The sequence below is a fragment of the Aythya ferina genome, assembly GCF_964211825.1.
Source record: "Aythya ferina genome assembly, chromosome: 5".
Classification (NCBI taxonomy): domain Eukaryota; kingdom Metazoa; phylum Chordata; class Aves; order Anseriformes; family Anatidae; genus Aythya; species Aythya ferina.
The window spans coordinates 8,776,619-9,047,413 of NC_140301.1; the positions used below are offsets into that span (position 1 = coordinate 8,776,619).

Genomic DNA, 270,795 nt, shown 5'->3' on the forward strand with positions numbered 1-270,795 from the left:
AGATTATGATAAAAAACAGCCCCATGCACCCTTCATTTTTTAGTAGTCTAATATCAGATAAAGGGACCAACCTTGGATGTACAATAACCATTGAAATACATTGGAATATTCCTGGGCTGCAAGAGCTCTGAGCATGAATAGTCTCAGAATAACAGTGGCTAAGAACTCAGGTCTCCTCCTGAATGAGTATAATGATGACAAAAACATAACCACTTTCTTAACTGCACACCTGCCTTCAGAAGCAGGCATTCACTACAGGTCCCTAATGGCTGGAACTGGCTAGCACACAGCTCTGATTTAAGCATCTATATAGTCTAGAGCATCAGATATTCAGAACACTCCCTATCCATCACACACAGACCCTTATTCAGTAATGAAATAACAACAAACTGCTTTTTCTTCAGCGAATCTGTAAAGATCCTAAGTTGTTAGCTGGGAAACCTGGCACTCACATAATCAATCTGTTAACAGGAGAGGCAGGGTTGGAAAAAACAGGAAGACTGGCATGCCTCAGGATGCCCTGTGACAAGAACAGGCACCATGTACTTGCATATCAGTAACACTACTTTGTTTCTCCATCATGGCTCCGCAAGGAATACACATAGCCTGGAAACAAAGACAAATGTCAAGAGCTAATTACCATCCCAGTAAATGGATGCCTCAAAAATTCCCATCCCATGCCTCCTCCAGCTCATGCTAGACTTTTAATGTATCCCAGCACTCACAGAATATGTTGAACATGGTGGACTGAATCTATTTTGAAATTTCATTCACATGATCTTTCTATTATCCAGTGGGAGCTTTTTAATGGAAATTAATTTATTGAAGTAAGACAAACAATTTCTGGTGTGGCTAGGTCTACACTGCAAGAGCTAGGAGCACTTCCCAGACCAATGTTAACTCCATGTCAGAACAGGGCAGGAGCTCTGAGCACCCCTGTGTTCTTCATATAGCCACACTGACTCTACTATCTCTGAAAGTAATAAACCATCTCTGCCAAACAGTCTAAACCACACAGAGATGTTACAGCATTTATGACTAAAATCAAACTCATTTACACCTGGATTTTGTTAAAGCCCCTAATACTGTGGCCTTACTGTGTAACAGTAAGGACAGTAAGAAAATGTTGCTATCTGCCACAGAACAAAAGTCTCCTGTGGATCGTTTTGTCACCTTGCACGTTCTTTTGATACAATCTAGACTTTCACAGTGAAACACATGAATATAACATTCATTCTTTTTCATTATATTATTTATTATAATATTATTCATTAAGCCGAACAAATTTTGTGTATGGGATTTTTTAGACCCTCTAAAGTGTTAAGGCGTTAGCTAACAGTAACTTAAAAGAAATACAGTAAGTCAAACAAAACAGGGAAGTCTACAGCACCTGAGGACATGACAAAAATAATGTAAGGAAATTGTGGTTTTGAACCAAAGACCCTTTAGTAGTAAGCTGAAATCCTATTTTACAGGTGTAACTTTCAGTAGGGGTCAGGAAAATTCATTCATTAGAATTACGGGAGGTAAGAGTTTCTTATAAATATTACAGGGCCATTACAAATTGTCATCAGTTTAAAATGGGCTTAAATCATATTCATTAATTATTAAGCCTTACTTTGGCTTACTGATGTTTTTAATGGAATGAAGTTTCCTCAACTGCAGTAACGTCACTGCTCTCTATTGACAGCTCATCTTTAGGTATAGAAGTGCCTTTTCATGGTGGTATCAAAGCTGGTTTTCCCTCTGCAGCAAGACTTCTAATCTTAAATGAAAGTAATTCATTACTTGGTGAATGAAAGAGACAGAACTGAGTATACCTGTGAATTTAATAGCATCCCAGGTGCTCATTCACAATACTATTGATAAAACAAATTCAGGTTTATATTTTTTTTTAATCTGCTAAAGAGAGAATACATTCTCTTTGTTTAAATTTGATAAGGCCTAAGAGATCTGAACAAATGATGTCCAGAAAAATAACCTGTTGCTCGCTGCCAATCTTTCCTCTCAATTCCTCTAGGCTATTGACTTTAAGCATTTGCAAGCGTCAAGTCCAGCTTCATGAATTTGTTCATTTTATTTTTCCTTCTCCTTTACCTTAAAAGAATGGTGCTTCCTGCTTATCTTATTCTTTCTAGTTGTTGGCTGTTTGTACCTTTACCAAGAACATTCCATCATATTCCTGAATTTCCCACTTGCCGAAATGGAAAGACCGATAATTTCCCCCCTCCTCTGCCCCCCAAAAGAGATTTCCTCTCTGAAATAACCTCAAAAACAGCCCAATAAAATGGCTACTAGACAACCTGCAGATAGTTTATATGATCACTATGAAACACTAAATAGAAGTGCTATCTTTCTGAGCAAATTATGATTTCTGTATCTCACTATTCCTACGTGTACAGAAGCAAGAACTGCAGCCTTATCAACTCCACCACTATCTATTCACAGCAGTCCAAACCATAGCCTAAAAATGTTACTTTCTAAGGATAGAAAGTCTTCCAAAGAAAATTCTCATTTCAGCACTGCAGTTAACATAGGGTTTGTTTAAAAGGATCTCAAAGTCACTGTATCATATTGCCCCAAGTTCTCCTCATCACCTGAAATGCTACTGCTTTCCAGAAACATCTACTATTAAGAAAGTTACCATGATGAAAAGAGGTAAAATTTAGAACTCACTCTCCAAGACAATGCATTTATCTAAAAAATCCAAGCAAAATGTATCTGTGGTCTTAGACCGAACAGTTCATTCTTTGGGGAGACTAAATACAGAGCTGTTATGTAAGAAAGTACATCAGAACAATTCTTCTGGATTACATGCACATCTAGAGGCTGAACTCTTTTTTCCATAGAACACCACAAACAGCAACCTGAAAATGAAAAAATAACAGCTACAGCAACATAAGGCAGCAACCACAGCTTCAAAAAAACTGCCGGAGGTAAAGTCTCAGTTCCTTCAGCTTTATGCCATCTTCAGATAAAACAGCTTTCATTCTGACCTCAGCATTTGTGTGCGTCAGCTCTTCCAGTCCTATTTTTGGTTCACTCATCTAACAATATCAGTGTCCTAGAGAGTTCTGCCTGTTAAATCTAAGTGTACTCTCCTCGGTGTTTTAGCTTTTTGTAGTAAAGAATCCTCTTCATCATATACAGATCTAGGGTGTAACCGTGGGTGTTGAATTGCACTAGGACAAGTTTTCAGTTAAATGTCTAGCTTTAATATTGTTATTCGCACCAATTCAGAATTAAATTGCCATTTAACATCATAGGACAAAAGATTTATTGTTTTCTGGTAGAACAAACTGCCTGGAAAGCCCAACTTAATATTACGTGCTTTCATGAGCCTCAACCAGCTTGATTTAGGTTTTTCAATGGAAGAGACATTTGAATTTGTAAACCAATGTAGGACAATAGCAAAAGAGATAGCAAGTGTTTAATTCAGTTAAAGTAAAATACTAGTGGAAACTCATGCCCAGACTTGCAGTTATTTATTTCCCAAACCTAAATATTACCACACAACAGAAAGGTCAATGATTATCCAAAATAAGAAATAGAACTAGGCCGCCCTCTGTCAAGCAGTAAAATCTTCAAAAATCTTAAAATTACTACAGAAATCTTATTAGCCACCAGAAATAGATGGGACAGGAGGTCTTGTAATTGTTATGTGAAGCCTCCTACCTCCTTAGATCAGCAGTTACACCAAGCAACAGAGCATCCCAAAGGTCCCTTTCACAGCTACACTCCGTTGGTAAGTGGAAACCGCAATTCTTCCACTGCCAAATACACATGTGCACTCCCTTCGTGAGTCTTCCATTGCCAGAAAGTACTGCTGATAGTCAGATAGAAATTTCTGTGGACAGCTGTGTATTTTCAATTTCCTATTAGCCACTATGTTCTTTATGTAGACCATTCCTACCCACCAGGCTAGATGCCAATCTGCAGATTATAAATGCCTTAAAACATCTTCCAACTGCTTGTGAAATGCTATGGATCTCTAAAGACAAGAGATTGATCTGTTTCTTCTTTCAAATGAGGGAATGGTGTCTATGAGGCTTTGCATAAACTCCAAATGGCTCCTTATCATACAGCTCCTGTATGATGGTACTCAAACTCCTGCAGATGGTACTCAGACTGAAGTTCTGCCCCACAGACTCTGAGGAAGTGCCTTCAGGTCTGTTACCAGGCTGATGCAAAGGGATGAGGCGACAGCCTGGAAACATTCTCCCACCAGACATACAGGAAGAGCTCTTTTCAAGGCCAGGAAGGGACATCTCCTGCCCCAGAGTGAACAATCTGATGCCGCAAAAACTAGCCCTTTAAAGCTAAGCATTTCTCACTTTTCCTTTTAATTCAGATTCACTTTGGAAATAAATACTTTGCACATTTTCTTTTAAACCATTGGAAATATAGGAGACTTAATTGGTCCTTTTAGTCTTGCAGTGCAAGCTGTGCTGCTCAATATAAGAATACACATGAACAAAGCAGTGTGGTTTTAAGTTTTCACAGAATCACAGAATTTCTATGTTGGAAGAGACCTCAAGATCATCGAGTCCAACCTCTGACCTAACGCTAACAGTCCCCACTAAACCATATCCCTAAGCTCTGCATCTAAACGTCTTTTAAAGACCTCCAGGGATGGTGACTCCACCACTTCCCTGGGCAGCCTGTTCCAATGCCTCACAACCCTCTCAGTAAAGAAGTTCTTCCTAAAATCCAACCTAAAACCCCCTGGTGCAACTTTAGCCCATTCTCCCTCGTCCTGTCACTAGGCACGTGGGAGAACAGACCAACCCCCACCTCGCTACAGCCTCCTTTAAGGTACCTGTAGAGAGCGATAAGGTCGCCCCTGAGCCTCCTCTTCTCCAGGCTGAACAAGCCCAGCTCCCTCAGCCGCTCCTCGTAGGACTTGTTCTCCAGGCCCCTCACCAGCTTCGTCGCCCTTCTCTGCACCCGCTCAAGCACCTCCATGTCCTTCTTGTAGCGAGGGGCCCAAAACTGAACACAGTACTCGAGGTGCGGCCTCACCAGAGCTGAGTACAGGGGGACGATCACCTTCCTAGCCCTGCTGGTCACACTGTTTCTGATACAAGCCAGGATGCCGTTGGCCTTCTTGGCCACCTGAGCACACTGCTGGCTCATATTCAGCCGACTATCCACCATCACTCCCAGGTCCTTCTCTGCCTGGCAGCTCTCCAACCACTCATCTCCCAGCCTGTAGCTCTGCTTGGGGTTACTGCACCCCAGGTGGAGGACCCGGCACTTGGCCTTGTTGAACTTCATGCAGTTGACCTCAGCCCATCGGTGCAGCCTATCCAGATCCTCCTGCAGAGCCTTCCTACCCTCGATTTTGGTACAATATTGTTAAACTCCTATAATTGCTAGTATTTCATGACATCAACTACCAATAGACTGCACTGACATAAAGTGAACTTCTCTAAGACCATGGGTATTGCAATCGTTACACTATCTCCAATATATACAGAAGACAGAACTGATATACACAAGCAAACAAAACTTGTCTCCCAATATCTCACTTGACTGAAGTAACTCAAAGATTTGTAATTGTTCAACCCACCAGTTATTATGAATTCCTGTCATACAAAATCCACTGCAGAATGGTCTGTGAAACCTGAAGGAAGCGAACCTTTTCACATTAGTAGGATCATGAACAAGCGGCACATACTGGACCTTGAAGTAACCAGCCTTACCTGAACAGTGTGAATATAGCAGAACTGTGGATGGGCCCCAAATGGCCTAATATCAAATGCACATTTCTGAAGCTATCATATAAAGCAGAAATCAACTCTGCAACATAACTGGTCACACTCTGCCACAGTACTGTACTTTTTCTAAGATAATTCTATTCCTATATCACCAGAAGCTGATTTTATTCTTAGCAAACTTTTCTATAGAAAGGTAAACCAGGCCACTTTCCACACATCAGTGTGGAATTTCACCTGAATGGCAACAGCACATATAAATAAGAGTGCAAAACGTTATGTAGGAATCTATGACTAAATGAGTCAAGTTCTCCTTTCCAACTGGAATATACTCAGGTCAGAAAATATTTTAAGCTCTTGCTATATAACATTTGATAGTTATATCAAATCAGTTTCAAGTAAACTGTCTGTAGCCAGACGCAAGGTCTCCAGAAACTCTCAACTTTTTAAGTTGGTAACTTTTGAAACCTGAAGCTTAAAATCCCACTGAACTTCAATATGAAGCCCTAAAATTGAAAATTATCAAAAATTCCTAAATTCAGGAAGTTCTTTGGGAAGAATACTGTGGTTATCACATATCTTGTGATAACATCCTGAATGATTATTCATGGTGCCACCCATCCATGAATCTCATCATTAACATATGTAACACAAGATGGAAGAAATTCCTTAATGCTACACCAATTGCCCACGTAGCAAGATACCGATGACAGAATCATTACAACCACTTCAGCAATTTCTGAGCTAACACTGATGACCCAAAGCAACAACGTTGTTTAAATACAATTACACTCAGAGCTACCAAGTTAATGCAACAAATGAAATAGAACATTGGTAATGGAGGAGAAATAGCAAATTAAACTGCAGCTCGATGAAGTGAAACTTCCAGTTTCAAACCACAGATGTTTCCACTTGTAATTAGGACATATGTTTATATGACCTGTCCCACATAAACACAACTGGGAAGGCTCCCAGAGGCTCCATGGTAGTTTAGTCTTAGCAAAGTAGAATATCACTGTATGACTTGAAAAGCAGAATTAAATGTGTTTATTGAGCTGAAGACATAGTAATCTCCTCCAACAAGAACACAAACTGCAATTTATCCCCAGGCCTCTTTTAGGAAACATGCACATTGGTAGAATTAGGCCTTACCATGTATATTCCATTTGGATATTTACACAGCAGAAAATGCACAATGCCGTTTTGACACCCATGCGATTGTCATAACCAATAAGGCACAGATTTCATTCAATAATATTTCAGAACTTCCAGCTTAACACTCATCTGCAATTATTCCATACTTGCAATATACTGAAACATCACTTTTCATTGTAAAATGAAACAAGTATTTTCAACAGCTTCTAGCGACATGTAAGTAGCTTATGTACTTACATTTTTTCTTTTGTCTTCTATCCCCATAGCCACCAGTTTATTTCAATTAATTTATTTCCTTTCTAAAGGCATATATGAAAAATTCTTCTAAAACACTTGGATAGTTGTGTGCCTAAAACAACGAAGCCTTGAAGGTTTGATCCACTTTCAGAATTTTCTCACACTGTCTAGCAAGGTAGAAACTACAAACATGCTAGCACTATTAGAAATATGCATGAAGCAGATAGGAAAGTTGAATTTGACAGCACACATTTATGAATCTCCAGGGGTGAACATCATTTCATCCACCTATTTTGTCTATTTTGTCTATATTTGTTTATTTTGAAACAAGCAAGGCTATCTTAGGATGACATCAATTTGCTAACGCCAACAGTATCTCAGACTTAGCTCTTAAGAGGACACCTGGAAAAACTAAGGAGCTTATGCCTTTCCTAAGGCCGCAAATATGCTACTGTGCTGGATCCATCTCTTAATCCCTTTTTTAGTTTAGACAGATCACAAACACCATGCCACATGTGTTGTAGTGCTTGCTTCTCTGATTGATGGCATCTATTAAGGAAATTCCTCTATTGCCTCTCTATGCTTATCCAATTGTTTCTGTTCAGTCAGATTGCATATTTAGTTCTTTCACAACATTGACTATTTTGTTTTTAAATACATCTTTTGGCAGACTACAGCGAATGGACCTCTCATTAAATTCATCATTAAAACTATCATGCAAATCTTATCAGAGAAGGAAACACTTAAAACAATGCAAGCTTCCAGTGACTAGGACAGTTAAATTTCCTGCTTTCATGCAGCATTCTGCCTTTAGAAAAATATTCTAAGAACACAGACTCTCAACTTACAGATATTACTACATAAATTTAATGAAGGACACCACAAGAAGCTAAACTTCAAAGAAAAGCAGTGACTTAAATGATTTACAGAAGATAAACAAAAGAAAACACTCCCTAGACTTAGTTCTTTAACTGCAGGCTTGCTGCTTACTCATTGCTAACAGGCTAGGAGTTCTTAGCTCTGTTCCTTTATAAATTAAATGCTTTAGCCACTTGCTTGTATTTTTTTCCAGGAACTCTACTCAACATTACAGTTTGCATCTCCATTTGTTATGCTGACCAACCATAAGAATTGTATGAACTGCTATGAAAATGTGACAAGAACTGTTCAATTGCTAAGGTTTGGGACATGGAAGAGCACTCCACTATGATAAAATAGAGTGAGCGAGCAAGAAAAGTCATTGCAAAAGGTTTTCCATACTCAGATAGAGTTGATATTATAAGACGCAGAACTTTCTGAAACAGATTTAAAATAGCAAACCTTAAATTGTGAATTAAAATTAGCAATTTTTGAGAAATTACTGCCAAGTAATTATCTCTTTAAAAAAGGAAAAGAAATTCCAACAGCGACTTGTCCTTGCAACTGTGTTGTAGTTGTATACTTGTATTCATATGTTTTATACCTAACAAAATTTAAGGCTTCACATACATTTACCTTACAGTGGTTTTCATTATTTAAGAGCTACTAGAATGAAGATACCTAGTCTTTCATTGCATGTGGAAAATATGGAAGATCATTTATCTTATTTCATCCAAACTAATATACATTGAAGAAGGCTTTATATACATCAAAGTATAGGGGGGGAAAAAAAAAAAAAATAAAAAAAATACATACTTTTTTAAAGCTTTACTGATTTACCAGGAGTTTATAAAGGAGCAATGATTCCAGATCATATCCATCTAGTTGACCCTTGCTCTGTTATATGAATAGTTCCAAGTGCTAGAGGAAGATGAGAACCCTGTGCATGGTCTGTATGAAATCCCTTTCTCCATTAGCTGCTAAATTTTTGTCGCTGCCATAATTCACGCTTTTCTCAAGAGCTCATCAATACCCAATCCCATTTCAAAGGTTGATTAATACTGGAATCTAGCACCTACCTATTGGTTAGGTGCCACTTGTGGCGAAAGGACACAAATCCAGTACATTTCACATGTACAAATACAAACACGCAATGGTAAACTTCCTGTTTTTCAGATTTTTTGAATGATAGGGTATTGGAAACTCCTGGTTAGAGGATAAGCTCTTCATTTACACAGTCTTGCTAGCCTAGCCCAGTACAGACTGCTAACTGGGTGCTTTGGACAAACAAATATTATTTTTGTTCTAATATCTTCACATCTAATTAAAAGTCTCATTTTCAGTCAGATTGTACTTAACTAAACACTAGCCTGGAGCTACAGATTTGAGTGCCAGTCAATGAAAATGAGACTGAATAGGAAATATAACAATAAAATTTCTTCTGAAATGGGGGGTTACAGAACAAGTATTTTCAGTTTTGTGGTGACCTTTAAGAACATATTGTATTTGCTGTTATAATTACCTCTCGTACCTTAAGGCATAACTGCTCTTATGATCAAGCTGGCAAGCAGCTGCTTGTGTACAGTGTTTTCAGTAATAATTGCTATGTTTAGGAGTTTTTGTATACTTATTATTTAATACTACTAAGCTGATTAAAATTGTTTCAACATAAACCTGCATTTCAACATTTGTTTTAAATTCAAAACAATCCAAAATAATTGTTATTTTTTTCATCTTCTATTTACAAAATGGTATCTATTTCTGAAGCACTCACGTAAGAATTCTTGTACTTTTTATTTTATTCATATTCCTTTGGGATATATCAAAAAATCAAAACTTCTAATTAAAAAAAAGGGGGTTTGGGTTTCTTTCCACAAAATAAAAGGTATCAACCAATATCCAACAACTAGTCTTATCCTTCAATGCTATAAGAAAAATGAGACTTTCTCTATTTAAATAACCATTAAAAAAGTTTTAAATGTAAAATACCAAGAGTACCAAAGCTTCAAAAATGATAGGTGTTACAAACATATTTTATACACATGCACAATGATCCAGTCTGTTGACCCATATCTCAATTTCAATTGGTGACTACAGAGTTATACTTAATCTTGTTCTTAAATTTTTTTGGCACCATTATTGAGTTCTGTCCTAGACAGTGGCATAACTTCAATACTAGGTAACATGTATAACGCCTTGCTTTTTTTTGCAAAAGACAGGCTGGACTCATCTTTGCTCCTTGATATCATCTACACTGTAGGAAAAAATAGGAAAGCTCTCTGCATAGCCCATAGCACTGAGGTAACAGCTGCTTTCTGGCTTTCATATACCACAGAAAAAAGCAGCTCCTTGCCCACCTGCCTTCAACTCATCTCTCACCAACTGTAGCCTAGCTGGTTTTTCTTCTGGATTTTTCTTCTGCACATTCACGTGAGTTTAGGATTAACTGGCACATGGTCCTCCAACAATAGAACATATTCCCCACTCAGGGACTATTTTTGTCATACAGAATCATGGAGATAATTTACATTGCACAGACTGAGTGCAAGTCAACAGTGTCAGACATAAATCTCAAGGGGGAGGGATGATGGGATAGTCTGTTTCATTAGTTTGAGTTATTTGAACTTTATTTCAGTTTACAAACAGGTTGCTGGTCAAAACCAAAGCGTAGAAACACACTTTAGAATTCTTCCTTACTATAACCAACTTGAAAATTTAGTCTCAGAAAGTTGCTCAAACCTTAAGGGAAGCTCAAGTAACCAAGCCTTTCTGTTACAAGGCACAATTTCTTACCATCTGACAACGTGTAATTATTGTTATACTGGAAATTCAATTTTAAAATATTTTAAAGAAGCCTCAAGATTTTTTCTTCTAGATAAATCATTACTAAGTTAAATTGCAGCTTTCCTAGAAAATCAGCTTTCCAGAAATTCTACATAACTTAGAGAAAAACTATACCATGCCCTCTACTGCAACATAATTTTAACCAAACTAAAAAAAAAGACACTTCACAATAAAAAATAAAAAACAAACTTACTTATCTCCCTTTTGCTGTTTTTCTTTTGTAGTAAATGACCATTACATGCAGACATAGCAACTTCCCAATTTCTGTCTGCCACTGGTGATTTCTACCAGGTGCAAGAAATTAATGATGCTTCATGAAAAACATGTGTGCGCTGAAGATTAGCAATGGGACTTGAAGGCAACTAGAATCTGTTGCAACACAGTAACAAAAAGGATCACATGTAAAATTAAATTAAACTTAATTATTATCAACTCATAGAAAATAAAATAATTCATACAAACACAATTATTTTATCACTATCAAGAGAAATTTTTTTTCCAACAGGTATTGTTCAGCATATGTAGAGGTATCATTCAAATACTGAGATTTTTAAGTAAAAGTTTTTCTTTTGAATTTTTTGAAATATATGTACAGAGTGCCAAAAATAGACAGAAATTGCCTGTTCCTAAGAAAGCACCCTCCTAAAAAAGGGGGGAAGGATAGAAAAAGGAATTCATAGTTTCTGATTTGCATTTAATATAAGAGTTTCAACCAAGTCCATTATTAACATTCTTTATCTGATTCTACAAATAAAGGTTCTTTTGTGTTAGCATATTTTGCTAGACTTCAACATTTGAAAGCAGATCAATTTGTGAATTAAGTTCTTGAAACAGATACTTTTCATGTCTAGGAATAGAACAAGATGAAGAACTGAAGTACCCAATTGCAAAAGATCTGTCAACAATTCTTTTTATAAAGCCCAGTTCTCAAGAGGTTACAATTATCACTGCATGACATTTTTCAGGAAAATAATTTTGCCCTAGATGGCTTTCTGTTGTATAGTTGTTGTTGTTTTTTTCCCCTTCTCTTTAAATGAATAATGACAGTTCCCATATCTGTAAGAGGAAAAGTACACATTACCTAAAAATTTACACTTCTCTCAACAACCTGAAAGAGAAAGGACCTTAGGCTAGGTTTGGACTATACTCATTTCTGCTTCTCTGATGCTTGAACTGAAAGTTTCACAATCATAAAATCTTTAAAAAAAACAAACAAACAAAAAAAAACAGCCACAAGTAGCTTTAGAGTAGCTCTCCTAAACTAGTTAAATAAAATTTTGTTTGTTTTTTGTTGTTTGTTTTGTTTTTTTTCACACATCCATATACTCTCAAAATTTTAATGCCAGTAATGCAAAGCATCCACTGTTTGGGGAAGGAAAGAAATGCTACTTGACCTCTTATTTCATGGTTTAAATCAAAATTGACAAGAGACAAAGATAAGTCATTTGCATATTTGCATTCTAAATTATCAAGGGAAACGTGGCAAAGCTTTCTTGTTGCATGTTATAACAACTATTTTGATAGACTTCTGCAAAGGTTAGAAATAATAACAATCAATTTTAAGTTGCTTGTCATTGGTGGAAATTTAGAATAAACTGGCATATTAGTGGTGATATGCAACATTTTCCATGTTTCTGAAAGTTCCTATTTTCTAATTTGCCTTTATCCTTTTACATTTATGGGGTTTTGCCATACGTTCTTTAGAAAAAAAAAATAGTTTTTCTAGTTTAAAAGAGGGGCCCATAGCAAATGGTAGAAATACTCTTGATCATCTGTGCTTATCTGAAAGGATTCAGAATATTAATTATTTACATCGTGAAACTATTGTACTTCTTTACAAACACAGCTTTTTAGACAATCTGGGGCTGAAGTACATAACAGGTTTAAAGAGTTACAATTTCTAGCAACTTCCTTAACTCACATCTTTTTTGTATGCTGTAGACAACTTAATCCATCCCATACATAATTCTCAAGGTCTTTTTAATATGCAACAGCCATGAAGCCATTTTTTCTTGTTATTTTCTCCTGAATCATAAGTGCACTTGGCAAGAACTCAAAGCATACATGGCTGCTGATGTTTCATATGCTGGCAGAGAAGGTGAAGGTTGAATCACTCTAACACTTAGGAATCGATTTGGAATAGCTCTTACAGGTTTGGAAACAGCTACTCACTCTCCCAGCTACAGAAATGTTACACTACACCCCTACAGACTGAAAGAGATACAGATATACAATTGACGGAGAAAGCTATTGTACTTCATCGTACACTCTATTCCCTGAACCTTGGCAACAAAGGAGGAGTTGAACCTCCTTTGTGGGAGGATGATTATTGAATTGTGCACCTGGCATGCACAAGGCCTTTCTGTCCTTCATTGATTGCTGTGGGCATCAGAAGTGAACGAAGGGGGAAGATAAATTGTTCTAATACTCAGTTTCCCAGCAGATAAGCACTGAGCTGGGGCACTTTCCTGGCTTCAGGTAGACCTTCAGGTATTTTTTGAATTCTGGAAGAAGTTTATTTATATTCAGAGCCCTTAAAATAAATATTACCTCACTTTCAGCTGTCTTAGAGTAACTTCATCTCTCTTTCTGTAACAAAGCAGTAAATTCATTGTCTTGCCCGGGGCCATAAACTTCTCCCTTAGCCCAGGGGCTTTACAAACCTCCTGTTTTAACTATTATCTTGAACGACACCTTCCTCCCCCCTCAGAGCTGCTGCAGCCTGATCTGCAACCCCCTGCTGAGTCCCCACCTGCCCCCTCCTCTCAGTGTTCATACCGTCCAGCTTGCCCAGGGGCATCTCCTAACACCAAACATCTGGGTCTCAGCCAGCTGGGAGAGGAGCTCTGCCTAGCCCGCTCCTTCGGACTTCTACTCACAGGCCTGAAAGAAATAAGCAGTTGAGTGTGCTTTGAATTACTTATGGTGATATTAATTTCCCTTCTCTAAAGATTAAGGAGCTAAGAAACTAAAAGTTTGGGAGATTCATGTGCAGTTCGAAGTACTACAAAAAGGGCTTCAGCCATAGAGAAAATGATTCTTAGAAAACTAACAGAATTCCTAAACGTGTTTTCTGAGAAGATAAAAAAAAAAAAAAAAAAAAAAAAAAAAAAAAAACAGTATTTAGCTCACTACTTAGCTACTACAGGGAACTGACTGGTAGACATTGAATTTTTTGTTTTATTATTGGTTAAAAATGGCCTTCATTCAGAAAAGAAGCTGTTTGGAAAATAAAAACATGTATAGAATAAATAATAGAATCAGTTTAAACAATGATTTATTTTTTTTCCCCACTGGTGAACCTGTTTTTGCTATGACTTCTTTACCTGTTTCTGTATCATTCATTTTGCCCTTGGGAAATACCGTGGAGAGTATATAATGTGAAAAATGAGCACTTGACAGGTACTGTGATTTTGTTTTCTTTTACATATTTGGACAGTCAAAACCTGTGGAGGTTGTTGGGTTTTTTGTTTGTTTGTATTTGTCTGTTTGCTTTAAATCATATGCATACTAACTTCCGTCTAGCAACAATATCTGATCCAAGCAGCAAAGAACACCTTCTCCTGCACATCTCTGTCCATCTCAGCCCCATCCTCATCTGCTATTAGTCTGTAATATAGAGGGGGAGGAACAAAGCCTGCATTCCAGAGCTCCCAAGCTAAACTCGGTATTTTACGTGATTCAACTGCTTTAGATTTTTGCAGCTTAGGCACTTTTCTACCATAGAAATCTGAGATGTACTAAGGATACAAATTCACTTTTCTTAATTAGATACAGACAGTTTCTTTTAAATGTTCTCTTTGCTCCTCACAATTTAGAAGTGTTCAACTAAGTTGCAATGTATTTTATCATCAGTTAACAAACAGTAAACTGTAAAGGACAAACTTTAACTTGCATGACTGCTTTTGTTCACGTGCCTAACAAGTTATTGCCTGAAGAAAATCCATTCCTCATAGTTCAGTCAAAAAAAAAAAAAAAAAAAAGGAAAAAGAAAAACCAAAAAAGCCACCACTGTTCAGATTGTGAGGAGAGATGCTTGCCCTTTCTGTGGTGAGAATACCTGAACTATTCATACTGTCATACTATTAACACCTGCATGAAAAGCTCACTGTAAGTTTACTTTATAAGTAGAAGGACAGCAAGCTTCTGGGGAGGGCGGTATTCAGCTGCTACAGATCAACTTGCTACCCATAATTCTCCAAAATTTTCTTTATCTAATCTTATCTACTTTGGCTGTGAATACTGTATCAGAACACGCTTTTGAACAATTACATTTAAGCACATGGCTGCCAAGTTTTACTACCACTTTGGGTAGGATGGGGGGAAGAAGATTCTAGAAAAATGTTATGTAATGACTCACATGGAGTTGTTAATAATACGGAGGTCAAAATTAGGTCAACTGTCTCATCACAAGACCTTTAAATCTCACTGTTTTTTTTTTCAGGTAATTCAGCATTGCATTAAAGGCACGCAGCCTTCACACTGTTATGTTTTCTTGTTGTTGGTTGGTTGGTTTTTGTTTCTGAATTGAGAAGACTAAATAAGACACCATTTATTCAGGACGTAATTCTGAACAAGATCTTGCAGACTGGCCCTGGTACGTTCCCTTCTAGAAGGTAAGGAAAAGCACAGCTGACAAGAATGTTTGTCAACAAGTACCATAGACACAGAACACTATCAGTTATAAACTTTTATTACGTGCTTTTTCAAGTACCCACAGCAGGCAACACAGCAAAACCAGTTTTGTTGAGATGGCCACAGATCTCAAGAGCAGTAATACCTTTGCCTGTTTTGTTAACCATGTCCCAGTCATCTAGTGACTAATCTTTTTGTTTTGATATTTTGTCACTGTCCAGAAGCTCTACAAAAGCTTACAATAAAATACAAATACTAATAAAAAAATAAAATAAAATTTAAAAAGCCTGTTGCCACTGTGCTTTTTTCTCTAGCTGGATTGTAGATTATGGCTGTATTGTACAACTTGTTCACACTACTCCCCCTCTTCCCCCCCAAAAAAGTGAAGAAGAAAATGAAAACAAATACTGCTTAGCCAACAAAAGCGACCTAATTATTCTCCCCCTGTGCCATAGAAGTCTTTGTACCCAGCATGTGTCGCACAGTGTAATAAAACCACGGAGTTAACTTCTTGCCACAAAAGAGCTGTGACTGTCTGGGCTGTGTGTGAGTCACGGCACGATTTCCGCCCCCCTGGTTTGACCTAGGCTATGGAGTCCTCCACGCTGACTCAGCAGCCTCAACCAAGGTATTGAAGAACTGGAAAGAAAAGAACTTGTGTCACCCTGTTCTCATCCAACTACCACCTGCAACACAGATTGACACGTAAGGAACTCTTTATCCTTAAAGAATCTTCTTGGGATTTGGTATGTGAGTGTGAAGTGCTTTCCTGGTAGGCACTGAGAGCTACCATTGTCGGACAGACTACTCAGACCTCCAATTACTTCTGTCTGTTCATTGACATTGGGTCATGAGATGGATGTAAAGAGAAAAAGTTTTACTGGTGGGAAAGGACCCAGGGAATGTGTTTCCTAGCAGGGCCCTTTGAATCTCTCCAGGCAATGAACTTAGGTGCTGGAGGTGGCATAACTCTGTCCCTAACGAGGCACAATGCGGCACATGATATTAGAGACATAAACAATGCGGCATATGATATTAGAGACATAAACAAAAAGTAAACCTTACTTTGAACAGGTAAATGATGGACAGCGACCTATTCCTTGAAGTCCTCCTTTTTTTCTTCTGATAATCAAAGATGTTCGCTTGCATGTCACTCAATAGTCTGTAGTTTGCTGTTTGTTACATTTTGCATTCATAATCATTATAATAACATAAATTTTTATCTTGAACTCCAATCAGTATTCTACAATTATAGTATGTAAACACCTGTTTATACAGTCACACAAAATTACAGAAATTAGAAGCTGTTAGTACCTTCCAATTAACTGTAATTGATATTGTCACCATTTTCCCATCTTACATAAAATTATTCTGCATCAGAAAATAGGAAAAATAATAATTTAGACAAAATGAGAGGAATATATTTTCTTGAAATGACAATTTAAATCGATGTGATATTAAGCTCAACAAGTGCATTGACTGTTTATCCCCCCATACACAAAATATGAACTTTATTCAAATCCTATGAAAACCTAACACGTAATAAATTTCCATCATTTTAGCTGATTATTCTGTAACAACATATAAAACGAACCAGATTTGTGAATAATCCTAACAACAATGGAGGGGAAAGAGCCTTTTAAGTATTATTATATCATTTGACTAATAATGTTTCCATATGGAAAGTGTTTCCACACTTAGAAAATACTTGAAGACAAATACTGTCAGATAAACAGTACTTGAGAAAGGAATCCTGACATCTTCCATGGCACCCTGCAGAAAAGTCCTGAAAAGCTCATTCCTGAAAACCATTTCAACAGAGCACAAATGTGATACTGACACCAGTTTAGTAGAGACAGCGCGGAGAACAAAAACCTGGGTTACTGAGAGGGCTTTGTGAACTTGTATAACACTGTAGATTTCACAGAATCATCTTGAAAAGGTGACGAATACTGAGTCTGTCACCATGCAAACTCCATGACATATGGTCAATAGATTGTTGGTAAATATTTAATAAAATGAAACGTTAGCCTCTGACACAAAGCCTCTAGTATTACAAAGAAGCAAAGGTACAGCAACAAAGCACGTGCTCTTTTTTGACAATGGTGCTGTGTTTCAGGTTGCCCCTATCTACAGACTAAAATTAAAACTCAGTCTGTTACCACAGAAGTGGTAACAAAAAGAGGCCTCTGTAGTCTTGCTTTTTAGTTAAACCTGGTTTCTATGCTTCAACAGCTTGACAGCAGTGTAAGAGTATATTGTTTTTTCTGGAACATCTGTCCTTTAAGAAACAACTATTCCTACTTTAAAATCTTTACGGTAAAGCCATTAGAGTCAGGGCATATTTGGCTATTTTTTTTCCCTTATTCTATTACCTTCTAGCTTGTAGCAGGAGTCAGATGGACACGTAAAGCAGGATTGGTGCTTTCTGTGTTAACAGAAAATTATAAAACATCTGAATTTCCCAGTCACAACTGCTGGATTTTATAAAGGACTAATTATTTTTTTTCTTTTGGAGCTGTGACTTAAAATCAGAATCACAAGTAAAAATAGGTTTGGCAGCTTCAATTCCAGTGGAACTCCATCGGTAGAAAATAACATTTTTGGAAGCTCCATTTGCTGGAATGCAAAATGCCCACATTCAGATATACCTTGCCAGAGTTATGTGTGATATTGCCAGTACTGCCAATCCAAATCCCCAAATCCTTGATGCATTTAAAAATCTTTACTTTTAAGAACAATGAACATTGAGTGCTTTTTTTCTCATGTTTTCTTTTTTTTTTTTTTTTTTTTTTTTTACGTATGCAGGGTCACACTTGTTTCAACACACCTAATTTAGCACCAAAAGGCTATAAATATAATTTCTTCAGTGAAAACCAAAACAAGAATGTCATTTCCTGATATCCACAGCTGAGATTTTAAGATACCAAGTTCCTTAACAAACAGTTAAGAAGCGGCAGAAGATAAAAAATACAAGAGCTGTTATGAAGACTGACAAAGCCACAATGTACATGGAGAGCATATGCCTGCCAAATTTCTGTGATGGAATTAATCAGCCATCAGAAATTTTTATCTCGGCCCATTTGCTACAACTACTCCACTTCCCTCTAGAAGCAGGAACCTACTGCTGTACAGACCTACTATGGAATGGATGCATATGAGAATGGATAAGCTGGATAAATTAGTTTTAGTGACTGGCTAACAATAGGTGGAGCTCAGAACATATGCCTCAAAAGCTGTTATCCAATAACACTTTTTTTTGGGGGGGAGGGGGTGCAAATTAAATTAAGCAAAGGACTGCACATTTAATACCAGCATTTTATATTAAACATTTCTGAAATCTTAAAACTCTCCTTGTCCGAAGAAGAGGCAGAGTTTTTATTCCCATTAAAAGAAACAAACAACAAACAAACAACAAACAAACAAAACACAGCCTTTTTAAAAAATAAATTCACCCTGCACGTCAACAACATTTCTTTAGGACAGTCAAATCCCCAAACTGCAATTATGCCTCTTTACATAATATTACAATCCTTAAACACTTCACCCAGTGTTATCTTGCTGCAAGTTATTTTCTGGTCAGCTTACTTATTTCAGTGCTTCATTATTCATAGTCAAAATTTCAGCCAAACTAAGAACAAACACATATGTAATACTGAAAAAAAACCCTGGCATCCATTCAAATTAGTAATAACATTTTGAACATTTGTTATTTAAGTTTGTTTAATTCGTTCCATCTCAAAGTGTGTAACAAGGCAACTTGTCCTATGCATCATCATGAGATCTTCCATTACCCAATCACATATCAAGAAAACATGAAAAAGTCATACTGGAATAGCATCTGTTATAGTGGTGAAAGTTCTGCAGTTATTAAAGCTGATACTGAGCACAAATAAAGTCCACTAGATGGCATAAAGCAATAGATATCATGATAAAAATCATAATGAAAACACTTTGTCATTACATTTATTGATTTTTTTATGATAAAAAATGCAGTGAGAGAACAAATTTATGTTTACTGGAACATTAATAAATATAAATAATTGGTTGCCTTCTACAACAAAAATACTATAAATGGAAATGCTGAGGACACAAGCTTACATACGGAAAAGTCAGGTAATATAATGAAGTCAGGTAATAATAATGAAGATTATAAATACAACCTTAACTCTGCCCTTTGAGATCACATATTCTAGTACAATAGTACAATATTATTACACGATCACATACTTCAAAAATAATACAACACAATAGTCTGTTTTTTTATACACAGCTTTCTTCTCAAAGAAAAGAGAGAGAGAAAGATAAGAGAAAGAGAAAAGTAACAATTTTCTACTTTTCAATATTCAAAGTGACTATGCCTCATTTTTGTTAACCACTGTTAACAAGACATCATCTTTAAGAAGGAGACCTGGCCTGGAAAATTTCATCTGGAAAAGTGAGTACTTTGGTAAATTATGGGTACTTCTGAAAGGTAGGTTTAAAAATGTGTACATGTTTTTAATCATAACAGTCAGGAGTACTGTAACCTTTACTTAGAGGCTATTGCATGTTTCCTGCATGTAAAAGACTACAATTTAATGCTTCTCTTTTACACTTCTCCACAGCTCTGTGAAGCACAACACAAATATTTAGTGGTTTAATTTTCTGAACAGCTTTGCCAGATTGGTTGTTGTTCCCTACCTGACAAATGTGGAAACTGAGACAATGACCTGTTAAATGACTTTGATTCATGGTCATACAAGAGAAGACAAGAGAATTACAATACAAGAATTTTGGAATCATCCATCTACTTGCCTTTATGCTAGGTGTACGGCAGACTTCAGTGTTCTCTCAGAGAAGACAATAAACATGCCTTTAGTATTTCTGAAAGACTCATTTTAAATTCACAAAGGACATTTATATCTTCCAAGGCCCTACACGCAATGCTTTTTTCTAACATTCACTCAAATACATGTATTCAGTTACTAGATTCTAAATAACTTAAAAAATATCTAAGTTCTTCATTTACTTACATTATTGGAATTTAAATGCAAAATCAAGTGAAAGGTACAGTCCCACAGGAGAATGTCAGGTAGTTGTGAGGGGAGGCAGAAGGTTTACACCTCAGGGAGGCAAAGAGTAACCAAACAGTAACGTGCAGAAAAAGGACTTCATGTATAAATAAAAGTCACTTGCATACATTTCTTTTTCCTCAAATTAAAAGAGAAAAAACATTGTCTCCTGTATAGGCAAAGAGAGAATGTGCTTCTGGTTTTAAGACAAAAATTAAGAACAAAGGCTGGGCTCTGACTACCACTCATCATAAGGAAAGCAACGTGTGAGCTGAATCACAGAGTGGCTAAGGGTGGAGGTGGCCTCTGGAAATCTCCAAGTCCCTGCTCAGAGCAGGTTAGGGTACAGCAGTTTGCTGAGGGCTGTGTCTGGTTGGGTCTAGAATCCCCAGGGGTGGAGACAACACTCCCTCTAGGTAACCTGTTACATTGTCTGACTACTTTGAGTAAAAAATCTTTTTCATGTGTTTGAACAGAATTTCCTGCATTTCATTCAGTCTGAGCCCATGACTTTTTGTCCTCTCACTTGGCACCAACCAGAAAAGTCTTCCACCGTCTTCTTTGTTCTACCAATCAAGTATTCATATGCACTGGGAACATCTCGCCGGAGCCTCATCATTTGCAGGGTGAACAGTGTCCCAGCTCCTTCAGCCTCTCCTCCTGACAGATGCTCCATCATTATGGTCCACCCTGCACTTGCTCATCCGTGTCTTCCTTAGGGAGGCCCAGAACTGGACTCAGCACTCCAGCTGTGTCACACCAGCGCTGAATAAAGAAGAATCCTCTTCCTTGACCTGCTGGCAATGCTCTTCCTAATGCAGCCCAGGAGGCTGCTGGGCTTCTTTGCTGCAAGGAGATATTGCTTGCTCATGGCCAGACTGCTGTCTGCCAGGACCTTCAGTCTTTTTCTGCAAAGCTGCTCTCCAGGTGGTTGGCCCCTAGGCTGTACAGCTGCATGGTTGTGTTTCTCTTCAGGCACAGGATTTTTCATTTCCCTTTGTTGAACTTCATGAGATTGCTCTTTGTCCATTTCCCACAGCCTGATGAGGTCCCTCTGATCAGCAACAGATCCACCTGGTCTATCAAGTACTCCTCCCAGTTTTGTATCATCTTCAAACTTGCTGAGAGTGCACTCTGTTCCATTGCCCATGTAATTAATGAAGATATTAAATGTTATGAGCCCCATTTTATCCACTTCTGGATGCACAAGAGGAAACAAAGATCAGGAAATTGATTTACAATCCAAAAAGATGTCATTTGCAGACAGTTGGATAAAGCCTTCTGCATTATGGAATGCTACAAAGCAGGCCATTTGTCCTCAGCATAGTGTTGATATCTATTGATAGTTTTTCTCTTCAGCTTTCCAACCAGACTGTTCCACAAATGGAAACCTATCACTACGTGGTGGCCAACAGACCCAAGCATTAGATGTTAATTACTGGTAGCAGCCAAATTGCTACACCATTTCAGACAGAAAGTAGTCTAACAAAAGATCATCTATGTCTTTGTTTCTTCTGCTGTCATGTTTCTAGCTGTGTAGATGCAGCAAGCTTTGCATGTTGTCCTTCACTGCTGTTTAATTAGCTATTCTATGTACCCTGCGAAGCCATTCACTGCGTGATTTCTCTGCATGCTTTTGCGTGCTTGTTCCTTACTTACCTTATGTTGAAGTGTTCTTTAACATCTTACGTAAGACTTTTCAGCAAAGGGGTACTGAAGATGTGACAACAGGATGACTTTCCTTGTGGATAATGAGTCAGATTTGGTACCTTTGCATTAGTCATTCAGGCTTAGTTTTCAAAAGTGCCCCAGTCACCAGGATGGCTTATTTTTGTTCAGTATCTTCTTGATGTGCTTTTACACAACTTCAAAATTAATTTGAGCTTCTGAGAAGCATCAGTCTCTTTGACGACTGAAATTAAAGCCTATTTGCAATGGAGTATTCTTGGGCCATAAACATTTTTTAGCTAATTATTATTACAAAAATAGCATATGGCTGAGCTGTCATTCTGCCTCTAATGTGGTCACCTCAAAGACTGTGCCTAGAAAGCAAATTATTATATAATGATACACGGCCTTTCACGACTGTTACCCATAAGCCAGTCCAGTTATGAGCAGCAGTGGGACATCTATTTAGGAAGCATAAAAATGTTAAAATGTGTATATATTTATTCCTTCTAATACGATTTTAAAACAAATGTTGCTTCACAGTTAGTTGAATGTAAAGGAAAAAGCAGATGTTACTTTACTCATTTTAATCCTTACTGAGAAGTATGTTATCTTATTAAAATCCTATTGGAATACTAGATGATACTCATTCCGCCTGAACTCATATCCCACAATAGCCTGAAGTTGTTTCAAGGGTTTGGTTTGATTTGATTGTATATTTTAATGCTTAAGCAGCAGGCTTATTTGTTCATGTAAAAAACATGTTTGGCTTTCCAACTTTAAAATTAAAATTCACTCTAATACAACTTGAATGCTGAGTTTCCAGCATAAGAAGGCTGCAAATAATATTTAAGCATTCCTAAAAAAGACAGGTTACATGGAGAAGCCAAAAGCTTACTAAGTTCAGTCATTTGTACTCTATCCTAACTAGTAACGTGTAACACACGGATGAGAGTATGAGAGAATGCCAGTCTTTTTCAGTCTCTTTATAAAAATGAGGATCAATGATACAATTAAAAAAGCCCCTTGAAAAGTCAGGTGTCTGTTATGTATGCATGGCTACCATTAAAAATAAAGGTTTTATTCTCTGCCAGAACAGAATACCTTTAAACATAAGCTTATGGCTTAGATAAATTATGCTAGAACAGTAAAGTTGGTCATAAAACAGAATTCTATCAGAAATTCTGAAATCTTTTTCAAACTTGTTAAAAAGAATCTCTTTCTCGCCCTCTTTTTAATATTAATCAGAAAAGGACTTGTAACAAATGTTCCTAAAGCTTCTGGAAGCAACAAGTCAACTTATAGAGCCTGCACACTGGGAAGCCTGGAATCTGAGAAAGCTGAAGACAATGCGGTCTTCCTACAGGCTTCCCTGAGGCCTCATTATCACATAGCAATTTTTGTGAGGTATTCCATACAAAGATCACAGCGGATCAGTTTCAGTACTGAAACTACAGAGTCTACTATAAGACTTCTTTCTTCTTTTTTTAAAGTATTTTTAAGATCTACATCTTTAAGGTATTCTAATATGTCAAAATGAAAGTTGCTCTAAGTTCACGTAGATAGTAAAGAAATGGAAGGAAGAGTTAATATTCCAAACAGAAAATATCCTTCCCTATCTTAAAACTCAGTATTTTCTACCACTCAGTATGTTCTACTACAAAAGTCTGCACGTGCCCTGGCATACCAATCTTCACACAGCATTATCAGTGCCATCCACAGCTATAGGACTGTAAGTAAATACTAAGGTGTTGCTTCTCTTGTATTATGTTTGGAAACTCAATGTCAAAACTGCACAGCATGAGAGACCTCATTCTCCCTCTCTGCTGTAGGTTCTCCCTTCTTGTTCCTTCTGGTCATAACTGACTCCAACATATAACATGGCATAGAAAATTACTTAGAAAATACCTTAGCATATATATCATAGCTATCAGGATGGTTTGTTTCACACTTTGCATATTTACAAGGGCTGAAACTGATTTGTTTTCAAGAGGCATGAGACCTACTTGAAATTAACAGGCTATTTACCAACTCTTGCTGTCCATAGTAGGACATAACTGTCACATGTCAGAATGACATAATGGAAACTATATTGTAATACATTGGAGGTACTGATCAATTAAGAAAGCTTGATTTATATCACAATGCATTACTAAGCAGACACCACAATAAACATGGTGATTTTTTGTTAGTAAAACATTTTCTCAATAGAGTTGTTGGACAGTGCAAATGTCAGAACATGAAAACAATCTGCATAAAATTGGTAACAGTTATTTGATCTTCTCAGTTACACTGGCCAAAAATCAAGCATTACAAAGGAATGCTGGAAAACAGAAGATACACTACAGGTTAGAAAAGGCCATTCATATCTATCACATAGATGAACTACTTTCAGTCAGGGACTAAATTGAGCACTCATTCGCTACAGAAGTTGAAGATACTAATGAAGTACCAAGTCACTGCAGTATTAAAATTCAGAGATCTCATCCATGTCTATGATGAAAGCTATCCTGTTCTTAATAACCATAGATTACATTCTCAAGGGTACCTTTGTTGAAATCTCCCTTCTGATAATAGTTTTAAAAATAACTATGTAGAACTCTTCATATCAGTCAGCACCCATCAGCTGTGTCTGAAGCATCTCGCGATAAGTATTTACTAAATTCTTGGATTAGACAACTGCTAGATTAGATTAGACAAAAGGTGGAAATTGTATCTCATGAAAGTATGTTGTGGAAACAGAGAATAGCAGTATTTGTTTACACTTGCTACTAACCATTTCGTTAATCTTAAGCAAATATTGTTCCTAACGTGATCAGAGCCTGCCAAACGAAGCACTACATCCAGCCTCATTAGGTAAAACCCAGTTTCTTCTTCAGGCAGTTCAACGAACAACTTCATTTGTTGCCAGGTTACTCCAGCTCTAATTGCATTTGCCAAAGGAAGGTCGGAATCGGCATGTATCTGAAGATGCCACAATGGAAACGGGCTGGCACTTTTTACTAAGAAACTACTCCCATTTCATGATGAATTTATAAGTCAAAAATCAGTTTTGGACAAAAATCTGCCCATAACTAATATGGGGTTTCTCATGATACTCTGAGAAACAGTCCCACCAAAGTGCCAAAGTGCATGCTTTAAGAAGAGAGGAGAATACAGATGATCTTCTGAGCTTTCAATTTAATTGCTGTCACTGAATTGATAAGATTAATTAAGAAAACTAATTCTGAATTTCCACCTTCCCTGTCAGAACAGATTTCTGGTCAAGTCATAAAAGATCCAGTCCATGCTAGGGATATTAGTGGTACTAGAAAAGCATCTTTGAAAACTATTACTTTCCAAGTATGTTGTAACTCTAGAAAAGTATGTAAAACTTTGGATTGAAAGGCAATCTTGGGCAAAATGTTACATTTTATTCTGACTCTATTTTTCTACTGACACTATTTTTGGTACAAAGAGTTCTTTCTATTGCAGAAAATATATTTCAGACCCTTTGTCCTTGCCAGACAGCAGTAGAGCAAACAGCTCCCCACCACCACTTTTTTTTTCTTTTTTTTTTTTTTTTTTTTTTTTTTTTTTTTTAACTTAACAAACTAGGAACATACAGCAGGGAGATGAGTAAGCAGGCAACAAAGGTATGTTTTCAACTTCCCAAAGATATAGCAACTAAATCTACTTCATTAAAAGAGAACTGTTCCTTTATATTCTTCCTCCCTATCCTGGCCACTGGCAAAGTTGCATTATTATCCTATGAGTCATTCCTTCTTCAAAATCTCTCTCTGGGTAGTACTTGTTAATTAAACTTTCTCATCCTCTCTTTCTCTCTTACAGTTGTTGGCAACAGTCTTGTATCCTCTCTTTTGAATAGCCATCTATATGTAATCTCCCATTATTAGAGTGGTAGGAAGGAACTGACTATCTTTTACCATGTGTGCCTGTTGAGCATACAATTACTAATTATATCAAGTATGCCTCGTGAGTGCTACTGGTGATTTAAATAGTACATTTTCTTCATCTCTTTAGGACAATGTCATCTATTGTACAATGCTTCTATCTGATTCTTTGGTGGCATTTTAGCTACTGAACTTGAAAAGTTCTTCAATTGCATAAAGAAAAATGTGGAACATCTGTCCCTTTTCTGTGGATGTGACTCTGCAGTAGCAAAAGCAGCCTGCTGTTCAGAAATGCAGAGTAGGAAATTAAATGTCATTTGAATACGTGTGGTAATAATAGCCTGGTGGCAGTGCCACAGCCAAAACCAATACTCCTCAGTGTTGTATCTAGTAAAATTATATATATTGATTTCTTATTTCAATTTCATGAAATGACAGGAAAACATTTTTCACAAAAACTAGGAGGTTTCACTCCCAGCCATACAAACATACGTAGATATTTCATGATGTCTCTGTCCTATAAAATACACGGAGAAGTAACTGAGCATGAATGAATAACCTGGGTGCAAGTGAAAGGATAATATAGCTGTTATTTATACTCAGTGAAACAAATTCACAGGCTGGCTCTGTAGATGTCCAAGAAGGTAGAGCTTATATCTTTACCCAGTCATTTATTGCATTGCTCTGTAACAGCTCTAGCTCTATCCATATGGCAGGGTAGGAAAGGTGAAAAACAACTGAAAAATAGCTGATTAATTGGAAGAGCAAGGTAAACAGAGAAGTAAAAAGGCCAGAATGAAGCCTAAAGATCATCAGCTGAAATCAGACCTCCACTTGGAGGCTACTGTGGAAATGAATAATTAGAGAGAATGAGAAATCTGAATTGGAAGGTATACAAATTTAGCGGTAGTGATTTAACCTAGGCCAAGGAAATCCTGGAGCAAAACCAGGGCAAGAATCTACCTCTTGGAAAATTCAGTCCAGACCTCATCCAGAAAACCATCCCCTCCGTAAGCAGAGACAAAACAACACAGATTGCTGTGCCCTGGGTAGCTATGAATCTGCCTTAATGCTGATCTGGTAAATCCTTGAAGGTCCCTTTGAGACTTTTGTTTCTATGGATTTAACAGTAAGATAAAGATAAGGAGAATGGGCCATTATATGTGTGATGTTTGATCTTTTTATTTCTGTCATGTATGAACATCAAAAGCATTTGTTGGGACTGCAGTTGTCAAATTGTAAGCCAGCATGTGAAAACAGCTGTCTATCCTCAGCACCAACAAACATGAATAGATCTGTCATCATAATTACAGCTCAGAGCTGGATTGTCTTCAAATACCAACAACAATCTGCACTGTGAGCGATGTCAAATAAGCCTGACTCAACTGGTTTAGGATCCATTTTTCTAGAAAACGTAATGACATTCTCTTCTACGAAAGGCTGCAAAAGTTTCTGTGTAACAAAGTCTGTGCTGTCTGTTAGTCTCTCACGCTAAATGTTTCATGACCTGCTAAAAGAAGTCATTCTAGAAATCATAAAATGATTTACACTTTTAATAAAATAATTATGCAGTTTATTTATGTGCACATAATTTTAACTTGATTACACTCCAACAGTATTATTTCCATATTACAGCAGTAACTGTCTTCTGATATTACTCTACGGATCTCTTACAAATGTTTATTTATATGGACACAGTAGCTGTAGGGGGTTATAACAGAATACTGAGACTCTCATCCCAAAACAGCTCTACTTTGGCAAGAAGTGACTGAGAGGTGTCTGAAAGTATCTTGTGACTTAGCAGTGATCTAGACAAAACTGAATTGGGAATCCTAGATACAATAAAGTTCTGCAATGTAAATATCACACTGTCAATACAGCTGGTCAGCAGACATATCATGAATATTACACATTTTAGTGACAAAATGAGACAGAAATAGGCTTACTCCAGGTAAAGTGCTAGAGTCAGTCATTTCTCTTGGGACACACAAGAAAAAAGAACCAAAAACATGACTATGTGAATCAATTACCAGTTGCTGTTCTGAACCAAATGTTCTGAACCTATGTGACAGGCCTGCATACTGACTTTCCTCAGGAAGGCAGATTACAGTTTTCAGATGTGCAGATTATAACCTGACATTCTGTAATTACAACTTCTAGTATCTTCCATTGCTCAGTAACAAACAAGCTAGGATACTCAGCTTGTATCCAGCACACATTACTCCTACATTCTGAATTATTTCAATTATCATAACAACCTACCATACAGTTAAAGTCTAAAAGTATTCCAGTGAAGTGAAACTACTGACAACTGGAATTACAGGTCACTAATATTATTATCCATATAAATCAGTCTGGCTATAAAGAGACAGCAAACACTTCTGCTTCTCAATCTTCTAGCCTGGGGGGCTGCACATATTTGACATGAAGTTTTGTTAAATGTTCACTTTCATAGAAAGGGGTAGTATTTTCAATGTGGAAAGTAAACTTTTATTGAATTACTATATGGGGACATATTTCTAGAAGAAATAGACATATTTGTAAAAGAAGCAAACAGGGAAGAGGGAGAAGAATTCAAGAAATGAAAAAGGAGGGTCTCTTTAGTTGGCTGATAATTTGCTAAAAGAATAAACTAAAAGAGGACTCAAGTCCATTGTCACAGGATCTAGATATTAAACCCTGTGCTTGATTTGAGTCTATACATGAGGTTAATTATATAAAAATAATGCACAGAATCTTAGAATCATTTATGTTAGAAGGGGCTCCAGCAGCTTTTTTAGTCTATACTTCTGCTCAAAATCCTGGGAGCATCTCTTAATTTGATTCTATTTTTAATATGTGTATGTATTCCTGGAAATAAGAAGTATGTTCTGTTGAAAATTTTAATTAGAAAATACATAGTCATTGTTTTATGAAGACAGGTCAACTTAAATTAGTCCTAAGCAATTTTCTGGAAAAAAAAAAAAAAAAAAAAAAAAAAAAAAAAAGAAAGAAAAAAGGAAAAAAAAAAAAAGTAAAGGTCTTAAAAGTCAGTAACTATTTTAAAGCTCTCCCATCCTTAGAGAGTCAACAAGGTCACAATTTTTAAAAATGAAACTCTGGATTTTGGCTCTGTCATTAAACGTAGGCACATTGTATAGCACTTACTCATGTAAACTGAATAGTTGGAGAGCTATGACTTGTAAACTTGCCTACTGTAATAAATAACAAAGCTCAGGCAAAAAATTACAAGAAAGGTTGAGCCCTTTCTGAAAGCTTGTTTACCAAAACTTAGACCAGGTTGTAATTTAAGCAAATACTAATGGTATTATCTAATGGTATAAGCAATTACATAGTTTTAACTAGATAAAAAATACTTACATTTGAATACAAGCATTTTCCAACAGATATTTTAAAACCAAACAATGACTATTTGAACTTGACATTCATTCAGGAACTTGGCCTGCTCAAGCTTGATTGAGGTTGTAATGATACAACCTAGGACGACAAAATATTTGAGGTTTTACAAAGACTAATTCATACCAGACTTAGTGCAGTAACACAGTTAAACTAGAAAAGTAGTGGTATCAAACTGAGAGTTACCAATGAGGGAATATGACTGAAATAAAATCTGGTGATGATTGCTGTCTAAGCCGCAGCTTGCATTGTATGAGTTCCAGCCTTACTTCCATATTACTGTTTGTGTGGTTTTTTTTTCCACTCCTTTATCCCTGGCAAGCCCAGCTATATATACACCATTGGTCACCGCACATGGGAACCAAAGACAGGTAAGGCAAGCTGTTGCCCATTTCATTTCATTTGTATGATACAGGTAGAGGGCTTCTCCCTCTGCCCCAGGACTCTCAGAATAGGATATGCACAGTTTGGTGTTTATAAATGCAAATATAACCATGCACACACCTAGATGTGCACACACATTATGTTGCATAATGTAACATAGAAAATATGGCACAAGGCATTAGCTTACATGTAGATTCAGATGAGCATTAAAGATGCAAGTGTACGTTAAGCAAGGATGTGCATCTAAAAAGAACTCACTGGTGCTCTTCAGGAGTGACTTCCACAGATTTTTGTAGTTGCTGTATATACACCTTGTAGATTGCATCAAAGAATTCACTGGAAATTCTAGACACTTAGAAGACAATGCAATAATGATATACAAGAAGGAATAGAAGCAATGTAGGACTGTACACCTGTTGGCCTTCTGAATAATTAAATAATTTATTAATTGTTATTAGCTCGTGCTTAAGCTGCCATCACTCTACAGAGATGATGAGTGAGATGACAGGAGTTAATTCATGTTTCTAAAGGCCTTTTTGCTGTTGTTGTTTTTGTTTCTGGGACATGTAGGATCTCAGAAAGATAAAACAATGTAAACTCAGCATAGGTTTACAAAGTTCTTGTTGTTTTTAAGGTTTCTTCATAATTTATAGGTTACAAACAGCAAAACAATTTGTACCAGTTCAAGATCTACTGCCAAACGATGATGCAAAACCATCTCAAAGGCACCTGTATGCAACACATGACATGTTCATTTTTCATATTTGAAAAACTCAGGTAATGAATCCACAACAGAACTGAAAAGTCTGATTGGTTCAGTCAGAAGCTTGAAAACTCAGGAAAGGGGAAAATGAGGTTTTCTATGAACTAGTAAATTCCTGTGTACCTTTACAGTACTCTAGAACCACAGTGACTGAGGGAAGGTGATTACTTTGTATGCCTGTATTCCAGAAAAGAGGACTTGCATTTCAAAGAGGCATTCTTGTATAATATGCTATTGTTCCCCATGACTAAGATTTGCAGAATCCTTTTCAGATTTCTCACAGGCATATGTGAGCAATGTGCAAAGAACAAAGAACAAAATACACCATCAAATCTGCTAGTGATGATCTCAAAGTCAAGAAGTATCACATTACTTGTAGGTATGAAATGAGCCAAGGGAAGACCTTTGAAAAATCAAAGAAACCTATTGTCTGTGACATAATAGGCCACAATCATCACTTTGGACTATGCTACATAGCAAGAATAAATAGATATCCCTAAGAAAGAGCCCCTGAAACTCACTCATCTTTTCTGTGAGCCTGTAGAGGGAAAGAAAGAGAGGATATGTTTTAATTCCACCCTGACTAAATGGAAAATACTTCTGTAACAGTCACTAATGTTTCTTAGATATTCTCTTTAATCACACACACACTAATGTAATTAAAGGTGCAAAACACTGAAAAATTAAAGGCTTGTCTAAAGAAATGGTGATTCACAAAGAATTGAATATACAAAACTTGGTTTGAGTCTGAGTCATGTGGAGCTCAGTGTACTACTGATTTTTGCCAAAGGCAATTGTAATAATGTTGAAAAAGATTAAAATTTTAAATATGATTAAACTCATTAAGAACTTGTTTTGAAGCTTAAGTGGATATGGCAGTAGAGAAGAGGCTTGGATGCAACTGTGAATCATGCCAATTTCACTTTGAAAAACTGTTCTCCAAACACTTGAGTTGTATTCTGTGGTTAGGAAAATGAGCTAAACCATTTTCCCAATGTAGTATGCCTGTAAAAGTGAGAAAGTTCACTGACCCATAAATACTGTTTGGTATAGCGCCTTTGCGAGTCCTCTCTCCTGCCAACCGTGTAATAACCTGAGACTGTATTAGCAACTGGTAGGGAATGAAACTAAGGAGGAATGGTTGAACAAATTAAATAAGAAGTTTTTCAGTTTAGAAAGTTATCAGAAGCTTGTAAACAGGTATTAAAGATGTGGTATGAGCCACATTCTGGGAGTGCCATTTTCTCATTACCTTCTAGACAGCTTATTTAGATTATACAATTTCTAGACAGTTACATACAGATACAAGGATTCCCATTTCAATTAAATAAAAGAATTACAAAATTAGAGAAATTGATTATTGCTTGTACGAAATACCATTATGATTCTCCAGCACAGTTTCTACTTCCCCTGATAAAATTCATAAGCACTTCAACTAAAAAAAAAAAAAAAAATCTAGTTTTCCTGCTTTTTTGTATTACAAGTGAACTATTCAGAATTATTCTTTCCTTTACTGTTGCTAAAGGAGTAGAAGCAACAAGTTGTCCATAGTTACGATAACCTGCATTTGCCTTTAATAATTACAACTGCATTTAAGGCTTCTATTAAAAATGCTGGTCACTGTCATCTACTTCCAAAAAGATTTAAAATTTAAAATATGATAAGTATTTCCTTACACAACTGAAAAAATGGAACCTTTTTTAAACAAAATTGATTTAGGTTAGAAATAACCAATTACTTTCCTAAGCCAAATACAGTAAAAGAGAACAGGCAAACAGAACAAGGGAGGTCATAATGGAGCTGGATGACAGCCCCAAGGTTTAACTTTTCAAACTCAGGCATCCACATCTAAGAATGACACTTGGGAAATTTTATTGCACATGAACAAGTTTCTATGTCCAAATTAGCTACTACTTTTGCTTCCCAAAATTGGCTTTGGCTCCCAGAAATAAAGGCTTAAACCCCATCATTTGTATTTTCATGTTTGAAATAAAAACATTTGTCCAGAGACTAAGATAAATATTCAGTGAAGCTGTAGTCAAAACATATCCACCTGGATACCAGAACAGTCTTGCGGAATTTCTTATCTCGTGTAATGAAAATAAAAAGGCAGAAACATAATATAGGAATTGTATCTGCCCAGGAAGATTTCTTTCCAATGTAGTTCCCATTGCAGATGAAGAATCAATAGAACATCACACACTTTTCAAATTATATATTTAAACTATCCTTCCTGTGAGCTTCTTTTGACACTTCAACAAAATAGCACAAAGACTACAATCTCTTTGTTATTTTCAGAAAGGCAGGGAATGATTGAGGACTCCAATGATTTATTTTTTTTTTAGTGATTCAATTAGAAGAAATATTCAGGATGACTTTATTAGAAATCCTCAGAAGTTATCTGCTTTCCATTGATCCTATTTGTGTCACAAATAACACAGTCCTTTTCAAACAACTTCCAAGATATATTAAATGAAATCATTTTGCTACATCTTTAGATAACTGTTAAAAAGAAACATCATTTTTTTGTAGAGCTTTGTTTGCTGAGGGAACTGAAATTTCAGGAGATTCAACAGTTTTTTCTTGAATGCTCATTATTTTTTCATTACTTAAAAATTAAGGAAAATATACAGATGAGCAAATTTCATCAAATCCTCAAAAAGATCAGTTTGTTTTTTGGATATTATTTTGACTAGGAAGAAAATCAGAAGATATGCATTGTTCCTCACATTTAATGTGTCAAAATATCAATATACCTGCAAACTTGTTATTCTGACCTTTCTAGTTTTTTAATAAGTATTATTACTAGGAAGTACCCCTTATTTTCACTAAGTTTATTAAGGAACGTCTCTTAGTAGATGAAATCCCCTTTTCAGAAGCCCAGATTGAGTTATATGCACCATTCAAACCCTACTTAAATTCAAAGGGTTATGGGGTTTTTTGTTTGTTTTTGTTAGTTTGTTTGTTTTAAAATGAACCTTGAAGTAGTAGGGCAACTATGCCACAGTTGTATAGAGTCAAAACTTTGGGCTCACATTGAACTGATGTATACACATTTCATACCAAGCTTTTTTCCTAAGGCAAAATTGATTTAAATGTCGAGCCCTGAGACATCACAAATTCTAAAGAGTATCTGTAATTTCTTAGTTACTATACCATTCATAAAGGAAAGAGTTCTGACCTAGCAAACTGTGGTGAAAAGAGTGCTGTTAGAAGTGGACAGTTTTGCATAACACTAGGGAAACTTTTTCTGTGAAATTGTGTAGGTTTGAGTCTAATTAATGGCTATCTTCTCATGGTTTTCATTGGAAATCAGATGAACACTCACTAGAACAAAGGAGCAGATGCAGCAGTTATATATCCAGTTGATTTCAAGTGACAAAATGTAGTGTAGAACAGAATATTTCTAGTATTGCAGTTGACTTTTTCTAGCTCAATTCAAATCTACCTGTACACACTAGAAAGTATCCCATGCGTTTCAATGTGTTACACTGAACTTTCAGTGAAGGAATGAACTGTAAACATGTATTACTGAATTGGGGCCTGAAAATAAAAATAGAAAGATGCCCAATTATCTCAGGGATAGTAGTTTCATGGAAAAAAAATGTTAAACCATTTTAACTGAATAACTCTTTATTTAATTTCTAATAACCAACAATTTGGTATATGGAATAGACCTCAAAAGAGAGCCATTATGCTAATGCCAAACAAGCTGTGCACACCTGCAAAAGAAATTTCCACTTTCATACATAGTTCTATTCAGTATCTTAAAACTGATCTGATGCAAATGCACGTCTTTCCCTCAGCATCAACCAGCTCTGTATCAAGCTCCAGGTTTCCTAAATACCTTCAGGTAAAAACAAAAAGCAAAGAAAAGAAAGAAAAAAAAATCATCTTGCCAATAGATATTAAAATGATAATGCTTCTTTTTTTAAAAAAAATAGGATAAATCAGTGCTAAGAAAGATGATTATTTCTGAATCACAGAATACTGTAGCAACAACATGCTTGTCAAGAATACACTATTTATTTTCCCTTCAAGAAGTTTCCTTTGGTGACAGGAAACTTTGAAATGGAAGTATTGACTTCACCTACCCAGATGTGTTCCTATGCTTGCCTTCTCCTCCCAAACTAAAGTTACTACTGTGCAATTACTCAGTATTTTACCAGAAAGAAGTCTGGAAATAGAAGACATTGCACAGAGTGAAACCATTTCTGTGCAGTTACATGTAAGTATAAAATAAATCCTGAACTGCCCGGTTAGAGGAGCTGTACGTGCCAAAATCTGACCTGTGTTCAGAAACAACACATTTGTGTATGTCAGGCCTGTGAAGAGCCAGGGCCTGCTAGCTTGGAGTGGTTCACTTTTCCTCTTGTAAAATGTATCCAAAATACAAGTAAGGAAAACTAGTAACTTGAGATACCACAGCACTAAGTACACCTTGCCTACAGAGGTTTTCTATTCATTGTTCCTAGGACTGTCTTTGTATTTGTCCTGAAACCTTCTTTCTCCAAGTGAATGTCCTTAACACTGCACTAAGCAGTCTCCTGTTTGAATACTTACTCTCTCTCATTTCTTCTCAAAGCTAAACAGACCTACAATTATAGGCCATTGGCATGATGCAGAGGAGCTCTATTGTCCAAAACAGATGATAACCAAGTTCTGACTGCCTGTTTTCCAGAAGCAGGATGTCCAGGCATCTTTCCACCTGAATGAGTGCACCATACAATGGGCTTGTTTATAGGAGATGATCACCAGTTTAAAAGGAGGAAAAGCTGTGAAAAGGATTCAGTTCTCTGAGATAAAGGTGGTCAGTGTTTTACTTTTGGAACAAATTTACAATCCATGCATTCCTCTTTCAAGTGCTGAGAGAAACACTGCTGAAGAAGGAGGAGTTCAGAGCCTACAATGTCTTCCGTATTTCCTTTACAAACTGGAGCAGGTCCCACACTGGGATCTCCTTCTTGTACTACTACTATACAAAATTTAATATTCTGCATACCATTTACACCTAAATGCTAGGGGCTGCAGTCATTAAATGCTTAAATCTCTATGTCAGTTGCCCATCTGTAAAAAAATCTATTTTCCTTTTACTCTTTGTCTTCTCTGATGCTACCTCTGAAATTTCTTTGGGTCAGCCATTGACCATTACTACAAGTTCATTGCAATGCATTTGTAGGTACTGTCACATTACAGATAAATAAAATAATACATAGTTGTCAGCAAACAAGTGGTGGTCCATACTGATGTCAATGCCTCCCTGATCAGGCAGAAAGCCTGAATCACCTTCATATTAAATATGACATTCTCTACCTCAATGTAGCAAAGGATTCATTTTCCTTACCTGCTCTCCAGTCCAACAGAGAACTTAGGAAGGACATGCAGCACATGATAACATAATAGAAATAAAAAGGCAGAATATATCAATGGAACCAGAAGCAAAAGCAATTCATGATGCTGACTCCTTCATAGTTGCCAACAACTCAAAAAAGTTGCTGTATATGAGTTTGTAAAAGAAAAAAAAAAAAAGAAAAAAAAAAAAAGTTGTCTATTCCACAAGCTGTTTTGGCCCCTGCCTCATGGCTGCATGACAGTAATTTAGTAATTCTTGATGTGAAAGTTTGTCAGATGCATATTCCAGGCAATACCTCCTCCCCCTCGTTGAATCATACAGGCTGTGTCCTAATCAAATTATATTTTTGAAGTGTTTCCTCACTGAATCCCACAAGATTGTTTCTCATATTTTCCCCCACACCTGCTTTTTAAACCAACTATCCTGAGGCTGCCAGCAGAGCCTCCTTTCTTCTCTCTCTCTCTCTCTCTTTCTCTCCCCCCAGCCCCCACTTTCTTTTTTTTGTAGGGGGGAGGCAGGAAGAGAGTCACGTAGTTATGTTCGTCATTTTTCAGTCCTGCACAATCTGCCCTGTCAGCTGATAACATCTAAAAATATCAGAAAGACCAGGGCTTATTTCTGTCCTTTCACGTTTATACTCGTGTTTTCTATATGGCTGAGAAGGAGGAGACGCGATCTATTAATGGCAGGAGAACCGTTGTGTTTAGATCTATTGTGCCCTGCCAGTTGGACTGTCACTGACATTCCCTAGTACTCATGAGGAGGCTCCTTGATCTCCTTCAGCAAATACAACTGGATGGCTTCTGGGAGAAGCTGAGGATATGCTCCCACTCACAGGCCAGGGACAGAAGGCTTGCTGGAGAGCAGCACAGCAGGGACACAGGATGCTGACCGAGGTCAGACATGTGGCAAGTAACCTATATTTTGCCCACGCTGCAGCCGTCATCATTGCTCAGTGCTTATACACAAGGATAAAGCATCCCATCTTTGGCTGCCCACTGGGTACTCCTGCCTTTCCCTAGCTATCTCAAGCTAGTTGCATCATACCTGGTTTTTCATTTACAATGGACTCATTGTTGTCTTTTGAACAGTGCATTGTAAAAACCGTGTGCCACCTGTTTCCTCACAAACTGACTTGCAAGGGGACATTTATTTCACTTGTGCCCAACCATTTGCTGAAGCAGGCCCTATTTCTGGGCTACAGCCTAGAGCTTTTCAGAACTCTTTCCAACACTGGCAGCATACAGCAGCTGATAACAGCTGGTTGTCCAGATTTGCACCCACAGTCCTCCCATAGATCCCGGCACAAAAGTACAAGGGGAGACAGGCTCAGAGGAGAGGTGATTAGGGAAGGAAGGCTGAAGTGCAGCTGTTAATAGTCTTGTGGGGTTTGGTGTGCAAGCACTTGGGTGTGTAACTCAAGTAGGACACATCCAGCACATTGAACACAGTGGGGAGAAGGTATTGCTAAGCCTCTAACTGTGCAGCACAGGGAACAGGTGACGTAAGTACAAATTAAAGCAAAGTTAAGAATGCCTTCATTAACCCTTGGGATTGAACTATTTGCACCCTGAGAAAAAATCAAAGGCAGACAGTTTCCATTGACTACTTCCCTAGCATAGGGCTGGTCACCAGTCTCTCAGTAAACATGTCTAAAACACCTACCACTACTGAGGGCTGCTCTGCGGCTGCCACTTCAGCTCAGGCTGGTTCCAGCTCCTACTCTTTCTTCTCACAAATTAGTATTGCTGAGTAGAAATATGCCATACAAATGATTACCAGTTAATAGATCATATCATGCCAAGGAAACATGAAATCTCAGCTCCTGCACCTAGACCCTTAGAAATAATAGGGTGTCAGAGACAAGCTGAAAGAAAACATTTCTTTCCAAAGCAGAAATACCAGTGAATTATCTGAAAATCCTGATTGTCGTGGATCACAGGAAAACAATCCCATTCTATTGGTGGAAATAAACTACCTCTCTGCGGCAAAGACAATGCAAACAAAGGAAGACAGACATACATCATATTAAAGACCCTGAAGCTGGACTAGCAGCTTCATTGAAAACTTTGCATATTCTTTATCAGCTACTTAAAAACAAGCTGTACGCAAACTGAAGCAACCTGGAGATTTAATTGCCACATTTATTTTTAAAAGAATATCCATCTAAGATGACATATGAGACACAACACAACATCAATCATTATCTCAAACCAAAGGAACTAGATTTTAATAGGAATTGGCCAGGAGAAAATGGAAAGGAATTTTGAACAGAATCTGAAGCCTTTTTACAACATATATATAGCAAAAGGCATAAAACAAATCTATAAATGGCTATATTCATTCTCATTTCTGAATATTGTTGACTCTGGGTCAAAATCTGCAGTGACCTGTATTGGGCACGCATTTCTCTTCCTTTGTTTTTCTACAGTTCTGGGTTTAGGACTGAGGGATGCAATTTTACAGGGCCTACTAAACCTGCTTCACCATGGGATGAGCACCAATAATAATGATGGTTCTGGCTTCATGCTTAGGGGATAGCCTGATGGCGGACAACTAGTTTCCTTTACTTCAGAATTCTTTAGTAAGCAAAGCCCACTGTGTCAGGATCACACCAGTGTCAGGAAGAAGCAGAGTGCACGTATCATAGTTTTTTTAGCCTTTGCACTTCAAAAAGAGTTAGGCACATTTCTAGAGCTCATTTGAAAGTTACACTCTTGAGAAAAGGCCTTACGGGTTTGCCAAGTACTGAAGATGAACTGCCAGAACTTCTAGAGACTCTATTTTCTGATCTAGCAGTCAGCAGTGAACCCAGCTATGCTGTCCTGATTACTGGTAGAGAAACAGAGTAAACAGGTCAATGAAAAATTTGTCAAGCCAAATGTTTGTCTGGACATGATGGATAGTACTTGGGAAACCTCAGCTAGACTTGTGGGCTGCCATATAGCCTCAGCAACAAATTCACTCCAGCCAGAGTACTACCTGAATCTATCTGTACAGGAGAGTAACAGCATTTTTCTCCTCCCAAGATTTTTAGAGATAAAAATCCAAAACCAGTACTAAGGAGTTCCTATGATAAATCAACAGTTACTAAATATCGCATATATGATAGCATTAGATGCATATCAACTGGACTTTTACCCTAGTTCAGCAGCATAACTGAGATTAAATGTCTGAACATTCTTCCATTTCATTTACCATGTCTTCAGGATCACCATGTCTCAGTTTGGTAGACATTTAGAATTACACACAGACAGAGGCCATCACACAGCCTTTGTCACAAATGTACACAGTTCATCTTCATACCAGTAATAGCTCTGTGCCCTTTGACTGAGTTGAGTTTTGGTGCATCTCCCTCCCTCATATCTACTTCATGTCTGAGTCCTACCATGGACATCTCTTTTTCCAGTTAAACACGGAGCAGGTTAAGCCCTCCCAAAAATTCCAGGGACAGTCGCAATTACCATTGCGCGTGTACAAAAAAGACACAGATATGCCCCATTCATTCATCCCGATTGTTGGCTAACACACTGACATTGAAGAAAAGGGAAAGTTGGTGAGACTGGTCAGTTTGTCAGCTACTTTTCACTGGTTCCTAAGCAGCTGAAATAGGGACCGGCAAGAAAGCAGCGTCAGGGATATTAGGTGGATGCTAAAGAGCCAGTTAGGCACATCCAGCCTAAACAGAGTCTGTGGGAGGATCCAATAGCAGTTGTATCATGGACAGAAGCTGAGAAGAAGGGAATACGTAATAGGGAGGCCAGACAGGGAAGGGAAAGTAGCTGTTCAAATTACTGATCATTGTGTGTAATAGGAAACATCATCTGGCCTACTGAAGCTGCACCCCAACTAAGAAACAACCAAATAATTTGGAGAGATTGACAGAATTTGGATGGTCCGGCTTAGGGAAAAATATGTGAATGTCCTAAAAAGAAAGAATATCTTATGACGAAAGGATTCAGAGGTCTAGTTTCAATAACAGAATACAGACTCCCTAAAGACTAGAGTATACCCAATAATAGAAAGTAATGAGAAGAGCATTAACTTGACCAAGAAAAAAAAGAAAAAACTATGATAAGGCAAAACAAACAAACACCAAACAACATTTAATCCTTATACATTTTTTTCTTCCTCCACTGCTACTGCCCACCTCCCTACAACCACTAGTCACTACAGATGTCATCATTTTTTCTTGACTGTACCACATTAAGTTACAAGTATATATGAAATATACTCCATACACTGTCCATCTGAATAAATATGTCCAGCCAAAACTAGAATAGAACACATGGTGTAGGGGAAATATTGGAAATACTACAGGTTATAAATCGGGTTTAAATACCGTGTGTTCTTGTCTCACAGTTGCCATCCCCAGTCCACTCCACTATGCTGCCTCACTGAGTTATTACATCATTCTATCAACCCTTGAGTCAAGTTATCTCATTGAGTTAACATTTGCATATTTATATCTCATCTAAAAATACCTGTAAACATATGTATATAAATACTGTATCCCACCTGCCCATCAGCCCCAGTCACCTCCCACCTCCTGCTCACTAATAGCACAGTCCTGCATCACCTCCCACTCAGCCAAGCAATCCTGTGCTAGCTGCTTTCGACATACTCACAGCTATATATATTTATGAGCACGATAAAATCCTTCTGCAAAGATAACATTTTTTGCAAGAGTTACAATGCATTTTAGAGTCAGTGATGTTATTTTTTTACACCTTATTATGTGATACATTTACATATAGACATGTGTCTTAATAATACATCTGGTTATGGAAAAATATACCACAAACTATAAAAGTCAGCTGTATTTATGTAGGCAAAAATATTTTTGTTATCCCAATAATTAAATCCTTAATTTTGAATTACTAGTAGATCTTAGAAAGAAATGAACACAATGATGTTTTATTGTATTTCTAAGAGCAATTATAGTCTGGTGTGGAAAGACACTCTTCTGATTACTTTCATTTGACATGTTCTGTACCAGAACCTAAATGAAACCATGGTTAGGAATTCCTAGTGTTACTATGCCATCTATCCATTCCTAGTACAGTGCAGGTATTTTCCAAACCTATCATAGAATGATTTTGTCATGATGCAAATACTCAGTTTTCTCCTGCTTTTGTTGTGAGGCTCTTCAATTGCATACTACTTGATTTCACTATAAAGAATTTTTCAGGATTCAAGCTGGTTTTTTTTTGTTTGTTTGTTTGTTTTGTGTGTGTGTGTGTGTGTGTGTGTGTGTGTGGTTTTTTTGGTTGGTTGGTTGGTTGTTGTTGTTTGGTTTTTTTTGGCTTCATTTCATCCTGTTACACTATTCCAATCATTCTAAAATAAAAATTCCCCTGTTTTGGTATTTACTTTTTCAAGTGCATGTTAACAAAATATCTTTTTGCTCTATTATTTTAATTTGGTCAAGTTATACATAGCAGTTTATACCCATGGTCAGTTAATTCCTTCTCTCTAGTGAGCTGAATCAGGGTCTAATGCATCAAGGTTTAGAAGCTACTCCACTCCTTCAACTTAAAGAAGCAAGTACTCCCAATCCTTATGAATTTAAAAGATGTTCATAGTTCATGTGGGTAATATCTACACACATGAAAAGTTCATCAAATTCTCAGTGCAAGTTAGACATGAGAGTCTCTCAGAAAAGTTTGCAAATACATGTGGGCTACAATATGGCTGTGTAATGCAGATTTACTTGATACAAAATTGCGCTGTTTATAGAGAGTTTAATGCTCCATGACCTATGGAACATCAGTAGTTACTTGCCTGATTGACTGTCAGATGAACATATAAATATATAAAATATATATGGGTATATTTATATATATGAAGTGCTATCACCATATTGATAAACACTCTTTGGAACCGCTCTGATGGCAGGGGTAAGCACAGGAGTTGGCCTGTTAATACCTCAGCATTTGTGTTTCCAACCAATTAAAAAAAAAAAAAAAAAAAAAAAGAGGCCACAAGACTTCACGCTCACTCAAGTCTGGAACATCTCTTCTGGATCCCTGCACTACCTATGGAGTACCCAGAAAATTTCTTCAAGCTCTGGACTGAAATTTTCCAAGAGTATAACATTTATGTATACTTGCAAATTGACATAAAATACTTTTTGGTGTTTGGCAGAAGGCAGCAAGGAACTTCTTCCTCCTGGGGTCATTCACTTGCAGCAGTCCTTTTGGCAGTTTATGGCATGACATGCAGCATATTCTAGGCAGGAATGACTCCTTAAAAGATCTATTTTGTCTTACAAAGAGAAGTTTACAGAAACTTTTGACACACTATACCTAGTAACTTGAAAACACCTAGATGTTTTCTGAGAATGAGGCTGGAGCCAGTCTTTTTCCACTCCTGAAGAGTCAGCAGCACTGTTCAACTGAACATTATATACATTTATATAGTTTTTTTTTCATTTTTTGTATTCATTTATATTCATTTTATATATACATTGTCAAAAACACTGCTTATTAGCTGTGTTCTCCTATTACTCACCAAAAGCTGGTTACCAACCAGAGAGCCTGTAATAAAGTTTTTGTTTGGAATGTTCAGGTGTTAAGCTTCTAGGTATTGGAAATTACCAAGAAAGCAAACAAAAATGTAATGTGATAGTAACGCGTATAGTAATACTATAATAATACTATCTCCAGTAAAAGAAGAAATAAAATATCCATTTCCAAAATATCCAGGTCCTTATTTTAATCCTCTTCCTCCTTCTCCTTAGAGCTCTACTAATTAACTTCCTTTTGTAGGGGTCCAAGTGTATGTCTACAGGATACCAAACCTGATGAAACCAATGTTGCGGGGTACTTTTTTTTTTGTTGTTTTTGTTTTTCAATTTCCCCCAAAGATCTGAGCCTGAATCTTAATACAGATTGTCTTACAAAGTGGCATGAAAACAAAGTACACATTCCAACGTAGGAGGCAAAAAAAGTCTAGGAAAGCATTTTAATTATGTTTATGCTTTTCAGTGAGCATAATAATAAGTACAGACAAGCAAGTAGGCAGCAACAAAACTCATGGGGATTATTTGTAAACTGCTGTAAAGTTAAACTAATTAATTAAGTGCAATTGATATTCAGTTGCATTATCCTCAATAGGCTAGAAGCAGGATTTAGTTAACATGGACATTTGTTTGAAATGTATTTCTTTACTATATCAAAGGATCAAGACCTCTCTTAAAAATTAAAAGTCGTAGTTTCTCTGCACAAAGGAGGCATTGCAATATAAAATAGTAAATAATGACACTTAGTTCATTTTTAGGCAAGTATGTTCACTCAGTTTTAGGCAAAGGAAAAATAATTGTTTAAACAAGTGAACCCACATTTCAATAGCTATAATGGCAAAAGGCAGAAAAGGCAGGTTTCAGAAATTATAGCCGGAGACAAAACCAAGGAAGACATTCTGTTAAAGGAGGATACTTAATTCTGCCACAGTGCAAAACAGCCTATTTTCTGTTGTAACATTTTGCACCTTCTCTTGGCACCAAAAAGTTCTTGTACATCCCAGAACATTCTACAATCACAGCAGATGACCAGAAACGCTGTGTTGTAGAGCAGCACTTTCCCCAGAGGTACTACAAAATGTTGTAGAATTCAGTGTACCAGAACTACTTTAAGAACATACATCATCCTTGACGTTTTTCAAGAGCCAAATGTTAACATTAATTAATTCTCCCAACACAGGGAGAGAACCATGATCGCCACTTGACTTTGCAAAAAACCCAGGTGCCACACTCATAATCAAGAATAAGTGACTCAAAGTTAATGGAAGCCCACGCGTACCAAGTGACAATAAATTTACAGACTTTGTCATTTCTTTATCAGGCCATATTTATACCTGCTGTTCTGAACGCCACATTATGCCCACTTTTGCTTTTCTTGGTTGCCATCCTTTAAAAGTCTCACTGAATGCCAAGATTAAGCTTATACATATCAAGAAATTCTGTCCATAAAGGATAGTGGGAGTTCCATCTGTAAGTCTTCACTAACTACTGTGGTAATCATTGCTAATCACCCATGTTTCCAATGTAGTCAATATAAATAATTCCACAAACAACATTTGCAAAGTTCTGACATGTGGCAAATGTTCAGTAGCTATGTTTAGCACATGCTGGATAATCCAAGTTCTTCATACACATTAAATTAGCAATTTTGACTCATGATAAAAAGAAAAAAAAATAAGATTTTTAGAATCTCTTTCAACTATAAGAGGAAGAATGTGTGTCATGCAAAAGTGATCATACTTGCAGGAAGAGGTGCCTCTTTAATATAACAAGCAAGATACTTTTTCTAGTGTTGTACAACCAATGTTATCACTAAAGCTATGCTGTTGTTCAGCACAGAGGAATCCTTTGGTAGCATATAGCTGCTACAGTTGTTCCTACATCATCATCTCCTCAGCTAATATTCTGAATACTGAAACAGTAGAAAGGAAACTCATAAGTTGATATCCAACTGTCAGAATAGTCCCTTAGGGAGAGAGCAGACATGCTTAATGTTATTCCTTATGAAGGCTTCCATACTTTTTCCAAACTTCTGCAGCTTTTATTAGCAGAAATTCTGGTATTCGCGCCCTTTGGGGAGGAAATGCTCAGTTGTTTCTCTTAGAGAAAGTATTATAGCTATATTTATCTTCTGTGGAGAAAGTAGAGTGGCTGGAAAATGGAACGTCTTCCTACTAAAACTTCAGATTTTGTCGCATAAATTTGAATATTTTATTTGCTAATGCTACTATGGTGCCTTATGTTTCCCAGCTCAGATGTTCTCTCCTTTTACACAACACAGCCACTCAAACACTAGAAGACCAGTGTATGATGAGAACTGTCACCTGCCAAAGATCACAGGGAATGTAGTTCAAGGAAAACTTCACTAAGGGCAGGAAGAATCTCTTCAGCAACACTACAGCAGAAGAGTCACATACAAATTTAAAAAGACTACAACCGCATTTGGCTGAAATACAATGGGTGTTAGTATGTTTTTTGGTTGGTTGGTTGGGTTTGTCTGCAATAAATAAATAAATAAATAAATAATAAAAATAAAAGAATGCAGAGAGACTTTTGAAACTGTAAAAATCTGAGAAGTGAAAAAAGCTTTATTATTTTAAGATTCAGGTGCATGGTAGTCATATTATCTCTGTGATTACTAACGTGGCATTTGACAAAAGAAGAAACCAAGTAACTAAGAAGAGTACTACCTCAGGGTCAACCACCGAAGCAGTGACTAAATGGAAAGCTGAATCAAGTTAGAACATCATCAGAAGCACAGAAGAGGGATGGAGGGTTGGGTAGAGGAGAAGATTGTCTGAGCCACAGCTCTGATTGACCTCAAACAGCAAAAAAAAAAAAAAAAAAACACATCATAAACTTCACCTCTAGAAAGAGCCACTTTACCTCTGCTCAGACTGTGGCAACTTTCCTTGCTGTTGTCACTTTTTACTCCCAAATAATACATTTATTCTGAAAGAAGAAACAGCATTATGTGCCTTCATTCCTCCAAAAAGTTTTTGTCTTGATCTTTCTTTTGTCCAGCTTCTATGTAGCTATTTAGATGAACAAAAGTGCTCAACAGAGACGCAAAGCATACAAGATTAGCATTCATCATCATTATATATATACATATTATCACAAGACTCTTTCTAGATGACTACAAAAAGGCAGAAGAAATGCTAGGTCATACTACATCAAGGTAACTTTCTGTTCTGCAGTGGGGCAACTTAAATGTTCTATAAAAGATTGTCTTTCCTTTACATATAAGTTGGATACCGGTTCAGTTCCTTGTGTCTGATAAAATACAGATTCATTCCAGGGGTATTCAGCTGTGGAAGAAATTCCACAGATTCCCCTCTCCTGCAGGATCTCAGAGTGTTAGTAAACATAACAGACAACCAATCAGTCAGGCTACAGTAACACACACATCTCCAGAAGGCAGTGAGAAAGCCTTAAATAAAACATAGTACCAGCCTTCAGTAGAGTGCATTGAGACAAATGCCAGGGATGTGAAAGGTGGCGCTGGGATTACCAATGACGTGCTAATGGCTGTTCAAGCAATCTCTGTGCCTCCTTCTCTCTGACTCACTGTCTCCCTTTGGAGGCTCCTCTCACGTCATTAAGGGACTGCGGGTTATTCACAGATCACTGACTAAACGCAAGCTTTAGCTTCCCGCCTGCATTCCCCTGGTCATATGAAAAGGACTGAGGTCACTGCCAAGCAGCCTTTGAGCTTTTTATCAATAGAACCAATTGAAAAAAACAACAACAACAACAACAGAAAACACCAACAACATACAAAACAAAAAACCCACACACAACAACAAAAACTTGGGTACCTTCTGCTCTCTTGTTTATCTTTTCTCCCTCTGAAAGCAAGACTTGTCTTTCTGTATTGTGCTGTTTTCCCCAAAGGGTTAAAAATTCCCCTGATCATGGCAAAAGTTGTTTTATATTTTCGAACTCTTTTTAGAGGCTTCTGACTAATAATGCAAGATGAAACGCATACGTGTATATAAAACTCCTAAATTTTATATGAGAATCCAGTTTCAGAAAAGTTACTAGAGAAATCTTTTGTTACTATTAGAAACAAATGAACCACAAGTCAACCTAAACATTTTTCTTGTACTTACACACCTGTTTCCAATTACTTTTTACAGGGTGCTGTGATGCCTTCTCACATGCTTTTTGTACTACCAGTACTTCAGTAGGAAGCGCTGCAGGCACTGCCAGCGCAATGCCTTTCACTCAAGCCCCTTCCAAGTCTCTATTATCACTCACTTAAGTGTTATACTGTTGCTGATTTTTTTAAATTGGATTCCAGGAGTTAGTCATCATTTTTCTTATAACTGTTAGGTTAAGGCATTACATCCCTGAATGAGACAGGCACAACACAGTACTGCCCCAGTGCAGATACTGTGGTATTGCTTTAATGGTCGCTTACATCGCCCACGGTGCCTTTTCTCCTTTCCACGTGGGAATAGTCTGTACTACAAAAAGTATGTTTATACTAAGTTAACTGCAAGGGTATTATGAGAATGGAATTTGTAAGAGTATTATGAGAATGGAATGATTACAATTAGAATCTACACAGCAAAGTGGTATAACACTTGAGTGCAGAAAAAGCATCAGTAAGAAACAACTATTTTATAGAGGACAACAGAAATGAAGGACTCAGATCCCATGTTTCAGAGAACACGAGCTACCAAGCCAGTTCAGCACATACAAGCAGCAGGTCACAAGTGTGACCCACTCACAGGGCTTTTACACATCATCTTCCTGACAGCTTCAAGGGTAGTTGTCCCAAATCACCTACTCCCCATACATGTGCTCCTTCTGCTGCTTTTATCCAGGTACCAGTTTTTCACCACTAATCCTCGCCAGATGTTGTACCATTCCAAAAGTCAAGATGGCACCTTTTTCTGCCTACAGCCCTCTTAAACAGAAGTGAAGAAGCAGGTTTACTCCATCACCCTCTGATATTCCCAGACTGCTCAGCTAATTCATCAGAAAAACCTATTCCATCACACTTGGTATCACAAAACAAGATTATAATTTTTCTCCAGAGATAATTTCTGCTGGTTGCCAGGTTCAGGAGGCTTAAGCCTCTATTGTGCATAAGCACCTCACATCATAACAGTAAAATGGGTTGGAACGAGGCTGTATCAACCCAAAAATCAGGGAGAGCCTGGGAAGTAGGAAGTGTAAGGGTAGTAACAGACTTGATCTGCTTAAGCTTTTCTGTCTGCTAACACTGAAATGGAGACGGTAACCTAGAGATGAGACAGTCAGCAGAAAACACACTCGGGACTACAACATGTTAAACCACTAGAGCAAAATTTTCCAGACCGTATTTCTTCGCACCCCAGCATAGCCCATTAAACGTAGTCGTGGCAATGAAGCAGACTGGGGAGGATTCTATTTTTCATCTCCTCCCCAGCACTCTGCGGAAGGAAATACCGCGCCAAGTTCTCAGTTTACATTCTGTGACAGGGTGATGCTCTTAAAAATTAGCTGTACCCTCCACTGAAAGTATAGTTTTCTGCTGTCATGACTAAATCTCCTGAAATAACAAGTCAGTTTATTTTCACACCCCACAGTTCTCCATGGTAAAGAAACTCCAATTTATTTTTGTCTCTCTTCTGCCTATTTTCAACATTTGTGACACTTTTACTTTATAAGATAAACATTTGAAAAGGAAGACGTCGCTGCACTACAGAAATGCACTTTTATCACATTGGCTTTTAAAATAAAAGTTCCGTTCTGAAGGGGGGGGGGGGGAATCACATCATCAGAAAATGACTTTGGATAGTTCTGTATATGAATAATTCATATTCTACTTTATAGTCCCCTTTATTCTCCAAGAAATATCAAATGATTCAGCAAGCCTATGATTTTCTGTTAATCAGATGTCTGACACTATAGTCAGGCCTGATGATGGGCCAAAAGAGAAAGAACTTCTTTATGTGAGCTAACTGTAAAGACTCCTGATGAATCCCACTCAGTTACATGTCTTCATGTAATAAGATGTCCAAATGCGACTTAATTATATTAGTGACGATGGCAGATTCCATCTAAAGATTTATAGCATGACCAGTAAGACATCAAAAAGACATCATGGCTGCTATTTTGCTATTTCCACCAGAACCACTACGTACAAAATGAACTACAGCTTTTTACAGGTTCTTTTTTTTTTTTTTTGGTGGGGGGAAGGCAGGTAACAGGACTCACAGGAGACGTTCTTCTTTCATTCAAACCCATTAATATAGCTTACATGCCCTATGGTTTATTTTTCCAATGCATTTCAGGTATCATCACAATTTGTGGTAAAAGATATAGAAACACAAATACTCCTTTTATAGGCACATATTTGGAAATAAAATGCCTAGATTATCTTTCTAATCGTTCAGAAAAACAACCTAGACAACTTTCTCTTTAGTTTGATGAGGGTCCTCATCAAATTGATGTGATGTTTTGCAAAATCTGCAGTAACACAGAAATGGAGAAAAATATAGCATATTTGTCTGGCTCAACACAGAAAAATTGTAGGATGGCCAACACTGCATCACTTCCAAACCTGCTAGTCTTAAGACCATTCTTTCTCTCTCATTTTGGCGGCTACAAGAAACTGTATCACCACCTCTGCCAATACCTTGTACTAATTCTTTAGCTCTGTTAGTAACAAGTTGTAAGCAATATTAGACCTTAAACTAATGAAGAAAAATTGCTATTCTTACCAACAGAAGCACAAAATCAGATAGAAACTATAATTCTGACCAGGGATTGTTTTTTTCTGTGCCACACAGGAAGGTTTCCAATTAACAAGCAGAATGAAACCAGCACCCCCACATCAGAGTAAAAAAGCTCCATGTTAAAATTCAACTTATCTAAAGCTCAATGTGTTTAAGGAATGATGTTCTTCTCCAGACCAGTTCTCCCTATGCACTTCTCTTGTTTTTCTTCCACCTGACCAAGCAGCAGCCAGGTAAGCCCACTCACCATTTTGATAATAGCACAGTTTTACATTAGCTCAGCTGTAGCACAAAACTGTAACCTTGAGTAGGTTTACACAGGAAGGCAGACTCCATAAAAGTGTTCAATCAGCTTAAAACTAGTGGTCTAGGTTTTATATAAATAAAAATATGTCCTTATAAAAACAGTGCTTTTCTAATATTGCTGTCAAATTTAACATTTTTACATGGTGAAAACTCTGATACATGTATGACAGATCATACACATTTTAAAACCCTGCTGAAAAAAAATATATCTCCCTTTGATCTGAATTTAACCCAAGTGCTGCAGTATATGAAGTTTCCCATATTCTATATGAGATAAAACAGCAATACAACAACCTTGCTATATTTGAAAAATAATAACCAAAGCAATGATGTATTACTGCAAAGGAAAAAAAAGAAAAAAAAAAACACTATTCAGTGAGATTATCAAGTGGAGTTTTGTTGTTGTTGCAGAATTTGCTGGCTATTAAAAATAATTGTTGTGATTACATTTTTTTTTCAGATTAGGATTAAGATGTAGACTATAAAATACAAGATTAAAAGAAATAAAATGTTTTCCATTGTTTTCAATAAAAATAGGCTCTTCAAATTTTCAGGGCCTCTGTGCAGATTTTATTTGATTTTATCATTATGATCTTTATGCACTATCAAACGTGCTTACAGAACTAAAAGTTATCAAAGTAAGTCACCACATTAAATTTGTAAACTAACCCTTAAAATCTGACTAACCTGTAAAACACGATTATGGGGAGCAATGTAAGGTAGACATACGGACTGTCTGATCTAGACAGATTATACACCCACATGCAAGGGGTGGAAGAGGAAGACATGGAATACAATGTGGAAAGAATAAGCTACAATAAACTAGACTCTATTGTGCATACCTCAACTATAGCATTCTTACTTGTTTCGCATCTGAGATACTACTCCAGGAATGAGAAGAGCAGGAAAATCAGGCACTCTAAGAATAAGAGCCAGTCCATACTAAATCTTGTACATTAATTTTTGAATCTGCACCTTCTTCCTGTTCAGTGGCTGAGCTCTACACACAGCAACTGTTCCAGGACCATCCTAAATGGCAAATCTTCTATCACAGGCAGAGTAAAGCGAATAAGGAACTAAAATACAGTCAAAACCAATCACTTCCTTGCTTAACTTGCAAAGTTGGTACAACGGTTGCATTGCGTTAGTTACTGATTCATTGCTGGCTGGAGGGCATCATGGTCTGGGCTAAAGCTGACAGAAAACAAACAAGTATGCTGTAGAACAAAAGTTTGCGTTAGTGGCTGGTAAGTGTGCCTCACAGCATTAATTACCTTTCAGTAGTATGCTATAGATGAAGAGGATGCACAGGATAGCATCATGATAGCATCATCAGCGATGAGCAAATCAAACATGATAACAAGTGGCAGTTGTGAAGGAGAATAATGAGAACACGAGATACGCATACAATATTTATTTTCTATAATCTTTTAAAACAATCGCTTCTCTCCAATACTAGCTATATTATGTTAATTAATGTTACTAGAGCTCACAGCTATGGCATTTCTTGGCAAATTGTATGGAACAGATGTCTAAGCCTGAAGACACTGGCTTCTATTTTTCCCCCAAATAGTGAGCTGTTAACATTCTTTCTGCTACTAACATATTGAAATCTGCTGCCATTTTCTCTCCTGTTGTCTACTGTTAAATCAGAAAATACATTGTTGGTTGGGTGAGATGGGGTAGGTATCTTATTCCAAATTGAGAAGAGATTTATTTAAAAAAAAATAAAAAATGAATAGATTCTATTTCACAGCATTGCCACCTCCAAAAGAATGCACTGTGGGAGAGGATGCTGGAAGTATTTTCAGCAATCAATGAGGAAAAAAGGATAGTGCGTAGTAAGCGCATGTAATAGAGTCAGGAATACGTCAAAAGAGATGTTCTGTTCCCTGTCTTGTTAGTTTCTTTTGTTACTGCTAAAGCTAGTTAGAAATTGAAAGCCTGTATTCCAAAATTTTGGTGTTAAAGATTGCTATTAGGAGTATCCTAAGGAAATCTTTTGATTATTTTTCCGAATAATTATGATCCTCACCCCCCCCTTTTTCCTTTTTTTTTTTTTTTTTTTTTTTTACGTTCAGAAAACTGTATTTACTAGACATTAATTCTGTTTATTGAGATTTGGCATATACAACAAAAGCAAAACATGACAATTTTGATTTGTATATCAAATCTAATAATGGTAAGTCCTTGGTTCTATTCTGAAAGCTTAGGGATCATGAAAAACGAGTTTACAGAATGCTTTGAAAGAAAGGGCAGAGGGAGTGTAGATGATTTGAAGATAAAAACAGCTGGGTAGTATACATTAAATCCTCTGCACTATAATGCAAAAAAAGTTTATTTTTTGATATTATTTTAAAAAATATTTCATTTGGCATTTGGAAAAAATATTTCTGATGGCATTTCTCCAAGTAAAATCAACAATTGCCAATGAAATGTCTGTTTTATGAAATGTCTCTCAAGCTGAGAGGACTACATCATAGTGAGAATTAACCTCAGAAACAGTTAGTTCTGTCACCATTACCCTTATCCAGGTGGCAGTAACAGTAACTGTTCCTTATTGCCACTCATATCAGGTCTGTAAATGCAGGTCATCACTCCTTGATGAAAAGCATGTTCAGCAACTTCACACAGTGGTCAACTGCGGGGATCAAGCACAACATGGAAAAGCCATAAAATGACAATAAAAGAGCCAAATCTGAACTCACTCAGCTCAGCTTTTTCCTAGATCAGGTCTGAGGAAATTCAGCACACAAACTGGGTTCTCAGAATACACATTCCCAATTCAATTCTTATCCAGCTTTTCCAGACAGAATAACAAACATGATGTTGGTAAGCCCTTACTTCTCCATCAACTACCACAGAAAGAACATGCATAACACTGCCTATTTATTATTGAAATTACATTCTCAGATGTGTTTAATGAGGAACTTTTCTGTGTCTTAAAATCCAGCGTCAGACAAGAGATGATACAGATCACCATGTCCCAGAAAGAATCAACATCTTGCTAGAAAAGCCTAACAAACAAAATACATCAGCAAAACAAGACTCATCAGTAGTACTGAATAGATGCTTTCAACTATGTTGGCCAAAAAAATCAGAGGAAATACGTTTGTTTTTAAAAGTCTGCAAACTTGACATGCTAGTTTTATAACACTAAGCTGTTTGGAATCATGCTGCATTATTTTAGCTTAGATTGGCCTTACTGGTCTTTACAAGACAGAGAAATATTTGCAAAGAGAAATATTTTCGGTTACAGAATACGTGAGAAAATGATTACTTGGAAAAACTAAAGCCAAGTCAGTTGTTTTGTAGAACTTTGGCAGAACTGTCAGTAACACTGCATTCAATTCTGGGAATTTGGAATTAGAAAGATAAAGAAAGATATAGTGAACTCAGAGATGAGCCACTGGTAGAGAGAGGGAAAAAATAAAAGGAAAAAACAAATACAGTTTGGTGAACAATACGGGGCGATTTACAAAAAGTATGTTATCTGATGTCAAACATCTGGCTTCAGATGTTTGACTGTTCTAGTCAATGAGTAGGGCTATTTACTATTGGGAATTGCATAATTCAGAGTAATCTGGTGAAATTTATAAATCCCAAAAGAGGCAACAGATTAGAGAAAAAAAAAATCTATTAGACAAATCCTCCCAGGTCAGCTGACTTCAGTCAATTCAAAGATAGGTTTCTAGGCTAGGCACAAGGCTAGAACACAGCAGTTTTGGACTTGCTTACCAGGTCTGCTACACATATCACATCAGCGTGTCCCAAAGTGGCTCATCTCTCCTTGCTCCAGTTGTGCATTACTAAAACAGGGATAGTGATACAGCCACTTCCTCTTTCTTTGTTTCATCTATTTAAACTGTAAACCCTTGAGGGGTAAAATTACTTCCTGCTATATGTTCATAGAAAACCTTGCACAGTGGGATCCTAATTTCAGTTGAGCTCTCCAATTGCTGCCATAACACAAATAATAAATGATAATGTATTAGACCACCAATGAGCAGCCCTCCAGTTTAATAAATATAAATCCTCACTTGAGATAGTTAAATCTACTTCGGACTTTAAAAATATATTTCAGGGAATAATCCTGTACCAGTAGGGGCATAGCTGACCTATTTTTATCTCTATCTCCATGAATCACAGAAGTTAAAATGGACGTATTACAGTATCAAATGTCTATTTTGAATGATATAATGGAAGGAGAAATCTTTTGAAGTTCCTTTTCTTTCAGGCACAGCTCTACATATTAAGCACAATGTAAGGTGCTTATCTTTGAAATATGGAATAAAAGCTGTTGACCTTTTAAACATGAAATCTTGGGGAGCTTTAGTATGGCTTGGTCTAATTATATTACAATGGTTAGAAGGTAATCTCTTATGTATGCTGTCTAGACACATCATCTCTTATCAGAAATCTCAGGGAAAAAATTGCACCTATAGCAAAGCAGTGATATAGCAATCTTTGTTGAAAGACCAGGATACCATGGCTTCACAACAGACAACAAGAGATGCATGACATTGCTAAGCAACGCTATGAGCTAGTGAGGTTTTCTCTGGCTTCATATGGTGTGGTAGTTAAGGAAGAAAGAGCAAGGAAAAAAAGGACAAAAACAACCAAATGAAGTGAATAGTGTAAGAAAGAAAGCAAAATAACAAATGGGGAAAAAGGCAAGAAAAATAAGTGTAAATTAGTAAAGTAATTGTATAATATCAAAACTGTTTTTCTAGGAAAATCACAATGTTATCACTTTCTAATGAAGAAGTCATAAAAATCAATATGTTCATCAATGGACCTCTCCAGCTAAACTTTTATCATCCTATTTTCCTCTAAAGTTTATAATCTCATACGGATTGGACAATGCTTCTTAAAGTAAACTATGATTTAAAGGAAATCACCTTTTCTTAAAGCTCTTCTCCTACAGGTAGGCTCAAGAATGTTTGAAAACTAAATAAGTGGGCTCAAAAGTGATTGACAAAAGGTTTAAGCATTTCAAAGAATAGAACAATCTGATAAATGGTGAAAATGTTCACCATTCTTCTGCAGCTCCACAAGTTATTTGCACTCCAGAAAGCAGAGCTTTTAATTTGTCCCCATCTTTTCCCTGTTTCAGGTTAATTCTCAGATGATGATAACAGGTTTGTGTCTATGAATAGACACTCCCAAGTTTTGTTCTTCTTTTAATAGAAATGTTTGCTACTGCTAGTTTAATCTCCATGCAGTCAGTGCTGTTAAAAGTCTTCCCACAAAAACAAAAATACAGCAAATAACTTTTGAAAGTATGGCTTGAATTGTTCCTAAATATAATCAAATGCATGTTCACTTGCAAGAGAATCTGTTCTAGAGCAAAATTATTATACCATCATGCTTTCAACTGAATTATAGTAGTGCATAAATTCGATTTTCTAGATGAAGTCTTCCAAATCCCTTCCCCCACTCAGATTATTCCTCAGTTCTTTCTAAGATCCTTAGTCCTTGTGCAATTGTTGTTTTCTGCCAAAGAAATGCAATTTGACAAAAGATTAATGAACAATTCCAGTCATTTCTCTCTTATTCAACACTGAGCAGGTGTATTGTCACATTCTCTACATACAACTTCTTTCAGGAAAGTTGTATCTCAGGAGTTGGAAAAGAGTGGATACTCGAGATTTACGTTCAGACTTAATTTTCCGTTCACTAATTCCCAAATTAGTCAACTAAAAGCTAGCACAAGAACTATAGAATTGTGATCTCTTTACAATAACTTGATAATATCATGCAAAAACTGATGAATGGTATTTCCCGTTGTGATCTAAAATTGGTAAAAGGGCTATCCAAATTAAACTATTTAAGATGTCATTATAACTATTACATCTATAATCATTGCACCAGACAAAACAGAACCATGTCTCACAATTGCTCCCCCAGCTGACAAACATTTTTCAATAAATAAACAACTAAGCCATTTAAAAATAGAAACCACAAACTAGAAAGCAAAGTATCTATTTGACAGAAGAGTTCATGCCTTCCTATGCTATTTTAATTCAAAAGTCTAGAGTTTCTAGTTTTGTAGTGTTTTGTAAACATAGGATAAGAACCACACAAAATTAACTTCCTCAAGGAAGAATATCAAGTGCAGACTAAATAAACCCCAATTTCAATGTCACTATACTTGCTTTTTGTCTGATTCATTAATAAGAGCAAAAGTAATCTTGGTAAACAAGCAAAAACCATAAGCAGACTCTGGGCTGCAAACCTGTAAAATAATACTGCTGATGAAATTGTCACTTCCTGACTATTATTTTTGTGTGGGAAGACTGTTTTTCTCCACAGTTTTCTAAGAATTTTCAGTCTTTATTAAGTGCCTACAATGAGTAGCTTATTTTGCAGTGTCTGTCAGCCCAGAAGTTGTTTAAATACTCTTTCCATCTTAATGAAAACATGCTTCTTATCTTGTTGTTAATGGCCAAGAAGCCTGTTCTGTTAGACTAAAGACTCTCCACTTACATATCTGGCATCATTATACACGATTTTAAATATGATGCAATTAGACAAGCTTCCGCATTATAGTGAGAATTGTTGTCAGTCCTGTCCCTCTTTCTGCCATGCTTCTAAACCTCTCCTTCCCCTAATACTGGGGGACATCAGGAAGTTATTCCTTAATAGAGTCCAAGAATTACATAAGAACCTTGCAAAATATTTTAGCCACTTTTTTAAAGGTACTCTCATTCAGTTTTGTGAATGAGAAGTGGCTTTCGACCACACGAGGGAGCTCATATTGTTCTGTTATGTGCAACTGCAACTGTGGAGTCTCACAAGATAATTGGCTTTAAATCCATTTGGTTTAGAAACGAGAAAGGTCATCAGATATATTTTAATAACCAAGTATAAATGAGAGTTTAAATTTAAATCAGTCTTAATTAGAGAATTTTTCAACAAAACCACAATTGTTCCAGATTTTGTTCAACAAAACAAAATGCCACGTTTTAGCTATATTTTTGATAGGAAAAAGATTTATGGTTTATATCTGCTGCTCTTCTATGAGTAACTCTATAGTTTCAGTGGGACTGTTAATGGAATGGTAGATCTCCACTGTTATGAATAATGGCTGTGAAATTCACCCTAGCTTTACATATAATAATAATATACAAATGCTAATGTTCCTAGAAGAAATCTCAGACTCCCCATCAAGCTCTACCTCGTACTAAATGCAATAGTATTGACAGAGTTCTTTGAAGGCTTAGAATACTCTGGAGCCTCTTACCATCAAAATGGAAAAAAAAAAAAAATACCAAAAGAGCAAGGTGAAGAAGAAAAATGAGCTTGGTCTTAAGACAGAAGGCATCAGTTGCTGTGTCTACAGCCAAAAAAGACCTACAATTGCAAAACCCAAAACAGAGAAGCTCCAGGAAACTGTGAAACAACGATGCTGGAAACACATGAGAAGTTAATTATATTACCAGAATGTGTCCTCCATGACTGGACTATTTCCTGAAGACTTTTTACTAATACTTAGGCCTGTTGAGTTCTAAATGTCCTGAACTATGTGGCATTCATCAGTTCCAATGTTCTTCAACTCCATCATTTAAAACGTCAGAGATTTTTTTTTTCTGGAACTCAGTCTTCTCTCTTTCCTTTTTTCTTTTTCTTTTTCTTTCCATTTTCATCTCATTACTTACAGGCTCCATATCTTGACAAATAATCCCTCTCACTTCTTACTGCTTACCTCTTTCAAATAGTAAGCCTTGTTATTTTATCTGTGCACATCCACACAAAAATATACACACACACAGTTGAGGGGCCCTGGAGCTGACGATGATTACAGCCAGATATTATAGCCATGAAATGTCAAGAAACTGATTCAAGCACAGAATTAAGTAGGGGAAGGGTTTTTTTGTTGTTGTTTGTTTGTGGTTTTATTTGTTTGTGGTTTTGTTTGGTTTCTGTGGGTTGTTTTTTATTATTATTATTTTGGTGAAAGAAAGTATTTCATGGATGGCTTGAGGTTAAAAACTTCAAAATTTTATCTGAGATCTCAAGCATTGCTTATGTTTCACTGGCAATAGTTCCCCATGCAATCTAACCAGTTGCATATGTGTTCAGAACAAAACTGCAAACATGCATCCTTTACATCAGTATATTTTAGATACTTGCCTGTAACTACTCCTTTCTCACAACCATGTCAACCACTACTAGAGTTTTCAACACGATAATTTATAAAGAAGGAAAAATATCACTATATTAAAATAACTTTTTATATTGATGTATGCTTTACTTTGAAAAACAGAGAAAAATAACAAGACTGTGGTCTACTGTACACACAGGCTTAGCCACAAGTTGTTCCAACAACTTGCTATAACATAACAAACTTTCCTGAAGCATGTATGTAGATCATTAGTGGTTTAAACTAAGTGCTGTTTATTGATTTTAAAGACCAATCCTTTCTGCACACAGCTCTTGGCATATTCAACCACAATCCATTTTATCCCCGATAACTTCCCTGAAGAAAAGTGTACCACCTCCAAATTTGTACTATTACCATTATGGAATTGAAAAAATTATTAAAGACATGAAGATATGTAACTCCATGCAGATGACTTTGTGTGCATCAAATTTGTGCAGAACATTTTGCTACATTGCAAATCTATACACGTTACTTTGTTTTATTGTGATACAAATGAAATTAAACCCCTCAGCATACTTCTCAATGTTTTGTGCTAATTTACATTTCAATTCTGTTGATGTCTTCTCAGTAAACTGCAGAACTTGCTTTTTTTATAGCAATGTAAAACATCATTTGTAACTTAATAAAAGTGATGCACACATTAAAAAAAAAAAAAAAAAAAAGAGGGGGAGGGAGCAATAAACTAGCAAAGAAGTCTCCACTTTCTCTTCACTCCAAATTAAAACAGTAGTTGAGGAGGAAAAAGAAAAATCTTATTAAGGTTAATGCTATACACATTTATGTAATAAAAGCATAGCTGACCTTTTCAAAGTCCCCAAAACTGCCAGCTACTGTAAGGCTTTCCATAAAGTGCCTGCCAAATTGACAGAAAAACTGGCCACCTTCCTACAGTTCACATCTGTGTTCAGTTTGCACGCAGCAAGAAGAATGTAAGACATCAAGTATATTTGATTTGCGCCAATCTGTAACACTATTTCTGATGAGAAACCTACTTTATCATGGGAAAGCAACAAAACAGGTGATCAGTGTTCTTGATTGTTAAGGAATATTTTATGAATAGTAGAGCAGTTGAAAATAGAGCTCACTTCTGCATATTAAATTCAGTTAAATCACTTAACAATGTCTGACACAAATATTTTCAGTATAGCAAGACTAGAAAGTTTCACCTCCATTTTTTTACAGTCCTGCGGCTTGAAACCCAGTCCAAACATGGAAAACACTTGCAAGGCATGGCTTCATTATTAATTAGCATTTAATGACACAAGCAAACCACAGCATGAGCTGGCAAAAGAGAAAGTCTTCTAAAGTAAGGAACAGTATTACATACAGTAGTCTACTGTGGAGTACAAATTTTGCAGTTTCTGTGTGAGATCTTCATTACAAGACATGATCTTGAAAAAAAATCCTGATTTTTAAATGAATGCCTTTGTGTTAGCTAACCAGACCTTTTCCTATAACTACACAGCAGCAAAGAATCAGTTCAACCCAGCGTCTAAAGCCGTCATAATATTCCTGATTTGCTGTGAGACACAGCTGTTTAAAACAACTACCATGACAGCCCTTTATGTCTTCTCAGAGTTCCCAATTCAAATCTAACTACATAGACAGTCTCAGGACTCCTTCATCACATCTGGCTTTAAATGTGAGTTTACTTTCTTGCAAAAGGAAAAATGCTTGTTGAATTTAGGTAAACTGCTGACTCAGGATGAAGAAGTTGTGTCATGGGTACAATGCAAAGACATGATTCAAATACATGATTCAAAACCCTTCTTATAGCCAAAAGAGCTATGTAAGAACATTTAAAGCATTCTTTTACATGTTTTAATAGTCTTAACTATTGCTATCTCTACAAAGACCATGTTTACTCTAAAATGTTTTCCATATCTAAAAGAGTGCTTGAAGCTTGACCAACAGTAATACAAGATGATAAGCAGTGTAGAGTTGTTGATACTTGATTGCTTGACATAACCTTATGTTTACTAAAGTCAAAATTGCCAAAGAATTGTCAATTGCATTTAAGATACAGGGTTAATAAATAAATCAGCATATGAAGCCCTTACCTTCCTTGCCCTAGAGACACTCCATACCACATGTAACATCAGTACTCTAATCCCAGATGTCTTTGGCAAAGCTGAAGAAGTTGCACTCTTCCTTCTGGGTCTCTTCTGTCACCTGAAGAGAGAGACATAAAATGAAAAAGTATTTCTGGTTATGGGTTTTCCACTTGTGATATCCTGAACAAAATTTCCCACTATTGGGTAGGAAATCACCACTTTTTGAAAAATGAACTTCTCTTACCATTTCCCAAACTGAATACATTTACATGTACATTCGCTAATTCCACATTTGGAGTCTAGCCACCACTACCAATGCTAGTGTTTAAATAAAACTATAACACTTTATTTATGTAGGTTTATCATGAGAATTAAATTTTCTATCTTTAGTGAAGTGATTGAAATATCAAAGTTCCAACAGCATTAAACAAATAAACATGAAATAAAAACAATGTAAATCTATCTTGATACCAGCCTTGACAATTGAAAACTGGAAAGATTTGTTTCAATGGTAATTTCTTGCCCTTTGTTTAAAAACTTGAATAGAATACACCCTGCTCTTGAAACCCATTCTTAAAAGATTTAACAACAATAAATGGAAAAGCACTAAATTAAAAATTAAGTATTTTCCTGAAATCTCTGTTTTCTTACTGCATCAAAAATGAATTAAGAATAACCCTTATCTGTGGAAAGAACAAAAAAAAAATCAGCAAATTTTCATTGGAAAGTAATTCAAACATGAACGTGTCTGTATGCCAATAAAGGCTTTCATTGAACACTTTTTTTTTTTTTAATCCTTGTCCTAGCTTTAATAGTTTAATTGTTCTCAAATAAATTTTGTCAAAGAACAAAATGAATGTCTACACTTGCCCTCACTTCAAAGGATAGCTGTATATTCTTGTTCCCATGATTTCAACACTATTCTAGGCTAGTGTTTAATCTAGAAGAGAGTATCTCATATGAACATAGTCAGGATATCACTGGGAGATATTCATGTTTTCATATGTCTTTAATGGAGAAAAAATGAAAAATACTGTTATGATTTACAGTTTGAGGATTTCATGTTGAACATGAAATCCTCAAACATGAACATGAAGCCGACAAGCTTTCTCATTGCAATTTAAATATTCCAAGGTAGGATTAATTTCCACACCTTGTTTATTTTCCATAAGGTTAGCCTCTACTGCTCTTTGACAAAGATTTTTTTTTCTTCATCTCCATACAAGAAAAAATAATAACCAAAGCCTCTGAAAGAAGTAGGAATATCAGTCTGTCTGTCTGGGACTCATATCTAGGCAGAGGATAGAACCAAAGCACATTAATGACAGCAAACTCAAGGCAGGACACCAAGAAGCCAGACAGGAGGAGTCTACCATACATCTAAAGAAAAGGAACAGAACAAGCACAGTTATTTTACTAGTTAAGGAAATGCAGATATTTTCCAACTTATATTTCTCTGACACAGTGGTCTTGCTCCCACAACAAACCTAATTAACTATCAGGGAAATATGAATCAGCTCACATTTTCTGTGACCCTCAAATAGATTGCAACATGAATCTGCCTAATGTTAAGTTTTTTCCCTGTGGCAGCATACATCTCTACATATCCTTGTTATGTTCCAGTGCTGAAGTAAAAGTGGTGTGAAAACGAACAAAATGAGTTCATTTCTGGCTCTGCCATTCTACTCTCCACTTGGGAGAAGCTTGAGGCTTTTTGCTTTGTCTGGTTGGGAGAGCTTACTTTCTATAAAGTAAAAACTGCTGCCAATTAATAACCAGGACAAAACTTCACAAAAGTAGATAGGTCAAATAATTTTTTTTTTTTTCATTTCATCTCAATTATTCTCATCTCCTTCAGCTAACTCTCAGATCTTACAGGGTACTTCAGACTCAAATATTTGGTATGGAAGGGCAAAGAAAGAACTGAATGTGACCTACCAGCTTTTTCCAGACTCACTCCTGTCCTCACTCTTGACTCACTGCTCTTCCTATACGACACTATTTTCACCTAGTTTTCCCATAAACTCTTGCACATAGGCACGACTGCAAGCTAGTGAGTTAGGAACTTAGGAAGCCACAGAAAAGGAGGCTAGTGCCAACAGTTGTGCTGGTTTTTAAATGCCAGAACACAGAGAGAGGCAGATTGCCATGTCAGGCAGAAAGCAAATAAGTCCCTGGGGAGTATTTGACAAACATTAACCTCGGTGAATTGGACTACTGAAACATACTTTTAAAGATTCTAGCATCTGTTTCAATGGATATTTGCATTTGTAATATGGATACCATCATAAACATAACATAGTCCATATCTGAAACAGCTAAATAGCTGTTTTTAGCTATTATTATTATTATTATTATTAGCTTCACTACAATCAATAAATACAAAAAAACCTGTAAAAATACATAATAATATTTTTATTTTATAATTTTAATAACCAAAAGTAAAGTGTTGTTTTTTTTGTTTGTTTGTTTGTTTGTTTAATAATAATAAAATAAAATAAAATAAAATAAAATAAAGTTACTTCTGGTATGTGAGCGAATGATGTACAAAAAAGTAAGCTTCCTAGGCCTATACAGTACACCCAGCAGCACTGGCTTCGCAGTGCAGTCATATTGCTCTGGAGAGATTGGTTCTTAGTATGGGACAGGATCTGTCTCTGTGTTCACTCATGACCTGCAAGGTGAAATTAGGGACGGTAGGGCTGCCATCTGTGTGCAGCTGCCCTTCTTGGACTAAGAATAAAATGTGAATTTAGCAAAGAATAAAGATGTTTTGAAAAGGTTTTGCTGCATGAATTTGGTTCAGTTGCCTTCACTAAGACAGGGCTGCTTCACAAAGTCAATTTGACCAAAGACTATTTGCAAAAAGCGAATCTAAAATTTATCTTTTAAATATTTCCCATCATTTAAATCGTCTGATGCTCACCTGACACAGATGAACAGCACTTCGTGGCTTAGGCTAGTAACGAGCACAGTATGAACATAAATACTTTCAAGAGAAGTGGAAAGTCCTCCGTACCCCTAAAAAAATAAAATACATTCCTCTCCTCACACATAGACAATTGGCCAACTTAGAAACAACTTAATTTCTTTATCTTAAAAATCTTTTAAAGAGGAAAAAAAAAAAAAAAGATTAAAATGATTAGAGGTTAAAAATCTCAGCACACTTTCTCTGCTATTCTTTCCCCTTGCACCTCTCACTAAGAAACTTTAGAAAGCATAGGCTGGAGAAGGAGCATTGCCTCAAAGTGCAGTTACTGAGCAAAGATTCTGGAGAACTTTGATCATTTCCCAGGTATGCCACAAGGCTTTTGCATGTCCCTAAGTCAGTCACTTTGTTTCCACTGACTTCAGGTAAAAGCATTTCTCGTATTTTGACTCTACTCTTTATATATAAACTTGAACTACTACCTTCTCTATTTCTTTGCCTTTTCTCTGTTCTGCTATTTCTAGAACCAAAATTAATCAAGTTGGGTATTTCCATTATTGTCCTTTTGGACGTTTTCCAGTAACAAAGTATTGTGTATAAACACTCATTGGTGTTGGTGGCTCATAGTGTCACAGTTTAACACAAGGCCCCAGTTGCCATAAAATCCTGTTACAGAAAGCACTATATACACCAATAAAGGTGTCTAACACACTGTAACAAGTCAGCAAAAAAAAGGATATAAATAGCTCAAAGGATTAACAGAAATTTCTTGTATTAACCACAAATGCATACAAAAAACATATGATGCACGTCTCACATAGGGGGTGGCACGTGCACTGACTGACTGTTCATCACTGTCGCTTTCAGAGATGCTGTTGGTAGACTTGGCAGTAAGTCTACTATTTTTTCCTTTGGAAAGCTGACTTTGCTGGACACATTCTATAAAGTTTCCAGGGTTTTTGGTTGTTCTAATCAGAGATTTCACTCCTAGACATGTTCACAAGCAGGTTCGTAAGCTGGAGACCATACTTGAAACAAGGCACTTTCTCACCGTGACGTATCATCTCTTCACGTTTGCATCACATTTGTATTTTTAGCTTTATCCTAACATGTTCATTTAAAATCAGCTGTCATCTTTTCAGATTTAATATTATTCAGGTGCATAATTACCGATAGCGGATCAGGTCTCTGGAGTCCTCAACATATTTATCAACAATTTCCACAAGGCTTGGGTTGTTGTTTTAATTATATTTTATAATTAAAAATGTAGTAAATATTTATATTATATATGTACTTAAAGGCATGGAGGACATTTTGGCAGAAACCAAAGGTTTTTAATGAATATTTAACATTAATTTTGTACTTAAAAATACATGCATCTCTTAGTAGAGAAATCCATGCTTAACCAAACACACAGCATTCTAATTTACTAGAAAGTGTTTTGCTTCATTTTCTGTATGCGTGTACCAAAAGTGGTCAGAGAGCTCATAGAGAAAATAAAAATTATGTACCTATAGGATGAATACCTAACGTATAAAATTTACCTATTTACTCTGAATTACCATAAAAGAAATACACAAACGCATTCAGATGAACTAAAATTTGCAGCGGCAACCAAAATGGATAAATAGGCACTTAGGCACTGATTTTAACAGTGACACTCTAACAGAAACATTTACCATGCCAAAAAAAAAAAAAAAAGTAATTTCGTTTTATGAAAGATTAGTGTAATAGCTACTTGAAGAAGATAAATGGAAGGTGGCTAAAGAAAAGTCATGTTAGGCAGTACTGGAATGGATTGAATGTATTCAATTACTGTATCTATTGTTGAAGCAGCAATAATTTTTCTAAATTGATTAATGCAAACTCTAAAACCCAGTAATGTCTAGATAGCACCTGAACAGCTTTATTTATCTGTTTGTGCAAACATGTGAAGGCATGTTGCCAATATTAAAATATAAGCCTTAAAGAATATTCTCAGTTCAAACCGAATGATCACTAATACACACAGACTAAATATTGGACAAAATTGTTACAAAAGTTATTTTCTATGACTAGCTATGATGCACTATGAAGTTTCTAGGAAGATTCAAACTCTTTCAGTTTGTGGGAGTCAGCAGCAATTTTGAAACACTGGGAATTGGATGTGCACAGGGGGGCTTGGATTATAACTACCTGCTTAACTTTTGCTCTGTGTAAACAGCGCACTGCATCTCTACTAATCCTTTGGTCACTTTGAAGTAATCCATTTCTTTTTGTTGCCCTTGAGATCTGGAAATACTTTTGACATAAATTTTCATGAGAAGTAGCGTAATTATTTTTTCAGTGCAGCGCATTGCATTTCAGCAAGCCTATTTACATTCTCAGAAGGTACCTGCATTTAAATCCTTTGCTATGTGTGGGCCTTGATCAGAATCATGTATCTAATTACTGTTGCTTCACAAACAGTTCTGTCACAAACCCAGCAGAGCAAGCATTGTCTCCCATCTGTTAATCACCATAACATCTTCATGCAATATGCTGAGGTAGGGTTTATGTCTGGAGATGACTCTAGCTCCCTTGTCATTTAAAGATTTAGGTTTTCAGAAACCTTCCAGGAGAGATGTTGCTTGGCCAATAATGTGTACCTGTCCTCAAAAATAAGGAAATGTATCGCCCACTGGGGTCTTTGCCAAGAGATTCTTTTTTCTATTTATTTAAATAGTTCTTATCACTAGATATGCAGGATGCACCCAAATGAGTACAAACAGAAGCCAGATATATTAGATTATTTTCTTGATAAACCACTGAACTTTTAGTTAGGTCCTTGGCTCTGTATTATTCTCTTGTGTAACCCTAGATGCAGAGCTTGAGTAACTCGTGTAAAATAGAACAATACGCCCCTTTCTCAGCACTTAGCCTATGCCTGTTCACTTCAAAGAAGGAACTGTCTTCTGTTCAAAGCCTTCTTCTCCCTGTATTAATAGTGACCTGACTGTCTTAAAGAAAATACGTCAACAACATTCACTATCCATATTGCATTACACAGCACAAAAGTGAGAATCAAACTTCAATCACTAATGCATATATGGCTTTAATGTGCTTTACTTCTGTAGGTCAGAATTATTATCCTCATTTTACAGATGGAAAATCAAGATGAGGAAAGGGAATGTCATCTCCTTTGCAAGGTCACTCAATGTGTCAAACTTGGTATGAGCTCAGGATTTTTTTGGGTAGCACTCGCTACTCTATTAAAGAAGGCAGCACTGATTTTGATCATGTGAAGAATATCCTTAACAGAACTCATGAAAATCAAGATTCAGTGCTTTCCTAACCCAAAATTCTATCAAGAAACACTTATGTCACATGATAATAGCAACTAATCATGAAAATACCGAAGTGACAAAAATAGATTTTGTCATAGTAAAGAAAGTCAAGCTGTATTGTAACAATTGAGCACTTATTTTTGGAGACATTTCAAAAACTACTCTCCTTCTTACTGATGTCATTGCTTTTCTTGACTCGTGGGATGCCATGGTAGAAAAAAAGATAACTAACTGAAGCTTCAACTGTGATGGTGCCTTAAATTATTGATGCATGGTTCTTACTTCTCAAAGCTCCCAGCCAAAATAAACCACAATGGAATATATTTGTAACAATAGACAAAATACAAAAACTGTACTGTGCACATTAGAATTGCTTTGTACTCAAAAGAGACAAAATGCTTAAAATTAAGGATTTCACAGTCACAATATTTGTTTATTTCTTGGTATTCCTCTTACAAAGATACAAACAGATGAGAACATTCATGATTTCCCAATTCTACCATCAAACGCTTTGCAGAGACCTTTGACTATAAGCTTACGTGGGAGTAAACTGAAGAGTTACTTAAATAGCAGTGCTGAACTTAACAGCTCAGCGATGTGTGAACATTCTTTAATCTTGATCCAATAGTCAAATCATGGCCAAGATAATAGCAGCATGGGTTTATTTTGTATTCATTTAAGGTTTTACACTAGTACTGGAACAAAGCCACTTACAATACTCTACCACAAACACATTCTTTTTCCCTCAGTCTCAACATTCACCTCTCCTACCTCTCTAAATTTTCACAGAAAAGCAGAACTTTCATTACATGCCAAGAATAGGGCTCCATGAACCTCCATCTTGTCCACCAGTGTCCTGTGAAAGACACCATGATGCTGTGGTCGTAACCACCAATACTAAAAGAAAATGGATTGAGAAGGAAAGCAAGGGGAAAAAAAAAAAAAAAAAAAAAGGAACACAAAGTTGCCATTTCACAGCAGGATTCCAGGCACTCCAGGTACCACTCAGCACATGCCATGTGGTAAGTGATAAACATACTTATGAAGGGCATAAATATGGATGGGGATTTGGAGAACAGTATCATTAAATGTATTCTGCCAAACAAGTGATAGTCCAACTAGGGAAGAAAAAAAAAAAAAAAAGAAAAAAAAAAAAAGGGAAATCTTTAATCTTTTTAGAAGTCCTGAGGAATAACTACAATTTGCCAAAAATCAGACTTCATGTGAATCAATTGTCAATCAATTACAACAATAACTGAATATGATAAAGCAGATGACTTTTTCTCAATCTATCATAAATTTGATACATAATTATCTTCTTATGAGAAAATGGTGAAAACATCAGTCTGTAGATAATTCAAAATGTGTCACATTCTCTCACCATGTTCATGTATAAGTATGCCCCGTAACAGTGTTTTTCAATAATGTTGGTGTGTCCAGCTTTATCAAAGAGAAAATACATACCCTTATAGTACACCCAGACAGGCCCCGCTTTGCGTGCCAATGATTAACTCATACCCAAACTGAAAGAAATTCTGTTGTGAAAAAGCATGCCAAACTTTTTTTCTATTACATATACACAAGACTATAACAGAAGGAAAAAAGAAAAAAAGAAAAAAGAAAAAAGAAAAAAAAAAAGGCTCCACTTCTTGAGAATGTACTGCCCTAGCTCTATTTAACAAATTATTAATTAAAAGTACTTAGTAAAAGTGCAGTGTTGTGCACTTTCCTTTCCCTCATGCTTTTTCTCCACAATATTGGAATAGTATCAGATTTATACTTGAATTTTTCTTACACAGAATAGATTCATTTATGAGATCACATTTTTTTCCATAGCAACCAACCTTCATGTGAGAGATTCAAGATGTGTGAGCTTAATGACAGGTGAATAGGAGCAGGAAATGTTAGCGATGTTGAGAAGGAGAGGATGGCATAGATCTGTCTAGTCCTCTAATCTAAAATTGCTGTGAAATTCTGTAAAATATCAGCTTTGGTAAATTGAGAAATAAAAGATACTTTTCTCATATTCATTATTCACATAATAAGCCAAAGCATGATACATGAAGACAGAAACCATCTCCCAGCTTCCAGAACATGAGGAAATTTGACATCTCATGTGTTTTCCTGTGGTGTCATTTTAGTCAGTGTTAAAAATCAAGCTGCATGTAAAACTACTTTACACAAGTGGAAGCCACAGACACATTTCAACCAAAGTAACCTTTAGTGACTTTTTAGTAAGCAGAAGGTCCCCCTGTGCACAGGGCCCTGGCTGGCAGATGAAGGCCTACATCTAAAAGAAGGTGACGTCTTACAGACCACACCAAAACAAGGAATACCAGGGAAATGCAACTACTCCTGAAACCCCAGTTTCTCATTTAGTAACTTTTATTCATGTGGGGCCTGTCTGGGTGCGTAAATGCTACAAGCTGAGCGCAAACACCGGGCAGTGCCGCTGACATTTTGAGCACAACAGAACTCTTCTGGAAAGTTCAACAATGCAACAAACTAAAACAAGCCTGAAGAAAAGATTCTAGATCAGTACCACTGATGAGACAGATATATAAACTGTGGAAATCAACAGCCAACAAACAGGAAGGAGGACTCCAAACTGTTAGATATGTAGAGAAATTCACTTACCATTAGGATGCCTGTCATGGCGCACGATCGGTGCTCCATACAGCAACAAGCCATTCCAAAGGACAAAATAAAAATTAAAAAGTATCTTGAATTACTCTAAAAATGTTTCCCCCAACGTACCATAACACTTCCTCAAGACCAAAGCTTCAACCTAGGCAGCGGCACTGAACGTCCTTGTGTGCCGCCAGCCCCAGGACACCTGCCTGCAGGTGAGGAGGGCGCCAAGATGGTGCCCGGCCGGCCATCTTCTGCCTCCTCAGTACCGGGCAGCATTTGTCTGAGCTGCAGGCCCAACAGCCTGCTCCATACATGGCCTCTGCACAAGCAGCTGGCAGGCCGCTTCCTCTTTTGTTTATTTATCGTAGTTTAGCGCATTTTTAGTGTATTCACTTTTTTTTTTTTTTTTTGGCTTCCAGAACCGGAAGCACGGGATAATCACAGAATCACACAGAATTTCTATGTTGGAAGAGACCTCAAGATCATCGAGTCCAACCTCTGACCTAACGCTAACAATCCCCACTAAACCATATCCCTAAGCTCTACATCTAAACGTCTTTTGACGACCTCCAGGGATGGTGACTCCACCACTTCCCTGGGCAGCCTGTTACAATGCCTAACAACCCTTTCAGTGAAGAAGTTCTTCCTAACATCTAACCTAAAACTCCCCTGGCGCAACTTTAGCCCATTCCCCCTCGTCCTGTCACTAGGCACGTGGGAGAACAGACCAACCCCCACCTCGCTACAGCCTCCTTTAAGGTACCTGTAGAGAGCGATAAGGTCGCCCCTGAGCCTCCTTTTCTCCAGGCTGAACAAACCCAGCTCCCTCAGCCGCTCCTCGTAGGACTTGTTCTCCAGGCCCCTCACCAGCTTTGTTTCCCTTCTCTGCACCCGCTCAAGCACCTCGATGTCCTTCTTGTAGCGAGGGGCCCAAAACTGAACACAGTACTCGAGGTGCGGCCTCATCAGAGCCGAGTACAGGGGGACGATCACCTCCCTAGCCCTGCTGGCCACACTGTTTCTGATACAAGCCAGGATGCCGTTGGCCTTCTTGTTTTACTTCTGCAATTGTTCTTTTTCTTTGCAATGGGCTGAAAATTAAAAAAAACCCTGACACAAACAGAGCCAGTGTCAGCTCAGTTACCAACATTACCCTGCTGCAGTTTGAGGTCCCATACGTTAAAGAGGCTTATAATGTAGGAAGTTGGGATAAGATGAGCTCAATTTATGGCATGTTAATTTAATAAAGATTAAGTTTTCAGAAGCCTGGGTTGACCTACCCCTAATCTCGAGCTGGCCAGCATGAGCTGCTAGGGCCTGCTGCCACATTCACCAACCTTTCCAAAACAAACAAAGCCAAGTCTCATTCTAGTAGCACAAATGAATCAATGAAAACTACTGTGCTTTGTTGCTATTTCTTACAAAGGTGTTACAGATATGTTTTAATAAATATTGATGTATCCACCTTCCCTAAAACATAAATGGAAAAAATCCTTATAATCAGTCCCTTTAAATAAGCACCTAAATTCTAAAGCCAAATCACTGTTTTCCTTCCAGCCATAAGCAGAGCAACTGACACATTTCATTAAATAGACAGAAGAAGAAGAGAGGGTGAAGTGACAGATAAAATAAAATGAATAGTTTTCAAATTTATTTAAAACTTTTGCTCTTCTCTCATGCCTGTAGAAGGTGAAAATAAAGGAGATGTAAAAAGAAAGGAGCTGCTTAGTATCCTCCCCAACACTATAGGAAAATTACATGTTTCTTCCTGAAGAGGTATTTTAGCACAGTAGGATGTTCTTATGTTGTGACAAGATAATGTGTGTGTAAAGCACTCCTATAATTTAGCTGTCACACAGATGCGCCTACTCAAATGCATGTGTGTCAATGGAGAATTAGCTTTGATCTGTAAAATACATCAGATAGTTTCTATTCCTTACTCTGAATCAACTCAGTTTGATAAGAAATTAATCTGACCATCTTTCTTATAGCTATTGTCAGAATGTTTAATCTCTAGAACTGATGCTGTGACTCTTTGCAGCCGTATATAGAGTAAAAACCTAATGTCAACACAGATAAAAATCACTTATTTATTTATATATTTATTTATTTATGATCTCAGCACTTCGTCTTTAGAGCATACTTAGAGCATACTTTAGAGCATATTTAAGGGCCATCAGGGTAACAAACCATCCAGCAAATTTTGGGGCAGAGAAAAAGTGTAAAATTTAATCCTGAGCAGACACTGAACTGTGAAACTGAGAAATATATTTTCAGTAACTTTTGTAATTTCAGCATTACTGAACCAGATGTGAAACTGAATGATTTTTATGACTATTCCTGCCAACACTATAAAGACTGACTTAAATTTGCAGTCATGCATCTATCTCCTCTCTCATCTAAACATCTGCAAGTTTAAAGAAGCAGGCAGGTATGTATGATGATATGGATCCTTAAGCACACCAGCAGAATGCAGCTTAAACTGCACCTGGTACCAAGCTTTTTCAATATAATGGTTTTTCTTGAAAATACAATTTAACTTCAGCCTGGACTTAAGTTCTTCAATATGTGCTTCTTCAGACAGTCAACATACAAACAGAAAGCAAAACTGACTAAAATTTCCAGGAATGAGATCACGAAGAAAGGAAAATGATATGCACACACTATAAAACTAGAGTGAAAATTTTCATCTATTTTGAAGAGTTAGTATCCTTTGAAGTTGACATTTGCTTTGAGGGACTGGAATCTGTCTTCTACTTTCCTCATTTACCTCCTGCACATGCTTGCTTAGATACTCAAAATGCTTACTTTAAGAAATTCCAGTGCTCTTTCTACATTGAGCATGCTTCAGTCTCTGAAGTTTAGCTGCTGATGAAATTCATCTGTAATTTTTCATTTGGCACATGGGAAAAAAAGGCTAAACATGAAATCTGATAAAAATATCTGCTTAAATAGAGTCTTAATCTCAAGTATTCCTCAATGCCATGTGCACTGTAGTACTCCAAAGTCTTACCTCTAGGCACAGATAAGTCCTTAATTAAGAATCTAGTGCCAGAGATAGCCTTCAGTCATTTAATGCAGCACAAGAAAAAAAAAAAAAAAAAAAAAAAAAAGAGAGAGAGAGAACCCAGGATGACAAATGAAAAACATGCCCATACTTGCTTTTAAAGGTAAGCAAGTTACATGTTTGGTTCCTCCTGTCTGAGCATTTGCTTATTTTTAAAGAATATTTTTTAGAATGAAAACATCAATTTTGAGGAATATATAAGTCCTTACTGCTAGTACTCCACTTCTATAAATAAATACACCTATATTCTCACTTAACAGATATGCTAGTATCAGTGAAGGAAAATTTAAAAAAAAAAAAAAAAGAGAGTGAGTGAGAGAGAGAATACCTACACATAGATGGGTTATTTCAAATTCTAGTGAAACCCAGGTGATAGGACAGAGAAAAATGAGGTAGTGATTAAAAAAAAAAAAAAAAAAAAAAAATTAAGCCTCAACTTATGGAGTGTAGAGAAGAACAAGAACTGAGTAACTGTGGTGAACAACCAGAGTGAAAGTCACTTGGACAGGAGACAGGGAAGCAAGCAACTGAGTCTCTTCTCAGCCTACCCATGTCCATGTATGAGTGTGGGTAGCTATTAATTGTACTTCTAAGCAACAGTTACATGTCTGAACATAAAAATAAATCTATTTCTGACATTTGCAAAATATCTTCTAAAAATGAATCTCAGACATGAAGAGGATGCAGACAGTTACGTCTGTAGTTTCAGCCAGACAAGTGAAGGAAGAGCAGTGTTTCACGATACAGCCTTCAAGATTTGTTGCAAAGCCACAGGAATCAATAAACTTTGTCATCAGCTCTTTGCTCAGGGAATCAGCTCTTCTCCACTGTTCTCAAGTCAGCTCACCTCTATTTTCCAAGTGATACCAGATTCTCCTAACTGCTTATCTGCTTTCCCTCAGGCATCTGTGTACTTCCTCCTTCATTTAGCTAGGAAAACCCTCCCTGCAGAAAATAAACTACCACCCCCTTGTCTTCTTCAAGTCCCCCCTTCACCATCAGACAGGTGGCAAATGCATAGACTGTTGGTGGTTTGTTGACGACACTTCTCTCCCTCCTGGGAGGAAATAGCTATTTTACTTTTCTTGCCTTCTTTTTATACCTAAAACCCCCATCTCCTTTGTTCCTTTGAAAACAAGGGACGGAAAAAAAAAAAAAAAAAAAAAAAAAAAAGCAATTGGGGACAAAAATCCCAAGCTTTACCTTTTTTCTTTCTTTTTAAACTATCCTCCTGTTTTGGTGGTCTATCATCACTGCCTTTTCAGATTATTCTTCTGAGATCCTGGACCTCAGACATATGCTATCATTATTAAATGTGAGTATAAAATACAGTAGATGGGATTTCAGCTTGATCTGTATTCCTGGTGGCAATTGTTTTAAAGGACTAGTAGTAACAGGTGTACACAGAACTAAATTTGAGTAGGATGAGATTTGTTGTGAGAAAGAAAGTACCAAAGTGGAATGCAAACCTGATAAAGACTACATTTTTGGCTTAACCATGAACAACAAAAATAAGATGGCTAAAAATGCATGCACGGACTTTTGAGTCCATTAAAAATGCAGCACTGAAGTCTGCAGAAGTTTATTATATAGAAACTGTAGGTTTGTTTCTGGCTTGAAAAAATAGAAATTTGCAAAGCCAGAATGTGAGTAGGCAGAAAAAACTTAATAGATTTGTCCTCAGAATACATTCAGAAAGAAACTTGTATACCTTGTCATATAAAGAGTTTAATGGCTTTCAGATACACAGTGCTGTCCAATAATCAAACAGAATTAAAGTGCAATTAATTACACAGTTTGAAATGAATGTATTAGTTACTTGATGGTACCCTAGTAGACTAAAAGCTGTATAACCAAATTAGAAATTGGAACCACAGCACAGCACGACTTGCTGTATACACAGATAAAAGACAGGGGCCATTAACTGCCTTTGCTGGTTTACATAACAAGAATTCACTGAAGAAAGGGCTACAAGTATGTGAATAATATACTGCAATGAAGGTGAAAATAGGCATTCCTTACTCCCTGATGGAAAGGTAAGTGCAGTAGCTGAAGAACTAATTCCTAGGGCAAGAAAAATTGGGCTAACTACCAAAGTATAGAAAACATCAAATAAGCATTGTTCATTTGATGAATGTTTGAAGTAACCAGATGCAAAATGAGCCAGTCAATATTTTGCTTCAGAATGTGGAGTGTCCTGACACATTTTTGTTTCTTTAAGCAAAATAACACACACACTCGGCTATTTTATAGCCAATAGTGAGCAAAGAATTATGTTGACATTTCCAAATGTTTCATAGCATCTGATGTGCAGAGAAATGATGCACAATACCCATCCAGATGCCTCAAAATAAAGCAGACAGACATGCAGACTGTACAGAAAAGCTCCTCAGGACAGGGGAAAAGAATGAACTTCTGGGACATGACTTGAGAGCCTTACAAGAGGCCACCACTTCTGTGCAGCCAGGAAGCAGCGTTCTGGTACTCATCACACTATTTATTTATTACTGTCATAAAATAGGATTCAGAGGATTTAAAATTTGACGGGGTTACATACCACAAATCTTTTACAAGCAGCAATATGGTCTATAAATTTCCTTTACTTACACAACTTTTCTAAAATAACACACAAACAACACCATTTCGATGTAACTTGGAGATTGCCACTCAAGAATGTCCTTCAAAACAAATGTTTTGAAAACAATTAGTGCATTAGAAATACTAATTTTTAGAAAAAGGGTAGACCTGTATCAAATGACTGAAAACATTAATAAACTAGATCAAAGTATATTCCTATCAAATTTAAATGGACAATGGTATAGAGACATCTCATGATATTGTCATAGTATTTGTGGAAGAAACATTACAGATTAACATGAAAGACCACAGTTTTCCTGTAAATGGATGACAACAAGACTATCCATTTCTAAAAGCTGACACCTAGAAGTGCACAAAGAAATAAATCTTCAGTCATCTTCTAGGCAAATTATCGAGGAATCAATTAGGTAGGCTAAAGCTATTCTTCATTAAGCATAATTAATTGCACAATTCCATGATACTCATAAGCAACATTAGCTAGTAAAATAAGACTGCTATGAAAGAAACTTCTGTTCAGCATCTAGCGTTGTGCTAGACATATCTGCAGTGCCAGCTATCTTAATTAATAATTATAATCTGACCTTAATTCACATCATTATAGAATTTTTTCATTAACATAAGAGATAGAGATTTCTTTCTGACAACTACCTTAATAAAATTACCATACTTATTGCTTTTATCCACTAGCTACACTATACACAAACATTACATCACATACTTGGCTTGTATCCAAGTCTTTATGCCATATCTTTATGTAAATGAGCTTTACTTATGTCAGTTATCATTACATTAATCATTTCTTAGGTTGAAAAAAATAATCAACCAACAAAATCAGGTTGATGGAAAACAAAATGGAGAACCAACTACTGTGACTGCTACCCCTAAACCTCTGCTTGGCACCACTGCATGCTGTCCTGTGAAAACCACTGCTTAGACCTGATTGTACAATCAATAAAAAATGTGACAACCTGAAGTCATTAAAAACGCAATGTGAAACTCGCAGAATGTGTGAGGTTGCCAAAGATAGTCCAATCCTGTAAAATGATGCAGTTTTGGAAAGTCTGCCACACTGTTTGTGGAGCTGCTATAGATTTCAGACACTGGCTAACCTTGGTAAAGCCTGCCATTGCTGCACACGCTTCTGTGGTGCAAGTGCAGGTTGCTTGCCTCTCCCCCTTGGCATGAAAATACCGAATCAACTCATCAACAGTGTTGCTCTCTGGGTAAGAGTGCTGTGGTTTGCTTCATGAGGAAGGGATTTCCTAATTGGCCTTTGTAACTATCTTGGCTTGAAGACTGACCTTTGAAAAGTAATGTACACTGGTAATGTGTCTATGCCATAGCAAGCTACCATAAAAGCAGTGAGAATGCTCCTAGACACACTTGGAGAGAAAAAAAAAGAACTGTAGCCTCTCTGACTGGACCCATGAGGTCGTTATGGTAGCCCCTGAGAGGACCACATAGATTGCTCTATGTCCCCTGTGAAGGTGGAAAAATAATTGAAAGAAAAGTTTTCATTCTTCACATCTTACCTTTAATGTACAGTATGTTCCTACTCAGGAACGAGTTTTCACTTTCTTTCAGCTGGCTCTGTTAATCTTGAAACTTAAGTACCAGAGTACAGGACACTGCTCAAACTGTAACACTGGGGTAGTGCTGTGCTGGGGAACACAAAGGGGCCAGAAACTTGTTACAATAGTGCATCAAAAAAGATTTACTGATGCTTTTTTTTCAACACGAATACCAGGAAGCAACATAAATTTCTTCTATCTTTAAATATAAGTATCAGGCTTAATGTCCTGTACAGTTTTTCCCTTCTGCAAACACAATGTACTAGTTCTAGGGCTTTTTACACACCCCCACCTATGAATCTATGTAATTCAGTGCCTTGGACAAGTGTGCCACTGGATCTAGCAATGGTGAAGTTAAAACATCTTTTTTTTTGCAAGCTTTCTTTTGACCAGGTCTTCTGTTGTGAAAAGAGAAGGGCAATTCTATCTGTAGAGAGGATTATAAAGAGATCCTTCTATAATTTAGGAGTAAACTTTGCTGGCAAAATTGCATGTTTCTGCATAGCCCCAGTGAATCAGCTGAAAAGTAAATATACCCAGTGTAGTTCCAATGGTTTGAATTTGCCACAATTATTCTCTCCAAGTTTTAAAATCACACTGAGAAAAAATATTCATCCCAGCCATGTGCAAATAGGACAGATCTGAAGTGATAAATACATGTTCTAAAATACCAGTTGAGCATTGTTTTAGCAATTTACAGCTGAAGTACTGGGAAAGAATGACTTTTAAGCAAAGCAGAGATACAAACATCAATGTCCCCTTACCATTTTCAGATTTGGTATCTACTGAAGTCAACAACAACTTGACCTTGGATTTCAGTTGGCATTGATCGGTTCTTTGCGACTTCATTCCAAGCTGGAGACTGTTTGTTGATTTTTTTAATAAAAAATTAAGAAAGAACAAAATGAATCACAGTGACGATGAGATAAAAGAAATAAGTAGCTTCCCAGTTCAAAAATATGATGAAACAATTAAAAATAAATTAACAATAAATTCTATTACTAAAGTTTTTTCATTATCAGCAACAAGCTTTAATAGCTAGAAATATTTATTTTATTCATCGTCTCAATTTAAGTTGTTTTACCTTGCCTATACTTCAGAAGATTCATATTTTATCAACAGTTTTATTGTGAATCAGTGAATAGCAGGACTCCCAGCTGGACACTTGCCTCTTCTCTTTCTCTGGATTTGATCTGACTCTCATGAGCTCAGTGTTGCGTCATTCAGACAAAAAAACATTCAAATAACCTAGCCTTAAAGTGCTTTACTAAGAAGTCTTTTTTTTTTTTTTCTTTCCCCCTCTTTACGCAGCGTATGAGCTGTGTTCTTATTAGCATAGTGTTCAGCCAGCTTCCTGTCTCCCCCCCACACCTCTTTTACATTTAGGGCCAAGGTCATTTTTACATTATCTGCTACAGACTCATTTTTTAAACACACCAGCCAGATGTTATTTACTTTTTAAAAACATAGCTATAGAAAGTGTTTCAAGTAATAACAAAAGAAATCTGAGGATTTCAGAATAACTTTTAACTAATTCAAACTAGGAGGGGAGTTCACACGATGCTGCAAAAAAGCAGTTAATATATCATGTTAAAAGTACAGAACTCTAGAGAGCAGCAATCCTGCAAATTCTGCAAAAGCAGATTAAAGTCTTGTGAATGAATGAAATATGATGACTGCAATATTAACAGTGTTATTTATGACATTCTAAAATGTCTGTCCTAACAACAACTTCAGAAGCATCCCCCCCTCACTTGCAAGAAAATGTCTACCATAAGTTTGTAGCAAGATCTATCTCAATACAGTGAAAATCTTCTTTTGCTCAACAGTGACAGCTTGTCTCTTGGGAGATCGCTAATGTACACTATGTATTTACAGCTCACTTTAGCTGTCCTGGGAGATTCTGGGAAGCTAGTCACATATACCATCTCATACTTACTTAACCAACAACTTAAATAAAGAACTGAACTCACATTTTAATCTTCTGCCACAGGCAGCGCATCTCAAAGGTGCCCTGGTGAAACCATCTACATTTTAGTCTATCGAGTATGAATGGTATTTGCTTTCTTGCACCATACAGACACAACCTCACAAGTCCCTTTTTAATCGCACATTTTTTGACCATAAAAGTCCACCCCTAAAAGAACCAATGGGCTGTAATCACAGCAATTCCCACAATACTCAAGCTAATGCCATGTGTTGAAACCTCAGCATCATGGAAAGCTTTGTTTTTCTCTGCAAGCTAAGAGGATAACTTTTCTCATTTCTTCCTTTCTGTTACTTGTCCTCCCTCCATATTTAATGCAACTATATTTCAGGATGTTCATCTTAAGATCTTTTCAATGCTACGGTCTAAAAAAATTTTCAATTGCACTTTCTAAATGGTAGCAATTCTATCCAAAATTTAACACTTGAATTTCCTACTGGACAAAACCGTCCAATCCCAGGAACTGCTGAGAGCATTAATTCACTTAAAGGAGACTTAAAGGGGACTTTTATAAAAGAGTCTTCCACAACTAGCTAAACTAAACACTAATAGAGCTTGTTTTCTTTCCCCATGGCCACTGGTCTTTCTGCATTTATACAATTATATTATCTTTTTCCAGAAAATGGATTGTTCCCAGCTGTCAGCTGGAGTGATCCCTGGCCCATACCAGCTTCTTTGTATCCAAGAAACTATAGGGGAAAACTCTATCTGACCAGGCCAAACAGAAGATGGAGGGCTATTCTAACAGGAAACAGCACAGGCAATCAAGATTCAGTGCTGGGAAATATTCCCTGTTACTGTTGGACAGGAATTACATCTTGGCACTGCCTATAAACCATAAAACCCTATTTAGTGCAATGCTAGCTATACACTAAGTATTTCAGGGCCAGATAAAAGCTCTTGTTCTTCTCCCTTCTCTTTCAAAAATGCTACATGCAGTGCTCTCTCCTTTCATTAAGATGGCAACAAACAAATACACAGGAAAAATATTACCTTCTTTTAAAATTGACTTTTCTCTTGAGTCTAGAACTTCGGAAAGATCTGAAATAACTTCAATTTTGCTGTTGGCAGTCTTGTGTTATTCTCTGAGATAATACAGCAGGGCAGGTTGTTCCAGCTCATTCTTCTGTTCCAAGTTCTCTAAAATGACAGGAGAGTTGGGTTTTGTGATGGAACCACTGGGGACTGAATGGCAACATTACCAGCTCCCTGTGTGTAGTAACAGTGTAAGCTCCTTTCACTAAAGAAACAGTCACATAAAAGATATAAACACATCATGAAAACACATATCCTTGCACCAATGAGTTTTTTTAACACATGAAGCAGACGTGCACCTGGTTGTGAGGCCCACAAGTTTTACGTTCAACATTTGGAATCTTCATTATCCCAGTGTACAGCCTAAACACAATCTCGTTTATGAAAGCCCTAATAAAAAGTCAGGAGGCTGCTCCTCTGAATCAGGTCTTCTACCTTTTATCCTTTCATTTTTCCTTTCACTGAAATCCAAGTAAAGGGCTGTGATTTCATATGTGCCTGCCCCTGGTGAGTTACCACCTGTTTTGCAGCTGGTGAGTCTCTTTTTTTGCATGAGACTATCTTCAAAGCAGCCCTTCATTCCGACACCGTGGGGCAAATTTTGGTCCCACTAAAATCTATTGCCCGATTGTCTTCACATATCATACATAGCCACAGCCCATGCACTGCTGCAATGATTCCGAAAAGACAAAGCTCCATAGCAGTTTGGAAACATGCTTTATTCATCTGAGGTTTAATGACCTATTTGCTTTTTCCAGAAGACTACATGTTGTGACATTTTGCTCAGTCTAACAGATATTACAAACAACTCTTCTTAAAGCTGTGGCCCTTATTTTTGTTTGCTGTTTTTGCATAATGTGAAAAGACGTACTAACAGTCTGTCCACTAATAGTGACAATTACTGCAATGGATTTATTCTTTGTCTAAGTATTCTCTCCACATACATAAATTTCCAATGAATCTCATCTCTTTGTAATGAAAACTCACATAAAATCTTCTCTTACAAAACAATTGCTTATGCCCTCATATTCTTCCTGATTTGTATTTGGTTTCACTTTTATTGTTATTCTTGTCCTCTACCAGCAAATTTATTATATTTAAGAACCTGAGGGAGAAGTGAGTCTATGCAGAACAAAAGAATGAGGACATTTCAGAGATGATTTTTGTAGAGTAGCTATTGTCACTATGATTCATCTTTTACTTAAAAGTTAAATGGTAAACCAGTAGGTCAAATTCACAATGACGTATACTAAGGCATTATTTTCCACCATATTCATGGAACTTAAATAATACAGGTCTGCAGTTGCCCAGCTAAGTATGGAGGTTGTTTATGGTTTCATACATGATTTCTGAAGTTCACAGTTAAGTTTTTCTTCAACAGAGCAAAACCAAAATGTTAGCACTTCTTGGACTTCCCCTCCTATGACATTTTTCCTAGGATGGCAAATACATGTTCATTACATTAATGCAGTGCATTGCGATGTGTTGTACTGTTTAAAAGTGCTTTGTAACAATTACATATTCTGCCACATTCATCACATTCATTTCATACTTGTTGCAACAACTGAGATACTGCAATGAATGCCTTTGGAGTTATGTTGCTATGGCATGCTGATACATGATGAGAGAAGTTCACACAACTACTCATCTGTGACTGAGGGTAGCTGGTTATCTTCCTCACCACTTCCTCACAACGGTCTGGATGGATGCAATGAGGTGAAAGATGCATTCACTCTGCATTAGGAGACCAGAGCAAACAGCAAAATCCAACACGAATGTTTTTCCTAAAGATATCTGTGTTCACTCTACAGCTATAAATGTACCTCTCTCCCTCTTCATCTCTCTGTTTCTTCTGTCACTTCTATTTCTAAAAAGCATTATTTTGGAATGAATTCTGTATGAAAAGTTGCATTGTGCTCAGAGGAATAGATCACTGACCCACAAAACCTTCTGTATGGTTACCAATCAGCTTTTTTGTACATTCTTAGGGATTCACCAAAGTTATCTAGGCTGAAGAAATCTTATCAAAGTCTTTTGTATTATACCAACTGCAGAAGCATCAAGGGGAATTTTATGCTAATGATTCTCTTTAATCTCCATATAATTCAGGCCAGCTAAAAATAGATCTTTTACAAACAATGAATCATCATGACTTTAAGTGGATGCAGTTCTGCCACAATACAGTCAAAATCTCTGTTCCATAGCACCTTTCATTCCTCTCCATCTAATAACCACCCAACAAGCCAACTGACAAAACTGAATAGAATTATTTTTTCTTCATCCCTCCTAATTCAACTATTGATAGCATGACCAGAGTCCAGTAAATAAATAATTCCAAATACCATAATAATTTGAAGGATAAAACTGTACCAGAAAGGAAACAGCATTTACCAATGTTTTAGAACTAAGAAAATTAGATATGAGATTGTCAAACTTTGTGGCAGTAGAAAAAGTCAAGGTAATTTATTTTCGGGGGGGGGGGGGGGGTGGGAGGGAAAAAAAACAAAAAAAAACAGAGAGAGAGAGAGAGAGAGAAAAGAAACAAAAAAGTGCCTACTCCCAGGGAAGGCTGTAGACCTACATTCACTGCTGTTCCACCCTCCTGGAATGTGTGAGAAACCAGAGATACAAGCAGTGACTGAACCTATTTGTATGATTAATTAGCATCCATGTAACCTTGCAGATGAGATCTGTCTCACAAGATTTCACTCAGTGGTAATCTATATGCAAAGATTTCTCCCAGTATGTCACTATGAACAGACAAGTAGCTTTGAAAACGTTCTAAAATAAGGCAGATCTGTGCAGGGAGGAGCTAGTTTTGTATCTCTCCTCAGCCCATTTACTCAAAGCTACCACCGCTGAAGAGAAGTAGAAACAGCCATGTTTAAATCCCAAACAGTAATTCATTTGGCAGCTGAAAAACAACTCACCTCTCAGTGACAATATAATTGTTTCCTAACACAGTTCTTCTGGATTCCTTGAATTTTACTACCACCCTTCTGAAATTCCCTTAAGACTAATATGTGAGATAAAGGTTTGTATGCATTTTTCTTAGACAGCAGGTGGAATAAATGAACAACTAAAGGGCAAAGGCCAACTATTAATATCATAGAGGTTTAGGGCTATGCGAGATCCAGGTGCTGGCTGATGAAAAGTAACCACAAGACAAGCTGAAAGATTGTTTCCTGGACTTTTAAAAGCCTCCATGCTTGAACTTTTCTGACATTTGCTTTTGAATCTCATTATATTTTATTTCATACTTTCCAATGAAAGTTAGGAGTATTATTCCAGGGTTAAATTATGTATCTTATTGACTGTACAACTTACCTCTCAGTTTACCCAGATTTCAACCCATGGACCATCATGGTTCTAATGTGGTATGGTCCTATATGGATGTCAGTCTTGGATAGCATGAGGGCAGCAAATCCCCATAAGAAGCAATGCCCCAGCTGCTACGCAATCCTATGCAACCCCTGTAACCCCATGCACGATGAGGAATTATAGATATTTTAAAGACTACTGCATTTTAAAAAGTACTGTTTAAAGTAATTGCAATATATACTTACCATCCAAGTCAATGGGTACAAAGAGCTAACCAAAGTCCTGAGAAAGCATTAGGTGTAAAACAAAATAACATGCTAAGTGGTGTTTGACAGACCATGTGTTAAAAATAAGAGTTTGTCAATGAAACTGAGGGAAAAGTATTGTCTCAAATTCAAATATAAATGTATTCTAAGAAGAAGTTTGAGTACAGGAGCAGGAGTAATGTAAAGAAGTGATAGAGACCCAACCCATCATTTCATGTGTTGAGTAACACCTTACTTCATAAATAAGCATCTTATTTTTTCTCTGATTTCCACTGTACCTGGGGAAGAAGCAAACTCATGAGAAATTATACTGGTATCTACTATACAGGTCGGAAGGCTTGTAACAAGATTTTCTTCATATATCTATGCTATTTTTCAACTAACTGCTGACTTCTTATCTCTTCTAGACTGTAATCTAGGCTTTGACCTGTACTATGGATATGCAGAAACAAAAGGAAAAAAAAATTAAAGTACTTTTGCTCAGGGTTAGTAGTTGAGTAAATTAATTGGGTAACTGCCACATGACAGGTGTAAGAATCCAGCTTCCAGACAAAGTATTTGAAAGCTTTTATCTTTCTTTTACCTTTATATTTATTTCAGCTTTCATCCGTATTTTCTTTTTCTTTAAACTACTTCTAGCTTCCTCTACCACCTTACAGCAGTCACCTTATTGTCAAGCACAGCCTCCCTCTGTGCCAATCATCATTGAGTTGCTACATTCATAGAAGAATCAACACTGAAGTTTGTCTCCACTTTTTGAGTTACTACTAAAAATTAGTGCAGCAAACACACAATTTCAAGGACACACAATTACATAACAGACTCTAAAGTCAACTGCAAGACATGCAGTAATCTGTGGTAAGCCAAAATAGACCACGCTACAGGATTCTTACTGGAGTTTATGAAGCCTTGGAATAGCCTGCTGATGAATGCTATTCCTGTGTGAAGTACGCACACATACATATTTAAGGACAAACTCTAATTGCAGTCAAAGAAAGGTGATAGTGAATTCCTTCCATATTTCTGAAGGAGTCTTTAAAAAGTGCAAACACATCTGGTGTTCCCTCTGCTCTGAAGCATTTGAAATATTTTCTGCCATATTTCACAGAATACTTAAGTGCCATGTAGAGCATTATTTCTCCCTGCTTACACCTCTCTTTGGGTAATTTCAGAGGCCTCAGAAATCCTCAGAAAGGTGAAAATCCTGAGGGCTTACTGTCATTGCCTAAGAATCTAGGATATCAATTTACAGAGCATGACCATGCAAATTATTCTTTAAACATTCTTGACTCAAAATAAGCATGAAATTTTTGAAACTTTTAGGCCTAATTACCCAAATGAGACAGAAATAGCCTATTTCAGGTGGGTTAATTCACCTTGCATGTGTTGCAAACCAAGCATGTCAGCTTGGTTAACTCGCATAGAAAATTCCTGTAAATTTCCATGTGACTTCACTTATGTTCTATACGCATGCATATTGTTATTCCTCAGAGTTTTCTTTCTCAGCACTGAAACACACAGATTATTTCCTTACATTACTTAAACTTGCTTACAAACTTAAACTTATGCCAGGAAATCTTCCTTGAAGATTTTCCCAAAAGCTTCCCAGATTTCTATACTTCATTATGTTCGTATCATGTTGTACATCATTTTGAATACACTCGGAGCATGTTTGTAAAGACTGGTGGTACAACACCTTAAATTCTGAATCTACTGATTACTTTCAAGGTAAATGAACACTATATTTGCAATAGTCCCTTGGTAAATTAAAAAACATTGGTAAATGTTTTGTGCTGTGTTTCAGTAGCATAGCTACCCCAGACAAATACAAGTACAAAAAAGCTAGTTCTTTTGCTTTACACTTGCTTCCTGATTTTCTTTTATACCATTGGCTCTTCCATGAAAAATAGGATGCATGTTTTTTCACAATAAAAACTGTTTTTTAAGTTCTCTCTTTACAGAATGTCACATTGTGCAATGAGTTATAAGCAATCCTACTGCTATCTCAGGAGAGTTGGGGGAAAATCCTACAGTACAGTAGTCTCCTAACAAGACTATATATAATTGTGAAATCTGTGAATAAACTCCCTTAGGAAATATTAAAAATTGATCCAATTTGGTAAATTATTATTAATGCTTTCAACTAAATTAAATTGACGAAAAAAGTCATGCTTGCATGTTGCTTGCCTGATGGGCAAATAATACAACAATATCCTTACTTTGCTGTCATCTTCATTTTTCAGCTGCTGAAACCTTTCAGCTCTAAACAGAAAGATATGCTGAAAGTTCAGAAGAAAAATAATTGTTTTTTCATGTTGTTTTGTGATTTCTCTTTATGTTGTCTTATTGTTCTTTACCAGCAAGTCTGACGATGACACCAAGCTGAGTGGCATGGTCACAGAGGGACCCGGACAGGCCCAAGAAGTGGGCCTGTGCATACCTCATGAGGTTCAACAAGACAAAGATCCTACATCTGGGCTGGGGCAAACCCAAACACTAATACGGGCTGGGCAGAGAATGGACTGAGAGCAGCACAGATGAAAAAGACCTGGGGGTGTTAGTTGACAAGAAGCTCAACATGAGCTGGCAATGGGCGCTTGCAGCCCAGAGAGCCAACAGTATGCTGGGTCAACATCCTTAAACTGAAGGAACAGGTTCCTTTTGCTCCCTCTGCAGAGTGACAGCACAGTACCACTGGCGAAGAGACCAGCTGATGTGTTCCAACAGTCTTAGGGCGATCCATTTGTAACACTTCTTTGAATCAGTGGAAATGTCCACAGGAGTTTCTTTGGCTTTGTATTTCTAGGCACAACGCTCTGTCACTTAATAGTTTGGAAATTATTTATCAATACATTTCTCAGTTTATACATTTCATAGGCTAAAAATGTTACCAAAATGAAAGCAGATCTCCCAATAGAAAATTTTGCCAGACATTGTCATTGACTCTGTTATCTTGTAGAATACCACATTGCCAAAATAAATCGTAGCAAATCTGCCACTAAGGCATTTTCAGGGTGAACGCTGCGAAACAGCCAGCCGATGAACCATAAAGAATATGCTGCAATGCACATTTTGTAACATTCACCAGAACTGGGGAAATCATAAATCTCTGCCAATGCAAGTCTTTTTCATCAGCAACAACACAACAAATATCTGAAATTTCTCCTGTCATTTTGGCATTTCTTTTACACAAAAATTTAAAACAACAGATTAAAGGGCAGATGACAATCAAAAATTGCATAATTAGTTTTCCTCAATTTTGTGATTCAACTGATATCTCTGGAATGTGTCTCTTAGTATAGCCGTAGCTGTATGAAGTTATCAATTTTAATATTTTTCATAATTTTTTGTTCCTAAGGAAAAACACACTTTTAAACAAAAAGATAACAATATTTAAAACTGTAGGCTTCAGAAATCCATAGCATAAAAACAACTTACATAACATTAATGAAGTTTTTCAAGCACCTGACTGAAATTAAATAACTTAATTCTCTTTTTGAGGTGTTCTTACTATGTCAACAAAGTGCAAAAGTTAATATTGCCTTTCTGATTAAAAATCAGATTATTCCCTTTTTTCCAGAGCATTCTGATCTTAACAAGGTAATGTGTGCTCAGTAACACATAACTCAAGAACATGGTCCAAAAGCCATCTTCTGCCTCTGCTCACACAAAAAAATAGAAGTTGAACTTGTCTATTTTGAGTTTATGTTGGTAATATACTGTGGCATGTGCATAAGTGTCGGGGGCCAGAGGCACACCAGTTACCAATATTATTTCATATCAAGATACTGCTGGATGTTTCAGATACTCCTGTTACAATGAGTTCTATACTTCAACATATCTTTATCTCCATGGCCTGCTAAAACAATGCTTTTTTTGGAAAAAAAAGCAATCTATTTTTCAAGTAACAGATGGATAAACAGATGGGTGGAAAAGTCCACTGAATAGTGTGTTGGCTGCCTGTCATTGCCTGTATGACTGCCAATAAATATCATATGGATTAAACCTGTAAACTAACACGTCCCTATTTAATGAATTCTTTCAGAATGCTATGTGTTTACTTGCCAATGCCACTATAAATGAAATGCCACTTTGGATAAGGTAAATTTTTGCAAGGAGACCAAACACCTAAGCACAGCTTGTTCTAAGATTAATAACCAAAAGCAAACAGGAAAGGAAGCCCTGTGGTAAAGTGTGTAGATTTCTACAGATTAACTATGATAAGACACATTTTGCACGCCTGGAACAAATTCCTGTAAATAACTTAAATGCAAGCATGTTTACACTTAGTATGTTTTCCTACTGCTTACATGTATTCTTGTTAACAGCTTTGTATTTTTGTTTTCAAGGTTTGCATGAAGGAAGAGTGCTTAATACAGTAACCAGCCATAAGATACCCACTCACATCCAACCAATGGCAGAATATATTTATCTCTTTTGAGATATTCTCCCTATTTGGGCTAACATAAAAATAATGAAACAAATATTGAGATGAGAGTATGAAATTCCATATTTACTAGCACTTAGGCCTTTCCATTTCACATGCATCTTCCATTACAAATAATTAAGACTTGCCTGTCTGCCAAAGCCAGCATGGCTGTGTGGAGTAAAAGGTCTCTACTTTCTTTAGGGTGTTTATTGGCACAGAGATCGTTACATTTAAAAAGGTAGTTCCTTCATTTTGCTTCCAACCTACTGTCTAATATTCCCTGAGTAATTCCTAGATTTTGCACTCAGAAACTGTGGATAATTTCTTCCTTCTTCTACAAGCCATTACAGATTTTACAGAGAGGTAGAACTACAGTCTCAGTTCCACAGGCTGTAAAATAAGATGGAGAGAGATTAAACAATTTCCCCCAGACTGCACTGAAAATCTGCTTTGAGGAGGTTCAGTTCTCCAGAGCAACAATCCAATGCTTTACTCCTGAATTTTTGAAGATACAAGAGCAAGTATTAAAGCTGAAATCATGACGTGAATTATGCGAATTAATTATTAAAATTGTTGTCCTTTTAATATTTTTTCACAGGTATTAGAAATAGATTTTCTGATTTGCAAAAATTTTGTTAAAAACAGTATTCCTACAAAGAAAATGCATTTGATGATGTCATAAATCAGAGTAAGTGCCAGGATGCAAAAGAACAGAGGAAAGCAACAACAACATCAAATCGTTAAGAAAATATAGTCTGATAGCCCAGTACCAATAGATGATGCAAACATTTCTAAGAATGTATAGACAATTACAAATGCTAAGAACATTTTGCAAAACAATCAGACATACCAATACGGATATGTGCAGCAGAACGGTGTGTCAGAACATGAAACCAGTTATAGTTTGAACGGGAAACAAACGGTGAGTTGAAAACTCCTGAATATGTTAGAAAAAACATCTGACCTAAAGAAGACACAACGAAGTATGGAATTCAGAAATAAGGTCTTCCGTATGTGTCTGAAGAAGAGAATAGCAAAGAGTTCGGAGAAGGACCCAGCCTGCAATGTTTGTCCAGTTCTCTTCACTGTTGAGACCAGACAAAGGCAGGCACTCGGGAGCACAGCAACAGACTACAGGTATAAACCACTCAGAGGTCAGCACATTCCCGTTATCTACAGAACACCACGTAACAAAAGACAAAGTACTGGGGTGATGTAATGAGCAAAAATAAATAAGTAAATAAGAAACCAAGAGATTTCAGATTAGGTAGGACCCTACTCTGCTTTAGGAGCTGGTCCTAAGCAGAGATGGTGGACAAGATAAATTCAGAGCAACCTGTTGATGCAGGATAACACAAGTGTATGTGGTGCTGAATTCTTAGTGTAAACCAATTAGTTGATGCCTTCTTTGAAAGCATCACAGAAGCCTCTGAATATTCTTTTTATCTTCAGAGGCTTCCTTACAAGGTTCTACTACAGCCAGCAAGACCATAACACCGAGCAGCCCTGAATCCATGCTGACAGCACTCTTAGTGCACCCAGAAACAGGCAAGCTTAGTTTTTTAAAAGCCAGTTATCATTGCTCCAGCCTCCCTGGGCATACAAGGCATTTGTTTGTGAAGAAATTACCTGGATTCAGTCTTGCCTAGGGCAGGAGAATTCCTGAATGGTTGGTTGAATTTTCTTATGCACCAGAACAGCCTTTTGAGTGACTGCATACCTCTAGTTCTGACTGAAGGGGTGAATTAAAAGTGGAATATTCTCTTTTAGGGTAATATTATGTGTCTATGCATCTTGCTGTACACGTAGTCATCCCTCCATGTGAATAAGCCTTCCTGTGAAAGAACTTCTCTTGGCATACTCCTGCATATTACTATGATTGACAGAATCTGTCAGAAACCACAGTGAGATATTTGCCCTCTTTTCCTTAACTCATGTAGAGCACAGAGGAAAAATTTTTAAAGAAAAAAACGATGTTCCTAAAACCACTAGAAATATAAATGAAATATAATTGAACTAAAGAAACAGAGGTAATTCATGTTTTTGTTTTTGTTTGTTTATTTTTACCCCTCAAAATGCATTTCAGATTTCAATAGAACTGGAAAGTTTCAAAATGAATTTTTGTCCAACTCCTAATTTATTTATTTTTTTAAACATAAGTCTCCCATTCCAAAAATAACTAAAAATTCCACAGGAGCTTAGATTAAAATTAAATGAGGTTTAGATGTGTATCTGAACTGATTTTTATTCTGTGGCTGGTTAATCTCTGGGGTTTTAGGAATTCTTGTGTCCCAGTTATTTAAGGCAATTCAAAGTCCCCAAATCTGACAGGATCCAGGACTTGAAAATACCACTGTACACTACTAATGTACTTCAATGAACATGAGCAACACAAATCATCTAAGTGTTCTCAGCCTTGTGGGTACATACAGATTGAAAGCTACTGCTGCCCGAATATTTTGGCATCCCAACAGGGATAGGTTATCCCATGGACAAACAGCCAAAGCAACACAGGAAGGAATTATTCACACAAAAGTAAATGCAAACACTGAAGGTTACTGCTGGCCTTTTCTTCTCCTATTCTCCTTTTTGACCATTTGATTTGTTCTCAATAGCAACAATCAGACTTCTTTTCCTCTGTCATCCGTAGAATTATAGGCAATGTGTATTGGACTCTTCAGTCTTATTTATTCAACACACATAGCATACATTTGCAGCTAGGTGCATCCATTTTCTTCACCTCTCTAGCTTCTGGCCTTATGCACCTGCCTCCAGCAGATTACACAAGATCTGTAGCAACTCCAGATATACTCCTCAGGCAGGTGATATTAGATTATTATACTGGTTGATGCCAACTTCAGCTGAGTTGACCTGAGAAATGATTTCGACAGACACACAGGGAGTTTCCCTGAAACACAGCCGCATTAAAGACAGCTAAACCCCAGCTCCCTCTTGTACTGCTAAGAGAGGATTATCTGTAGAGATTCCACACGCAACAATACTCCCTGGGTCAATTTATATAGATTTATCTGCACTGCACAACAGCTGACTAGTTTTGGAGGTCATCCAGGATACTCTGCCTCCTTAAGGCCTTGCTGCTCCCACAGACAACTGCAACTTTCAAGCTGTCCCCAGTGTTTAGGAAGGACTCTGGGCCATCTTGTCTGTGCAGACAAGTAAAGGTAGGTTACAAAGCTGCACGTAGGTGTTGTCATACCTCATCACTGGGACACAAAACAGATGTATTCTTGCTTCCAAAATACAGTCTGTTCATGTGTTTGTCCTTCAAACATCAAAGCTGAGTTGCTGCAGGGATGCTCTGGTAGCCAGATAGCAAAACAAGGAAAATTTTAAGGTCTACTTTAAAATACAGTATGTAGGAGGTCTATCAGATCCTTGACAAGATGCAAGAAGCTCTTATGATTTTAATGACCCTTAAAAATCCATATTGCAAGTGTGCTATTATTTGGAGAAAATGAAAGAAAATCCACAAAACATAAAATTCATGTGGTCTTGTTCTTGTGTTACTAAATTTGACACATTAATGCTGTATTTAAACCCTGAAGTGTTGAATCTCCTAAGAGCAACAGTAACACCAGAGAAAATAATAAATAAAAAACAAAAATCCTGACCAGTATCCTACTTTATAAACCTCCTTGTTAAAGGGTTCAACATCTAAAGTGACAGTAACCCCAAAGCACTTCTTTTACTTTATTTTTAAATCACTGATGTTTTCCTTTGTCTTTCTTTTTCCTTATGTCAAGCTATGCCAAGCTATTAAAACTATCTTTCTAGGACAAGAGCCTACAAGAAAATAGTTTGTACCATATGAGCAACGTGGGCTGATACAAATTTTATTTCTCTTATTTAATGTCTCGATGATTCACATTAAATCACCTTCTAAATCTATTGGCTGATAGACTAAAAACAAAAACTAACAAAACACCTGAAAAGAGTCTGCTAGTCACACACCTAAAAATGAAAACAAGAGCATGCAGGGGTTTTCAGGGTGTTTGATTTCTTTTCTTCCTTTCTTTTTCTTAAAAAAAAAAAAAAAAAAAAAAAAAAATCTTCTATAAAAACGAACAAACAAACACATTCAGAAATCAAATTCTTCCTTCATTTGGCTTCAGCATTTTGGGTCTAATTAGAAATGATGAAAAGTCATGAATGGAAGGTTTACTACTTAGAGCTTCTGGACTCATACAAATTAGGGAAAGAGCCTATATAATTCTCAAACTTATTTTGTGGTTCCAAGTGGTTCAACAGAAGCTTTGAACTTTGGCATGTTTTTTAAGCTGAATCCCTAGACCTTTGATGAAATTTTCAGTGTATTAATTACAGAGATGTTTAAACAAAACTGCCATTTTAAGAATTGAACCTAATATTACAAGAACGTTAGAATTTGATCTTCCCAAACATGTCCCCTAATAAATCCCTCCCAAACCTCCAAGCTGTGATTCAGAAAAAGAATAGTTCAGGGGCAGCAGTATGTTGAAGCCTTGAGTCACGCACACTTTGTGAAAAGAGTTGGTGTATCATTAAGTAATACAGGAGGAAAGAATAATTGATATGAGCCTAGTCAGCCAAGAGAGGACAAAGCCTGCATTTTTGATGTGTGACTCAATGTGCTCTTCAGCAGCAGCATTGCAGACAAACAGCTCTCTGCGGGTCCAAAAGAAGCGAGGTTTTCTGAGAGGAGAACATGGAACTTTTCTTGGGAAACTTCCTACAGCATCTCATTGCTCACATGTAAATATGATTTGCAGGTATAGAAGAGAATTCAAAAACTACCATGGCCTCCTTGTTACTTTTGATGTACTACAGATACACCAAAAAAACAGAACTATATTAACTAAAAGATCCTCATGGAAATAAAAGAAATGTATTTTAAGTGTCACTCACAAAGAAAACAGAACCTAGTAACTTTGTCTGCCATCTCAACTGTTATTTTGCTGCAGAATTTCATCTGCTTCACTACATCCCTGTTCATACAGGGTTCCTTCAAACAGTGGTCACATAACACAGCAATAGAAGTGCCAGCATAATAGCTGTTCTTTTTAATTCAACAGTGACACAGATGGGAAATACTCATTGGCATTCTGAGGAAGAAAATTGGTAACCATAAATGCCAGGGAAAAAAACAGAGCAGAGCAGGGAAAAAGCAGGTGACTACCAACATTTTCCATCTCCTTTCAGCTTCCTGCATATCAGGCACAAGTATGAGAGCTTAATTAAGTAGCTCCTGAACAATCAAGCAGCCTAAAATGAGAAATAGACTTCAATTCATTCCCCTACCAGTATAGAATAATTTCTTACATGATTGGTGTTATTCCTTCAACAAGTCTAATTTGAAACATCCTGACAAAAACACTTCCACATCTACTTTGGAAAATTACTGGGGTTTAGCATGAAGTTTTTCATTAAATTTGCCATTATTATTTATATATTTATTGACCCCCTTCAGATCATCCCACGTTCCTCTCCTTCCTGCTCTTTCCATGTTTCAAATATGCATAATTAAATATCACAGTTCTTTGCATTGGTCACTCATTGGCCAAACAACTTAGTTTTCAGATATGGACAGATGCAAGACAGTATCGTAATACATGGATTAGCAAGTGCGATTCATTATTGTTGTTCACAGCCTGGTATCTGAACCTACAGAGGTAGCACTTAGACCAATAAACTTCACTTTTGTACCACTTCTTATTTCAGCTGAGGATGTCATATGTTGCTAGGGACCTATGGCAGTAGGATGTGAAAACTGCATTTTGGTGAGATACAGAACAAGAAAACATATTTGTGAAGTGTGTGATAAATGGCAGGGATAAGACTGTGCTGTATTTATGCAAGCATCTTAATGCAAAGACAACATATTAGCATTCACTAGCATGCCTTCTTCCTGCTTAAGTTACAGGCCTTATTTTCCTAAATACTGTATAAATGGTTACAATGATTAATGGAGCATGATTTCCCTGTGTATGTGTGTACACACAAAACAGATGTATACCTACATATATATCTGCATCTACATAATTAATGTTGTTAAAACAATGCAGCTATATAAATTTTCTGCTGAGGTATTTGGGTACAGAATTCATCCAGAATACTACAGTATAAGATCTTCAACACAAGTAAATTCATAGCCTTCAGGTGTCACTTACCACTGTAGTGATTTTTGTATTGCCATTAATACTTGTGTAAAATGGAAGTTTGCTCTAACGTCCAGCAGAGCTGGTCCAAATTAAGAATAAATAAATACAACTGAGATGAAAAGTTGGCCAAAAGTGTCTTCACTGTTTTCTATATTTTCATTTGAAGTAAGGAAAAGCAGATTTTTCTTTGCTTCTACTTAATATCTCAGAAAGATTTGCTTGTTTTCAAATACACAATCTGTTGTATTTCCTTCAGCATTTTGAGTGAAAATGCTTTATGTTTTCCAATAGACATCATTCTGACAAGGTATAACATTCTCACTAGGAGTAAGGTAATTTCCAATAAACTCTACATTATTTCAGTAGCCTGAAGAGTAGAGAGGGACAGGATTTAGATAGGGGAAAGACAGAAGCTGAGAAGAAATACTTGAGCTCCTGGTAAGCAGCAACTGAAAGACACTACCATATGAAAGCTGATCTTTGTAACGAGGTGTTTATCCTTTCAGTCTACTACTAAAGATTTCAGCATCAATAAAGACCTTACAGTGGCAATTAGCACCATTTCAAACAAATTACATGACTTTGCAATTCATTGCTTAATTGATACTTCACTCAACAGAAGGTATTTAACACTCACATAAACCAGAATTTTATTAGAAATGTGGTGAATGTTTTATTTTATAGACGAAGTAGCATGCTAATAAAGACCAAGCTAGAAATATGATCCTATTTTGAGACTATGCTGGTGCAATGACAATTTTGCCACAGAAACTATATTGTAAGTATATTAACAAATGCTTTGGTTTCAGTCAGTTCTCTATATGTTTGACACTCAAATGATGTGACATATTTATAAGTGTTTATAAATATGTAAATCTAAAGATATTTATAATCGCTTTTCCCTGGTCATAAGTGGCTAAAAACTAGGACTACAATTTAATTTAAAAGATTAAAGAGTGCAACATAAACCACCTCTTTTGCCCCAAACTAACACTGGAAGGTGAGGAAATTTAAGGTACTGTATTTGGTATTTCAATTTAGTTGAAGTTTTTGTCTTCAACATTTCTCCAAAGCCAAGCAGGCGATGAAAAATGGATTTCAGCATTTAACTTTTAGCACCCATACTAGAACATCCCAGTTTAATTGACTTGCTGCTGGCCAGCAAGGAGACAGGAACTGAGCTAGGAACCAAGCCCAGAGCCCTGCCTGGCTGGCATCTTATCCTCTGGCCACTGCTGTCTGGTTAGCACCTAACTGCCTTTGAAGTTGATCAATATGCAACTTCACAGCAATTGCACGGTACTCTGCAACACTATATTCCCACTTCAGGTCTTTGAAATGTCAAGTAACCAGTTAACTGTGTAGCACAGATGAAGTACATATTTTTTCTGCCAACTCCAGCTCTGTGGAATAAACTGTACCACTTTTAGGAACGGCTTGCTTTTCTATAGGTTTTTTTCTTTTACCAAGAACCACACTTTTTTGATAAGAGGATAAGACTCATTATAATGTACTGGTAATATCTATGGCAGATGGATTGTTATTAATGGGAAGACGCAGGCAAGTTTATATAGGCAGGGAAACCATAACTATTTTTAAATACAGACATAATTCAATTAAATAAGGATACCTTGAGCTTTACAGAAAACAGACTGTTGAAACAGGTGATAACACTGTTATTTTTAAGCCTTGGGAAAGCTTAAATAAAGAAAATAAGATATAATTAATGAAACATGTTTTGTTCTCTGCCAAGATTATAAAAGAAAGCAATAGAATATTTTTGCAAGAACATATTAAGCCCACTCATGAACTAATCTTGAAGGAAAGGAATCTTTCCCAAAACAGCTACTCAGGTTAAAAGGAAGGAAATTATTAAACTGAATCATGTATCTGTAGGGCTCATGTTCACATCAAAAAGTAAAATAATAGGACTCCATGCCTTTTGTGGTTGCTACTGCTTTTTTTTAAATTTTATTCCTTTTATTTATTTATTTGTTCTTTAAGGAGACTAAGCATGCAAAATTAAACTCTCCTATTCTTGTGAAAAAAAAAAAAAAGGCAAAAAAAAGGCAACTTCTCTCCATGGCTGTTCATTTCAGCTAATTTTCATTTATTACATAGGCCTGAACATCCTGAACAATCATCTGAATATCCAACAAAAATGATCTGAAAAGATTTTAAATAAGTTTAAGCTTTCAAGTATTTTTAATTCTTTGGTGAGTGAAGCTTGCTAAGAAATAAACATTCCCTTTTCTAATTTATTGTTCACAAAATGCATTTTTGTGTTTAGTAAGAATCGTTGTAGCCAGCTACACACAGACAACAAATTTTATTTCATTAAACCCACCCACAGTGCTGGGCTTCACTTGAACATGAGCACCTACTAATCTGCCCCTCTGGCTGTAAACAGCACTGAATATAATAAAAGTGCACCTAGAGATGTCAGGAAAACATTTACCTTCATTTATAATTTGAGCAGAGAGAGAGAAAAAGTAGGACTTTCTCACAAGTCCCTTTCAAAAGCTTGTGTTGGCTGTGACAAAGTTTTCTATTTGTTTCCTTACTGATAACTCAAATAAGAAACAACGAACAAAATATCCACCAGAGTTTGACTCCTGTTTTGCAGCAAAATCACAGAATCGGGCGAGGACACAGAAGGAGGCTGGTGCCCCATCCCACCTGCTCACCCAGCTTTGCCTTGCAGGATAGTTTCATGCCTTCTGCTTCTACTGGTGCTGGTGATCTGCAAGTGCCAGCCATTTCTGAACAAAACGCACAACTCACCTTGTGCTTTATTCTGACTCTCTGACCGCTCACTCTCCAAACACAGAAGGCAATCTGCATCGGCCTCATGAAAGGAGCGCTTGAGAACAAATACACCTGTTTGCACAGCAACTTGAACTGCTGGGGGAGCTCAGAAGAGCGGCTCCCCCAGCAGCTGTGTCAGCATAGGACACCCGTGGTGACAGGTGAGTGGAGAAGGCGAGAACGTTTGGGTGAACACTGTGGTTGCAGGGAGCCTGCAACGCAGAAAAGAGAGGTCACAGAAACACTAAGTAAAATATTTTAAATAATTTATGAAAATATTAAGTAATATGCTCATTTCTGCATGTGGGCACACACACACACTTCAGAAGCTCCTGGTTGAACATCAGAAAGAATTTCCTATGTGAATTTAATTAGATTCTGAATATTTTTATACACATCCTGATTATTTGGAACATTTCCAAAATATTAGGATTATAATTAAATGCATACATAAAATGTTGGGCATTTCTGTAACCAGGATTTACATCTTAGCTTTTGTGCATAGTGGGCCTTGTCATGGCCCACTAGCTGAACAGCTTCAGGTGAGAAGCCATACCATTCATTTACTGTTGCAACTTGTGCAGTTTATTCTAATGGTAAAATGAAGATGAGGGCTTTCAACCATCCATAACCCTATGTATTTTTTTAAGCCAGAGGCTAAATCCTTTCCAGAAATCTTGATACATCTTAGGGATCTGTACTTTGTCCCTTAGAAACAGCTTTTTAATTAACTTATTTATTTATTGATGAGAGTAGATGATAGGAAAGAAGCAAGGGTAATAAAGAAATCATACATTCCCAGCCTATTAACCTCTGCTATGCAATAACACACAAAAAATCTCTTAACTTGCTTTTTTTCCCCCTCTTTAGATAGATAAGGCAACATGTTTTACATTCTGCACACAGAAGTAAACATCCTTGCCAGCTACGTTTCTGCAGAAAATGAGCCTTGGATCAATAGATTTGTGTATTTACAGACATCTGCCACAGATGATGAATCCTCCTGTAGATTAAACTCAGAAGAAATGACAAATAGTTGTTGGCATGCTGCTGGAGATTGGTTATGTAGCCATTTCCCATGAAAGAGTTCAGGATTCTAACAATCTTTAACCTCCTTGGATGAAAAAACAAAGCAAAACACTACACTATTTGCCAAAACTGTACTTGTCAACTTTTTTTTTTCTGATTTAATTTAATATTGCTTGTGTGCTCCCCTGTTGCTCATCACTAGCTATTTTAAATAATTCTAGAGAGAAGGATAATATAAAAGAAGTTATAGAAAGAATCACAGACATTGCAGAGAAAACAGTTAAAGACAGAAGATGAGATAGTATTTAATGATGCTTTAACATGCTCTTATGTCACCTGACAGAGCATTAGGTAGAATATCATAGATAAAAAGCCAAGCTGCTACAGAGTTAAGTTAGTACGTTCAAGAAAAGGACAGCATGATAGACATAGTTACTTTGTTCTAAATGCAACATAGGCATTTTAACACACTGTCAGGCTAATTAATTTTGCTCAACAAGGATTAACAGTCCTGGTTTAACTACCCTGCTTTCATTTCCAGGACTAACATGTCATCTGCACAGGTTTAATGAAACTAGTTATTAAAAACAATTCATATTAAGTGATTATAGTCTGCGTTTAAAATAACTATTCAAAATGAAGGTACAACAAGGTCCCAATTCTCTTTTGATGCAAATCCTGTGCTTCTCATGCAGCATTTAGGCATCTAACAACTCTTCATGCCTGCATACACCTTGTCTAAGCATTTTGCTGAGACAAAGGAAAATTAAGTTTTTATGCTGTTACCACTTCTTGCTATAAATGTCTGGTATAGCATGAACTGGGGAGGCAACCACAATTCCCTTCTCCCTCTTTCCCCACTGGGCTTTGGTAAAACAGCAGAAGTGGTGGTGAATACTAATAGAGCTAATAATTATTATTAAAGGCAGCATCCAGTAGCACACCAGGTACTAGTCACACATTCTAATGCCTCTTCAGTTTTCTCACAGTGACGCTTTAAATCCTGAGAGCTTTTCGGCCTGTTGGACTTAACATTGGGTCAGACCCCATATATTTGCTAACTTCCTACCAGTGTAGCATAATCTGGGGTAAAAATGAAAACACGACTCGGGCAATTTACATTCTAACTATAATTTAATCACCAAAAGTGATAATCCTGAAGAACTCTCTTTGAAATTAGAAGATGTAATCCCCCAATGTAACCTGCCCAAGAAGAGTCATATGCAGTATTCGTCTCCTTGAGAACAATAAAATTTGTGAAAAAATAGTGACTCTCTACTAATAACCCTCAATCTTTATCATAGCTAAGGCAACTTTAAATTACACAATCACCAATTATGATGTGTACTGATAGAGGTATTCCTCAGTCTCTCAATATCACTGAACAATCCTTATAGACTTCAGTCTACAGTCAGTCACATTCAAACATCCTATTGCTTTGTCACTCAGGATTGCTTTAGAGGGTCTTGGAATTTTTATTCAAAATCAGTTAAGGTAAAATATACTTAATCTTGTATTTGGTGCAAGGAAAAAAAAAGTTTATTTTATGCACATAATTTAAGGAAATAGAGAATGCCTATTACATTGCTTCAAAATACTCATATAAAGTTCATTCTGCTCTTCTTTATCCACAGACTATTAGCTAGTCAGTATGACCAGAGAGTTTAATGTGGCCTGAAAAAGAAAAACTGGGTGGCTGCTCTCTCACAAAATGGAAATGACTAAAATTATAACTTTTTCTTTGAAACTGAAACAAACTGGATATCTCATTCTTCAACACAAAATAAGTGTGTGTGTCTTTCAACTCACCATGACAGAAAGAACAACGATCAAGATAATCTGAAGTACTCCACATAGGGCTTTAAGATGAAGCTATAGTTTATAGTTTTCCTTATTTTAACATTCAAAAAAAACCCTTTTCCTTTAGTCTCTCATCTTCATCTTCTGTGCTTTTTGATTGGAGTCCACTAAACTGAGGTAGCTGTGAAGATGGGGCCTTAAATTGTGTGATAGCAAGACCTTCCGTTTTAACAGAAATTTGGCAGCTTTCATAAATGAACAAAATGTTACACTTTCCAAACACAAAGTTCATTAATTTCAATTTTTCATTTTGAAAAAGTTGAGGTAGATTGGTTTAAAAAAATGCTGGAAATGACACTACGGTCATGAAAGAGCAACTAATAGCCTACGAACCTCAAAGCTCTGGCTCCCTGAACTATTTGCGCTCATGTTCAGGGAAGTACCTTGTATATCTCAGGAAGTTCTGTTGGAAATGAACTGGCTCTGGCTATCAAGAATAAGGAAATTCCTCATTGGAAAGACTGTGTTTACAAAGTTGTACTTATAAACATTTTCTTCAAAGAATTTCATTCAACTATCTATCATGTGAAGCAAAAGGAATGCTTTTAAGGAGCTATTTGTAAAGATAAAATTTAAAAGATTTTTACTCTTTCAAGAGTGTAAGAATTTGTGTAATTGAAGACTACCTGACTAGCTGATAAATCACGCATAAGACTCCTTTTCTTCCCCTCCAGACCAGTGCCATAGAGCTTTCTTTTGTCGTGGTTGGGATTTGTAAATACTAAAGATACACAACAACTATTACTAAAAGTTTGGCTCAGATTTCAATTTGGAGAACATTTAGGAGAAGCCCTAAATATAATCTCATGTTCTCAAAGTCTGTGCACTAATTGAAAAACACAGACATGTGATACCTGCCTATTGTCCTTACTAGACAGAAGCTAGAATTGTAGCTAGACAGCTGGCAGTGCACAACAAAAAAGCCGGATAATTATGTGAGCAAATGAAAAGCCATGAGGATCTCAAATGGTTGAGGGGCAATAATCTATGAAGTTAACATGCACTCAAAAATATTTAGGAGAATAATAGATGATTTCTGTGTATTTGCTTAACTACATGATTCCATAGCAATTCCTTGTAAACTGATAATTAACAGCATCCTCCAGTAATGTACGTGTCAGTACCATGAAAGAATGATGGCATGCAAGCAAGGTGACAAGTACAGAACTATTCTTGTACACCCTTCCACACTTCACTACACGCAGACCTTCGACAGTGGCAAACAGAGGGGAGAAAGTGAAAGAGCAGATCTGAAAATAGCGAAATACCCAGGTAAAACAGGAATTCCCAAATAATTAATTTTTTTTTTTTTTTAATCTCTACGGTCATCAAACCAAATTGTTAAAAAATTGGAAGTATGGCTCCAAAAATGATAAGGCAATCCTTAAAAAAAATGGACTACATTAAGTTATCATCAATTCTTACAGAAAAGAGATGGAGTTCCAATTCAAATGGTTTTCTCTGCAGACATGAAAGCTGGAAATCAACTTTAATGTTTCAGGAAAGCTGAGACTCTCATGCCCATGGGAAAACTTGGAATGCTACCGATGACAAGTAATAAGTGCTGTCAACAGTGAATCTGATGCAGTGATTTCAACATTTTTATATGCAAAAATAAATAAGATTACTAGTTTTAATAAAATTAAAATTAGTGATAAAATTACTGGATTTCACCTATAGAAAAGAAAACCTACCCTGAACATAGGCACTTTATAGCCTTGTTATTAAATGAAGAGGAACAAACGGAGAATGTGTGCTGAAAAGCACCTGTTATTCTGCAGGCTACAGGATGTGATTGGAAATCAGAGCAGTTAATGCGATACACTGCGTAAGAGGGAGCACGACAGCCAATTGCTCTGCTCAGTAGCCAACCTTAATGTTGTACTCCTAATACAAACAATGACTTCAAAGGAGAAATAATGAAATGATGGCAGAAGTGATTAGATCTGTATTACCTCAACAAAGTTAAAAACTAGAAAACAAACACAAAAAAGCAATGTTCTCTTAGTATAAGAATATATTTGAACAAAGGAATCAATCCTTTTTTAAAAAAAAAAAAAATGATAATTTTATTTATTTTTTTACAAAACCTACTCAAATGAAGCAGAAACCTGAAAACTAAACTAAGACTTGGATAGGCTGCATAAAATATTTGCCAACTATAACTAAGGAAGTTGCTGAATTACAAAAGAGTATTTTTCAATATGTTGCTGAATTACTGGGCTATTGGGGAATGTGGTATTTATGGAGGACTTTGCTTCCATTGGGATATAATTGGATCTAACAGTCACTGTAATTAACTTCATTAATTATTTTTTGGTTACAGAAAAATGTTATCTGTTGCTGGTTCCAGGAAAGTTTCACTGAATTTTAAAAGAAAAATAAGGTTGCTTGTCCTGGGTCTATGTTGGGGAAAAAATACACACACATAAATTACCAAATTCAAGCAGCAAACAGAAAATACCCCCACAACCAGTTGTTTTCCAAAATAACTAGAGCTCTATTAATAAAGCATGAGCTAATATGTCATTGCTCTAAAAAGCAACATATTGTACCATTTTTAAGGGAAGGTTCAGATTTTAATCTAGGCATCAGTCACCACACCATATCAGCTACAGAAGTGCTTCCACCCAGTTGTGGAGGGCGCAGCCCAATACCAATGTGTTTACCTACACAAGAAAAATTGGCAGGGTCCTGGCGTGAAGGCTAGTGTGACACATCCCTAATCATCTTAATTACTTTAGTTTTAAAATGCTATTAAGTGCAGTACAGCTATAGAGCATGGTATTTGCCAAGCACATTTAATTAATCTACTGATTTATAATTTTGCATCACCTGCTAGCTTTTAATAGGCGGGTTAATAGTCTGTACCGCAGTTAGTGACTGGTAACTACACTACGGGCACAGTTAAGGTCTTGACCCTGCATGTTTGAAATGAGGTCAAGCTTTTTAATACCTTTAACAGGGGCAGCAGCAGTAGAGACTGAACCCCCTTTCCTCTCAAACAATATTTCTGTCACCCTCCTGCTCTTTCCAAGATGCATAGCAAAACCTTATATACCAGCTTCAATTTCAAGGATTTTTTTATTTTATTTTTTTCTAAATCTGAAACCCACTGTCACCTCTATTAAGCCCTTGTGAAATGCAATCTAAGATACACCAGTGGAACTGCCTCTGCATCAAAAACTTTGTTAATTCATCATTATCATATTCAGTTATTATTGTGTTAATCCTGACAGCTAGCCCAGACTGTCCCACACTCAGTGGAACCTGTTTTGTGAAATATTAAAAATTTTCAGCTTCCAAAGGAGCTCACCCACTAGTCTGTTGGACGCATCCCTGCACTGACATCTCTCATTGCCTAGCCCAAGATTTCAGCTCTCATTCCTATGACAACTTCAAGAAACAAGACATTTAGAAACAATATATGCTTTTAAAAAGATATTCCTGTAAGTAAAGGTTGCAAGATTAGGCTCTAGATTGTGCATGTATTAACAAGCATGTATGTGTCATTATTCTTGAAAATATGTATTTTGCACTGTATTAAAAAACAAGTTTTTATGATATACTCATTTTCAAATAGTTATCAGCCAGGACTGTCAATAACCCTTATCTTGGTTCTTTGTAAAGTCTATGAGAGATATTCTTAAGAATGAAATTACTTTTGATTAAAAGGAGAAAACTAAATAAAATTAAGGAAGGGTGTGAAGAAACAGGCATAAAATAACGTTTGAAATTAAAAAATAACTTTTCTAGCCTAAATTGCTTGTGAGTAAGTTGTTATTAAGTATTTCACACATTTTGGTATATGAGTTACAGCACTGTGCTTCAAGATTTTTTTTATATATATATTTATTTTATAATTACTGACTTGTGATATATAACCTTGTTAACGTTCTTAGTATAATTACCGTTAAAATATGATGATGCTGAGATCATAAACCTGGCAGTGACTTATTCTGAGCTCTACTATATGTTCAGTGAAAATATGAACAGCAAACACCCTAAAAACCTGAAGCAGTATACATTCTCTTTGCCAGAATCACATCCACATATTCAAATTAACTTGATGTGCAAACAAATGACGAGGTACAATAAAACCTAAGTTTTCACTGAGGTGTTATAGCATGTATGAATTCTAAGATATGATTTATATAACATCATTTATTTTCATTTCACTATCTCTTGTAACCCCTAATGTTTTACTGTCTATGTAGATTTTTCCACCAACACAGAAATTTCTTTCATGAATGTCAACAAAAACATGAGGTACATTTGCCACTGCTACCTCTGTAGAAATTGTATGGGCACTAAAAAACATCTAGAAGTTTTGTTCATGTGTTCCATTCTAATAATAATTTGCATGTTTGAGAATAAGTTTTTTTTTCTACCTTTTAAATTAGGTATCTTGATTGAAGTATTTTCAGATAAGCAAATAACTCACTGTTTGACAGCTTTATTATTTTAAAATTGCAGTTAGTGTAATTTAAAACAACTACTTACCTGTAAGAAAGAGTTATCCACATCTTTTTGTCTTGCATCTCCATGTTGACAATAAACATGCTGTTACTATAATCATTTGCAGGTGCACTCCGAGGAAAACAAAGCATAGGTATTCCCAGGACAGACAGAGGGAGCTGTATCTCCAGTTTTACTCTTCAAAGATAGCTATAAACAAAGTGTCAAGTTTATATTTGCAAACATGGTAAAAATACATTTTAAAAAATCTCTAGCTTGTTTTTGACTGAATATTACAACCAAACAAATTAGTCTTTAAAAGCATCAGCCAAAATATAATTTTCTGAAACATTAAGGTACAATGAAAACAGTTTTTCTTATAGCTATATCTGTACAGTAAGAAATTCAGGCAGCCAAACACTTTTTTTTTTTATTTTATTTTATTTTTTTTAGCTTAGACATCCCCATGAACAAATATTTGCCCCTCTTCCTAAGTATTGGAAAACATGGTATATCATCAGCAAAGTATGTCTAAAAGTATTAAATATGATGTTTAATAAAGTTGGATGGACAAGTATTACAGTGTTCTGAAAAAAAGAAAAGCCCTTCTCTCTCATTTATCCTAGGATTCACAAAACCATACAATTCTAACTGCAGAGGAGAAGAGAAAACATATATAGCTAGATTAGAAGCATGTATGCCTTCCCTCTATTACTTTTGATTATGCACTAAAAACCATGCTCTGCAACCATGTAGAGAGAATGAGCTATCTCACCACTGGTGCTTATCAGGTAAAATTATATATATATATATATATATATATATATATATATGCATATATATGCATATATATATATATATGAAATTTTATTTAAAAAATGATGTTAATTTATTCAACCTCACCATAAAGTGGATTTTTTTAAAGCGTTGACCTTTGCAGCTTATTTATTACAGTTTGATTAAACACATTTGTTTCTTCTATCTTTCATGGGTTCTGTGTGAAGGTGAAGGGCAGAACTTGTTCTACATTCATTTAAATTATTTGTCACGTTCACTAGAGCATGGCAGTTTTAATTAATCCACAAAATCCTGCGTAATTCTACTACATGTCAGGTGTAAAAAGGCCTCCACATTTGGTTGTAATTCTGAAAGACTTATAAATATAAAAGCATATTATTCCAAGCTAGCCACTGACATAAAAAACTGCTATATGAAATAAAAATAAATAAATGCATGGATATATAAAGACAGAATCCCCCAGTCCACCCAACAGCATTCATGATCCTGGTGCAAACGGCCCTAATTTTACTAAAGAGCTTTCCCTGGAGAGATTTTGGCTGCACAAGAAAAGCAGATATGAACTCTTTATTACTTTTGCTAGAGATAAAGACGTTAGGTAGAATGGACAGCAACAAATTGGCTTGAGTTCATTACTTTGCTGTTTATTCAAGGTCTTCTAATTTTTCACAAGTACTTATGTACTCTACACAATGATAGCTAATATCTAAGTTATTTTTAAACGTAAATTAATCAAATAAAACCACCAACAAGCTGTATCTCAGACGGCTTGCTGCAACCATCCTACCCCTGCATGTCTCCTTTCCTCAGGGCATACGTCCTCATGTTTCCACCCTCATGGCACTGTTATACTCTTTAGAGCATAAACTCTGTAATTAATACCATGTCTTCTCCAATATAAAGAGCAATATCATAGCAATTATTGTATGAATCATTAATAATAGTAGAAATGCTACTCTAGGAAGCAGAATGCAAAGCCTTATACAACACTTGCTACTAAAGGATAGCCATTTGATAATAGTGGGTATATTGAAATAACTATTTTCTCCATTCACGCTACATATTAAGACCCTTCTCCTTCAAAAATCTGTCAAATACCACAAAATGTATACAAAAACTGACATTTCCAACACACATCTTTCCCAGTCAATTGCCAATCTCAGTAGATGCAACTATAAAAGACTACTGAGAAATTACTCAACTACAGTAGATGTAAAAAGAAAATTAATTCCTTACATTACTTGAAGACAGTATGATTAGCCCTTCATATTCTTAAACAACGAAACTTAAAATAATTCTTAGGAAACAATACTGAAATAATAATTGTCAGAGGGCTCTCATACAGCTACACAGGTTTTAAATGCAGCTAATTTCTTAAACTTGATGCTTTTAAAAAGTACTTTTTATAGTATTTGTACTATAAAAACCTCACAGCATAACTGTGTCTGGTTTTCAAGACATTTTTCTACATAAATCTCTTCTTTCGGTAGGTACTTTAGACTGCATGTCAACTTTGTACATTCTCTTGAGTAACCCATTAAATCAGATTTTTAAAATAACTTTAATATAAAGTACATTTAGAATGCACAGGAATAGTCTCATAGTTGGTTTTTGATCTTTTATTTTTTTCCCACACACTTCTGAGTCCTAATAAGAAAAGAGATATTCTAGCAATAAGCTCCGCACATACACATTGCTTGGCAACACCACCATCTTTCCACAACTACTGCTTCATATTCTCTACAAATATTGAACATATTGGTCACTTCTGATCTTCCCATCATGTACAATATTATGGTATTGCCACATTTTCTGTAAACATAGGCTACAGTATTTTGTTTGATTGGTTTCAGATATATGATCTTGCATTTGATTGATTTAAAATTAATATTGCTCAGGTTTAATGGCAATTCTCAGAAATGATATATAATTTGTATCTTGATGGCATGATTTAGTTTTCATTAAGACTGTAATTTTCTACCAGATACCATCTCCTTCATACAAAAAATGTTTTTGGTTATGGTAAAAAAAAAAAAAAAAAAAAAAAAAAAAAAAAGTTTAGTTCTCCTAACATGTGCAACATACCACATTAGGAAAGTTCAACGTACGTTGGAAAAAAAACGAAGGCCTAATACCCTTCACATAACAGAACTTCACCTACTAAACAGAAATGAAATGCCTAAAGATACAAGAATACTTTGTCTAAAAATAAACAGAAGGTTTTTTTTTTTTCTGTGAAAAAAAAAAAAAAATCTGTTTTCTGTGAAGCAGAAATTAAATTCAAGGACTCTCCATATCTCAAGGCTGAAAGTGAGAAGACCCTGAGAAGAATGAAACAGATCCTGTACAGAGAAGAGCTCACTGATTGATGCACTTCCTTGGCTGTGCAACTCCAACCTAAAAGGATTTGCAACCTTCATCATCAAAGGTAAGGTCAGGTCTCCTACTCTTGAATCAGAAAATGAAGAAGTGCATTTACAACAACTGATATACAGTAGTTTATCATAAGAATCTGTGTCTTTGAAATTAGATGTGGGAAGCATGTTTTTTTAATATAGTTTTAAGCATAAGGAATTGTAATATCTTCACATAGTTTCTGCAGATATTTACTTCTACAACTGGATGTTCTTGTCCTCACATGTGTTCCTTAACAGCACATAGCCCTGCATTATAACTCTTTTAAGCATATGGTAGAAGCACGATTTTTCCAACCTCCTATTGGAGTACATTTCAATATGGAATCTTAACTAAAAATAACTGTTGATATTTATATTTAATGCGTGAATGAAAAAATATCTATTTAAGGCAAGGGTTGTTGTCTCTACGGTGTCAGTAAATAATATTATTTGAAGTGGAATGCTGTATTTAATATTTAATAACACATATAATGAAAGCGGAGAGAATATTGAAATTTTGGAAGTGCCCATCATTCAACTGGTATTTCAGATTAGTGATCTATGTTATCATGATTTAGCTTTACCAATGAATTAAATAACAGTCAGGTATCAATATACTGCATATTATAGATGGTGAATTTAAATTTCAATTGTTTGTGTCAATATAATCCCAAACACTCCAGTGAAATAATCGACACGAAGAGGATGATGCTTGATGAAAATCAAGTCTGGAATGATCCAATCAGTGTTGTTTCAAAAGCTACTGAAGTAATCATTTAGCTCAAAGTCATAAGTTATGTTTTCTAATTCTATCAGCCAAGCTTCTGGTTCACCACAAACGAAGTCCTGCTACAGATCCGATTATCCAAATAAGGACTTTTTTTGTTTCCTTAAGAGGTAAGTAAGAGGTCACAGAATATGAAACTTATGGCATTATCTGATCATCATTAACATACAAAAAAAGCAAAACAATGGTCTTTTAAGACCTAAAGCTAAATTCAATTCATATTAACTTATATAACAAATATATTACAAAACTAAATTACAAATTTTACCGGCTAGGATGGCATACAAATAGGAAACTGGTGTTAGTAGGCCACTTATTTTATAGGTAACTAAGTAGCACCTCTTAGTGAAATTTCATCAGGAAAGGAGAATACCACAGAAGTCTCACAGTATCCTGTTTGTTGGGTTCATAGTAATTCCATCAACACACAGAAGTTCTACTGCATGGATGCACAGAAGCACAGGTTGCAGGAAGAAATCCAAATTATCTAGTACAAATCTTCACGGTGCTTACTCACTGCTTATAATGTCTAAATGCAATACAGCGACCTTTTACGTAGCTTTTTTTCCCAAGAACAATTCATTATTTAAAATCCATAAACACTAAATTACCAGGCTATCACTCAGATGTAAATATTTACTTATTAACAAAGGTAAGAGCTCATTCATAAATTCCTGGATTAGACATTACATAATGGTATCAGTTTATTGAAGACATAGCTCCTAGCTACAAACATTCATGCAACAAATCAACAGACACAGAAATTTAAATATCATGAATTCTTAGGCTAGTTTAAAAACTTACTCTAGACTAAACCAGTAATCTGACTTAGTTTTGTGAAACCAACACCCATAAAAACACGTCTTTCTTGTCTTTCTCAATCAGCAATCAGAATTTAGTCTGTTATGTCAGAGTTCTGAATTTAATCTAAAGGGAATGTTTTAACTACATTAAAACCATAGTTAAAAAAAAAAAAAAAACCTTTAGTTTTTACGCTCCTTTAAAAAATATGTCTTTTTGTTATAATTAGTGACACCCACTCATCTAACTTATTTTACCATTTGATATTACATCCCAATTAAAATGAAGCACAATGATAAGAAAAATGTTTTCTAACAGCCTTTTCCATTTTATTTTTTATTTTGATATTATCTGTCCAGGTAGCCTTCTGGAAAATGAAATTTTAGGAAATTATACAATTATATAATGATAAATTGTTTTAGAGTTTAATAGCAGCTCTTAGCTTGGCTGACCTCCCTCTTGGGTTTGTTTGATTATCTTTGGCCTGAGGGGTGAGAACTTTTTTCTGTATAAAAGTCCATTTTGAGTTGGGTTTTCCATGGGGAAATTCTTGTGAGTCATCTTCTTTGGAGGAATTTTTCAGAGCTTGTCTTATCTTCTGCCGTGAGCCAAGATTGTACTTTTCCGTCATGTCTATTCCATGAAGAAAACGTTTGATGATACGATCTTCTAGAGAATGAAATGAGAGGGCTACTAGGCGACCTCCAGGTTTTAGAAACTTCTCAGCTGTCTTCAGCCCTATAAAGAGCTCATGAAGCTCATCATTTACAAATATTCGCAGGCCTTGGAAAGTTTTGGTGGCAACATGTGTAGGTCTCTGAAGCAAGTCTTTTCGTGCATACAATGCTGATGCTGGAAAAGCACCTGCAATACATTTGAAAAGGTTAGCATTTCGTTATTTCTACACTGCTAATCTGACATTAATCCACTCGTGCATGATGAATTGAAAGGAAAGCATACTTACAAAAGAACCCTGAGTAGTGAGCTTCCTTCTTTAAAAGATATATTTCCTGCTTTGAATCACTTTTAAAACCCTATTAAACTGAGCTGGCTTGCATTGGACTGTTGTTTTTTCCTATAGGAACTGCTTCCTGAAATGCTTCACAAAGTTAAAATGCAAAATGATAGCTGAAACCAAAGCAGGGAAAAATGAAGATGGGCTAGATAAATCCTATACCTTACAGCTCAGTATAATCAATGCCAATTAATTGTTTGAGGTGATTTGTTTTATGCTTTTAAGGCAAGAAAAAAAAAAGGTGGACACAAAATTTTAACTTTTGCCTTCTACATTATTATGCACTTGCAAAAATAAAATGTATGTTTTACATTCAGTTACGTACAAAATACAATGTTTATCTAGTGGCAATTATCTTTCAATTAATTACTGAAAGCTTAAGAGAGATGTCTTAGTTTGGAAATAATAATTCTTGACCATTATACCTGCGTTCCTTCAAATGATCACAAAAAAACCTTGAGAAAAATAGAAAATGCAACTGATATTGTTGGTTTCTCACATGTTTATATAGCACAATGTGTCAAGGTATGAGTTTTTTGAAGAAAAATCACCACCTTAAATAATTTTGACTGGTGGCACAAAATTCCCTCCTCCTCTTTCCCCAAAGTCCCTACAAGTTATGCAAGTCTCTTTAGAGAAAGAAATTTTCATGGAAACTTCAACATAGCATTATTTTATGTATTTTGTGCTTGAATCTTCATTATCGGAGTACAGAGAAAAGAACTAGAGATTTGATGGATCAAAGAGACTAAAGTGCAAAAGCCTTACAAGATCTGTGAAACCCGAGTAAACTTGTAATCTATTACGTAAGTGAATGCAGACATTTTATAGTGGCACATAAATGGAAACAATTATTTTTCGAAAAAAGAGAACCCATTAGAGATAAGGCAATTCAACTGGCATGTGTGTATTAAAATGCCTTAATACCATGCCAGTGCTAAACTACAACATAATAAGGCAATGGGTTTGAAAGGAATGCAGTTCAAACTCAAGTTAATATTCAAGTCAATATTCTGCATAGCGAAGTAAAAGAAAGGAGCATGATACCTCTGAAATAAGTTGATTAAATTCACATTTTAAAAAGTGATTGAAAAAAAAAATAATAGAAATACCAAAGTTCTTCTATATTTTTGCCAATATACTGGGACAAAATATTGTATTGGTGGAATTATTCAGAATTTTAAAGGTGAGATTCTACTTATGTCAGAAAATACATGTTCAACATCACAAACACAAGTGATCATCACTGTTAAGCAAAGGGAGAAGCCACTAATAATATATAAAATTGAATAATTATCAACTAAGTTATTATCATGTATGCGATGCATCCAAGGTGCATTTCTGCATACTCTATTTTCCCAGCCACATTCCTTCTCCTCTGACTCTAATGACAAAAATGCCTGAATTAATTGAAAAACCTCACCATAGCTGTTTCCTTCTTACTGCTGTCTGAATCCTTCAAGACAGAAGTGGCAGCAGGATGCACTTCTCCCAATGCACATTACTGCACAGGGATGTGTGGCTTAAACTGTGCTTTACAACTAAAATAGATTTCATCTCTGGGCACTTAGCTCCTTTATCAGGTCTGGACTCTAGGAAAAGTTATGTTAGCTACCTACTGTCATTTCTGTCTTTGAGACCACCATGTTTTGTAACTTATATAAATCATAAAGGGATACTTACTGATGCCCTAAGAAACCAGCTTGTGCTACCTAGCACAATATCCATTTCCATATTTTTCGTATATCTAAAAACAGGCTCTGATTTGAAAATGAAACGCTTCAAACCACCACTGACTGCTATTTATATGTGAAGAAAATCGTCTCTTTATGCATAACATAATGGCATGCTGAGCAAAATAAACAATTTTCTTTATACACTTAACCAACACCTACAAATACAAGTAATTTGCTCAGAACAGCAGTGTTTAAAATTAGTATGTAAAGTATCAAAAGAATACCACAGGACATGCGTATTTCCATAGCATTCACTAAGTGACTAAATCTACATAGCTTCATATTCTCCTTAAGCCCTGTCTTAGGTTTCATTTAGAATCGAATTTTTCTTCAGGAGAACTTCAAGTGGACACATCAGATACTTGGGTATTTGTTGGATTCAACTACAAAAGCCAATGATTCTTGACTAAAAATGACAGTTTGTGAAAACAATACCACACGAGTCTCTTCCAAGCATACGTTTTCAAATAATGAAAACATACCTCTCCCTCCTTCCCCCTTCCAAAACCAAGCCTATTGCCACCATGTTCACTCTACTGAAAATACCTGTAACTGGAATGGAAAAGCAATGTTTCCATACAAAATATTTCCTACTAACAAGCTAGTGAATTAGAAAGCAGTATGGTTGTTGATTTGTTTTTTTCTCCCTCCACTTCAACTGGTATCGTTCTACCAGCTTTATGCAGAACCTCCATTCTCTTGCCACCTACTGAAAAATTTAAAGTTGTGATGTCAAGAACATCAGTTTTACACTTTCAATTTTGGACTGTTACTATCGGGAGCTGGCGTTCACCTCTCAAAGCAGATCCACAGAGTTTTTAACTTATTAAAAATTCATATTTTTGCAGCCTAAGCATTTAAGCAGCCTAAGTACTTTCTAAAAAATAACGCTGTTTTTCTGTGGATAAGATATTTCTGATATTCTAAGAGTATTCCAGCTTCCAAAAGTATCACAGATACAAATAAAGCCAACCCACAAGAGTACAGCATGAAATCTGGGTACAAAACTGACTGTGCTTATTTATTGATTGGAAGCCTAGAATGAGAATTGTTATTTAAATTTCCACGGCCAATCTCACTGGAACTTTAGTAAAATACTGAGTTTTATGTTGTATGTCATCAGAATATCTTTTACTAATCTGAATAGAGTTGATATAGATATCTGTTCTATTTCCAAAATGGTTTTGTAAAACCTAAATGCTAATACTGGTCTGATTTTTAGCAGTTCTGATCACACTGATATTTTGCAATTGAAATACTGAGTAAATAAACTAAATAAATTAGATACTCAGGCTACCAGCATGACTAGGACAGTGGCAAGTCTTAAGAAAGTTCTTTCAGGTGTCTTGCCGTGGATCTTTAGCGTAAAGTCTTTCTCCAATACTCTTCTATGGCAATTAACCGTGCTTTGAAATATCTGTAAAGTAAACTGGAAAAGTGAGTCCTTGTAGCACACATTTATGAGAAACTCTGAAGAAAATTAAATAAAAACCATAATATATTCTGCAAGTATAATAAAACTTTACACGCCTCAGGTGAACGTGAGAAAACAGCACAGGACATATATAATGGTGCCGAATACTGGTAAAGGATACCTTACCACTGGTAAAGGATACACCAGGAAACTGGTATAGAAATTCAGACACTGCAGTTTTATGCAACCAAAAAGACTAACTAAAACCAAAATGTCTTCAAGTTCAATGGCCTATTGGTCTGTCTTTAGAGACTGCTATTAAGTACTAAATGTAATTTGTGATGGGGATTTCTGTTATACGGGCCTTCATCTTTTTAAAGTCAGTAGATATAACCTATGTGATAGGGGTGAAAAATATTTCTACCCCACTCTTAGCCCTCTGGTATAGTTAAATAGAAACCTACTTGTGCTTACTGATGAGGCACAAAATCCAGCCCCCTCCAATTGTTGCAACAGTAAAAGAAAATCCTTCCTGGTAACAGGCTGTGCAATGTACAAAAACATATATATATAAATCTTTATGGGAAGCTTATAAAATGAATTTCATTCATAAAAACACCATGCTTCCGGCTAGATGACTGGTTTGAAATCCCAGAGAGAGAAATTATCATTTTTAGTTTTGGGATGCCCTTATGCTACTTACACTTTTAAAAATCTAATAGATTCACAAGTTAAAATGTATTGAAATTCTTAAGCTTGTGAATGAAATTAGCAACGTGCTGTGCCTGTCAATATGAACTATTAAAGTCTCCAGAGTGTACAAGAGTGGGAGAGTTTAAAAATTAATTCAGATCGTGCACCTGTTTGCAGGAATCCGTCTGTTGAATTAGCATTGCATTTAATAAGTTTCTGTGACGCAACTAATGTCCTTTTGTCTAGGCTCCCTCAGTACAGTGTTAATTCACACCCATCTGAATTTCAGGCAATATTACAAATTCCAAACTGATAATTAAAGTATATCAGTGTGGAACAATCTGAACAAGACTGACTTTACCCGTTAAAGTTTTTTAAACTTTTCACGATTCTTTAGTATCTCACCATCAATTCCTTTCAAGTCCAAATGACTACATAATCTCAAAAGGACCTGTTAACAGATAACATATTTCAATGCCATTGAGAAAAATTAAACTGTGAAAACAAATGAATAGATGACAAGGTATATTACCCACTAGAAGGAAAAATTAAGAAGCAGTACAGAAAAAAACAAAATTACAGTCTAAAGAATTTCACTATTTCTAACCAATTTTCCTGAACATCCAGTTAATACTATCATTTCACAACAGAACTCAATGAGCTTCAGCAATAGCCATCAGGAAGTACTTCTTAATTGACTTCTACACATCTATTCACAGATCTTCAGTAGAGAACCACTGATCTTTAGTATTTACACAGTGTTCATCATTACAGATATCTGTGTGAAAATTGTAAACAGTGAGTAGAGTTTGACTGAGCTACAGGAAGAGACGATATTCGCATCAGTGAATTTAAAAAAGAAAAAAAATTCTCCTTTCCCCCTGTGTAAATTGCAGGATCCACAGCTTACTCAGAGATCTCCTTATTTAAAAGGCACAAAAGCATTTTGGAAAACATTTAGAAAAAAATAAGCCAAACTTGTTTTTTTTTTTTTTAATTTTATTTTGTAGGACTTTATTCAATGGCACGGTAAATTGAGATGACTTTCAGGCTTTATGCCAAGAGTTAGAAGGAATTATTTCATTGAATTGGAACAAAAGACTTTTGTTTAACTAAGAAATCACTTGGATACCTGAGTTAGCCCTAAGGTGTTGTAGGCAATCTTGACATACTAATCTATTTATAGTTTTTTCAAGCTGTACCTTAAAACTTTAACTTTCCCCAATGCAAACTTTAGAAATGTCTGCATGATCTCTAACTGTTGTAGAGCCTTTTGTTTTGCTTAGTTTTGTCATTCTTATCTCCCAATCAATTAACAGCAGCAATACACCTTCTAACTCCCTTTATTGTTTGTTTCCTGGATAGCATTTCCCTTTTCCATTCCAGGCTAGTCCAAATCTAGCTTGGATTCATTGGGATTCTGGTTATCAGCTGGAACTTACCACAGAAGATTAGAGTTCTAGAAAATCTTAAGCCATATTAAACCATAAGATTTTAGAGAAATATGGATAATATGTGAATTTTCAGATACTCACATCAGCAAAGAAAAAGATACAGATACCCAGCATCATTGGCTAGATTGTTTACATGTTTTCTAGCTATCTAGCCACAGGCAAAAGAAATGATCCTGTTCTGGAGAAAAAAATTATGTTCTTATAGAGTCTGTAAAGTCTAAAATGCAAGATTTTATTTTTCTAATGAATATATATACATGTATACATATATTTTTAAGGACTTGACATTTAAGTAATAAGTCATGGAGTTTACTCTGCTTAAATCCTGAATTAGTCAGGGCTTTTTTGTTCTGTCCTACCAAGAGAATTCTGTAGCTGTGATCTCTGGCCCTGTAGCTATGACTTACCTCAATAACTTCATGGATGTAAATTTGTAGTAGAAAATATACTGATGATAAATTGAACAAAATTTATTATATTTACCAGAAATTTTCTTAACATATTATCTGTTCAAGAACTAGCAAGGATCCATCCTTGAGCTCCTTTACAGAGAAATCAGATTAAAACTGTAAGAAGTTCTACCCAAACGGGGATAAGTATAATAGTCCTAAAATTGTTTTAACTACTTACATACTTCAAAAAAGCACTCAAAATACATATTTACTGTCTTAGCAGATATATGTTGGATTCATTTTCTTTGGCATGTGTCTTATCTGATGCATTCCTGATTCACATATCAAGCTGCTCTTCAAATACATCAGAGTTTAAAGTGAGAACAAAAATCCCCTGTTGTTTTCACAGAAAGTGACCGTTAGGTGATGACTCACATGCAACCCATTAAACGTGAAGGGATCTTTGATCAATCTCTTTTTTACACTAATAATTTTATTTTTCTTGAATCCAAGCTAGTTGGCAGAATTATTTTTGAGGTTACCATACTGCTTGTTTACAGCGTAGAACACATTACATCTTTAGCATAGCAACATGGCTGCTTTAATCTCAATAATGGTATATTTTTAATCAATAGTTGTTTCAAAGAGCAGGAGATACATCTGACAAAACTAAATTATTACTTCATAAAGTTGATGATAATGATCATTTTAGAAATGCAAATTCTCAGGTTTTATTAAAGACTCAGATATTCTTTAATATTATTTATTCCCCACATTCATTACCCCTACTACACATTTACAACAGGGGCTTATAATAGCAAGCAGTGTCTTCAGGTCCTGTAATCGTATCAGCTAGACTTTGGGCCTGGTTTAAAGTGGACATTTTGCTCAAGTATCCTGGTTTATACAACTCAAAGCCTTTTAATTTCTTTGTGATCCTAAAGCCATTAAAATTAAGTCCCTATTAAACTTCTTAAGCTCTTAAGGTAGGCAATTATCTATCACTAATTATCACAATTATTAATCACTGTTCTACTAGTTATCAATAATTATATTTTTTTAAATTAAAGTTACAGTTTAAGTAGAATTTAATAGAATAGTTTAGTTGGAAGCACCCTACAAAGATCATCTAGTCCAACTGCTTGACCAGTTCAGTGCTAACCAAAAGTTAAGGCATATTGTTAAGGGCATTATCCAAATTCCTCTTGAATGCCGACAGGCGCAGCATATTAACCACTTGACTAGGAAGCCTTTTCCAGTGTTTGACCACCCTCACGGTGAAGACATTTTTCCTAATGTTCAGTTTGAAGCTCCCCTGGAGCAGCTTTGTGTTGTTCTTGTGCTTCCTGTCATCGATCACCAGGGAGAAGAGATCGGCACCTCCCTCTCCATTTCCTCTCCTCAGGAAGAATACACAGTTTTATGAAAACAATATAGTTTTAAAGGCTTTTATGCAGATAGAACTTGTAACACTAATCTTTACTAAATGTTAAATTCGGATAGCCATTTTATAGTTAAAGGAGTCAACAATATAGGGCATTTTGTGACGACACCCAGTCATTTTCATTTCTTGGTTAAAAATAAATAAATAAATAGATAAATAAATAAATAGATTAAAAACAGCCTTATATGTTATATTGTTAAGGCACAGTGAAAGTATCTTATTTTTTTGCTGGAAAATTTTCACTCGAGAACACAAATGTGAAGGTTCTCAATGTGAGCACAGCTCCTGTCTAACTAGATTTTGTTCAAGTTGTTTACAGTGAAGAGCAAGTAAGATGAAGTGTTTCAATAGGCGCTTCAGGCTGATCTAGTTGGCATTCACAAGGTGAAGCAAGCTACGTATTGCTTTACTTTTTGCTTCCTCATTCTTTAAGCAGAGAGATTGAATCTAATTTCATTCATAACTGGAAACTGCCATAGTACTTCCCCTCAAAATATTAAAATGTAGAAATTTAAAACAAAGAGATGCATATGACGTATCTATTTGAATGCTTATCAATAGCTGGGACAAAGAATTCCCTAGGCTGCTGTCATTCTGTGTTTCAACTTTGTTGACAAAATGATAAATCACTTCATGTAAAATCTATTATTAAGCTAATCGGTGAAATACAGTATAAGAAGTGGGATCTTACGGGGGGAAAAAAAGGAGAGCTGACATCAGAGCAGAATAGGCAGGATTAGATCCTGCATGATTTCAAGTACAAATAGATCCCTCTGGGACTTTGGGGATTAATATTTTTTCTCTCTCAGCCACTGTGAAGAATTAATGAGGGTACCTGCAACAATGCTTGCAAGCTGCTGAGTTCTGGTGATGGGATATATGCTGCGTGCCTGAACGATGGCTGAAGCGATTTTCTTGGCGTGCCTCTCCTCCCCGTATGTTCTCAGGATGGACGCAAGTGCCTGTTGATCTAAAGCATTCACAACATCAGCAGCAGTGGGCATGTCAGGGTACCTACGCACAAGAAGAGCCAATTAGTTCACTGACGTCAGTTTTCATTGACAAGAGGTGAAGCTTCATAGCATTGAGACATAAAGTCAAACACACACACTGCATACAAGTGCCTTTGAGGTTTTCAAGTAAGAGACAGCAACCCTATGAAAACAGATCTCGTTTGTACCTTTTAAATCCTATTTCTAGCAACTTTAAATAGTTTGTTCCTTAACATCAATTAAAACAGCTGAAACTTCTAAGTACAATCATAAACTATGCCTAATGAGTTGACAGGAATAAATACATGTCAGTATCACATTAAAATGGAAATGCTGCGTGACTGTTCCTATTTAGACATCTTTAGAATATAAACTTGCCCCTTATGGGTTTATTTAGTCACCTTGCATTACATGTCGTTTTTTATTTGGAACTGATTTCAAAGATATTTTCTTTCACATCTCCTGCTATGAAAACAACTGCTTATGAAAATAGTTTAACTTTACTTTTCACTAAAAGGTGTAAGAACTTATACCCAAACGTTGTTTTGAGAGAATTCAAATGAGATAATATTGTAAATGAAAGGAACTGTTAGAATTGAAATGGTATAAGTCGTACATATTAATTTATTTTTAAATTGTGTCATTATGCTATTGAAACAGTTCACAGAAGTGTTTCAGATCTGTGTTGTCACAGATCACAGAAGTGTTTACTAATGTGGAGAAAACATATAACCTACTTAATAAATTCTCTTCTAAAAAGGCACTAACGTGCAGAATATTTTTCAGGCATTCATTACTCTCCTGCAGTATCTTATAAAAGGTAACAAAACTTAGAAATCAGAGGCAAGGAGTACCATAGCAACAACTGTAGTGGAAGGCTTTTGTTATGCCACAGGTAGCCTTTGTTCTTATATACAGTTATACATATGTATCCTCATGATGCAAATACAAGCCGCGAGTTCAGACTTTGGAGATCAGAGGGCTCAATCCCAGTATGATCACGTGAGTTTTTTATACAAAACTGGAAAAAGGCAGCATCATCAAATTTGCTGTGTTAAGACTGAAATTTTAATGTGTTAAGACAATTGCTTAGAAACAGAGGCTTCCACAGTCTTCACATAGGCTCTATGTGAACAACAAAAGTCCAAATGACATTTCTTAAGACTACAGGTTCATCAAAACACAAGGCAAAGAAATGTTCATTCTCTTAGTAATGCATTATACAATTACTGCCATCATCTATAAAACACAGATCTTTGTCTTTTCACATGAAAACCACAATGCTATATTAGGCATATATTAGGCTGTTAAAAGATGAAAATTGCTGCATAAGTAGAAAATAACATTATGCCATTGAATTTCGTGCTTTTCAATGAACTCTACACCAATTCTGATCATTTAAATAGAGATTGTTTATTTAGCAATTGATAACTTGACAATTAAGTAAGCCTCATGTGCCTCATACACAATGTGAAAGGAAACTTCCAAGACTACTAAGGCAAGCTTGCAATACTTAACGGATTTTAATTGGCAGGTGTCATGAATGGCATTTCTGGTTGCTTTTTTGTTTTGTTTTGATTTTTTTTTAAAGTTACTTTATATTTCTTTTACAGAGAAGTAACTGGGTCAGATGGCCATTGCAGAAAGGAGGGAAGTTGCTTCTTCCCTGACAGAGCAACCAAACACAGTCAAGCAGACATTCCACAAACAGAAAGTGCAGCAAAAAAGGAGTGATTGCAGTAAAGAATTGTCAGCCTGCAGATTACATAGTCAGAAAAACTGCAGAAATAGAAGGAAGACAACAGGCCTCAACTTAAAAAGTCATGGAAGGTTTCATAGGAACCATGCAGACCATACAGGTCTTGGGGCAACCCAGCCAGACATTGAAGAGAGAAAAACTATATTTAACAATCTGCCTTTTTCACTCACTTCCCAATTACAGGAAAAAGAAATTCTAATTAATATTCTTTTTTTTTTTTTTTTTAAAGCCTCCAATCTTCCTTGTGAAATTCAATATGGAAAGAGAACTAGGAAATATACCTCAAGGCTCTAGGTAACTCGGTGTCCTGTCAACATATTTGGCAGCTTTTTTTGCTCTCCACAATGTTATCAGAAATCTATGTCTTACAGTAAAAACTGTCCCTGTAACTGTATACCATACACACCAAAAATGTAAAATTTTAGTGATAGAGTTAAGAAAACATTTTTGGCTTAATTAATTTAATCATCACTGTAACATTCGTCTTATCTAAAGAAGAAAAAGAACATAACCAGGATTTTAAGTTTAAGGCTGAAAAAAAAAACCTTTGTGGCATAAGATATATAGTATATTTGTGCAAAATTAGACATGGTTTTATAATGGCCATTCTCTAGCTTAAAAGGAAATGACATGCACACATACCTGTCACCATCCATCCTCATGTCCAGAGGTCCATCCTTCTGCAGGGAAAAACCTCTTTCAGGTGTATCAAATTGCATAGAAGAACAGCCAGCATCCAAGAGAACTCCATCTAGAGTCCCTGGCTCAACTCCAGATGAGATTAACAAAGCCTCTGACTGGCTAAACTGTCCTAGAAGAGCTCGAATCTGTTTCCTGTAAGAAAATCACAAATAAAAAGCCTCAATTTTAACAGTGCAATGCTCTCCTCTTGTACAGCAGGAATTAGATAGTAATGCTCACTTGTCTCTTAAGGGGACTATTCCCAAAGTAATAGTTTAGGTACATTTCACATGCCAGCATGCAGAACCATCCAACCCACTTATCAGTAGCTACTTAAGTTTGTCTTCCTTCCTGCTTAATCTCAAAGTAGTCTAAATGCTCACAAGAAAATCATAGACCTGATTTCAGTTTCATTTCTCAACATGGGGGAAATCAAAGTGGCATCTTCAACATTTGATGGGAATGCTCTGACCACCAGGGAATCTCCTGCTCTGGGCATGACCCTTAGTTAAGTGCAGAAAAGAAGGTACATTTCTTGGACCTACATGAAACACTGACAAGACTGAATATGACTGCCCAGCCTTGTGGTTAATGCTTATTTGCTAGGAAAAAATCCTTGGTTCTTGATGTGGGACAAACACTTGTTTTTAGGGAACATGTTGATTCAAAAATAGTTGGGCAAAATTAGGTGCACTGGATCATAAGCAGATAAAACATTTCAGCATAGGCACCTGAACACTGGTTAGAGCAGAGCTTTATATATGTTTTTGTGCTTTGCATTCTTCTTTCATAACCTTTAAGGTGTTTCTTGCTTAATATTTCTGTACTGGAGAAAGTCAAAAGAAAAAATATCTCTGAGGTGCCCGTCTCTTTCTTGCAAGTGTGTCTAAGCATGTGCTTTTGATTCTGGTCTATTATAAGGTGACCTACAATTAAACCACTGCTTTACTCATACACTGTCAAAAAAAAACAATTTCACAAAGATTTAAGAATGTTAACCAGGATGCTGCTGCACTTTTAATCAGTACCAGGAAAAAAAAAAAAGGCGAAAAAACCAAACCAACCAACGCACTGACTGAATATATTTCTGCCCCTAAAAAGAAGCCACTGACTCCACATCAGAGTTTTGGTAATAGTTTGAGGACCTATTGTTCCTCAGCCCCATGGACTAGTGTTGCAATTATTATAAGGCCAGCTAAGTTAACTCATATCATTGTCAGAGTTCCATGGGCGGCAGAACGGATGGAGAGCTCAATTCTTTGCTACAAAAGAACAGCTGCCTGCATCTCTTTTGGGATGTCAACGTTACTGTTATTTTGGAAAACAAACAAACAAACAAAAACAACCAACACACTTTTTCAAAAAATCAGCTTCAGTCTAATCCTTCTTTCAGGTCAGTTTAAGATCAACACAACTGGTGTTATGACAACCTAGTTGACTCCAGAGACTACCGTTTTAAGAGAGTGCATGAACAGAGAATCAGAAGTACTTCTGCACACATCCAATTGGAATAAGTAAGAATACGCTATGAAGGAAAAAAAAAGAAAACATTTAACTCAAATGAAGAAGCTATGAGCACACAACCATATGGAAGAACGTTTAGGTATATAGTGGTATCCTCATTAGAGTAGAAGGAATTAACTTAACATAGAACATCAGCTGGGAAATACCTTGAATGAATGAATTTCATGAGGGATATCATGATCACACATGCAAACGTCTGAATTGACTACTGCCCAGTACATAATTAAATTCAACTATTCAGCTGAACTGACAGTTCCTAAAAAGCACTACTATCTACTTAAAATAGTTTAATTTTGGCTAAATAGTTACAGCTTTGAGACTACATTTCCCTTCAATAAAATACAAGGAATTTTCTTGAAAATCTGCACTTTGTCCAACATGGCAGTGTTTCTAACTTTATAACTTGAATGAAGGAATGAACTTCACAATTCTGTATGTGAGAGATGAAAATGAATGAGATCTGGAAAAAAATATAAATTGCCATTGTCTAGTTCCTCTGACAGTAGTCCATATTGGCAGCTATGAAACAGTGCTGTATTGTGCTACTAAACATTCTGAAAAATTATTTTGAACTATATTCATATAGAAATGCTAGAAATTTGATTATATTTCTTTAAAGAAATCATGCATATGTGGACTGCCAATCCTTTGTAATTAGGAAAAGGTAATTAAACTGGCATATTTGATTTAAGTTGAAATTTACAATTTGGGAGATAGATACTTCATCTGGAAAATGTTTTAGTGTTCACAAAGAAAGACAGGAAAAAAAAAAAGATTGACATTTTGATGTCAGCCTTCAGCTGCATGAAAATATACCCTCCTGTTTGTTATACACTTCATTTTGTATCAATAGTGGATAGAGGTCTCTTGGTTAATTTAAATCTTTACTAAAAGCAGATGCCTTTCATGAGATTATAATGACTACATTAAAACAACAGGTCAGTTCTCTGAATTCCTTTTACCTTGTGAATCCAAAGAAACAACTTTAAACACCTTGGGTATCTCAAAACATTTAATTACTCAAACCAAGTACACAGGTATGAGCAATCATTTATTACCTTATGAAAACAAATACAGATACCAACTCTTTTTATCCATAGGATGGTAACAATGATGATAGTAATGATAAGGACTAATCTATTAGATGATGAAAATGACATTTATTTAAAGAACAGTATTTCATCAAGCAATGAGAAGCATTTATTTGAACATAATAAAGTTCTTCCCTTGTCTACCATGCCTCTGTTCAAATCATAATTGTTATGCACAATTTTTTCCAAAAATGTTTGAATTTGTCAACTCCTTCTACCTTCACATTTTTGTTTACATAGCCTGTAAGTTTTATTTCCAAAATAGCCTCAAATAAATATTCAAACAAATAAAACTGCATACCCTACTCTAAGAAGTGTTTCCTACAGTCATGGACCTTTGGCTCTCCCAAGGAATATGGAAATTCTTTACACTTTTTTTTTCTTCTTTTTTCTCCAGTGGTCCGATGTTTAGCTTGTGCATTAGTGGATTTATGTTCCATGACCACACTTACCTAGAGTGCAAATCTGTCCATTATCCCCTTTGTCTTAATATACTGCAAAAACAATGCTTACTGGAAATAGCAGGAAAGGTAAAGTAAGGAACATCCCTAAGTATCTGATGAAACAGCAAAGTTCATGCTTAAGAAGCCGGAGAAAAGTATGCATATCCAAACATTACAGACCAAGACTGAATCACACAATCATCTAGGTTGGAAGAGACCTCCAAGATCACCGAGTCCAACCTCTAACCTAACACTAATAAGTCCTCCACTGAACTATATCACTAAGCTCTACATCTAAACGCCTTTTAAAGACCTCTGGGGATGGTGACTCCACCACTGCCCTGGGCAGCCTATTCACCTAACAACCCTTTCAGTAAAGAAGTTCTTCCTAATACCCAACCTAACCTCCCCTGGTGCAACTTTAGCCCATTCCCCCTTGTCCTGTCACCAGGCATGTGAATGGAGTGGGGGAGATTGCAGGTAGTCTTGGGGATACTAAAAAAAACTGTCAAGACAACAAAGATCACAAAGAGAACATTTTAAGCATTGTAGGTGATCTTAGAAGGTTATAGTCTGACTAAAACCAATTGTCTCTTGCTTAAGAGAAAAATATTTAAACTTGGTACTTGAACACCACTTTACATATTCCAAGTGTTTTAGAAACATAAAACCACTATGAAGAGCTTGTTACCCCAACGTACGAATGGAGAAATAAGATGTAAAAGGTTTAACACTGAGTGACTTGAATATATTTAGAAAGCAAAGACAATTAGATTGTGGTTTGAGGATGTAAAAAGCAGACAATACTCATCATTTTTTTATTTTTTTAAGCATAATTGTAAATTTTGGTAAATTTTCAACTGTTGCCATCAAGCAGTCTTCTCAAAATATTCAGCATGCTCATTCTCCAAGAATGTAAAGGAACACTGGGGACACATGGACAACCTAAGTCAATTTAAAAAAAAAATAAAAAGTTATTTCATCTGCTACATAAGTTCTTAGGGGCCCTAATGGATTTTGTTGCATAACAACCTCAAGAGCTTTCAGGTTTCTTGTACTGTGTGCAATAGTTTAAAAATAAGACACAACCTCAGGTTCAAGACCCTTTGTTCAGATCATAACACAGTATTTTATTATTATTTATACTATGACACATAGCATTGTAATTTTGACAGACGGTACTGGATTCACAGTTCTCATTTTTATGAAAGAACCAAATCAGAAAGAGAGAAGAGTTCAAAGACTAATGTATTCCAGGCTCTTTTGCTTTCAGTTAATCTCTGGAATTTTACAATTCTTCATAAAAATATTTCTTATTTCACTCAACTGAGAGGGATATACACAGAAGAAAAAGTAAAGCATGAATATAACTTTTACAAAATAAACAGAGAAAATCTTTTCTCATATCTAGTTTCTCTGAGTTGTCACAGAGGTTGCTGTGACATCAATCACAAGTAATTTCACAGAAAACCGTGATTACGCTTTCATGGTGCTTCAGCAGTTTTTTATGTGCATATAACAATACTTGCTCTTGATCTTTCACCATTGCTACCCTTACAAATTCTACATATGAATACACACAATGTCAGGAAGTGTTGAACCCTTGCCAGCAGCAAAAGCTACCATCTACTCAACCAGAGTAAATGGTTTCTTTGAGAGAACTGAAAATAAATAAATAAATAGACTTTTCAGCTAACTCTTGTCAATGCACATCAGTTGAGAAGACCAGTCTGGTACTTTAATTTACTAATTCCACTGAGACTGTCAGCAGGGGTACCAATTAGCACCAGCTGTCATGAGGACATTGGTACAGACCTGGTTTGATAGCACTGACTCACTTCACCTAGGTCACTCAGCAGCTGTCAGACAACTTTGAGTGACTTCTCCTCACTGCTGCTCTGAACCAGACACAGAAGCAAAAGATGAAGCACAACATTTGTAAATACCTGGAACTTTCACCATCCCACCTAGGAATTGTTATGAGTGTTACTCTGCTTCAGTGCAACCCCCCTCTCTGTATATGTATCTCTATATTCTCTAAAAAAACTTTATATGTGTATTACCTTTAGCAAATGGAAGTTGTTCGTGTTTGCAAACAAAAAAAAATAGTAATAAAAAAATTACATATAGCAACTTATAAAGGAACCTTGTCGTTACATTTCCAGCTTTATTGTATATCTATTTGAGAACTAACAGTTCAGTCTAGGTTAGGTTTTGTATTACAAAATTACAAAACCAAATCACCACCACTGATCTAACAAAGACCTGAAGACGGGAAGAAGCATGTGTGAAAAACAACTTGCATAGAACCAAGGAAGTTCATATTTTCAGATTTCAGGGAGATAATCACAATTTTGTTGTGCATGTGGTGATCACAGAAATGTTACCTATAAGTTTTCAACACTTGGTGAACATTTATGTACCATTTGCTCTGACTTAAGATTTGGGAAAACAATAAAAGATATGCGTACATTATAGAAGTTAAATGCTTCTTTCCATATACATTGAAGACATCACACAGACAAAAGCAAACAAAAACCCCTTTTATGTTAACCTGCAGAACACTCAATATCTCACACTGTCAAAACTAGTATACCAAAGATGATTACACTTGCTTTTCTCTTTCTTCATGTCAGTTGCCCTTCTTCCACCTCTCATACAGCCTCCTATTCAATCCATTATGAAACTAGTTATTTGCTGCTTTAAATGCTCTCCTATAGCTTTCAACAAATCTTCTCTCCTTCATACCCAACCAACAGATTCCATAAAATGATGTTATCATGGCTACTCACGTCTCATTTAATCCAGACACCAAAAATTGTGTCTAATGTCCTCTCAGATATACCCATAAGAAATTTCAGGATGCCTGAAAACAGATTGCTCATTATTTTAAGCTTCATTTTTGCTTCTATCTAAAGTAAATAGTAATAAAAGTAATAGTATCCACTATTGTGTCCAGCAACACATTTTTAGTCAAAAATAGTGCCCACTATTGAAGGAATTATAAATGCTGCTTTAATTAAAGGAAAACATAAACGTATTTAAACAAAAACATGTCAAAAATGATTTCCATACAATACGTGAGAAATCTTACCATAGTAGACTTTCTTTTTTTTTTTTTTTTTAATGAAAGATGATTATATTTAAGCCAGTCAAAATAAAATATGAAAAAGTAAGTTACTAATGAACTATGTTAATCTCTGGCTAAATTAAAGATTAAGGAAGTAATTTCTTTCAGGGCAAATGGAAAACTAATAGAATAGGACTGGTGATTATTGAAGCAATTTTCAAAACTATACGCCTCGCCAAAATTTGAGAAAAATATTTTTATGTTTCTTAAGTAACACAAAGTTTTGCTGAGTAATAGGAGAAAATTATACTATTTTATGCAATTTGCAGCTAGCCAGAGGTAAAATCTTTGTTATAAGATATGTAATTTTTTGTTATGCACGCCACCTTTATTACATAATATAAGTAAAATATGCAATATGCTGTCATCTTTCAGATGTGCCAAGGAAACCAAACCATTAGAACAATTTGCCTTTCATTCATGGGACCTGACAGTTCAAAGAATAAACTATCAGCCATCAGAAGAATCATAAATCTTTCTCTAACTTTACATTGCACTACCTGTGGATTTTGAGATATACTTCAGGTTACCCTTCACATCAATCAGACAGCCTATTTTACAAGGTTCACTGGACATAATGTAAAACCAGTTGAATACTGCTATCATCATCTCAGATCTACCAAACACTCATTGTGATCCTCAGCTTTATTAACATAGACTTTAAACCTAACCAGCTTCCTTTACACTTCTGGTGCATTTTGTACTAGTCTTCATTCCCTCTCCTGTTTACCTCACACAACCTCCATGGAACACAGTGCAGCACAAATAAAGAGACAGAACATGGACTTGAAGTTAGAAACCACTGGCTGGGCAAAACAGTGAATCAGGTGGCCAAAACACCAGATGAACTTTCAAAAATGCTCAACCACCATGGTTCTACTTCCATTCCAGCACAAGTGGACAGTATAAAGCATAATTCTGAAATAAGAAAAGACTTACCATAATAATTTTAATAGCCAACAAAACCACACCAGCCCATCAGATCCAATAGGTATTTATTACATAAAACAGTCAAGCTGACTCTTATTTCAGATCTCCTGATAACTATAATTACTTTAATAATTACTGCAAGAAGATTTGATGGTCTTGCAGCATTTCTACTTGCAGTTTACACAATCACTTTTAAAGGGTGAATATTCATCTCGTTACTCAGTTCTATTTCTACGAGCATTTTTCACTTAAACAACAACAACAAAAAAGAAGGTAGTAAAGTAACATTTGAATTAATAAATCTTATACATTATTTCCCCATTCACTAGAACCTTAGAAAGATATTTTTATAAAACTCTCCTGGCCAGCCCCACAAACCCACACAAAAATTCATGCTTTCATTACAGACACAATACTGCTTAACTGAACCAAAACAAATTTTGCTACTGGCCTTAGAATGAAGAAAAGTTACATTTAATTCAGTTGCCAAAATCCTGCAGAACATGAAAAGAATTTCTGCGTATATTCCAGAATATCCTGTATTCTGGATAGGGTGATAGGTACAAATCGACCTTAGAAACATTAGAGCTGTGTAGAAACATTTTTTAGCTCATTAATATAAGAATATTTAAAACTGTAGCAAGAATAACTGTAGATACTTTTTTTTTCAAAATGCATGGAATGAGCAGATCGTATCAACCAGCATTCCCAGTGCTAATGCCCTATCTCAGTGAAATCTGAACCTATATTCAAGGTTTGAGACTAGGGACACGGGACAGAAACAATTTTATCATTCAGTGAGGTTTACTGATCAGTTACTTACTGATCAGTTGGGATCAACTAAGGATAATGACCAAAATACCATATATTAAATGTTATGTTTTTATACAACAAGAACTTCTCTATGTTAAACAAGTTCTTCAGAAGTGTACTTTCCTTACTAGCTGCTTTGCCTCCATGCAGTATTTTGGTTTGTGCTGTCTAAATATACCTTACTTTTCAGTAACTAACTGTTCTCTGCGTAAAACGGATATTAATGAACAAGGCATTTTTACACAGAATATGAGATCAAGTTATTTTTTCTAGCAAAGAAAATTAAATCATTAGTGTTCAGTGCTTTCTCTTAATAACTTGAATTAACTTAATAACTTAATAACTTAATAACTTGAATCTTAATTCATTGAACAAAAGGTTTTATTTTTTGACTTTTATTTGCATATAAAACATGAACTTTAAGTTAACAGGATGTACAGTGATGATTTAAAAAGCAACATGCAATTAACTGTCAAAAAGGCTACTCCTACCTACACCCATGCATTCAATTGTTTTAAAACAACTCCTATTGCAATTCGATTTACATTTTGTGAGACTGTTATAAAAACAGAGACATACAGCATGTAAAAAGTATCTTTATCCTCCCTGCAGAACCAAATCATAAATGTAACTATCGTTAAATTTTCTTTAGCTAACAAAGCAAATTTACACATTTTTCTTTCCACATCATAAATTCTGGCATTCATGGAGAGAGCTTGCTCAAGATTGTGCATAATTGTTGCTTTGACAGACCTGCTGCTACTGATACTTGGAATATATTTGCATAGCCTTTGCCTTGTTAACAAAATATGAGTCTAGACCTTGAGACTCCATAGTAATACTATGACATAATAAATGGAAAAACAATCTAAGCCACAGAAGCTTTTTTTTTTTTCTTAATTGTTCAGCAGCTGACAGTATTGGAGTGACCTGATAAAACCTTACAGAATTTTTTTCTTTTGACAAACTATTTCTTTGTTTAAACCCTAGAACACTAACGGTGAATACATCTGGCATCAAGAATTTATTACAAATGAAGCAAGTAACTTTTTCTTCCCACCTGTCAGTCTTATCTAAGCTATCTCATATAAAAAGCATGTCTGCATTCCTAATTGACTCCCTCCTTAAGAATTAAACTGTTTGCGCATCATCCAAGCACTTGGACAGTGAGTGTCACATCTCCTCACTATATATGCCTAATCGTGGGAAGGAGAAGTATGAGGAGCATAACCCAAGAAGAATGCAAATAAGTACAGAAGTGAAGCAGGGGCATCATTCAACTGGGAATCACAGAAGTCACAAAGCCTTGCTCTTTCATATTTTTGCATGTACCAGGTCTTAACCTTTTTGAGACAGGGGAACTACAATTGTGCTTAAGAATAAAAATACAATCATATGATTAAAATGCTGTCTTAAAATACAGCTTGGCAGCAGTTCATTTTCCCAGAACCTCAACCTTTTCCCCCAGTTTAAGAATTTCAATTGCAGAATGTGATCATAAAAATATAACTAGTTTGTTTAGGAACTTAAGATCTTATTGCTCTGACGATAACACTTGGCTAGCATCCGTGTAGAATCTTAACAACAATTCTGTGGTAAATTCTAATTCTGTTATGTCATGTAGGAAATATCTTGTAAAAGATCTGGCAAATTCAACTAGTGCATTTCGCTAGTGACAATCTTGTCTGGCAATTGCTGTTCCATGTATTGACATTTTCCCTTCACAGAAGATGCTGTATTCAAATGGACTTCCCTCTTACACGATGAAGAACCAGAAATTCTGTAAATTATCTTTTAACTGAATATAGGAAATAAGAATACCTCAGGTCTTTGGTGAAATTTCACAGTTTCAACCACTTTGTATGTACAGGAACTACATGCACAGTCTAGTTACTCACAGCTTCAGATGACTACACAAAGTCCAAAGTTGTGAGTATTTGGAGAAATACGAGAATATTCAAACTGAATGATATTTAGTCCTGAAAGTACACATGCAATTTTAAATTACCGCTCAGTTTCTCCTTAATGGGAAAATATGTGCAGTTGAGTTTTAATTAAAAAAAAAAAAAAAATGCATCATTTGTGAAACAGAAGACATACAGAGGTATATGAAAGCAGTGTATCACCATACACCAAGTGTAACAAGGTAACTAAACAATTACACAATCAACAAAGATTTTTTAAGCAGCCAAAATTTATAGCTTAAATTTTAAAAGTACCCCAAAAAAGAACCTGATGTGGAGTTATACAAATGTGGTGACCAGAAGCTGTTGCATAAACCCATTTATACTATCATGAAATATGATCCTTAAAAATGAAAAACCAAGGAAGTAATTTTAGTCAAGTTTCAATTAACCTAGAAATACTATATCAACTTAATTAAATTCATTATAAGTATCCCAGTAAAGGATGACCAAGTTCACAGGGAAACGACCAAAGAGAAATGGATGAGTTGAACAGAGTAGCATGCGAAACCATGTACTGAATTGACAGAAGAGAAAGCTTGTATGAGCTGAAGCTTGTCATCTGGGCATGACCACGAGGACAAGGAATGTGAAGTTTTATTTGACCATAAAACGAACAGTAAACAGCAGTGTGAACATAACCATAAAAAGGGAAACAAGAACATACAAGTCAAAAGTACCTTCACTAGAAATAGAAAAGTATTAGCTGTAAGACTTCATCTGGAGTATTGAATGCCATTACGGGAGCCTTACCAAAAAGAGAGCAACTCAAAGTGGAACTGGCACAGAGAAGCTCTAATAGGACAAGTAGAATGAATGAGAGCTATGATTATAAGATGAAACTAAAAAAAAAAAAAAAAAAAAAAAAAAAAAACAAAAAAAAACAACCTTTTTTGTATGCAAAACAAGTCTAGAAGGCCAAGAATAGACGTTAATATTCTCCATTGAGTATTTTAAGTGCCAGGGAGAGAAAAGAACTAATAGATATTAATCAACTATTAGTTAATTTTATTTAACTAAAATGAAATTAGGTAACTACTATAACCGGAAATTTAAAGAAAGTTTCATATCATGAAAAATTAGACTCTGGAATAGCTGGAGCACTGCATATAGAACTCCTAATTACATTTTAAGATAGAGCACAGTGAAGGAGATTAAATTATGCAATGGCCTGTAATACCAAGCAATTGGATTCATTGATCTAAGAGTCTCTTACAGCATGTTTATATTTGAACAGTTATTGTAATACTCCATTGTAAAGTTCATCCCAAAAGTGTTTAAGATTATCAGAATACATACACATCACATATTTTACATGTGTACAAACACACTCCAACATAACAATAAAGCACCCCTTAGGCATGAACTTCTCATTTTATATTTAGAGAAATGCATAAATACAACACTGATGGTGAAAAGGCTTCTTTCTATTTATTTTTCCCAATCAAAGTGATGACCAGGGATTTTTGAACAAAGCATAAAGTAGACATTGACTGGAAACTCCTATTTTCTGATAACAAACTCAAAAAGACACTGATTCCAGATAAAATGATTTTCAGTGTTTTTAAATTCAGAAAAGAAAGCAACTCCCAGAGCCCTTTGTTGCTAAAAAGGATGATTAAAACCCCAAGGTCACCCACTTCTGTTCATTATTGAAGGAAAACCTCAGTATCTATTTCTCCATAGAGAGCAATAAAATAGTTTAAAGGCATTAACTTAACATGATATAAAAAGAAAATTCTGCAACACTCAAAAGCACCAACAACAAAAATAATACCCAAAAGCAAACAAAAAGGAGCACCAAAACAAAACCACCTCACTCCAGAAGTAGTTTAACTAGATTTCTTTCCAACTAGAATTAAGGAGGATTGGCTGATCTATAAAAGAACACTTGCAGCTTCAGGTTGATGGCTTCATATTTTGTACGCCGTACTTCTCTATGTTTTTAAATACATCTCCGTGTATTTCATGTAGTCGCCTGTTCTCCAATTTGACTAATTTTCTTTTGCACTACTAGCTTTACTAGAGGCTAAGATCTTAAAGGTAAAAAGATTACTGGTAATTTCCATGTGAAACAGAACGCCCTTTGAGACTGCCAGAAAACACACAGAATGATCTTGGCAGGCTTCATAAAACAAGTACAGCCTACTTTGGTATTTATTTAAACTGAAGCTATTCAAAACTGGAATTACATAAGAATTCATTTCATACGCAGATGTTCAGACTGTTATGGAGAACTTTTTTCGAGGGTGTCATTGTTTTACCTGAGAACCACAGAATCTGAGAGCGATATGTCAGAAGAGACCTCCAGATGCCATCTAGTCCAAACCCCTGCTCAAAGCAGTCTAATCAGATAGGATTGCTTAAGGACATGTCCACTTGAGCCTTGAACACCACCAAATACAGAGATTCCACAACCTCTCTGGGCAACTTGCTCCAGTACTGCCAACCTTATGGCATTTTTTTCCCTAATAACTAATGGGAATTTCCTGCCTTTTAACTTGTGTCCCAGAAACTCTAAAGGACTCCAGCTACATGGTGGCCCTTCAGGCAGGTGAAAAGATTTAATGCATATTGTGCATAAAGTTGGTAAAGAAACTTAAATTATTTAAGTCTTCGAGAATACTATAGATCACTGATCCTGTTTTGTGAATATTTTTCTCAGATATTTAAAGATAAACTCAGAATTAAGATAAAGCAATGTTTAGCATCTTTATTCCAATTATAAAGTAAGTGTAGTTTGACACATCCTCTGGAATACTAACTGTTAGCAATGTGTTGTCACTTACACAGCTGAAAAGCTAGTCCTGAATCATTTACATGTATCTTTCAAGCAGGTTCTTTTTCCATATCTGTGTACTAAGTAATAGAAGAGTTTTTGGTTTTTGATGTGGAATTCTTGTCAGGATATTGCTCATCATTACCTGAGGACATGAAAATATTAAGAATCAAACTGTACAAGGTCTTACAACCTGTATTTTTGCGTATTCTCAAAAGAACTGAATTTTGCTTACATGGTTTATCTTTGGAAGTTTCAGTAAATGGAGTTTCATTGCTCTCCATGTGCTACAATACTCTTTTAGTGAAAAATTTGTTACCAGGTAGCACAATTCCCACTGGGGAAAAAAAAAAAAAAAAAAAAAACTTTCATTTTTGATATTATACAAATATATTTCTGTTCCTGTTCACAAGCTGAGCTACTGACTCCAATATAACTACAAATACTTGCACTTCAAGGGAAAAAATACACACACACACCTTTTTTTTTTTTTTTTTTTTTTTGAATAAATTTACCTGTGCCTTGGCAAAACCATGGGTAATCCATTATGTTCTTTAAAAGACACTAGATGGCTCCACTGGTGTTCCTACAGTGTGCTCTGGTACTATTCCAAATATCCCTTAGGAAATGCTGAATACCTTACTATTTTGTTTCTGCAGTATAATCTATTACTTATTCTCCCCTGAGGTTACATACCATAACATTAAGTATAGCTCCATTTGAAAAACTTCCACAAAAGAAACTTAAAAGACACAGTATTTCCAGTAATGAAACATCAAAGGAAACTAAATAAATTTTAAGTGAATCATCAAGCAGATTTCTTGAACATTAGGACAAGCATACCTGTGATTTTACTCTACAAAAGTCATAAACTTGGCATCATAAATTCCATCCCCACCACATATGTTCTGCAATATCAATGACTTGTGTTATATTTACATTATGGATATTAGATTTGTTATGAGGCTTATAGTTTCATTTAATTTATAGAAGTACCCCCCAAGCAATCTAGAAGCTATTGTTCTGTCTTACAAAAGATTATAAAAAATGTTGCCCAAAGAATTTCCTCTACAAGGCCGACTGCTCAGCATTCATGTATGTGGACAGACTTTGTACATAAAGCAGTGCTGATGCCATGCTGCTTTTGTCCATAAAACCAATGAGTTATCTGAAAGGTGGATTAATAACATATCACTATGAAAGATGCTGTCTTGTGAAATGCAGCTAGGAGGAAATTCTTCACTCAGAAAGCGGTGAGGCACTGCCCAGAGACAGGTTGCCCAGAGAAGCTGTGGATGCCCCATCCCTGGAGGTGTTCAAAACCACATTGGACAAGGCCCTGGGCAACCTGATCTAGTGGGTGGCATCCCTGGGGGTTGGAGCTAGATGATCTTGAAGGACTCTTCCAACCCAACATGTTCTATGATTCTGTGATTCTATCAGATGGGTAGGTAAAACACATGCACTTTTTTTTTACAAAAAAATAAAAAAAATAATCATTCTTCATATACAGGAGGAGCCAGAAAAGCAAATTAAGCCAGACGATGGCTTAAATCATGTCAAAAATGCCTTGGAGTCTTCCCAAAATAAGAGACTTTACCATTTATCTTTATTGCTGGTTTGCCTGATACCACTTGTTTGTGGAACACTCATAGGAATACTAAGATCTTGTCTAAAGTTAAGTGATGAAGAACAGTAGAATGATGCTCCGCACAGTAAGAATCTGGCCCATTTTCAATATATATGTATCTTTTATATGCTATATTAGCTGACTTCTTTTGTTTTGTTTTGTGAATCTTCTGAATTAAATGGGAAGGTTTCTGCTGATGAAGTCAGGGATCTGAACCAAATTTCTCTCATAGCTAGGAAGCTGTTACTCCAAGCCCCCTTATCAGGGGCATATGCATGTGGCAGTTACATACAAGTGGTTTAGACAGGAAAGAAATGATCATTTTAGACATTCATCTGATCACCTTCACTTACTGGACTTTGGTTTGCATCACAGAATGGTTTCAGAGCACATGATTTGAATTCTTGTCCAAAGACTGTAAACATGAAGATGAGTGCTTGATATGTTCTGAGCACTAAGGAGCATACAGTCCTAATCATAAAAGTATTTGACAGCAAAGACTGTGAAATGAACAAGGTCTGGATGCCAGCTTGAAAGCACCTCCAGTGCTGTTGTATCACAACACAGCTAACACAGACATGGCTTACCCATCTCTGAAATGTGGATCTGGGAAATCATATGAATAAAGATTTCGCCATCAAAATGATGGTGATAATCTAAGACTCGAGTTTCCAATAGTACGTGGCTCACTTTATGAAACACCTCAAGAAAAGGAGATTTTGAGAGTGCATCCTCAATGCTTCCTTGAAGTATACCAATATATAAGGACCAAAAAAATAATGAAAATATGTTCATACGAACTTTGCTAGAAAAAGTCTCATGAAGCCTGTATTTTAACTAAGAGATGTTTTGCTTTTTATTTTTTGACAAAATTTTAAGTATTGAATATAGAGCATAGTTAGTGTTAGACCTTGACTGTTCTACTGAACTATATAGCAAACTAGGAAATTATGGAGATAATTTCTGTAAGTTGCACAAATGGTTTAAGAAACATCAAAACAGTCTGTTGCCAAACTAGACAAAAACCCAACAGGATTTTTACAGGTACCAATCCTGGGCCTGATACAACTGAATCTCTTGTACTTATGAAACAGGAATTCTATTTTGTTTTTGTTTTTTAAGTGCCAGGTGGCTCTGTGCCACAGGATACCCTACATCAGAACATGCTGCTGTTAGGAAAAAGGCAAATATTTCACAGTATAATGAACAAAAGTCAGATAAGCAAAACTAAGAGTCAATTATTCCACACTATGCAGAACTAATTAGGTCTCACATGAAGTACTGGGCTAAGCTTCACAGCGGTTTAAAAAAAAAAAAAAAAAAAAAGTATTACACAAACTGACAAAGATCCAGAGACCAACACAAAGGTGGTTAGAAAACATGACTCATATGGAAACACTGAACGTCGTACTTTGTTTTTTTCTTTCTATAAAAAGAAAGCTGGAGGGGATGAGGATACTTAACTGTAAGAAGTTGTTAAAAAGATGGCAGTGTTCAGTCATTCTGCACACCAGAGTGAGACCAATTCAAGCAATACTTCACTAAAACTAGCAGCAAAGCAACTCTGAACTAGATATTAGGATAAATTCTTCATGTGTAAAACAAGCAAAGTCACCATTACTGACTATTTATGCAATTCCTGTTACTTTAAGAAGATTTCTAAGAAAGGGAAAGGAAAACATAATTTTAGGAATTCCATCAGTATATTTGATTTTGCTTTATATCAAGAAAATCAACTAGATAGTTTCTAAACATTGTTTGAAACCCATGTTTTTAACATCTATCATTTATGTGCTCCAACTTTCGTTTTGGACATCACTCAGGGTTCAGGTTATTTCATTTCTCTGTTTGCTTAGGAAACCTGCATTTAAATTTAAAATTGGTAACATCTGTTTTCATGTCTTAGAAAAAATGACTGATCAAATGTTTGCCTATATCATTCCATTCTCTTTTCTGTCGTATTTCCTGACACTTCTGCTCAGAGTACATCGGGGGGGGGGGGGGGGTCTTTCTTTTGATTTATCCCAGATTTCTCTGGACTAATATAAGCAGAAGAGACCTCTTAGTGCCCGTATCTCCTATCCTTGTAGTCAACAAGTATGATTTGTAAAAGGCAGAGATCACACTGCCCATTCTTTTCAGTCTATTTATTAGTGAAGTGGTACTTTGCATTAATAAACTGGATTTTGGATACATAGAAAAATTTCTGCTCAAGTCTATAAAGTCTTCTTTGACTCCCTTTTCTTCAATCTCATGAATGCCAAAGTATTCTTGGTTGCTCTAATAAACTGAGGTTTATAAAAAACATACATATAAAACCACCTCAGGAAATCACAAGGAATATTAAATAATTATTTAATCTTGGTTTTCATTTTTAAAGAGCTGTAACTTGCAGAACCCACATTTCTTTTTTTTTTTGAGAGCGTTATTTCATTACTTGTCACAAAACTACTTCCTGAGAAGTAGTTATCACAAGTTACTCCAAGTTATTACCCACAGGACTTGAAACATCCTTGTTTCTTTTCCTGTGTGCACACAAAGTACCATGGGGCTTTTTTCAGAAAATCTTGTCTGGTCAAATACAACTGGAAGAGTTACACAAGTTCTTGTAAATGAAAATAGTGGTATGAAAATTTTTAATGTTATCAGACATAGGCAACTATTTCCCATTTCAAATAAGAAACTAAAAACTTCATCCCAAAGCTGGACACAGATGTTAACAAAAACAAACAAACACCCCTCCCTCAGATCCCTTCCCCAATAAAAAGGGTGGCTCATTTGCAGGAGACTCTGGCCTGTGCAGAAGAGCCAAGGCTGAAGTGGATTGCGTATGCTGAGAAGTGTTTTCAGTGATCGATTTCATGCTGAAGCGGACAAAGAGGTGTAAAGCTACAGTACTTTCCATGGCAACTGTAAGAGATGGCACATATATTTTGCTGTAGAGCAAAAAATGAAGCAAGACAGAATTGCACTATCATGGAAACAATTTTTTAATTTTTTCCCCTCTCTAAAAAACAAACAAACTTATCTTTCACTCAATATTTCCACCCAGAACTAGATATCCTGCAGACGTATCCTGTGGGCTCTCTAAAGCATCTTCTTGGCTATCCCCTACTTCCCCACAAATTTTAGCTAGTGATGTTGAATGGTCAATCAATATTTAACTTCTGTTCTTTGCCATTTTGCCTGTCACGTTCCACATTTATATCTTTTCCATTAATTTCACCTCTGACTCATATTACTCCTCCTAAAAATGTCCTACCCCCTTCAATCGTGAATTATTCAACACACTTCAGTTTCAGTATACTTATGACTTTGCATTTTTCTCACCAAACCTTGCACACAGTTTTTGTCTTCTAGACTTCCTTTTCATCCTTTGATTGCTGTATTTTTTCAATTGTCCTTATATTCGTTATTTTACTGCTTTATGTCATTTTCTTCCCCAGTTGATACCAAGCCTATAGGTATTCTCTACAAATTGCAATTTCCGTGTTCCCTGAACAAGGAATGGATGTTTACAACAGAAAAAAAATCACTTTCAAATTTTCTAAGGGAAGGAAGTCTCTTTTAGGACCCATTTTTTGACTTCATTTTTCATTTACCAAGAGGTATAAACCAAAGAGTTATGAGCCATACTTCTTTTCCAGTACATCATTACAGATAGAGACTAAATTAAACACTGTCATGTTCAGTACACACACATTCCGTTTAACTACTATGAAATCAGTGCAGTTTCACAATTCTGCACAAATGAAAATCAACAGATGAAGCTAATTACCCTTAAATTACAGTTTTCTCAAACTGCAATTGAAGTTAGAGGGCTGAAATACTGAATTGTGGATATGACTCAGTTCTTCACGAAAACCTACCACAACAGTGCCTCACCAATCAGACTTTAAATAAATAATCATTTATGGATCTTGCTTGTGTAGTCAATCAAATTCATGATGAAACTGAGAATGTTAAGAAAATAAAAAACTGAAATTAATTTGTGAACCCTGAATATTCTTCTGTTACCTACTTTGTTGATTTCTGTGACAATCTGAAGACTATACTGTGACTGAATTACAGACATTCAGTTACAAAGGTTAATCTAGGTGAATATTCTCAAGCAGACTGATCTAAAATCCTAATGTACCTGATGTTTTTTGCAAATAGAATACAGGGAAAAAATGAATTACAACTATAGTGAAACTTTGCAGCTATCACCTGTATTATAACAGCGTTTGAGCAAGGAACGCAAATATATATATTATAGATAGGGCAATTTCTTTGTGGATTTTTTGTTTTTTTTTTAATTGAAGAACATTATCCCATAATTAATAAAAACCTGCATATCATGGATATCCACCTTGCAGGCATCTAACTTTAGTGGGTTGTAACAGCCTAAATACGAATTCATTTTCAAAAGTTAATCAAAGTTACATTAGTACTTTTCAAAACATTAATTTCCTTATTACCTGGAAGTTCTCAAACGGACAATCTTGTTCCTGAATCTCACACATGAAAGTAGAAAGAGAAATTCTACAATCATTATTCAAAAGTGACTGTTTCAAATATTTAAATTAAAATATTTGTAAATGACTAGCACTCAGAAAAGAGTGGTTTGTTGTAATTTTAAAGATGGATTAACATTACAGTGTAATTCTTAAATTTGAAAATTAAAGTAGTTTTCCATCTTGTAAAAGAAGTCAACTGAAGTCAACTTGCTACATAGTGAAGATGGGATTGCAATTAGTATGTCTGCTTATCCTCATGGACTTTTTTTTTTTTAGGTAGACTAAGGCTGCAAATCTTTCTTTTAAAGCTAAGTGCTCACATTTATAGTTAGCCATCTGTATAGAAACAACTAGCTATCAAATGGCTTCAAAATGCATATATCCCAATGAAGATAGTAAGACTTAACCACCTTCATGAAGCACACAAGCATGAACAAGTGACCTTGTCCACCACAAAAATGCTTAGAAGAAAAAAAAAATGAAAGGATCGTAAAGGAAAACAACCGTGTTCTTTGATGGTTCTCTTTCAAGCTTCAAAGTGTGGATTCTCTTACCTCATGTCAGAGTGTGCAGTTCATAGGAAACATTCAGACAGATGCAAACAACACGCACACAGGAATAGCCAAGAAGGCTGCTCATTTTCTGGCAGACTTAATGTCTGCTTTATAAAGCTGCCTGGGCAACAAAACCCTTTCTCCCTCTATAATTGCAAGCTTGCCTTCCACAAGGTAACTGGAAACATCTCATGCAGCTTGCCTTCTCTTCCAGCCTCTGGTGTAGCTCTTCTCCTTTTTGCATTGATGGCCTCCAAATCCCTCCACCTCTTAGGCAGTCTTTTTGCCCAGTCCCTTGGGCAAAGAAACCACTTCTTTATCAGTCCTCACAACTACTTTCTTCTAGCCTGTACGTTTCAATGATTTTCTCAGTCACTACACTGAAAGAAGGTTTGTCTCCATTAACTTAATAAGGTCACTAAAGCGGAGATTGATACAAGACAGCAGAGCCTCTGACACGCTGCCTGCTCTCCGGCTGCGCAGCACCCAGGACACTCACCCAAGACACAGCAGACAGCAGGCAGGCCTAGCAGCAGCTCCACACCTGGCCAGTACATCTGCTGCAAGCAGAACTTGCAAAATCCTCCTTTTCCCCCTTGGCTGCTCCTGAGATGGCTGTTCATCCACAGTATTACCCACATTACAAGTTGAAAATGCAGATGCCTGATACTTTAAGATAAAGCAACCTCAACTTACTTGGAAAACTGGGATGTAGCTGCTGAGGTTATGGAATTTGAATTTGCAACCACAAGCACTTATCCAACATATTAAAATTGGTCTTTTAAAAATAAAGAGCTTCAGGTAAGTATTTTTACAGGGAACTTACAACGGAAGCACACAATATTTCTACCTCTGACCTAAAGAATACAAAATCATTAATAAAGTGCAACAGCAATTTCTTATATTCTCTTCTATATTATCTTATATTCTAGAGCATTCTCTTCGAAGTTCACAAATGTCGTGTGCTAGTAAAGCAGCACATATAAACAGGTGTTTCTCAACTCTTGCGGACAGGTGACTTCAGTGCCCAAACAGCCAGTGCACATTACCAAGACCCAGGAGATCAGCAAAAATGACACAGCAAGACAACTTGTCTGCTGTAGAGGAAGTTTGGACACAATGCCACTTCCTACTTCTGAACATGGACAGTGATACTTACAACCAACGAGGAATATGATGAGATCCTATAACACCCTCTTACCTAGTTGTGCCATGACACTGTATGTAGTCCATGCAAGCACCCTGAAGTCTATTATTGCCAAACCTTGATTTTTTGGGAAAAAAGCCAGCAACAGAAGCCTCGACTGAAATTTCCACCCCCTTTTTTTTTCCTTTTTTCTTTTCTTTTTTTTTTTTTTTTTTTTTTTGTGCCCCCTTTCCCCCAGTTTTCTTCCATTCCCCTTTTATCTCCCTAATTTTTTCTACCTTAAGTTTCCTGCCCCTTTTCACATCCTGCTGAAGCTGCCAGAAGGACCTGCAAGCATGACTCAGCTGTAATTGCATTAAATTCTAATAAAGGCTCACACATTTGACAGGGCAGCCTAGCTTAACCCCTGACTCTGAAATACACACGTACAGCAAGCAGTCAATCTGAAGTGCGGCTCAATAGTATGTTTTGTGAACTCTGAATGCAGTAATTCATATTTTTATGCTGTTGTTTTTGGAAAGCTACATTTAGTAAGATATAAAAAAGATCTCTTCCCTTATTTCTATATTGAGAAAGAATCCTAATTGGCCAGAACCAGTCATAAAAATTTAACCATGTTTCTGAAAACACGAGTGCCAAAGGGTAATGCATCGCTAATGGTTGCCAGTGGAATAAATAGCAGTTCTGACGTCAAAACTTTGTTACACTCCAATAACTGGCTCACTTGGGGTTTCAGGTACAGCAAGTTACATGTCAGTTTTAAATAAAGTTATAAAAATAGAATACATGGTGAACCATATTGTCACTATGCAACCCAAAACTACATGATTTATGTCTAATAAAATGTTAACAAAGGTGATAGATGGCATAAAAATAGTATTTTCTGCCTCATAATATCCTCTTACTTCGATATGAGAGAGCAAAACAAGGCAGATATTATTTCTCTTGCGTTCTTCAAAAGTATGGCCAAAACCAGAGCATGCAATTTCAAGTAAAGTGACATTTTTTAAACATTTACAGTACCTTTACCCAGAAGACAGTCTAGTAAAACTCATGTTGTAAAATCCCGCACTACAATAGATCTTTGTATTCCTTCTCTAATAACCACTCTAATAGCAACTGGCTTTTCCTTGCCTTTCAACTCCTTCTACAGAGCAAATACTTAATAAAATACCCTCTCTACATTTAATTTTGTAAAGGATGCAAATCATGGGCCACACTAGTACAACTAATGGTTTACAGATTGAATGATGCAGCCACCTAGATGAGAGACAAGACCACGGAGCACACGCAGAGCTTAACTGAATGAGCAGAAGCTGGAGTTTGCAAACCATGGTTGCATTCACAGACCAGAATGGATAATGTGCTTAAGGCAAAACACAAGGCTAGAGATGGAAAGACTGACCTGAGAGCAGGTTCCCCAAACTTCTACCTGGGGCCCACACAGATAAAGCTAGCCCAGCCTGATGGCTTAAACTTGACTCATCTTTTCCTTTCTAAACCAAAGTCTGATCATACAACCTTGCCAAAATATAACCATAAATGACAACATTTTTCATTTCCGCTGAAATGCTTTGAGGGACTTCCCCAAAAGACATCTATCGTATCCAAAACTAGTTTGAAGAAATATGCTGTTTTACCAAAAAACTTAAGGATCATCTGATGGAGCACATCCATCAGTTCATAGTTCTGGGGCTGGAACTAGATGTGTGATGAGTTTTGATGACTACTTGGAAGGAGGTAAAAGCTGTCCAGCAGTTAAAACCTGGATACAAAATGAATGCTATGCTGAGTTCTGCTAGGAGGCCTTTGGCCTCACCTAGAGGGAACGTGCAGTTTCCCTCTTGTGCACATGGTTCAGTCGTGGCTTACAGAATTAAACTGGAGGGACAGGGTTGTGTTATCTTTCCCAAGCATATTCTGAACTAGAAAGGGAAAGGATTTTTCCTGCCATTATTCCTCATGGGTGTTGGTGGCCAGTCTATGGTCCCATCCAAATGAACAAGGAGGCTGGTCATCAAGAACCACTGACGTGGTGCCTCCCCTGCCCGTCTGGCAGAACCCCATCAACTGTTCGTCTAGTCACAAGTAACTGTTTTCACATGAGCAGCAGGTCTTTTAAGACGAAAAGCTACTCTATGCTACTTCTCTTTCTATGCTAGTAGGTACTCTATGTACTCTACACTTCTGTGCTACTTTGCTACTTCTATTTTCCCTCAGAAAATTTTGGCAACCAATCTTTTATTATAACGTTTAAGAAACAGAGTTTTAAACTCAGCATATGCAATCATTTGAACATTAATTTAGATGACAGTAAATAAAAATTGGTAACCATGTTAGCATTTAACTCCTGTTCCATGTGAAAACAAAACACATTAGGACTGTTTAGTGCCAATCTGAAAAAACTAACCTGCAAAAACCTGCCAAAGGGAATCCTTACATATTGATTATCATGAGCCCCCAAGGGGTGGCAAAAATAGCTTACTACATATTCTTGAACATTTTCACTGCTCAGTTGTCTAATCCATTTTCAGTACTTGATCCTGAGTGGAAGAAAGCTACTGAGAGCAAAAATTGTCTCCAAGTACCTTTTAAATAGTAAATGGTGTCCTATTTATATATCACAAACACTTTTTTTTTTTTTTCAGCTGCAAAATAGTCTTAATTTTCCAGTAAATTTTTCCCCTCCAGTAAGTAGAAGCAAATGATAAAGAGAAAATGAACAAAAAGCAACAACTATCCTTTCAAAGTGTAATGGACTACAAACACTAAATTTCTTTTGTAAAGATAGGGCAGCTGTTAATCTTTCCAATAAAGTTCATCATTTTACTTGCCTTACTTATCTAAGTTGCAGCACGCAGGACTTTCTAACCTTGTTTTATTTTCTGACACCGCAGAATAACCGTTACATTTTAAAACAGCATTTTCCAAAACCAGGGACCTAATGTTTTTTTCTTTGTTTGTTTTTATAAAATCAGCTGGTGCACCTGTCTAGGCTGGCAAAACAAAATTCATCTCCGGGGGGAACAAGTGTGTTTCAGCCACAAGTTTTTGTGAAGAATAAACAGCCAGACTGGTGACACAGTCATCTAAGATTTAGCTTGCCAGGGGCAATGATGAAGCAATGCACATTTGCTGCTTTGGCTATGTCCCCATTTCTTTAATCTTGTGCTGCATTGAGATTTCTACTTTTTGTCTTCTCACAGGGGAAATACATGTTTAAATTCCTTTCTTATATGGCAGAAGTGGCAAAATATCCTGTCACTATGAATGACATGGCAAATACTTCACCTGGTTAAAAGCCACTACACAATTACCATTAGAGGGAGCAGAGGAAAAAGAACTCGAGAGAAGCACATGGGCAGGAAAGGGAAGACGTGAGTGGCAGCCCTGCATGACGCATGTCCTTCCACTGCCCAATTTTTGGCATCTTTCATGCCACAGTGTGAAGCCATCATGTGATGCCCTCTTGCCATCACCTGGCGCAGCCCAGCGAGAACTTCCTGCAAGCAATGCGAGGCTCAAGAGTAAGAGATTGGCAGTTTCAATCAATGCTTTCAACTCCCCCCAAGTACTTTCCAACAAGAGCCAAAGAAAATGTGTAACAACTTGGGACACTCACTCCTTGATTCATTCACATAAGACAAATACTTACAACTGAAAATAAAAGTGTATCTTAAAACTCGAAGTGACTCCACAAATTAGACCATAAACAGAATTAAGCAGTATAAATGTTGAAATAACATCAACATGCTGAAAAAAGGGACAGTCCTCTTCCAAGCTGCCCCACTTCAGTCTGAGTTCAAGTAAAGATCTTATGCAAGTAGTCCATATTCTGTTCAGTACATACAATTGTATAAAAACGAGGTTTATTTCTGATATATGAAACAAGAACATCTGCCCAGTAGTGTCTGCAGAAGGTTACAAAATTTTGCAGACAACTTCCTGGCTTTTGCAACTTTTCCACATGATACATGCTATAACTTTCTATCATAAATGTACTTTGTTCGCAATAGTGTATTGTCCCAGACTTATAGTATCTTTTAACTATACTTAGCAACTACAGATTCTGTGGATGGGAAATAGTCCTCTCACAATTTCTTTCACATTTTTTGTGAACATTTTACTAACAAAAACAGAATACAAACACCACTCATTATATATATAATTTTCATTTTATATCTTAAAGAACTTTCACTAGATAGGAAAAAAAAAAAAAAAAAAACACATTAATTTTGTTAATAAGATATCAACATTTCAGTATCTTACCATGTTAGCTTTAAGTCAAAGATTCTTACATTTTACAAAGCACATCTTGCATCAAGAATTCCCACAAAGTTGTTTTTTTTTTGTTGTTGTTGTTGTTGTTTTGTTTTGTTTTTCCTTTTTCTTTTTTTTTTTTTCTGGTAAAAAAATCCTTTAAAAATATTGACCAAGTTTTCAATACTTCAACACGTTATTGATGTAAACATTTACTTATAAAGGTATTCTAATCTTCAAAGCTAAACAGAATTTATTTTTTGTTTTGTTTTTGTATGTATGTTATTTTAGAGGCCCTACCTTTAGGATAAAACAGGAAAAACATTATTTGTATACTCTCTTCCCAAAATCTGTTCATACATATAAATATTAAGTGTAGCCCACATCTCTGTAATATTTGAGGACAGATGACCATGGAAGTTGATATACTCAATTCCAGCACTTTCCTTAGACTCCCCCCCTTCCAGTGTTATAACCCAATAAATTTCTTTACATCTTTATATAACATCTTTTAATGCTATACTAAGAGGAGAAAGATGTCTGAGCAATTAGAAGTACGATACAGGCACGACAGTACAAAGTATAAAGGGTAATTGACTCATCTCTTGCTTCCTCACTGGGAAAATATTTAAAGAGACACAGGACATTAAAAGATAATATGAAAAGTTATAAAAGATTGCCTCTAAAATTAACAGTGACTTGAAATCCACATCCATCCAGGCAACCTATTTCATGTTTCAACGTCATTATTATTTTGAGAGGTCTTTATGTGATCCTCAGAGCAAAAATAGCATTACACAATCTTAATTAAATGGTTGTAAGATAATTATTTTTCCAAGTATAGAATTTATGACATTTTACCACTGTGTCTGCACAAGGCCTTAAAAAGAGAAAAAAAAAGAAAAAAAAAAATCTGAAATGAAAACAGAATTATTATTACATGCAAAGTGTTTTTCAAAGCAGGAAACACTAGAAAAAATGGAGAATTTTCTGCTTTACAATTCTGAATGCCAGTATAACAAGAATCATGAGCAATTCCTTAGAGTGCAAACAAGAAGATGGACCAGAACTTGGTAAAGAAAAGAAGACTTAGCACTCTCTCCTGGAACTGTTTTCACGGCTCAAACAGCAAGGATGGAGAACTTGAACAACAAATTAAGAGATGAAGTTTACAAAAACTGAGGAAGGCTAACATCAGATTCAGATGAAGAAATTAAGTGACTAAACTCAAAAGATAAACTCAGATAAAGGCAATAAAGGAAGATCTTGATTAATAAATTTAACATAAAATTCAGTTTTCTGCATTGTGCTTTTCTTTGGTAACTACTTGTGCTGTTGGAAAACTCCGTTATGACCCTGATGTTAATATGACAAAATAATGTGTTTACTTTAAAATCCAATCAAGTAATGCAACTAATTTTCTGAGGGAGGTGAAGTCTTGCTGTTCCATTTCTAAGGGGCAAACTTAAGTGTCTTGCAGTTATTTTTCCATCAACAGACCTCCCATACAAGTGTAGGCCCTCAAGGTCTGAAATTATGATTTGAGTCTACTAATGTAAGTGCTGGGTTAGTGAAAAGAATGGCTTCTTTGCAAGCAACAGGAAAATAGGGAAAGATTCTCTCAATTTGTTGAACCTACAAGACTCCTAAAACTCTTGAGCAAAATCCATGATTGACAACATTGTTCTTCTGCACAACAGCATAAAAAAATAAAATAATAATAATAATAAAAAATAAAAATAAAATAAAATAATAAAAAAAAAAAACATAATTTTGCTCATGCTGAAGAGTGACAGACTTTGGTGAAAATTTCAGGACCAATGAATCCACATAAATACACAACAATAAGCCTATGTTTAATGCACCTTTCCCAATCTTCAATAAAATGTAAAATGGGACAAAATAGTCTATTACACCAGTTTATCCATGATGGATAAAGATGATTCATCAATGGAAGTTACCTGAGCAAAGTGCATTCATTTTACAGTGATAAGCCATAGCATAAGTAAAGAACAGAAGAAACCTTGCAAACAAAGCTCACAGGTGAGCCAATCCAGCTAAGAAATGGGAACTCCTTTAACTCCTAACTGTATTCCACATTTTAGCATGACACCAGAATGAAGAACAAGAAATTACTTTGCTATGCATTCACTTGACACAAAAACAAATCATTCAATATACTGAAAAGATAAAATTTGAAATGTATTTTTTACTAGAAAATTACACAATGTATGATCATGATATATTTGGAAGATTATGTGAAATCATAATATATACTGCATACACATTGAGTACTAGTCATTGCATGCAAACTTTATTAGACAGTTCCCATTTGTTTAGTATAGCATGCATCACATAACAATGTATGCATTCTCTATTAGATCCACAAGAGCAATGTTTGAAAAACAATGATTGCAATCAGAGGTCATTTAACTGCTATACTTTTAACTCTTTATACTTTTTATACTTAACTCTTTCTCTTTATACTTTTAACTCTTTACTTTTAACTCCTTCTCCTAACTGAGAAAAAAAAAAAAAAAGAACAAAATACCCACTGGTTTAGCATTTCGATCATCGAGACTTGCAACAAGTATAGCCTTCAAAGAACTTTAAGATCAATCAGCATGAGGATATGCATTTCCAGCGTGACAAAATCACATCAACTTGACCCTACTTTAGGAATAATGATAGTTATCATTTTGACCTGTAGGCTATCCAAAGTTTAGTTCTAGAATGTTAAGACATTCATACCCTTACATACCCTTACCCTTATACATACCCATACCATTCATACCCTTACATACATCTCCCAAAGCAAAAGAAATTCAGCTGCCTTGCAGCACTGTGGATTAAGGCTCACATACATGAAAACTTCACCCTTGTAAGAAGCTGGTGAACGGCTTACAAGACACCTGCACTGCAATTAAACTTCCAGCAGAAAACACTTAAGCAGTATAGGAGCCTGTAAAAGCATGGGAGAAAACTCAGCCCCAACTGCAAAAATCAGTATTTATAATCAAATTATATAAGCGACACTATAGGAAATCTGTGGGAAAATTTTGTAGTAAGAGGAATATTTGTCAAAGTTTTGTTCAGGAAAACAGCAACTGCCTATGTAGGGGCATTCTTGGGGGATGGGGGAGAGGAGGAGTGGTGGGGTGATGAAAATAATGAAAATATATATCCCACTATTTCATAATTATCAACATTTTGCCTGTTTAGAAGGATTCAGCTTTCATTATTTAAAAGGTTAACAAAATAATCTTATTGTTAAGGATCCCGAGGTTTAAAAGGAACATAACAAGAACACAAGAAATTATACTCTTCAGACAGAAACCTTCAACATGGCCACAGAAATTGTGTTGCTTTGTTGCTCATCTAGTTTTTACAATATTTGAAGATACAGTGCCTTCCTGCTCTGATGACTTCCTTCAAAGAGACTTGTAACAGATAAAAAAAATGAAAAAATGATATATTAAGACTGATAACCACTTTAGTGTATGGTCTTGAGAAAAAGCCATACAGCAACACTTGATAAATTGAGTAATCACTGCATTATATAAAGAGGTAAGTTTAGGTTCTACATAAAATTGCAACAGAAAAATCATTATTCGAATTGGCTCTTTGTATTCCTTACAATAAAACAAATTTGTATAGTATGAAGTGCAACCAATAAAATAATACTTATTTTGACTTCTATAATTTATTTTTGTTCATCAACATCAATTACACTACAGGCTCCTGCTGTTTATTGTCCTGGTCGATTTTAAGCCCTTAGGTGACTTGTTAGCAAATGATTTGGAAATAAAAAGTGACGCAAAAAGCTGTGTAAATCCTTATTAATCGTTAACTCACTCTACCTTCAAGCCACCTGCAGTACCTCTTAAAGTTGATTATGGGATAGAAAGACGTCAGAAAGCCAAAACACTGAGAACATTCTGGTTCTAGTTAAAGGGTGCACATTTTTTCATATAAAGCTCTACTGAAATTGTTGTTCAAGCTTAAAATATTCAAAGAGTTTGGCTGAAGCACTTTAGAGATGTGTTAAATCTGTAACATATTGTGACTGAAATGAGCATTGCAACAGGGAAGAACAAACAAAATATCTTATAAAAGATTTTGTTAAATGTAAAACTGATAAAGAAGCACTAGTCTAATAACTTCCTTCCCCTCCATCCTGAATATCATCTACTAAGGGTATGACCTAAAGCAATCAAGGTCCACTTGACTTTTTTCTTTAAATCATGTAATTCTAAAATAAAGTAAAACTTGAATATCCAGTCCTCTCTTACTCACACAGCAAACTATCCAAAACCACATGCTACTTTAGACAGGGACTTCACTTCCCAATATAGCACTGAACCTTGAACCACTATTTTTTTTCTCTGAATCCTGAAAAAAATAATTAAAAAATCTCAGAATTTGCTGTTTGAAAAAAAAAAAAAAAAAAAAAAACACCTTATAATAATGTTGTTTAATATTTAAAGGACAGGGATTTTGTTTTGTTTTTAAATAAGGACATTCAAAATCACTTGAAATCTGTCATAGTCATTTGAGAATTTGCTATCATTTAAGACCATAATGCAGCCAACATTTGTTAAAAAATAGAATAATTTCAGAGTCCAATGCCAACAAAAACAAGTATAATGCTTACTGTTGAGTTAAAGCAAAGTTGTCAAGACACAGTTGACTTTAATTAAACTTAATAGATCATTTTAGTAACTCATATGTTATGCAGGTCACACTGCTTCTCCTCAGCAATAGCTTTTAAAGACAAAAACATAAACTACAACTCAGATTTATCAAAGGCAATTTAAATGTTTCAGTTTTAACTATCAGAAATTGCGTCAGGCTACTGGTACAATAGATCAACATGTGACTTGCACCTCCAAGTCTGGCAACTTTTTCTCTGGTTGCACTGGAGCTTCCTATCAGAGGGAAAGCTATGCCAAAGCAATGGCCTGACAGAAGTCTGGTCAAAGATAAATATGAAGTCTTGGACCTGGGATGGGACGACACCATACACTGGTACCACTCATTCCAGATTTGAGGAATGACTGCTCAGGTGGCAACTCTTCAGAAGAGGACCGAGGGCCCGGGTTGATAATGTAAACATGGGTAAGCAATGAATCCTGGCAACGTTAAAGACTAACTTCATACTGGGCTGCATTGTGAAGGCAGGCTGACGAAGTGATTATCTCCCTCTCTTTACTCAACACTTGTGGAAGCCACATCTGGAATATAGTGTAGAGCACTAGACTCCTAAATGCACAAGAATGAAACGGGACAGAGCCCAGCAACAGCCACTGAGATGGGTAGATCTCCCATGTGAGATGAACCTCAGGGAATCAGGTTTGTTAGCACACAAAAGAAAAAGCTGAGGGGGTATCTAAATGTAGTCATAAGAAGTTGCTCTTTATATCCTCGGAGCCATTATCCATGACTCCCCCTATTCTCTCTAACTGAAACAAGCTTTCTTCCAGTGCAAAGTTTGACAAAGTGACAGCACACATTTTTTTTGTACTTGCTAGCTGGAAAAATAGACTTCACATTCAATTCTGTTGTGACACTTACTCTCTCCCCCCCCCCAATGTACTAGCACAACAGCACAATTTTGTACATAATTAGTGTTTGGATTAAATATTATTCAAATGACCAGAGGGTCACATTTTAATACAGAGCTCCTCAAGCATTAACATCCACTTCTTGTGTCAGACTGCTGAACTGCATGTAAGCATGCTCTTCTGTTCCATACTGGGAAGGTCAAACATTACTTCCCCTACCTTAAGGTGTACTGCAATAATTCACAAAGAGTCAAAACTCTTTCTGATGCTCAGTCAAATAAGTTAAATTTTTCTCTTCACTCTAATGGCATATTATTGTTCATCAGGAACAGCCTGTAGTCATGAATAAGTTGAAGGTTGATGAGTTACCACCTCAAACAAGCAGAAAATATGGTAACATGCAGCAAATCTTAGGAAAGGGTGGGAATAGACAATGGAGAAATGGATTAGGCTTTCCCTGGTAAAAGGACAGAAAAAAAAAAAAAAAAAAAAAAAAACAGAAAAGATTTTTAATGACTGCTCCCTCCATTTCACAGGAAATAGGTTTCTAGTTTCTTATGAGGAGCATAGGTACAGGTTTTCAGATCTCCATGTAACCACTGGAATTATAAAAATAAAATAAAATAAAATAAAATAAAATAAAATAAAATAAAATAAAATAAAATAAAATAAAATAAAATAAAATAAAATAAAATAAAATAAAATAAAACAAAATAAAACAAAATAAAACAAAACAAAATAAAATAAAATAAAGCTTTCTCATAGATTAAAAAAAAATATAGATAGATACATAATGGTTTTGGGAAATGGAGTGCTTCTTCTCCTCTTTCCTTCACCAGCCTGCTTCAAGCCAAGCGTAGGTAGTAGGAGGTAGGCACTGTCTACCTTGAAGATTAATGACTAACAGGATTGTCATTATCAGAAAGAATTTGGTTCTGTTTTCTGACTCAAATTTTAAAAAATTAAGATTCAGAAGCCTCTAACTTTCTGAGAAAAATCAATGAAATACTGTAAACAATACTGATATTATAGATAGCTTCTGCTGTCAAGACATGACATTTATAATAGTTCTTAAAAATCTGTGTGCATCAAGAATTAAAGCCATTTAACAGTCAGTGTTGGTCTCAAACATCTGCACCATTTGGTGGTCACAAGGCCACAGGTAACCTGCGTCTTACGTTTTCTTCACCAAGATTTTTAACAGAAATTCTGAAATCTCCCTATCTAATTCTTTACTGCTTGATCAAGCAAAGTTGCTGTATTTTTCAGGCAACCAAAAACAAAGCCAGCAATTAAATGTCTGATTTTACTTTCAGGCCTTTGAATATTCTGTTCAACACTTGGAACAGCTGAGTCACAAAGGCCAAAATCAAATTAAAATGCAAATTATGTTTATTATTATGACAAGAAAAGAGTAGAAGTACGTAGTCAATCTCAAAAGTAATTTGTTTTAATGGTCTATGTCACTTATATGCATGATCCTAATCTAAGGTAAGAATAATAGTATTTAAAGTACAATGACTCAAACAGAAAAATAATCCCAAGTACAAATAATTTCTCCACATGTATTTCATACTTGGTTAACTGTAGACCTCAATACTGACACAGAAATGTGTCAGCAGATATTTTCACTTAGTTACCCATTTTCCTTTTTCTTTATTAAATTAGAAGAAAAAATCATGAATTCCAGACTATCAGTTCTGTTGTTGTTGCTGTCATTACTTAATAAATGACATGCTTAGCTTAAGTATCAAGAGAAAGACAAGACTGATTACTAACAAGAATCTTTTTGTCCATACATGCATATCATCTCCAGCTTTATAAGAAAGCGCTGGAATCTTCTGCTCTCAAAAATTATAATCTATCTACCAATAAAATATATCTTGTTGTTTTGCCATCCGATACAAAAAGAAGTATGTCAATACAGTTTGTGTCCTCTAGTTTTGTAGAAGTGCCTCAAGGCTTCCTATTGTAAATATCAAGAAAACCAAGATAATTATACAGCTCTTGACAATTAACAAGCTAAAATACTGCTGCTGATAAATCTGAAGATACCATCGTCTCAACAGGATAAAAAGATCTGTAGACAACTAATTACCAGGTGCACAAAACTTCAGATCAGAATCTATGTTTTCTTCCCTTCCTATCACTCATTTAAAAAATAGAGAGAATCTGGAGTTTGCTGTTATAAAGAACAAAATAGTTAGTTAATTAAAAATTAATGGAATACTCATACTATCCGTTTCCTTTGTGAGAAACTATTTTAATAAACACCAAACTGGCTTGTTACTCTAAAGAAAACATGCCTGATACAAAACTGTTCAGCTAAAATGCTTTAAATGTTTATAAAAGGTATTTCTAAATATATTTGCTTTGACACACAGTTCAAAATGTTGAAATGAGAATTTAAGTTCAGCAAACAGAAAATGTTTTACATGTATGTTAGTAATGCACTCATTACAAAAAATAATAGACAGGTACCCTAAGTCATCTAAACATCTATCAGAAACTTTCTCATCAAAACCAAGAAGACGGAAAACTGGCTGAAAGGAAAAGTCCATGTCTACTTCATAGATCATGTAAACTCAAAAATTATTTCAGCATCATAATGATTTACTTAAAATACATATACATTTGTTCCTTTCAGAAAAAAATTACAACCCAAATACAGCTGCACAGAACTGTCCTCAGAAACACTCTACGCATAAGAGCTGTAACATTAAACTTTAAAGATGTTCTGAACACTTTCATATCACACTGATATAAATGAATTAAGAAGAACAATATAATGTACGTCTGAAACTGTTGCTGGTTAAAGTAACAACTGGCATTTTACTCTATATGAAGTTGAGCTAGCAGACAGATATAATGTCCATAAAAAATAAATATATGCATATTTTGTACTGCAAAGAAATACAATTTACTTACATCCAGCTCGGTATCCTTAACCAATACATATATATATGTGCTTAGTTTTGTTTTGTTTTTCCAAAAGCTTCTTATCCCTCTTAACCTAAGAAATAAAGACCCTTTCCCTCTATAAGAACACTTAGCATTTAATAGTATTCCTAGAAACACTGATGAAAAACTGTGATGGAAGAAAATTTACATTCAGCAGAATATCTCTTGGTTTCTTGATCACTATCTGTGGTCCAGAAACTGTTGTTCCTCTGGCCAGAAGCATAGGCTGCTTGGCCTATACTTGTGCTGTCTAAAAATGTCTAACATGATTCAGATTCATCTGCAAGTGATCATATTGACTGCCCCGACCTAGCAATACCTAGAGCATAGAGTATGAAAACCGACAAAGGGAAGCAGGAATGAATCACCAAAACAGAATCCTTTCCAATACATTTTGGATGAGGATCCATCATCAAGAACTTTGAGGGAGATGACAAGATGATGCATTTCTCAATTTTAATTTAAATTCTGTGAACACAAAAATTATTTTAAATTCTGCGAAACAACATAAAACAGTATTTTATGGGATGTGACATCATGAACTACCTTTGAATACTCACTACTGCCCACTACTTTGTTGGCATACAAATTTTTCGTTTACTATTATAACATCATAGAACAATAGAATCAGAAAGTAATTTTATTTCAGAATCCTATTGTGCTTCAGAAATATTCAAGACCACCCACTCATATCAGATTACAATCTGCAATCTAAAAATTCTTTCTATTGACTCTGCCTGAAGCAGGAGGCAGAACTAGATGACCTCCTAAAACCCCTTACAATGGGAATGATTTTGACATTGTGCAAAAAATTGACTGAACCAAAACTGCCATCCAAATTGATAATTATCAACTAGTCACAAAACTTTAATTTCTGCTTAATGTTGAAATGTAAAATGATTCAATAATACTATCAGGGGAAAACAAAACAAACAAACAAAACAAAACAACAACAACAACAACAACAAAAACACACATGAGAATAAAGTAGTTCATCATTTTAAACCTGAAGCTTAGAAACTTTCTTTCAAAGTTTCAAATTGGCCAACATCTCTTCTAACATTTTCCTACTAAATTAATACGATTCTGCTTCTCTCAAGATTACTCAGATTAAAGTGGCATCAACTTGTCCTAAACTAAGAAGATATAAAAGGAGTGTCCTGACTTATTTGACTGGAAATCACAAAGTCTAGCACTGGCACATCAGATGTTAAAGATCAAAGACAAAAACCCAAGTTTATTAAATTACATTGAAAATCTTATTAATAATTAATACAAACATCAGATAATTTTGCCAGGCTAAAAGAAATAAGCATATAGGGCATAAAATGGATTAATAGAATGTAGTAAATAGAATGAACATTTTCGAGTCATTCTCAACCTCTCCTATGAAGAAATGCTGAAAGAGCTGGGGATGTTCAGCCTGGAGAAGTCCCTGAGGAGACCTCATTGCAGCCTTTCAGTACTTAGAGGGGGCTTACAAAAAGATGGAGAGTGACTTTTTGCTCCGACAGGTTGGACAAGGGGTAATGGTTATAAATGGTTATAAACTAAAAGAGGAGAGATTTTAAATTAGATGTTAAGGAGGAAATTCTTCACTCAGAGGTGAGGCCCTGGAAAACATTGACCAGAGAAGCTGTGGATGCCCCGGTCCTGGAGATGTTTGAGGCCAGCTTGGATGGGGCTCTGGGCAACCTGGTATAGTGGGTGGCATCCCTGCTCATGGCAGGGGGTTTGGACTAGGTGATCTTTCAGGTAGGGACCCAAGCTGTTCTATGATTGTACGATTCTCCAAATGTTTTTATTGCTAAATCTATGCTTCAGAGGAAACAGCAACATAACTACAGGCCTCAAAATAGTGCCATTTTACATAAACATAAAGGTAGCACTTGGACATAGTCACATTCTTAAAAGACACCTTATTCCTTTTAAGATTTCAACAGTGCAAATAAGGACTTCGCTTATATAACCAGTATGTGAAATTTAAACTCAGCTACTAATGTTGGAAATGGCCCGTAGCCATCCCACCTCAATGTGAGACAGATCTTGCAAATTAAGTAAGAGTCAGGTCAGGACAGTATTTGGTTGTAACTGAGGCAGAAAAAAAAAAAAATAGAGCTCTGAAGTGTTTTTGGTAAAATTTATAGTGTTTAATTCCAGCAGATAGAGAGAATTTTCTGTCATTCAGCATTAAAAATCCGGTGTGATACAGTGCTAAAAGATTTCTGTTATGTATAGATGGGAATCTATCCTTATCTATCTATCCTAATCTATCCTCCTACCAATCCTTAACATCCTATACCTTGAGCATAAAAAGCTCTGCTCCAGCCTTCCAAACACACACATTACCTGTTTCAGTCAATACGTCCTGCTCTCGCTGACAGTTTAAGGAAGAGCTGTCTGGCTTCCCATGCATAAAACAGTTAACAACTCCTCCTACTGCCAGTTCTGTTACTGACCTACATGGACAATACCGGCACACAGCAAAAAAATAATAAAAAAAATTAGTTTAGCACCCCATTCTGGTATTCCCCAAATGATGCAGTGGCAACTCACACTTCCATGTACATGACTGCTCTGTAAGTTTCAGTGTATGAGCTATTAACGTTATCTCTTTTGAGGAAAAGGAAAAACACACTGGAAGCTAAATCTGGCCAAAGAGCCGCAGTAAAACATCACCACAGCAAAAGTATGCTTACTACAACCTGCTGGACAAGGACATGTTTCAGAAGGAAAACTATCTAAAGTTTCCTCACTTATATTTGCTTAATCTAGAAACAATTTTTCCTTACATCAGAAAACTCATGAACTTGCTTTCCCTTGGGCTTTCCGTTCCTCCGTTTCCTTTTCCTGTTTTCTCGTTTCCGTTTCCTGTTTTTTGTTTTTCCCAGAAGTAAATATACTCTACCATACTTTTGTGTTGTAATGCTCATGTTTTCTGCTATATGTTTTTACCCTATAATTTGGATTTCCTATTTTCTTGCTGTTGTCTCAATTAACATTGAAGAAGAGTTGATGGTAACTGAGGGCAGTGGTATGAGCATGCCAGCACCTTAAGTTACTCAGTGTATTTTTTTTTTCATGCATGCATATTGTTTTTAATATAAAATTTCAGATACAAATTTTTAGAAGTTTTATAAACTATTTATATTCACAGCAAACAAATTATTCTGCTAAGAGACTAATTAAGAATATGGTTTTGGTGAAGAAGCATCAGCATTTGTTCCATTATCTCTTGATTTAGCCAGGAAATAACCAACAAAATATTAACAAACCGGTCTTATCATTGCGCAGCATGTTAGTCACTCCATCTCAGCTCCCTGATCTAAGATCCCTAATGAAAACAATAAACTTGTATTTCACAATTCCTTGGCTGAGAAGTATTACTGTTCACTGTGAGTATGACTGCAATAACAATTCAGAGTATTACCACAGGAATGGTAAGTAAATTAAGAAAGCAATCCAGTCATGTCTAGTATAGCTAGTTAACACCTTCAATTACATAAGAACTTGATGCTGAGCATACAAAAGAGAAACACACATTGTGATGAACATTTAAAATAAACATTGAACATTGTACTATGTGTTTCTTAGGGAAATGGTTGTAAAAAAAATCCAAAATGTACCCAATTTTATATATATATGTATCTATATATACACCAAATACCTGTATTTATAGATACATATATATTATACATATTTGGTATACATATATATACACCTGTGTATATGTGTATATATATACATATATATATACACATCAAATACCTATATTATATATATATATATATATATATATATATACACACACACACACACACACACACACCAAATACCTGTATACCAAAGCTGCCAGGAAAAGAGTTCCCCACTTTTCTTTTTTGTATTATTTACTACTTTGTATTGTGTACCCAAAAAATAAGAGATACTGTCATTGTTTAGCTTACAAGGAACAGACTCAGATACGTTAACTAACAAGTTGCTTCAATGGGAGAAAAAGAAAGAATTCCCTTCACTACAAGAAATTTCCCTTAACATCAGGCAACCTGTTTTCCTCCTTTGCTTGATTTTAGGGAATATTTACAGGAAGAGGGAAAACTGGCACTTCTCTTAAGAAGTGGGATTCCACTATTCTGGCTCAGCTGGCTTCTTCTGCCAGTTTGGTTTTATTTTTGCCACAGTACAACCCAGTGCCATTGGCCAGTTCTGGATACAGGGTTTGAGATGCATAGCATTACTTTTCTGCTGGGACCACTGAGAAGGAGTTTATCTGCGACAGCAGTACTTACCCTTACATAACAAAGACTTTATGAACTATCCGAAAGATCAGACCACAGTCTGAACCTGGTAAAGATCTTGCAGACCATAAAATGATTTGAAGCACCATCATGTCTGCAAGGCAAGAAAAATTAAGAAGTGCACACAAAAAAAGATTTACCTGCAGTGATGTGATATTGGTAGTAAAGTATCTGTAATTATGCTACATGAGAAAAGATTGACACTCAACCTGACAAGAAAGGCCTAAAAAGCCAAGTTTTAAAAGACTGCAAAGAATAAAAAGGGGAGGAGGGGAGGAGAAGGAACTGTTAAAAAGAGACTGCTGCAAGTGATTTTATATGTCAGGGTAACTTTGAATTGGGCCCAAACTTAAACCAAGAACTCAATGTATTGAAGGATCAGAACATTGGTATGAAAGCAAAGGTCGTTCTGAAACCTGGGCATCTTGAGCTTCGGCAACAAGAAAAGGAATTTTTATTCCTTGTGCTTTTGCAAGGAAATGTATGTGTTATCCAAACCAACCTTTTAGGGAACAAGCTAAATGACAAAAATGCACTATTCGAATGCAATGGGATCTAAAGGTCTTTTTAGCTCTCTCAACGACATTTCTCCATCTCCTACTTCAGACAACTCATTTATCTCCATTGCCTGCGTTTGAGAGGCAGCCACATGTTGACATACATAGAGAAATCTTTAGAAAAAATTACAGCTATAGATAGCATTTTCTTGCTTATATACAGTTAAGGCATAGTTATAGTGAATATGCCTTGATTGCACGCTTAATTGTATTCCCCTGATGTACCACAGTCAAAGTTAAATAGTAACCTATAAAAATAATACATAACTGTAAAAACAATGTATTATAGACTCAGTTACAATTCACAAGCACTTAAGTAAGTTTATTGCAACTAAAGAAAGTTTTATTTTCCCTAGAACTTAATGAAATCAATTCTATTTTTCCCAGAACAAAGATACAGTTGATGATGCTATCCCACTTTATCTGTAAACTTAGTGTAACCCTGAAAGCAAAATCCACAAGCACCAATTCAAAATTACTTTAGAACTACAGTAAAATATATTACGGTTTAATTATATAAGATTTTTTTTTATTTTATTTTACGATTTATCCCTACTTATGGGACACTATTGCTTATTCCGTGCAGAGAATTACAAAGAGCATATCGTCTCTTCTGTGTAGGCTTTGCGTAGGTTTCTCATACCTAAAAGCTTGCAATGATATTGGTTAATTGCTAGATTTCAGCCACCTCTCTAACCTCTCCCTTTCAGTGGGTGTGAAAGGGTTTACTTGTAATATATATTGCTACCGACTGAATTTTATCTTGTTCTCCTGGATTCTCAGCAGCAATTCCCAAGTTAGAGGCTTCCCCAGAAAGCACGTCAAAGGATTCCCACCCACACACTGAATATCTAACAGGCCCTGACCTATTTTCTCCTTATTAAAGCAGCACTACATGCTTTAAAAAATAAAAATAATAAACAGAGAAGCTAAATGAATGCCAGAATTGCAGTGGGAACACTATCCTCTTTGGATTTTAGTTCTGACAAAATCACTACCAAGAAGCAAAGAGACATTTAAAATACAAACATCAAATATATTTTTCCAGTGTTCTCATTCAGTGACTTATTACTCCAACTGGCTTTCAGCAAAGTACAAGGGGGACTTCATTTATTAGTTACAAACATAGAAAAATCTCCTAATTTAGCTATCATTATGTTTTCCAGCCATTTCTCTGGGCATATTTCTTGCAACTTGAGCTTTAATAATCTTGTAACTCAGTGACATAAGACATAGGATATTTTTAAAAAATTAAGCCCCAAAGAGAGTAACAGTTGAAACTATATAATTTTACTAAGATTCACGATATTGCCTAACCAGAGTAAGCAGGAGCAATTATTTCTGTATATTTATAATTAAAGGTTTTTATTTTTCTTTAAGTAGGATGGACTATAGTAAATGCTACAAGACCAAAGATAGATCATGCAGTTGATATGTTGGAATTTATTAACATCCTCAAAAGATCAAACAAATATGATACTGTATTTGAAGTAGTAACAAAATGACAGCAGAAAATTCAATTGATGCACAACTCAAATTGCCCACTGCACTCACAATTTCAGACATACTGGAGATCTGATTTTACTGGTTACAGTTGCATAACAGCCTTTTTTTTTTTTTTCCCCTCTTGTGCTGTCAGCTCCAAAGGAAGTAAAGCACTTGACTAAGTCAAATAACCTCTCCCAAAACAGAAACTAAAAACAACCGTAGATAAGACAAACAATGGAGAAGCTCATACTTCAGTGCTGCAGGTCTTCAGTCAGTTATATCTTTGGCTGTACTTCTTACAAAAGGGACAGCCCTACTTTTGTCTCAGCTTGCAGCTGCATGCAGCCATTACCATCTTCATGATAGCAAAACTATTTTTGTGTCTGCCTGGTAAACCAAATGAGAGAACTCAACTGACAGTAAACCTGACCAGATAAAGATTTCATTTGGATGAATTCCCTGACCCTTGGTGCCAACACGGACTTGAATTAATCCTCTTATCAGAATTTTATCAATTTCTAAAATAGTGCAGAAAATACACAATAAAAAAAAAAAAAAAAAAAAAAAAAAAAGATTAACCATCATTTAATGAATACCAAAAAATGAAAGCTTTGAATCTTGTAATGCAATTACAATTGATTTGTTAGCAGACCCTAACTTAAAACTCTTATTTGTCACTAGTATACTCATTCCCGCTCCTGCCCTCTTAATTTTTTATGTAACTGACATCTCAGGGAAAGCAAATTAATAATTAGAACATATTTCAGATAGGAACATTCTTTATCTTAAGATGGCTAATTTAACTTTCAACATTAGCTATCGTAAGAAAGATATATTCACCTTTTGAAAATCAACCCACCTGTTCTTTCCAATGGGAAAGATGTAAGATGATGGAAAACAAGAATACAGCTCTGTATCTTACAAGACACATTCAAGTAGCATGGATTCATCTTTCAGTCATTAATTTTTTTTTTCTATCAACAATTTAACACTCATTTAAGAATCCACTGCCTTTTAAGGATAACTTGCATCTCTAAAAGTAGATAACATTTATATGACTGAGTATGTTTAACATGAGTGTACGAATAAAAGCAGGAAATTGAAGTACTACTTTGTTTATACCATAGTAAGTTATATCAAATGTAATAATATATCAAGTAAAGTTCATTTTGCAGGTAGAGAATTAATGATGCCAGACATTGGCAGAAAAACATCCAACATGTGAAAAATCTCTTCATCTATCTGGAAAATACACTTCCTTCACATCAGGTTCACATAGAACACTTTAAAAATACATATATTTAGAGACAGGGGACTGTTCAATATTGTATTATGTTGTGTGGATGTTTCTGAAAATTTTTACATACAGTATTAGCTTTAATCTGGATTCTTACTTTTATTTTTCTGTGACAAAATGAAAAAGGAGGCTTATTAGAGAAAATGTTACAATTTCAATAGCATCCAGTGGAATCTATTTGCTGGCTTATTTTTTTTTTTTAAAGAAGGACTTTTCCTTGCCTATAATCTCCACACAAATCTGTCAAAAACAGCATTCTCCTGTAATGGAGAAATTACAGTTGGAAGAGTAATTCCACAAATATATAAGTAAAAGCTATATGTCACTTCAGCCCACAAAGAATTGCAAATTTGGAGAAATATATATAAGTGGTTTTACAAAGTCAGATAAAACTATCTATGCTTTCTTGTCACATGCTTCAACTTCTCCCACTGGGCATCTGACAATGGCACATGAAGAAAGGAATGCACAGTTAAGCCATTCTTAAGAGAAAGTAAAAAATACCTTCTACATTGTTTACATAGTATTGCTGCCTTTGAACTCCTTTTCATGCTGGGAAACATGACTAACCATGTGTTTCTTTATCCATGTCTTTCGCTTTTCACCTTGTTGGAAAGATTTCCCTCTCCTTATGAAAAATCTCTTTTGATATAAATAGTCCCATTAGTACTCTCCCTAAACCAAAGTATTAATTATTCTATATTATGTAGTATCTACATATTTCTATTTCTTGGTGAAATTTAAACAACAGAACTTCCTGAAAAGTATATTCATCTCTACATGTAGCATACTTGTGCATAAGTGCATGCTCTGACTGGGTTGTTTCTTGAACAAAATAACGAAACAAGACCTTTGTATAACTAGAACTAAAAATTGGAATTTAGTCAATGTTCCTTTAGCAAATTAAGCACTATTTAACAAGAAAATTGAAGTGTGAACTAAGGTCTTTATACAGAAACAGTAGCGTAGTAAATTGGTTAGTAGCTTTGAAGTCAGTAGTACAATTGACACAATATTCAGCAGGCCTAAAACTGAAATGTCATTTAAAAAAAATAATATTCATAGTGATCTATATAGAAATTACAACAGTAATTAATTGTAAAGTATATTATTCCCTCCTCTGTTGTATAATATTTATTAGCAAAATCATGAAATATGTTTTTGCACAATTTTGCCATCAGAATAATCTCAAAGGAAGCAGAGCATATGAATTCCTTTTAAAATATAAATTTTATATTTAAAATGAGCTACTAGAACCACACTTAAAATTAACAGAGTACAAAATATGCATTTAACTCCAAAAAACTCACAAAGACTTGTATATAAACATTATAAATAAATCCAACTGGACCACACAGACATAATGTTATGCTACAATAAGGGGTTACAAACTATCTATTAAAACTGTAAGAATATTATATTGTATATATAATATGACAACACGGTAAGTGTCAAGCTTATCTCAACCATATTTAAGGCAGGAAAGACAACTTACGGGTAAGATTCTGAAAGCTGCTGAGCTATTTTATAAGCTGTGGGGTCCCTGTCTAGTGCATACACGGTAATGTCGCTGGCTTTCTCAAGAAGAGCTGTTGTATGACCTCCGGCTCCAAATGTCATATCAAGGAAACACTGTGGAACACAAAAGACAACACCATTACCTTAGAATAGAACCATAATAAACTGATGATTTAAAGCTTCTTTTGTTCATCTTTCTCATATGCTCGAGGAAAATATACCTTTCAATAGTCCCAAAATGTCTTTTTGGAAATACCCGCAATTCTGCTCAAAATATGAAATCATTTCAAAATAACCTTTCTGGTTGGTTGGGACCCCCCTCTCCAACTATAACAGAAGAACAATAATTTGGTACAACCAACTACAACTTCATATTCTTTGTACTTATTTCCAGTCCTTCTGTCCAGCTATTTATTTCAATGTTTCATTGCACTTGCTTGTACTGAAGCGTATAAAGCTAGGTAAGACATGGGGCTATAGGAAGCAATCAGCACCATCTGCTTTGTAAGTCTATCTGAAAAGAGGACTTACAGATTTGTGTATCAATAAAAAAAAAAATTACACTGCCATAGTTTTATACCACAGATTAAAGTGTGATGGCAGCACAGGCACACATATATACTGACTGGGACTGACCTGACCAGTGCAGAAAATGTAAGTTTTGAAGGCAGTATCACTGATTTCAGGTTCACTGTGCAACGACAGGGCTATGTATTTAGGTTACCAAAATACACTGAAGCCCCAACCTGCTTTAACTTGACTACCATCATGACATGCGTTAACTAAACACAGAGTAGGACAGGAATACTTACCACATTTCAGTTGTCAGATGTGAAATACTCTGAGGGCTTAAGTTACACCTTTTGATAAACAATGTCCATTACTGTGCTTCTGAGGAATAGCTATCATATACCACAGTCTTTTTTTTTTTTTTTTTTTTTTTTTTGTAACTTTGACTGCGCTCAAACAAAATGATGCACAGGTACACAGAGCCCCAAGTTCCCAGAGAGAAATACAAATTTCATATTCCCACCATCAAAATTTGATGAAAACCAGCAACAAGAGACTTGGTCTCATATTTGAGAAGGGTGATGCTGTCATCAAATCTCACACAGAGATAAGATGACTTCAAAGAACTGGCTGACTCTCAGCCACACTCACGGAAGAGGACATCTGGAGAAAATCATTTGCAAGGAAGGGAGACTGCCCTACAGTTTCAGTAGACTCACTCCAGAGAGGTTCCTGAAGTCAGAGTACATTTGACCACTAGGCTGACCAGGACGCTTTTGCAGCCATCCTGTAGCAAGGTGGGCTGGGCTATCGGACCCTGCTGAAGTGAGAAATACAAGAAAGCAAACTAGAATTCAATGGTGTTTTAAGTTTTTTTGATCTGTAAAACAGCAGTACTCTTTTTAGCAGCTGCCCCATATGCTTTACTCCTTTAGGCTGACAACACTGCTACTTAACTACTTAGAAGTCAAGAACGATTTTGTTGACAGAAATTGCTGGCTCTTCACTTAGCAATTCAGAGGTTGTATGACTGCACTTCCACTTCAGATGTATTTATTTCCTTTCTAAATTACTAGGAAAGTATCTATAATTCTATAGTCTAGGGAAAACATACTGGAGTTCAGAAAAGAAAAAGATTTTTATCGTTTTGTAACAGTGTATTTTAACCCAAGTAAAAATGAGAATAAAAACATCTTCCCTGGCTTTTCCATCTCTGAATTCCCATAACTGTCTCCTCTCAGTTGATTTAACTGACCTTTGCTTAAAGGGGCAGAAATCTGACTCCATGCAACTAAACTAAACTAGAATAGATTCTCCATATCCTCCATTATGAATTATGGATTTTTTCACCTCAAATTATATTTGAATATGAAACAGTTTTTAAAACTACTTGTCAAGCAAAATCATATTAAATTACATAGAATTCATGTTAACTAAACTTATTTACAAAAATTACACACTCCAAAGCCTTTAAGGGAAATTTTGCATCCTTTCATAACAAGATTCAACCACAAAGTCCCTTTGGATACAAAGGGAAATTCAAAGGCAATGAAGACCAGAATGAGGAAAAGCACAAACGCTTTTCCAGAAACAGTTTTTAGAAAACATACAGAAAAGCTTCGTTTAAGGAAATCCCTTGATCTTTTTATGGAAATCCCATAACAATAAAATTGACTATTCATGAAATTGTATATATATATATATATATACATATATATTTGTGTGTGTGTGTGAATCTAATGACCAATATTAAATTGCATCATTCATACGAAAAACCAAAGAATTGACACAGAATATAATTTTTTTTTTTTCTGTGAGCAGTATGTATAAGACAGTTCTGTTACTCAAACACATCATTTAATCCCTAAATTTATTGCCATAAGAATTTCAATATCTGTCTTTAAATGTTGCTCCATTAGAAATAAGAGTAACAGGTTAAAAAATATATCTATTAAAGCACTAAAAACACACAGACAAAAAGTCAAAAAACCCTTCAACATAATATGTACACGCAACCCCCAGTAATTTCAGGTGCAGGGTGTGGTAATCAACACTGACTTTGCATTACACCGAAACTATTCTCCCAAAGGCAAGCACCATGGTATGCAGAAATATTAACGAAGTCCACTCCTTTCCAGAGGCAATCAAAGAAGTTGTCACAAACAACTTCTTGAAGTTGTTACTCTGGCACCCAGTGCAGGAATAGTCTGACCCCAATTCTCTCTCTGATCAGCTGTGACTAAGGATTACTGCTGCCTTTGCACAGTTTCCAAAGTCTTTGCATGCAAAAAAAAAATCCCGGTGGTATGTGACAAATTTTTCTTGTTCAAATATGTGCTATGACTACATCTGGCTGCCCGGAGAGGTTGTGGATGCCCTGTCCCTGGTGTTCAAGACCAGATTAGATGAGGCCCTGACCAACCTGATCCAGTGGGTGGCGTCCCTGCCTATGGGGGAGTGGGACTGGATGATGTTTAGGGTCCCTTCCAACCCGAGCCATTCTATCACCAAGCGGTGAAGCAAGAGCAAGAGCAGCTTGCCTTTTGAGCAAAACACCCAGTGCCAACAACGTAATGCCCCTACTGTCTCCACAATCTATGTAAGTATTCACAAAAATGAAACCGACAGAAAAATGCAATTGTTGTGGTTTTTTTTTGTTTGTTTTTGTTTTTGTTTTTAAATACATAACTACGTACAAGAGTTCAGCTAGATTTTGAAAATATTTGCATACATTAACTCCAAGCTATCAAAAACATCATTTATCATTATTGATCAGCTTCAGGGAACTCTTCTTTCTCTTACAGGGGAAGAGAAATGTTTTTTTTTGTTTGTTTTGTTTTGTTTTTTGCACTGTACTGTTACTTGTAAGATCTTGGTAAAGTCCAGTACTGGATATTGAGTAGGATATTGAGCTAATTAACAAAATATTATTACCCTTTTTAAATGGAAATTATTAATATAGAAGTATCGTTGTTAACTCTGCATTTAGCTTAGGGAATTGCAAACAAATAACATGAATTCAAAGAAATATCAAAGAAAATCCTGCAAGGTGAAAACTCAAAAACAACCTAATTTGCATCATAATTCCTCTTGGAAAATATAAGTTTAAACAACATGAATAACATCATCTCAATTGTGTTTTTTTTTTTGTTGTTGTTGTTATTGTTGTTTCTTGTTTGCTTTTTGTTAAGAAAAAAAAAAAGAAGAAAAGAAGAAAAAGAAGAAGAAGAAAAAGAAATACTCTTATTTGAAATCCTAAGCTAGAAGTTCACCACACGAGTCTGTGAAAACCTCAGCATTGCCTTCCTAAAAGGGAATCATAGTGCTGTCAAGGAAGGCATAGGAAGTGATAAAAGCAAGTAGATGTTTATGTCTTCTTTAAAAAAAATAAAATAAAAATAAAAAAATTGAAACAACAATTTTATTCCACTCAAAGTCACAAGTAAGGTGAAGTTTGAAAACATACTCTTTCATAGTATTTTCACTGATGGGCTTACCAGTTTGCTTGTTGTTTGCACATCTGTTCTTTTTCCAAATATCAAACTGTTCTTAGGTGAACCCTAGAAAGTATTATATCAGTTTGATCCTTTGTGTCTTTTCTTTCACTGGAATGTCTCAAGGTCCATTATTTTATCAAGTCTGAATAGCAGAAAGCATGACAAGTTGGAGTTAGGGACTTTTTTGGCAACTATATATTGAGATAACTTAATTATTCTCCCAAAGGAATTTTTGAAGATTGTGTGGATCTTGTGTCAATTAAGAATACTTATCTTTATTATTTTGCTTAACAATCTCACCTTTCCTCAGCAATAGCTGCCTCTGCTTTCCCTAATTTTAATTTGATTAACTTTAAGCTCAGTAAACCCCTTACACATGCTGAATATTAATGAACCATACAGAAGGTCTTATACAGAAACAGAAAATGAATATTGGCAGTGCAAAGGAGAAGAAAAGAGAGGATATGGACTGTTGTACAATGACACAGTGACAAGCTCTCAATATTGTGACAGCATCTGAAAGCTTTAGTTAAGAATTCGTGCAAGCATTCACTGCGAATGAACACATGCTCAAATTATACTGCCCTTTCTTGAAAAAATAAAAATAAATAAATAAATAATGGAAACAAAACCAAAACCAAATAAAAAGGAAGAAAAAAAGAGACGGGGGAAGCAAAGGGAGACAAAACACAAACCTTTTAGAGGCAACAGCTGAAAACAGTAACAATCTTTAAACTGAGATCAGGACATAAAAAAGGAAACACCTCTGAATCAAGTGAAGTGAGTGCAGGACTGAATACACAATGTTAGATAAAACACTGCATCACCAGCATTAATAGAATAGGCTCAAGAATTTTTGGCATCCCAGCAAACCTAGGTAAGGCTAAATTAAGTACAGCTTGGCATAACTTTTCAAGGTAAATAAAAACCTTCTATGGATAATCTTTGAACGGTGACATATATATGCCTACACTGGCAAGCTAGAACTCACGAAGATGCCTCAGTCTAGTTGTTCCACTCAAAAGCAACATTTTGCATCTAGAAACTAAAACTACAAATAAATCACATTAAATAATCAAATAAATTAATTTTACTAGTAACACAAATATTTTGAAGCATTGATCAGATTTTAATCACTATAGTATATTGCTTGATAATTATTTTTTTAAATATATTCCAGTCATCTTTCATGCCTGAGACAGAAGAAAAATGCTTCATTTTTTTCTTCTCCTTTCTCACCTAGTAGTTTTTAATCAAATAAAATTAAATGACATTTTATCCTCATGGTCCTATAAATACCAGAAAAGATTATTACATGAATTCCTCCAGCAGTGACTCACCATTCCATTGTTAAGTTATGATAGCCCCATCAGAGTTCCCCTTGGGAATTTTATAATCAGTTTGTGACTGTACATTTTAGAAACCATTCGGCTCCTTCATGACACACACATAACAACAAACAAAAACTTTATAGCCCTCATTTTACAACTAGCTAGCTCGCTCTTGGATAGCTACATAAATACAAGAAGTTCATCTTCCTTATTCTCCATACAAAAACTTTTCACTGACAAGCTATCTCCTAATAAATATCTTTTAAGCACTTCATTTTCCTATGACTGATGTAATCTGCAATTGTGCTTCTGATTATGTGCCGATTCTAATAAAATGTACTCCATTACATCTGATAGCCTTTCCAACTACTTTTCTTTTACTGTGCAGCAAAATGAGACTGGAAAAATATTAGGAAATCTAAACTCAAACATGACATTCATAAATTGAAACTACATGAGAGTTCCCTTAAGAATCACAGAATCACAGAATCACAGAATTTTCTAGGTTGGAAGAGACCTCAAGGTCATCGAGTCCAACCTCCAACCTAACGCTAACAGCCCTCCACTAAACCATATCCCTAAGCTCTACATCTAAGCGTCTTTTGAAGACTTCCAGGGATGGTGACTCCACCACTTCCCTGGGCAGCCTGTTCCAATGCCTCACAACCCTTTCTGTAAAGAAGTTCTTCCTAACATCTAGCCTAAAACTCCCCTGGCTCAACTTAAGCCCATTCCCCCTCGTCCTGTCACCAGGCACGTGGGAGAATAGACCAAGCCCCACCTCTCTACAGCCTCCTTTAAGGTATCTGTAAAGAGCAATAAGGTCACCCCTGAGCCTCCTCTTCTCCAGGCTGAACAAGCCCAGCTCCCTCAGCCGCTCCTCGTAGGACTTGTTCTCCAGGCCCCTCACCAGCTTCGTCGCCCTTCTCTGCACCCGCTCAAGCACCTCGATGTCCTTCTTGTAGCGAGGGGCCCAAAACTGAACACAGTACTCGAGGTGCGGCCTCACCAGAGCTGAGTACAGGGGGACGATCACCTCCCTAGCCCTGCTGGTCACGCTGTTCCTAATACAAGCCAGGATGCCGTTGGCCTTCTTGGCCACCTGAGCACACTGCTGGCTCATATTCAGCCGACTGTCCACCATCACTCCCAGGTCCTTCTCTGCCTGGCAGCTTTCCAACCATTCCTCTCCCAGCCTGTAGCTCTGCTTGGGGTTATTGCGCCCCAGGTGCAGGACCCGGCACTTGGCCTTGTTAAACTTCATGCAGTTGACCTCAGCCCATCGGTGCAGCCTATCCAGATCCTCCTGCAGAGCTTTCCTACCCTCAAGCAGATCGACACACGCACCTAACTTGGTGAAAAGAATATGTAAAATACTGGAACTAGTGAGAAAGCTTGTAACTTTTAGTCTGTTTTATGTTTTTTTTTAAGGGAAAGAGCTTTGTCATGTTCTAAAAGTCATCTGCTCCTTTAGATGTATAATTTGTATTTACTGCTACTAACTTTAATTCTTTCAGGCAGTTCGTGTTGATGCTGATCTTTCAAAAAATGTTTTGTTTTGTTTTGTTTTTCTTTTTCTTCCAACACTGAAATGATCTCAAAGGGATTTGGACAAATGGTACAAAATATCCAAGATGAGTTGAAATATCGTACAGGAAGTACTATGTCAATAAGTCTTCTATCCCAGGTATGAGCTCTTCATTGTTAATCTCTCTTTTTCACCGACATGGCACACCAGTCATTTGCCTTTCAGCCCAAACTCTCACCTTGTCACTTGACGTGTAGATACCACAGGAAAAAGCTACAATTAACTGGTACACATAGGGCCTTCTCCATTACTGTTTCCAACAGATGAGTTTCTTCTAAAAACTGAAAGCCCGTTATTCCCAAAAGAATGATCTTGCACTGCATAATTTTTTCTTTAACCCTCCAGCCCTGTTTATCCACTTATTTTAATCTAAAAAACATCTCTGCCACCTAATGACAAGGACTGTCCTCTCTGCCATCAGCAAGTGTTATTACTTGAACATCTTAACGCCAAGATCACCGATAATAAAATTCCAATCTCAAATCCACCTTCCTGGGAAAATGCAGGTTTTTTCCTCCAGCGCTGTTCTGCACTTTCTCTGAAGACCAACATACTCACAGAAGGGACAATTGTACATTTACTTCTCTCTGGTATTCTTATATCATATTGTTGGCACTTTTCACTGTTATCTGAAGTAATTTTTCCTTAAGTGGCAGCCATTCAGATAGAGCTGGATAAGGTGCTTAGCAGAACATTTCAAACTTAGAACGCTTTGGGTTGGGAGGGACCTTAAAGACCACTTGGTTCCAACCTCCATGGGCAGGGACACCTCTCATCAGACCAGGTTGCTCAAAGCCCCATCCAACCTGGCCTTGAACACTTCCAGGGATGGGGCATTGTCGTGGTTCCGCTCAAGTGGGCAGCCGAGCTCCACCACAGCCGCTCTCTCACTCCCCCTCCTCAAAGAGGAATGGGGAGAAAATATGTGAAAAGGGCTCAAGGGTTGAGATAAGGACGAAAAAATCACGCAATAATTATTGTAACGGGTAAAACAGACTCAGCATAAGAAGATAGAAGCACCTTCCCCCCCCATCCACCCTCTTCCACCTCCTCCCCCGGAGCGGCGCAGGGGAATGGGGGAATGGGGGTTAGGGTCAGTCTACAGCGCTTCTTCTCTGCCGCTCCTTCTTGGTCACTCTCGTCCCCTGTGCTGTGGGGTCCCACCCACGGGATGCAGTCCTTGATGAACTGATCCAGCCTGGGCTTCCCACAGGCAGCAGCTCTTCCAGAACTGCTCCAGATATGGGTCTGTACCACGGGGTCCATCCCTCAGGAGAAAACTGCTCCAACCTGGCTCCCCCACAGGCAGCAGCTCCTGCCGGGTCACCTGCTCCTGTGTGGTCTCCTCTCCACGGGCTGCAGCGTGGAACCCTGCTCCACCGTGGTACTCCATGGGCTGCAGGGGGACATCCTGCTTCACCATGGGCCTCACCACAGGCCGCAGGGGACTTCTGCTCTGGCGCCTGGAGCACCTCTCCCCCTCCTTCTACACTGACCTTGGTGCAAGGCTGTTCTCTCACTCCCTTCACTCTCCCGGCTGCTGTGTGGCGCAGCGTTTTTTCCCTGTCTTAAATATGCTCTCACAGAGGCGCAAAACAACATCGCTTATTGGCTCGGCTCTGGAAAACAATGGGGCCCTTCCCAAACATGGGGCAGCTTCTAGATCTTTCTCACAGAAACCACCCTTATGGCCCCCTGCTACCAAAACCTTGCCACGTAAACCCACTACAGGCATCCACAGCTTCTCTGGGCAACCTGTTCCAGAGCCTCACCGCCCTCACAGGAAAGAATTTCTTCCTTATACCTCAACTAAACCTACCTTCTTATAGTAAAGCCATTCCCCTTGTCCTGTCGCTGCGCTCCCTGAGTCCCTCCCCAGCTTCCTGTAGGCCTCCCTGAGGTACCGGAAGGCTGCTATGAGGTCTCCCTAGAACAATTCAGAGCACGTGTTGTAGTACCCTCCTCACAAATTAAATGCTCTTAAAACTCAAACACAGCTTCAACATATCACTTGGAAGATAGTGAAGAAAGCTATCATGTCAATAAGAACGGTAGGCCATGCATGGGAAGGCATGCTGCTATTACATGTTATTACTGTGCATGATCGCTATACAGAACCATATGCCATCTTTGCCACTTGCATTGCACATACCACAGAATGCTACTCACTGGTAATCCAAAAGAAGGCAAAAGAATCCCATGTAAGTCAACTCTTTAAGCTAACAGAAGAATATACTTCCTGATATATAAAAAAGTAAGCCAAGACTACTTGTTTTCAGAACAGAAAACAAACAAGATGAACAGAAGTTTATAACATGACCAGAAGAAGAAATAACTTGGATGCAATACATACTTTACGGGTTCGTATCAATGTTATATATGAATATAATAGTTTAACAGGGATACAAGTCTGCTGTAGGACTTAGCACCCACAACCGAGCTTCAAAAATAATAAACAAAAATCACCAAAGTAACCTGTGTGAGGTACAGAAGCGAAATAGATCCACAATTCCTACTGCCACAGCTGGGACCATACCCCTAGCCATAACAGTCCCTCACTCTACATCCAGAAGAAAGAATAACAGTTATCAAATGAGCATCTTTTTAATGCTTATACAACATGTGTGTTCTGAAAGTAAAGGACACTCTCTCCACTTCTTACAGTCTTGAAACAAACAGATACTACAAAAAATACCAGAGTACTGATTTATTTGAAACAAACTATGCAAAGAAAAAGAGAAGAACAATAACTCTCTAGCATCCAAACTATGCTACCTGACTTGTCAGACAAAAAGAAAATGCCTGGTATCAACAGGGTGAAGGAAGAAAAATAAAATGAATGAAGTCTTCCATGCAATTGAGACATCAAATGTCAAAATCTCAATAATTTTTCTTGACATATTGTTATACTGGCTATTATAACAAAAGTAAGTTCACAAGAACAAATGGTTATCTGACGAGCAGTGACATTTGTCCGATACGAAGGCCACCGTTCACTAGTATATTCCAAACCAGTCATGACTGGGTCACAACACCTCTCTCGGCTTCCACCCATCTTCCCCAGAGGGATGACAAGCCAGCATTTGTCACAATCATACAGTTTCTATATTTGAAATGAATGCTAGTGTTTTCTTTTAAATAAGAAAAAAAGGTCAAGCTCCTAGTATGCCTGTATTTTGAACCGAGATGCTTGTTATGCCTAACAATAAATATTCAATTTATTATTGCATTGGCAGGCACTGTTAGTAGGTATCTAAGTAAGTACCTGCTCTTCTTTTATTTGCATCTACTCGATCACTTTATGAAAAAAAGAAGGGGGGGGTGGGGGGGGGGGGGGGTGAGGAAAAATAATATCATAAACAAAATAACCACCACATTGCAAGACATTTTTGCCTCTTCATTCTCCCAGTATTTCTCTGATGAGTCATGTTCTCTAAACCTGTAGTTTTCTGAATTTCCCTGTTATTCACAATAGAAATCGTTCATTGCCACAACACAACTTGTTTTCCACTCTGCTTTATTTTTCAAATATCAAACCTAAGTACATTAAAGTACAAATATATCTGACCTCTTGTTCAAACATCTTGAGTTTTCCACAGCTTACAATTTCAATACACTGTCAGAATACAAGAACTATTTCATATACATGTAAGGAGAAAGAAGTGAGGAGCAATGAGAAAGAAATCTACAGGTATGTCTTGTTTTAGCAGTTTTTTGTTTTTTGTTTTTTGTTTTTTTCAAGGAATAGCTGATCTATTTTATGCTTTCATTACATTTTTTAAAACTAATCACTGTGAAAATATGATTAATATATTAAAAGTAATCTCAGGAGTAAATGCTTCTTGATATAAAGCATACAGACAACTGTTTGGGCACCAGTTGTAAAGAACACAGTGGGACAAGGAAGATGCTTTTCTCAGTTCCTTAAGCTTTTCCTTCCCTTCCACTAAGTTCAAAATACACCTCAACAAATCCAGCTCAAAATTGAGAATTGCTTCTCAGTTCTGATGTTTGTTAATAGCAAACTTGTTGAACCTGCAGTTGCAATAAACACAGAAAGAAAATGATTCAGAAATACAAATCTACAAAATTATGCTAAAAGGAAGAAAAATATATATCTAAACTTTACTGTATTCCCTTCCAAGCCTCTAAAAGGAAGGATTCTGTGAAACTACAGCAGAACTTAATCATTCTGGGGAAAAGGATGGAGACCCATCATAGAGATACAAGTTCTATTGCAGCAGGCTGGACTGAGAGAATGCAAAATCCTCAGTGGGCTTCTGCCAGGATCCTGTGGCAAATGTTGCTTTTAGAAAGCAGCTTTCCCAAAATGACAGCTCACTCTATATCCAGTCTCTACTTACACAGAATTAGAAGAAGTCGTAAGGCTGGCACAGAGAATGAATGGGAACCTCTGACTGTGAAAGTATCTGTCCTGATTGCAACAGGGCAGCTGGAGCAAGCTCACACATAAATGTACCTCTCTAATAACAGGATTAAGTACCATTTAAAAAATTACACTGTTTAATGAAACAACTTAAACACATTCATCTTAAAACTATTCTGCTTTGTAGCTTCCTTCTTCCAAGCCTTCTTCCAAGTATTAGCTGATGAGAACAAACACATACAGCTAATCCAATTCTAAATCATTTTCTGATTGTTAATTAAAGACCAATTAAAACTTCACTGAATGGGCATACATTTTCAAATGCAAAATGCAGCTGGTCAGTATTTCAGAACATGGGAGAAAAGGCTCTCTTCCTTTCAAATCTGTAATACATGTACTTACTGAAATTAAGGAGCAAACACTTCACTCAGACCTTTTTAGAAAGCTATTGACACATTCTTTGAGATACAATAAAAAAAATCATCACTTGTAAATTGTTGAGGTTTTTGTTTAATTCTAGTTCATTTCTGTATGATTTCTGCTATGCAACACGCAATTACCATGCACCTTCAAAAACCAGTAATTTATGGGTATGTTCAAGTGCCTTAATTTCAAGGCAACTGTCCAACTGGATCAAGAAACAAAAATGTATTCAGAAAATATATAAAACCTATCCTAACTGAAATCAACCTCTCATGTTACAACATGCAGAAAAATACTGCACGGTAATTCCAGGAACGGAAATATATTATGACTTTCCCATCCAGCTAACACCATTTCCTAGAAACATGTACATACAGCAATGAACTACTGAAAAGATAGAGTTAAATAATTTTATGTAAAATTATCACAGTAGCGATAAAACTAGCCCTCCCAGTCAATAAAGAACAATTAATCCATTCTATCCAAATTAATTTACAATCATCTCCAAAAATTGAAGTTAACAGTTTCCTCCCATGAACATGCCCACTCTTTACTGTGTACATATATATATTCTACATTGTATAGAGAGAATTAATTCATGCAGCCAAAGCAGTATCATGGAGTGCCTTAGCATGGCAAGGAGTTAGTTTCATAGGTAATAGTTGAGCTGTTTCTGGGGCCAACACAATTCAAAGTATTCCCACACTGTCAGAACCACATATTTGTTACAGAATGTGATTTTTAATCAACAAAAAATATAATTACTCTGACACATTATGCTCAAATTCAGATGTTTTTGTAAGAAACCCATTGAAAGGGGAAAAAATCTGTTCCATGCAGCAAGGCATTTTAGAAGAAGGATAAAAAAGTTTTATTTTCTCTCTCACAGTAGTGTCTGTTCTGAATCTTAATGGCTGCTGAAACTGTTCATCAACAGGAGAACGTAATCAGTACAATTCTCCTACTCTCTTTCTCCATGTCACCACCTAAACACATACAACACAGGTCTATCATAAAGATTTCCACAAACCATTAATATTGAATGAACTTATGTCAGTAAACAACCACGTTTAAAAATTTGTTTTGATATGCTGACTGCAGTAACTCAAAAGGCAAGCCAGCCATGTTTTCATATTCTCTTTTGTATTGATTTTTTTTTTTTATATTACAGAAGGAAACACCTCTCCTAAACATTTATCACGTATTCAACATTTTTACAGCACCTACCTTTAAACCACTAAATATCTGTGTTGTTTTTTTTTTTTATACTAAAGCAGACAATCATCATGTCATCTTCTTTCCCATGTGGGCTGTGACATCTCTCAAGAACTTATTTTCTGTGAAGTACAACAAAACTTTGAACATGAAACTTAAAAAATGTTATTTGAGGTATATGCAGAAAATCTTTGCTCTGCAACTCATCAAGTTTGAAGCTGGATGTCAACATCTGTTTGAGTAGTTTTGATAGATTGTGTTTACGAGCAAATATAATGGAAAAGCAAAATGGAATTTAGGACTGTCTTTTCCTAATACACATTCTGAACAACAGTCTAAAAAATTGTAATAAACACCAGGAAGCTAAACTTTAATTTTGAATAATTTAAAAGGCACTATTGAGGTATAAGATTGTAATTGAGAATGAAGAAGGAATTCCAAATCTCTTCATATAGAGTTTATCGCGAGTAGCTTTTGGCATTTTAATTTATTGATACAATTATGTCTGAAAAAGCTCTGAAGATCAACACATGAAAGAAATAAGAAAATATTGCTCAAATGAACTTTGACCTACTTCCCTTAATTCACTATGAAAATGTGAATTAAAACAAAACATGTTTCTTTAAAAACTTATTAAGATTGACATGTACAAACAGGAAAAAAGAACTATCAATAGCAGTGCTCTTGCACATCTACCCGTCACACATAGGTAAAGTCACTTACACCAGCTCAGTTACACGAAACAATCCGAAATGTCGGTGTTGACTTTGGAACATCTTATTATGGTAACAAACAATCTATTTAAAAGAGACTAATGGAAGATGGATCACTTTTCGTCTGAAAGACAGACGGAGTCTCTTTCCTGTCAACTGAAGTTCATGGCAGGACTCAATTTACAACTCCGTTTGGAGTAACGTGCTTAAAAACATGCAGCATGTAGAAATCTCACAGATATCTCCTATAATTAGATAATAGGTATGTAGCTTTGTAACACTACAAATAACAAGCATTGGTAACAGTCCGTCTATTAAATTATACCATTATATCAAAGTAGCTTAACGTAAACACATACTCAACTTGATGGTACTACAGTGGTAAATGTCAAAAAAAACACACCACGCTATTCTCAGGAAAAAAAAAAAAAAAAAAAAAAAGAGTATATTGAAAAATGAAGTATTTATTCACTCATCTTAGGCGGAAGTGTAAATATGAGATCATGAATTGTACACAGCTACCAATTCAACTACACTAACAAAGAAAGCGTTTTTTATTTTCATCAGCATTTCATTCAGTATTATTTCATGTACTATTCCCTACTGATTAAGTAATGGGTATTTCAAAAGAAATTATACCTTTTCAAATCCATTTCAAATGCATATTATTTTCTGTAAGAGGAATTCAAAAGGCAGTGATCTGAGCATAATCTCCCATTCATTTTTAACATTATTCATGCAATAAGCTCATTAACTATTTTGTCAATAACTAACTCAGAAAGTTCTCTGCTCTCCCTCTACGAACTATTGCTTAATTTCATCTGTTGTAGCTTCTATCTGAGGATATTAAAATCAGATTTCTGAAACTCGGTACTAAAAGCTTTATGTTACATAAGCAGAAACCCTAGGTAACATAGCATTTGCAATCTCCTAAGGATGGTTAGCCCCCAACTCCATGAAGCGCTGTTTTCTACAAAGTATATCACTAAAAGTCCATTTGATAAGAAAAGCTTAAAAACAAAACACCTGTGTCCCATAGTCCAGAGAAATCCACTGTACTGTGGTATTAGGAAAGCATCTAAACTGCAAACATGCAAAGCACATTGAAACACTCTGAACAAACCTATCATGAGTCTTAGTCAGAGTATGCATTCTGGAAAGACTATATTGTTTGTCCTGCCACCTTGATGCTTTCATTTTCCCATTTCCAATGATTTCATGTGCGTAAACTTCAAACTCCTTAGGGTGTTTTTAATTTTTAAAATGCACACACATGATGGAATTGGGGAAAAGGAAATCAATATGAGTCACGATTAATTCTGGTCCTCAGGATAGTGAAGCTCAGCTGACTTGCAAATGAAACATTATATACTCCGTGGCTATTTTTCTTCTCTTGTTAAAAAATTACACAGTTTGCCCAGCAAACTCAAACTATTCATCATACTTCTTACTCCACGGGCACCTTAACAACAACACCTGTGTCCTTCATTTTTAGCAGAGCAGTGCTCTAGAACCGTGGATTTGGGGCACGTGCAATAAAGCATGACACATTACCAGCTTTCTTTTTGTTGTTAGTGAGCATGGGTTCCAGCTTTAGGATCAGTATTTCCTTGAAAAGGTCACACCTGTAGACTTCTTGCCTGCACAGGATAGGTACTGTTCTGTACTACGCCAGACTGGGATACAGCACACAGAGGTGCCCAAGGTGGCCTCTAATGGTAGATTCCTCTCTCCTTGTAGCTGTGTTGATGATTTGAAGGGATCATTAGATGCAGTGTTTGAGCCTCACCATGCCAGCTCTCGTTAACCTACAGCAGGTTTTGCATAAGGGGAGCAAGCAGCATTTGCTCCCCTTACAGACTTGTTGAAAAATGAGTTCATGCTGCCCACTTGAGATCATGCAAGGAGGTGGACGAAATGGTATGACAAGAGATGTTCTACCAAGATGCACATACCACTGCAGAGGTTGCATTGTCCAGGGACAGGCTCTAGCAATAACAAGGTGTTGTAGACTGGCATGCCCTAAGAGGCACAGGAGTGCTGGTAACTCCAGACAGTAGGTGATGCTCTGCATCTTTGCACTATGCTAATTATGTCTGCTAATATTGTGACTTAGTAGAAGTTTTGTTATGCCATTATGGTAAACTGTTTTTGCACATCATTTTTGTGCCATGTTGGTCAACCACGCCATGTTTTGGTCATTTGAAGATCTACCAGTATCCACAAATAGATAGCTGAGTAGAGAATTAAAATATCATCAGAAGTCATATTCCATCGCTTCAACTATCAGCATTACTTACGCTGCTTTCAGAAAGAGGAAACTGTGGTGCCTCAAATTACTACTTTATATCGCAGCCATACTTGCAGCATGGTAGCAAGAGTGCTAATAAAGTTCATCATTTAGCTGTCACCACTAAACAGCAGTGAGTTTTTGTGTAAAACTTACAACTGGCAACCTAACCACGGTAAAGGATATTTTCTGAAAACATCTTGTAGAATTGCAACAAATTTTACAGCACTTTTAGCAGAAATAATCTGCCTGAAGAGAGAAAAGGGAAGTTGGAAGTGACAATGGAAGAACAGAAAATGCCAGCTGATTTGTGATTGAATGCTGGTTGCATTAGTGATCTTTTCATGATAGCAATACAATATTTTTTTTGGAACCAGAATAGAACTCAGATGTGTATTTATGAACTACAAAAATATTCTTAAGTTATTATAATGTTTGATTTTGTATTAAGACATCTCAATTTTTTGCAATGATGGGCTCTTAAAAACACTTGTAATTTTATGTATATTTTATGGCAATTGCATTCCATACTTTCAAAATCCCTATGGAGTTGCTTACAAAGCTAGAGCTGTCTTTCTGTAGCTGAACACAGCTACAACAAGCAGCACAAACATAGTACTTTTTTCGAGTAATTAGAAATGCAGTGCTACTAAACTTCATAGAGCATAGAAGATTTAATGACCTCCAATACAATGTAACTTGAGATGCTCCCATTCTCATCTAGTATGCAGGTACAATACTCTAATACATAATTAAAGAACAGGCAGTTACTGATTTATATTTATGTGATATCAGCTTTACAAAAAGGAACATACTTCAAACTCATGGGCAATTAAAACCAGATTAATTTCCTACCACAAATATGAGTTCAAATTCCTAGTGAGAATAGTATGACTTACCATTTACTTTAATACTCTTTACTACATTAATACAGCAATCAAAACACAATACAGATGCTGAGAAAACTTCTGTCATTCTCCACTGGCAAAAATAATGAGTTTAAAAACCTTGTATAAATATACCAATTTCATACAATCCATTGACTATTCATACAATCCATTGATTACAGAAGGCACCTACTCTGCTCTTCAGAGCATATAATCGAACACCAGGAACTTCCAACATTTTGTTGCAACTCTGCAGCTGGTTCAATACTAGTAAGAGTCTTAATAAGCATCATGTCACTACAGAAATAAAACATGATTCAAGTGTTTGCAGCATTGACATCAGTCACTGAAAAAGAACATGTATCCATAATTTGTGTTCTGAATAACCATCAATTCCTTTTTTTAATGCAAAAAGCACTCTCGATTGTATTATTGAGTTATTTTAACATAACACACAATGCTGGAAATCTCAGCATAAAATGTCATAACTAAGCTAGGCAAATTTGTTTTAGTTTTTCTATTTTTTTTTTTCTTTAGAATAGACTTTCAGATGTTAATTACAAAAAGAATAAACAAGAACATTAACTATAAACTGTATTTTACATTAAAAGTTGTTAAACTAATTGCTTGCTTTTCAACATGACAGTATAGATACTATCACAAGTTCTTGCCAAAAGCTGGAAAGAAGAGAAGCAACATACCAGACTTCACATCCTGACAGAAATGTATGAGCTAAGTACTACCTGTGCTAGAATGTTACAAGAGTAGGAGCTGATTTGTCTCACCTCTGTTGGTTCTTTTTGACTGAATCATAATGCATAGAGCGACTCCGTATAATTTAATTAGTTCTAATGCAGTATTAGTTCAAAACACAATAAAAAAAAAAAAAAAAAGTAGTGCTACTTCACATGCTATTATCTATTTTTTAAGAAAGACCTAAAATACACACAGGAGATAAAATGAATTTCATCACTAACAGAGTGTAAATACAGCAAATACAGCAGACTTTATTGCTCCCCCTTATCTCTGGTTGCCTGCAAACAAATTGTTTTACTCCATTTGGCTGTAACAATGCTTGCATGCCATGATCATGTGTTAGAGGCCAAACGAATAACCATTATCAAAACTTCTTTGTTTTACAGACTTTTACATACAGTTCTTTGCCAAAAAAAAAAAAAAAAAAAAAAAAAAGAAATCACATCTTATTATGAAGTTAAGACAAGATCAAACAAATGAGCGTGACAGTAGCAAAGACCATACAGTAACAGCAACGATTTCATGTAATTACACAGATTAGTAGTCATCTCCCTCAGAGCAAAGCAATTAAACACGTTTATCTCTAGTTCATTGACCTCCAAAAGACTACTCATGGGTTTAATGACAGAATCACAGACTGGTTAGGGTCGGACCTCTGGAGACTATCTGGCCCGACCCTCTTGCCTTGGCACTGGGCACCACTGAAAGGAGTCTGGCTCTGTCTTCTTGGCATCCTCCCTTCAGGTATACATAGTGACGAGATCCCCTTGAGCCTCCTTTTCTTCAGGCTGACCAGTCCCAGCTCCCTCAGCACGTCATAGGAGAGGAGCTCCAGGCCCTTGGTCATCTTTGTAGTCCCTCTGCCGGACTCTCTGCCATATGTCCAGGTCTCTTTTGTACTGGGGGGGCCAGAACTGGGCACAGTATTCCATGCACACCTTCACCAATGCTGAGTAGAGGACAAACATCTTCCTTGATGTGCTGGTGATGCCTTGTCTCATGCAGCCAGGAATACCTTTAGCCTCTTGGCAGCAAAAGCACAGTGCTGACTCATGTTCACCTTGGTCCTTTGCTGCAAAGCTACTTTTTGGCCAGCATATACTAGTGCCTGGTGCTGTCCCACCCCACATGTAAGACTCTGCACTTCTTGTTGAACTTCATGAGATGTTTGTCAGCCCACATCTCCAGCCTGTCAAGGTCCCTCTGGTGACTCAGTCACCTCCCCACCCCAGTTTCATGTCATTAGCAAATTTACTGAGAGTACGCTCTACTTCATTGTCCAGACTGTTAATGAAAATGGCAAACAGGACTAGACTCAGTATTGACCCAGCACTAAAGTTATCAACATGCCAGGAGTGCTCAGCTTTCTCAGAATCCATGTGCACAACTAGATGGTTCTCTAAGTTTGACAGCTGTTAGTTTTACCACGCACTCCTATCAAGAGGTTTGCTGCACAAGAAAAATAGTAAAGCAATTATTTTGAATCCTCTCTTCCACAAGCAGGATTTGAGACACCAAAGCCTCTTTTTGGATCTTGCCAAAGGGAAGAACTCATTCTTTTATACAGAACATCCTGCTAGCCCTCACTTGTTTTGTTCCTTATGCAGAAAGGCACCAAGTGTGTATACTCTGAACACAGTACCAAGGAAAGATCAAGTCAGTTCCTGTATCATGTGACACCCAGGTCAGGATTACGTAGTCTAAACTGGACAGAAGCAGAAATGTCTAGAAATCCTGACTGTCACGTGAGAGGCTTTTCCAGCAATAATCAAATACTCAGCATTCAGGCTGTGAATATAGCAACACTAGGTGAAGACACAACATGCTGCTGAAACAACTGGATGATTTTCAAAACTCCAGTTATTTTCTCCAGTGTTTATTGGCGTTGCAATTTTCTTAACGTGACTGATCAATGCACTTAGCATGGTCCAATTTGCACCAAACATTGAATCACTCAAACAGAAACAGAAGTAAAAATAAAAAGAATATGTTACAATTTATTTTTTCCAGATACCCTCTATATGAAATCTTATGTAAATCTTCAAGCTATTAAGCTTATTTTAAACAGGGAGAATTCTTCTCTTTTGAAAATGTGCTATATTTAGCCAGATGCCATCTTAACCTAGGCTGATACACCTCATTATTCTATCACAATACAAACCCCAAAATGCAAATGAGAGCACGCTAAGCTGCATAGCTGGCCAATCTGTCTTCCATTTTTTCCAAAGAATGGAATCATTGAAGAATTGTAGTATCTCCTCTAAATACCATAGCTATGTCATCACCCTAAAAATCATTATATGGAAGAGTTCAACACCTTAATGCAAACCTCAGCCCAGTTATTTCCTTTCTGTCCAATGTTATGACGAATCATTCACACTACCTTGTACTGTGATCTTGCTAGTTGCATCAGGGATATTGGGGAGGTCAATTGTACAACACAAGTTTAGAAACATCTCAGAAGTTGTACCGAAAGTTATCAAAAAAAAAAAAAAAAAAAAAAAAAAAAAAAAGTGCTATCAGGAAATATAAGGGGGCTATAGCAGATCACAAGATCAAGTAGATGCATTTATCCACAGGTAAAGTCAAATGATAACAGCTACAGGTCCATTGACTAAGTCAAACTCTGTGCGTGAGCTTTTCTAAAAAGCAACACAAAAAATAAAGATGCTTTTGTCACTACTGCACAGTCATGACCGTCAGTTTACAGGAAACACTGGCCATATAAATAATTTATATGCCCACTTTTCCTAGCAATATAATACTTCTACACACTTCTTTGAACATAGTTTATTTAAGGAAGATGGAGAATAACCCAGTTCTTAAACAGTGAGGAGTAGTATTATGTGCACAAATGTTTGAAAAATATACTTCATTGTGTCCATTTTGACACAAACTCTTACATTTCTGGAATTTCTGATGACTGCATTAATCAGTGTTTTGATACAAGCATGTATCAAAAAATTGGCAAAACTTCATTGCTGTGCAAGATTTTATATTCCACTAATGAGTAACATAATTAAAAAATATACATATTTTTTCCATTTTCCTACCCCAATTCGCTTCCTAAAAATCTGAAAAGCAAATACAGCAACAGAAAAGTTTGAAAAAAAAATTGAAAATTTTGTTACGATGCCCACACTATTGACATTTACACCAGAAAGCATTAAATAATATTTTAGTTAAAAGTTAGTGGATTGCAGGACCTATTTCCTCAGGTTTAAAATATGACAATGTACAGAATACAAGGTAAGAAAACTGGATAAAGACTATCAGAATTCTGTACAGAACACAGCATGGAAGGGAAGTAGCTTGTCAATGTCACATGGATGTCTTGACATTGTACACATGACTATCAAGGATTATTACTGGTAATAATTCTTCGGAAGAAGTCATGTCACACCACCAGAAAGAATCCACATCCCGGATCACCCCAAACTCTGCAACTGATTTTTGACAGCATCAGCCATCAGAAATTTTATTCTTAACTACCTGTTTGAAAGCGTCTCAGTGACAACAGAATGAAGAGAAGACAGTTTCGCCCTACTCAATTCAACAGATATTATACTTCTCCTGAGAAAGTACTGAGTTCTGTGCCACAATGCAGGACAAGAAGCAGCAGAGACCACCTAGAAAATCCAAACAATTTGATACAAAATCTGTTTAAGAAATCAGGGAAATTAATTTTAAAGCTATTAGGTAACAACAAAGACCTCAGATCTCTATACTTAAGTAATATAGAAAATGTGCCTTGCTTTGATGGAGAAATAGGATGTACAGGCACTGCAACTTTAAACATCTTCCTTGGGTGGGACAGACTGGTACACTCCCTTAGCTGGTAGATAAGCACAAATACCTTCTTCAAGTCTTCTGGTCAAGATGAACAGACTTTTAAGCTAAGTATATAAATAGCAATATGCAGTCAGAAAGGAACATCTCTAAACAAACAAAGTCTGTCAAACTCCTAAAATATCACTGCATATAATATCCTTTCAAAAAAGATAAAAAAAGATCAGAAAACCTCTGAAACAACTGGTAACAGAAAATTCAGGAAGGCACAGAATGCAATGGGTAAATATTTTACACCAAAGGTTGTCAGCCAAAGAATTTACTCAATGTCACCAATAAAATTAAGAAACTGAAAGGCATTTACAAAGTAAATTTGTTTGAAAAGAAACATTAATTTTAGTCTTTCTACTCTTCCAACATTAAGATCTGCTCTAATTTCAACAGACACCAAACTTGAGTAGTTTATACAGGTAAGATATAATGGTTGCTTCCAAAAGCAAGGAAAAAAGACAGCATGTTCTCACACGTGTCTGGTGATAGACATCTCTGGTTTTGATGTTCAGACCTGGGTGCCTCAAGTTCTGTAGGAGTCTGACCAAAAAAACAATTGTCATTACCATCATTTACAATTATTTATATTCTGTTATCCTTTTTTTTTTTGTCATTAAAAATATCCTATAAACATCTTAAGGTGTAGTATGGCATGGTAGCTAGTAACTACAAACTCAAACTTCTAAAATGACATGGATATATATTTATTGTGATAATAATAATCACTCTTCTACGGAATTCTTAATACTTGCTTTGAATAACTGGATGGTTGATTTTTCTAACTCATGCCTTGCATTCCACTATCTTGCTGTTAGCACATATTTTAATATACTATTCCAATCAATGGAACCTATTGCAAACCATCTGACTGAGCTAGGAAAGCTCTTTACAAAACCTTAAAGACCACTGGGCTGAAAGCATGTTTCCAAGTGTACTTAGTGAACTGTTTGTTATATTATTTTAGCTACTATAGCCTCCAAAATTATTCTAAAATTGGTACCTTAATTGTTTGTTTCATGGCTCAGTAGATGCTAAATTTAATCTTCTGGATTTTCTAAATGCCAGCTCTACCAGGTTCTGAGAACTTACCCTTGCCCACTCAATATAGTCAGAAGAACAAGAGAGAACTTTTGCATAACATTTGCTGAAATTATATCCTTATTCTAATATCCTAATTCTCCAAAGATACTGTACCAGCAGTCAAGAGATTAACAAATACTTCAAGACTGGTATTTCTGATGCCATTTAATGATTTTTTTTATTTTTGCCTGCCTGGAAGAATTAAGTTTTCTGGAGGAACTTTTTTACAACAGTTGTAAAGAATAACCTTAACCTTAATCTACCATAGCAAGACAAAACCTTCAGCTGTTACATGCAACATGCCAATGCATACACAAGAAAATCCACAAATATTTCACTTCCAAGTTACGAAGGAAGCATCGCATCCTACATTAAAAAAGGCATGACTTTATATTAAACAGCATATGAAAATATTCCTGAATATTTTCTTTACCAAAAGCAAATCAAATCCCCACTACTGGTACAATGTTCTGGACTTCTGTACTGAGAAGCAGGAATCCCATTAACAGGTCATAAATCTCGTGTCTTCACCTCCACTTCATCAGTTTAGAGTAGAGAGATTTTGACTAGCAATATTCTAGCCCAAAGTCTGAGTAACTAAAAACCAAAAACATTAGTACATTTGTATATACAAACAGCCTGTGGGAAACAGGAAGAGAATAAATTGGAAACTATCACCACCCCTAACTCTATAGCCAAGACTGTATGAAGAGCAACACACTTGTCCAAGAACAAGCCATTAACATTTAACAGATATCACACCATACGTCTTTGTCACTGAAGATGCTACAACCAGTGTTAATATACAAAGAGTATGATAATTCCCAAGTTAAATCCGAGTTACAAGACTCCACAACAGAAAACTTTTCCCAAGTCTTCTGCATGGCGCAAGAAAAGTTTAGCTGAAATGGAAGACGTATCTGATGACATTTATCTAGAAATAAGGTACCTCCAGCTGAGGTTTATTCTCTTCAGTAACTTGAAGGTGCTTCTCTGAAATTGAAAAGATGTTTTAAAATATGCTGTACTTTCCCTAAAAAATTAATTATATTCTGAGTTTCTAGGATAAATAATTTGGTGACCATATTCAAAATATCTAAGCATATTCATAAAATGATGAAATACAACAAATAACTTCATTTAAAAAAATACATTTACAAACCTATTAAGAATGTACTTATTAAAAAAATACATTTTTTTAACACTCAAGCAAAACCAAATCAGTAGATACTTAGGCATAGATTAAGAGTACGACTTGGGGAACAGGAAGAGCTGCTAGAGAGGGAGCAGAACTGGATAAAAGCCAAGAAATGAAGGAAGGAAGTAATCCTTTAAAAAAAAAAATAAATAAATAAAAAATGAAGACGGCTGAGATTGACCTGTACTCCGAGTCTTGCACTCCAAGGAGAAAGTTGATGCAAGGGGAATTTACAACACAGAAAAAGAAGAAAATAACAGTCAAAGAACAAATTTCAGAGCTAACTGTATGATCATTTCAGAAGAGCACAGAACACCTTCAGTTGCTGTCGCTTCATAAGAAACTGGGCTTACACGAGGACAAGAAGATAGGAAATGAGCAAAAGGAGTCCCTTAGGACACATCTCTCTGGACCAATACAACATTCAAAGGCTGCAGCTATTTTCTGTGGAGGACTATTAACATTGCTTTTATACAGCTGTAGCAGATGGTGTGATTCACTTATCTCAAAATACAAGAGCTCAGGGAACCTGGTGATATTATCAGGCATCAAGTTAGAACAAATAAAAGAAAGTGCTTTTCATGCAAATATTGGAACTATGGGTATAACGCTGAAGGGAGAGGGGTAAAATTTAACTTTTTAAAAAATAAAAAAAAAAATAAAAAAAGAGATCTAACATGGAAAAAAGACTTTGCCAGTGATACTATACGAGTGCAACCCTCAACTCTTCTCTTCCCACATGGAACTCCTTAAACTGCTGTCAAAAGCTAAAAGGTGCAGGGTGGGAAAAATTATTTGTTACTGTGCCTTTCTCTAAGACTTGCATTCGCACCTCCTGTTGACCACTGCATGGTTCTACACTGCAGGTCTACTGTTGAACATTGCAGGTCTACTTTGGAGGTGAACCAGTACCGTACTACTGACAGTCTTGTGGTTTAACAAGACCTTCAAAACTAAGAGATAGGAAAAACTGGTCCAGACAAAAAGAACTAATATGAAATCAAAACATCTTCTACCTCCTCCTCTGTCTCTGGAAATAAAACTTCTTCACCATCCTAGCTTTTTCTAAAAACGGGTTTAAGAACAACAAGCTCAGTTGCACTGATCGGCACAAGTCATTCAAGTTTTCCCTCCACAGTTCTCAGCTGGAGAAAGCAGGAGCTGTACAGAAAAACAGCAACATTACATATTTTAACAGCGCAAATGGTGAAAAATAATATGAAATAAAAAAAATAATAAAATAAATAAAATCTGCTTTTCTCCCGAGACCCTGAACTTTTTTTCACTTAATGAAAAACAGCTTCAGGACACCACTCCTGTCCCCCCAACAAAGCTCTTTCCATGATGCTTATCAAAGAGGCAAAACAACTGAAGGATGGAGAAAGGCTCCAGTGATCATCTGGGGGTGATGGCAGGCACTGGGATAGAGAAGCCAATTTTTATTACAAAGCAGGGTACAACAGAAGATCAACATTAGGAATGAAAACTATCAAAATTGAATATAAAATCTGCTAGTCAACACAAAAATAGTACCTTTTAAAAAATTTTTGCATCATGCTTACAAAAGCTTGAGAAGAGGAAAAGTGAGAAAAAAATATTCATCTGTGCTAATTCGACAGTTCTTAATGATGAAAACAAAAAACCTCAAAGGACTCTAAACATCTGTAAATTCACAGGCATGATAAAGAGCATAATTACCGAATACGTGACCTAACGAGAAAAAAAACTTAAAGTCAGTAGTATAAAAACCATAAAGAGCATGGATGCTAACAGCAATGGCAGGTCTATTCAACAGAAACAAGATCTTAAAACACACAAATTTTAACAGCAGAGAACAATTAATATAAGTTGCCAAAAACAAAATACTTTACCGGGATGTCAATCAGTAACACAGAGCTGACAACAGTGCTTTAATTAAATTTGAGACTGTTACCAATTAGTTAGTCTAGAGCACTACAGGCTTCATGCTGCCTATGACTCAGTGCACTGACTCATCCAGTAAAACTTTTCTTACACAAGAACTATCCAGGCACCCACAAGGATGCAAGATCAAAAGCAAAGTAGTTTCATTGACCTTCTTAGAGAAAGTCTTGTTTTAAATTTAGATGACCAGAGGATATACTGACACAACTGTTCAATAAGTTTACCAATGAGAGAATTTCAGGACTAGTGTTTTAATTCCATTTTGAATGAACGGCTCAAAAAGCAAACTACAATAAATGCTTTGCACAGGTTGAAGCTGAAGCAGCAGATTTTAAATTTGCTTTTTTATAAGCTCCTCTAGTAGCATTATTTATTATTCATAAAATATCTATCATTTTTCATTGAAAGATCCTGTTTTCTGCCACATGAAAGTCCTGAACAGTCGGAGGCTGAATTTTTTCCGATGTCAGAAGTAATGTCTTCAGCCAATGGGGGATGGGAGAGGGGGTGACAAGAAGTCCTCAGCCAATTCCCTGGGTAGGAAAAACACAGGATTGTTCAGATTTTGAAACTCCTACAGGAGTTCTGCCATTGCACTAAGTAGTACTGCTATTTTCCAGTTCTAAAAAAAAAAAATAATAAAAAAGAGTAAACTAAGAGAGGATCATCTTAGGAGAAAGTCTACTCTATTGCTATTCTTGTGAACATCCAAAAAATTAAGCTAGATTTAAAAACAAGACTTCCCGACAGTTCTTTCTGAAATTTTGGCTACGATGTCCAACCTGCTAAGCCCAGAGCCTCAGAAAAGACCAGCTCCATTGCTCTCTCATATCATACTCGAATAGCATTAATACAAAGGGAGTAATCTGTTTATACATGCTGAAGAGCAGATGAGAAGCATCCTGAACCAATGCATGCAACTTGCTGAGAAGCCCTAGAGTACATTTCTATAAACAAACTGACAAACCTACTGCTGATGAACAACATGCTGTTCACTATCATCTCCAGCTGTAGCTGCACGTTCATGACACTGTCTTTGCATCGGCCCTGTTTTCATAGGCTGTATCAGCTCACTTATTCACCTGAAAACCACTTACAAGTAAAATAAGTTTTGGTGTCAGCACACTCCGTGGCTGCACAATCAGCAGAGCAAGAGAGGAAGTGAGACCATACAGCCAGCAGCAAGCACTGCATGGCTGTTTGAGGTCTGCCAAGCTGTAAGAGAGGCAGCACCAGCCAAAGGTTAGATTTTTAGGACTGGAACACAGTCTGGACAAAGTATGGTTCCAGCCGGTTAGAACAAGCATGATTCTTGCAATTCAGTAGAAGAGAGTCTTAAAGTATGTTTTCCCCAGACACTACACTAGGATCTAGAAGTCCTAAGACTGAACGTGAATTTTTACCTACTGGAAAAGGCTCTAACTCCATGGGGAACAGGCACTCTTCATCTCCTTCTCCCAGTTAAGTCAGAATGACAACCTACCAAAGATCCGTACTAAGGGTACGGTTTCACAGGACGTTAAGTACCAGGGTCAGCGGGAAGGAGTTCTACAGTAATTTCTCATAAGCAAGTCTGTGTGCTGTTGGTGCATTTCTCCCAGAATTGGTGTTTACATCCATAAGCCAATTTAACTTAACAGCACAGCACAGAAAAATAACTCCAAAGAAACGCTGTGTTTTATGCCATGTCACTGTCAAAAGCGGGACAGGAACACACAGGGAGATGGGGATGCATGTGGAACAATGAAGCAAGACTTGAGTGGCAGCAAGCCATTTTGGGTGGCTTACCCCTTTGTGCAACCGTGACCTAGACAGCCTGGCTCTTCTAGCAAACCCTGTAGCAATCGACTCGCTTGATTTGAGGTTTATCTTCAAAAGCTAAGTGACACTGGAAGCTGCAATACTAATACCAGTATTTAAGGCATGCATTCAGCTGACAGATGAGCATTGGAACCTACCACACAGTACCTGTACAACGCTCAAGAGGTCACTGCACCAAGCAGACAGGGCACGTTACTGGCTCTCATTTTTCTGTCTGTCCAACACACACTAAATCTGCTTTCCAGACATGCTGTGGCTTAACAACTGTATGTGGATGTGACTCCAAAGCAATAAACCAAATACTGAAATTGAGATGTTAACCTCTTCGAAAAAGCAGCAAAAGGGCACTTTTGCTTGGGCACCTGAAGATCCTTGCATAATTTTGATATTGATGCTTCGGTAACTAAGTTCTTACATAAGAAGTAATAATACTCTTACTTTAAAGGAAGCTATAAAAATAAATCCTCAGTAATGAATTTGAATAAATATATCATTGAAGATATATGCAATCACTATCTATGAGGAACTCAAATATTGCAGGGACGTAATTCACAAAGCAAAACAAAACTCCGCATTCAAAGCAGCTTTTGAATAGCGAACAGCAAATAAAGACGTGTGGCCTTGTGCAAGAACAGAACAACATAAATAGCTTCTTCATTCAGCATCCTCTGGCCATGCCTACTTTAGCAGGCCACTAGAAGATTCTCAAATGGCAAAACAACTCTTTTGTCTGAGATGCTACACACATGCCAATGCAATTTACTTCAGATCAAATCTACTTTGGTTCTTTAGGCTGAACATTTGTTAACAGTTGGAGAATGAGGCGCCCTCCTGGAATACATCTTCTGGCTTCATCTGAAAGAAACACGGTTTATATACAGCCACGTGAACCAAACTACTTCAGACGGGAAAAATCACTACACTCTCAAAAACAGAACTTTATTAAAGAACTAAAATGGTAATGCAGGTAGACCCTCTATTGTACTAAAGAAATTATTTTAACCTGTAATATTGCTATATATGAATTTAGAGACAGCAACCCTCAGTATCTGTTGTCTTCAAGTATTTTCTAAGGGGATCACACAAAATATAGAAACAACTGATAGAACCTGGAAAACCTCTCGATGCCACATTTACAACTGACAGAAATTAAAGAAGTTAGTTATCCTCTATTGCATTATTTAAACCCCACAGATGGGAAAAAAAAACAGAAAGAAAGACAGTTTCATTACCAGATTCGAACTTTGCTCACATTTAGAATTAAATTAAGACATAAAATGTGCCTGTAATTCTCTGAAAAAAAAAAAAAAAAAAAAAAAAAGAGAATCATGAAATAGTGCAAAGGACTGTATATACTAATTCTTGACAAAGTACAATGCAGAATTATCACCACTTCACCACTCTCAAAGGAACCATTTGTTCAGCAGATCCTCTGACAACTTTTGCAAAGTCAGTCATTTGGAAAATTGTCATATCATCATGGAAGAATCTGCTTTTCAATATATCTATCCCAAGTCAACCAGACTCAATTTCTTGAAACTCCTTCACCAGTATCAAACATGTATGCTTCATCATTTAGAGAATGGTTTACGTATAATTGATCCATCTCAAATGATCAGCAGTTTTTCTGTGCAATTATTGCTCCTGTCAACTCACGACTTTTTTTTTTCCAGACTACAATTTTTATTTTATTTTTTTCCCTAATATAGTGGTACTCTGACATAGGTAAGTCAGAGGACATAAATTATATCTTTTGTGCTAAGACACATTTTTATATACTTAATTTAATATGTCTTTTGTAATACTTGTATTACAGTCATTACAGTATGGCTGTATTACTCTGGTCAAGTTTGCATCTCTTGAAAGAGTTAAGATCAGAAATAAAATACAGGCCAATGTGTAATTTAACTTTTTTGTTTCCTTTAAGGCCGCATCTGTACAAATCATACCTATTCAACTGGAAACCAATGGCTAGACCAGCCCTGATTTTTTTTTTAAAAAAAAAAAAAAAAAAAAAAAAAAAGGTTTGTTTGTTTGTTTTAAAACATTTGTTTGAAAAGATATACTTAATATCTCAGTATACCAACTACAGAAATCCCAAAATACTGCAGAAAGTCACGTTACTAATCACTGTGTTTTGCTATAGGCCAAGAAAACTCAACCTAGTTTATCAACCTAGTGCACTGTTGATGCTTTTATTGTACTAGATCAAATCTGCCTGCAATCAGTAACAATAACCTATACTAAAGCCAAGCTCAAAATCAATGAATAAATTCATAAAGAAAATTATTTATGAAAAACAAGGTAAACTTTTTAATATCTCTCACCAAGAAGTAATTAAGGAAGTACAGCAGAACTTAATTATCTGACAGCGTTTGCAAAATTCCTCAAGACAGGAAATACAACCTGATCATGTCACCACAATGAAATAATCTAGATGAGCCTGCAAAACTTCTATACTGCCTTAAAACATTACAATGAATCACATCTTGGACATAGCCCCTAAATGATCTATGCAACATGAAGGAACCCCACTCGTGTTATTAAAAATGTGTTTATTAGAAAGCTCTCAAAAGAACTATAAGATTCACAGAGAACAAAAAACAACTAATTAAGTGGGAGTACTGACCAAGTAGGAGTTTAGTACTTCAGAACTAAGTGGTTTACATTCTACTAATAAGAGCTTTTCAACAAGATACAATTTCCCACTTAGAAGGGTTCACTTCGTCATCTGTATACCTTCCCTAGAAAACTGTCTGCTTATAAATTCAAGGCCAGCAAAGAGGTCTGCATTCAGTCCCGCTGAACAGTTACTCATCTGCGACATTTTTTTTTTGAAAATAAACGTTCTATACTCAAACAAAATATACACCATCTCCACGCATTTCATAACTTTAATGATTTCAGAGAACGGCATCTCAAAATTTAAAAAATGTTTAATCAGATCATATTTCTAGAACTACCAGAAACTTAGAGCTATTTTTGGTTTAAAAAAAAATAAAATAAAAAGTATCAATAAAACAGATTTATCAATTTGAGATCCTTTTTTTCTCAATAATGTTAGCAGTTCAGTCACCAAAATACTAGCAGGTAGCAATTACCCATGAGAAAACAGAAGACTTCTATGAATGTTTCCTCTCTTCTCCTGTCAGTGGGTACACCTACTGCTAGCAAGAGTGACATCTGTTATATACATACCTCATATAAGCAGAAAGATATACAGCATCTCAAAGCAAGAACTTCAGATGAAACTTGAAATGTGAAGTACAGAAGTCTAGCTGTCTACCCATGATTAATCCCAAAGCAAATATCCATAACCTTTGGTGTTTTTTTTCAGTTCTATTGAAAAAACTACTCTTCAGTTGATTCAAGTTTTAGCTTAAGATGGATAAGGCTCTTCCATCCTCCTAATTTACCCTAAATTTGTTTACTTCACCTACCACTAATATACACATAGCAAAGATTATCTCATTTTGCACAATGATCTAAGAACTTACGTCCTCAATTCCTGTTAAATATACAAAAATTAAAGAGGCATACTTGTTTTATATGACTGCCAAAAGGCAGGGCTTTTAACATTATTTTAAATAAAATGGATTGTTAAAAAAACATTGGCACAGTGAGACATGCTATAAAAGTTGGTTACTCATGGGATCATAAAGATTTGTTAGTAGAGAAATTTACTTTTAGAGAAATGCTAGAAGGGTTTTAGTATTTCCCTAAATAAATTAAGAGAATACACATGCTTAAAATCACAGCTGAAAAAAAAAATATTAAAACATACATTTCCCTGTTATCCACATGCAAATAAGAAAAAATTACCCTAGAACTAAGGAAATGAGAGGTCAAACACTCCTGCATTTTTATCAGGATCTTTTTATACCACTGCAATTTACTGGGAAGTTTTATTTAATCTTTAGCATACTAATAATCTTTCCTTCATCTTATGAGAATATAAAACATTTCACAAAGATATTCTGTTTCATAAGGTAAATCAGCCATTTGTTTTTAACCTAGACAGCATATATTTTGATTCTTAATTTTTGTTTCAAAACCTGCATCGGCATACATGAGGGAAAACATTATTACAAAGCTAGAGAACCACACAAAACATAAAGACACAAATTATCTGAAGGCCTGGGCCTCAGTCCTGAAAAAGCTGCACTTTGCATTTGCATTCTGTTACTCCTATGGGGTAAGAATGAAACATGACTTAGTAGTTGAGTTCTAACATCATCTCATCTTCAATAAGGAAAAAAAAAAAAAAAAAAGAAAAAAAAAGTTGTCATGTCTTTATATAAAGTTATTCAACAAAAAGTGAGAAAAAAGAGCTTCTGAAAAATAAAAATATATGTGACAAAAAGTGGTCAAGGTCACCCTCTAGAGTAAAGCAGTCATTCAAATTTTCCCTGCAGCTGCAGTTCAAAATGTTAAAAACATATGCAAGATAAACCAAGTTCTCCAAACCTTTGCATGCACTAACATGAAAGTGATGTTGATGACACTGATATGAAATGTATGTGCAGCTACCTTCTATACACTAACCCACAGATCAGCACAGGCACAATTTGCACTCCAGCCAAATCTTGCTCAAGTACAGAAGAGCTGAACTTGACAGTGAAAATAATATAAAGGGTAGAAAAGGTTTTATGCCTCATGGCATCACCTGTTGGAAAATAAAGATGACCAAAAAAAGATGACCATTCTGTAATCTTGCAAATGGCAATATACTATACCATACACACCATTTTTTCAGGTATCTACTGGGGAGAGGAGAAAGAAGCGAATGAAGTACACAGCAAACATGAATGTTAGTTACTAGCAAGAAACAACTATCCGTTCTACCTAGCACAAGTCTTTCATCTATGTACAATGTTACAAGGAACTTCAAAAATGTAAGAACTGATACAACTGGACTGCAATTTTCTTTTTTCCAAAACCACATTATATGATGGCACCTGTGAGAGAATATATGAAATGATAACAAGTGCTTTATACTGCAGAACTAGCAATTTACACTACAAAAAGAAATCCAAATAAATAATTGGCATGTTGCAGGAAAACAACGTTCTCACTTAATACATCTCACTAACTGCAATATAAAATGATTTTCCAGTACTGGTCTATTCAACAGCTCAACTCAATGCTGCCATTATGAGTCATTGTTTAAATTCCTCCATTTGGTACATTAACAGAGGATACTACTAAGCTGTCCTAGTATACAGTTGAGACATCTGCAAGATCACAGACTAGGTCTGTAGCACTTCAGTAACTTGCACTTTCTATCAACAACATTCCAGCTACATCATTCCACATGGAAAGGAAAAAAGGGTATTAAAAATACAGCATTTTGAAGCACTCAATCAATCATTCAATATCCTCAAAAATAATTTCAAATACATTTTCTTCGTAAGGGTCCAATCTTCTGATCGCTAAATAGGAAACAGCAATTTCATGGGCAAGACAATCCCTTCTTCACTTATGAACGTTATGTATTAAAATGAGAAGAGGCAGTTCACCTCCTCTTGGTTATTGTTTAACCTTCTTTACTAATTTTAAAGACTATACCTTTACTTCTGATCTCAATTCCACAGAACATACCGGAGTATTCCACACGCAAATATCAACAATTTATCTTACAATACATTATGGCTTTCACAGTCAGCAGCCGCAGGTCCTTTGTAGAAGCCCAAGAAGCGCCTGTTAAGTGGTAAACCATGCTGATCCTCAGAGGCTGAGAAGCAAAGGGAGCTGTGCCGCAGACCCTCTGTTGCACACCAAGTGGCATTCCTTGCACAGGGGGAAACTTAACAGCCAAATGCTATGTTTCACATAACTAAGTCAAACATCCAGCAAGCAATCAGATCTAGTGGAAGATATCCTTGGCTTGGGTTGGAACTAGACAGTCTTGAAGGTCCCTTCCAACCCAAGTCATTCTGTGATTCTATTACAGAACCACAGAATCCACTAGGTTGGAAGAGACCTCCAAGATCACCGAGTCCAACCTCTGACCTAACACTAACAGTCCCCACTAAACCATATCCCTAAGTTCAACATCTAAACGTCTTTTAAAGACCTCCAGGGATGGTGACTCCACCACTTCGCTAGGCAGCCCATTCCAATGCTTAACAACCCTCTTGGTAAAGAAGTTCTTCATAACATCCAACCTAAAACACCCCTGGCGCAACTTTAGCCCATTCCCCCTCTCCTGTCACCAGGCACACGGGAGAATAGACCAAAAATATTACTGGCAGGATTTTTTTTTCCCCAGTGTTGGGAGAAAAACAAAACAAAAAACAAAAAACAAAAAGAGCCCTTCCCCCTTAAATTTGGGATGAACCAAGCAAACACAAACCACCACCACCTGCCTTTGTCACCTGTTTTTCGAGAGCTCAACTAGGCCTCACTTCAGTATGCATTATTTACTTTACTCGTTTTCCTAAGAGTAATGCTGTCTGGAATGAGATTTAATGACATTATGACTCAAGCACACCATTATTAACATTTCCATATGAAATTAAAATTTCAATCTCTGAATGACTTGAGCTAATCACTCGACTTAGCAAGGCAGAGTTGATTTCCTCAGCTATCTTGGAAAAAAACTTCTTTCCTCAATTATAACAAAGGACGTATTTAAGATGCAATGAAAATTTTACAACAGCTCAACTGCAAATCTAATCTGTTCTTTAATATTTATGGTCAGTGAATCCAAAAAAGTCATGTAGATGTTTTGGATACATCTTGGCTGCCAGGTGCCTACGGCAATTTTACCATAGATATTAGATAACACAACTTGTTATGAAGAGGGACCCTGGAGCAATATTAGTTGATTTCAGTATTTTTAAGTATATACTTTTAAAAATACTTTTAAAAATATTCTCCCAAGGTGCTGAGTACCAGCAAACACCACCTGAATAAACAGAGATGTGCTCAAACTCTGGGAAGAAGAAAAAAATAGTAAGAAACAGACCACGCATATTCAGATGATTTAAGATACCCATTAATTTTACACATCAAATTTGGTAGTTTAACCTTTGAATTATTTCTTTATGCAGAACAAGCCTGCACAAACCTAATCAAAACAGAATTATCTTAAATAGAAATACAAGAGAAAAAAAAATGCAAGTCTTTCCCATACTACAATTATGATCTTAAACCCCTAGTAATATTTTGTGGTAGAAAGTCTGTATTCCTGTTTGCAAACCAGAATTCAAATGTTTAATAAGAAAGCTTATCCAAAAGGCTGACTAAATAAGGCACACAGTACTAGATGGGGAGGAAATGAGTAGCTACATATATTAATTATCACCCTTTCTGGGATCACAGGCTCACTCAAGTTAAAATTTAAAGGGCTTAGATTACTTTCTGGTGAATTTTATTAGTTTTCCCCAAGAGGTGCAAAGACTAATGCTGTCACAACAGAAAAGGAGAGCATACACAGCGTCATTACAAGCTGAGTCACCCCAAAGCATTGAATCTTGCTTTATTATAACACAGACTCTTAAATAGTCTCCTGAAACACTATCATTCGTTATGCGATAGAGTGATAACAGCAAGCTAACTCAGTATTACAATAAAATGAAATCTGGCGCATCTGTGGAGTTGATCTCAGTAGGCAGACCAAGTTCCCTTGCTGGTCTCTTTGGAGATAGCAGCTGCAGGCTTCCCTTCCCCTACTGCAATAGAGAAAGATGCACAACAAAGTTGGTGAGAACTGTCTTTTTGTTGTTGCTGATGATACCATTTAGATTTGCCTGCTGAGAGCCATGCTGCAGGTGGGAAGAAGAGGTGGTTGGGCGGACATCCAAGAATTATAACCAAAAGACTTCCCTGTGCAGCTGTAGCCATCAACCTACTCTTCCCACCCTACCTCCCTCAAGTTTTTGAATTAGTTTCTCTCTGCAGTGCAAAATCTTCAAGTCCTATAGAAACTAAACTCTGAGGAGACTTTCTTGACTGTGCTTTGTTTGTACCTTGCCATTTTTTAGATCCAGTGCAGGAGCACTTTTCACTTCCTGATATCAAGGGTCTAAGCACACAGCAGTACCAGCTTCAAAACAGAACAGGTGTGCAGCCCTCCTGAACAAATCATGTATTTTAATTTGCCCGTCGTTAGGCAAGTTACGATCCCTGTATTTTTTCAGGACCCACTACAGAAGACAGCAAAGCAAGGAACTCCAGATAATTAAGGGTATGACTGGATTTTCTCCACCCCCTCAACTAACAAGCTACTCATAACTACCAACTCCCAACTTGTTTTCTTCCCTGTCCCCATTTTTCCTCTCGGGATGGAACTCACCCAGATCCTGATACTGCAAAACTTGTATGACATCTGCTGCCACTACATTTTTAATAGTCCTTCCATTGTCTTACTGCCTTCTTTAAACTGCTCTTCGCAGCAACGTGAAACACACTTGCATCAGTTAAATTTGCACAAATGAGGTCGGTTATTTCAAATCCTTCTGTAAACACTTGCTCTATAAGGACAGGCATTATTATTATGCAATAACAGGTATTTGGAGAGACTGCCTTGTGCTTATCTTAGCTGAAAGTCTTGGAAACTATTTTCCATTTTCATACACTACCTTCAAAAGTGTTGCTGTGGTTTTATTTTGGGTGAAAAGAATATTTTCAGTGAAAAGAATATTTTCAAGTGTTTTTTTTACTTCTTCAAGTATGATTTTAGTCAAATATTTTCAACAGTACTCTGGACCCGATACAGAGATTCATTTATCAAGTTTCCTATTACACATTACAGAAAATGTTTCACAAACATACATGCTCTACCAACTTTTTATTACACATTTCCTTACACAGCTTTGATCCAAAAGCTGGCTAGTCTTTTTCGTAAATTCACAATAAACACAACCAGGAAATCAGGCAAGATAAAAGTGACTGAAATAGTAGATGGTACATAGAACTCCATGGTCTGCTGAAATTAATCTCAATACCCACAGTAACACTAAAGGACCACAGAAAAAGCACAGCCTGTAATTTTAAGAATATTTTCAGAATATCTCATTACATTTGTTGTCTTTTGCAAATTTCAGTGCCTTTTTTCCTGTTTTACAGAAACTTGTCTATATAATCACTATATACATCATTGTGCTGTTGCCACAGAAAAATTAACCACACAATTTGCATGTGGCAAGATACTTCAAGCATGCTTCCCATGAAGAAGATATAGTAGGTCTACTGCTTTTTGTCAGTAGGCCTACGTTCATTTCACAATTCAAGGGAAAAATGGGTTTAAATGATAGAAACAGTTACTTAGTACATGGAATGTTGTACTTCTCCTAAACAAGCATTTAAGCATTTATCTCATGATGTAATGAATATTTTACGCCAAGCTTGGTATTTTGGCTGCACCCTACAAACTGCCTCATACAACTTGAGAACTCAGATTTTATTTTTCCAGGTCTCTTTTCAAATTCCTATTTATCTTGGAGGCACTGTGGAACACTTGAATTCTGGGAGCCTTTACTGTAAATGCATTGTTCCAGCCAAATCATTTGCAGATGGCTTTGGAAGTACTACGATAAGTTCGCTGGCCACCAACGTAGCCACGGAACTATTTATACACCACGACACTTGGAAACCCTTTGAACAAAATAGAAGTCCACGCTGCAGGGTGCTGTACAGAGAAAGGTTCTTTTTTGTCCTTAAGAGCTTAAATTCAGTGTAAGGAAAAAAAAAAAAAAAAAAAAAAAAAAAAAGTCATATGGACATGGATATAAAGAAACCAAGAGGACAACTTCAGAACAATAGATTCTGCTTTTGCACACCAGCAGTCCATCTCACCTTCATCTGATTGACTGTCACCCATTATTTGGCTAACTAGCTCCATGCAATAGGAAGGAAATAACACTCTGGCAACATCCAACAGTGGCAACAGAACTTCAGGAAGTGAGACTACTGTCTTCAAACCAATTGCAAACAACACTTCAGCGATAAAAGATCAATATAAGACTGTCAGCAGTATTTGATATTTCCTTCTTTACTTTAGAAGGCCATGCTCACACTCGTTCTCAGCTGAAAAAATATTTTGACATTTCTGTGTATGAAAATAGTAGCTGTCACAGGAACAATGATATACAGACCTGAAAGACTGAAAGGAAAGCTCATGGCAAAGCTGGATGTTTAAGAAATATCTGTCCCTTTCTAGAAGCTAGATGTCCCTAATACATTATTTCAACAACAACAACAAAGATAGCCCTTCCATGCAAGCTGGGTAGTAAAAAAGTAAAAATCAAAGAGGGTACCTCTGGCAACACGTGGCAGCTAACTTAAGAAGGTGAAAGCCAAGATCCGTTTGAGGAATAATAATACGTTTTGTTTAAAGGTAAAAAAAGTAAAATATGCTAAAAAGATCATCTGATATTAACTGTTTCTGGTGAGTCACTGAAAGACTGCAGAAAAGGGAACAGTCTCATTCATTCTTTCTCACCACCAGTTTGATCACCATTTACAGACATAAAAAGGAAAAACTTCCAGAATTGTCGTAACTTCAATGATACTCCTAGAGCTTACCATACCTCCATTCTAGACTATTCGATAAATTATATTTAATGTAACATAATAGATGTCAGCAGATTACAAGTTTTGCCATTAAATCCAAGTAGGGTACCATGTTTAGTTTTGTTCTAGCTGAAGTTTAAATATTATACATAGTGAGCTGTTTGTGCTGGACTACCAAAATAGTTTCCTAGAGTTTTGCAGTTTGTAAGAACCCTTCTTAGAAGACACTTATAAGGATAATGAAAATTTTGAAGTTTCATACTAAAACTCACTACCGTTGAAATTGTCTTATCACTACAGCTTTATGATGTGAAAGACAGTAGCCAGTGACTAATAGGAAAAAGTAAGGTGAAAATGACAATAACATACTTGCAGATGTCCAAAGACGTTCATTTAGAAAAGGTACGTTCAGCTCTTTGCTGCCTTTAAAGCTCAAGAGAACAGGGAATACTCGATCTGCCCCAAAAACTGCAAGACCTGTGGTCAAGTATGTGTGAAGAATACCAACAGACTGAGAAGGCTAAAACATAGTTTAGTAAGCTTAAGAGGGAAATTACTGGTGTGTGGATTTACTGCAACAGACTTTTCATTGAAAAGTGAGGTAGATCAGTAAAAACTAATTTGTACAATGTGTTTCCAAGAAAGGACTACCAAAGGGACTTTGTAGAAACAAGATCTAAAGCAGTAAAAGGAGACGCAATGCTAAGTGGAACTACTATTGTTTAAATCTCTGACAAACAAATTCCACAAAGATGTCAGTCGACAGGAATATTCAGTAGGAGGGTACTATCTTGATCTCACTTGTGACTCACTCTTAAAGTAACATTTACCTTCTTAGCAACCCCTGTAACTAAAATGAAAAACCAATTCACTGATTGAAAGCATAGGGAAAATGTTATCTTTCTAACTGGATTGGCAACTCCTTGCCTTAGGACATTACAAGAACTAAAGGCCCAAATCAACTTCTCATAACAGAGAATATAACTATGTTAAAACTGAGTAAAGGAAACCTTTGTGTACATAGGAGGGAAGGTAGAAAACCAAAATCCAGCATATGAACATTATGTTCCCTGTTCAAAACAGCAAAAACACATTCACAGCATTCCTAGTCATGACTTCAACTATAAAACTGAAATTGATGCAACAGTCCCAGTTCTACACCCATGTCAACATAAACTGTACCACCATTCATGCAATGAAAATCAGTCTCCATCTTGGCTTAGAATTGCTCCAATGATGCTTGCTTTAGCAAAACTCAGTTGACACACTGTGCCCTTTTGCACACTACTTATCTGCAAAATTCTACTCTTCAGAAAGAGCCGCAAATACATCATTTACTATCTTAAAAAAAAAAAAAAAAAAAAAAAAAAAAAAAAAAATTGAAGTTATGTTTTCATTTTCATTTATGCTTAAAAGGTTAGTCATATTATAAATATATCTGTTCAAGATAACACACTGGTGTTCTTATGTCTGGCATTAGTGGTTAACCATAGCACAGGAATCTCTGCAAAGAAACATATGTACACGTGAAAAAATCCCACCCCAATAATAAGGTGTTTTACGTTCATAAATATTTAAACACTCAAAAAGCCTTCAGAGACCAGTGCTCTCTAGAGTTTATAAACAGGAATAGTTTCTATTTTAAGTTCCACTTGAAAAAAAAAAAAGGCTTTTGTATCAACAACTAAAGTTGAATAAATAGTCCCTCCATTAGCCTTAATTCTTATTTAAGTACAAACTTACACAACTGAAAGAACCTTTACATGTAACATCACAATTTATACGTTCCTTGTGTGAAAATTTCATCATAGTTCTAAAGTTTAGTGATGGGACTCGATAAGTCAGTTTGATTGTTGTATTCATTGATCTTGAAGGTCTCTTTCCCAACCTAAATAATTCTATCATGATTTTTTTTTAATACCTACACACTTATGGTATCTCTTATACAAAAATAAAAGAGCAACAAGTTGATGATATAAGAACTCCTTGCTACTGTTACTAGTTAACACAACCCTCAAAATGCACAAAAACAACCTAGAAAGATTGCTTATTTGGCCCTATTGGATAAATTCAGGCATGCAGATAACAAATTTCTATTAATTTAAACAGAAAAACATCATTCAAATCGCAAAACAATTTAGATATTTCAAAAGGTGGAGCAGAGTCTTAAAGAGCACCTCTTTATTTCTCTAAACAAGTTATCACTGCACTGCACAGACCTTTCTGCTGGATAACTACTGAATCACGGATGCCAATCAATTATTTAACTCACCTGGCCTGACTGGGGGGATAAACAATTAACAACCTCCTCCAGCATCACTGGTGTGTGTAATCTTCCAAAATGTTTGCTTTCTGTGCTTTGAGACAACTCTTCAGTTTCATGTTTCTGTACGGCTTGGTCCTTTAGCTCACAGTCTGAAAAACGTTCTGCTGAAGAATGGATCCTTCTGGGCAAAGTAGCTACCTTTACCAGATTCGTTTTTACACCGTGCAGAAACAAACATTTGTGAACTTGGCGCAGCTGCCGGGATAACATTTTGGAGTTGATCAACCTAGAAAAACAGTAGACGGTGGGAATTACTTCCAAACAAATATTTTAAAAAAGAGGAAATGCTACAAGGAACCACTCCTCTCCCCTGACACTGCCAGGACTCTAGCGGTGTCCAAACACCCCAGAGATGCCCACGTTAAGTGACTGAGCACATCCCAGCGCAACCAAAGCTGGCTTTGCTCTCACTGCTCCCAGCGAGGCACCGGCTCCACAGGAGCACTCCGGCTGCCGAGCCCAATGCGTCTGTGGTTAGAAGAGGCGCAGAGGAACCAAAGAGCAGCGCTCCCAGACGTGTTTTAGTTACTGCATGCGGTAAATAATAAAAGTATGAACCGGGACACGTTAAAAACCGTTTGAAAGTTGAGCACGGGTAACAATCAGGCTTTATTTACAACATATCTCCTGCGGTAACATACTTCACGCCCTCACTTGCTGGGCGGAACACCGAACTTTGACGTGAGACCCTCTGAGGGGAGGAAAAAAAAAAAAAAAGAGAGAAAAAAACACAAAGTTGCAGCCCCGTGCTTGCACCATTAACACTGTAACCGCGGGCACGGGACACAATGTGACCCTGAAGGGACGAACTGGAGCCTGGGGGCTTTACTTTAGCCTCTCTAAAAAACTGCGTGGACGGGGAGGAGCCCAGCAGGGCTCCCCTCACACCGCTTGGGGCTGACAGAGCCCCCCCAGGGCGTCCCCCTCTCGGCTGCCCCCCTGCAGCCAGGACCCCCCCCTCCCCTCCCTTCCCCTCCCCTCCCCTCCCGGGCGCGCGCGCCCGTGGGGAGGAGCCGGGCCCAGCCCCGCGCGCAGCGCGCGCCCCCGCCACGCGCTTACCGTTGTCGCCGTCGCCCCGCTGGCGTCACGGCGGCGGCGGCCAATCAGCAGGCGGGGGGGCGCGGGCCGCTCGGGTTTGAATTCGGTCGGCCGGGCAGAGCGGCCGTTGGCGCGGGGCGGAGGTGAGGGGAGGCGAGGGGCGGCCGGCGGGGGACGGGGCGGGCGGGGTGGGGGGGGGCCGCGCTGCCGGGCCGCGGCTGGCTCCGGGCGGTCTCGCCTCGGCCCCGTGTGGGTGTTTCCCCTTTAACCGGTTTGTCGGTTGCAGGAAAGGTCCCGCTGAGGAGGCCTGGAAGGGAAAGGAAGGGCCGGCCAACCGGGATGTCTGCTGCGAGGGAGGACGATGTCTGCAGCCACGTCAAGGTGGTGGTCCGCGTCCGCCCCGAGTCGCAGAAGGAAAAAGAGGGCAACTTCAGCAAGGTTGTGCACGTCGTCGACCAGCACATCCTGGTCTTCGATCCCAAGGAGGAAGAAGTGGGCTTCTTTCACAGGAAGAAGCTGGTCCACAGGGATATTAACAAGAGGGTGAAGAAAGACCTGAAATTCGTGTTCGACGCTGTTTTTGCGGAAAGCTCGTCCCAGGTGGAAGTCTTTGAGCATACAACTAAAAGTGTCCTTGATGGCTTCCTAAATGGCTATAACTGTACAGGTAACTTTGCTATTTATTGCTTTCAATTCAAAAAATGCACTGTATTCCTTAAAGATTCTACCATTGTATCTATTTACCGTTGTATCTATCTGCTGCAGAGGCCTTAAAAAGACTGACATTTAAATAAAGTATTTTGTTTTAATTAGTAGATGAGAGAGGTTGACCCTGCTTATGGAATTTAAGATACCTACACTCTCTTTTGAAAGAGTCTTCTTGTTAGGGTTATAACAGACTTCAGAACTAGATCTGAAGTATGTGTGCTTACAAGAGGACTCTCCAGGAAAGAGTTATTCAACCATAAATTGTTTAATTGTTTTACTGAGTATGTTCATCTCTTTTATGAACTTCTCTCATCAAGAGCTTCTCTTCTTAATTGGTAAATAAAATATTGTAAGGGAAACACAATAGGTACCTGCAGTAAGTTCATGGCTTAGTGTCAAGACAGTAAAGAATTTATTCGTCATTTAAGTTGGCTGTGATAGAACTTTGAACTGAAAATGAAAAAACAAATGACATTGGAATAGTTTTCTGATGACAACAGAATCATTAAGGTTGGAAAGGACATCCAAGATCATCTGGTCCAACCATTCTCCTACCACGAGTATGACAGCTGTAAAAGGCAAAGCCCAAGTGAGAGATTGGGTTTATGAAAACAGCTGTACAATGTCATAGATACGTGAATTTTCACTTGGAGTTCATGTTCCTGATTGGCTTGACTTATTGGTACAAAGTCTGTGTTTTTCTCTTAAAATTCAGTGCTTGCGTATGGTGCAACAGGAGCTGGGAAGACTCACACGATGCTAGGTTCTCCTGAAGATCCTGGAGTCATGTATTTAACCATGATGGCACTTTATAATTGCATGGACCAAATAAAAGAAGATAAAATATGCAATGTTGCTGTGTCTTATTTAGAGGTAAGCCAGTTCCTGGATTTGGTATGTTGCATTTAATAGGGTGTATTTTTGTAAATAAGACTTCTTTTCTTATTCCCCTACTGCCTTCACCCTTCTTATAAACCATTCTGGAACTTCACAAAATCTGTCCCTGATAGGCCTGGAACTGAACTGCGGTCTGCACATTAGATATCATTTATAGGTACCTGTTACTGTCTTACAGAAGCCTTGCCAAAAAGGCTAATCTCTTCTAGCATACTAATTAAACCCTAATGATTTCTGTCTCGCTGATGAGTTGCTTTGAGCTTCTGTTAACATGTACAAAGAAAATCTTGTCAGGGCTACATTTCAGGACTTAAAGATAAAATCTTGTAGATGCTGTAATTGTGCAAGTAAATAATATCTAATACTTTTTCAATAATGTTAATTTCTGTAAAGATTTCAGGTCAGTTTTACTGTATCCCATACGAATAAAGTTTTTCAATTAGACCTGCTATGCCACTGCTTAGCTTTCTACAAATATTCCTGTTGTTCTTAGCTGTCAGCTTTTTTTTTTTTCTCCTGTCTCCATCTTTTTTTGCATCACGGTTCTGTTTTTACAAGCACCTGTCTTGGCACTGCTATAAAGCAGCAGTAGCAAAATTATTCCTATATTTTAGCTCCCACAAAGTCATAGTGGAGGAATAGTTAGTAATGGGGGGGGGAGGGAAGGTGGGAAAAAATGTGCTATTTCAAGTGCTTCCACAGACTAAGAATTAAAGCAATTAAGTGCTTTAACAGAACTATTTTTGGATTAAGTCTCACTGAAGTATATATACTATGAAGTGTAGTAGGTGATAATCAACGCTTTATATTCACGCTTGGTGCAAAAGTGTTTTTTGTAAGAACAAACTTCTTTTGTTCTTTTGCAAATAAAAACTAAAGATTATTTACTAAGGAGGAGTCCCACTTCAGTGGCCAAAAAAAATTCATGGGAAATGAATAAACAGAATATTCCAAGCTCAATGCAGGAAAGGTGTTTAGCGATAATTCTGAAGAATTAATGTTACTTGATCTTGAAGACGTATTAAAAACATGATTTCTGTTCCAACTTAATCCCGGCAATTAGAGCAGGATAGTTTTTTAAAATACTTTAAATTCCTTTCTAAAGGTCTACAATGAACAGATCCGCGATCTCCTGGTGAACTCAGGACCTCTAGCTGTTCGTGAAGATACCCAGAAAGGGGTGGTAGTTCAAGGGCTAACATTACATCAGGTATGTACATAGGTATTGAAATTCTGGAAGCCCCGTAATATGTGAGGTGAAATAATGAAGTTGTTATTGTGGATTGAAAGCTGTATGAAATTTAGCAACTTTCTTGTGTTTTATTTTTTCTGTGGCAATAATCACTAGTAACTTTGCCTGCAAGCCTAATAAATGAATTATTCAAAATCATGTTGTTAAAAAGCCACTTGGATCAATTTCTTGGATAGAAAATGATAAAACATTTTTCAAAATCATGGCTTTATCAAACAGGCACTCTTGATTTGATATTTATCTTCAGCTTGTTTGATTAATATGCCTTGGTGATGTCCTTTAAGAAATACTATCTTCAGTGCTGTCTAAGTACTCAATACCTCAGAAAACCTTGTGCCTACCTCTCAGGATTTTTCTTCTTAAATAATATACATAATTCATTTCCATAAATATTTTTTTCCAGGCAAGCACAGCATTTCTTTTATTTATTTATTTATTTATTGGCAGTTAGTGACACAACTTAGTTGATCAATCTGTTAACTAGCTCTTGTAGGCTTTTCCTCTTGCAGGTGTTTAGTGCCCATTATATGTGCTGTAGCTTTCTAGATTTCGTGTGTGTAGATTAATGATAGAAAAGCAAACAGTCACATTAGTTTGGCTCATTCTTAGAAAGCTTTCGTTTGAAAAGCTGGAAAAAGAAAACTATGTTGCTGTTTGAAGCAAGTACAAGAAAGATTGTAGCCTTTTTAAGACTTCTTTTGCTAAGTGTAGAGAACACTTGCTAGTTTATTTAAATTGTTGTGTTTTCTGGGGGAAAAAAAAAAGCCATTTAAATTTTTACAGCCATTAGGTACTTGCTTTTCATGACTTACTGTTTTTAGCTGAGTATTTGAAGAGCTTCAATTCTAAAACAGGAATTTCCGAGTAACTATACCTTCAAGTACCTCTGTTGGTTTTGGTTGTCGTTCTTAGTGTTCTTTTTTTAAGATGCATGTTGATATATCTTAAAATCAATGCAAAATCTTGTATAGTTCAGATAAACATACTTTTCTCTTTTTCACTATGCTCTACCTTTAAAGCCTAAATCAGCAGAGGAAATCCTTCAAATGTTGGATTATGGAAATAAAAATAGAACACAGCATCCCACAGATGTAAATGCATCCTCTTCTCGGTCCCATGCTGTATTTCAGGTGAGATGATATAGCAGATATACACAAGTATTACTATAAGCTTTACTTACTGTCAAAACTTGAATAAAGCAGAAGCTTTTTTTGAAACTGTATCAAACCTTAATTTTGACACACAGAGTTAACTGTTCCTATTGAATTCTTATCCCATGTAAATGTTCCAGAGTGATTAAATTTTGAAGAAGTAAATTCAATGAAAAGCTCTCCAATTGCAATAATTCAAACTGCAGACCTTGAAAAAAATACCTTTTCTCTAAAACTGTTTTGAGCCTTGAATGTACTTTCCTATTATAATTTTTATACATCAAAAAGCCATCTATCCTTTTTTTGCTCAGGATTTTTTATACAGCGAACATCTTACAGAATATCACTATACATCGGACTATAAACTGAGTGTCTCAAGCAGTACTTAGCAATCCTACTTATTTTGGTTAATGATGATTTTTCATACTACAAGTTTACTAAATGTTTCAGTCTGCATCAAATTTTAGAACAAGTAAAGTGGTTTTTATACACAAAATATTTGAGTGACATATTCTTGGGCGATCAAAATCAAGTGTATATTGTTGAATTCTGTAGATGAGGGTTTTGCAGGTGTTCTACAAAAGTGCTAGAATTGAAGATATCTCTAAATATTGCTGTTTGCAAACCACCACCTTGTCGTTCTGACTTGTCTTAAATACAAACCATTGTAGAATAATGCTTTAGAAATGGGTCCTGTTAGCTAAAAGCTCTTGATCCTTTGATCCTCTTGCCTACTGCAGAATACACTGTCATCTATCATTTATATGTTGCTCTTCTGTGTTGCTGAATATTATAAGCAAATTTGAGATCTGGTAGTTGCATTACAGCTCAAATAGAATCTAACTGTTAGGCAGGCCCTAACCATACCTGGAGACTGAGGCAATGTGTAGTAACTATAGTCAAAAGTTTATATTTTGATGTAGAAATGGTAATGCAAATAGCTGTAAAATAAGTATTCCAGAGCTTTTGTGTCAATACTAATGAAAAAAATCTTAGTAAGGGCCAGTAAATGTTCTACATAGTTCAGAATTAATGCAGCAAAAGTCATTACCACTCTAAAAGCTTCTGTTTTCCTATATATGTTAGGCTTCTCTTTGAAATTGTCTTTTCTGTTAATTTTCTCTGAGGTCTTGCCTGTGGTCGTAAATTTAAGGCAATGACTTCTCACCAAATTTAGGTCAATAGCTGCATTGTCACCTGCGTGTGCCATCTTTAATAAGGCACAAAGTGCAGTGCCACAGAAAGAGATCAGAGCATGAGCTGCTGATTTGTCTCTTTGCTTTGGGCTGAAGTGTCTTGCCTTTCTCACCTTCACTTGGCAGCACACAGTTGATTGTTGTATCTGGCAGGCTTTGGATTCTTCTCAGTTTGTTTCTAAAAATAGCAGGCAATTAAATAAAGTAGATGTTGCGGCTTAGTTGTATTTTAACAAGAAGGCAAGCAATTAGGTGAATAGGGATTGTTGGAGAATTCATCTTCTCCAGCCTACATTCTGTTTACTCTGGCAAATAGATCTCAGTGTAGATGTATTTACTTGTTAGCAAAATCTGCTTATTCACCAAATAAAACAAGCTATATTGACAGAATTAGTGTATTTGTATTTTGCCACAAGTTTGTTTGAATGTATGACCAAAAAAAATGCATTGGTATGCTTAAGCAGACTTTTTTTAATTTCATTATTACAAACTAATTCTGGCTTAGAGAGCAAATATGAAGAAAATATATATGCTTGCAGATGAATTGATCGTTTACTAGTTGGTAGGTAATAAGTCAAAACACAACAATCTTTGTTTTGATTATATCTAGATATTGTATGAACAGCAAATATTTCAGTGTATGTATACATAAAAAATATTTAGCAAGTGGCTTGTTCGTAATACATTGAACAAAAGTGGTGTGTTCATTGATTTTTTTTTATTTTTTTTTGTAATACCACTCAGAAGTTCTGAAGTAGCTTCAATTTCTTGTGTATAATAAATACACTATAAACTGGTGTGGTACACCAGAAAACAAATAATTCTTCAAATGTTTACAAAATACTGTTAAAGCATCTGACTTGAAAAAGCAAAAAGAAACACAGGTCTTCTCAGGTTCAAACTCTGTCATGAGGTAAAAGGGGTTTCATCATAAAAAAATTGGTATCGCCATGTACTTAGCATTCATCCTGATGCACAGTTCATTCACAAAAACATTCAGACTGATTTTGTTCAAGGCTGGCACCAACAGATTAGTGTAGCTAGCAGAAACTTTCTTTGGTGTTCATTGCTGTATTTCTCATCCAATTAATTATTGTAATGAGATAATGCTTGTTTTGTTTATTCTGCCTTTTGAGATAGTCTAGCTGTCAACAAAGGTATTTAATTGTTTTCTCTTAAATGTTCCTTTCTGTCAAGTGATTAAGTTATTGCTTGAAGTCATGATTTCTTTTGTTAGGTAATTGTATCCTAAATGTATGAGTTATATAAATATCTACTAATGTGAGTCTTCAAAGTAAAAAATAAGCTGGTGCAGCCTTTGAGTACAGCTCACTTAACAATGAATGGGGTGCCTTTAAAAAATGAACACCTTTCAGAGTTGAAAGCATATTAGTGTGGTATACAAAGTGACGAAGAATAAAGCTGTTTTAGTTACCTAATTAATTTGAAGCTCACCAATCTGCCACTGTTGTAAGGCCACAGCCAGTCATTTGCTTATTCCCCCACAGTGGAATATAGGAGAGAATCAGAAGGGCAAAGGTGTGTGGGGCAGGCCACCTTGTGGTTTGAGATAAAGTCATTTAGGTAACAGATGCAAAAAAGCAAAGTAAAAGCAGTCAGGTTCCACCAACAGACTGCTGTCCAAGTACTCCTAAAGCACTGACTATTTTGGAGAAACACACTATTTCATTGCTGAGAGTGACATTGTGTGGCATGGAATATCTTGCCGGTTGCTTCAGGTTGGCTGTTCTGGCTATGTTCCTTTCCAGGTTCTTGAACACCCCAAACCAACTAGCAGGGCTGTGCAGACAGAGAAGGCCTTGCTTTTGCTGAACAAAACATTGGTGTTAACCATTGGTGTGTTAGCAACATGGTTACAGTTGATCAGCTTTCCCAGATTTGAAAGAAAACAATTTTCTTCACAGCAGACCATGCGTTAACTATGTCCCAGACAAGCCCAGTGCAACCACACTCAGCTTTTCTTTTTCTTACTAGTACCTGAAGCAGATGAATGCAAGGTTAGTCTTAGAAATAGTTTTGCTGTGTTCTGTTCTATTGTTCTGTTAGGCCAAACTGCCAGTTGCTGAGTACAGAAAGGTTTAACTTATGTTCTTAAAAGTATTTCAGAGGCTGTTTCTGAAGACAGCTGTTGGATTGTAAAACCAACTTACTGCTTAGAGTAATAAGACTGGTTAGTGGTTACTTTTTAATTTGATCTTTTTTTTTTCCCTTGTAGATTTATCTAAGGCAGCAAGACAAAACAGCTAGTATTAGTCAAAACGTTCGCATTGCCAAAATGTCCCTCATTGACCTGGCAGGATCTGAACGTGCCAGTGCTACAAAAGCCAAGGGGGCTCGTTTTAGAGAAGGAGCAAATATTAACCGCTCCCTTCTAGCTCTTGGAAATGTCATTAACGCCTTGGCTGATCCAAAGGTATGTACCAATATCCTGTGCAGTCTTCACCTCCTAGTGTTTTGAAAACCCTTAATGCTTACTATGTTTAAAAACATGACCCTTTGTGGTATCTTTGACTCCTACTGTATCTTCAGAATTTCTTAGTAGGATATCCTCATGAAATATATCAGGAAATGTACATGTAAGGTATATATTAGTCTTTCTACTTGTAAGAATCTGTGTAGTTGGGGGGTGGGGAGGTTACATATTTTAAGACACAGAAGTGTCTTAAAATACCTAGTTGCTGAATCATCTGATGCAACTTAACTTGTTCCAGTAGTTCCAATGCCAACAGTAACTTCCACTTGAAAGAGAAGCAATATGTTCTAAGTATCCTTATGCATTTCCCTTCTGCTGATAGTGATGGTTGGAACAAGCATACTTTTAATTAATGGATAATTGATAAGTCAGAAGCTTACTTACGTGTAGTAAACTACAGGGAGATTTTTCATGGATAAGAATATGGGTAAATGTCTTGGTTGCTTACACTCAGAGCAGCAATACTAAGGCTTTACATAAATTTGGATTCTGTGGATTCTGAGGCTGTAGTGCTGTGAATAGGTACTTCAGTATTTTATAATCTGGTCTAGCAAAATTCTTCAGTTTATCAATTTGTTTGAAGAATATTTAACATCTTAAGATAACTCAAGATTATGCATTGCTCAATTATGAAAATAGAACCCTTCTAAAGCCTGAAATCCAGGGAAGCTCTCCTTGAATATTAGGGATTATTTGGTTGATATTTCTCACTTGATCATTTCCCTTCAAGATTTCCTTGTGGATTTTCAACTTTATCTTCTGGATAGCTGAATGAAGAAAGCCCTGATGGGAAAGCATTCTCAAAAACAGTTTCCTTAAGATAGTTGAACATACCTGCTTTCCTTACCCACATTTTCCAAAATCTAGTATGCGTAGAGAAACTTGCATAAGTAAATCCTGGAAAAGACAGATTTTCCAGAGGCTTATGCTTTTAGTTTTAGGGCAATCTGCTGTGTTGGTGAAATTTAGCAGTATGTTGTGATAACTAAAAGTTTGTTTCATGCAGTGTTTTTTGCTCTCTTACTGGCAATTTAAACATAAGATCTCTTTGGTTTCTTGTTGAACTTCTCTTACCTCTTAATTCTTTCTGTTATGTAAAACACAATTTACATGATAATATGAATTAATGAGTAGCTTCCTAAGCAATTTTTCAACATACTGCTAATTCATTTGAGAATTGACTTTGTAAACTTGGCAGAAGGGAGGTATGTTTTGTGTATGGGTGTCAACCTCTTTAACTTCCAATTTCCAACTTTTAACATAAAATAATCAGAAGTATCCTTTTTTTGGGGGGGAGGGGGGATGGAAGGAACACCTGAGACTTTGGCAAATGTATTTTTGGGAAAACTTCCTTCTTTTTCCTCACCTCTATTTATAATTGAACACTTTGACTTAATGTGCATAGTACTGTCAGCAGCATGAGAAATGAAAAAACTGAAATGTTGAGACGTAGCTGTCAAATGTTTCTACCGAGACGCATACATGTGCCAGGAAGAGGCTTCATAGACATGCTTGCTTTCCTGTTGCACCAGTACTCACTTTTGTAATTCTGTATACTTGGATTACTGTAAGCAGTTTCTCCTATTTGTTTTAGGATTGGTTCACTACAGTATATTTTAATACTGCTGCTAATGTTCTTACCTGTCAGTTAAAGTATGCCTTTTTTTCCAGTGTTCTCATCCTTGTATACTTCTGTACTTTTTTGTACCTTGTCTAGTCTTTCCTTTTATTAGGGAGAGCCTTGAATTTTCTTTACTTATTCTGTAGAACATGCTATGTTCTTTTCATCTTCATTTTCCCTCTTAGTTGCTTCTGATTGTAAACTGTCTTGCAAGGAGTCCACGCTGAATCTTTATATTTCCTTTTGTCTCCCTAAATTTCCTGTTTTCAACAAAACTTTGTGAAGTGTCCTTATTGTAATATCATTTTGGGCAGGATCTGGGAAGTACAAGTCATTATTTTAAGCAGAAGAAAAGCAACATGCAAATAAAAAATATGCAGAATGTTACCTGTTCAGTACAAATAAATATTTAGTACAAAAAATTATAGGCATTCAAAATATTTAAAGGTAGCGATAAGGTTATCTTAGCAGAATTAAAATGAAAATGGTTAAGGGGGATGCTCACAGAAGTTATTTTACTGGTTGCAGTTGCTTTCCATTTTGGTCATTCAAGCCAAGGAAAAAAAAGAATTGGAGGGTGTGTATTACTGCTGGGGCTAGGGAACAAATCTGCTGTCTAGCCAACTGGACAGGAATCTTCCAGATAAACTGCCTTCATTTCTTCCCCAAATTGCAATCCTTTATCGAAATTTTGATGTATGTACAGGAAAGCTTTCTTTGCTATTGTGGAATGGTTTCCAAAGGTATGGGTCATACTGTACACCAAGATCTAAGTTAATAGAGGGTTTCAAGAGAACTTGTTCTGTTGTCTGCTGGATTAGTTAAATGTGAGAGCTACTAGCAGAGCTATGAAGAACAGAGTAGGATGTCCCTTTAGGTGATAGTGAGTTGTTAAATCAACTTACAAAACTTCCTCAACAGTACAGTCCAGTCAAAGGGGTAGTCCTCTCAGGTCTTCCTGCCTTCAGATAGTTCTTAACACTTCCTTGCTGGCGTTAGCAGTCATGAAGCCACACAATTAAATTAGGAAATGACGTTTTCGTTTTGGGTTCTGTTTGTTTGCGTTTGTTTTGAAGGGGTAGAGGTGGTACTCACTGTAGATTTGATTTTTGTGTTCTTCTACCTGCTTTGTTCGTGGTAGTGAATTAGACTCTTGATCTGGATCACCAGCTCAACGGAAAGAGTGGGAATAATTGTGTGGGAGGATGACAAAACATCATGAACTTTTACTAAACTCAAGTTCAGTGTTTACAGCTTACACCCCTTGGTCAGCTAGCGATTTCTACTCTCAAATATGCCAGGGAAAATGATCAAAGCTTTTATTTCCCTTATTGCTGCCAGGAAAAGCTGAAGGTTCTCCTCGCTACCCTGTTGGAGTGGGAGGAAGAATTTAGGGCCTGTACCGATGGCATGTTGACTTAGTTGATGTAGGTGGCTGCTCCTTACCAACCTTCACTGTGAGATGGTTATTCTGTAAATGTGACTTCAAAAAAAAAAAAGCCTTATAAGGCAAACTTTGGGTTGCCTGGAGATGTTGTAGATTCTCTATCCTTGTAGATAATCAAAACCTAACTGGGCATAGACCTTGGTAGCTTGCTCTAGCTGATCCTGCTTTGAGCAGCAGGGTCTTGAAAGATCCTTCCAACCTCAATCATTGTGAAATGAAATTACGTGAACTGAAAATAGTTTTTGCATAGCCTTCTAGCGTAGCCTACCTTTTCTGTTGGTTTCTTACATCACAGAAACTGTTATGGATCCAGATACTAGAAAGTAACCTGGCTAATACTTGTGTTATAAAGGTATTAAACAGTTTCAACAGGAGATAACACTCAAACAATCCACTTGAAAGGTAATTTCGAAGAAGATGACTTATGTAAAAGGAAAGTTCCAAGGCTGTTTGTTGTATTTAATGGTGTTGATGACATTGTAAACAAACATTTGAACAGATGGATATGTAAAATACAATTGTTTAATCCATAAAAAATCATTTCTTTCTAGAGCAAAAAACAGCATATTCCTTATCGAAACAGCAAGCTCACACGTTTATTGAAAGATTCCCTTGGAGGAAATTGCCGAACAATAATGATAGCTGCTGTTAGTCCATCTTCTATGTTCTATGATGATACTTATAATACTCTTAAGTATGCAAACCGAGCAAAGGATATTAAATCTTCCGTGAGTATATTGATATTTATTGATCATATGTCAAAGTATTATGTATTCTTGAGGGAGGGAGAGTTATTTCTTTCGAAAAGTAATTTTAATTGACTTAATTTTTGTCTCAAAATTTTGTTGCGTTAGGTTGTTGCTGCAGTCTACTCCTCATTATCTGGGTGTTCATTACTGAGGCAGCTGCTAGTTTGCGAGATCTTGTCTTGTGAGCCTCAAACCTAAAAATAATAGTCATATGGTAAAGTTGACAGCCAATTTCAGTATAGTACTATTATGTTCTTGAAGAACTGTAAAGCACATGCAAGATGTGCTAGCAGTTGTACAAGAGCAAGTCCAGTTTTGCCACAACTAGAATTCAGCTGGAGCTAAGAAGCTCAATGAGATAGTATTGATAAATGAAAAGCTGTTGCAGCATCATGTCTTCTGGTCTGTAGTACCACAAACAACACTTCTGGTCTATATGTTTTGTCTTTTTTCATAATCCCTTGTATTGTAACACCTGAATTTGCTTTACATAATATAGTCTTGACTGCAGTTTCCATCTATTTCATCTCTTCTCCGGTTTGTTGCCTAATAATGTAAAGGTAACTTGTATAATGAAATTCACAAGGCATGTATGAAATGATAAAACTAGTCTAAATAAATGCAAAATGTGCTTGCATCTGTAAATGTAATTATTACTGCTGTTCTGAGGGAAATTGCTGCCACGGGTATGCAGCCAATTACTACAAAAGCTAAGAGGCTCATAGTTCTCTTGAGCAAGTCAGGAATGTTTTCATCCCTTTTCTCATAGTATACTACAAATATAATTATGTAGCATTTAAACATAATGTATTTGTTTTACAGGGAAGCATGAAGGCACCTTCATAAATTCTAATTCTTTCCTTTCTTTAACAGTTGAAGAGCAACATTGTTAGTTTTGACAGCCACATAAGCCAATACGTTAAAATTTGCAATGAACAGAAGAAAGAGGTATGTCAAAAATTATTGTTAAAAGGTTGAAATACTAATTATTATGAGTTAGAACTTAAAAAAAAAAAAAAAGTCATGGTTTTAAACCTATAAGGTAAGTATTGTCCTAATGTTCCCGTTTAGGCTTTTGAGGTAAGGGATGTTCTGTTTTTCAAAAAGAATAAAACTTAATGCTATTTATGAAGTGTTTCAAGATAAATGTGTAGAAAGATGGTCTTAAAAAAATCAGAAAAATTCTAACTAAGAGGTACCTTTTTGTTTAAGATCATAATGTTGAAAGAGAAACTGAGAGCATATGAAGAAAAGAAAGCAAGTGTTCTTGAAAATTCCAATGCTGCAGTACTTTCAAACCATCAGCAAGAGGAAATAAAAAGGTAAACTGATCGCATTAAGATCACTTTAAAACTGGAGTTGGCATGACTTATAGAACTATTTGTAGAATAAATGTTTGTCTTAAGTCTTAGCCTATTTTGAGTCAATACTTAGCAGTATTACCATGGAATGATTTTAAGTTATCTTGAGCTCCGATCTAATTTCTGCTGTTTTTCTTGCATTTTTGGAAAGACCCTCATCTGGAAGTCCTATCTTTCTAAAAGAGAGCTAGTAAAAACTGAATTGTGTATGTATGCACATATGGTTGTGTCCTACTAGAGAAAATTCAGTGTTCGGGAAAGTTTTGGTAGCAAAAATATTAACGGTGATTCTTGTCTGTATCTGTGGGAGATTTGCATATCCTTAAATTCAGAGTACTTGAAAAAAATTGTTAGAGCATAGTAAGCAGTAGAACTGCATGATGAGGATTTTATTGTTAAGCCTAACAAAATTATAAAATAATTAAGATATTATTTCGTCAAGTAATGACATCATATCAATTTGGGGCAGTGTAAGAAGGGACTGAAGTCAATTTTCTTCCATGTGTCAGACTTGGTTTCCCAGCAGTTCTCTTCTGGGCAAAAGGCTTTCTAACTGAGGTTAGTACTACACGCACTCCAAGGTGTCAAACCTCTCATTCAGGTTATGAAAACTGCATTCTCAAAGGAACGCAGTTTCAAAGTCAGGTTGATGCTTCTGACAGTTTTTCTGCATATTTCTGTGTAGTATGAGTCTTCAAGGTTAATTTAATTTCTGGCTATTTGAGCTTTATTTCATCCTATGTGAGATGAGAAATAGTTGAGGGCAAGGTCTCGACAACGTTTCTTGAATGTTCTGGATGTGTTCCATGCCAAGATATGTTAATAAGTGGATATTTCAAAACATTACAAAAATCACAGAGACACATGCAAGAAATTGGCAATAAAGTGGATTTGTACACTCTTTTCCTCACAAGGATCTTTTCACGTTGGTCCTACTCAGAGTGTGAATGATCAGTTGATTACCCCACATTGATTTACAGGTTCTGACAGGATTCTGCTACTTTCTCCCTTCTGTTTGGCACAGAGTAGAAAGACTTACTGCAGCTTAGTGTTTCAGTATGTCTTTCTATGACTTCTGCTTCCAGTGTGATCTGGACAAGATGAACTAATTAGTTGCTTCTCCAAACCCAGATGTCTTTCCCACTCCACCTGGGTAGAGCTTGGAGATTTGTTGTCTGCCAGACCTTCAAGTCTTGATCCTGTTGAGGTAGGCAACGCACACGGGTTTTGGAGCTGCCACCTACAGGCCTGTGAGCTCTCCAAAACTAGGTAGTCCAGAGATGTACTCTTATCCTGGATGTTCTTACAGGATCATTCTGTGATTTTGAAGTGAAGAAGGGGAAAGATAACTCCATGAAAATTAGGATTATTGAGAAAGTGAATCCAGGTCAAGACAGGAGCTTTGCAAAGGCTTCTGTACCTGATACTCCATCTGGGACACAAAGAGTTTATTGACTGGTAATAGTTCGTAACAATGACAGAGTATGGATTGTGAGCCTATTCTGCAGCCTCTCTTAAATTATGCCTAGGATTTTACTGTGATGGAAATAGAGGATTTAACATCACTTCTCAATTACTGTGTTTCCCAAGCAGATGGGAGCAACCATGTTTCTATGGATACTATAGAGGGGGAAAAAAATTCTCCAGCCACTTGTGCAAGTATTCACTCACAGCATGAATGCTTGTATCGATGGTGAAAGTGTAGGGTAAGAACTCCGTAATTCTCTGCACCAAGAGTATTTTAGTCCTTAAAGAAATAAACAAACATACATGCAGTGAATTTTAACATGCGTGTGTTAGTGCAGATCTTTTATGCCAATACAATAGACACTTTGGGGCAAAACTGTTAGTTTCCTGAAACTACAGAGAAGAATGATTTATTTTTTTTGAATGCAAGCAATAAAATAACAGAATAAAACACCTGGTGTTATTCAGACATTTTATTATGACATAAATTGCTACTTCTGAAACACATTGGCAAGAAGTATATGGCAAGAATGTATCTTCAACTTGCTTTCTACTGGAGTCTGTGCTGTTTTATGGTATTTCATACTAAACGCTACATAACAATCTCAAAGTTTGCACATCTTGAGAACATATGCGTGTCAAGTGGTGCCTTCTTATGTAAGAATTCTTACAGTGTCATTTCTGAGGCATATGATATCTTTTTGGACTACTCTGGACTGTACTGTCAGTATTCAGGAGTAAAGCAAAAAAGTACCACTGCTGAAACTAACATTACAATATGGTAATGGTTCTAGGCTTTCTCCTTATGCTTGTTACTCTCACTTAAATTGAAATAAGAAGATCTAAAGATCTTAAAATAAATAAGAAATAAGATTTTGAGACCATTTAAACATCAGCCTTAAACATCAGTCTCTTTGGAATATCTAACTACCATCTATCACTTTTCCCGCTATTAGCCTAGTGAATGTTAAAATATGATGCATGTTCTGAATTTTGTTATCCTTTTGTGACTAAAATTGTACAGTGGAGCTCGAGGAAAAACTGAACAAACAAAGATCCTGTGTGTTGTGTTTTTTTTTTTGAGGGAGAGTAGGGTTTTGTTTTTTTTGTTTTTGTTTTTTTTTTGAAGGGGATCATAGGTGTCTATGGCAACAGTAGTCTAATAAATCACTACGCAAAGTAGAGAACGCAGCTTTTTTTGTATCTTTTGGAGGTAGAGCTAATACTTGTGTGAAGAGGTTGGAGAAGTCTTTGTTTTGAAGCTCAGTGTTGTCTTCATAAATAAAAGGTTTATTTTTAGTGACCCCCTTATACATGTCACAGGGTGTTTCTAGTTGGAGTATATGAAACATTTAGTGAAGCACAAACTCTTTAGTGGTATAACAAACTTTGATTTGTCTTTATTTTCTTTATTTTATTAGCTAGGACTTGCAACTCTACATCCAACGTAGAGGATGGTCTGCAAAAGAGTCTAAGCAGCTAATTGGATATTCTTCATTGTGATATTTTGCTTTTAACAGATACCAAGAAATACTTAAAAATGTGTTTGCAAACCGTGAAGAAATCAGAAAAGAACACCTAAAGCTGGAAATGCAACTGAAAGTAAACGCACTGAAAACACATTACGAGAAACAATATCATGAACAAATCCAACTAATGTGCTCTGAAGAAAGAGTTGAAAAGGTGAGTTGTTTGCATCTTTGGTTTTGCTATACTAATATATGGATTTTGCTGAAGTATTTATGTAACTTAGTGCTTCTCTATACTATTGAAATGGGGCACATGGGCAATCACTTGGAAAAGATTTTGAACATCAATACAGAAAGTATATTAGTATCACGTATACCTTTTTCCTTTCCATATCACACAAAAAATGTTGATGTGCTTTTCACTGTTAATTGTGAAAACTTTTTCAACTTAGCCTTATATAGATTTGTCATAGCTACTTAGTACCTGACTTGGGAGACTCATCATGCCTGTGTCCAAAACCAGTGTTCAAGTTAAGAAATAAGTTTTGTTGTGACTGATCCTTTCCATAAGGAAAAACAAAGCTCATGCTAAACGAGGCAGGTCCTTATTGTTAATGTTTTCAGTAGTCACCATGAAGACTTTTGGCTGTCTGCTTGAGGGCATGTGAATCAAAATCATGTTTCATTGCCTTGAAAAGAATTTGGAACTAAGTACTAACTATTGCTGTTATACATGAGCATTCAATGCTGTACTTCTCAAAGAGGAAGGTATATACAGTCCCTTATTTTTTCATGTAGAACGTATGTTTTATGTAGGTATGAATTTGAGGGTGGGGCTGATTTTGCTTAATCATAGTAACAGTCTGCATTTGGCTGAAAGTGATGGTTTGCCATATGACTATTTTTTTCCATGGTGATTCACATGAAATTTGGTCCTTAGATAAATGTCAAAGTGAAAATATGTCACATTTTTTGCTTGTCATTAATGAAGATATTTCAAGTGACTAATGTGTTCTAGAACTCTACTTCCAGAGTTTCTGTGGCATAAAATGTTTGGTCTGTGCTGCATTAAGTGCTGCTTACAGTGCAGCACAGTTACGTATTTGTTAGGAGGGTTATGCCTTCACATTTAAATACAAATATTTCTTATGAGCTGATAAAACTAGTGCTGAATGCTAGTGTGCTACACTCAAATGTTGTTGGTTTTTCCATCAGTTAGCTTATAGATGCAACGTACTAAGAGTCAAGTGTCACTGTACAGTACATGAATTATTAACAAGAGTAAGCTGCTGTAATGGTAAAACTTGATGTCCTTTTGAGACTACTTTTGTTGGAACAAATTGGATTTTAATTTGGAATCCAGTCATTTGATTATCGGAGTGACTGCTCATGTTTCCCTTGTGCCCTATAATGCTTCTGTTCTTCCATGCATTTTTACACATGTGCTGTTTTCCTAAATGCCCCTGGGCTCTCTTGCTAAAATACACTGAGGCTACAGGGGTATTTCTCAAATACTAATTTTTAAAGGACGGGTTTTACTTCTAAAGCGTTTTGAAGTTTACACTTAATGGTTTGTGCTCAGTAACTAGATATAATAATGATGATAGGCAAGTCAACACAAAGCAAACTTTCTTACACGTGAAACACATCAGTTGAATACTTTATCTTAAATGGTAATTTTAGAAGGGAAAAAACAACGTATGAGTTGCCTTCATCTCCTTTTTTCCAAATATTCTTTTGATACAAAAAGTTGGTTACAACTGCCTTGTAAAGTTCAGTTCTGCACCAATAATGGACGACCATTCTATTTCCCACATACATGCACCTAGTTTCAGCTTTTTTGGAACTTGGGCACTGAGTACTCAAAACACTGCTTACATACTGCTGCCTAATTCCTCTGTTGCCTCTTTCGATGTTTATGTTGTCTTTCTGTTCCCTGCTAGGTATATGGTAGTGTTGTCCAGAAAGCCTTTGTACCAGTAGCAGAATATGCAAACAATGTCTCTCAGCACGTAAACATATAAACTTGTGCCCCTGTGTTTTAACTATTTCACTGAGTTTAAGCAGGTCTTTGCTCAGTTTTGACCTAGTTTATCTTGATGCTTTCTGCATGGGTCTTGCAATCTGTTTTCTTTCTAGTCTTTCTTTATAAAGGCATGGCAAAAACTGCTACAGTGAGAGGCTTTAAAAAAAAAAAAAAAAGATTGCTTCTGACACTCTATTGTGATTTTAACTGTCATGAACAAGAGTATTCCTGGAAAGTAGTCAGTCTGTCCTGATTCCAATTTTTCTACTCGCTGCAGTTGTGCATGCTGAACCTAAAACTACTTGTTGAATATATCCCAGTTCTTCAGTCTGGAGAGAATTTTCTTCTCTCATGTGACTTAGGCAATTGTGAATCTGAGTAAGAGCCAAGTGTCTGGGCCAGGAGAATGTGTTTTAGAGGCTGTGCTCTGGCTCAGATACAGCTAATATGCTTAACCATTTTTTTCTCTTTCAGCACAGTAATATAATGTCCTTTATTGATGGGAACTTATTGGAAGGGTTTATCAAGTGGTGGGATATCATAAATACCACCTTATTCATAATACCTCTCCTGCACCATGTAAAAGCTGAAGACAAGTATGCAAAACAATGCATTTGGATTTTTCTTTCAGTCATCTTGAAAGCTTTCCGCTGGCCTTGCTGGACGGAGGGAACTGTCCAGTGGTCATTGGCAACTTTAGTCTGGCACTCTAATTCTTCTTCCGGGCAGCTTCACTAAAGGAGCTGACCCCTTACTAAGTGACTTCATCTTCTTTGGATCCTCCATCTTTTTTTTGTTTGTTTTTTAGACTGCTTATCTTCTAAATGAAATTCTGCCTGGAGTCTAGTCTTGATCTTGATGTTCACACATAGTTCAGGTATCTTTACCATGCTGGTTCTGTCTTCGGCACACCAGCTGTTGAAGTAAGCATTTCAAAAAAAAAAAAAAAAAAAATAGTTTAGGAAATGCATTCTGCATCTCCCCATATATTTTTGCTGTTTTCAACTGTATGTTCAGAAGGACATCAGAGCAACTGATGTTTTGTGCAACATGAGGAAGTTATGTTCATATTTTTTTTGACACCTACCATGGAACCAGTTTGACCTGCTATTGTAAAGAAGTAGAACTATTCTAGTCAATGAAGTTACCACTTACAGACTTAATTTTGGAACTATATGGTTGCAGATACATAGCTGGTATAGGTGTTTAAAAAAAAAACAATTGGCTTCTGTATATTCACTTTGATTTGGAGTAGCAAATATACTTTAAATGCATTTTTTTTTTTTTAACTGAAGTTTACTGAACTGCTTTTTTATAATTGAGGTTGAACTCTGAATGCTAGCTGAGGTGGTTATTCTCTACAACTACTTCAGGTAAAGTGACCTAATTTAGAAAGTATACCAGAAGTTAAAACTGCCCTCACAAATTGGAGTGATTCTCCTCTGTTGTATTTAGGATTTAATTCATATCCAGGCTGCTTTTGTTTCTGTACCTTTCTGTTGACAGGTTTCAGAGAAGCATCAGAATAATTCTGATGCTCAAAGATAAAGGGTTTTCCATTTGCCAAATATTTTATCTTTCAGTGGGCTTCTTTTAGATCATATTGCATTAGGAAAACAAAGCAGATAAAATTCCTTCATCATATTGATGCTTGAGTTACTAAAACTTATTTGGTTATCTTGTATCTAGAATTCTGTTTATGTGCATGTGCAGTTTTCCAGTCTCTCTGGTTTGAGATAAACATGGCCTAGAAAAGATAATGATTAAAAACTATGTATTACTCTTGAAAAGAATAATAAATGTACTCTCTATATTGTCAGGTTTTCAGGGAGAAGAAGTGTGGAAACCTTTAAACATAATTAAAGCCCATAAGGAGAATGTACTACTTAACTTGCATTAAGCAGGTCAAATATGTAACATGTTTATGTACCATGAAGTATGTATGTACATAATTGGTTTTATGTATAGAGAAGTTACACAGGATCATTTGAAAGGTGGTGCCATAAACACAGTTTTTATTTGTTTTTAGGCCACTTGTAAGCGGGATCATAGGCTTGCAAGACTTAAAACCTACTGTGCACACATGCAGAAGAAGAAAGAGGAGGAGATGGAACGCTTTGAGGAAAATTGCAATTGGCTGCATCGAGTTGAAAACGAAATGCGCCTCCTGGGTCAAGATGGGAGTATTCCGAAGGTAAAATGCCTTCATTTTAAGAGCAGATCTCATGTGTTGTAGTGAACGTGTGACTTGTGCTAAGAATTTTTTTGATCTTTTTCTTCTCTCTCAATCACATTTATGACTTTAGCTTTAATGTATTCTTATGTGGTGGTTTCAAGTTCTAGTGGTAACTGGTTTGGTTCTTCTGCACTAAAAGTACTTTGAACAAGGAATGTTTGTATGAACAAAGTGTACAAGTACCTACAAAAATGCATGTTAAAGGTAAACAGCCATGATATGGCTGAGTGTTTCAGACAGCTGCTACAAAGTTGATTCTGCTTCTGGCCCTGCAGTTCTATTCTAAGCTCCTGAGGCTGTCCAAGCATATGACAACCTAACTTTTAGCCTGGGTAAAAAGAGTTGGTTTTTGACTTTTTTTAGGGTGACAGACAGTAAGGGAGAGAGAAGTGAGAAGCTGTGTTAAGTTCTCTGCCAGGTTTTACTAAGTAGAGAGAGTCAGTTTGGTGCAGCCTCACAAGAGCACCAAAGCCGGTAGAAGTGAAGAGATAGAAGTATGTGGAAGAGAAAAGGTGAAGAAAGGCAGTGGGTTGTTCGTCCCTACATTTTGGTTTCAACTGTGAAGTACATTGGCTCAAATGGTGGTGTGCAATGAACACTTTGAGTCATATAATGGAGCATACATGTATAGACATACACATTAATGCCTGTAATTAACTTGGAAATGCTAAAATATGTTGGTACGTTAAAATAAGTGAACTTGTAAGGTATTTCAAACAAGATACTGGTGTCAGAAAGGTGACTGAATATAGTAAAGACTTGCCCCAGACAACATCACTGAAATATGGATATGCAGCAAGTACACAGGGAAAGAGGCAAGCCTGTCTTCGTTAATGCACACAATAAGAATCCAACAGGCATATATGGTTTTTTAAGGTAATTACAGTACACCCATTGATTTGTCAAAGGAAATCTTCAAAGCAATACTGATGTATGTAAATAAAAATCAAACAGTTTGTACTTAATACCATAAGAATAAATAATAATGCAGATCCATTCTATCTTTCCTTTTCAGTATAGGAACTTTAATATGATTATTTGAAGGTAAAATTTGAGTTTCTCACTTGAAAGACGATATCTAGTTGTTTATTGTTGGTTTCTTGCTATCTTCCTAAGGAACTATCTAAAGATCTTCAGTGTTGCCATTTAAACCTAGAAGCAAAGGACCTGAAAGCACAAATTGAGCATATGTTATCACTAGTGTCCCTTCAAGATCAGCATTATAAGCAGACAGAAAAGTAAGTACGGTTTCACAACAGGTCTGGTAAAACCTGCAGTTTGACATCTGTAACCTCTGAATGCACATCTCGAGAATTTAGTTTTAGTTAGAAGCAGAATTTTTCTGAAACTTTTTTCTTTCAGCTAGCATTGTAGTTTTTTTGTTTTTTTTTTTCTTGTATAGAAAGATACAGAAAACAATGACTTGAAAAATCTTGGGCTCAATCCACTCTAGTTTAACAGAAGCTACAACTATTCTCCTTCACTTAGTATTTCTATTTTGTTTCTTTCTCTGTGTAGTTTTTACAAATTGTTAATAGGCCAGGGTGTCTTATATTTTCCACTTCTGTGTTGAACAGTATTCATTTTTTATTCATTTTAATTTTCTGCATTATAGACATTAATTGCTTTTACTTATATTTAAATATTTACTATTAAACTGGTGCATAGGTAGTAAGACTGAAAAAAAAAACACCTGGCAAGTAAACATCAGCTCTGTTTCTACCAGTCTCTTCAGACTGTTTGAGCCTACCTTCCAGGGTGCAAGATACGGAAGGGGAAACAATCACATATGTTAAGTAAATATATGTATTAATGTTAAAACAATCATTACAAAATGAAACAACCATCTTTTAGTCATAGTTGGGACAAAAGGCTGTTGCCATAAACATTACAAAAACAAATACACAAACATGAAAAATTGAAAACAAAACTCTGAAAACCCCATGTTGTTTGTAGTTAAATTGTTTTGTTGTGTTTTTTTTTTTTTTTTTTTTACATAGACATCTCCTTGGCTATAGTATGAACCTATGGTTTAGTCTTGTAATGGAGTCTACTGATAAATTCCTGTGCATGGATTGGAATTCGTAAACTTTTTTTGCTGAGGAGAAAAATTGGTCTACCTAGTCAAGGCTATCTCCTCTTAGTATTACAGTATGCCCCAAATGTAAACTACACAGCAGAGCCTGAGGGCAGGGGAGCACAGTAAAAACATCTGTATTACTAATACTGGCAGCAGTACTCATAAAGATCAGATGAGTTGGATTTATTCATGTTTGTCTTGCCTCTTGTTGTTTTACAGAGTACTAAATAGTTTGCTTCCAGTTCTTCGCAAGCAATATCTGATTTTGAAAGAAGCTGGGTTGTCAAATGCTTTAATTGAGACAGAATATGGTGAGGTGGAGCAACTGATTCAAAGGCAAAAATCAGTAGTTTGGGCTGACCAGACTGGAGAAGAGGAACACAGTCAAAACCAGGAGCTAGAAGTGTCAACCATTTTTGCATTCCCACAACTTGTGAACAAACCAAACACCCCGTGCTGTAAGTATATAATTTGTTCTCTTCTGGAAATACTTTAAAGTATTCCTGAAAAAGCTGCATGCCATTCTTAGGTATGGTGGGTGCAAATTTTTGCAAATATTCAAGATAAATGTAAAATTGAAATTAAGGCACGCTTTATATAAAATACACCATTCTTCACTGGAAGTGGGGAACAAGTTCACTGTTTCAAAGTGTTTCAAAGGTATTTTTCAATACCTAGACTCTAACAGAAAACTTCTTTATTCTCTTGTTGTAACCTGCTGTGTACAACAATGTTCCCAGATCATGTAAGTGTTATTAATTGGTGAATCTTTCACGTGACCCAGATGGAAAAGCAGTCATGGTATCAATAGCATTATAATTCTGTCAAAGTGATTCAAAAAGTTGAGCACCTATCACAGTTTCTCAGTTTGAAGTAATAACTTTGAGGGGAGTGAGCTTTCCTCAAAAGTATGAGTTTACCTAGAATCAACTTAGTGCAGTATTTCTTAAATTAATTTTGTCTCATTGGCAGCTTAAGGTGCTGAGCTAACTTGAAATAAGTTTTAACAGATTTTAACTTCAGTGCTACTTATTAGTGTAAGACTTTCTGATCAGCAGGTATCCATTGTTCTACAAAAATATCTAGGCATAAGTAATAGTAAAGAATAAGACATATTGCAACTAAGTACTAGTTTATCAAGAATATGATATTTGAAGCTGATTTGGGATTGAATTGACAATTGACTTTGCATACTGGAAGAATTTCAAAAAATGAAGTTCTAAAAAGGATTAATTGGGCATTCAATTACTTAATTGCAAAGGTGATATAGCAGTTAAATAAAAACAGTAATAGCTCTGCTAGGAAAAAAAGAAACACTTAAACAATATTTTTACATCATCATTTTAACCTTGATGTGTTCTTTCCTACAATATTACTGATGTTGGCACAATAATTCCTACATGTTGGGAGGTGGGGGTGGATAAAAGTGATCCATTTACCTGTGGGAAAGAAAATGTGTTAAATTTTTTTCAGTAGAGCACAAAATATATGTAATGAAATAGCTCTTCAATTTTGTTTGAATTCCCTTTTAAAATATTTTAAACTCATAGTTGATATTCTATGCGATAGTATTTCTCTTGTGCAGAATGTAACAAAACTATTAGGGGGAAAAAAACACCATTAAGCAGAAAAAAATACAGTAGCATGGGGAAAATGTGAAGTAATAGAAGGGCAACATCCCAATCAGAAGTAGGAAGGATGTAGTAATTTCTTTTTTCCTTTAAAGATGAAATAAATTATTCAGGAATCCAATTCCTTCTCCCTAAAGTCATCTCAGAAGTATGCTTGGCAAATGTTAGCAAGAGCTGACCTAAGATCTTAGTGAACAAATAAAAAGGAAGATTTATACAGATCTCCTCACACCTTCAGCACATTGATATTTTATTATTTATAATTTGTTCAAGATGTTGGGAAGTAATATTTTGCACCAAGACCAAACAAAATAGTGCTACACAGTGGTAATTTGTACGTTATATAAAAACCTGTATTTTGCATGTAGTGATTGCGTTGGACTTAAGCTCGTCAGCAGGAAAGAGCAAAACTTTCCTGTTATTTCTTGTGATTTTATTCTTAATTCTCACTTAAGTTGAGAGCGGTGATTTTTTTTTTTTGTCTTCTGTTCTGTGTAATTGTGTTACCTTGTGACAAAAGTTTATTTTCCATATAATTTGGGGGAGAAGGGTGGAAAAGTTACTAGGTATCAATGAAATGACTCATTCTTATGAGTAGTGAGTCTAGAGAGTTTTAAGAGGAAGTGCAGTGTACTAGGTCAGCTGGTAACAGTGGTGAATTGCTCTTGAACTTATGTTAAGACATTGGCTATTTGCCAATATTGATTTTTTTTTTTTTTTTTTCTGTATGAATGAGATGCTACTCATGGAAATAAGTACATTCTGTAGAACAAGATGGGGACAATATCAATTCTTCAGTGTAAACTTTAAAGTCCATAATACAACTTTTGCTGAAGTATCTAAGGATGTATGTAGGATCCATTCAAATAGACTTGCAAAATACAAATATGCACAAACATCAGTGCTTGAAGGAAATTATTAAATGGTGCATGTCATGAAAAGTGAGGCACTAAAGGAGGAACTCCTGTTTCTAGTGATACAGTAACGTTTTGCTGGCAATTTTTAGATTATATCACAACATTGTTCAAATGCAACTTAATTGTTGTTGGGTGTTTTTACCTAAAAATCAGAACTCTTTAGGTCAAATAAAAAATTCTTCTGCTTATAGGCACTGTCTCCAGAAGTCCGAAGGAGTTGAATCATTTTGGTAGGTGAAGAAAAGCTATGAAAGCAGGGCCTTAACTTTTCATGTGTTACCTCATTAACTATGTTCTGTTACTTGATCCTGAAGAAGGAACTCAAGCAAGTGACTTAAAAAGACTCTAAAGAGAATAATGGGAGTAAAGGTCGCAGTAGGGATTTTTATTCCAGATCTTGTTGAAAATCTCACAGAAATGAGTCCTGAAAAATAAATTCAAAATTTGGTTACTTAAACATTAAAATTATCTAGTAACACTTCAAAGTGTTTTTGAGATTATCTTATAAGATCCTGTTATCTGTCAAGAGTTTGAAATTACTGTAGAATTTGAACTGAACTTGAGTGATGCATGAAATCTTTTTCTAAAAGATTTTCTTACATGGAAAAGCTCTCTGATGTATTAAATACTATAAAGTAGTAGTGGGAGAGAAAAAGATTGAGACTGTCTGACCATTCATTCAAAATATAAGAAACAACCTGAATTCTAAATATCTGATTCTTACCTGGTTGTGTTTTTCTTCTTCCGCCCTAGGATTTTAGGAAATAAAACGAGATGAAATACCTTCAAATTTGATCTCGTGGAACATTTGAATCATCTTAAATTTCAGATTGTTGAATTTAAAAAATTTAATACTGAAAAATATTTACCGCATTGAATTTACTTGTTATACATTGCTTTGTAATTATGCATCCTTGGTAGTAATTTTTCATAAGTTTAAAAAAAAAAAAAAAAAAAAACAAAACATTCTTACACCATGACTGGAAACTTGTCCATTTCAGAACCTCTACTCTTGCTTAGCTTAATTATGAAGCCTTAATGCAGAGTTCCAGTAAGACCTAAACAATACTTTGTACTCTAATAGTTATTTCTGAACAATTTTCCGAATGTATATTCCTACTGAAGTGTTTACCCATACTATCTTTATAACCTTAATTATGTGTTGGAAATGTTGTGCTGTGCACCTAAAAAGTGCAACCTCGTGAACAACTCAACCATCAAATGAAGCACAAGTTACGAAAACAACGAAAGTTAACTTAAAACCAGATTTAGGCCCGTTTTGGGGCTGTTCCTCAATGGAGAGCCATACAGGATTCAGAGAGCATGGACTGATGGGTGGAAAGCTATGACTGCTATTTGCGAGTATTTCTGTGAATGGGAGAGTTCTTGGCATTGTTTCAGGCATCCCATTTCCGGAAGCCTTACTGTGCATTAGCAATGAGAGAATGGAATTGATTTACAGGAAGAAAGCGGAGGGGGAGGGCATCCATTACTTTCTGTAGTGACAAATATCCGAAAGTAAAGTCAATTTATTTTGAATGGCAGGAAAAATTGGGGTGTAGTTCTATGTAGCAGATAACTTGATTAATAATAGGAAAAGTGTGCTGTTTGTATATAGGAAAGATTTGTCATATGCTGAGCTGCTTTTTCATACTGTGCTGTATGACTGAGTGTTTTTCTCATGCTGTATAAAATAATACTGACTACTGGGACCCGCTGGAATGCAGACTGGATTTTAGCGTTTCCAGTTGATAGTTTGCTTTTTGCAAAACTGTTGTTAACTCACCTTCGCAGGAGTGTGAAGGTTCACATTCACCTTCACAGTGAATATGAAATGAATGAAAAGGATTCACTAGACCTCATTTGTAATGTGGAATTCCATGAGTCAGATGTTAAAATAAAAATGTACGATTAGTAATGGGATCAGTCACTGGTCACCCAAAAAATGTTGATTGAAATGAGTATGGACCATTTAGTGCTGTTTCTAGAAATAATCCTCTTACACACATAGTAACATCAGTTCTAGAAGACAAGTCTTAGCCGTTACAAGTTGTCTTGTCACGAGCTCTTCTCTTCGTGGCTCGTGCAAATACTGCTTTTCATGGTAATTCTCATTGCTGTAAATACCTGATACTGCAGTTTCTCTCCTGATAAATCTGAGTACTCTTTTGGAACAGGTAATAAAACAAACCTCATGCTGCTTGGGTGGTTGTTGCTCAGTAGAGGATGACTTCAGTTCTTGAATTGAGTGGATCTGGGAAGAAAAAACGATAGCTAAGAAAATCACTGTCAATTATCTATTATCAGAATGATCCTGAAATTAAAGATCATTAAATGTACATGTATGTGATCTGTTCTCTACAATCTATTGGGAATTATCATTTTCTAAAGAGAAGTTTTAACAAAGTACTAGCTAAAGAAATGCTAAAATTCTTCTAAATTGATCTTTTACGCTAATTCATGAGGTTAACTGCAGATTTTTGTGCAACATACATAGTGATTTGCTTTTGGATAAGAAGTGATCTTAGTATCACTGAATCATGAGGTTCATCTGATGGAAAATATTGAACTGGCCATAAAATTTGAAGCAAATACAAACCATGAACATAATCACCCTTTTTATTATGAAGTAGGTTTGGAGATTTTCTTTGGAGGTCAAAAGTGTTTTAAGACAGGTTATTTTTGTTCATTTGCAGTACTACATTTTCTTTGAATGCAAGTTTTTATGTCTATAAATCCTAACATATGCCTTGGAATATCACTTTTTAATAATATTGAATGAACTTTGAAGGTATTATGAAGTAGAATCTCAAAAAAAAGCTGAAAGTGATGTTTTTTAAAGTTGAAATGTCTGTTGAAATGACTGCTTGAAGCAGTCTAAAATCTATAGGATTGTTGTGTTTGTAACATCTATTGTTGTCAGATGCCATTTTATTTTGATTTTCTTTATTAAGGCAGAAATTGAAACACTGCCATTTTCTTATTTTGTGGGTTTTAAAGTTGTTTGTCTTGCTGTATTCATATTTACTTCGGATCGCAATTGTTTGAATCTATGTGCTGTAAAACAGTGAGTTAGGGAAGGAGGAAGTGTTTTTTGTTTTTTGTTTTTTTTTTTGTTTTGTTTTGTTTTTTTAAACACTAATGACACACTTATGGGGTTAAGTGGAACTAAGTTAAATATGATGTTGCTGGTGATGTCTTCGTTTACTTGTTTACTGCGTTAGGAACAACTTAATGCTTTCACGGAAAGCTTTGAGAAGGGATGTTTCTTGAATATTTTATATGCTTTCCACTACTTAACTGGAAGGAAAAGCTAGCGGGGTGGTTTTTTTTGAACTTGTTCTTATGAGTTTTGTTCCAGAAATAAGATTTTTAAAATAGGTCTGGATTTTTACTAACAGCTGATGTTTGCCCTACATAGAACTGTTGCAAATGTCTTTTTATAAATGCTATGTGTATTACAGTATGAAATGCAGTTCATTATGATGAAATTCAACAAATTATTAATGTTGGCAATACTTTTATGTTCTTTACCTATCTCATTCATGGTTTAAATGCTTGCATTTACAGTTAATTTAAAAATGCTTCCAGTATTTGGTCCTGGAGAAGCTTCTAAAACTTGGCACTCTCACCAAAATGTTTCTCCATCAGACTTCCTTCTTAGTAACTTCAGGACATTAGCAAAACCTCAGTGTCTTACAGTAAGCAAACTTTCTGAAACTGGAAGCTCCCTGTCATAATGCAACAACAGACAAATAGAATTCTAACCGTTATTTTTCCCGAAACACACGCTTTCAAATGCATATAAGCAGAAGGAAAACGGAATAAATTAATATTTTAAAGTGTCTTAAAATGTTTAATGGATAGTTACTTCAATGACTAGATTGGAATCATTAGATAAAGGTTTTTCTTTTATTTAAGAATATAAAGTGTTATACAAGAAAGCTGTGGTCTCTATTGTTGCTTGTGATGACAACTTTTTTTTTTTTTTTTAAGAAATATGAGTTTGTCTTTTACATAGGAGAAGAATATTGCACACTCTCAGAAAACCAAAATTAAAGAGTGAACTAAGCTTCAATGCTAATGAAACTTAGCATTGTTGATAGTGTAACAAGAGTAGACATTGAAAATAGCTCATAAATGAGTTCCTTGCTTGTTTCCAACGAACCCTGCTGAGTTTTGGAGGGAAAACAGAGTTATCAGCGTAAGCTGATAGTATTTCTGGTGGTTGCTAGTTATTTAGGGAATGTGCAGGTTCTGTCCATGTAAGAACAACGTTCTGTGACTGGAATGAAAAGGGGAACTGTGATACTGTGACTATAGGCTGAAAGGAGGCCAGTCCATTGTAATGTTTAAGGATACTAGCCTCTTCTTATTCTCTTTGTTTGCAGAGCAAGTTGAATATAGAAGTACTTTGGATTTTGACAAACTTCAACCCTTGATTTGTTTGTGATAACTCCATCTCCCTCCGTCCCTTAATTTTTTGCCTTAAACTACTGGTGGTTGACTTAAGTCACCACTGGCCTAGACATTTGAACAGTGGTCTGTGATTTTAAGACTATTCTCTTGAAATCTGAAAGCCTGAAAGTAAAGGACCTTTTCTCTTTTACTTTAGAGATCATTTTTTATTGCCACCTACGTGAAAATAAAAATGACACATCAAGATAAAACATAAATCAGGATGAGTTTTGGCAATGGCCAATTGCTGCTGTATTGTATAGTTTATTTTTTAGAATGTTTCAGTTTTTTTAAGCGTATGGTTTTGTTTTCCATAGTTGATGTATCAAGATGAACATGATTGAGGCAGCCGCTGCCTTCCCATTTTGTAAGACACTGTCTCATTTACAATGTCAAAAGATTTATTTTTGTTGTCTGTAACAGTCTCTATCCTTCTCCTGTGTGGTACTTGCTAGGGAAAAAAGGACATGATGACGAGACAGCTGTAGATTACTGTGATGGTACCATCTTAATTTAAGAGTTGTCATGATAATGTGATCATTTTCAATACTCTTACTCTTCCATTCCCTGTTGTAATATCTCATATCTTAGTTGTGATGACTTGTAATATCTCTGGGATTAACTATATCAGTCTATGCATATTTATAATATTCTGAATGCCACAGAACAAATGGTGCCATCTGGACAATGCTGCAAAAGAAATAATATAAGTTATATGATGAAATTAATGTGTAAATGAATAGAATCACGGAATCATTCTGGTTGGAAAAGACCTGTAAGATCCAACCTTTAATAAACAGCATTTTCAATATCATATCTAATAAATGTATTTCAGAAGCGAACAGGAGGGAAAAAGCAGTGTTGAGGTAGTAAATGTAAGTAAATGTGCTAACAACTGTTGACTGTTGCACAGGTACAACTTCTGGTACACCATCACAAGAAATGAAGAAAAATACACAACTGGTGGAACTTGAGGTACCACAACAGAAGAGAACCAGGCGGAAGCTAATGGACTCTCCAGTTACAACTCCAAGTCCTGCTGCATCCAAGCGCTACAGCCTCCTTCATCTGGAGGATTCTCTAAGCAAGGAGGTTCGCCCCATCATCTATACACCAGAATCTTGCAGAAAACCAGTACAAAGCTGCAGCATGCAGACTGTGGTAAAGCAAGACTTACACCTTTCAGGCCCTCCGGCAGCAAATGAATGCAATGCAAATATGCAGCTGAAAAAGGCCAGTGTTATGGACCTGACATGTGATGTTATCCCAGAGTGTGATGAAGGTGACATGGACTCAACAGTAATTCTATATGAAAGGACAGGTGAAACAAATGAAGCTTCTGTTGACTCATCTGTAGAACAGTCACAGCCATGCAGCAGTAGCATTCTGCAAAGGTATTTTCCATCGATGTACAAAAGGACTGTTACCCAGTCTTGTCCCATTTCTATTTTCCAAACACTTTAATTCCATTTATTCTCAAAGAGGTGGTTTTTGTCATTGATGTTAATTGAACTTTTAACACCTACTAATATTTTCAAAATCAAACCTTGAATTATAACAGGTATCAGGTTCAATTCTGCCATTATTTGAAATCAGTGTTACTGGTGACAGGCAAAGGTTTGTTTTTTCTTTTTTTTTTTTAAAAAAAAAAAAAAAAAAAAGAAAGAAAAGCTATTTTATGACTTCAGTCCATAACAGATTTTACTAAATATATTTGTTTGATTTCAGACTTGGTCTCCCTTCATTGAAAAGCAAAAATACTACTACCTCAGTACTTGAGAAGCCCTCATATATGGCAATGACTTCTGCTGCTGAGAGAAAACGAAAGGTATTAAGGTAAGGTTAAATTAACTGTGCTAATTCTATGTAAATCGGTTTGTATTCATTTCTCACATTCTTACTTCAGTTTTGTTTCAAATCTGAAAACTTGTTACACAAGTCATCTGAAACAACATACGAGATGTTTTGATTCATATGTTCAACAATTCACATGCTTCTTTTCTTCTTGGTAGAATGTCGTAAGCTTTATTTTGGTTTAGGGGCTCTGTTATTGAACAAGTACAAACGAACATTGTCTTCCATATTTACTGTCTATTCAGAATGGGAAGATGTCATACAATTATGAAAAAAGTTTCATTATCAACTGAAGATAAAACTTGAAAATGTTAGGCTTTTGATGGAAGGCATTAGACTACTGAAACAGAATGTACAGAAAACGTTTGACAACATTTTTGTAGCTGGTGCCTTTATTTTTCTGATAACTCATTTGCAGTCCCAGTTATTATGACTTCTCTTTTGTGATGTGCTCTTGGAAAAACTCCCATTTTGTCATATCTCTATTTAGATCCTGAAGACCTGAAAGGCATTTGTAAGGAGCAGCAGAAAAGCTAGAACTGAATAGACATTAAATGGAGTTGTACTACTTTTTGGTTGTTCACTGTTGTGGTGTTTTTCATTAGTTTGGACTTTTAGTGTATTCGAGGATGAGCTATCAGGTCAGTACTGATGAAAGAGGTCCTTTTGGTTTCAAAATCAAAAATACATACAACATTTTTTTTTTTTAATAAATGAATCATAGTACAACTCACATGTTGCTGCTTAGTGAGTGGAGCTGCCCCTTAATAGGTCTTGTTTCAAGAATGTTTCAAAACTATTAGAATCAATTTGCGTAGGTACGTGTATGTCACGGGCCATGGAAGAAACTTCAATTCTTGGTGACTTTGTATTGCTGTTTATGAGGAAGTAAGAGGGAATGAAAGTTCAGTACTTGGGAAGGAAAAAAAGATGCTTGTACCTTTTTACAGAGGATGCCTTCTTTCACTTCCTATTCTTTCCTTTTCTTACTCTTTGGGTCTTTGGTGCTTTCCTTGTTTTAAAGTAGTTCACTCCAGGCATTCGTCTCCTACTAATGTTAGAATAAAAATAGAAATATCAGACACTTTGTATGCAGTTAATATGATTGGATATGGTCCTACTGTTAGAGAGGAGACAGTCTGTCGTCATACAGAGTCTGCTTTTACCAATTAGCATTATATTCTTATAAGTGTATGTTCTCCAAAAAAAGCATCGAAGACAGTATTTTAGGACTTGTACAAGACAGGCATGTCTTTGCTTGCTATCTATTTCTGGTTAGACAGAAAGCTATTCGGAAAAGTAGAAAAACTAGAAGTTAGAGGACTGAAAAGTGAGATAATACAATATATTAGGGGAATGGGAAAAGCATAGTTACTTGGATGTAAATAGAATTAGCTTGTTTATGAGGCTGTCTTACAAAGCGACACCAGGGAAGTAAGCAAGAGAGGTGTGTAAGGCTGAGATGACTGACGGGTTCATATTTTTCAGTGCAGATCATCAGTGCATCACGTGAAAGGGTATAAAATACAAAGATGTTTTTCTCAGTGACTTTGAAGCTATAACAACTTATTGCAGCTTAGCTGAAAAGCATCGTCCACTATGAAGCAACCCAGTCCAACTCTGTTGGAGCCTATAGAAAAATACTACAGTGATTTAAAAAAAAAAAAAAATATATATATATATATATATACATATATATATATATATATATACATATATATATATATATATATATATATACATATATATATATATATATGTATATATATACATATATACACTTCTTTCAATGAACCCAACTTGGTCGTTTCAAGGATTTCATACCTACATAAGTTAGTGTGCAATGACCATCAAACTGCTTTCTGTAGTCCCCCAAAAAGGAAGGGGTGGGATGGAGAATAGTATCTAGATACTATATACATATACACACACATACATCATAGAGAAACGAGTTTGTTTATTTCTTTCTGTTGTGAATAACTAATACCAGCTAATATAATTAGATGTATTTTGCATATTGCAACGTATACATTTGTGGTATTGCTGATCACTTGACTGATGTCAAACTTTTTCTGGCTATTTTTCCAGTTCTGTGTCAAACACTGACTTAGGTAGCCTGAAAGAAGAAGTTTCTGCAAAACGTGTTCGACAGGAGATCGTGTTAAGCAATCGAGTTTTGAGAGTACCCAAAATAGCAGGTAAATGTCAAAATTTGAATATGTAACCCTGTGTTGGCAATTATGTTTGTACAGGAGGTCCAAAATTGGAGTTAATGCTTATGGTTTGTGCAATTTAACAGCATTTTTGCTCTGATTAGGATCAGCACGCTAAGCCATTGGTTTCAATAGTATATCCGTTCACTTAAAATAAAATTCTGAATACTGTCTAATCAATTATCTGGATAGCACCTAATCAAAACTCAATATTATTACAAGCTTGGTGAGGAACACCTTGTTCCAGGAATTGAGGACTTGGAGCAAAAATGTTTGCCTGTTGAGATATTTATCGGGTACCAATTTTATTTGCCACTTTTGTTTGTTTGTTTTTTTTTCTCAGAGATTTACTCAGTATACTTTAACACTACTTTGGGTCAACACAGAATTTGAAGAAAAAAATAAAGCAATATTTCAGAATTACTTCTGAACTTGTTTGGCACTATCAGATGGTATTCTGTGGAAATTTATAACAATTGTGTGACTATAAATACATGATTTGTGCTTGAGGTATAGAAATGTACTATAACAAGATAATTTTTTTTAAAAAGACCAACTTTTCAGCTAAGGGGCACAAAGCTCTTCAAAACTTGAAAAAGTTTGCGCCTTCAGAGTTCTTGATGCTTTCTTGATGCTAAGTTGCTTGGCACCTGCAGTAGACCAATCATGTGAGAGGAAAAAGTATAGATGAATACATACTACTGTTGATTAATGGAAAAATTATGTGGACGTATTAATGTCTATAAAAAGTGTAAATCTGATGCGAAGCTTTGCCTAACTAATAGTTACTTATTTGGCAAAGTGCATTCACAGTTACATCAGTATCAATTTCTTCTGCTAAAGATTGGGTTATAAGCCTAGCAAAATCACTCTCTACACTGGTACTATTAAAAAAAATATATAGTGACATACCAAATTCTGAAATAGGGAAGAGATCTTTAATTTTTGAAGTTTAACTGATCATAAAATAGATCTTATTTTCAAAAGTATACATTATAGGAGAAGAGTGAAACATCAAATCCCTAACAGGAAGAGTGACGTTCAAATTGAATTTAAAAAAAAAAAAGTTTCTTCAATGATGTAATGTTCATTTTTTGGTACAGCTCTGTACGTAATCAGGATTAATAAAACTTTAATATCTCTGCATTTTTAGATAGACTGTGCCATTTTTATAACATCTCATGTGTCAGCTGAGAGTCCTATTGTTGGACTTCATAGGTAATTAGCACACTGCATTACTGAGCTGAGAGTGATTACACTTGTATCAAAAATAGGCTTTCAATAAGGGAAAGAAGCGTGTGCAAAAGTTCTTAGGCATGCTCTGAAAAAGAGATCGAGGTATGAGATATTCGTCCAATGAACATAAGCACAATTTGACCTATTTGTAATAACACTTTCTTCACTAGGAATTGGAAGGAGGAGTTGGAAGGAAGAACGGGATGTGTCAAGAAACCTTGCTAGAAGCCTTTCTGAAGGAAATGTAGCACTTGGTGCTAAATCAAGGACATCAAAAAATCTTCTACTTCATGTTTGCAAGAAAAAAAATAGGATTTAGGTTCATCGGTAATTCAAGCAGGATTAATGTAAAGCAAGTGAGAACAGAGTGACTTTGTTTTCCCTCTTGTGAATTACTTTGTGTTAAAGATGTCTCAGTAATACAGAACTTTAAAAAAAAAAAAAAATCCAGTTACCGGAAATAAGAAGATTTTCATCAATTCTAAAACAGAATAAACTCATTTGTCTCCTGTTTGAAAATTTACAAGTATTCTCAGTATATTAACAAATAAATATGAAATTTTATTTCAAGTTGTGAATGGAGAAGTGTCTGGGATATCTTCTACCACAGTTTTAGAGTTTTTCCCTGTGTGTATGACTAATAATAATACTTCATACAGTGCAAGTCTTAAAGGCAATCAGAGGTACTGTAACTTTTTGAAATGACTCTACATTGCTCACCTATACTCAGTCTTAATTTTGTAATAATTGTGTCATACAAAAGTAGAAACATTCTTTGGACCTGCTAAATTTTTATTGTGATTTCATAATGTTACCATGGGTTTTCATTTGGAAGCATGTGAAAGACATTAATATTGAAGTGTATTCATGCTGAGCATTAGAATGCTATTTTAATATTAGATAACATTTTTGTTGTGGATAGGTAATACCAGTGTAGTGCCAGGAGACAGAAAAATCTTTACAAAAAGGGTTTTAATGATGTATGATGTCTTAAAGTTTAGCCTGCGTTTCTAACCTTTTACTTGGTTGTAAATGTTCCTGTTTTGTATTTCAGTTTTGAGTTCATTTGTAAATAGGATAATTATGTTAATAACTCTGAATAAATTTTGAGATATAACTAAAAGCGTTACATGAATTGAAAAATGTACTACTTTATGAGTCAGAATTAATTTTGACAAATATTGCATTAGTGCATACTGTATGTCTTGATAAATGATGGCTATTCACAGACAAGTAGGTTTATAGTTACGTTGTAACCCTGACAGCCTGCCCACCCTTAACAGTATATTTCTTGTCTATTTGGTCTATATAAGTGTAGGTGTATACATAAACTTCCCCAAGCTGATTGGAACTAGAGGAAGAAGTCCAGTAACCAGTTACAGTGGAGTTAAACATCTGTCTGAATTCAGCAAGCATCTTGCAATCCAATACGTTAAGCAGCATGAAGTATGCTGTGGAAGAAGGTTCTGGCTTTCAGCAATAGTAATGGACCTAAAAGAGCTTTGCAGGTGGTAGTTGTTGCTGTTGTTTAATCACAAGTTTTCCTTTGATAGCAGAGAACTGGGTTATGTGATGTAATAGCTTTTATCAAATTCGTTCCTAAAAATATTTCAGTATTACCACAAGTTTATGGTTTTATACACGTATTTTTGCTCTCTGTGGTCTTTTGATATTTAGGCAAACTAATACAACCTTCTCAGTTAGATCTCTTCCTAGCTTTTATGTGTTGACATGGTTATTGTTGGAGCATTTTCAGAAGACTTAAGAAGAAGGAAACGGTAACTGCATGTATAAGCGTTCAGGACCACTTGTGGGAGGAACAGACAACATTGCAGAGGCTTTCTTCATCAGGGAAGTTCAAAGAAAGAATAATTGCTTGAAACAGCATTGCTAGTTAAAAATTGAGGTGAGAAATTAAATCCTCTTATACATCCCTTTAGAATGCAAATATAGGTACGATAAAGTCATTGTGGTGAGCACAGATCTAGTCATTGTGGTAAGCACAGGTTCATACTGATTGCATAATGAGAACTGAGGAAATGCTGGCTGTTTAAAAGGCTGTTATGAACAGTATCCTAAACATAAGATAAGCAGTAAAAGAGTTTAGGACTTGACCACATCCCAGCCAGATGATGTAATAAATTTCAGTAGAATGAAGGGGGTGGTGAGGAAGTCCATTTTAATACTTCTATACCATGATGAACAACAAGATTTCGGGATTAATTTTAACTTATGGTTCTGGCACCAGGTACAGCTGGAATTGTGGAGACCAATATGTTTTTGATTTGAGTTTTTTTCCCAAGTGGTACCTAATACAAAATGTGCATGGGGGGCTCTTATTCACACTGCTTCACATCTGCAAGAGGCATGTTGGGCTTTGCTTATAAATATAGTTGTAATGCACTTTGCTTTTATGATATGTAAGGCTCAAAATAGGCACTTTGAAAGGTTTTTAGACAAGCTTGTGCATGCAACATCTTGATGCTCACTCAGAACATAACTGATGAGATCTTCCTTGTTGGTTGTGTTTTGTGTGTGTTTTTTTTTTTTTTTTGCATACCCCTGAGTGGAATTGATTTGATCAGCTTGCAATGCTTCCAGGGACTTTAAAAAGAAAAAATAATAATAAATATATAAGGTGTTGAGAAAATTAGCACACAGACGTGAGTTGACTCCCATTCCTGATCAGGAGTATGTAGTCAACACATCAAATAGATATGTTGACTAAAATAGCTGGGTATGAATTTATATTTTATAACTAACAAAATGGTTTCCAGCAATTAGAAGACTGAAGCAGGTTTTTTATTATTCAGATGGCTGTTGATTACACTTCTCCATTATTAGTCATACAATTATGTTGTTACATACTATGAACACATCTAGACTTCATGAGCAGAAGGTGCCTAAGAGTACATTCCACATAAATCGCTGGTTCAGGACTTCTGTGTGCTTAATAAGTTTTCTGTAAGACTGCCAATCTTTTCTTAAGTAGGAAGCGAAGAGTATTTGGGGAGCAGAGAAGCTAGCACATAATTCACTTTATTTCCTTGCCTATCTGCATCGCTTGTTACCTGTTAGCTTGCCTTTACAAACTAAATAGAGTAATAGTTCTTCAGGTGACATTTATCTGAAGCATACATTTAATTTCATTTTGTAGCATCCATTGTTAAATCATGCCAAATGGAAGGTAAAGGAATATTATGCAACATACATGTAGCATGACCCAGGCTGAACCAAAATTCGAATTATGTAAGTAAATTTAATCTTGTTTAGTGGTCAAAAAAATAAACGACAGTAGCTTAACATAAATTCACTGGAAAATGTGCTCCTGACATCTTAGATACCTAATACACCACAGGTAACGAGTGAATCACCTTACTTGCTGTGAGATAAATGACAACTTCAGTATATTTGGACATATATACTCAGCAATACTACCTCTGATCTTGGATGATCTTGTTTTTCTTATTTAATACCAATACTTAGACTGAGTAAAAATATCTTGAAACATAATAATGTAAAATCAAAAATTCATGGTTCTGTCTTAATGGATCCTTCATGAGTTCAGTGTAGGAAATCGTTGTAAACCACTGTGTATAAAGGACCACTTTCTACAAATGCCTTGTTCTAGCATTTCTAAAAGTTCATGTGATGAATGAATGAAAGATAAAACTTAGAAAATCTGTAGATATACTATATTCCACATCATTGCCATTTATTTGGAGGAAGGGCAAGAACAAAAATGTTACACCACTAGTTACTTGTAGAAGGTTTTCTCTTAAATATTTGAGGTTACAAGCCACACCTCAAGTGTACTTTGAAAAGATACGTCATTACCGTCCCATCCTCTGTACATGTATGTGTAATTGGTGGTGAATAGTATTGACTCTAATATGGTAGCCTTCATGTTGGTTTCATAAATACTTTTGCATAACTCCAAAATGAGTACCAAAATTGTGTGCTTGTAAAATATTCAGTATTAAAATAGTCATTGGTCTTTCCATCAAACTAAAGCAGTCATGAAACACTCAAAATTCCTGAGAAGATTATTGTGCACCCAGAAGTATATTGCTGAGGCTTTCTTAACAGAAAAAGTTTCCTTCTGTGGTCTACACTGGGAATATGTGATTCTACAGTTTTGTGTTCGTTTTTTTTTCTGTCCTGAATATGATTGCAATCAACAGGAAGCACAATGTTTTACATCTTGCCACTGCTTGTTAGTTTTAGTCTCTGCTAGTACAAGCTGGGAGCCCTAGTAACTCATTTTGCGGGCACTGTCCAGGATTTTAGGACATCTTGCTATTGCTGGCTTTGCAATGAGGTTATTTTGGAAAACTTTTCCCAAGAGGTGAAGACTTCGCATGGCCACAGGGCTGAGATGTTTATGGAAATCAATTGGTTGCAAATGTGAAAAGGAAGTCTAAGATCTAGTCCCATCACAGAATTCTTAGGAAAAAATACAAAGGCTGTAGTGTGAAGTTTGTATTGTGGCTCAGTTATTTGTTGTTGTTTCAGGAAAGTGAATTTAGAGGAGGTATCTGAAGCATAGCAAGATGCTTGCTAAACAAGCTTGGGAAGCTATGAATACTTGTTACTGGATGGAGTTGGTTACAGGTGAAAGAAATGCACAGAAGAATGAGAACAATGTGGTTAGTGGGGCTATAGACTGCTGAGCCATTTATAATGGACTCATTACATCTTCATACACATTTTGCAAAACAGTTTCTACACAGGTAGTAAACTTAGTGTGAATTCAGTCTTTTTTTTCTAGTAATTACCTCTAATCTTCACAATGCTTCAGTGTATTTGTGCCAAGTGCCCAGGCATTTTGAAAGGTAATCATGTCCATTGATTTTGCAGAAATTTACAAGGTTTGTTACCCTTTATAGTAAACCAAGAGTTAGATAAACTTATATCCAGACACCTATAGATTTTTAAAGATTATTTGAAGAAGGCTATTTCCTTTTTACTTACACCAAAACAAAATCTGCTGTCCTGTCAATTTGGCTAAGCACAAAAACATGCTTGGGTTATTAGGAAAAGTCACTTTTGCAGTAGTGGTGGAAGTCTCTGAGCCTGAAGCTGGGTGAAGAGATGTACTCACTGGGACAAATATTTAGTGAGTTAGTCCTACATTTAAAGACTTAAAGATTATCTGCTGCTGAAGGAAGTCTCTTGCACCTGCAAGTTTCAGTACTCTGACTGCAGAAGATAATAGGTAGAACAGGTACTGGGAAGTCTGACAGCATAATATAAAAATCAAGATTTAAGTTAGCGGAGTGGTCCATCTTGAAAATCATTTGGACTTGAAGGTAGCTATATTTCACTCGGATTAGCTTTTTTAAAATGTTTGTAAATAGGCATGAGAGATAATTTTAACAACTTAAAGTAAATGTTCCTAGAAAATTTATCTGCTGGAACTGTAAAATGTGTTCTTCTCTGCAGGAATTTGTAAGAGCCTTCTTAATAGAGAGAGGATGTGTAATGGTAAATGGCCCATTTTATTTCTCTGCTGTGTAGTGCTCTTGGGAAAATTATTCCTGATTTCCCCATTGCATTAAGTTTAATTGTGCCATATGTATTAGGTATTAAGGTTTTATGTAGCATGACTATAGTACATTGAAGTACTACAAGGGAGTGAATTAAATATACATATAATTCAGTATTAGAAGCTACAGTAGGGCAAATCAAGTTTTAAAACCACAGACAATAGAATGGTTTGGGTTGGAAGGGACTGTAAAGATAATGTAACTCCAACCCCCCTGCCCTGGGCAAGGACACCTCCTGCTACATGTGCAAGCCCCTATCAAGCCTGGTCTTAAATCTCTCCAGGGGCAGGGCCTCCACAGCTTCCCAGAAGTGAAGAATTTTTACTTAATACCTAAACTAAATCAACCCTCTTGTTTAAGCAATTTCTCCTTGTTTTATCACCTTCACAAAGAGTCCCTTCCCAGCTTTTCTGTAGGCCCCATTTAGGTACTGAAAGGCTGCTGTATAAGGCCTTCCTGGAGCCTTCTCCCTACTGAACAATCCCAACTCCATAGGAGAGGTGCTTCAGCCCTATGATCATCCTTCTGGCCTCCGGACTCTCTTTAAATAGAAGGACATGGACCTTATGCTGGGGCCCCCCAGAGCTCAATGCACTGCTCCAGGTGGGTTCTCAGCAGAGCAAAAGAGGGACAACTGCTTCCATCACTCTCCTGGACATGCTGCTTTTGATTCAGCCCAGGACTTGGTTGGCTTCCTAAACTGCAAGTACACATTGCTAACTCATGTTGAGCTTCTCAACAACCACCATCCCCAGGTTATTCATTATTCACTTCAGGGCGTCTCTCAATTCATTCTCCACCTAGCTTTTGTTTGGGATTCCCCCAGCCCAGATTCTGGACTTTGCCCTTGGACTTGTTGAGCTTCATGAGGTTTGTGTGGGCCAACCTCTCACAGCCCTTGTGGATGCCATCCTTTCCCTCCAGTGTGTTGACTGCACCACACAGCTTGATTACATCAGCAAACTTGTGGAGGGTGCACTCAATCCCGCTGTCCATGTTGCTGACAAAAACGTTATTAAATAGCACCAGTCCCAATACCAACCCCTGAGGAACAGCACTTGACGCTGGTCACTGCCTGGACACTGGCCCTTTGATTGCCTGCAGCTCTTTGAGTGTGACCATCCAGCCTTTTCCTTATCCCCTTTGTGGTCCATCAATCAAATCTGTGTTGTGCAGGACACTGTCAAACATGAAATTGCAGGCTGCATCTGTCCGCCTTCCTCAACTGATTCATTCTACCTCACTAGAAATCTGTGGTAAAAATCTCAGACTCTTAAAATAGAACACAAATTAGTGTTCTGAAATCTGTGACATCTATTCATTGTTTTCTGATGGTGAAGGAGTCGCAATAAATATGGAAATAGTGACCTTCGTATCTCTTGTCAGAATACTAGGAATCTTCTCTGTTCTCCCTTCTGTCCAAATGGGAATGATTATAACCAAACTGTTTCCACTTTGTGCATTTTCCAGATGTGGATGACAGAGGATGAAAGACTGACTAAAGCAATTTTCACTTTGTGGTTGAAATTTTGGAATACCATCACTGCTGACATTGTTTAAATCTGAATACCTGTAGTTAAATTTTACAGGGCATTCTAATAAATAAGATGATGAAAACATTATTTTCACAGCTATATAGCAAATGCGTTTTCAGGCTACCCTACTGTGGGTTTTGTTGAGGCAGTTGGCTCATTTGCTTAAAGATACGTTTAAAAAAAATATATATATATATACACTAACTGGTATTATAGCTGTTTCTGTGTAGAGTCATTATCCAGAGCTGGGTGCTGAAAGAATTGAAAACTCCTAGTGAATGACTTAAGCATATGAGGAACGTGGAATATATTTACATGGAAATTCCGTAACTAACTTCCTATTGTTTTAATCCAACCTTCATTGTGACACTGTTGTAAGAGAAAACAGTCTGTAAAGAGCAGAGAACGCAATGGGCATTAGACTTGACACTCTCTTACCTACCTGTGGTTAAGAGGGACGTGGTGCAGGTTACACTTTAAAATGCCAAAAATAAGATTTGCCCAAGGCCTCAGTAGCACATGGGTGATACCTCAAAGTTTATCTATCACTCTGTAATATGCTCACATGGAGCATCCTTAGTAAGAGAAAAAATCCCAGAATAGTCACTATGCTATTTAACTAAGGAAGGGAACACCAGAGCTGAAGTACATCTGTTAAAAATAAACTGTGAAAGGTGCAGGTAAATGGTGGAGCTGTTCATCTCAGGCAGCTGTCAATGCAGCTTTGGAGGGGCAGGAGAGACAAAGCAGAAATACTTAAAAGACCAAATGATGGAGGTAATTAAAAATGAAAATGTGTACATTTCACTTCTGGAAGTAAGAGTACGGAAGCTATGTTTACATGAGGAAAAACAAAAATTTAAAAATCAGAAGTTTTAGAATAACTTGATGAAGATTGGTATTTAGTACTTTTCTTATCTCTTCCCCAGTTTTTCAGTAAAAAGAGCAGACAAATAAGAAAAGGCCCCGGTGGAGTTGTTAAATGAGCTTGTGAGATAGGTTCCATGAGACTTGTTTGTCGGAGATTTTTTTTGATATGGTGCACTGTCATTTGAGGTGGAAGAGGTTCAAGACACCTGTTAAGTTTGCAGGGGCTATGGGGTTGTGGGAGGTGCAGTGGATAGGCTTGAGGGTAGGGCTGCCTTTCAGACCAACAGGAACCTTTGGGGTCAGTGTTGCGGGGCTGGAGTGCAACAGTACAGGCCGAAGCAATAGAGCGTGCTTTTAGTTTGACAAGGAGAAGGCCCGATGGCAGCCTTGCAGCGTGTCAGAGGAAGTTAATGAGAAGGCAGGGCAAGGCTCTCCACTGAGGTGCATGGTAGAAGGACAAGAAACAGCACTCATAAATTAAATTAAAGGTGTTTCTAAGGGTAAGGATAGCTAAGTGCTGGTATAGGTTGTCCTGTTGGCTGTGGAATCTCTGTCCTTAGAGGTTTTAAAAACTGACGGACAAAGCCCTGACCAACTTAGTCTGAAATCAGTGTTGACCCTGTTATGAACGGGTGGCTGGAGAAGATGACCTTCCAAGCTCCTTTCCAACCTGAATGATCCTACAGTACATGGGAATAAGATGAATCGTCTCAAACGGAAGAGCCAATAGAAGGTATGTTATAAGCAAGTATTTAAGAGTACTAGTAGATCTATCTTGTTAGCTGAAAACACTGAGGGTCGAATGTGGAGCAGCTGAATGTGTGACCTGAGATCTATCACTTCAGTTGTCTTTACTATCAATGACTTGGAAAGAGACAAATGTAACTTTTTTTTTTTTTTTTTTTTTTTTTAGCTCAAGGGATCTACACAAAAGTTTAATGAATGTAAAAAGCAATTTGTCATAACTATATTACAGTCAAAATGGGGGATAGCTAGACCTATGGGCAGATAAAATGCTAATATCTTTCTGTAGAGGAAAGTCATGTCTCATAGATCCATTAGATTACTTGACAAACTCTGAGCTTATAATGAAGATAGAATTGTTTGGTGTAGTCCACTTCCAAAAGGCTGTTAGCAGCTACCTCCTGGAAAACTGTTAAAGTAACAAAGATGTCTCTGGACAAAGGAGTTCTTCTAGGGGATTGTTAAGTGTTTAAATGTCAGAAAACAAAGGGCAGGAATAAATGGTCAGTTTCCAGAATAGAAGATTACTGATATAATTGCGCTAGTTCCGTACGGTTTAATAAATTCACGAATAATTTAAACAAGAGTACAGTAAACTGACAAAATTATTGATACTGAATTATTCAGGAAGTTAAAACAAAGCCTAGGTATAAAGACTTTCAGGAGTATCTCAGTTACTGAGAGTCTGGGCAATAAAATAACAGATGAAATTGAATGTCAATGAATGCAAAATAATGCACAAGAAGGAAAACAACCCAAACTGTACATACATGGCAATGGGTTCTTGTAATAGATACTATGACTCAGGGAAGGGACTTTGGAATTAGGGTAAAAATACCATGAAAACATCAGCTCTCTGGTGAAAATAGCAAGAAAAGGAATTGCAAACAAGTCATTGTATAAATCCTTGGCATGCCTGTATATTATGAACTGTTGTCCCACAAGTTTCAAATAAACATAGAACTACAAAAGGTATGAAAAGGGTAAGTGATTAAAGAACTGAACAACCTAAATGCAAGGAATAATTAAATACTTTGGGATACTTCAGCCAGAAAGATAGCTGCTTGAGGAGTTATGATAAAGACGTATGAAATTGAGTCATGGAAAAATGTACTAGGTAACAATTATTCACTCTTTTTTACTGTACAAGAATTAAAGTGCATGTTTAAGACACGTGAAAGTTCTTAACTACTGTAGTGGGTTTACGTGGGAAGGTTTTGGTAGCAGGGGGCCATAGGGGTGGTTTCTATGAGAAAGATCTAGAAGCTGCCCCATGTTTGGGAAGGGCCCCATTGTTTTCCAGAGCTGAGCCAATAAGCGATGTTGTTTTGCGCCTCTGTGAGAGCATATTTAAGACAGGGAAAAAAACGCTGCGACACACAGCAGCCGGGAGAGTCAAGGGAGTGAGGAAGGCTTGGCACCAGCCTTGCAGGTGCCAAGGTCAGTGCAGAAGGAGGGGGAGAGGTGCTCCAGGCGCCAGAGCAGAAGTCCCCTGCGGCCTGTGGTGAGGACCATGGTGAAGAAGGATGTCCCCCTGCAGCCCATGGAGTACCACGGTGGAGCAGGGTTCCACGCTGCAGCCCGTGGAGGAGATCATGGTGGAGCAGGTGGGCCTGCACCGACGGAGGCTGCCGCCTGTGGAAGACCCCTGCCGGAGCAGATTCCGGGCCGGACCTGTAGCCCGTGGAGAGGAGCCCACGCAGGAGCAGGTGACCTGGCAGGAGCTGCTGCCCGTAGGGGAGCCAGGTTGGAGCAGTTTTCTCCTGAGGGATGGACCCCGTGGTACGGACCCATATCTGGAGCAGTTCTGGAAGAGCTACTGCCTGTGGGAAGCCCACGCTGGATCAGTTCATCAAGGACTGCATCCCGTGGGTGGGACCCCACAGCACAGGGGACGAGAGTGACCGAGAAGGAGCGGCAGAGAAGAAGCGCTGTAGACTGACCCTAACCCCCATTTCCCCGTTCCCCTGCGCCGCTCCGGGGGAGGAGGTGGAAGAGGGTGGATGGGGGGGGAAGGTGCTTTTGGTTTCTTTCCTTTGTTTCTCACTTCTCTAGCTTGTTAGTAATGAGCAATAAATCTTACATCTTCTTATGCTGAGTCTGTTTTGCCCGTTACAATAATTATTGCGTGATTTTCTCGTTCTTATCTCAACCCTTGAGCCCTTTTCACATATTTTCTCCCCATTCCTCTTTGAGGAGGGGGAGTGAGAGAGGGGCTGTGGTGGAGCTCAGCTGCCCACTCGGGCGGAACCATGACAACTACATAACATATTTTATGATAGCACGTTCTGTAATTTAAAACTGGTGGGTACCAGAAGTTTTGAGTTCAAAGCAGTTGGGGAATCCAATGAAACAAATGGTTACCAGGACCTATTGAACACAGAGACTGTTTTAGCAGATGGGAAGGTAGAAGGGCAAGTATGGTGTCCTTAGTATGTTTGGTTCTGATATTTCCATTAGTGTCTGCTAAAGGCACTACCAGAAAGAAGAAATTGGGTTCACTGGACTTGTAAATTTAATGAGACTGTTCTGAGTTCTTTTTCCTATCATAGGTGTTATTCAATGCGAAGAGGCTAGGTTTTCCCTATGTAGTCAACAGAGGCCTAGAGAGGGAGGAAGAAACATCCAGAATGGGAACCAAATTTCAAGTCCTTTGGCAATACGTTCGCATGGTAGGCAAGTCTTGTTCCTTAAGGACCTTCAAGTTTGTCCCTAAATATATCTCTTCTTCCAAGTTTATATTTACTCTACAGACTCTGCATAAATTAAGATTGCACACCAATGAAGAAAAGAGATAATGAGGTTTTCAATCTTTTACCTCACTTTTCAATAATCTCTTGAAAAGTTGAAGCCTTTTGTGAGAGTCTACTCTAGCAAAGACAGAGGTCTAGGAATATATTGGCCACCAATTGACCTAATATCTAACCTCAGCACTGCAATGACTTTATAAATCAGGATTTCACTATGGGGGGTGGAAAGGGAAAAGGGTTTGGGGTGATGGAAATGCAGACTGCAGTGAAGAATCCACATATCCACATGCCAAATAATGCAACAAAGTTCGGAAATAGTCATTTTCACACAACCATGTTGCATACTCTGGCTTTTATTTTTTTTTTGGGGGGGGGGGGGGGGAGGGAGGGGAGAGAGGGGTCTGGTTCTGAGTTCTTCCTCCTGTTGACCTTAAATCATTCTTATCCTTAATATTTTGTGACACTTTGGCTCTTGTTGACATATTACAGAAAACTGAGAAGTAAAAGTGTATGTTGGACATTGTGAAAGATACAGTGAGATTGATTTTATAATTGGTTTAGGATATTTAATCTGAGACTCAGTGAGACATTGAAGATGAAGAGTTTAAGATTCAAGAATGAATTATGTAGCAAGTATCTTGAAACGCTGAAAATTCCACTGGGAAATGTAAAGATTTTTTTTTACCTCCTCACAGCTTTTACATCTGGAGATGGGGGGTACTATGGAAGTTTATGTATTGCGTATGATAAAATGGTAAAATATTTTATTGATAAAACAACTCCATTGTACAAGGAAACTGTTTTGCTCCTAAATGGGAAAAGTGTTGTCTCTTCAAATTATTCTGAAACACAGAGAGGATTGTTTTATTGGAATATTTCCCACAGCTTCATATACTTTATACTTTTTCTCTCTTCTTGAAAAGGATCGCTTCTACAGGGTCTTACATTTGCTTGAAAATCTGTTTAAAGACTTTTCAGTCACCTTGGCTATGTTTAAATTCATGATCTATTTTCTTCTGTTAGTTATTTCCGGAATCTTTTTTTTTCTCTTCACCCCGTTCATCCTTCTGCTAATAACAGCTCCACACCACCATGTTTGTTCAATTCTTCATTAGGAATTGCAGAAGCTTAAGGAATCAACACTGGAAGCAAGATGTCATCATTTCAAATCAATACAGTACTCCCTACTAAATCTTAAAATGAGCAAAATGCTTTGTCAGGATCAATAGAAGCTTGACAAGCTGAGTTTGTCAGAATAACATGATATTGTTAAAAGCTTTTTAACTGTCTCCAACTTTGCTGTATGCAGTAAATTTAGCTTAAAATACGGAATAGTCCGTTTAGTTCTTCTTTCTCGTGTATTAACCTGTCTTGCAGTGTGTCCATGATACCTTTCCACTGGGTGGGTTTATGTTTAAAAAACAAAATTACGTGTGTCAGTATGTTCTAAAATCCTGTAACTTAGCATAGTTACTTTGTACTCTGGATATGGTCATTTTAGGACTGTATACAAAGCAGAAAATAAGCTTGATTGGGTAAATAAACCTAGGTGAAATAAATACTCATTTTCAAAGTTATCCTTTAAATCTGTGATTGAAATCTTTGGTTGAACAGCACTGGTCGTCAGATTCCTTAGTTACTTTCTTGTGTTTTGGTAGTAGGAATTGGGCTACTTTAAAACCCTGTTGAATAGCTTTGTAAAGAAGAATTGTATAAAAATAGAAACTAAGCAAGAATTAAATTATTAATTTGATTTCTCTTGCACAGGATTACTCTTCTGTGTAAACTCCCTGAACGCATGCATGTTGCGTTGCTTAGAGATGGTTCTTACAGGTTCCTTTTGCACAGTCACGATGCACCTGTGAAGAATGTAAATTAGCTCTCCTCTTTGCTGCCTAATCAGATTTGCTTTTCTTCTCTAGTCAAGTTCAGCTCTTCATTTTACATTTCCTAGTGAAACAGGGTGGGGGCATGGCAGCCACTATGAGTCTTTTTGATAATGTAGCTTGCTACTGTGATGGCGGTACAGTTTTTCTTGCTCGATTGGTTTTGGTTGTTTTGTGGCAATTTATTGGAAAATAAACATTGGGTCTGTTTGAGATGACTAAGCTTGGGCTTGGATTTAAGATTGATAGCAGTTATAGCTAAAAGACAAAGTAAAAATTGCAAATCTGAGCTAAACATAAAACGGTACACTTTGATAGAGAAGGGAGAGACTGAATGTGAAGTATTCCTTGTTATATCTCAAAAAAAAAAAAAAAAAAAAAAAAAAAGATTAAGACCAAATTTCCCAGTTTAATGTTTTTTTGTTTGTTGTTTTGTTTTTGTTTTTTTGTTTTGTTTTTTGGGGGGATGGGGAGGAAGAAGCAGAAAAAATGCTTGTCTTAGCTTGAAAAAAAATAAATGCTCTTTAACTTCTTAGTTTAGCCAATGAATGAAAAGTTGTTTTTAAATTCCTTTCATTTCTGCATATTATTAAATTCATATCCTGGACTAATGCAGAACTCAGTATTTTGTAGGGATGAATACCAATATCTTTCCACTTACAGATATGAAAAATCATGCCGAGACAAGTGAGGTAACGTGTGAGGCAAATCATCCTTTTGGTGACAGGCCAAAGTTTAGAACTAAACTTTCCAGGCTCTCCCCTTTGTGTTTTTATCTGCTAGGCATCTTAGAGCAGTATATGCCTGAATGAGTTGTGAATAGAATAATCCATTGTGACATTTCTTGAGGAATCCAGCTGTTCAGGACAGTGAATCTGATGCTCCATTGTCTTGTAGTCGGAGGGAAGTAGCTTGTGAACTGCTTGCTATACCTCATGTTAAAAACAACAACAACAAAAAAGTTACTTTAGATTGAAAACATCAGTTTTAGGTTCTTTATATCAAGGTTACTAAACAAATATTTTAAAATATTTAATAATTTCCCAGCCATAAGACTTTCTCTTGGTACCTTATCCAGAAGGCTTACCCTCTGGGTAAGGTATTTATAAGGGAAGATATAATAGCTTAGCAGATTTGAAAACAGGATTTCAGGGAAACTTTCAACAAGGAGAATTCAGGCAGCTTGCCTCCAGGAAGCTGACAGGGAAAGCTGAGGACTGGTTGGTATAACCCGCTTTGGGTTATCATCACTGCCATAGGGCAGAAGAGATTTATGTGTCGAGGACAAGCTGGAAGCTGCACTGGAGGAGAAAAATCAGCAAATACAGAAACTTCAGTGTCTTTATTCTCATTTGTTACTGTACATATAACGTGAATTCAAGTGGAAATCCAGGTCCTACTGCAGATAATAGAAAAACCTGCGTGTATTTCACAAGGATCAATTTTTTTTTTTAGTCTGTGTTTTCAGGTGACAGCTTTTTCCTTTAGGAGCGTCATTCTATTGTCATGCCTTAGTAAACATGTCTATTAGCCATTGCTGATTATTATGATCTGCCATAGAAAACTATGCCAAAAAAATTCCTTTTTACTTGATCCTGGCAGATGTGTTTTGCTTTTTTTGTGCATTGTACGTGCCTGTCCAGGAGCTGCATGAGCGTGGTATAACATTTTACTTCCTCTTTGGTTTCCTCTTAACATCATAGCCCAGTTTCTTTCAGTGAGACCTGTGAAGGCATTACTGACAAAACACCAAAATGACAACTGAAATGAGACCTAGAATGTTAGCTTGCAGAAAGATCAATGAACTTCCCTTTAAGTATTTTTAAATAAAAGTTCTTTAGGAATTGCACTGTCTGAAAATGTAGCCTGATTTTCAGAGCTTCCCTGTAATTTCTTCCCTCGGCATCTGAGAATGTATGAGATGCATACAGTTCTCATACAATATACAGAAAGGCAATAGCAACATTGTTGGTGTGTATAATGATTTTGATGCATGTATTCAGGTAGATAACAGCATGTACATGTCTAAGTGGATAAAGCTCCTTTGTTCAATCTTGCATGCATAAGAACTTGCCAGATCAGAATGGAATTGCTAAGTTTGAAATTTAGGCATTGGGAAAATCTCTTGCAGTGGAATAGCTTTTCAAATTTAGTTATAATGGAAGCATTTTTGGGGGGAAAAGATCAGTATATTTGCGATTAAACTGTAATTCTGTCTGGTAGCTTCTCTTTGATGCTGACATATCTGTAAGTTTTCTTCAGCCCCTGCTCTAAGACTTTTCAGTGATAAACAGAATGTTAACGTGTTAATTTGTGCGACCACATCTCTTAAACATTGCACACAAGCATCTAATGTAGTTTTCAGTTGAAACAAATCATACATATATTTTTTTTCAACTTCTAGCTCTTTTGGACTTGATTTAGTCATGAGTCACTCATGGAAGACAATGGAGTGCTGCAGGAAATTCATTTCTTATGTATGGTGGAAGCGATATTGTGAATGATGCAAAGGAATATAAAGAAGACTTTTGTGATTTTGGCAAAAGAGAAATATGGACTTTAAGCCACAGGGTTACTGTAGCACAATAGGCAGCTCATTCAAAACAAACTTTTGCAAGTCGCTTCATTTTCTGAGTTCTCCATTTGAGAAAACTGATGTTTGATCTTAGCGTTGAACATGTCCAACATTTTGTGTTCCTAGCAATAACTGATGTAACCAGGCTCTTCACTCTGAACACGTGAAAAGGCTTTAAATAATCTTAGCTATTGGAAAATTCAGGTCCTAGGTTTTCAAAATCAGCAAACATAATTAGCTGAAACTTCTGAATGTTTTGGCTTTTATCTTAAATATCCCATTCCCCTTGTGTAAAATGATGGTAAAAAATATCCTTACTTCAAAACGGTGTTAAGAGGACCAGTTCGTTGATGTTTTCAAAGAACTCAGATACTGTAGTGAAAGCACCATACAAAATCCCATAAGGAAATGAATAATTTTGTACTCATTGTAGGCTTTGGGTGATAAGTCAATGAGACACGAGATCATGTGGAAGTACAAGAGTTATACAGAAGCAAGAATGGTAGCAGTCATCCATTCAGTGAATGCTGTCTGCTCAAGACAGTGTGCTAGGAACTGTGCTAAGTGGAGGAAAGGAAGGAGTCCATGTCATAGGGAATGAGCAATGAATTTATGGAGATGAATTTATGGTGTGCAGGCAGCCATAGGAATGCAAGTTCTTACCTTCTGAGAGTTGACCTTCAAGTGTTCTCTTAGTATAAAATTTAGTTAATGCTGTTAATGTGAATTGTCAAGCAATTGAAATAGAGAGAGCTGTTTAATGATGCAGTGAGAGGATCAATAGGATTCTCTCAGGGACTCTAGATCCATCTATGGACTTAAGAGTAGTCCTATGTTTTTTGAACTGAACACATTGTATTTCCAGTATCTGCCAGAGAGAGCTTTACACAGTGCAAAACAATAGCAAGAAAAAAAAAAAAAAAAAAAAAGGAAGCTGGAAAACAATGAGAGGTTCAGGTATTGCTGTGTGTTTGTGAACACTGGGAGGCATCGGGGAAAAAAAAAGAGATGATCTTGGGTGGAGGTTCAGGTATTGCTGTGTGTTTGTGAACACTGGGAGGCATCGGGGAAAAAAAAAGAGATGATCTTGGGTGGATGATGGCATGTCATGGGTGGAACAGATGGATTTTTCATCTGTAAGGTGCTGAGGCTTGTGAAATGATATTTGCACCTGTAAAATTTCGATAATTGAGAAGTCCAAAAAAAAAGAAAAGGAAACTAAGGGAAGCTTTTTGGTGTTACAATATTTATTTTTTAATAGTTAGGCTGCTTCTAATGAACATTAAGTATGCTTACCTATAAACTGTACGCTCAGCAAGAAAAATATGTACATAATGCATCCTTGTCAAAAAAAAAAAAAAATGGGTATAGGTTTGAATGAGTAAAATTGAAGTGAGTTTTTAATTTAAATTCCTTGTTGGGGGCTTCAATTTTTGTTTCAATAAGTTAGTTCTTACCAAACTGTCTTAGAAAATGCCTAGGAAAAAAAAAAGTCTCTTAATGTGTGGGTTTTTTTTTTTGTTTTTTTTTTTGTTTGTTTGTTTGTTTGGTTTGTTTTGTTTTTTGTTTTTTTTTACTAACGGGAATCCAGGAACAAAAAAGGAACACTTTCACTCACTGTAACAAATAGAATTAAATCATGTAAGACTCTGCTCCTACAGACTTACTTATTCCTAAGTTATCTCTTTGCTATCATCATTGTCATTTAAGAACCTTTTTCTGCACTAGATGATTTCTTAGTTACTCAGACTATTTTTAAGGTAGCCTTTACATCAAATAATTCACATAAAGACACATTAAATAACAAATAAGCACGCACTATAACACCCAATAAATTCACAATTAAAAGTTTATGAAATTGGTAGAAAAGATGATCATAGTAAAAAAAATGTTTAAAATTATGTGCAAGAAGTTAGTGGCTATCCATAGCTAAGCACTACTGCAAATGTTTAGGTGTAACCTTAAGAGTAGGCTTGGAATGATGACAATCTGCTACTGAAATTCATAGAGGAAAAAAACATATATTTATATATCATTACTTGATACAATTATATCCATGTGGTAATGAAGCAAGACATTAAAAAGACTACCAGACTGACACTATTTTTTTCAATGCATAATTTACAAAAAGGATGGGTGGTAAAACAAAGAAATAATGCAGGCAGTTGGATGGGGCTGCTGGGAAGAGTTGTGGTGATAAACTGCACAACTGTTCCTGCAGCCCACAGCTACACCAAAAGGAACAATGCTGCTGCTGTTGACAGATACCACTCCAAGATGGTTTTAATACTTTCATACATAAGCTAAGCTATTAATTCAATGCTGCTTCCTTTTTTTTTTTTTTTTTTTTCCTTTAGAAATTCACAGGAAACTCTCTGGCATGTTATGGCAGCAGAATCTACTTTCTTCTTTAATTAAACTCATTGTTTGTTTGAAAACAAACTAATTGTTACTGGGGGAACACATCTTACATTCCTGTTCCTGCTAATAAATCAAAGACATACTGTCAAAACTTCGTTTCGGTCTCTGAGAGGAGATTTCTTCATGCAAGCAATTAGGAATCCTCGGCTGCTCTGCAGCTCAGTTGATTTTCTCTGTAAATACAAGTTAACAAAGGTTAGTTAAGGCCACTGTGGCTTTTTGCTTGCTGCTGTCGCAGCATGTGTTGAACCATGAGCAAAGCTGTATTCTGATCTCTCTTACGTCTAGACAGATATTCATAATGAAATAGATGTCTGGATAATGAAGTAGACTTTCACAGTCCTAATGGGATTGAAGCCTACAAAGGATGGAAAAAGAGCAACTTGCATTGCACACTCCAGGGCCACTGAATTTCACAGGTAAGATGAGCACCGGTAGTCAGACTGGTTTTGTCTTATAGCCTCACATTCTCCCCACATGCTCAGCCCCGCTTGACCTGACTTGTACTCTCAAAGCTCAGCTTTTGCAGGGCTGCACAAGCACACTGACTGAAACAATAAAAAGAAGCTTATACGATGCTTAATCTAGTTCCAAATTCTCCAAAGTATAGGGCTTTTTCAAAATTTAATTTCAGTCTTTAGATATTGTGCACAGGCGTGATCTTCTAGTGAATGATGGAGCATGTTTTTACTGGTATATTTTTATGCTTCTTAGCATGTGGAAATCATTCCCAACCAAAATAAGCGACTGTAACTCCCAAGGATTATTATTTTACATATCAACAGTTTCTTGAAATAGTAAATCAGATTGGAAGATGCTCGTGTGATTGGTAGTAGAGGTAAGAAGCAGTGGGAGACATAGACAATTGTTTTATGTTCTTAATAAAGTTTTAGAGCTAAAGAAAACATTACACTGATGTCATAAACAAGCTACTAGGCATCTGTTGTTTTTGAGCTTTAGAGTATGACAAAGTTGCTACAGAACCAAATTCCAGTGAGAGAGCAGAAGTCAGGGGCTTTGACCTTTCTCATTTATGTGTGAAATTTTTATTTTGTTCTTGGTGTTTGAAGAGATCCTGAAAGCTTTAGGAGGTAGAAAAATATTAAAAGAATTACAGAAAACTTTAAGTATTTCCTTAGTGGTCTTACAAGGAGGTATCTTCAAGGTACCTGGGTTTTATTTTCACTGGATCATCCTGAGCAGAGCGCAGGCACAGACTGTGCATAACTCCGCATGTGCCAAATGTGACCTCCAAGTAACTCCACAAAGTTAAGTAATGTTTGTAGGTCTCTCATTCAAAGGTTCATGGCTCAGTGTTGCCCAACTAGTTACTCTGTATGAGCATAGTAAACTTGCATATGTATTCAGCAACCATCCATTATGCATTTTCCCTTGTTACTGATGACCTTTCATAACATACCTGTGTGTTGGGCATTCATCAGTTGTAATGTGATCTATAACTCATGTAAATGTATCTCTGCAAAGCCCATTAAATAATATATGGACCTATTCAAAAAAGTACAACAAAAGGAGGGGGTACAGATTAATGGTCTCTTCCTTCATTTTGATAAAGGTAAAATTCTAATTTGTCAACATTTCAAACATTCATTTCTAAAATTATTTTTGGAAGGAAAAGTTGATAGTATTAATTTGCTAAAAAGTACACTTCTACTGTCATTTCATTAAAAGTATTTTTAATATTTATAAATATGGGTGTAGCTTTAAAAAAATAAAATGGAGGAAACAACGGAATAGAATGCAGACATCTCAGATGCCTTGGATTTAAATGATAATAATAACAATTCAAAAATTAATCAGCATCCACATGTAAAGAAATATGCATCGCCCACAGCATTTACCATAGGCATGTGTGTAAAGACAGGAACCTTTTGAAATCTTCAGCTTTACTAATAGCATTTCAGTCAATAGAACTGTTTACACTAGCTGAAATATGCTCTGTGATTAATAGGGCATACAGTGACATGAATTTTCTGATAAGATATATCACTAAAAATCATATGAAATAATATTTACATTTTAGGTTACTTTTAGAGGCAAGAAAATATGTCATCTTGGACAGGTAGGCATGCATTTCATACATTTGGCTTTAGAAAAGAATGCAGAAGTGAAACTTAGGAATTTGCATTAACTGTGATTTCGTTCTTTACTCTGAATTGCTCCTTGGTATGCAGTGGTTCTGTGATAGAATAACTGATCTGAGCTTTTATGGTCTGCTTTTTCTGAAATTGTGTAGGTGTTGTTACAGTATACTTGTATAATAAACTGAATGATATGTATTTAGGCTTTAGCAACGTGTAATTTGTTCCAAGATACAATGCTCACGTAAAATTTTTGAATGAGCATTCTGCCAAGAATGTTATCATGGAAGTTATTAAAAGCAGGAATGCATTTAGTTCATTTAGGGAGAATAAAAGGAACCTCAAGGAAGTCTAGAAATTCAAACTTCTATTTGTTTTTAAAATCAGAAACATGCTTTGTAATGCACGAGAGAAGGACATGGCAAGGCTAAGCAAGATGCATAACCTATAGAACAATACCGTATATTGAGTAATGTTTAGGGGGCAAATATGTATAGATGGAAACTGTGGCTGAATGAAGTGCTGATCCATACCCAACTAGGCCAGTTACTTCAGTTTTGTGGAAATCTTGCAGTGTTTTGGTATGCATATAAATGACTGATAGGGTGTAAGTACACCGCTTCTGGTCTAATAGCATTTATCACCTATTTTAATCAGAATGTTTGATAATCATCAATAAATTCTTTTAAAAGTGTCAACAAAATAAATACGTTATTGTATCTGTATCCTAACATTCTTACGGATAAACAACCTTTAACAGTGTTACTGGGTCAGCCTTGATTATTTTTAACTTTGAGGGGAGTTGAACTAATTCAAGCTGAAAAGGGGATTTTACAGTAGCTGTTGTTTACAGATGGGAGATGGGCAATTTATGTAGTTGTCCAAAGTCCTATGCAATAATACCTTTTCTTCCCGTTGGAAGGATGCAGCTCATACACTTTTTACTGTGTAACTTTGTTGAATTTAGTGCATAACAGCTATACACTACAAACTGCAATGGTTATGCAAAAGCCGCTGTAATGTTAAAGGATGTTTCTGTTTCCTTCTTATGAGGAACAAGTTTCAAAATATTGAATTTTTAAATAATTGGAAGATTGAATCTCTTTTCTCAGTGGACAGAGCAGCAGCTGTGAACACACCTGATGGGATTTCTCCTCCTGGTGGTTCTTCTAGACTATGTGATTTTGGGGCAAAAATCACAAGCTTCCTTAATGACCTCCTTGTTTTGGGTTATCTTGTTGAGGTGTTTCATTTTGGTTTGAGAGGAAGGAAACATGTAACTTAGGCTGATATATTCTACCTGAATCACAATGTATGTTAGGTTCTACAAGCCTCTTAAAAATAAAATAAGAAGTTTGTTTCCCTTATGTGGATTCCATGTTAATGTAAGTAAACCAAGATATGAATGCTGTTATTTTTGGAGGTGAAACATGCCATAGAAAAGCTATGAAAATTCAGTAAGAAACTGAACTTTCAATGTATCACCTATGCATTTCTAGAGTTTATTTAGAGGGGGAAAAAATAAAGTTGTTATTCTGATCCTTTTAGTTGTAATTAGAGATCTATCACCTATTTGACAAAAGCTGAATAGTTGCTGTTCACTTACTGGCATTTTCTTGTGGTTAGTTAGTTATGTGATGGCCCATGCAAGAATGTCATGTTGGTGCCTACCAACACCAGAAACAGCACTATAGGAAAGAAGCACTGTCGCATTTGTTGGCCAAATACAGGTAGGGTTTCTCTTGCCTTTTGTAAGGCCAAGGTAGGAATAGGGGATATACTAAGGGAAAGGAGATACTTGATAGAAATTGAAGTGTGCAACAAAGATACCTGCTGTTACAAAATATATTAGGAATCCCCCTAGGAGGAAAAAACTTTCTTCACAATGCATATATTGTTCCTTTTACTGCTGTAATTTGTTGTGTTAAACAATTATTATTTCTTGTAATTTACTTGTATTAAAGCTTAGGATACATTTCAGAATAGCAAATGTATAAATTCTGTTTTAAACAATCTGTTATCAGTAAACAGTGCCTAGTGTAGTGGACAGATACCTGATTTAGATTTAAGTAAGCTATACTGGGCATCTTCACAGTTTGGTGCTCATCATAATTCAACTTAATATTCTGTAACTAGGCTTCTGTTTTTGTTTTTTGTTTTTGTTTTAATAAAAAAAAAAAAAAGCCTAAGAAAAAATAATATCTAATGTTCTTATTAGGCAAATATTTTACATAATGAATTTATGTACAGCATGAATTTTACAGCATGAGAATAAAACTAAAAATTAGTGTGTTTCTACATTGATAATAAGGATTATATATTAAAAAAAAAAAAAAAAAAGAGAGAGAGAGAGAAATGTCTGAGTGAAAGGAAACTGGCTCTTTTCTCCTACAATGTCTTTTTAATGCTAGGAAAGGTATACTCAGCTTTAGTTTTGGACATGAAATATAATTTCAGTCTTTCTAACCTGTGTAAGAGAGGTCAGATAGGCCTTGTTATCCTGAAATTTATCATGCATCTCACGGAGATGTTTAAAACCCTGATCTTTGTCTCAAGCAGTATGCGTAGAAGCATGATGCAGGAGAATCTCATTTCTAGTATCCAAATTAATAATTAAATAACTTGCTGAAAGGCTAATCCAGTATATTATGTGTTTACTGTTAAGTTAGATTCAGTGGCTAAAAAAAGACTCATTCCCACTTGAAGGAAGATGTCTCAGCTCCCTCATTTGGAGGCCGAGTTTCCCAAATGCTGGAGCATTTTACCTATTACCATTAAAGGGCAAAATGAAGGACAATTGCAGCATTTGAAGCTTTTTGTTCACTGGCAGAGTGGCCTTAGGAAATTAAAAATCACTAGGGGAAAAAAAAATGCATTTTAAAGGAACTTTCTTGGAATTTTTATTTATTTATTTATTTATTTGTTTATTTTCTGAGAGAGACTAGTAAGCATAAGTTTCAATTAACCCTCAAATAATAATCACGGTTTAATGTGCAACTCATATACCAATTGAAGCCATGCACAAGTAATCAACTTAATCTATCAGAGAAAAGCAAAAGCATAATGATTAGTAAAATAAATCCTTTGTGGCTCTCAATTACTATATGCATTCCTTCTAAAATTTAATCAATGCAAACCATTCCAGTTAGCATTTCTATCAATAAGTGCCATCTTTTGATAAGCCATTTACTTAGTTGCTTTCTCTGTGTAAAAAGATGTCACTCTGTAATAAGTAGACACAACTGAGGACTTGTTATTTATTTATTTATTTATTTTGCAATTGAAATTACTGGACTGGCAATGTGCTATTGCAGAAAAAAAAAAAAAAAATAATGCTATTTCTTTTTCCTTCTTTTTTTTTTTTTTTTTTTAATTTGACTTTTCATAAGGCCTGATCTCCACTTGAGGTCCTGCTTTTCTCATTGCCTCAAGATTGCATGTGGTCATTCCTTCTTTGGATCATGCCAGTTATATTTAATTATTCAAACTGTCACAAGTTCAGATTTTTAATATTGCATGAAAGACGCAATAGGTCACTATTTATACCTGAATGTCTGTCCCTAACTATTCGAATACACATTAACGATGTTGGGGTCTTTTCAGTGTATAGTTATGTTTTAAGGTAGAAATCTGTTCTTTCTACAACTCTCTTGATATTTTTAATGACATACTATTATGCCTAAGTGATGGCAGTGCCATGCCATATGCAAAATCTTTGTGGTCTTTATCTAACGTAGTTCAGTGATTCAGTGTCCATCAGACTTGCCCCATCATCTCCTGCCAGGATTACTTAGTGCTGTCTAATTTTCCTGTTACTCAGAGAAGGAGGAAGAGAGTAAAGAAAAAAGCTGTGACTGCTGAGTTGGCAGAGGTCTGCACACTCTGCACTTCAACCTGGGCTATAATCTATCTGCTCTTTTTATGGTGATTGCAAATGAATTTGCTAGCACTTCATCAATGAGCAGGAATTCTCGTTTATATTGCAGTTCTTTTCTGGTTCAGAAAGCTATGAAGATGGGAGAGGGGCAAATGATTTTCAGCCCAGAGCAGAGTAGGCTGAGAGGAGGCCTCATGGCAGCCTGCAGCTCCCTCACAGGGGAGCGAAGGGGCAGGTGCTGAGCTCTGCTCTCTGGGGACAGCGACAGGACCCGAGGGAACGGCATGGAGCTGGGACAGGGGAGGGTCAGGCTGGGGGTTAGGGAAAGGTTCTGCACCCAGAGGTGGTCGGGCACTGGGACGGGCTCCCCAGGGCAGTGGACACGGCGCTGAGCCTAACACATTTCCAGAAGTGTTTGGACAGCACTGTCAGACACATGGTTTCATTTTTGGGTGTTCCTGTGCAAGGCCAGGAGTTGGACTCAATGGTGCTCATGGTTCCCGTCCAACACAGGATATTCTAACATTTCCAGCAAAGTCCTAACAGCTAAACTTATGGAGTCAGCTATAGGACATCTGAGATAGTGTTAGTGGTTTTTGTTCTGCATGGGAAGCCTCCCTCTTGTTTTTATTTTTGCCTTTTTGGAGAGGAAGGCAGGGGAGGGACAGCCTATCTGCAGATTTTACAGGGGGTTCTTCCCCACTTCTGTTGAAAACGATTTTTTGCATCTCAGAGGTTATTGCACCTCAGAGCTTTTCTCCCAAAGAGTGAGAAACTTTCCTGTTTTAATAGAGTGCTTTATTACTTTTAAAGATGAGGAAACTGATGCACAGTGAAAAGCTGAAGCATTATGTGACTTGTCTAAAATCTCCAAGTCAATCTGACGGCATCCAAAATATTACATGTTGAAAACATAAAGCCTTGTTCCTAATGCTACATCATCTTCCTCAGTTTTCTAATGTTCTGGTATGGATTATGAAAGCATGCTCCTTGAAGGTGAGGGCAGGTTGTACAGTCTTGCTAGAGTGTACACGTATCTATGGGATATGTATCTATCTCTCTCTGAAATCACCCAAGCTTTTGCCTTAATCTGCAAATATTTATTTTACAAAGCCATTATGCTGAGAGCAGTGGCTGATGTCTCTTGCTTTTTGTTAATTCATATTGAAAAATAATTGATCAGATTCCGGTTAGTGGATTTAGTTTCACTCTCATCAAATGACAGGTATTGGTTGCTAGTTACAACACCTTAGCATCTGATACTCTCGAGGTGGCTAAAGAGGCACTATCTCATTTCTTTTCGGATTAGCATTCAATAACAAATCTATTTCTGTTTCAATGCACAACATGGCATGTTAACCTCCTAGCAATATTTAATAAGATACTGGAGTCAAGGCTGAATCTCTAGAAAGTGGTGGGAGAAATAAAACTTGTGTTAACATAATGGAATTATTATGCTCTAAACCTCAGATAAGCACTTGGTGATTGCCCTTCCCTAGCCTTATTCTAGCCTGTGAAGACCAGTTTTGCAGTTCCAGCACACCAGCATCTTGATGCCACTGCACAATTGACTCACCTCAAGAAAGATGGTCTTCTTTACAACCTAATGGAGAACCTTTATTCTCAATTTTCCAGTACATGAAGTGCAAGTGTCTCTGTCCCGGTTATCCTTATTCTCTTAAAGGAAAACCAAGAGCAGCACCGGGATAGTCCTGATTAGGGGGTGTGCTTGTAGGGAAGCATGGACTTTGGTGCAGCTTTGACTTTTGGATGGGGTTCTGCCACTGTGGACTGGCAGAGCCCTTGCACCGCCACCTGCACAGAGAGGAGATTTTGTCGTTGACACTGAATTACTCCTTTGTAAGTTATTTTGTTATTTAGGAGTGCCGTTCTTTAAAAATATCTTAAAAAAAAAAAAAAAATCATGACACCTGATCCCTATGTCAAAGATTTGGCTTTCAGCACTGATAAGTAATAGCAGAATATCACAGTGTAGGAGTCTGCGATGCTAAAGCAATTCTTTGAAATAAAAAGCAAACAGTAGACCAGTATTTCTCAATGCTAGGCTCTTGTCTATATGAGACACTGAGTTCATGAAATACTTTCAAGTGACCTGTAACCTGTCCATCTGCTTCACGCTCCGAAAATCCCCGTCCTCCTCCCTTCCTCCCATTTCTGAGCTCAAATGTGTCTGTAATTGGAGCAGACACCAAGACAGAAGTGTTTCCAGGCTATCTGTGTTGACCTTGGTGGTGCATGGAACCTGCATGTTTGGTTGTGTGATAGCTTTGCTTACCAGCTTTCAGATGTCACCCTCATCCAGTATGGGGAAATTGAGCCAAGATCTCCATTATTGGGAAGAGGCTCTGATTATCTATACAATGGCAGGCATGGCTACTTCTTGGTGTACTGTTTCAAAACAGCAAATGCTTTTTTGTTGCTTACAAGCACAGTTCATTTCAGTGATATGTGTGCTCCAAATGCTGCTGTGATCCTTTTTCTTTGCACTGTATTCTGAAACAATAAATCTGTCAGACAGGAGGGATGTGTTTATACTACACCTGCTGTTATACTTGCAGGACTGATAGCATGACAACATACCACTGTATTAAGGCAGCTGTATGTTACACTTTCCTGTGCTACCAAGAAAAGTCCTGCCTGTAATAACCTGCAGTTCTGCTGTGATTGTACCATTTGTCATGGCTCCATAATTACAGGATATCAAAAGAATAATGAAACATGATCCATTTTCTGCTAGCATGTTTCTGGTGCTCTCTTAGAGTACTTTTTGATGAGTCTGAAGGGACTCTATAATGAGGTGGGCCTCAGATTAGGTGCTACTAATATCCTCATTCAGGTTCAGGCCCTGGATTCCTCAAGCAGATTTTGTGTTTTGTCTTTTTTTTTTTTTTTTTTTTTTTTTTTTTCCCTGCAGGTTGAACCTTTGTAAATAATGAAAGTGAGAGAAACCCAATCTGGTAAACTAATAATTTAATAAGTTAGTTAATTTAACATGAAAGAAGCAATAAGAGACAAAGATTCCTTGTACTGCTCAATTGTTAGGTGGTCTTCTATGGCAAGTTGTGCATCCAGAAATGTTTCAAGGTAGGCTTATGATCTCAAAAGTACTGCAATAGGCTGTTTGGATGGTCTGCACCATGATTTCATGGGCACCCAGTGAGGTGAGGCACTGAATAAATTTCTTGCAAAGTATTTCATCCTCTGAGTGATCCCTAAACCCATGATAGGGAAAATGAGGGACTGCGATGACACTAACAGAAACTAACAGAAACTTATTCCCAGAAGCTATGGAGAGCCTCTGCAAGTCTTGTGTGTGTAGAGAAAAAGGTCTCTGGCTAAGCAGAACTATGGAGGAAACTGTGTACAACAAGAGAAAAACAGTTATGACTGTATCCCTTCAACAGTGCAAAAACAATCTCTGGAAATTCAGATGAAAAGACTTGGTTTGATTAAAATAGCTTCCTCTTCTCATTTAAAAATGCAATTCTATAGGCTAGATGGCAATTAGAGCATAATTGCATATAAATGTAAGGGCTGAGTATCTGCATATGTCTGCACATAGGGAAGGAGAGGAATGAATAATAAAACACATGAGGAATTATAATGATTGCTACAATTCTGATCCTTATTTCCATTTCTGATAAGTCACTTAATGCTCTGTTTCTGCATAGAATATTCATTTAAAGACCCATTTGTAGTTAATGACCATTATAGGCGTGAGTTGTGAATTTCAGTCAAGATACTGAGGATCAGTTATGATATGTACGGTTACGTGTCTGTTGTTCCAGCATTTCTGAGTTTGACGTTCTTAGTGAGAAACTTCTGTAGCTTATTTCCAGGCATGGGATTAATTTTGGTTCCTCAGCTGTAGGAGAGTGTGGTTACACGTTGGCTGCCTTTGTCGGAAATGTGATTGTCTCTTGTTTATCAGGAGCTGTGGTCTTATGCTGGCTTTCTGCCTAACGTGCCTGATGGAGCTGGAAGCTACTGGTCGGGATTGTGTTTTGTCTGCTGCATAACAGGCAGGCACTGGAGTGTTCCATAACTCATTTGTAGGGTTTCCCCACTCAGATGCTGATCGTGCTTGTGATGCCTGCATCCTCTCCTTACAGTCTTCTCAAGCAGCCAGGATTTCCCCAAGCCCACATACTCTAGGTTTCTGTCACATTGCACAGCAGGTGCAGCCTCCTAGCACTCCCGATTTATATCCACAAAGATTCCTAAAATCTGCTCTCACACTAATGAGTAGGAGGAATTGGTTTCATACAGGCAAGTATGCGTAGTTGACACTTCTGCTCCATGAAATGAGTAAAGGCTATAGTTTTCTTACCTTAGCTCCAATGCACAGCATGGCATTTTACCTGAGTATGTGGAGGAGGTAATGGCGTATCCATGAAGACCAACCAAAGATTAGCAAACACACACTTTTAACAGGTGCTTCATTTAACTGCTCAGTGCCTCAAGCAGATTACTTGGCTTGACATTCAAGTACAGCTCTCTCCTTTCAAGTTGCATTTTCCCTAACTGGATTCGAATAAAGCATCATCTCAATATCAGCATCATAGCATTGTTCGAGTTCCCATTTGGCAAGGCAGAGGAAGACAGCTCTACAAAAATCCCATCCTAAAAGAAATTACAATCCCATGTAAATATATTTCAAATGGAAAACGTTTTCAGCTCAGTACCCTGCAGAATCTCAGCTCAAACCATAATCCCTGAGTTCAAATATCTGAGATATAATGGTGAACGTGTGAAACCCTAAATGGAAGCCGAGAAGCTGAAGATGAGCTTGACTACTCTGAATCTTAAGAACTCTGTAGCTTCAGCCTCTGCTTTTTGTAGCTTTGTGTGATTCTAATTGATCTTATTTTAAAATGAACCTTTGAAACAAGAGTAAAATTTATGAGCTTCCTACTTCCCTAGTAGGAAAAGTGCATTTAAGACTGAAGGATTTTGCTGCAATTTAGATAGATAAAGTTTTGGCGCCTGTTAGTTTTGTTACAATCACTAGAACATAAAAAAAATTCACTTCTCTACCAATGTAACTTTATATTTTTAATTATTTATTTATTTTACTTTTACAAATACTGTTTAAGAAAAAGATTTGTGAGGAAAAACTAATCAGCCACAACAGGTGTATTGCAAGCATTAGAGCTTATGTGTTACATAGTTAAAATCTTTTAACATCAAAACTCTCAAAAGGTTTGCAGCAGCCATTATAATTTTTAAAATACTATGTTTATTCATTTTGGCAAATTAGTATGTGATGAACAGAAACTACAGCTATGCACAGTTTGGCTACATTTCAAATGCATGCGTGTCTCTGGGAGGCCTTCTCAGTATATTCTGATCTAGCATCCTAAACTGGTTGGGTGTTTCTAGACATAAAGGCACAGAACTAGTGATTGTCATCTGGTGTTTGCTCCTAATAAGCACCAAATTTTGTGCTTTACAGAATGCCTCTCTACAGGGATTTTAGAAGATGTACAAGCATTACTGCATAAAACTACTTATACTCAATCTACATTAGTGCGTTAGTATCAGAATCGCTTTCTGTGCGAGTTTACAGTAAATGATAGAGCGTTACCTATTATCACATTACTGCATCAGTTTGTATTCTGGAAGTCTCCAGTTACTTAACAGCAGCCTCCCTTAAATTATTTATTGTTATTACATGTATTTTCTATGATAGAAGCTCCTAGGATCTTTAAACATGGATGTGGACCCAAAACATTTGTGTGTGCATGTGAGAGAGCAACAGAGAAAGCCCCCCAGATACTTGCAAATTCAGATGGTATGATACATATACAAAGGAATGAGACAGTATTGGGCAGTGTAGCTGGCAGAGGTTATGCACGTCAGCTGCCTACCTTCTGTTTTTGTATGCATAGTGAAAAAGAATAGACCTCATGGTAAATGGCAGCAGATACATCTTAAGTAAGTGAAAGCTGATAGGTGAATAGAGGGGTCTTCAGAGCTGAAAGTGAGTAGTTTAGGTTTGATGCAACGGGTGGAGGTAAGAGGAGCAGCTAGCATGACTCATGCAAAGGTGAAGTGAGGTAGGCAGTCTGGTCAGGAAAATTATCTTGGTATAGTGTTCAGGGCAGAGATGAGTGGGGCACAGCTGCACTTGTGAAGGTGCAAGAGTAGGATGTTGCCATATTCAAGATGGTAACATTTTGAATAAGAGATCTAGCTGTGTGAACAAGTAGTAAAACTCCAATTTCAGAGATCTTATACAAAAAGAAATGATAGATATTAGGTCATAATCCAGACATGAGAATTTAGGAGTCTGCCTTTATGTTTGGGAAGGAGGGGGAGGGACCATTAACCTTATTTGATTTATTTTATTTTATTTTATTTTTGTTTTGTTTTCCAGCCCCAGCTTGGGAAAGCGTGAATCTACGGTGTTCAGATACTCCAATTGGAATGACAAGAGTCAGCTTTGTGGCACTTATCAGAATTCTGTTGTTGCAAGTTCCAAATGAGGTGCCAGTTCAAGGAATTTCAAAAGACTATCAGTTATACTTTAAATTAGTAATAATAATAATAAATAAATTATTAAAAAAAAAAAAAAAAAAAAAAAAGAAAAAACTTCAGGCAACCAGGCTTTCAGTGAGTTGAAAAACCTTACTAAATTGTACAGAAAATTAGAAGTGAATTAGAAGGAACTTTGGATTCTTGTTTGATAAACTCTTAAACTTTTAGGTGACTTCTTTCATTTCTTTTGCTGACTAGATATTTCTGAACATTCAAGACTGACACTGTTCACACTGAACATGTTTTTGTGGCCCTGATAGCTGTAGTTGCTTTTTTGTTGATAATGTGTTTTGTCACAAGGCCATAGTTCTGAGTTTTATATTGCTCAGCATACTGGTATCAGTGTTTTGTAGCTAATCGTTTTATCACTACTTGATGCTACTCCTAGTTACAGATTCCCAAATTAATGTTTGGTATCTTCATGGCTCTGCCAGATGGCTACAAGTGGTAGTAGGAGCATCTTCTACTTCTCTCTATACTTAACAAATGCAGTCTGTTTCACAATAGATAGCATTTTTGCTGCGTTAAGTCTGAATAAATGCTTTAACTGGAAGTGATGGCACCTTAATCTATAATGAAAAATCAAGCTGTAAATGGCATGGTCTCACACTGAACTGATAATAGAACTCAAAATAAAGCATATGTTTTTCCAAATCCAGCTTCATGCAAAACTGATTTACTTGTATGGGAACTTGAAGCTGACTAGGAATATCTGGGTCATTCTCCAGGGTTTAAATAAGAAGAAGGTTAATACATGTACTTGTACACATTACTGCAGGGGCTACTTCCTTGTCTTCCATGCAAAGCATTGCCTTCTCCTTGAGAAAGGCTGTTTTTTTTTTTTTTTGTTTTGTTTTGTTTTAATTTCAGCTAGACTATGTACTGACAGTGAAGCACGTTGTAATTTTTGTGTGATTTGCCAGGTCAAGTCAAAAACTCACTGCAAAGGAAATTTCACTTCAGTCTAGTGATTCAGCAGGAAAACTACGGTCAGCCTTGTCTTTGCTAGGATATTTACTCAACCAACTCCAGTTAAGAGTTCACATTTTTCAGTCAGTCTAGACATGGCTTGAGATCTGTAAACCAACTTCTTGACCTCTGGAGTCTGCTTGCAATTGTTTCATGTCTTCAAATGTTGTAGGTTTACTTTATAAAACATTAACCACTTTTATACACTTCACATCTAACTTCTCTCCAAACAGACATGATACAGTCTTAATCTAGTATCATTTCTGTCTTCCGTACTGGGTTTCTATCTGACTCTTGCTTCAGCATTTGCTTCCTAACCTCTCATAAAGTGTATCAAAACTGAAGTCCAGCTGCTTTCCATTAACTATATTTTATTTGTATTTGTTACCTTATTCTCACAGTAATCTTCAATTCAGAGCAGAGAGCTACTTTCAATGAGAACTTGCCCTCACCTAATAGTAAGTACAGAGCCACTCTTGGGCAGCAAGGAGGAAGAAAGAAAATAAAATTTAGTCATGTAAGTGATGGTTTTGTTCAAAAACGCATCTTTGGTGAAATTTCTCAGGCTGGAATTTCTGGTCAAAGCAAAAAGAAAGAAACCTCTTCCCAAAGATCTAACAAGCCATAGTCATAGCACCCTCCTGTGAAGTCAAAGATGTATATATTACTCTATCTCGAAACTGAGCATGGATGAAATTTGTATTTATTGTCCCAGATTTGGGTCCCCAGCTAACTGAGTTTTTCAGGCAAGGAAAAAGGCTCTTTTCCTCTGGAGGCAAAAGAAGAGGCATGAAGAGGAAATCCTTATTTTGCTCAATTTCTGCTGCTGTATTTGTTTCTTCCACTATATTTTCATGTTTGCTTTTTCCAGTACATCTCAGAGGATCTGGACTGTTGTTCCCAAATCACTATTGGAAAATATCCATATATTTCACAGAAAATGCCAGACACGTTTTTTGGAAGGACATTGTGGACACTCTGGGGCAGTTCTAAGTCACCCAACACTTTGCTGTTTATAGTGGTTCTTCTGGCAAGGAAAGTTTGTCCCTTGACCTCCGTTGACTGTGTGGCTAAAGCAGAAAGGCTTCTCTAGGAATGTACCATCTGGCTTGGAGACAGATCCTTGACAAAGGTAGGTACTAGAAGGTTG

The 270,795-nt window shown here is 36.3% G+C and overlaps 2 protein-coding genes and 1 long non-coding RNA gene across 6 annotated transcripts in view; 1 reads left to right on the top strand and 2 right to left on the bottom strand.

The window, feature by feature from the left end:
- Positions 1 to 11,117, bottom strand: part of LOC311437971 — a 116,383-nt gene extending 105,266 nt beyond the window's left edge. Inside the window, exon 1 of the long non-coding RNA XR_014693870.1 lies at positions 11,005 to 11,117. This is a non-coding gene — a long non-coding RNA (uncharacterized lncRNA). The remainder of the gene's footprint in view (positions 1 to 11,004) is intronic.
- Positions 11,118 to 107,868: 96,751 nt separating this feature from the next.
- On the bottom strand, positions 107,869 to 203,424 carry METTL15 (methyltransferase 15, mitochondrial 12S rRNA N4-cytidine). 4 transcript variants are annotated; one of them, XM_084520754.1, is made up of 7 exons: positions 203,119 to 203,168; positions 202,950 to 202,999; positions 202,255 to 202,534; positions 161,983 to 162,119; positions 119,520 to 119,711; positions 116,962 to 117,140; positions 107,869 to 108,842 (listed from the first exon to the last, which is right to left on the bottom strand). In XM_084520754.1, exons 3-7 carry the CDS (start codon positions 202,516 to 202,518, stop codon positions 108,397 to 108,399), a joined length of 1,218 nt encoding a protein of 405 aa, XP_084376880.1. In that variant the 5' UTR covers positions 202,519 to 202,534; positions 202,950 to 202,999; positions 203,119 to 203,168; the 3' UTR covers positions 107,869 to 108,396. The 4 variants fall into 4 exon arrangements, with proteins under 4 accessions (XP_084376880.1, XP_084376881.1, XP_084376879.1 ...); XM_084520755.1 differs by lacking the exons at positions 202,950 to 202,999; positions 203,119 to 203,168 and adding an exon at positions 203,368 to 203,424; XM_084520753.1 differs by having other exon boundaries at positions 202,950 to 203,182.
- KIF18A (kinesin family member 18A) lies at positions 203,412 to 238,932 on the top strand. Its single transcript, XM_084520751.1, has 17 exons — positions 203,412 to 203,489; positions 203,633 to 204,013; positions 204,770 to 204,927; positions 206,057 to 206,161; positions 207,223 to 207,333; positions 210,787 to 210,984; positions 214,664 to 214,840; positions 215,735 to 215,809; positions 216,074 to 216,183; positions 219,210 to 219,372; positions 223,214 to 223,378; positions 224,537 to 224,658; positions 225,720 to 225,958; positions 233,420 to 233,900; positions 234,235 to 234,342; positions 236,449 to 236,558; positions 237,980 to 238,932. Exons 2-17 carry the CDS (start codon positions 203,686 to 203,688, stop codon positions 238,126 to 238,128), a joined length of 2,799 nt encoding a protein of 932 aa, XP_084376877.1. The 5' UTR covers positions 203,412 to 203,489; positions 203,633 to 203,685; the 3' UTR covers positions 238,129 to 238,932.
- Positions 238,933 to 270,795: the final 31,863 nt, after the last annotated feature.

Excerpts from the sequence above, each read along its gene's own strand:
- METTL15 (XM_084520752.1), bottom strand. Across the intron at positions 117,141-119,519 it reads ATGAGGATGGATGGTGACAG|GTACCCTGACATGCCCACTG; the intron begins GTATGTGTGCAT and ends TCTTGTGCGTAG. Across the intron at positions 108,843-116,961 it reads GCTTGCAAGCATTGTTGCAG|GTGCTTTTCCAGCATCAGCA; the intron begins GTACCCTCATTA and ends AATGTATTGCAG.
- KIF18A (XM_084520751.1), top strand. The coding sequence starts at position 203,686 with ATGTCTGCTGCGAGGGAGGACGATGTCTGCAGCCACGTCAAGGTGGTG. Across the intron at positions 219,373-223,213 it reads CTGAAGAAAGAGTTGAAAAG|GCCACTTGTAAGCGGGATCA; the intron begins GTGAGTTGTTTG and ends ATTTGTTTTTAG. Across the intron at positions 225,959-233,419 it reads CAAACCAAACACCCCGTGCT|GTACAACTTCTGGTACACCA; the intron begins GTAAGTATATAA and ends ACTGTTGCACAG.